General features: G+C 44.6%; 5 protein-coding genes and 1 pseudogene across 8 annotated transcripts; 4 read left to right on the forward strand and 2 right to left on the reverse strand.

Moving 5' to 3' along the window:
• Nucleotides 1-23,636: 23,636 nt before the first annotated feature.
• C2H18orf21 (chromosome 2 C18orf21 homolog) lies at nucleotides 23,637-30,367 on the forward strand. 2 transcript variants are annotated; one of them, XM_055127097.1, is made up of 5 exons: nucleotides 23,645-23,780; nucleotides 23,874-23,896; nucleotides 24,981-25,180; nucleotides 26,231-26,415; nucleotides 29,311-30,367. In XM_055127097.1, the coding sequence occupies exons 1-5, from the start codon at nucleotides 23,704-23,706 to the stop codon at nucleotides 29,462-29,464; spliced, it is 639 nt and encodes a 212-aa protein (XP_054983072.1). In that variant the 5' UTR covers nucleotides 23,645-23,703; the 3' UTR covers nucleotides 29,465-30,367. The 2 variants fall into 2 exon arrangements, with proteins under 2 accessions (XP_054983073.1, XP_054983072.1); XM_055127098.1 differs by lacking the exon at nucleotides 26,231-26,415 and having other exon boundaries at nucleotides 23,637-23,780.
• A 13,437-nt stretch (nucleotides 30,368-43,804) lies between these two features.
• RPRD1A (regulation of nuclear pre-mRNA domain containing 1A) lies at nucleotides 43,805-95,212 on the reverse strand. Of its 2 annotated transcripts, none has more exons than XM_004606077.3 (7): nucleotides 94,897-95,212; nucleotides 72,973-73,102; nucleotides 69,214-69,320; nucleotides 69,036-69,133; nucleotides 67,666-67,792; nucleotides 67,387-67,562; nucleotides 43,805-47,348 (listed from the first exon to the last, which is right to left on the reverse strand). In XM_004606077.3, exons 1-7 carry the CDS (start codon nucleotides 95,045-95,047, stop codon nucleotides 47,199-47,201), a joined length of 939 nt encoding a protein of 312 aa, XP_004606134.1. In that variant the 5' UTR covers nucleotides 95,048-95,212; the 3' UTR covers nucleotides 43,805-47,198. The 2 variants fall into 2 exon arrangements, with proteins under 2 accessions (XP_004606134.1, XP_012787643.1); XM_012932189.2 differs by lacking the exon at nucleotides 43,805-47,348 and adding an exon at nucleotides 65,757-65,846.
• A 21,873-nt stretch (nucleotides 95,213-117,085) lies between these two features.
• On the reverse strand, nucleotides 117,086-140,012 carry SLC39A6 (solute carrier family 39 member 6). 2 transcript variants are annotated; one of them, XM_055125550.1, is made up of 11 exons: nucleotides 139,478-140,012; nucleotides 137,290-137,582; nucleotides 136,749-137,217; nucleotides 134,289-134,472; nucleotides 133,019-133,188; nucleotides 130,112-130,330; nucleotides 126,626-126,731; nucleotides 123,558-123,935; nucleotides 120,924-121,004; nucleotides 119,687-119,877; nucleotides 117,086-118,247 (listed from the first exon to the last, which is right to left on the reverse strand). In XM_055125550.1, the coding sequence occupies exons 2-11, from the start codon at nucleotides 137,571-137,573 to the stop codon at nucleotides 118,095-118,097; spliced, it is 2,235 nt and encodes a 744-aa protein (XP_054981525.1). In that variant the 5' UTR covers nucleotides 137,574-137,582; nucleotides 139,478-140,012; the 3' UTR covers nucleotides 117,086-118,094. The 2 variants fall into 2 exon arrangements, with proteins under 2 accessions (XP_054981525.1, XP_004606135.2); XM_004606078.2 differs by having other exon boundaries at nucleotides 136,749-137,582.
• A 226-nt stretch (nucleotides 140,013-140,238) lies between these two features.
• ELP2 (elongator acetyltransferase complex subunit 2) lies at nucleotides 140,239-196,704 on the forward strand. The gene is made up of 22 exons (XM_004606079.2): nucleotides 140,239-140,474; nucleotides 143,162-143,240; nucleotides 151,267-151,337; nucleotides 157,131-157,287; nucleotides 158,692-158,769; nucleotides 161,302-161,366; nucleotides 162,133-162,199; nucleotides 163,575-163,712; nucleotides 168,678-168,773; nucleotides 170,727-170,827; nucleotides 171,038-171,169; nucleotides 176,338-176,487; nucleotides 179,497-179,685; nucleotides 181,162-181,231; nucleotides 182,619-182,714; nucleotides 182,833-182,890; nucleotides 183,295-183,367; nucleotides 186,879-187,065; nucleotides 189,112-189,233; nucleotides 192,794-192,927; nucleotides 194,030-194,143; nucleotides 196,464-196,704. Exons 1-22 carry the CDS (start codon nucleotides 140,337-140,339, stop codon nucleotides 196,618-196,620), a joined length of 2,472 nt encoding a protein of 823 aa, XP_004606136.2. The 5' UTR covers nucleotides 140,239-140,336; the 3' UTR covers nucleotides 196,621-196,704.
• LOC129403011 (small nucleolar RNA SNORA31) lies at nucleotides 142,945-143,066 on the forward strand (annotated as a pseudogene).
• Nucleotides 196,705-205,196: 8,492 nt separating the features above from the next.
• On the forward strand, nucleotides 205,197-242,318 carry MOCOS (molybdenum cofactor sulfurase). Its single transcript, XM_055127959.1, has 15 exons — nucleotides 205,197-205,371; nucleotides 209,086-209,175; nucleotides 211,969-212,035; nucleotides 214,776-215,417; nucleotides 219,073-219,149; nucleotides 220,039-220,238; nucleotides 222,037-222,153; nucleotides 223,060-223,473; nucleotides 226,032-226,194; nucleotides 227,612-227,690; nucleotides 231,900-232,024; nucleotides 235,480-235,585; nucleotides 237,208-237,346; nucleotides 239,869-239,973; nucleotides 242,161-242,318. The coding sequence occupies exons 1-15, from the start codon at nucleotides 205,248-205,250 to the stop codon at nucleotides 242,305-242,307; spliced, it is 2,595 nt and encodes an 864-aa protein (XP_054983934.1). The 5' UTR covers nucleotides 205,197-205,247; the 3' UTR covers nucleotides 242,308-242,318.
• Nucleotides 242,319-252,750: the final 10,432 nt, after the last annotated feature.

A 252,750-nucleotide genomic window follows, 5' to 3' on the forward strand; every position in this document is an offset into this window, starting at 1 on the left:
GTCTCTCTTCCCTCTTCAGGAATCACCTCTGAATTAAAAAGCCCCCACCCCTTAAAAGCCCTTGCTGTAGGTCCTGCGCACTAGTAAACATAAGCAGGAAAGAGGCTGCAGGGGCTGGACACCAGCAAGCCTGAAAGCAGCTCGTCCAGTTTTTGCAAATTCAGGGCTGGACTGTTAAAGCCATCGACCACTGCCCGGTTCTGCAAAGAAACTGCACAACAGGAAGAGGTTTGAGGAGGAAGCTAGGTTCTGTGCTCAGCCAAAGGCAAAAGATTTCCTTGAACAAATATGCCTGATGGAACTATATATTTTCTGAAGGTTGACTTGTCCATTTTAAAGTGAGTCATGACAGGAACCATTAGACCATGGAGTTGTTGGATAACATGTGGAGTTCTCCGAGAAACGCATTTCAAAGCTCTCTTTCTGGTAAAATGGATCTTTTTTGTGTTGCTTGCCAGTTTCCTCATAAGTGGAGCGGATTTTAAACAGAAAAGAAGAAAAAGGGTGTGGGGGGGGGAATGTTGTCTCTTTTTCCATATTTGAAGGTGACAGGCACCCATTAAAAACATAAATAAATAAAATGCAAAAGAACCTTTGGTGCCTGGGAGAAAAAAAAAATCTAATCTTCTCCAAGCTCTCCAAGGTGTCACATTTGTACCAGCTATTTGAAGAGTGAGCCAATGCTGAGCCTTTCCAGGGTCTCGCTGCGTTCATGCTACTGAATTTAATAGTCACTACGGAACCGGGAGCTTGCCTGAGGACAGCAAAGAATCTGCTGCAAGACAGGACGCAGGGCTTCTCCCAGGCCAGGAAAGAGGCTGAGGTTCTGGTCACCATTTTTGTCCACTAGTCTTACCTCAGTGAGTCAAGGTCCGAGAAAGGGCCCGAGACGTGAATCTCTTATTAAGACACGAATAGGAGGATTCTCTTAGATAATTTCTATCTTTCTCATTTTTTCTTTCTCTCTCTTTTTTTTTTTTGAGGTAAAACAGTTTTATTTAGAGAAAGATGATGGAGGTAATGAGAGAGAGGAAATGAAGTGTGTGTGTGTGGGAGAGAGAGAGAGAGAGAGAGAGAGAGAGAGAGAGAGAGAGAGAGAGAGAGAGAGAGAACATAAGCCTTGAGCCTCTCTAAAAGCGAGCAAGCCGACAGTCCACGCCTCAGGCTTCGATGTGGGCGACCCCATGACGGAGCATGTGCTGCTTGTGTGTTCGTGGAAACGGTCTCCACCAGGGAACACTTGTTTCCTCCCACTCAGGGGCCAACAGTGTCCACACGAGTGACTCAAGGACAGGGTGCAGACCTGGGGCCCTGAGGCCCGAGGAGGGGGTTCTGGTCAGAGGGTGCTAGTGCATCAGAGACAGTTCTGAAGCTGGGGAGCTACAAACAGGATTAGCTTCCTCCAGTGTAGGAACTGGCCCTCCACCCCCCTCGGTGATAGCTACTCTTGAGTGACAATTCACTGAAACCCACAAATGGGGCAGAAGCCCTGTGGAGCAACCCTCTTCAGCCTTTCACACCTGCAGCCCAGCACCGGCCCTGAAAGCAGATCCACAGACTGGCCTCCAGGCCCCTGGGAAGGCAGCTGGAGAGCACTGTTCTAGAGCGAGTCCCTTCCTCCACGGGCTGTCAGGACCACTTGGAGTGTCCACGAGACAGTGCAAAAGGGACGTTTGTGAGTGTCCAGAAGGCTGCGGGCAGTAAGAGAATGCCCAGCACAGCGCTGTTAAAAACTCTCAGCGTCAGGCGTCAGAATACTAACACTGTTGTTTTCAAATATTTCCTGTGCTTGGAATTCCGTTTAAAAAACAAAAACCAAAAAAGAAAAAAAAAAAGCAACTCTCAAGGAAGCTGCAGGAACTGTAGTCTTGTATTACATTGGCAGAAGGACACTCAGCATCCCTGAAAGGGGTGAGGGCTGCGTCTCCTGCATATTTTAACGATTTCAGTTCTTCCCCAGGCAGCAGGCTGGGCTGCAGAAGGGCGCTGTGTCAGAGAGCCATAATCAGCGGGGGTGGGGGGGTGGAGGGGTGGAGGGGGAGGAGGGCAATGAAAAATCAAAGGATATGGATGCTGACAGGAAAAAGAGGAAGGTGGAGTTGTCCCGGCATCTGAGAAAGTGTTGTGCTCGGTGGGAAGGTGGCTGTGGCTTATATCGATTTTGAAGACCTGAGGCCCCATTAACTCCAGGGAGCCAGGCCCTCGCTGTCCTTGCAGCTCCGTGAGGAGGAGGCACACGGGGATGCAGCCAGGGCTGGACCCCTCGAGAGCCTGACCGCCTGCTCCCCCATCAGAGTCTGTGCACTGAGTGAGTTCAACACATGCACGGGGTCTGGGGAGCAACGGCTAGTCAAGGGCACGGGGCATGCAGCTGGAAAGGGCCGACGTTTGTTCTCCAGAGAACTCCTGCTCAAAGACTAGGGTGAGGAGAGAAAATCAGCAAATCATAGGGAAAGAGCCTCTGCTGGAAGATACACACACACACACACACACACACACACACACACACACACACACACACCACACACACACACACACACACCACACACACACACACACACACACACACCACACACACACACACACACACACACCACACACACACACACACACACACACACACACACACACAGAGCTAAGCCTCCCAGTCACATGAGGAAGAGAGAGGAGAGACAGCCGGGGGATGGGGGTGGGGGCTGGGGGGGCCCAGAGAGGTTGTAGGAGAGGGGGAGAGAGAGGGAGGGAAGAAGGGGAGGAGGGAGAGAGAGAGAGAGGAAAGAGAGAGGGAGGGAGAGGGAGGGAGAGGAGAGAGAGAGAGGGAGGGAAAGAGACCGAGGGAGAGAGAGATAGGGAGGGAGGATGGGAGAGAAGGGAAAGAGAAGAGAGGAGAGAGGGGAGAGAGCAGAGATGGGGTAGAGAGGAGAAAGAGAGAGGGAGAGAGAGAAGAGAGGAGAAAAAAGTGGGGGGGGAGAGAAAGAGAGAGTGAGAGAGAAAGAGAGAATGTGGCCTCTGGCCAAGTACTAGGCGAGGCCTTTTCCTAACAAATGATGATAAAAAGGACATTAGGTTTAGGATAGGGAAATATTTCACATTACGGAATAAATGGACACAAATGCCTTGAGGATAAATTAATTATGCACCTTCTAAAACTGTCCCCACAGCTCTAAAGGCCATGATTGTGGCTCTGAGCTTGGATGTCAGTTTTTCATTCAGGGTATGTTGTTTGTTTAGTTTAACTTTCACCACCTGCCTCTATCCAAGGGGGGTGTTTCTCAAGATCAAAGGGGAACCACGCTGGAGCAATAGCACAGCTGGTAGGGCGTTTGCCTTGCAGGAGGCCTAGCCTAAAGGGGTTCGATTCCCAGCATCCCATATGGTCCCCTGAGCACCACCCGGAGTGATTCCTGAGTGTAGAGCCAGGAGTAACCCCTGTGCATCGCCAGGTGTGACCCAAAAAGCTAATAATAATAATAATAATTTTTTTTAATTTTTTAAAAAGGGGAACCACATTTCTCATTGTTCACAGATTTTCTTGCTTTTCCCCTGGCATTGTACATTCCTGGTCCCCTGCACACACGGGATTCCCGCTCCTTCTCTGGGCCACTGTAAGTCAACCTGGGCAAGTCTGTTTCAATGTGGGTGCTTTAAATAGCAAGAGTACTACTTTAGGGGATTTTTCCTACAGGATTGAAAACATCAGCATTGATCTTAATGGGAAATAAAAATAAAACTGGAAACATCCCAGTATCAACAATAAATAAATGACTGACCAAAGAATGATATCTGTGCCATATTACATAGTCATTAAAAAGAATAATCACTATTTAATCTATTTGCCTAGAACTTTACCTAAGGGATACTAATTAGAGGAAGGACGGAAAAGAAATTTAGAAATATTAGAAATATGTAGAAGTCCTATTCTTCAAAAATATGTATGGGCCTCTGAGCACAAACAGAAATTATCCCTAAGCACAGAGCCAGGAGTAATTCCTGAGCACCACCAGGTGTAGTCAAAACTTGCCCCCCAAAAATCAGCACACAGATTTTCATATCAACTTTAGTTATAATTGCTAAAACTTGGAAGCAACCAAATAAAAATAAATGATAGTATATCTGACAATGAAATACCATTCAGCAATAAAGAAAAACAAGCTATCAAATAAGCTCATTTTGAAAAGATATTGAGGAAACATACAAGTAGGTACTAAGTGAAAGCAACCAATTTTAAAATGCCATATACTTCAGGAGTCCCACCATGTGACTTTCTAGAAAAGGCAAAACTATGAGAGCAGCAAAAAGATCCAGGGTGGTCAAGGTCTGGGGTTGAGGAAAATAAATAGTGGAGTCCAGGAAATTTTTAGGTCAGTAAAACTATTTTGTATAATACTATAATAATGGATACTTGTCATTATACATTTGTCAAAAGCAATAGCATATATAACCAGAATGAACACCAATTAAAACTAGAAACTTTGGGTGATAATGATGTGTCAATGTGAATTCATCAATTACGACCCATTTTCTACTCTGGTGAGGATGGTGATAATGAAGAGATCCATATGGGTATGAAAATAGGGGTTGATTAGAAATCTCTGTACTTCCTGCTCAATTTTGCAATGAACCTGAAACTGTTCTTAAAAACTAAAATCTATTGTTTTTTTTTTTTTTAACTTCTAAGACATGCTAGTAAAATGTTTGGTGGGGGACATGGAGAAATAGTGTAGGGTTTAAGGCACATGATTTGCATTCCAGCCAACTGTGTTCAATCCCTGGCACCTTCTAAGATCCCCCAAGAACAGCCAGGAGTAACCCCTGAGCACAGAATTAGAAGAAAGCCCTGACGCAGCTGGGTGTGGCCCCCCCCCAAAATCAAACAAATAAAAGTGTTTAGTGTTCAATAGAGCTATGTGGGAATGGTCACTGTCCGCCTGGTCAGTCATACCCTGACATTCAGGGAGCTGCTCCGGAGCCATCTGCTCTACCCCTTGAACAACCTGCCCGGCCCCAGGAAGCCATTATTTTATTTTATTTTATTTTATTTTGCTTTGGGATCACACCTGATTGTGCTCAGGTCTTTGATCCCTGGTTCAGGGATCAATCCTAGCAATACTTAGGGGACCATATGCAGTGCTGTGGATCAAACCCTGATACACCGTGGGCAAGGGTAGCACCTCTCTTGCTGTGCTTTCCAGCCCCCAAAACAGTCATTGTGAAGTTAAACAGCAGAATGGCAAACCTGGCTTCACTACAAACACCTATGGGGAAAAAATCTAATAATATATCAACAGGGGCCAGAGAGCAAGTAGCAAGTAAGAGATAGTATAGCAACCTGCTTGCACATGGCCAATCCTAGCTGTATCCCTGGCATCCTCTATGTTCCCCTGAGCCCACCAGAAGTGATTTTTGAATGCAGAGCCAGGAGTAAGTCCTGGAGTGAGCACCACCGGATGTGCTCCCTACCAAAAAGATTTTATACACAAACACACATAGATGTAGATATAGATATAGATATCTCAACAACGTATAAGTCCTTGCCTATAACCGTTAGAAAGCAAGCTGATAAAAATCAACCTCACCATGACTATTTTAGGAAAATGAAATGGATGGGCTGGAGAGATAGCACAGGGGCTAAGGCACCTGGTTTGTATGCAGATGACCCAGGTTCAATCCCAGGCACTTCATGAGCCTCTGAGCACTGCCAAGAGAGACCCCTGAGCACCACTGGATGTGGCCTGAGTCCCCCTGACCAAGAATGAAATAGAGTTCTATGTGCTGCAATAAAAACACACCACAGATCTAGAAACAAGGAAGAAAAAAAAAAAGATGCCATAAGTTACATACGGTGGGATGCCATCTGTGTTAAAATAGAAACAGGTCACCTGTGTATATGTTGGGAATGCACAGAAAACTGCTAGGAGTGGGCGAGGCCTCAGCCGTGGCAGCCTCCTCGGTGGCACAAGAAGGTCTTATATTATCGTGTCTTGTGCGAACTTTGTAAGAGAGGATTAGCTTATAAATAAGTAAATATGTGCTTGTTTTAGGATGAGCAAAGGTTTTTTACTTGCCTCCTGTCAATAGTCTGCACTGAGATCTGCCTGGATCTCTAACCAGTAGCTATAAAGCCTGTGTCAGCCTCTAAGCCACAAAATCAATCACCACGTCCACTTCTATCATCACCTGAACCTCAGGTGTTATAAAAAGATGTGAGAAGCGAGCAGGGTTGAGGCCAACTTAAAGGGGTGTCCACAATCATGCAGTGCTTACAATCCCAGGAGAGCAAAAAGCCCTCTGTAAGGGATCTTTCCTTCCGGAAGTTGCTTATACTAGGAACAGTAATTTCATTTCGTCGGGGAGACCACACCTGACAGTGCTCGGGGACCTAAGGCCAGACCCAGCAGAGCTCAGGAATCATTTAGAGCCAGGGATGACCCAGCTTTGTACATGCAAGGCATATGCTTTACAGTTTGAAACATGTCCCCAACCTGAAGTTTTAATTTTATTTTTTATTTCTCTTGGGGGGTGATACCCAGCAGTGCTAGAAGCTACTCCGATGAGTGCTCAATGGCATTCCGAGCAGTAACTGGGTGATCAGGTGGTGCCAGGAATCAAACACAGATCTCCTGCAAAACATGCTCCCAACCCACCAAGCTATCTCCCTAGACCTGAAGCAGTCATTTTATTGTATTTATTTATTTATTTATTTATTTACTTACTTACTTACTTACTTACTTACTTACTTACTTACTTACTTAGGGCTGGAGTGATAGCACAGCAGATAGGGTGTTGGCCTTGCACATGGCCAACCCAGGTTCGATTCCTCTGTCCCTCTCGGAGAGCCCAACAAGCTACCGAGAGTATCCCGCCCAATGGCAGAGTCTGGCAAACTACCTGTGGCATATTTGATATGCCAAAAGCAGTAATAAGTCTCACAATGGAGACGTTACTGGTGTCCGCTCGAGCAAATCCATGAACAACAGGACGACAGTGCTATAGTGCTACATTTATTTATTTATTGGCTTTTGGGTCATGCCCGGTAGTGGTCAGGGCTTAATTCTGGCTCTGCACTAGGAGAACTCCTGGAGGTGTTTGGGGGATCATATGTGATCCAGGAATTGAACCTGGGCCAACCGCATGCAAGGTAAGTGCACTACCCACTGTACTCTCCAACCAGGTAAGGTGCATAGCTGACCCTGGTTCAGTCCCCAGCACCACCAGGAGTGACCCCTGAGTAAAGCCAGGAGTAACTTCTGAGCACTGCCAGCTATGGCCTAAAAACAAGTGAAAATTTAAAAAATCAGGGCTGGAAAGAGTATAAGGAGGTAAGGCACTCGCCTTGCATGAAGCTACAGAGAATGCAAGCCTGGTTTGAATCTCTGGTACCACAAATGGTCCCCTCAGCACCATTGGAAGTCACTCCTGAGAACAGAGCCAGGAATAACCCCAGAGCACCACAAGGTGTGGCCCATACTCTCTTACCCCCCCCCCCCACTGGAAAGCATGTGCTCAAAAAGAAACAGAGTCAGAGCTAGTACAGGGATGAGTCAAGGATTCTTGCTTTGTAAGCAGTGACTCTGGTTCAGTCCCCAGCGCCACAAGGTCCCCTGAACACTGCCAGGAGTGACGAGTGACCTGTGAGCACAGAATTTGAGAGTAGCCTTTCAAGCACCACAGGGTGTAGCCCAAAAACCAAAAATAAAAATACTTTTAATGTCTTCAGCCAGTTTTTCCAATTCTCATTAACAACCCCTTTCCATTATTTGACACTTTATTACCATATCTGATTAATGGAAATATAACTTATCTTTTCCACTGACTTTACATTCTTTTTTTTTTCCTTATAGTGCTGGGAATTCAACCCAGGGTCTCACACATACAAGCAAGTGCTCTACCACTGAGCAACATCCTCGACCCATTCTTAAAAACCACCAAGCCAGGGGCCCGAGAGATAATATAGCAATTAAGGTGCTTGCTTTTTCACATGGCCGACTCAGTTTCAATCTTCAGCATCCCACAGGGTACCCCGAGCTTGCCAGGAGTAATTCCTGAGCATAGAGCCAGGCCAGGAGTAAGTTCTGAGCATTGCCAGGTGTGGCCCAAAATCAAAAACAAAAACAAAAAAAACCCCAAGCTAGTATTTTTTAACATAAGAGCTGTACTTAGCATGTGCATAGGAGAACCTTAGAACTGGCAAAGTGACAAACAGAAAGGACCAGCAGACCTGCAAACCTAACGGGGACGCTGAGAAGAGTGTGCAATCACAAAAGCGCCTCAACCATCAAACACACGGACAAGAAACACAGCAGCAGCCAAACTCGAGGCTTCTTCTGAAAAGTAGCCAGACTCGACTGTGCTCATATTTTCACTCATTTTCAGGCCAGGCTTGGCAAATGTTTTATTTGACTTTAGCCTATGTTTCAAATATTGGGGGATTTTATATTCCTGTCTATGTTAGGCTAGTAGTTTAGATATCTAAAACAAACACAATATACTTGAATATAGTCCGACTACTACTGCATACGAAGCCATAGAGACTTAAAGCAACAAATAAGTCTGCTGTTTTGCAACCCTTTACTCCTTACATCTAATTATTTCCACTGGATGCTCCTCTAGAAATTCCTCTTTGAATGACCATCAAGGCACAGAAAAACACAGCATCGTGCAACTTGTCCTCAAACCCAATCCAATGGATCATATCATCTGATCCCTTATCAAAAGAGAACTTGTTGCCTGCCTGTAGTATTGGCTCCTCTTCCTACCATGATCATCATAAAATGCCCTTGATGATCAGTGGACTCTCAGCCCACGACCTTCTCTCGCTGCCCCGAGGTGATCAGGCTCATGCAGCCCCCACCGAGGCCAGCCGGGACGGCTCCGAGGCTCGCCGCACACCCCACTGTTCGGTCACGCTCTGTTTCCAGGTGGTTTCTTTCCTTCCCTTTCCGCTCCCCATCCCTTTGGCTTCTCTTGCCGTTCTTTGGCTCCCAAGCCCGCTGACTGCTCCAGCATCCGCTGACTTTCCATCTTGGAGCCCCCTCAAGGGGCACCGCTTTTTCCCTTGAGCAGTCCAGCAGCCGTCAGCAGCCACGCAGCCCCTCAAAACTCAGAGCCACAGACCCCCAGGCTCTGGCACAAAATAAAACAGTTTAGCCGGCCCTTCCTTCAGGGAACGGCGACTGCTTGGCACAAAATCAAACAGCCCCGCTCCCGTCCCTCCCACGCCCCCATCCTCTGACGGGCACGATTTCTTTTCAAGGCTGGTGTTACGGTTGCCCTCGGCAGCCCGGGGTCCCCCCAACCCTCCATCGGCCGACCTCAGCCCGGGCCTGCCTCCTGCATCCTAAGCGAGCCCCGCTCCCGCGTCCACCCCCTTTTGCCCACTGACTTCGCGCGTCCTAGGACCCAACTCGGACCGAGATGCTGGAGTCGCTCGACGCGGGCTCACCTGGATGAGGGGGGCGGGGGGCGGGCTCACCTGGTCAGCTGGGGACCCCGGGCGTCCCCTCCCCTGGCTCGCGCTCGAACGCCGGCTCCCCGGGTGGCCCGCGCGGCCAGCCCCGGGACACGTCCTGCCTGGCGCCGCTGCGGCCGCCCGGGAGGAGGCTTCGGCGCTGCCGCAGCCCTGCACGCCCGGCGGAGCGGTCAGCCGAGTTGCAGCCAAGTTAGCCCGGGAGCCTCAGAAGGGACGGGAGCCGGGGGCACGGGGGGTCGCGGCGTCTCTGCCTTGCGAGGGAGCCTGCCGGCGCGGTTCCCTCCGTGCGCCCAGCCCGCCCGGGCGCTCTTCCCCGCCTTCCCTCGGGTTAGGGAATTAGCTGCGAGGTGCGGGGATCCTTAGCAAACAACAAAAAAAAAACCCACTACTTTTCCCCCCTGCTGGTGACTGCGAGGAACTGCATGTGCGGGATCAAACGCGTAAGCTTGAAGATGCATCGTCCCTCCCCGCAGCTATAAACTGCGGGCCTTGCCTCCCACGCCAACGGTACCCAGAGTTTTGAAAATCCCCCTTTTTGTTCCTTTCCTTTATTTTGTCACATCGAAAGAGAAGAGCACTCACTTTAGCCCTCATGCTGATGAGAATGAGAAACTGTAAGACATGGCGCACAACTTTTTTTCACTCTAATATGCTAAATTGGCACTCACAAGAGTACTCAGAGGAGTATAAAGAGGTTTCAGCTATTGTTCATGGAGAACTAATCTTTCTGCAGATAACAGTTATCAAATCTGAGTAAAACGTTTAAAAAATGCTTGAAGGCTTTGGAGATTGGCCAGAGGCAAAAAAAAAAAAATGGAGAGGAAACTACCTTTGAATGAATGGAAATTGCTGAGACTTGTGTTTGTGGGTTTGTGCCAAAGAGTAACCCCTAAGCCATGAGCAGTGCCAAGGCGGTGAGTCACAGTCAGCCTGGCATGAGGGGACAAAAAGCAGAGCATGGGACCAGAATAACTGGGAAATGGGGGTGCAGTATGGGGAGTTCAGGTATGCAGAAAATTAATCCCAGACCCCCCTTACTGCTGGTGGGAATGTCGAGTCTGTTTGGAAAATATGGACATGCCTCCAAAATGTTGGAACTGACCTTCCACACGATTCCACAATTCAATCCCTTGGAATATACCCCCATGGCCTGCAAAGCAATGCAGAACACACGATTGCACCCCTATGTTCATTGCAGCACTGTTCGCAAGAGCCAAAATTTGGAAACAACCCAAGTGACCAGGTAAAGAAACTATGGTATAGAGGCAGGCTGAGAGGTGAGAGGGGAACTGGGGACATTGGTGGAGGGAAGTGGACACTGGTGAAGCGATTGGTGTTGGAACACGTACACTGGAAACCCAATCATGGATAACTCTGTAATTCGTGGTGTTTAAATTATTTAAAAAATTAAGTGAAATTTTAAAAATAAATTATATGGGGATGGAGTGATAGTACAGTGGGTAGGGTATTTGCCTTGCACGTGGCTGATCTAGGTTCCATCCCCAGCATGCCATATGATCTCCCAAACACAGTCAGGAGTAATTCCTGAGTACAGAGCCCGGAGTAGCCCCTGAGCATCACCATGTGTGGCCCAAAAAGGCAAAAATTAATAAAAAAGAAAGAAAGAAACTATACACCCCTCACAAATGGAATACTACACAGTAAGAAAAGATGAAGTCAGACAATTTTCTGCTACATGGATGGACCTGGGGAATAGCATGCTGAGTAAAGTTAGTCAGAGGAAAAGGGCCAGAAATGGAATGATCTCTCTCATATGCGGGATATAAAGAAACATAGTAGGGGAATAACAAATGCCCAAAGGCAGTAGAAACAAAGAGCAAGAGGACTGGTCCTGAAGGAGGGGGGATTGGGTAGGATGGTAAATGGAACACTAAGGCAATGGCGGAGGGAAGTGGTCACTGGAGGGTGGAGGTACAGGAAGGTCATAAAGTGATACGCATGAAACCGTATCAGTAATAGAATTATAACAGTATTGTAAGTAAATATTGAAACCACAGCAAGATGGTTTGTCCAACTCTGTTAAATTGGCCAAAAGCCTGACAATGGCAAATACTGGCAAGAACATAGAGCACCTAGAATACTGATAAATTCTTGCTGGGAAAGCAAAATGGTCTAAAACCTTGAAAGTTTAGGGCTAGAGACAGAAAAGCAGGCAAGGTGTATGTTTGTACTCAGCTAACTCAGATCCCATTCCCAGAACCCCATTTGATTCCCCAAACCTGGCAGGAGTGATCCCTGAATGCAAAGGCAAGAGTAACCCTTAAGCACTGCCAGGTATGAAGAAAAAAGAAAGGAAAAAAAGCAAGAGGGAGAGAAAGAAAGAAGGAAAAAAGAAAGAAAGAAAGAAAGAAAGAAAGAAAGAAAGAAAGATTTTAAAATAAAGAAAGAAATAGGAAGAAAGAGGAAGGAAAGAAAGAGAAGGAAAAAGGAAGGAAAGAGAGAAGAAGAGAGAGAAAGAAGAAGGAAAGAAGGAAAGCCACTTAGTCATTTCTAATAAAATTATGGATACTTCTACTCTTTGACTAAGAAGTCCCAATCCCTAGTTATTTATCCAAGAAAATGAAAACAGGCTACTAGACTATAAAAAATAAATTGAATGTAGATGTTCACTGTAGCTCTATTGCTGCCCAAATCTGAAAACAGTCCAGCATGTATCAACAGAGGAAAGAGAACAAAGTCTAGGTTTAGTCGTAAAAGGGAATGTGACTTGGTAATAAAAGGAACAGCTGAGGCAACACATAAGGCTGAAACTCATACCAAAAAACTCAGACATCCTAGTGGCTGGGGATACTATTAAGTACTATAGAACATACTTCATACATGTGAAGCCTAGAGTTTAACCCTGGGTGGTCCCTCCCCCACCAAAAAAATTATATTTAATAGGAGAAGATATTTGCAAATCATAAAGCAACAGGGAATTAATATCTAAAATATATAAAGAACTCATAAAACCTAATAACCTATTAAGTAGCATGTATATATGAATAAATACTTGTCTAATGTTTCTCAAAAGATACTCCAGTGTTTATATTAAAAAACACTTCCTAGAGTAGATACTCAGGGGCCTGTGAGCTAGCCCAAGTGATAGAGTATATACCTAGTATATATACAAGGCCCCAAGTTTGGTCCCCAGCACCACATGGCATCCCAAGCCCCACCATGTGTAGCCCTGGTGTCTCCAAACATTGGCAATGGGTGGAATCCTATTTTAAAGAAAAAGCCCCACAATATAAATGACCAAACAGGCACATGAAAAAACATTCAGTGTCTCTTATAATTAGGGAAATGCAAATTAAAACAATGAATTCATCAGCTCACATTTTTAAGAATCACTATTATTCCAAGGACAAAAATGAAAAGAACTGAACAGGAGGCCACAACAGGAAGCAAACCCCTGTACACTGTTGGTGAGATTGCAAATGTGAGAGTCCTCAAAATATTACCAAAGGAACCCTGTTCAATCCAGAGATCCTACTTCTAGGTGTTTACCTAAAGAGTACAAAAACACAATTTGGAGCTAGAGAGATAAAACAGTGGTTAAGGTTCTTGCATGTGATTTGATCCCCAGAACCATACAGGGTTCCCCAACACTACTATTTGTGATCCCATAGCACAGAATCAGGAGTAAACCCTGGGCACTGCTGGGTAGGCCCAACCTCCTCAAAAAAAGGACACAATTGAAAGATTTTATATATATATATATACATATATATATATATACACACACACATACATATATACATATATGTATACATGTAACAAGGGGGTATATATATAGATGTGTGTATGTGTACACACACACCCCATGTTCATCACAAAAATTTGGCATTATTTACAATAGCAAAATCTGAAAATTCCCTTTGTCAGATAATTGGATAGAGAGAGGTGTACAGATACACATATGCACAATACTCAACTGTTAAGTAAATTAGATGAAATCCTGTCATTTGAAATAACATGAATTAATTTAGAAGGCATTCTAAACTATTCTTAGGGCAATAGGGAGAGAAAGAAACAGAAGAACTAAATAATTCACTCATATGAGATACATAAAGAAATAAACAAATTCAATAAAAAGAAGCTTTTAGACTGTAAAAAGTACATTCTCATTTAATTCTCATCCCTGTCAATTTTTTCCCTTACAGTATGACTTATAGGCTGGAATGTCACTACCTAGTTATTGTAATGGCAAATATTTAGTGTGCATTTCTAAAATATATAAACTTTTAAAAATAACCATAAGAGCATTAATATCCCAAATTTTCATAATAATTATCTATTACCAAATGTCATATTATAAGGGGTGCTTTCAGTCTATTTAGATTGGAATGCAAAGAAAGGCCCATATATTCTAATGACTAATAGATATTTTAAACCTCCACTAATCAAGAAATTATTTCTCCATCTGTCCCATCTCTGTCTCTCTGTTAGCGGGAAGCTTTGTGAATAGATCCATTAATTCATTTTTGGTTACAAAGTGTTGATATTCTAATCCTATAGCTCCTTCTTTATATATTTATTGAAATATTTCTTTAAAAACAAGTTTCTCCTCATTCTAATATGGACATACTTAGTTATGTCCATGTACAATATAGAAAGAACAGGATTAGGGGCTGGAGCAATAGCACAGCGGGTAGGGCATTTGCCTTGCACACGGCCGACCCGGGTTCAAATCCTAGCATCCCATATGGTCCCCCGAGCACCGTCAGGAGTAATTCCTGAGTGCATGAGCTAGGAGTAACCCCTGTGCATCGCTGGGTGTGACCCTAAAACCAAAAAAAAAAAAAAAGAAAAAGAGAACAGGATTAAAGACTAATTCTTTGCCTTGTCAATTTTCAAAATAAAGCCAAGTTCATTGGTAGACTTCATTTGGAATTAATTTGGTAGTTTCCAAAGCATCATCATTTTCCCTCTTTTCCCTTCTTTGTGTTTTTATTTTTGTTGTTATGATGAGTAGAGGCCTCATACTTTGGTTGCAGTGCTTACTGGGGGTTGGCTGCTCATTTAATCATGATGCCAGGGATGCTGATGACAGGTACCACAGATTGCATGTAGCGTCGGTGACAGGGATCAAATTCACAGCCTTGTGCCTACCACTGAGCCCTGTAGCACTCCCAGGCCCCGAAAGCATCATTAGCAACACCAATTCATTTTCAGTGAAGATATGAAATGCCCCCCCACCACACACACACACTTGATGCAGGCACTTACATCTCCTTACAGCTGGTTCTGCCTGCATCAATTCCTCCACACTTCACATCGAGGCACCCAAGACCTCCTCCGTTAGGTCAACCAACAACTACAAAGCATCCATGTGTGCAGTGCCCTGGCTACTAAAACACACTACTTTGGGACTGGAGAGAGAGTATAGGGCTTAAGGTGCTTGTCTGGTATGTGGCCAATCCCAGTTCAATCTCGGGCACTATATACCGTCAGTCCTGGGCCCAGGAATGGCGCCTGAGCACTGCCAAGTGTGGCCCAGCACAGAACGGGGTGTGAAGGAAGCAGCAGGGAACACTACTTCTTGGAGTCATCTTAGAAAAAAGTCCCTTTTTGAAATAAGCATCTATGCATTTTATCTTATTTTACAGATAGGCAGGGTCAGTCTAGGATGTTGGTCAGCCTGGGTGTTGGTGCTCGGGCTGTGCTCAGAATGACCAGGATGATGCTAGGCAGTGAGCTCGAGTCTGGCTGCACCCTGCTCATGACAGCAAAGCACCAGAGCCCAAGAAGGGCCGCGCTCCAATGGCTCCACAACACAAGAGAGGTTTCCTGGCCTCAGTCACTGAGGAGTATGCTAACCCTGCCAACTGGGGAAATGTGGAGAGAGCCTGGGGATGGCTGTCACAGGGACAGAAGCAATCGAGGGAAGCATGGCATCTGTCTTTACAGTACTGGAAGGGGTATGTGGAAGACCAACAAGAATGGACCTGTCTTGGAGGCCCAAGAGATAGCACGATGGGCAGGGTACTTGCCCTGAATGGGGCTAGGTTCCATTCCCTATATCCTCTGTGCATCGCCATATGTCCCCTGTGCATCACCAGGAGTAATCCCCATACTCAGAGCTCTGAACACAACTGGATGTGGCCACAAGCAAACAAACAAAAGAATGGTTCTGTGTCACTCTGTGTCCAGAAGAATGAAGATGTAAAAGTTAAAGATACGGGAAGGCTTACTTGGGGTCCCCTGGAGACAGTTCTCCTTCTTACAGCTAAGTGACAGCCCATGGCACTGGAGAGGCACAATCACAGGTCAGATACCAACTTGGCCTCTCCGATGCTGCTGTATGCTCTGTCTGACGCACTGTGATAGGCAGCTTGTGTTAAGAGACACTCGGTCAGTACTTCCTGTCCGACTGATTTAACACATGACATTTTAAAAGATGCCTCTGGTTAGTATGACAGCCAGTTTAATAGAGTTTAAAAGGGCAGAAGAGGAAAAGAAAAAGGGAAGAGATGAAGAAACCAAAATAGACAGGAAGAGACAGCGATGCAGAGGCTGACTTCTGACTCACAGACGGTGCACACAGGTACCTGGACAGAGAATGGAGAAGCAGAGATTGTCAGAGGGGCGGACAGGCAAAAGCAGGGACTGACTGAGGAGCTAGACCAGGTTAGTAATAAACGGGTGAGGAAATCTTTTCCTCCTGGTGACGTGGTGCGGGGGAAGAATAAGGCCAGGAGAGATACCGCATGAGGAGCAGGAGTGGAGATGGAGAGAGCAAGTGTGACCAGGAAGTCGGACTGCTGGGTTACAAGCAACGAAGCAGAGGGCTGGCGAGGGGCACGAGAGGGGCTGCTGTGTGCATCTGTTACAACATGAGGCAGAGCTGAGTGTGTGGATGAGAAAGCTGGTCAAGGGGGAAAAGATAAAGACTCAAGAGAGAACTGAAGACCAAGAACAATGAAGAGGACAGAGCAGGAAGATCTCTGACAGACGGAAGAACCCCCATCCAGGGGCTAGAGCCATAGTACAGGGGTAGGGTGCTTGCCTTGCCTGCGCTAACCTGGGTTTGATCCCTGGCATCCCATAGTGTCTCCAGAGCACCACCTGGAGTAATTCTTGAATGCAGAGCCAGGAGTAAGACTGAGCATCACCAGGTATGGCCCAGAAACATAAACAAAAAGAAGCCCCCATCTTTTGTTGGAGAGGAAGAGAGTGGGGAGGACCAAAGGTAAGACATTAGAGGGCGCCCTTTATATTTGTGGGCATACAGAATTGATGGCATACATATTTGTATGGCAAGCTACCCGTGGCATATTCGATATGACAAAAACAGTAATGCTAGGTCTCATTCCCCTGACCCTGAAAGAGCCTCCAAATGTTGGGAAAGACGAGTAAGGAGAGGCTGCTAAAAACTCAGAGCTGGAAGGAATAGAGGTCACTCGTGCCCACTGGAGTAAATCAACGAACAATGGGATGACAATGATGACAGTGATACAGTGATACATATTTGAGAGCAGAGAGGGGACTGGCCACCCAAAGCCCATTTCTAACTTATTGGGGCTATTCAACAAAACTGCCCATCTTCGTGGTATCCCTGGCAGCTATAAGTGGGCAGGGGTGACTGATTTGACCAAAGAATAAGAGGCTTCACTTTCTTGGCTCAAAACTGGAATGGCTTTTAGTCTCTCTTCTCTCTGCTATGCCCAGAAGTGCTCACCTTCTTGCAAATCATCAGATGAGGACACAGGTGAGGACTGAGAGCAGGAGATCAAAGGAGGCACTTCCCTGAGGCCAGACTCTCCACAAACTTCTCACCTCTGCTAGTCTACAGACTCTGTAATAAAAAAGATAAGATGGATCCTGGTTTTTCTATAAAGGAACAGGCGAGGCCAAAGGTACAAGAGGGTTAGTGAAGGACCTGGAGACGTTAAGAGACGGGTGAAATGATCAAACATCTGCAGAACATACGAGAGGGACATGATTTCTCAGCAGCGCTCTGGTATGTCTGTGACCATCCCAAATCCCTTCCCCCACACCTCCAATGAGGCCCAAAGGTGAGGTGGGAGAAGGGCAGAGGAGTGGACGGAGGGAACCAAAAATGGAACATTTACTGGAATTTGTTGAAGATAAATGAAGGCGAAAGAGTTTTCACTACTTTTGTATGTTTTAAACTTTCCCCAATATGAAGTGACTTTGAAAAGGCAAAATGGATAAAATTGAAAATAAAATTAGTATTACAGAAAGCTCATGATTTAGAAATGTCTATCTCACGAAAAAAATCCTCCTGGAAGTCAGAAGCAGACGCATAGCAGTAAGACAAGCCCATGTGGCTGTTATCTGCAAACTACTTTTTCTTTCCTTGTGGGAAGCTGGCAATCATATGGAGTGCCAGGGGTTAAACTTGGATTGGCCATGTAAATGGGACACAGACTGGGCCCAGAAGCATCCCCAGGGGCCACTTCTGAGTACAAAGCCCAGATTGCCCCTTAGGACCACCAGACAGGAGCTGCATCACAAATCCTACCCCAATACTACTACTACTACTAATAATAATAATAATGTAAATAATAATAAAATAATAAAACAAGCTCTCAAAATAATAAAACAAAGATGAAAAAATGTTTAGCTACATAAAAAATAACTTCATGGTAAAAATGTTATAAGCCGGGGCCGGAGCGATAGCACAGCGGGTAGGGCGTTTGCCTTGCACACGGCCGACCCGGGTTCGATCCCCGGCATCCCATATGGTCCCCCAAGCACTGCCAGGAGTAATTCCTGAGTGCAAAGCCAGGAGTAACCCCTGAGCATTGCTGGGTGTGACCCAAAAAGCAAAAAAAAAAAAAAAAACTAGCAAATACTAATAAACCCTTATTTAAAAAAAAAATGTTATAAGCCATGTAGAACATAAAAGGTAAGACAGAATTGCATTTTATTTTATTTTTTCTGGTTTGGGGGTCACATGCAGTGGTGTTCTGTACTTTTCCTGGTGTTACTCCTGACTCTGTGCACAAGGGTCATTCCTAGCAGTTCCTCGGGGCCCCACGTGCTGAGGATCAAACCTGAATCAGCCCCATGCAAAGCAAGCACCTTGCCCACTGTACTATCTCCCCCGCCCAATATTGCATCTTTTTGTTGTTTTTTTGGGTCACACCTGGCGATGCACAAGGGTTACTCCTGGCTCATGCACTCAGGAATCACCCCTGGTGGAGCTCAGGGGACCATATGGGATGCTGGGAATCGAACCCGGGTCGGCCCCGGGCATGGCAAATGCCCTACCCACTGTGCTATTGCTCCAGCGACCAGTATTGCATTTTATGCAACAAGCAGAGTATGGATTTTCCACCACTTACTAAGATCTCATACAAATTGATGAACAGCTCAACAGATTTCTCCTCATAAGAAAAAAATGTAAACTATCAAGAAACATATGAAAAGAGGCTTTCTGTCTCTAGTATTTAAGTGAACCAATGGCCTTTGCTTTTTCACTCACCGGCTTGTCCCAGCTTTCTCAGACACTAATGATGAAAGTGTGAATTGTTACAACTGCTTTTGGATGATGTGGCAAATTAAAAATTTACATATCATCCCACTCAATAATTGCTCTTTTAACAATTCAAGCAAAAGAAATAAAAAGCACCAGAATATATCCGATTTTTTGCTTTTGCAGTCTTTGAAGTAGAATAGCAGAGCTCTGAAGAATGTTGACAGTTCATTAATAGAAAAATGCTTAAATAAAATATGGTTCGTTATATTTTGCAGCCATTGTCAGCTATTGGCATTTAAGAACTACATATCGCACCCCCCTTTCTTTTCGGGGGAGGTTAGACCATAACCAGTGGTATTCAGGGCTTTCTCTTGATGGGGCTTGGGGAACCATATGTGGTACCAAGAATGAAACCCGGGTCAGCCACATACAAGGCAAATGCCTTACCTCTGTACTATCTCACTGGGACAGAACTATGTATTCTAAGTTGGAAAGTTGTCTGTGGCCCCTTGTTAGGGAAAAATGGCAACTTCTATCATAAGGAAGTATGATTCTATTTGAGAGTGTGTGTGTGTGTGTGTGTGAGTGTGTGTGTGTGTGTGCCTGTATGTGCACTGCTGGTGAGTGCGGGTATCTATACACGCATATGTCTATACACTCATACACTCATTTCTTCTAGAAATAGGATGGGAAAGTAAGCAGGTATAATTTTCTCTAGAAAAACATAAATGACTATATAGATATAAATGGACATATTCTCTTTATGCATCTTTGTCTGGTTTAACTCCTCTCTGAAATTAAAAATGAAGGGTAGGGTGAAGAGCAGGAAAAGATCAAACTAGAGATGACGCAGAAACAATGGTAGAAAGGACGAGAGGGATAGTACAGTGGGCAGGGCGTTTGTCTTACATGTGACCTACCCAGGTTCAATCCCCAGCATCCCATATGGTCTCCCAAGCACTGCCAGGAGTAATTCCTAAGTGCAGAGACAGAAGTAACTACTGTGGATCATTGGGTGCGGCCCAAAAACAAAAATAAATTAAAAGAAAGAAATAAAAACAGTGGAGGGTCATGAGTACATTGGTGGTGATACCATAAACTTCAACACTATTATAACAACCAAGCTTGTAATAATAAAAAAGCAAATATATTTTAATGAATAAATTAGAGTCTGGGCTGGAGCGATAGCACAGCGAGCAGGGCATTTGCCTTGCATGCAGCCGACCCGGGTTTGATTCCTCTGCCCTTTCTGGGGAGCCCGGCAAGCTACCAAGAGTATCTCGTCCCCACGGCAGAGCCTGGCAAGCTACCTGTGGCGTATCCAATATGCCAAAAACAGTAACAATAAGTCTCACAATGGAGATATTACGGGTGCCTGCTCAAGCAAATCAATGAGCAATGGGATGACAGTGTCAGTGTCAGTGACAGAAATAAGAGTCCAGCATCCAGTATAACATATAACATATAATACTCATATATATTATGGCATAATACAAAACTCCTTATTATATAATTAACATAGTATACAAATAATATTCAGATAGTAAATGTATAGTAATATATATTAAATATATAATAGTATTATATTTATATAAAACACTCTCTAACAACAGAAAGCACACCAACCAATAAAAGAAAAGGACTTAAATAGATATGTCTCTAAAGAAGATATACAAAATGCCAACCAACACTTGAAAAAATACAAAATATCATTAGTCATTTGGGAAATGCAAATCAAAACCACAATAAAACACCTCTTCACACTTACTAGGATGGTTAGAATTTAAAAACAGAACCAGGCATATGGCCGAGTGACAGAGTGCCCTGAGTTCAATCAGCACAACACACCCCTCCCCCAGAGCCGAGGGGAGTGGCCCCTAGACAAATCAAAGTCGGAGAGCTAGCCTAGCTTGCTTTGTACATATGGTCCCCTAATCACTATCAAGAGTGATCCCTGAGAACAAAGCCAGGAGTAACTACTGAGCACTGCTTGCTTTGGCTCCAAAATCAAAAACAAAATGAGAAAAAAAAAAACACTCAACATAAATACAAATTGTGAAACATGAGCACAGTATCCAGGAAGGGGTGTGGTCCAGTGGTGACCATCTGCCTTGCACATGTGAGGCCCTTGATTTGATCCCCAGCACTGCTCCTCACCCCTGTGGAGTACAATCCCTGACACAGCAGCCAGTGCAATGTGACCCTGAGCACTGCAACAGCTACCCCCCCACCACCAAAAAAAAAAAAAAACAGGAAGAATGAGTGTGTAGGATGTAGAGAAACCATTGGACCTCTTTAAACACAAAATTACTGTATAACCATGTAAAGGCCAATAGTACAGCAGGGAGGTTGCTTTCCTTCCACACAGCCAATCCAGGTTTGATCCCCAGCACCCCATATGGTCACCTGAGCCCCACCAGGAGTAAGCCCTGAGCAGTGCTGGGTGTGGGCCCTGGCAGGGGGTTGGGAAAGGGAGTATTCTGCGTCATATAGTAATTCTTTATATAGTTTCTATGGTTTTCTATACAAAAGAACAGAAAACATGGCAGAGGGTAGGAGCCCCAGGTTTGATCACTGACTGCACATGGTCCCGTGAGGATCAAGAGCACCAATAAGAGCATCCAAAGCACTGCACTGGGAGTAAGGAGCAGAAAACAAAGAACAGCTGAACTAGTCACAGCAGCCAAACTCAAATGCCCTTCAGTGGAGAAACAGATACCAAGCAGCAAATACAGAGAATGGGATATTATTCAGCCATTAAAAAAGAAGTGCTCATACCTTCTATAAGGTGAATGGACCTCAGAAACATAATTAAGTGGAAATCAGATGCTTAAAAGGCCACAGAGATGATCCCTTCTATGAAAAGCCCAGAACGGAGCAGGTAAATTCCTTGAGACAGAAAGTAGATAGTGCAGTGGGTAAGGATGCTTGTCTTGCACACGACTATGCCAGGTTCCTTCCAGAATCCCTTTACGGCCATAGTGAATACCAGAGCTCAAAGAGAAGGGAAGGAGAATAGGTATCAACTGCTAAATAAGTATAGGGTTTCCTTTAAAGTGATAGAAATGGGGGCCGGAGCATTAGTACGGCAGGCAGGGTGCTCATCTCCCACATCCCGTAGGCTGCTCGGGGCACCTCAGGACTGAGCCTGAGTGCAGAGCCAGGAGTAAGGAGTATGACTCCAAAACAAAAACAGTAAGTGATAGACATGTTCTGAACCAGAGAATTGGCAAGGTTGCACAGCATTGTAAATGCACTAAATGGATACCTTAAAATGTGCGAATTTCACTTAAAAAAAAAAAATCTGTCATTCCATCTCCCCGCCCCCATGGGACCCTAGATGTCATGCCCACGAGCTGCCTCCAGCAACTATTTAAGCTCATTAAGGGCCATGATCCAGAGACACACAAAAGATCTTGGAACCGAGCAGCTTGCTGCAGAGATGCCTCCGGACTTTGCGCCGGGCCTATTTCACCCGGTGCCTCAGACAGGAGCAGGCGTTGTCCCTCCACCTGCACCCTAGGAATCCCGGCAGCTGCCATCTTCCAAGGCCCAGTGAAAAGCGCAGGTACTGGAGATCAGTGACAGCAAACTCAGGACTATCCCATGAAGCTCTTCCCATCTCCCTGCCCCCATGGGACCCTGGATGTCACACCCATGAGCTGCCTCTGGCGACTATTTAAGCTCATTAACGGCCAACGATCTAGAGACACACAAAACAATCTCAGAACTGAGCAGCTCAGCTCCCTGCAGAGATTCCTCCAGAACCTAATTATCTAAAATTTTAGATTTCTCAGAGAAATCTAAACAAGAAATCTAAACGAGAAACATCCTATGTTGTTTATAGCCGGCAATACAAATAAATTATCTAGCATCTGCCTGTTTGGCAGGTTTGAGTGGTGGTGGGAAATTCAAATAATGTTGGTGGGAAGGTGTGATGGTGGCGGGACTGGTGTTGAAATATTAAATGCAATCCATTATTGTGAACAACTTTACAAGAAAAAAAAAATTAAAACCCTGTCATTGACAATAACAGAAATGATCACGCTGGACAAGAGCTGAATGTTAAAAGTAGGTAAGAAGTACTGTAAACTATAATGCCCATAAGGAGGGAGGGAGGGAGAGAGGGAGAGAGAAAAGTGTCTTCCATAGAGGCAGGCGCTGGGGCAGTGGGCTGATGGGAGGGAAACTGGGAACACTGGTGCTGGGAAAGGTACACTGGTGGAGGGATGGGTGTTGGAACACTGTATGATTGAAACCTAATCATGAACAGCTTTGTAAGGGTCTAGCTCACAGTGATTCAATAAAAAAATAAATAATTCTTTTTAAAATTTTAAATAAAAATTTAAAAAACGTCCACAACAGGCTGGAGCGTCAACCCGGACACAGGCCACGCGTCCCCCTACGGCCTCCCCAACTGGCCGCGCATCCCCCGCCCGCACCTAGTCCAAAGCAACGGGAAAGAGACAGGACCGAGGCCACCTGAGGCACTACGGAGGGGGCCAGCAAAAGACAGCGGCTCACTGCGCGCCCGGCTTCTGACCTGGCCGCCCGCAGGGGGGCAAGCCACTGCAGCGAGCATCAGGTCCCAGGGTGGGGACAGGAGCCAGGCACAGGGTGGGGGACGTTCCGGGTGGGGCAGGGACGCGCCTGCGCGCCCGCCGGGCCCCAGGAGCCCCGGAACCCTTCGTCCGAGGGTGCCGGCTTCCGGAGGGAGGCAGGACCCGGACTCTGGAGTGGGCCACTCCGAGCAGCGGCTTCCGGAGTCTCCTCCGGCTGCAGGATGAGGCAGAAGCACTACCTGGAGGCGGCGGCGCGGGTGCTGCGCGAGAGCTGCCCGGGCCAGGCCCGCTATCTGCTGTAAGAGGCCGGGAGGGCGGCGGGCGGCGGGCGGCGGGCGGGCGGGAGCCGGGCGTTCCCGCACCTCTCACGCCTCTCTCTGCTCTCTTGCAGCTGGGCCTACAGCTCGTCGCAAGGTAGGAGAGCTCACGCCGCCGGGGCTGGGGTCGGATCGCGCCCCGCAGTTGTGAGCGAAGCCCAGACCCCAGTGGTCTGTTCGTGCCTTGCCCCATCATCCTTGAGCCGCATGTGGCACGCGGCTCGGCCTTCTCTGGAGTCTCCCTGCTGGAGGGTCCCGGAACCCAGCACCATCCCCCCACCCCCACCCCGTTTTCTAAGTGCATTCGCTTCCGTGGTGACTTTTCCCCACGCAGTTTACCTCCCGGGTCCACGGTTGCCTCGCGGAAGTTCCAAGGTCACTGTTCCCATCGCAATGAAGAAGGAAAAGCTTTTCACTCCAACCACGCCAGCCTCCCCCTTGCCATAGGAAATATGCCTTTTAAAGTCCGGGACTGGGGCCGGAGCGATAGCACAGCGGGTAGGGCGTTTGCCTTGCACGCGGCCGACTTGGGTTCGATCCCCGGCATCCCATATGGTCCCCCAAGCACCGCCAGGAGTAATTCCTGAGTGCAAAGCCAGGAATAACCCCTGAGCATCGCTGGGTGTGACCCAAAAAGCAAATAAATAAATAAATAAATAAATAAAGTCCGGGACTAAGGACGGGATGCCTGTCCGACACCCAGATGCTGTGCTCACTTCCTCTTGGTCACACACACCTTTTGCCTGTCCCCAAATACCATGCTTTCCTCCCCGGCTACTGTATTGAAAACCCGCTGCCAGGGTTTTGTAGAATACTCTGTAGAGCCCAAACAGCTTTGAAGAGTTTCAGGTTGGCCTGAAGTTGAAATTATGCAGTTCCATAATGTCCAGGGCATTTTCGATCCCACTGTTTTATCAGTCTTCATTTGCTTAGGGCTCCCGTATAAAAATTAAAAAGCAACTAACTTTTATTCCCCCGTATATGTATCTCCTTGGTGGTAAGATAGAGAATTGGTACGTGGCCAGTGAATACATGATCGCAGGAAGGCCAGGGCTTCTGAGAGCCAACTGCAGAGTTTGCCCATAACACAGCATTATGCTTCGTTTTTATTGATACACTTTCACAGGTGTAATATTTACTGTGCGAGGTAACAATATTATTTCATTTTTGTGTAATCTTAGATGACAGAGGAACTTTTGAGGGAACATGTCCCTACTGTTTCCAGTTGCTGGTTCTCGATAACTCGAGAGTTCGCCTCAAACCCAAGCGCAAACTGACACCGAGAATACAGAAACTTCTAAATCGAGAAGCAAACAATCAAATACTCAGTTTTAAAGATGCCAAAATTGTAAAAAAGTACAAAGACTCCAAAAGTGTGTTGGTAAGTTTTCACTTCCAGTATGTTTTAAGTAAACCAAAATTTTCTTTACCTTAAAACGAGGTTAAAATGGGGCTGGAGCAATAGTACAGCGGGTAGGGTGTTTGCCTTGCACACAGCTGACCCTGGTTCGATTCCCAGCATCCCATATGGTCCCCCAAGCACCGCCAGGAGTGATTCCTGAGTGCATGTGCCAGGAGTAAGCCCTGTGCATTGCCAGGTATGACCCAAAAACAACTGGGTAGAGTCCTCCCAGCCCCTCAAATATCAGCCCGAATATTTACAATTGTAGTATATTTGTTTTGTTTTGTTGGGCCATACTCAGCATTGCTCAGGGGTTACTCCTAGGTCTGCACTCAGGAATCACTCCTGGCAGTGCTCAGGGAATCGTATGGGAAAGCCAGGGATCTAAATTGGGTCAGCCACATGCAAGGCAAATGCCCTACACCAAACAATTCTGTTAGGAATTTAAAATGAGATAAAGCTATAAAACTCAGGGTATTTGTGGTCTACTAGATAGTGACCAGTATCAAATTCATTTTAATCTGTATGTTCTCTGCTAACACATCATAAGTTTGCTGCCTGAGTACTAGCATACGCTGGACTTAGTGACAGCTTATGTCTCACCTAAAACTAGTCAGCAGTATCTTGGCTTGGCTCTGCCACATTTACAATATAGGACAGGTGACTGCATTTTCCTAAAGTTGGCTATCAAACAGCATAAAACAGCCTACACAAACCTTTATTAATACATTTATCTTCATCTGTATTTTCACCTCATCAATATCAAAGCAGTTAGCTCAGCTAAGTTAGTATTAATTTTATTGAGGCCCAGGCTTCTCTACATTGGGAGTCGGGTACAAAAAAGAAAGGCATGCAGCTAGAAAGTGGACTTGAAAAATGAATCTCTTGATTCAAGGTTCATATGAGAAGGTGAAACCCTCGAGCTAACAGTGAGCATGTAGTTCCTTACAAAGAAGAACTTAATGAATAGGTTGTTTATTGTCTTAAATTTTGAAAAGTCACACCTGATTGTTTCTTCTTTTATGATAGTTGGTCACTTGTAAAACATGCAACAGAACAGTTAAACATGAAGGTAAGAGTAGAAGTTCTCTGTCAGCACTGAAGAGCAGTCCTGCCACGCCAGTCGGTAAACGCAGCCTTAAGACCCCAGAGAGGAAGACGCCCGGCCCTGAGATGTCGGGTTCCATAGGCAAGAGCCCAGCTTTGGTTTTCAGGTATCTTAGTTTATTGAGCTTATTTGAACTGTTCCTGTTAACTCTTGAGTATTTCTTCTGATTGTTTAGCATAGACTCCCTGAATTTGACGTGCAGTTCTATGCTTGGTTTTTATTTTCTTCCTTTTGTTTTTGGGGAGATGTTTGGGGTGGAGGTCGGGCCGTGCCCTGCGGTGCTCAGGAGTTATTCCTGACCATATGCAGTGCTGAGGATCAAATCAGACTGGGCATGGCCACATGCAAGGGAAGCACCTTAACTCCGATGTCTCTGACTCATACCCGTATCTCAAGCATCATACTCCCTATATTCCATGACCATCTCTTCGAGTGACTTCCAGATATACTACTTCCTACCCCTCTTTGGTTCTGTCCTGGGATACCTATTGAGTATATCCTAAGCATCTTATTCTTGGAATGTTTAGACTTCTAAAAGTTTTTTTTAGGTGTTAGGGTGGGCGGCTAAGGGGTAAGAGAGCACAGAGGGCTCCCAAATGGTCCTCAAGAGACTGGGGGCTCTCTCCAGTTAATCTTGGCCAACTTGGCCAGTGGTTCAGTACAAGGGCACAAGCGCTTCCCAGGGTGTTTGGGTACCACACCTGGCAGTGCTGGAAGGACCATGCTGGGAATAAAACCCAAATTAGCAGCATTAGAGGCATATATTCTCTGCTGTATACTGTGGCCCTAAGAGTTCTAGAATTCTGTACTAAAATGGTATGCAGTTGACAGCTCCTACCTCCCTTAGACCTTAGGAAGTTGCCTGTCACTTTCTTTCTGTCCTATCTCCATGTGTTTGCCTGTGTTCTCTGTTTAGGTCTTCATGCACATTTTGCTGTGACTTCCAGAATAATTTCTGGAATCTGTTGCATCAGGTTTCAAGCCCTCCTTGTCTGATATGTTCGTAAAGCACAGCATGGCTCTATTCAAAGGCTTTCTCGCTTCCGTTAGCCAATGGATCAGATGCCCCAGCCTGGCTTCCAGCCCTCTCATCTGTGGCAATCTGTCTGTCCTACTTTGTTCACCTTAATTTATTCTGTGTCCACAGAACTAAGCCACTGGCATTTTCCAAACTCTTACACCTTTGTTCCTGTTATTTTTACCCTTTCAGTTAATTCCCATGAAAATCTAAACAGAATTAGGGATTTGTCAAGTGTGAAAGTTACTCCCTAGATGACTAGCACTTTTTCCTAAGTGATCCTCAACATTTTATTCACTTAGAAGAATGAATAAATCTCACAGAAACAGAATTTTTGAGCTTTTTTTTTTTTTTTAAATGAAAGAAACAGTTTGGTAGCTTCTTGAACAGAATTAGCAAAGTTCAGCAAGACCTGGATTATCTTTTTTTTTTTTTTTTTTTTTTTTGCTTTTTGGGTCACACCTGGCGATGCACAGCGGTTACTCCTGGCTCTGCACTCAGGAACTACCCATGGCGGTGCTCAGGGGACTATATGGGATGCTGGGAATTGAACCCGGGTCGGCCGCGTGCAAGGCAAACGCCCTACCCGCTGTGCGATTGCTCTAGCCCCCTGGCTTATCTTTTTATATTAGGTTTGACATTAATAAAATTGGGTAAGAGTTAAAATTTCAATTCCAGGAACTGGAAATAGTATACATCAGGTAGGGTGCTTGCCTTGGATGCAGCCAACCCAGGTTTGATCCTCAGTGTCTCATATGGTTCCCAGACCCCTTCTGAAGTCACCCCAGAGTGCAGAGCCAGGAGTAAGCCCTGAGCACTGCTGCATGTGGCCCAAACCTCAAAATTTCAAGTCCAGTTATATTGTTTTTGGCCACACCTGACAGTGCTCAGAAGCTACCCTGGCTCTGGGCTCAGGGGGTCACTCCTGGCAGAAAAAACAGGTGGTAGTAGAGTTCAAACCCAGGGTGTACACCCAACCCATTGAGCTCTCCAGCACAAGTCCAGTTTTTTCTACACTTATTTATTTTAATACTAGGTATGATAAGAATAGTTGCTATATTTAAAATAAATCAGTGGCACTTAAGCAGACTGCTGCTGAGACATATGCAGGAATGAGAAAGATAATCCACATTTATCATACAGATGAGAAGTCAGAGAAGGCATCAGACTGACAAATCCCAAATTAGGGTCCAGGGACTGGGAACACAATTGGAAGGAATGAAATAGAATGAGGCATAAATACACACATGCCAGATGGGGAATCAGTTTATTCAGTGGATATTTTTAGAGGGTCTTTTCTGCGCCGGTACTGTTTTCAAAAGTACTAGCGTATACCCTTAGTTCAGAGCCTGCCCCGTGGAGCTTACATTCTCGTGGGGGGAAATCCGTGTGTTGCTACCTACTTGTGTGGTTTTCACCTTTCGGTTTCCCTCCCCTCCCTTGCCACTGTTCCTGCTTGTGTGGTGCTGGCACAGTGCTTGCTGGGTGTCATGCTTCCTTTAAAAGACAGTCAGATATCATGGCACAACTACTAGGGTTGCAGTTGGTACGTGTGGGCTGTATCGGGAGCTGAGCTCAAAGCCTTATGTTGGCGAGGTAAGTGCACAGCCACTGAACCATCCCCCTGACCCCAGGATCCTTTGCTGTTGACAGAAAGTGGTCTTGAGCGATGAAGAAGGCAGACGCTTCAGAGTACTTGTTTAAAACTGTCTTAAGTCCAGCGCCTAAAAACCTGATGACATGGTAACCTCCTCCTTCAAATATGATAGAGGCTGGCAGAACCACCCAATGTACCTCTCTCAAGTGCTGCTTTATGTCACAGAAACATAAAACAGGAAGGACTCTGCTGAGTACAGCCATTGCAAAGAGTAGGAAATGATTCTAGTAGCTATTATCCAAGTTAAGCAAAAAAAAAAAACACAAAACAAGACACTTTTAAGTCATTATTTGCTGGTATAATTGTGTTTTTCTGTTTCTTTTCAGAACACCTACATCAGGACAGTCAACACCTACTTGTTCCTCAAAGAATTCAAGCAAATCAAAGAAACATTTCTCTCAATTAAAAATGTTGCTTAGTCAGAGTGAATCCCAAAAGAATCCCACAATGGATTTCAGAAATTTTTTATCTTCTCTATAAAGAACAGATTATGAAAAGAACTGTTTGGTATAAGTTTTGCAGTTACTGAGTCAGAAAGATTGCAGTTTAAAAACTTATTATTAAGTACGTGGAAACAAAGTAAAGAACAAACTTTGGTTAGTGGCTCTTTTTCTGAAGAAAATACCTTATTGGAATGAAGACTAAAACCTACTTACCTCAAAGGTGGTTATAAGGATCAAAAATAGGTGAATGATGTTTGTTAAACAGTGGTATGTAAGGACCTGGGTGGTATCATTTTCCCCCATAATTAGCAGCTTTCATTATGTCATTTTCTTTCAAAACGAAACCTCTATTGTAACATTTCTGAGTCTACTCACTCATGGAGATCTCTTCCAGGTGTGCCACTGCCCAGAAGCAGCATCCAGTATATGTCCTTGCCGTCCTACAGTTGTATGATTGTATGTAAAAATACATTCAGATTATTACTCCTATTCCACGTACAAAAAAATAAGGATCTGGGACATTCTGATGTAGCTTTCTGTTGTTTTTACAGTTGTATTTCACTAGGAATGGCATCTTATTTGTTCTTAGGATTTATTTCTAGGTTTAAACATTACATCAGAGTTTAGCATAGTAACAGATTAGTGCCTTAAGTCTCTTCTGGAACAGTTTTATTTTTTTACTGATGAGCTAGGGCTGTACTCATCTTTTTCCCTCCCCTTTCCCTTTGCTGTTGCAGTAACTGGGGTTGGCATTGGCTGGGCTGTAGTACTCACACAGTTGGTTGTGGTGCTCATGGGGGGAATCCCACACGCCCTCTGTTGTGAGGCCAAGGGCCATGTGTTGGTGCTAAGGGTGCAAAGCTGCTCAACCACTGGACCATACTGGGCCCCTAAAAAATCCATAATTTATTATTATAAATAAATATAATTTATTTCCAAGGCTGTTGGCAGAATTTGTTGAAATTGGAACTTGACGTTGTTTGCAATATTTTTGTGTGTTGTTGTTTTTGTTTGGAGGCCATACCTGGAGGTGCTCAGGGGGAAGGAACTCCTGGCAGATTCAGGGGACAATATGGGGTGCCGGGGATCAAATCCAGTCTGCTGGTTGTAAGATAAGGAATCGCTCCTGGTGAGGCTTGGGGGAACAAATGGGGTACCAGGGATAAAACCCAGGTCAGCCGTGTGCAAGGCAAGCACCTTACAGTTTGTACCCACAGTCCCGCCTGCAGGATTTTAGAGCTCTGGGGCTGGAGATAGTACAGAGGTTAAGTCATTTGCCTTGCTTCTCTCTGACCTTGGTTCAAATTCCCACTATCCTGTATATATTTCCTCACCAGGGGTCACTCCTGAGTACAGAGCCCCACTGAGCACCACTGCTTATGACCCAAATCCCTAACAACAAACACCCCACTACCACCAAGCCAGTTACCCAATGTTTTTTGTTTGTGTGTGTTTGTTGGGGGGGGGGAGGCACACCCAGTGGTGCTCAGGGCTTATTTCTGGTTCTGCACTCAGGGATAACTCCTGGTAGTGCTCAGAGGACCATACTGGGTGCTGAGGCTTAAACACAGGTTGACTGCATGCAAGACAAGCACCCTACCTTCTGTACTATCTCTTAGTCTTCCCCACCCTGACCCCCTAGATATGCATGTTGATTATACTTACGCATGTGGTACCACAGATCAAATCCAGGGACTCACACATGCAAGGAATGTGCTCTTCCATCTGAACCACATCCCTGGCCCCAAATTAAAAACATTCTAAGAAATGCTTGTTTGGCAGAGTTGTCTAATGGTTAAAATTGTAGTCTTCATGATCCCATCCAGCAGAATTCGATTCTATTATCAATTAACTGTAAACTGGAAGATTCTTAATTTGAGTCTGTTTCCTTAAATGTAAATTTGAGGGGGCAGAGACATAGTACAGTGAGCAGGGTGTTTGCCTTGCATGCAGTCTATCCGGTTAGATCCTTGGCATATGGTCTCCCAAAACCCTGCCAGAGTACAAAGCCAGGTTAGATTCCCCCACACCCCAATGGCCCCCCAAACCCCACAACAGTCCTGAGCACTACTTGATGTGGTCAATAAATAAACCAAAAATTAAAATTGTAACCTTGGAGATATGATACTTACCTCATAATGATGGTAGTGAGGAGTCAAATGAGGTGGTTCATAAACAGAAGCACGGATAGCACGTTGAGAGTACTCAACAGATTTGTGCTTTTATCATTAATTAAAAATACTTAAGACCTGAAGGGCTGAAGCAATAGCACAACAGGTAGTGCATTTGCATTGCACGTGGCCAACCCGGGTTCGATTCCCAGCATCCCATATGGTCCCCCGAGCATCACCAGGAGTAAACCCTGTGCATCGCCGGGTGTGACCCAAAAAAGCAAAAAATAATAACTTAAGACCTGAATATCAACACAAATAATCCACTAGATTACTAACAAGATCTAGCATTATCTTTATGATGGTTGTCTTTGGAATGCATCTCACTATTTGTAAAAAAAAGTATTTTGGATTCTGATTGTGTTGACAAAGACTACTTGACCGAACTTCGGACAAGGTCCTGAGTCCATTTTCCAACAAGGCTTCATGTCTGGGTTCTCTGTCTAACATGCATTAGACCAGATTTAACCAGTCTCCTTGTCCTTGATGTCTCTCAGTGGTTTTCACCCACACTCCTTCACTGCTCCAAGGCTATAAACCCCCACCCATCCTTAACATTCGGTGTTAACCTACTTTCTGTTCTTTTGGAAGCCTTTTAATTCGTAGTTGTTAAGTATAAGATTTAATATCACAAACATCTCTGGGATAATTCCAAATCATTTTCTACATTTCCCAAAGAAAGAAATTGTGACAACCCTTTTTTTTTTTGCTTTTTGGGTCACACCCGGCAATGCACAGGGGTTACTCCTGGCTCTGCACTCTCAGGAATTACCCCTGGCGGTGATCAGGGGACCATATGGGATGCTGGGAATCGAACCTGGGTCAGCCACGTGCAAGGCAAACACCCTACCCGCTGTGCTATTGCTCCAGCCCCTGAGGCGCAACTCTTTTGAAACTGACTTTCTTCTATGAATTGAATGACCCAAGTTACAAACATTGGGTACATTATTTACTTTTGTTCGATGGGGCCATGCCTTCCTGGCTCTCCTCAGAGATCATGCCTGGCGAGCTCCACAGACCGTGAAGGATACCGGGAACTGAACCCAGAACAGCCATGAGCAAGGCAAGCACCCTACCAGCTGTACGATCTCTATGGCCCCTAAATTAGCACCGTCAGGGTTGCCCCGTGGGCCATAGGGTACATTACTAACTTCTTTTAAAGTTAACAGATAAAGGGTGATGGTACTGGGATCTGAAGTGCATGGTTTTGATATACTCAACTATGCTAAGTTCTTTGAACAATGTCTTTTTTGTTGTGGTTTGTTTGTTACGGGCCTCCTACTTGGTGCTTAGGATGCCTGGTAGCTCCTGCCAATTCTTGGCCAGCCAGGCTGGCCATTCATCACATGGGCCTGTGATGCCAGGTGCATGCCCCTGCACTATTTCTTTAGCCCCCTAAACTTCTCTTGGTATGAGATCTATTAAATGTGTCATAGTTCTAGCAGCTTTTTAGAAAACATGTTATCAAATTTAGTATGCAAAAACCATGCAAACACTTGACTTACGAAATTTTAAATATTTTACTTTTTTTTTTTTTTTTTGGTTTTTGGTTTTTGGGTCACACCCAGTGATGCACAGGGGTTACTCCTGGCTCTTCATTCAGGAACTACCCCTGACGGTGCTCAGGGGACCATATGGGATGCTGGGATTTGAACCCGGGTCAGCCGCGTGCAAGGCAAACGCCCTACCCGCTGTGCTATCACTCCAACCCCAATATTTTAATCTTTAACTCTAAAATGATCAGTGGCTCATACTTGATTCATATTAGTTATTTCATCATTTCATTCTGAACTTAGGAAAAAACAGCACAAACTATAAATTTGGGTAGTAGTGTAAAGTATCCATGTTTTGAGTCTGAGGCTTTTAAATTTTGGAATGATGTTTGTAATGTCCAGATCTAAAGAATTCTCCATAGTTTTACTAGTTAACTATGGTACCACCTCAAAGGAAAATAAATTTTCCCCTCATATCTCCTCAGGGAAACAACAGCAAGATAGCCAGTATTTAAATGCAATTAAATGTGATTAAGAAAAAGGGAGAAATGGGGCCAGAATGATGGTACAGCAAGGAGGGTGCTTGCCTCGCTAGTGGCCAACCTGGGTTCAATCCCCGGGATCTCTTAAGGTCCCCTGAGCACCACTAGGAGTGATTCCTGAATGTAGAACCAGGAGTAACCCCTTAGTATCACCAGGTGCAGCCCAAAAAACAAAAATAAGGGAGAAGCAGAATCAGGTAAAATCAGGTAAAAGCTTTTCTTTTCTTTGAATTTGTGGCTAAAAGCAGGCTTTCAGGCTTTCTTGAATTTGCAAGGACAGTTATTGCTCCTTTTGGTAATCTTGTTGTTCCTCATCACTTTCATCCTTGCTGATGCTGGGGTGACTGGGGGTGGCACACAAACCCAGCCGGTGCTCACTGGGCATCACACCCCAGGTTGCAGTGCTCACACTCAGTGCGGACTGAGACAAGCTGTGGCGTGGCGCTTGCTGGGGTTCACGGTGATACTCACCCCTGTTTTGGCTGTAACTCCACTTCCTGCATCTTATCTGTGATGCTGCTTCCCAGTGGCTGTGCCTCTTCTTTGTGGTGCTCACACACCTGGCTGTGATGTGGTCGGACATGGCCTGTGGCTATCAGGACCGCACAGAGGAGTTGCCCGAATCGTGCTCGGCACACAAGGGAAACGGGGACTTGAATGTGTGGCCGTGTATTTGTACAGCGGGTGTTTGGAGTTCCTGTGCTATTCCTGAAAGTCCAACATTGCCTCTGAAAGAAGCACTTAACAGGGATGCTGCCCTCCCCCGCGCCTCTGGATTTACCAGAGTCGCTCACATGTCTACTGTTGTCTTCATCAACAACCGATTTTCAACAACCGTAATATGAAGGATCAGCTGGGTTGGCTTCCTTGGGACACCCCAAAGGTGGTGCAATTACCAAAGTAGATTCAGTGCCACAGCCGCCCACGAGCAGGAAGTACAGTTCAGGGAGCTCTGTTGTGTCACACCCAAGCGGGTAACCTGTGGAGTGTGCGAGCACCACAACCAAACACAACCAAACACTGGTCACTGCAACAACAAAGGAAAGGGAAGGGAACATTTTCTTACTAAAGAAAACTCTAGGGGGGCTGGAGCGACAGCACAGTGGGTAGGGCGTTTACCCTGCAGGCGGCCGACCCAGGTTTGAGTCCCAGAATCCCATATGGTCCCCCGAGTACCACCAGGAGTAATTCCTGAGTGCAGAGCCAGGATTAACCCCTGAGCATCAACAGGTATGACCCAAAAAGGGAAGGGGGGAGAAAAAAAGAAAGCTCCAGGGGCCAGAAGAGGAAGCTGCAGCGCTCGTGTGCATGCTCTGTGTGAGGGCCTGGGCCCAGACCCCAGAGCACAGGTCAGAACTGCTGGGTAGTGGCCCCAAAACAGAACAAAAAACGAAAACTAGACTCAAGTATTTGGGGGAGGAATACAAGTCTGTGCAGAAGGAATATGTATTTCTGTGGAAGAAATTTGGAAAGGAATATGTTTCAGCAGAGGAACATGCTTCCGAGGAAGAGCCTATTTAAGTACTATGCTGTTGTTTCCTCCTAACAAGTCAGCAAAAATTTCCCTGTCCCCATAACTGCAGGCTTAACTGAAAAGTATGGCTTGTCTAGGACAAAAAAAAAAAAAAAAAAAAAAAACCCTGAGAAAATGGTTTCTACAAACTACTGACATACCAATCCAGTCTAGAGAATTTGTAAACATTCTGCCATAATCATAATATATCACTGTCACTGTCATCCCACTGTTGATTGATTTACTCGAGTGGGCGCCAGTAACATCTCCATCCATCCCAGCCCTGAGATTTTAGCAGCCTCTCCTTACTCATGTTTCCCAACGATTGGAGGCTCTTTCAGAATCAGGGAAATGAGACCTATTGTTACTGTTTTTGGCACATCAAATATACCACGAAGAGCTTGCCAGGCTCTGCCATGCGGGAATGATAATATATATGCATCAAATATGCTTATATTTTCTCCAGGTATTTGCATGAAAACTATAATAACCAAATCAGCAGGACAGAGAAACACTGAGATCAAGCATCTCCCCTTAGTTTTACCTGGGAAAAATTGGATAACCTAAATTAGTATGTGACATAAAACCAAAGTATATCCATAAAATATAAAATGAGATTTCTAATATAAGCAGAAGTTATAAAGTGCTTACAGAATGAAGTCACGTCCATGCTATACACTTTAGTAATGTAACAATAGAAACCAAAGGTCAAAAATTAAAATAAAGGAAAAGAATATCTTAGCCAAATGATGCTTAATAGTTTCCAACTTTTTATAATAAATACTATTTAGTATTTCTAGATTGAAAATACACAAGCCAGCACAAGGGAAATCTCTTCATTGTCGTTATCTCATTAAAAGATTCAGAAGTAATTATTAAGCTGCCAAGTGTATCAAGTGGGTATTTTATTTCAAATGACTATGAATAAGAAACATCTGAAAACAAAATTTTATATTTATTGCCCTGGGTTATCTGAATTACTTATCATTTCAATGTTAAACTACAAGGAATTTAAGACTAGATAATATAAAAGTTTTTAAAATTAAAAACAGGGATGGGGGCAGAGCAGGAAAGGAGTTTGTCTTGCATGTGACTGTACTAGGTTCAATCCCTGGCATCCCACACAGTCCCCCAGCACCACCAGGAGTTAATTCCTGAACACAAAGCCAAAAGTAACCCTTGAGTATCACTGGGTGTGGCCCAAGAACAAAAACAAATAATTTAAACAGGGGCCAGAGAGCTGGTACAGCAGGCAAAGCAGATGGCTGAAGGCACTTACCTTGCGTATGGCTGATGCTGGTTCAATTCCCGGGACCTCAGAGTTCCCTAACTCCCACCAGGAGTGATCCATAAGCACAGAGCCAGGAATAATCATTGAGCACTTCAAGATGTGACACCCACCTCTTAGCTCCACAAAAAAAGAGAAAAAGTTAATTCTCTACCAAACCTTCAAAGACTTACTGACAACTGAAGCATCTCAAGCTTTTTTCAAATATGAAAGAAACAAGAATCCTTCCTCACAGTTTCTATGAAACTACCGTTACGCTAAAACCAAAAGCAGGAAAAAAAATTACTGGGAAAAAAATTACTAAACAAGAAAATTACAGGGACTGGAGAGATAACTCAGTGGATAAAGCACTTGCCTTGCAGATAGTCAACCTTGTTCAAATGCCCAACACTGCATATGGTCCTCTGAGCACTGTCAGGAGTGAACTCTAAGCAATGCTAGATGAGGACCGAAGACAAGGAAAAAAAGAAAATTATAGACCAGTATCCCTAATAAATATTGATAGAGAACCTCAACTAAATATTAGCAAACTGCATCCAACAGTATAGCAAGGAGATTATACACCATGATCAAGTGAGATTCATTCCAACGGTGCAAGGATAGTCAATAAATGCAAACTAGGAGCTGGAGAGACACTTGACTTGCACATAGCCAATGTGGGTTTGATCCCTAGCATCCCAGATGGTTCCCTGAACCCCACTATGAGTAATTCCAGAGCCAGAGTGAGTTCTGAGCACTGCCAGGTGTGGCCGACACCCCCCCGCCCCCCCAAAACATAAATGCAAACACAAATAAAAGATAAAACCGTATGATATCAATAAATATGGAGTAAGCTTCTGAGAAGATTCAACAAACATTCATGATAGAAACCGCCAAGAGGGGCCCAGATAGTACAGTGGTAAGGTGCTTGCCTCGCATGTGGCAAACCTAAGTTTGATCCCCAGTATTCCATATGGTCTCCTAGCATCACCAGGAGTGATTCTTGAATGCAGAGCCAGGAGTAAGCCCTGAGCACCCCTAGCCCAAAAACTAAAAGAAAAAAACCTTAAAGAAAATCGGAATAGAAGGAACATACCTCAAGACAGTAATGGCCATCTACAATAAATCAAAGCAAAGTACATACTCAAAGGAGAAAAACTAAAAGCCTTCCCCTGAGATCAAGTTTAAAGCATGACTGTCTTCTTCAGTATTATCCAATATTGTTTTAGAAGTCACACCATAGCAATTTGGTAAGGGGACAGGAAATCAAAAACATTCCAGCTGGGTACAATGTTAAACTACCATGATTTGCAGATGATATAATATACATATAAAACTATAAAAACTCTAAAAAAAATCTATTAGAAACGACAAAATATAGAAAAGTAGCAGTCTACTAAATACACAATATGCTGCATTTCTATATGCAAAGAATGAACTCGAAAAGAAACTTTTTCTGTTGTATTTTTGGACAGTGCGGGGGGAGGGAAAGAGAGTGGTGCTTAGAGATTACCCCTGGCTCTGCAATCAGGGATCACTCCTGCCGTGCTCAGGGGACCAAATGGGGTGCCAGGGATCAAATCTAGGTCAGCGATGTGCAAGGCAAGCATCCGACTCTCTGTCCCCAAAAGAAATTTTTTAAAGTCAACTTCATTTAAAATAGTGTCCAAAATCATCAAACACCTAGGAATCAAATAGGATATGAAAGATTTTATACATTGAAAACTGTTAAGTTATTATTAGAAGAAAAGAAGACACCAGGAAATGGAAAAATATCCCATGTTCATTAATATTGTCAAAATGACCATCCTACCCAACGCTTTATACAGATTTAATGTATAAAGAGGAAGAGGAGAGAAGGGAAAGGGAGAGAAGGGCAGAGAAGTCTACATTTTACTTTATTTTTGTCTCTTGGGGCTTTGTTAAGGGGATTATGTGAGGCTGGGGTTGAACTTTGGCCTCCTGCATGTAAAGCAGCAGTTCAGTCTGCTGGGTATGTCTTCACCCCCCAAGGTTACATTTCAATCAACCAACAATCTTAACCATTAGCAGTTAGCTTTTTTTATTGGTTCCTGGAAGGGGAATTATACCTGACTGGGAAAAGAAGGAATTTTTATGCCGTTGATGTAAAATGTTACTGACAGATAACTGTTCTGTCAATCAGTGAATAGCAACAATAAAGGAATTAGAGAGATTAAGTCTTTCTTCCTCATAATAGGCAAGATATGAAAAGACTAGCATCTCAAACAGGGAGATTGCCAAACACAAACAGCACGAGACAAGGGCATCTAGCGCACTCAGGTGGATAAAGGTACAGGGAACGGACATGAAGCTTTGCCTATGGTCCTGGTGTGCTCAGAAAGAATTAAAGGTTTAATTTCCCTCAGTAATCACACACCAGCTGCAAGCTGGCAGTTCAAATCACAAAACCACAACCAAGGCACCTCCTCCCACGTAACGGCTGTTACAGTTACACCCAGATCATAAAAAGAATCAAACAGCACTGTGAATTCTCTAATACCATAACGCCATAAAAGTACTACAAATTTCGTAATATTTAGGATTAATCTTGCTGCTGCTGAGTTGTCCCAGGTAAGCCTGGGCTCCAGGCTGAAACCTCTTAGGCCATCTTGGGAGGGGGCAGGTGCCGCCAAGAGGCCCAGGGCCTCACCCACACCCAGCATCCTCGGGTCCAGCTCTACAGTTCCACAACTGACCTCACAGATGCTGAATGGCCCCAGTTCCACAGTTCCTGGATGCAGCCGCACATGCGACCATGCAACATCTCTGAACATCACAGTACTGAAAGCCCAGCAGGAACACAGAGAAGTAGATGGGAAAGTTGTGTAGAAGCCCATTAAGCTCAATGAGTGGAAACAATAAAACAGAAGGCTAAGCTATTATCTAACAGCCCAGGAAATCCTCCATCACTTTAGGAACTCCATTGTGAGATATATGTTGTAACAAGCAATTTTAAAGTAAATTCATTAGGGCCTGCTAAGGGGGCAGGTGTGGGGGTGGATGGAAAACTGGGGACACTGGTGAAATGGCAGTGGGATTGGTGTGGGAGGGAACATGGAATATCTGACACAAGTGTATTATGTACAACTTGGCAAATCACAGTATTTCATTAAACTGGGTTTTGTTTTGTTTTGTTTTGCTTTTCGGGTCACACCCAGTGATGCACAGGGGTTACTCCTGGCTGTACACTCAGGAATTACTCCTGGCGGTGCTGGGGGACCATATGGGATGCTGGGAATCGAACCCGGGTCGGCCACATGCAAGGCAAACGCCCTACCCGCTGTGCTATCACTCCAGCCCCCAAAGTTTTTTTTTTTAATGTATAACATAAATGTCAAGAGCTAGAAAAGGAGAAGTATGATTTAAACCCCATTAAATTGCTCATTTAGTGCCCCAGTAGCTTAGCAGTGGAGCAACCGCTTGAAGGCATTGGATCTCTGGCACCTCCCTGGGGGCACTGCCACTGTGATCTCCAGTGCCAGAAGCCCTGCACAATGCAATACAGTGTGCAAGTTCCAAAACTAAGTGTGAAAATGCGGTGAACACAAAGTGTTGTCCCCTAATCCTAGCAACAGGAAAAGAAAAGGCAGATGAGTGGGAAGAAGGGGTAAAAGTCTCACATTAATTTGCATTCCTAGGCTTGCCCTCTCAAGCCTGTGTTCTCCCTTGAACGAGTATCTCACTTGCTTTGTCTCTATGCGTATCTGCCTCCACTTTCTAAGTGTTTCACTCAATGAAACTGTCTTGCTCGGGGCTGGAGCGATAGTACAGTGGGTAGGGTGTTAGCCTTGAATGCAGCCAACCAGGGTTCGATCCCTGACATCCCATATGGTTCCCCCAAGCACTGCCAGGTGTAATTCCTGAGTGCAGAGTCAGGAGTAAACCCTGAGCATCACTGGGTGTGACCCAAAATGCCAAACGAAGAAAAAAAACAAAAGCAAAAGCAAAACCCAAAACACCTTCCTTGCTTCACTAAAATAACAACAATTTGTATTTCCATAATTAAAGTTAAAATCTGTCCAAACAAACTAAAGACAATAAAAAGTTGATACAGCTACCCAAACAATACAATAAAAATTTTTAATGTTCTTTTTCTTTTTCTTTTTTTTTTTTTTTTTTTGGTTTTTGGGTCACACCTGGCGATGCACAGGGGTTACTCCTGGCTCTTCACTCAGAAATTACCCCTGGCGGTGCTCAGGGGACCATATGGGATGCTGGGATTAGAACCGGGGTCGGCCGCGTGCAAGGCAAATGCCCTACCCGCTGTGCTATCGCTCCAGCCCCTAATGTTCTTTTTCTTTACTTTTTAAATTTTGTTTTTGGACTACAGCCCATGATACTCAGGGGTTAGTCCTGACTCTGCATTCAGGAATCACTCCTGGCGGTGCTCAGGGGATCATATGGGATGCCAGGGATCGGCCACGTGCAAGGCAAGTACCTTACCCACAGTACTATCGCTCCAGTGCCCAATTCTTCTGATATAACTGAACAAATCAACTGTTCTACAAGATGTCATGAAGGTTAATTCAAAGTTTCAGTTCTTAAACCATCTCTGGTACACAGCATTCAAATGTGAAATGTGCAATCTAAAAATTCACTTTACATTCCGCTTCAGTTATTCATTCATCAGAAAGACAGTAACAGTTTCTAATTTTGATGCCATCCTATAGGCTTGAAATAAAGTCAAGTAGAGTTCAGCAGCTAAAATGGCTACACCTGCAGTAATATAATGAGACTAAGAACTGCAGAGTCTTTTAGGTAAGGAAGCTGATGGTCAGATCTCAGCCTGCAACTGTTCCCCCTTCACTCTCCCTCATATAAATGTAAGATGTTTGACAGAAAAATAAAGTAAAATATGAAAGAATTTGCCACGGTGTTTAGTGGGATGCCTTTAAAAAAAATTTTTTTTTAGTGAATCACCGTGAGGTACAGTTACAAACTTATGAACTTTCGTGTTTGCATTTGTCATACAGTGATCGTTTACCCATTCCTCCACCAGTGCCCATTCTCCTCCACCAATGTTCCCAGTCTCCCTCCCACCACCCCCACCCCATCCCCCACCACCCCACCCTGCCTCTGCAGCAGGGCATTCCCTTTTGTTCTCTCTCCTTTTGGGTGTTGTAGTTTGCAATAGAGGTATTGAGTGGCCATCATGTTCAGTCTATAGTCTACTTTAGGCAAGCATCTTTCAACCCAAATGGGTCCTCTCAACATCCTCTACTTGGTGTTCCCTTCTCTATCTCAGCTGCCTTTCCCCCCAGCATGTGAGGCAGTTTCCAGGCTGTGGGGCAGATCTCCTGGTCCTTATCTCTACTACTTTGGGTATTAGTCTCCCATTCTGTCACTTTATATTCCACAATGAGTGCGATCTTTCTATGTCTGTCTCTTTGGTTACCACAAACATCTTTCTGACTCATTTCACTTAACATGATACTTTCCATGTTGATCCACGTGTATGCAAATTTCATAACTTCATCTTTTCTAACAGCTGCATAGTATTCCATTGTGTGGATGTACCAAAGTTTCTTTAATCAGTCATCTGCTTTTGGGCACTCCGGTTTTTTCCAGATTTTGGCTATTGTAAACAGTGCTGCAATGAACATACAAATGCAGATGCCATTTCAACTATACCTTTTTGCCTCTCCGGGATATATCCCCATGTGTGGTATTGCTGGGTCAAATGGGAGCTCAATTTCTAAGACAGATGAGAAGCCTTAAAATCAAAGAAATTTCAGGCTCCTTCCATCACAGAATGGAAGGCATTATGCTACATTAAGTAAGACAATTACAAGAAGACAAATATTTTATAATTCTGCTTAGGTATTTAAAGAAGTCAGCATTATAGAGAAAGAAAATAGAATGGCGTTTGTGGGAAGCTGGGGCAGATAGGCAGTTACTATTTAATATGACAAAGTTCTGAAGGCAGATGATGACAGTTTCACAATTCGTTAATCATCAATATAATTAACACCAGAGTACATTAAAAATTGCTATATCACTGTCACTGTATCACTATCATCCCAGCCCCTCCTTACTTGTTTTTCCCAATGACTGGAGGCTCTTTCAGGGTCAGGGGAATGACACCTATCGTTACTATTGCTATATTAAAAACAGAAAACCCCAGGGGGCTGGAGCGATAGCATAGTGGGTAGGGCGTTTGCCTTGCACGCAGCTGACCTGGGTTCGATTCCCAGCATCCCATATGGTCCCCTGAGCACCACCAGGGGTAATTCCTGAGTGCAGAGCCAGGAGTGACCCCTCTGCATCACAGGGTGTGACCCAAAAAGCAAAAATATAAATAAATTTTAAAAACAGAAAACCCCAGCAGGATGTTAGTTTTCACAGGTCCCAATCTTTCAGCAGAGTTTTATGTGAGTCATGATTATTGTGCTATATAAGCTGCAATTTAGTTCAGAGGGCACAGTTTCTTAAAAAGTGGAATCTCTGAGAATCATTTGTATGGTTTATTTTTTTGTTTGTTTTGAGGAAATTTGAGCCCCATCTCAGGGTACTATGGGGTGGCTCCAGGTGGTGTCGGGGAGAGGACCCAGAGTTCCCGTGTGCCAAACATGAGCCCCAGCCCTCTGAATCATCTCCTCCTCCCCTGGGAAGCTTGTTTAAATGCTGGTGTCTAGATTCCAAATCTTCTCAAACACAATCTCAGGATATAGATTTCACTGTTAAAACTTATTGCATATGGGGTTAGGGAGCTTCAGAATTGGAAGCACTTAAATTTGAATAAAGTTACAGAAGCCATCACAGAATGGAGAACTGGGCACTGGCTCCATGGCTAAGTCTCCCAACTAAATAACAGTAATAAAAACTTCTGACTCAGTAGGTATATGACCATCACATGCCCCAAGAAGTCTTATCAGAGGACTTCAGCAAGCACTGTCCAGGACACAGAATTCAAATTCTGCTTCAGAGGCCAGGTGTGGTACAGAGCCAGTGAGAGGCTCAAGGGGCCAAATTCTGTCTACTCAGAAAGCACTTAAGCACTACTAAACAATAAGACTCAAAGATGTGGTCTTATTCTCTGCACATAGGAACTGCTAAGCAATGAACTGGAAGACTGACTTCACTATCTAATATCTGAAAAGTGCTGAGATACTTTAAAATGTAAAATAACACCGAACTTCGTTTTGTTATAAGGCAGTAGATGTAGTTTAACTTGCCCTCCAGGTTCTAATGATGCTGATACTCACTCAAGTCGAGGAATGACTAGCCCAGCAAAAAGGAAATATACTTCAGCAGTTTCTGCACCATAAGTGGAGAACTCAAAATAGTTCCAGTATTGTGCTTCCCCCCCAGTTCATTAATCTCCCCCCTTTCTACCCCCATAGACAAATTCACAAAAAATAATCTACACATTTCAAAAAGAACATAAAACTTTATTATGAACATCTTAGTTTTTCATTAGATACAGCCAAAAATAAAGGGAAGGGGAGTGGAAGTGTGTAAAGAAACAGGGAAATTTCATCTTCCTATGTGCTATGACCAACTCAGAACAGACTCGTGTGTGGAAGGCTGGAACTACAGCTGGCAACCAAAGCTTGCATAAACAACTTTGGTAATAAAGCGATGCTCCCTGTCCATACAGAGAAGAATTGAGTTTACACTTTGAAAAGCTTTGATGAAGTGCACAAACTATGAAACATGACTATATCTTTAGGAGCTATTTCTTAATAGAATACAAAGCAGTTTAGCAGCATTTATGCCATTTCATATAATGCAAATGTGGAGATTGGAAACTTCAGAAAGAACAGTCTTAACTTTCCCAACTAATTTGTACTTTTGAACTTGTTCCAAGGGTTTCTTAGAACCACTTCAACCAGCAGAGATGAGCTGCTCATTTAGAGTGCCAACTGACAAGCTAGTGTTTTCACTCTGCAAATCAAGATGACCGTCACCTCAGCTTTGCTGATTCTGAAGGAGTTCCTACAGAAAAGCTCTGATTTAGAGTGCGTGTGAGAAGTGGTGCCAAAATAGCTGCATCTGGACTAGTTTTCCTAGAAGGGGAGATTGGCTTTTGAGCACAGCTCATTTTCTCAGGCTCTGGGTTCCCCCGTGTGGTTCTTTTACTTACTGTAGTTCAGAAGAAGCAGAGGGAACGCCAGGGAATCTGTTCATTGCCATTCCAGACAGCTCTCTGCACTGTTTGTGGAGAAAAGAGTGAGGGTATCCATTCAAACCACAATACCCCTGCTGTACGTGGCGTGGCGTGCTGTTCCCTTGGGGGGCCAGGAGAAACTGTGCTCTGAGATGCATGATTTGCCTCATACAGTGGGGGAAAAGCTCATGATCTAAAGCTGGTATTAATGTACCCCCATTTAACACTGTATTTTGAGAAAATGTGGTCCACCTTCTAGAAAGGAAGTCTGTTTACTGCTAAGGTTATCATGTTAACTACCATAACGCTGAAAATAAAATTTCCAAACCTTATCATACAGTTTGTGTTTACAATTAAGAGAACTGAGCAACTGAGCGTTTGGGGAAGATGGGTCACAGAAGTAGAATTAGGGGTGTGGTTCAGATTGATGACTATCACTTATCACAAATTGCATCAAGCTTTTTAAAAAAATAATGCATTTTCATTTTTATCATAAATATTCAGAGCAGATTCTGGCATTAAAATGAGTAAGTCAGAAGTATGTCTTAAAAGGGTGAAACATCTCAGCAAACTTCTAATGTATTTCAAATCTTCCAAGATTTAAAATTAGTTTCAAATGAAAAATATATCTGATTAAATATTCAAATCACAAATAAGACCAAGATGTTAAAAATAAGATGACATGCTAGTTCTTGTTTTCACTCTAGCAACAAAAACTAAGTTACCTGTTACAGTTTTATAAACAGATATAATCAGGTTTTGTAAATGTGCATTTGTTAGCATCCTTCCACAATATTGAATGCTTTCTTTACATTTCTTACGGCTAGGGACAGAGGGACACACAACAGAGAATCACCAATACATGAGTCTGACTGCTGCGTGCCATTTTCTTAAAGTGATGGTACAAATGCTGGTCAGGATCTATCAGTCATTTGCCAAACACATTACATATGAAGTACATTCATGGTTAAGGGAATTAGACTCCTACATGAACTTCTGTGATTGAGCTCACAAAGAACCTAATATTATTGTTTTTGTGAAGAAAATGTGCCCCACATCCCAAAAGTGAACTAAAAATCTTGGGAATACAAGCCATACACAGATGGGAATTATTTATGTCTCTATTTTGGAGAAGTCCAATTGTTGAAAGCAGTGTTTCCAGAACTACAAACTATTTAAAAAATACTGACCTTATTCTTCACATAAATCCCTTTATCTATAATCTCTAATACTAAAAAATAAAGAGTAAAGGCATTCAAATTAGCGAGACATAATTGGCTTGTGAGAGTTAAAAGATGTTTTACTGACTACTAATTTAAGTCTGCGTATGATGTAAAGAAAGATACCTAATATGGAATGAATGGGAAAAGACATTTATCCTAAGTCATTACTGAGTGCAACACAACAGATTAATAATGTGATTTAAAAAGCAAGAGAACATGCAACTGCTCTACACACAGGGTTAGAAATAAGGTGAAATACATTTGTCTCAGTAACTCTAAATATACAAATAAAATAAAATTTACCAGATCTATCTATCCTGTAGTGTAGCACTGATTAACTTCCAAATATACAGTCATTCAAAAACCTCAAGGAGGGAGCATGGGAGACAGCTCAGCAGAATACAGTCCTTGCATGTGTGAGGCCCCGGGACTGATAGCTGGCACCACAGAAAGCAAACACCTCAAGGGATCATATAATGTTCCAGTTACTTTATTGAACATCTATTTGTCTTAGTATGAGGGTTAAAAGTATTGTGCCAGAAATTAAGAGGTTAAGGTTATAGTAGAAGTATTATTTTACATTTCTCTTAATCCCATGGATGACTATTTTAAGGGAATCAACTATCTTAAGTGGAGTGTAAAGTGGACAACTGAGATCAGTTCCAAAACCAAAGCTGTCCTATAGAATGTCAAAACTTACATTTTCAAAGCATTTTTATATTAATCTACTCAAATAATTCAAAACAGTTTAATCAAGGGGATCCTCCACTGAACACTATTCTACACTGGCAGCTGGAATGGAAATAGAAACCATATAGAGAGAGCAACTGTACTCAAGTTCTCTCAGCTCTGGCTTGACCCTCATAGCGACATTCCTGTTTGTTGTCAGATCACGAACCTCTGTGGATAAAGTCAAAGGTACTGAGAGGCGCCAAACTGATATTACGGTCAGGGAGATGTGGAGATCAAGTTGGAACTTCCCTCCTACAGCCAAGTGCTAGCTAGATCATAATCAAGTCTCAACCAACTCATGATTACTTCTTACCCTTTATGAATTACACACTATACAATGATTGAGTATTGAAGAAAAGAAAGAAAAACACTTGAAAATACATGAAGAAATAGAAACATGGAATTCTCACAAGGCTCTGGATAAAAAAAAAATTACAAAAAGATATTTTGAAAATAATCACTATTTGTGAGCTTATTAATACACAGAGATCATTACTTATTTTTTTTTAAAACTAAGTTATGTTAACTTACCAATAAAATAGTAAACAAACCAACATTTCAAACAATTTTATAAATTACTTGTTGTTTCTTTTGTTAGTGTCACTCTCTCAACAATATACAAAAATAACGCTACAGGACTATCCACCTAACCTGTCTCCATCTCTTGCAAAGTCCTGGGCCCTGGAAAGAGACTGGTCATCAATCTTCACTGTAGATGTCTCCCGCAAAGGGCAGGTGCATGTGGCTCCCCGTGACGTTCGGCAAGCGAGATAAGTCTGGCAGGCTCTGGATCCGGGACCTGAGTTCTTTGCGCACCAAGGAAACTCTGGCTAACTTGCGCTTGTATTCCTGAAACATCAGATCACTCTCATTAGCATTCTGGGGATTCAGAGAAGAGCTCTCTAGTTGATGCTCTGCATCAGAGCTAGTATCGCACTTAATTAAAAGAGATGGCTACAGTGTGAATTTCAGGATCAAGAGATGGACTGTGGAAATACATAACTAGGTAAACTCTATTACTTGATTTAAAAAAAAAAATTCTTTCCCCTCCAGTACTAGGAAGTAAAGCCAGGACCTTCCACTGCAATGAATGCACTCTACCACTGAGACACACCCCTAGCACCTTGGGGAAGATCTTAAACCATTAATTCACTCCTGTAAATGATTTTCAGATGACCTTGAGACTGTAGCTTGGATAGGAACGATTACAATGTTATTTTCAGATAGACAGACAGACAGACACAGACACACACACAACCCTATTTTCTATCCTGCAGGCTGGCAAGATACATGTAAGCATCACTGGTACCACTGTTTGTCTCCAACAGAAACTGTATTTAATATTACATTAGTTTTTTACAACTACCTTCAAATACTATTTCCATTTACTACATTGAAATGATTATTCAAAAAACCATTAGATGCTATTTAGTATATCAATAAATATCATTGGACTACACAATGGAAGATTATTGAGCCGCTAAAAAAACAAAATCTTGGTGCCAAAGATAGAGTACAGTAGGTAAGGCACTTGCCTTGCACAGACCTGACCCGAGTTTGATCACAGGCTCCATATATGGCACCCTGGGAACTGCCAGGTGGGTGTGGGGCTCAAATCCTCCCGATACCTCAATCTGAAAATCTCGTCATTTGTGACAAAACATGGATGAATCTTCAAGGCATTATACAAAGAGAAAAAAGTCAAAGGAAGGTTAGCATTGTAGCACAGTCATCCAATTGTTCATAGATTTGCTCAAGTGGGCACCAATAATGTCTCCATTGTGAGACTTGTTACTGTTTTTGGCATATCGAATACGTCACAGATAACTTGCCGGGCTCTCCGATACTTTAAAATTTCACTTGTAAAACTACTCTATCCTGCCAACTTCACCCTACCCCACAAAAACCCCAGCTCCGAGGCTGGAGAGTACACTCGGTAGGACACTTGCTTTAGTGTGTCCAAGGCCACTTCGATCTCCAGCACTCTATATGGTTTCTGAGCCCACCAGGAGTGATCCCTGAGCACTGCCAGGTATGACCCCTCCCCGCCAGAGAAAAGAAGACAGTGCTAGAGGCATTGCAGTGGGAGTGCAGGAGGCAAATGCAGAGAAGGCAGAATGGGTGGAGAGGGGTCAAAGGATACAAAATTTCTCTTATAAAAATTTATAATATAAATTGTCATTGGGGGTGTAATATACTGCAAAGGGGTTGTACTTAATATATTACTTTCAAATTATTTCAAGTATGTGTTGCATATTTGAAAGGTGCTAAGGTTACACTAAAACCTCTCATCAGGAGAAGTGTATTTGTAACTACATATTGTGATAGATGTTAACTAATCTTATGTGGTAATAAATACAGAATCACTGTGGTGGTGTATATGTGAAACTAGTGTTATCTGTCAATCCCACCTCAAATTCAGACAAAAATTCAAGAACCAAAGGGAATATTTTCTAATACTTGATCCTTGAACTGGGGAGAAAGCCCAGAGGACTGGTGCCATGCTCTGTAGCGGGAGAGCCGGGTGCAGCGCCCAGCACAGGATGCTCCCCAAATACCACTGGAAGTAGCCAAAGGGCACCACCACGTGTGATCCAAATCTGCCCCCTCAAAAAAGCCCCTTTTCTGCCTCCAAATTCCAACCTTGTATCTTCTGATCAACTTTGTTTAGCTAGTAGTTATTTATACACAGTATTTGAGGAATAAAGGTTCATTGCTAGTACATACCTTCAACTAGTGTATGTGCAGGCACCTATGTGCACACACCCATTTATATAATCAACATTCTACATCAAGGTTTTTTCAGAAATTCAGGCTTCCTACCTCTCCCAACTTTTAGTCAGCTTTCCAAACTTCAGTTAGGAAAACACTAAACCTCATGCCTTTACAATAGAGAATGCATACTACTTAATAGTTTTATTTAAATCTCAGGGAGGGGGGCACAAAACAGGGGTTCAGAACCTACCACAATGCTGTGCTCAGGGATCAACCCTGGTGCCAGAGATCAAACCAGGTACAGTCACATACAAGGCAAGTGCTTTATGTGCTGTACAATCTCTCTGGCTCCCCAATCAGCCCACTTTTTAGTAGAGCTGCACACTAAGAAACACCTTCATCACAAGCATGTTGTGCCAATGGGTGTGTGAGCTTTGGATCTGACTCACACTGAACTACTATAATATGTTGTCTCCAGGTAGCAGTATGGCTTGGGTGTTTCTTTTGACCAGCACTATTTGCATCTCTCCCCATCCCCCTCATTCAACAGGACCCACGCTTCTGTCCTAAACTTGCAAAGTTACCCCAAAGTTGTCAATATTACCACTATCACATAAAGTATACAAGTTCATGCCTTAAAGCCCTCAAAGAGAGGCTGGAGACATAGTGCAGGGGGTCGGGTGCTTGTCTTGCACACACCCAAGCTGAGTTTGATTCCTGGCATCCCAGATGGCCTCCCAAGTACTGTCAGGAGTAATCCCTGAGTGCAGAACCAGGAGTTACCCTGAGCATTGCCAGGTATGACCCAAAATCTAGAACAAAAACAAAAACAAAAAAAACAAAAAACCTCAAATAGGATCCACTTTGTGTCAGTTTCAAACCAATAGTCAAATGCAATACTCTCCAATCTTACAAATTTTACCCACGTAGGGCCAAGTAAAGTAGCTCAGCCATAGAGCTTGCCTTGCATGTGACATCCCAGTTTTGAAAGAAATGTACACAAACATTAGAATCAAGAACATCAACTTTTTCTAGAAATCCATTCCCAAGTTTTGGCTTGCCATTCTCATTATTGAATCAAAGCTAATGCTGTCTCTTCTTATTTTATTTACATACAAGTATGCAGGGGCTGGAGCAATAGCACAGCGGGTAGGGCATTTGCCTTGCACATGGCCGACCTGGGTTCAATTCCTCCATCCCTCTCAGAGAGCCCAACAAGCTACCAAGAGTATCCCACCTGCACAGCAGAGCCTAGCAAGCTACCCATGGCATATTCGGTATGTCAAAAACAGTAACAATTTTCACGATGGAGACATTACTGGTGCCTGCTCAAGCAAATCGATGAGCAATGGGATGACAGTGACAGGCATACAGATGTCTCTACCCAGAGGGCAGGAACGTTCTTTTTATTGCCACTTGCTTCAACATGAATAAATCAACAGATGTGGGGGCTGGAGCGATAGCACAGTGGGTAGGGCGTTTGCCTTGCACTTGGCCAACCCGGGTTTAATTCCCAGCATCCCATATGGTCCCCTGAGCACCGCCAGGAGTAATTCCTGAGTGCAGAGCCAGGAGTAACCCCTGTGCATTGCCGGGTGTGACCCAAAAAGAAAAAAACAAAACAAAAAAAAACAAAAAAACAAGGTGTAATTTGTCCTGTACACAATGCAAATGTGTTAAAACTAGCTTAAAGTGTGTGTGTGTGTGTGTGTGTGTGTGTGTGCGCGCGCGCGCGCGCGCGCGCGAGTAATGGCGGGGGTGGGGAGGTGCTAACTCCTGGCTTTGTGCTCAGGGACACTCCTCACAGTGCTTAGGAGAAACCCAAGCCAACTCACTGCAAGGCAAGTGCCTTACCTCAGTATTAAATCTCTTGCCCCTAAAGTCTCTGAACCATCATTAGAAAAGGTTTCCTTTTCTGATACATATGTGGGTATGTATTAATACTGAGCATATATTAAATACTAAAATATTTTGCAAGACCTACTATATATATCACTGCCACAAAATTTTTCCTGCAGCTGTCTCATACTTCCATTGATGTACTATTCAAGCTATTTCTGAAACTCAAATTCTACTGTACTTATCTTTCTCAACTTTTAGTGGGAGTCATATTCCTCAAAGTTCACTGTAAGTTAAATACTGTTAAGTTAAAAATGCTAACTGGAGGCTGGAGCAATAGCACAGCGGGTAGGGTGTTTACCTTGCACGCGGCCGACCCGGGTTTGATTTCCAGCATCCCATATGGTCCCCTGAGCACCGCCAGGAGTAATTCCTGAGTGCAAAGCCATGAATAACTGCTATGCATCGCCGGGTGTGACCCAAAAAGCAAAAAAAAAAAAAAAAAGCTAACTGGAAACCAACAGTCCTACATCACAAGAGAATTTTACCAGAGCTTCTTATGAACACTTATCTTGTTTGCTTTACCATGTCAAAAGATCTTAGGTCAAACTCATATGCAGAGTTGTGATGTTTTCTAGTCTTCACAAATACAACTAGGAGGAAACAGTGCCCAAGTAGAGTGGGAGGAAAGGCATGGGCAGACCCTGATGCAAACACCATTGCCTCCATTTACTAACTTTACAATCTCAGAAAGGGACTGCTCGAATTACTGAAACCTCCAGTATTTCCATTGTAAAACAGAGGTGTTTCAAAAACATTAAAAAGGTTTAATGAGATATCATAAAATTTGTTTACCTTTCTGGGATAGCATCAAAGTTATGTTGCATCAAGAACAGCTAAGAGAAAACCATAATGCCCAAAAAAGGTAGGGGAACGGTATTGAGGGTGTGTGTGTGTGTGTGTGTGTGTGTGTGTGTGAGGGGAACGGTATTGAGGGTGTGTGTGTGTGTGTGTGTGTGTGTGTGTGTGTGTGTGTGTGTGTGTGTGTGTGTGTGTGTGTGTGTGTGTGTGTGTGTGTGTTTGTATGTGTGACAGAGAGAGACAGAGTGTAAGTGTCTGTATAGCAAAATAGTGCCTGCACAAAGAGAGGGGAAGGGAAAGGAGATACTAGTTGTGGGAAAGGTACACTGTACAGTGGTGAGGACAGTTATTGGGACTTTGTATGAATGAAATCCAATCATGAATAACTTGGTTAACTGTGTATCTCACTGCAATTCAATTAAATTTTTTTTAATTTAAAATAAAATATAAAAGCTAAGAGAATACATTTTCTAATAAATCTCAATATTTAAGGGCTGATTCAGATGTTTATTCTGCAATGCGAATTCTTCGGTGGCAACTATTCTATTTACACGAGTGCCTTGTATTTTCTCTTTAGAACAACCTTGGCAGTACTGGGGATCAAATCTGGGTACACTGTGTGCAAGGCAAATGCCTTCCCTGCTGTACCTCTCTCCAGGCAGTCTTATTTTTTTGATGCAATTAAATCTCCTTCCTTGCTCACAATTGTAATTTTTCTTAAAAACGTGAATTTCAGGGTTGGAGTACTGTGTAAGGAATGGCTGATCTGGGATTTAATCCCCAACATCCCATACTTTCCTGGGGGGCTTCGGAATGATCCCTGACCAGTCAAGAGTAAGCTCCGAGTACTGACAGGTATTAGCACCCCTCTCTGCCAAAAAATTTCAGCTGCTTATAAAGCAGCCAAAGCATCATGTGTATGTACCCTTGCCTATTTTAGGAGGCAGGTGGAGTGTTGGGGTCTGGTTCTGCACTCAGGAACCACTCCTGGCAGGCTCGAGGGGCCATATGTGGAGCTGGGGACTGAACCTCAATTGGCCGCATGCAAGGCAAGCACCCTACTCACTGTTCCATCAGCCAGCCTTTACCCTCGCTTCTTACCCAATTTTTGAGACACCTACTGTAACAGAAACAACACCCAATTCTGATTCTAGTGAACAAGCTACCTAGTTTGAGAAGGTAACAAATTTGAACATAGTCCAGGTTCTAGAAAACTCTGGAAATGAGGCTTAGGAAAGTGACAGTCACTTTTCACTTTGTAAAATCCATCTCCTTAAGTGGCAGAGCATGACCAAGCTGGGAGACTGACAAATAGTTTGGTTCTCCAGCACGTATTTCATTGTTCACAAGTCTTCCTCAAGCAACCGTCTTTGGAAGATACGAAGTGGCACTGACTCTCCTTGGTACCTGCCATAATTTACTTCAATACCTGGCCTAGTGTTGCTAGAACCCGGTATGATCAATATAAAACCTAACTAGATCTTCCTTTCTCACGTTTCCCACGCCAGTTTGGTGGGACCATTTTAGACTAGGAAAATTTTCACGGTGCCAGGAATTAGCTCAAAGGGCTTAGACGCAACTTTTGCATGCTGAAGCTCAGAGTTCAACTACCAACACAACACCCTGGAGGTCCGGTCCTCATAAGACCCACTGGGGCCAACTTCTGATCAGCCCTAAGCACCCAAAACCCAAATGAAAATGGGAACTTGAACACTTTTATTTTTTAACAGAAATTACTACTGTCAATGAATGTAATGCAAAAGGCATATATTTTAGTTCCTGGCAGGTCTCTCATTGGATGGGTGGGCAGATGCGGGGGGGGTGTGGTGTCACGCCTGCTCAAGACCAACTTCTGGCTCTGCGCTCAGGGGTCACTACTGGCAGGGCTCAGGGACCATATGGGGTGCCAGAGACCAAACACGAGTCAGCCACATTTTCATTTTCTTAAGCTAACAATTTTATTTCACACAAAAATCCTTGAAGTAAATTACAACTCTATTACTGCAGAGGTTCCATTAGTCTTCTACATTGTTAATGGATAAAAGATTGGGGGGGGGGCCCACACCTGCTGGTGCTCAGGGCTCAGTTGCGGTGCAGGGATCGAACCCAGGTTGGCTGCACGCAAGGTTAACGACCTATCCACTGCACTACTGCTCTGGCAGCACTAAAGATGAACTCTGCACAACTTCATTTCCAGTCTGTATCCAGCGTAGTCAACTTCAGAGAGTGGTGGCTGTGGGTGTGAGGGGTGGCGACAACACTGTCAACTGTTGCCTGGGCACAGAAGGTTGGAACAGCACCAAGCAGTTCCCAAGGCAAGAGAAATCTGACACGCTGCTCAGAGGTGCTCTCAGTGGTGCACAGGGGGCTACTCGGGGTCAGGGAGGGAGCCGGACCCTCCTGCATACTGGCCCTTTGAGCCTTCTCCCCAGTCTGGGTTGACAGCTTTCATTTGGTAAAATTAAGAGTTTTTGAAAATAAGCTACACAACAATGTGTATGTACACTATTAAGCCATACACTTAAAATAGTCTTACTACTTTAAGTAAAAGTTTTTAACTTTAGTTTACAATTTTTTAATGTAAAAAAAAATCCACTTTTCCAAGACTTTACCACTACTAAACACATAAATGATGTGTAAGCTTTTCTACTTCAAACACCTTTTCACCAAAAAGAAACAAAACAACAACAAAAAAGTTTTCTCAAATTGTGGCTCACATGAACATAATCTTATCCTTGTTCACTGTCTTCTCTTCTAGGAATTTATGACAAAATTACCAGAGATAAAAACTTACCTAAAAGAGGATTCAAAAGATAAAAGACTGGGGCCAGAGACAACGCTTAGCTGGCACATGGCCAGGCCAGGTTTCATCCCCGGCATCCCATATGGTCCCCTGAGCACCATCAGGAGTGATTCCTGAGTGCAGAGCCAAGAGCAACCCCTGAACACCATCAGGTGTCAAACAAAAGCAAAAACAAAAAGACAATACCCTCCAAAAAAAACTATTTCTCAACAAGAAACTGAGGTGGGGAAACAGGAATGGGAGCCTGGGAGACAGACAGCTCAAAGAACAAGTGCAAAGGTTTGGCTGACAGAAACCCAGACTTGATCCCTGACACCACAGGGTCCCCAGAAGAAGTACCCCCTTGCCCAGCACTGAGTCAGGAGCAGCCTCTGAACCCAGGTGTGGCCCAATAAAAACCAAATGAAAAAAATAAAGCAAAAAAAAAATCCACAGCAGAAACACTAACACTGAGCTAAAGAAATACTTCTAGCCTATCTCCTGTGTGGAATATAAAGAAACATGGTCAGAAAATAAAACAGCCAGTGCTAACAGACCTGAGATGGCTGAGAGCCCGGTTTGCTACTGGAGGAGGTGGATGGGGGGAAAGGGACCAGGAAGCAGTGGTGGAGAAGCTGGACATTTGGGCGGTGAGAATGCCACATTAACAGCGCATGCCTGAAATATTACTATTCAGAGCTATAAATCAGGTGACTAAATTTAAAAAAATTTTTTTCAAAAATGAACTTCTTGGAGGCTGCAGAAACAATGTAGCAAGCAAGGCACTTGCTTTTCATACAGCCAATCCAGGCTCAATTCCAGGCATCCCATACGGTCTCCTGAGCAGTGTCAGGAGGATTCCTGGTGCAGAGCCAGGAGCAACCCCTGAGCATCTCCAAGTTTGGCCACACACACACACACACACACACACACACACACACAAAAGGGGGGGCCAGAGTGTGGCCACACACACACACACACACACACACACACACACACACACACACGAAAAGAGGCCAGAGATATTAGAGTAGGTAGGACACTTGCCTTGAACATAGAAGACCCAGGTGTGGGGACACACACACACAACATGCACACACAGAGCGCCAGAGATAATACAGAGTAGGTAGGACACTTGCCTTGAACATAGCAGACCCAGGTGTGGGGACACACACACACACACACACACACACACACACACACCGCCAGAGATAATACAGAGTAGGTAGGACACTTGCCTTGAACATAGTACATAGCAGACCCGGGTTCTATCCCCAGCATCCCATATGGTCCCCAAGCACACCAGGACTGATCACTGAGCAGAGCCAGGAATAAGCCTTGAGCACTGCTGGTGTGGCCCCCAAACAGCAGGTATAGCACTCGCCTTACAGGTGCCAACCCAGGTTCAATCCCAGGTACCACATATGACCCCGAGTCCAGCCAGGAGTGACCCCTCAGCAGAGTGAGGAGTAAGCCCTGAGCACTGCTGGGCATGTTCCCCAAACAAAACTTCTTTTAAAATAAGCTACTGAAAATGAAAGTAACTACCAACATTATGGTAAATGCATGACTTGTTAAAGATTACTTAAGAGAAGTGAAGTTAAACCATAGGTTAAGGCGATTGTCTTACATGTAGCTGATGTAGGTTCAACCCCTGGAACCACATATGGTCCCCTGAGCACCACCAGAGTGATCCCTGAGCAGAGTCAGGAATGAATCCTGACCAAATGTGGCTCCCATCAAGAAAGCAACACAGGGGCTGGAGTGATAGCACAGCGGGTAGGGCGTTTGCCTTGCACTCGGCCGACCCGGGTTCTAATCCCAGCATCCCATGTGGTCCCCTGAGCACCGCCAGGGGTAATTCCTGAGTGAAGAGCCAGGAATAACCCCTGCGCATTGTCGGGTGTGACCCAAAAACCAAAAAAAAAAAAAAAAAAAAAAGAAAGCAACACATTTTTAGTTGGTATTTGTGTGTGCTGATCATTAGTTTCTAAACTATGAGGATATATTTTTATAGTTAAAAAGGATAGGGGGAAGGGGCTGGAGCAATAGCACAGCGGGTAGAGTATTTGTCTTGCACAAGACCAACCTGAGTTCAAATCCCAGCATCCCATATGGTTCCCTGAGCACCATCAGGAGTAATTCCTAAGCTCAGAGCTAGGAGTAACCACTGTGCATCGCCAGGTGTGACACGAAAACCAAAATAAAACAAAATAAGGAATGGGGGGGAGCACATCCTGCTGTGCTCAGGACCTATTTCTATTAGATGTTCATGAGTGAACCCACGTTGTGCTCCAGAATCCGTACATGGTGTTGGGGAATCAAACAAGGCTAGCGGTCTTTGTAGTTGCTTAGAAAGCAAGTGCCTTACCTACAGCACATTAAAATTTATTCTGACATACCTGGGGCCAGATAGTACTGTGGTTAGGGCGTTTGCCCTGCATGCGGCCAAACGAGAAGTTCGATCCCTGGGATCCCATATGGCCCCCTAAGCAGCACCAGGAGTGAGTCTGAGTGCAGAGCCAGGAGTAACCCATGAGCATAGCTGGGTGTGACCCAAAAAAAAAGGAAAAAAAAAGAAAAAAATTATTGTGACACACTAAAACCAAATCATTTTCCCTCCAAGTATCCTACTTTAATAGAATCTTTTCAAATCAATGCCATAATCATTTATAGTATGGACTCCAAAGTCTTATTAATCTCTGCTTCTTCCTATTCCTATACCCTCATAACAAATTAGGGTAATTCAACTAGTCCCCATAATTAACCTCTTTTTTTGTCTTCTCACTGCTATCAGCCATACGTTAGGCCTTCAGTAGTCATCATACAACTTTTAACCAAGTCATAACTAGTCTATTACAAAGCTCTAACTACTCTAATCCACAAGCAACTAGAGCAGGTTTTCAAATACGAAGGATACTGCCACCCCTCACTACAGGCAGGCAGACAGAAACTGCCTCGCCCCGAAGTAGCATGAAGACCACAAACATCCCTCCAGGATGTTAAAACTCAGCTCTTTGGAGATTAAGCCACATCCAGATGCAGAACCCACAGAACCGCTCCCTCGCCTCAGAAAAGGGGAAGCTCCAGAAGAAACTAATGGTAGTGATAAGAATATGAGCTCAAAGCTGCCCCCTCAACCCCCAGACTTGAGGATGCAGAGAATTCGAGGCCAAGGCCAAGGAGAAATTCCATATACAACCTTCCAAAAGTCATTCGGCATTTCCCCACAGGAGAAACCCTGTTGTCAATTGAGCAGAACTCTAAGACTGAGATCGCTCTCTTGAGTTATCTTTTCTCTGGAGACGTTCACATTTCTCTAAGTAAACTCCTTGAAATGAAACAAAAAAAATTTTTTTGAGGGGTTGGAGAGATGGTACAGCAAGTAGGGCACTTGCCATACACGTAGTCAACTGGAATTGAATTCTTGGTACCCCATATGCTCTCCTGAGTCAGCCAGGAGTGATCCCTAAGCACAGAGCCAAGGGTACTGAACACTACCAGGTGTGGCCCAAAAACCAAAAAAGAAAAACGATTTTGCTTTACTAATCTCCCCCTAAGATTCAAGGAAAGGCTTCATCCCTGGGAAACCTGGGTGGAGGTCAGGGCTTCCATTCTCCTGCAGAGCATCAGGCAGCCTAAGCATATGCCCCCAGGAATCTGGGTGCTGGAGACTGGTTTGTGGGCCTTGGCCAGCAAACCAGGCAAGTTTAAAGGCTGCCTTATGGGGCCTGTCTTGACCCATGCCCGGAGGGGCCAAGATGTGAAGGCCACCTCCCTCACTCCTTTTCACCCAAGCTGCCTCAAGACCTGTCTCTTTGGGACTGTTACAAATATCAGCTCAGGCTGACCCAGTGGCTTCACATGTGGCCTCAACCTGTCCTCTCCATCTCACCTCACTCCTAAGAACTCTCAGGTTAGTAGTAACCAAGTGATTTACTATTCACTTCCCTGGCCTCAGGCAGGGTGCTAATTACTTTATGTGTATAAATTCTATAATCATGATCTCTCTACAAGATTATTACCATCTCATTACTACGCCAGGAAAGAGTAGCAGGATAATTGCAGCTCAAATTCTTCTCTGCTTAAGCAAAAGGAACCAGTAACTTGGAGACTGGTCCCATTTGTAGCTCCAGTTCTTCCACAAGGCAATACTGTGGTATGGCTGGAGTGATAGCACAGTGGGTAGGGCATTTGCCTTTCATGCGGCCGACCTGTGTTCGAATCCCAGTATCCCATATGGTCCCCTGAGCACCACCAGGGGTAATTCCAGAGTGCAGAGCCAGGAGTAACCCCTGTGCATCGCCAGATGTGACCCAAAAAGCACACAAAAAAAAGAAAAAAGGCAGTACTGTGGTTCTTCTCGATTTGATCCTTACATAACTGCTGAATACTGTTCCCATGCTCATGTAACATTTTTATTAAAGCATTATTCTACTGAAAAGAATAAAAGGGCAAACGGCTGAAATAATTTTAGAACCGAATTTGCTCAAAAAGCTCAGCTATAGCTCTACAATCTACAGTTTCTGAACATAGATTTGGAGGGGTGGGGTGGGGGATGGGGGGAGCTTACACGACAGTGCTCAGGGATCACTTCTGGCAGTGCAGAGGGACAGAATCAGGGTAGGCCACAGGGAAGGCCTCCAGTCCCCAAGCAGTCCACTATTTGGTTTGTCTTGGCTTGTTTATGGGTCACACTGGCAGTGCTCAGGGTTTACAACTGTGCACTAAGAAATCACCCCTGGCAGTGTTCAGAGAACCATATGGAGTGCCTGGGAAGTGATAAGAGGACTTGCAGAGGCGACTAAAGAATGTAAACAGCCAAGTCAAGATCAGGAGGAAGCAGAACACTCCAGACACTCTTAGACACCACCAGCAAAATCACTAACCCAGGAACAGGCTCATGAGCTGAGTACCTGCTGCCTGTGATCTGGCACAGGATGAGGGTGACAGAGACTCTGGAATATGACCTCAGGCCATATCAGAGTTTGACCTAAGATCCCAAATTGCAACTGCAGTACTGGAGGTTTGAAATAGGCATGGTAGCTGGGTTTCCTCTTAAGAAATAAGTTGGAGCATAGTCATGTAAGAATTGAGAGGACACAATTAGTTACTGACAATCAAGACAGAATACACAGGGGTGATTATGCAGGACCTAGAATGCCTATTCTAATAAGAAACAAAAAGTCTTTCATTTACATGTAAAAGTGGACTTTTTCCCTTTTGCTCCCTCCCCCAAAGCATAAAGCAATTTGCTATGGCTGCACCCACATGAATAAAGAGGGAAAACCATCACATACAGATGTCAAGAACTTTCAAAAGATGGACCACAAAAAAAAAAAAAGAGTGGGAAGGTCTTACACTGAGAAGGGTGCTTGCATCAAACCTGGGTTTGATCTCTAGCATTCCTGAGGCTGTCAGGAGTGCAGAGCCAGAAGGAAGTCTTGAGCACTGGCAAGTGTAGCCCCCAAACCAAAAAAGAATCTTTCAAAATATAAAAATGAAAAAAAATTTTTAAATGAAACAAGTAATAAAACAAATTATGAATCCCCAATAAAATTCTGAAGGGGCCAAAGCAATAGTATAGCAGGTACAGTCTTTGCTTTGCACGTGCCCAACTGAGATTCAATCCCCAGCACCCCAATATTGTCCTGAGTTCAGCCAGGAGTGACTCTGGAGTGCAGAGCCACGAGTAAGTCCTAAGCACTTGGCTATGCCCCCAAAACAATTTAATCTGAGGAATTTGGGATAAGCTAATGACATCTATATTTGACACATTAGGTTCCTGAATATGCACCGCTGAGAGGCCAGAGGGAAAGCTCAAAGAGTCAGAGCACAGCTTGCAGGTAGCGGCCCTATTCAGCCAGACTCCCATGAGGTGTATGAACCCAGAGCCCTCCCCTGCCAGCATGATGGGTATGGCCCTGACGGTACTCAGTCAGCACGGGTGGCACCTGGTACAAAGGAATCAGCATCAAGTGCCATACCTGCTATCACCAGAATTGGCCCTGGGGCCTGAGCACTGCTGGGAGGACATCACACCTTCCCATCACAAAATCCAATGGCGAGTCTTACATCCTAGGACTTGCACACAGACAATTCCAGGATTTCCAGCACCAAATGATCCCCCAAGCCAAGCTGGGTGTCGCCCTAGAGGCTCGAAAGCACAGAATCCATGTATGCTGGAAGAAATGTCTCCCACAGGGCCTGAGCATTTGGAGCCCCTGTCCTATGCCCTGCAAACAATCAGGCAGAAAGGCAGAACCTGAACTGATTCAAGGGGCAGTGCATGCTTAGCATGTGAGTTAATTTGACGTGTGGAATGGCATGTTGGCCAGCCACCACCCCACACTGCTAGGCATAAGTTGCTAAGGTGTGGTCCTGTTTAAGGGGGCCAGAGGGAAGGGTGGCTGGAAAAAGACTACAGGGGTTAAGGCCCTTGCCTTGTACAGTCAACACTGATCTGATCCTGATACTGCATGTAGTGGCCCAGAGTAGAGCCAGGAGGAAGTCCTGAGCACAGCTAGGTGTGGTACAAAAACAAATTATTTTTTAAAAGGCAGAAGCTTTTAGAAAGCTTGATTTTATTATCAACACTGGAACACATATTCTCTTTGACCCAGCTATTTTAGTCTACTTCTGAGAATCAATCAAGGATTAACAAACCACTACCCCCAGGATATTCTCTGTAATACTACTAGACTAACGACAATGCACAGAGCAGAATGAAGGGCCAGGAGGCAGACTGCAGACTAAGGAGCTGAGTCTCACGCTTCTCACACGGGAGACCCAGGTGTGGGCAAAAGGGACCCCAGAAGAAACAGACTTAGACGGACTCAACCAAACCCACACAAGGAACAAATACCGTACATCTGTCTATACTGACTTAGCACTGCAGAAGATTAAAAATAGATTTTTAAAAAAGATTTAAAAAAGACTTGACAGCTTTTCTGTCCTGACTTCTAGAACTTGGAAGGATGGTTTTTATTTCAAAAGCCACCAAAATGTAACCTCCAATTTTCTCTGGAAGTCTAGTAATTTAAAACACAAAATATTTATAATTATGATACAAATATATATATTCATATGTATACACAAATACATATACTTATGATACGTATACATATATTTATATAATACAAATAGGAATTTTTTAAAGTATGCTTCTTGGGACTGGAGCAATAGCACAGCGGGTAGGGCGTTTGCCTTGCACACAGCTGACCCGGGTTCGATTCCCAGCATCCCATATGGTCCCCTGAGCACTGCCAGGAGTAATTCCTGAGTGCATGAGCCCGGAGTAACTCCTGTGCACTGCCGGATGTTGAGAAAGAAAAAAAAAAATAAAAAGTATGCTTCTTTATGACTAATACATCATGAATGGGTAATCACAATTGAGCAACAAAAAGTTTTAAGGAAGAATTTCTAATCTCTATCTGCCCCTTTCCAAAAATATCAATATCAAAATGTAATTGTAATTTAAATTACATCTATTCATTAATGTCTTCTAAGAGAAACAAGTAAAACTTAAGAGTTTACATGATAATTTCAGCTTCCAGACAGCACAGGATGATTTCCAAAACAACCTACAAAACTGAGTTTACAAATGTAAATTTACTAACCTCAATCCCTAGGATATAATGCACAAAACTAATGAAACTAGCAAAAGGTCAAAGAGACAAAAGATGAAGGAGCTGAAGTCCACGTTTCTCATGCAGGAGGCCTAATTGTGGCCCAGACAGATACAAGAAGAGACAGCCTTAGATCAATTAAATTAAACCCATGCAGTGAACAAATGTTATCTGCTTAAGAAACATAACGATAGCCTAAAGCTTGAAAAAAAAAGCACCTACGAATGGCCAAAAGGCACATGAAAAAGTGCTCTACATCACTAATCATCAGGGAGATGCAGATCAAAACAACCATGAGATACCACCTCACACCAGAGACTGGCACACATCCAAAAGAACAAAAGCAACCGCTGTTGTAGAGGATGTGGGAAGAAAGGGACCCTTCTACACTGCTGGTGGGAATGCCGACTAGTTCTGCCCTTTTGGAAAACAATATGGATGATTCTCAAAAAATTAGAAATTGAGCTCCCATTTAACCCAGCAATACCACTGCTGGGAATAAATCCCAGAGAAGCAAAAAAGTATAGTCGAAATGACATCTGCACTCATATGTTCATCGCAACGTTATTTACAATAACCAGAATCTGAAAAAAACCCAAGTGCCCTAGAACAGATGACTGGTTGAAGAAACTTTGGTACATCTATACAGTGGAATACTATGCAGCTGTTAGAAAAAAATGAGGTCATGAACTTTGCATATAAGTGGAAGTATCATGCTAAGTGAAATGAGTCAGAAAGAGAGGGACAGACATAGAAAGATTGCACTCATCTGTGGAATATAGAATAACAGAGTAGGAGACTAACACCCAAGAATAGCAGAAATAAGTACCAGGAGGTTGACTCCATGGCTTGGAAGCTGGCCTCACATTCTGGGAAAAAGGCAGCTCAGATAGAGAAGGGAACACCAAGCAAAATGTGGTTGGAGGCCACTCTGGAGAAGGGTGAAGCGTGCTGAATGTAGACTAGAGACTGAACACAATGGCCACTCAACACCTTTATTGCAAACCACAACACCTAATTAGAGAGAGAGAACAAAAGGGAATACCCTGCCACCACACTGGGGGATGGGTGGGGGAAGATGGGATTGGGGCGGGTGGGAGGGATGCTGGGTTTATTGGTGGTGGAGAATGGGCACTGGTGAAGGGATGGGTTCTCGAACTTTGTATGAGGGAAAAATGAGCACGAAAATGTATAAATCTGTAACTGTACCCTCACTGTGACTCACTAATAAATAAATTTTAAAAAAAAAAGAAGCACCTATAGTTTCCATTATTTAAATAATGATATAAACTGACCTCCTTCAGCATCATGCAAAGATGGTTTTCATTTCAAAAATGAAACTGGTCCTTTAATGTTAATTAACAGTATCACTACCTCATCAGAGTTGATGTCTAAAGATGCACAACTAAAAACATAGTAAAATTAAAATAAAATTAAAAAATAAAGATGCACAACTAAAAACTATGAGGGATTGGAGAGATAGTATGTGGGGTAAAGCACTTGCCTTGCACATAACCAACCCAGCATCCCTAATGGACCCCCAAGCACCATGAGGAGTAACTCCTGAGCATCCCAGGAGTTGTGGGTCGGTCCCCCACTACCCTCCCCCCAAAACACCAAAATTAAAAACTATTTGATAAGAAAGCCAGATAGATAGCACAGTGAGCACGTGGTATCTTGTCTTGCATGTGGTCAACCCAGATTCCATTTTCAGCACCGCGAATTGCCACAAACCAATTGGTGATGATCCCTGAGCATAGGGCCAGCAGTAAACCCTGAGCATCACTGGGGGTAGGCCAAAAACCAAAAATAAACAAAAGCCATTTGGTATTACAGCTGATGTAAGAGTAAGCCTTGAGCCTTGACCTCTCAGTCTCAACTCCAAAGTGATACCACCTACTTATTGGGCATGAAGTGAAAATCTTTGGGGCCAGATAGAACGAACAGTGGATAATATGCACTGTCTATGATCCCCTGAGAACCACCAGAAATGAGCCCCGAGCACTGCCAGGGAAGAGAAAGTGAGAGAATGATTTACAAAGAATACTGTGGAGTAACTCTCTAGGTCTTTAGAAATTTAAGTACCACCCTATATATTTAAAAGCAAAATAATTTGGGCCAGAGATACAGTACAGCAGATAAGGCACTTCCCTTCAAAAAGCGTAAGGCCAACCCAGGTTTCATCCTGGTACCCCGGATGGTCCCCCAAGCACTGCCAGAAGTGAATCCTGAGTATAGAGCCAGGAGTAACAATAGCATTGCCAGGTATGGCCCAAAACAAAACAATTAAGTTTTATAAGATTCAGTTGCACTATAAGACCCCCGCCCCCCACAAAACAGTGGGGCAATAGTACAGTGGGTAGGGCCCTGCAAACTCCGGTTCAGACCCTAACATTTCATATGGTCCCACAAGCACCACCAGGAGGAATTCCTGAGTGCAGAGACAGGAGTAATCCCTGAGCATTGCTGAGTGTGGCCCCCAAAAAAGGCAGGGGTGTGAAGAGAGGGGGAAACAGTGCCTAGAACACTATTTCAAGATGGCGATAACCAATGAGATGACAGTAAGCTGAAACATTATGACAGGTCTTGAGCTTTTGTTATTGTAAAAGTCTTCAAATAAAAATCAGGGGGCCAGAGTGATAGTACAGCAAGTAGGGCACTTGACTTGCAGGTGACCAACCAAAGTGTTCAGTTCATGGCACCATATGTAGTCCCCTGAGCCCCACCAAGAGTGATCCCTGAGCACTGATCCAAGAGTAAGCCCTGAACCACTGGGTGTGGGCACCCCCTACCCCAAAACAGAAGTAAATGTGCATCTTTAGAGGCAGACTAAGTTCTGTATAATTTGCTAGTTCTACAACCATAATAAAGCAAGTTATTTAAGGGGCTGGAGCAATAGCACAGTGGGTAGGGCATTTGCTTGCATGCGGCCGACCCGGGTTCAATTCCCAGCATTCCACATGGTACCCTGAGCACTGCCAAGAGTAATTCCTGAGTGCATGAGCCAGGAGTAACCCCTGTGCATCGCCGGGTATGAACCAAAAAGCAAAAAAATAATAATAATTTTAAAAATAAATAAAAATAAATTTTTAAAAAGGTTATTTAAGCATCATGTCTCTAGCTCCTTATCTATAAAACTGCAAGTCAATTCTTGGATTAAGTTTAAATGGACTGACAGGTGTGAAGTGCTTAGAATAGTACATGAGAGATGGCAAAATGTTCATATCACTTTTATCAGCCTTCCCATCTACATCTGTCAGCCAAGAAATCTGCTAGAAAGGTGAGGTTAAGAGGGCTAGGGGACTCTAATCTATTTTCTACATCTTCATTTTTAATATAAATTATTTTGTAACCAGTGATATCAAGGTAAATGAGAAAGCAGTATTCAGCAGAATAAAAAGTTTTAGTTATCAATTTTCAAAAACATGAGACAATACAGGCTTTGGAGTTTGATATTTATTTTTAGCAGGAAAATATGCTAATGTTGAAGACATCATTAGAAGATACGCCCATGTCCAATACCTGCAACAGAAGCTCAATAGAAGTTAAAGTAACCATACCAAAAGCCCAGAGACAAAAAATTGCATGAAATTACTTACCCTTAATTCTGCTAACAATAAAACAAAACATTAATATTAAAGTTCTGTCAGAAAAATCAAACACCTGACAACTGACTATCGAATTCATCCTTTTCCTGCATGGAGGTGAATGATTTCTAAAGCATCTTGAACTGAACTGAGGGTGTCCACATACACACAGGCAGACTCAACTGGAAAGGAGAATCACTACACTAAGGGCGAAGAATCTGGGGCAGGAGAGTTTGCTGGTGATACTTAATCAAACAGTTGCTCTCACAGCAAAGAAAAGCAATTATCTTTGGTACAGCTAGACACTGCTGAAATAATAAACACTGAATGATAAAATCAACTCAACAAGAGCAGCAAAATAACATTCCTACAAATTTACTAAGAGCTGTCTCTAATGAAAGAATCCAGGGGAATTAGAAATTCTCATATATCACTAGAGTAAGAAATTGCTATAGCAGCAAACCTTTTCAACAAGAACTGGTTAAATGAAAGATCTTTTCAATAAGTGCTAGAGAGGCCCAAGAGTCAGTCCTGGTAATGCTAATGCTCAGCCCAGCAGAGCAGGCTGAATCATTCAGTGCTCAGCTAGCAGTGTGGTGTTTGGAGCCACCAGGGCCACACCATGTTTTGTTTTGTTTTGTTGGTGGGGGGAGAGGAAGCGTGTGGGTGTCAGACAGTGCTGGTGATCAAACTCTGGGCCTCACACATGCTGGGCTTGAGAATCATCTTAGCCCTGAGAGCAAGACTTTAAAAATTAAACCTGGTTCACCCATCCCTGATAAAGGCAGAGAGGAGAGAGGGGAGAAGAAAGGAGAGGAGAGAAGAGGAGAAGGGGAGGGAGGAGAAGATGAGGGGAAGAGAAGGGAGGGATGGGGGTGGGGGGGAGAAAGAGAGAGAGAGAGACAGACTGTGTTGTAACCATTAAAAGTCCTGATTTCTCATCAACAGTATCAATTATCAATTACTTTCTGCTTAAGGGTGTATGTGAGGACCAAGATAGGGGGTGAGAACATGTTAAAACAGGGATGGAACAAAGAAATCATCTGAGGCTGACCTGGAGCAAAACTGATGGGGCAAGAAATCTCAGAGCTAACTAGCAAATTCCAAGGCCAAAAATTCTTTTATTTCTTAAATGTATACCTAAGAGACTACATACACTGAGAACAAGAACTAAATCTAACCATGGTTAACCATAATTGACAAGAACTTTATATCAACTGCTGTTTTCCTAATACTATTGTTTTTGAAGAGTTAAAATCGATAAATTACTATTACTGAACTCTCAAATGAATAACTTTAAAATTAAAAAACTTACCTGAGTCACAGTCTAAAAAGTGTCTGTGTCAAAAAAAAAAAAAAAAAACCAAAAACCCAAAAACAAACAAAAAACCTGCAAGATGTGCAGAAACATTAAGATCATTTAAAATTCCTAGCAAAAGATAAATTAAGCACTAGAGAAGAAAAAGGTTACGCACTTCCAATTTATGCTCTTTCTCAGCAAGGGCTTCCTTTTGACAGCGAAGAAAGTCTGCTAACATTCGAGTGAGTTGCTTCCTATCATCTATTTCAGCCGCCAATCTGCCATTATAATCTGCCAGCAACATACAAGCATCCTCTACCATTTTAGAAAGTCTTTCTCCAGATTCTTTGTCTAAGAAAAGCACAGGACAGTGAGATCGTTAAACAACAACAAAAAAAATTTAAGAACTACCACCCATCTCCCCCTAATTCCAAGTTCCATTTTCCTTCCTTACCTGTAATTTTATCTAACAGGGAAACTTCTTGGACTTCCACCGGCAAAGAAGCTATCCTCTGATGAACTGCTGCATCCCCTGACGCTGCATTCTCTAGATCTTGCAATGCTCTAACGAGATCTAGAGTCTAAAACATTACACAACTTCAGAATGAGAGTAAACAGAACTTCAATTAAAAAGAAAAAAAAAAACCTGAAATTTATTTCAGACCCTTAATCCTTATAGGCTATTTATTAGCCCTAAGTTTCAAATAAACTTTTGAATATAATCTATCTTTTTAAATATTAATAAAGAAACAATCTTTACTAATCACAGTCCTTGTCCTTTGGGAGTTCAAACTACCTGGGGGAGACAGATAATGTACAAAACAATAATATGAATATTGAAAATGATATGTCTGATTAATACACCACCATCGTTTCTCAGTCTTTTTGCCAAGATCAAGTGTGATTTACACGCTAAATAGTTATAGTAAAGAAAGACAGGAGTATATGAATACATTATACATTTTGTGTATGAGATATTCATTACATTAGTTTATATGAAAAAAATTTAAGTATTAAATTGGATATTGGGGGAAGAGAAATACCAATCACAACAAAGAGTCTACCAGAATCCATTTCTTTTTTTCCTTTAAAAAAAATTTTTTTTTAATTTTCTTTAATTTTGGGTTATGCCCTGGTGCTCAGAGCTTACTCCTAGCTCTACACTCAAGGATCAGTCCTGGTGGACTCAGGATACAATATAAGATACCTGGGATTGAACCCAGGTCAGGCATGTACATAACAAGAAAGTGCCCAACTACTGCATTATTGCTCCAGACCCCAGAATCCATTCCTCATCTAATTAATACACAAGGAAAATAAAGGTTTTAAAGTATGTTCAAGGCCAGAGCAACAGTACAGCAGGTAGGGCGTTTGCATTGCATGCGCCCAACCCAGGTTTGATCCCTAGCACTCCACAGTCCTCCAAGCCCAAGCCCACTACAGGTAGGTGATTGTAAGCTCTGAGTACCACCAGGTGTGCACCCCACACATCCCCCCAAAAAACTTCTTTCTTGGCAAAACATGATTTCCTGACATATGATCTGCAATTACTACATTTTGTTATTTGTTTGCTTTGAGGGCCACATCCAGCAGTGCTCAGCGGACCATATAGGATGCCAGAATGAAGGCAGGTCAGCCGCATGTAAGCCAACAGTCCTATCCACTGTACTACTGTCTGGCCCCATACTTTAAACCAGAAAATAGATATTCACCTAGTTTCTGTCTCATACCTACAGAAACACTAAAATTAATAAAGTATGGAGGCCACTAGCCAACCCAGGTTCAATCTGTAACTTCGGTCATTTAACAGAAAAACACTTCTACCTGAGGTGGCTCACTTGGTGATCCCAGAGAGGAACAGTTTTCATTTTCATCTACTTTTATCTGTTCATAAGTTCGCTTCCTAGGTTTCTTGTCACCATCTGAAAGAAGAAAATATTTGAAATTTCAATGAAAGAATGTTTTAACAAATATATCACAATGTAAGATTGTATGTACTTACATAGAGCTAGCTTAAGTTGATCTAATACATCATTTTCATAAACAGATCTTTCTTCCCAAATGGATAACACTCGCCCAAGATGCTTCTTACAACTTTCATCCGTTTCACTAAAAAAAAAATATTAACAATAATATTGAAAAAGTAATGGTGATTTTAAATACCTAAGAGACACTAATTTCCTGAAAAAATAAACTGTCCAACCATTTACTGAGCACCACTATGTGATGAGGAGGGGTGAAGTGATCATGGCAGACATATTCTCATTATTATTCAATTTAAAAATAAAATTATAAAAAAGAGATCTAACCTAATGAGGGCTGGATATGAGGCTAATGAGTAATTCTAGTAGATGAGATTTACAATTTAACAAATATTAATTGATCAAGGCAGTATACTTGACACAGAAGATGCAAATGAAAACTTATGGCAGCTGTCACCTTTAACTGTCACAGACGAGAACATAAAGATGCATAATAGAGAACTCTTGATCTTATGGAATATAAAGGAGAACTTAATCTTACACTAAGTCCCTCCCCAGCTGGGGAAAGAAATTTGGTATAAGACTTTTCCTAAAAAAGGAAAAGTTCCTTTTCCTAAAAGCAACTCTTCTTTTCCTTCTACTTTCCAATAAACCTTTCTATATAAAAAAATAATAACATAAAAGGGGGCTGGAGAGAGAGATCAATGGGCTAGATCACATGCTTTTCACACACCATATGGTTCCCCAAATACTGCTTGAAGCATCTCAGAGCAACGTTGGGAGAAGGCCCTAAGCGCTACTAGATGGAGCTCAAAAGGGGGATGATAGAATGACACGATGGACAACACTGCTGATCTTCAAGTAGACCTAGCACATAAAGATTTCGTTTCTGTAAAGCATTCGATCTTAGAATCCTTTCCTCCTAGTCAAATGGTTTTATCATGTCTTAAAGTCTGTTCAAGGGGCTGGAGTGATAGCACGGGGGGTAGGGCATTTGCCTTGCACGCAGCCAACCTGGGTTCAATTCCCAGCATCCCATATGGTCTTCTGAGCACCGCCAGCAGTAATTTCTGAGTGCAAAGCCAGGAGTAACACCCCTGTGCATCACCAGGTGTGACCCAAAAAGAAAAAATAAAAGTCTGTTCAAATGTCACTGCCCAATTTTTCATTATTATTCATGAATTATCTTCATTTCATTTTATAATTGATCACTCACACTATTTTTCGTAATACTTCAAGATTAAAATATATTTCCACTAGTCGACTACTAATATCATTCTAATGATCAGATTCATCTGCTTAAATGTAAACCCCATTAATATAGAACTTTGTCTTATCAACTTCTGTACTCTTGGGGCTTAGCATAGAGTAGCCAGTCAATTAAAAAATATTTTTTTTGAGAGGCCAAAATGGCAGAACAGTGGGTTAGGTGTTTGCCTTACACATGGCTGACTGGAGTTTGACCCTTGGCACCCCATATGGTACCCTGAGCACCACCAGGAGTAATCCTTGAGTGCAGAGCCAGGAGCAAGACCCAAGCACTACCAGTTGTGGCTCCAAAAATGTTTTTTTTTTTAAAAAATTGAATTGTATGGAGATGGAATATTTATAAAAAGTGTTAAGATAGGGGACAAGAGAAGTAGTACAAGGGTTAAGGTACTTGCCTTGCACACATCCAATGCCCATTTGACTCTCAATGGTGCCCTGAGCACAGGCAGAGGTGATAACTCCTTGGCTCAGGGTTAAGTCACTTTGTGAAAATAATCTTAACACAAAATAACTAAAAGGTCAAATTAATTTAAGTTGTAGACTACAAGTGTGGAACAAATGTAATGCAGGAGGCACATATGCTGCTTGAGCCCATGTACTGCTTGTGCCCACAAGGCTGAGCACATGTGGTGCCTAAGCACATGTGGCGACCAAATCTCCCCTCTTGAGATGTGAACTCTCATGCTTTCACTTCTAATGCTGGGGTGTATGTAAGGGCTTCTCTATCTCTGGGGAAGCCCAAGCTCTCTCTTGAGCACATGACTCTCCACTCTCTCCCACTTTTTGTCCTTTCTTCCCCTTCCTAAAAACCTACTTCAAAAAACAAACAAACAAAAAGTAATGCAGGAGTTTAAAGAGGTAAGACAAAGCTATAAAGGAAGTTCTGCAATTAAGTTTTACTCTGGACTGGAAGATTCTTGATCTCAAGAGTAAATGAGAACTATTCAAAAAGGCATATTATAGCACTTCAGCTCTGGCCACATTTTCCCTTAATGGGCTAAACAGTACTAAGGCTATTGTGATTATAAAGGCTACTGTGATTATACAGAACTGACACTGCCGTAATAGAATGGAAAGAAAATTAAAGAACTATATGGGTTCAAAGCAGTGGTAGAGAAAGGAGCTGAAAAGAATACTAGATTTCTTGTGTGGACATCTAATTAGATGGAACTATCATTTACTGAGAGCAAATGTAGAGAAGGACCATTAGACTAAGCTACTGAGGGTATAGACAACAAACTACTAGGAACATGTAGAATCAACTAAGTATAGGCAGTATACAAGGGTAAGTGAAGATGATAACCCCAGAAAAGGGCCTAGAACTGAACTTCAAGAAACATCAATTGCTGAAAAGATGTAAGATAGTATCTTAGTTTATACATATTTTAGAAAGCAACACAGAGCTCTATTTCTCACCCTAAAATATATCTACTGCAATTAAAATTGTAGGACATCTGATGTGATGAATGCATTTTCCTTTTTAAATTCTTCAACATAAATCCTTCACTTCTGAATTCTATAATAGAAATTGATTTAAGTCTACTCAACAATCTTCCAGACATTTGTAAGCAGTCTTAATAGTGTAACCTAGTATCTACCAAATACCTGTAAGTAACCTGCAGAAACAAGTATTTAAAAAGGATATACATTGAGACCAGAGAGACAGTACAGCAAATAGGGCATTTGCCTGGAATGCAGCTGACCTGGATTTGATCCCCAGCATCCCATAGAGTCCTCCGAGCACAGCCAGGAATAATTCCCGAGTGCAGAGCCAGAGTAACTGCTGAGCATTACTGGGTGTGGCCACCGAACAAAAACAAACAAAAGGTACAAGCCACAAAGTACAAAAGATCTTATCCTCACAAATTTTCTGCAGCAAAATTTTAACAGATCTATGATTATTTTAAATAAATATATTTACAGAGCACTTAAAATGCTCATTAGTAAACCTTAAAATGATTAGAAGTATTAAAAGGGAAACGGGTACTAAATTCTTCTTGAAACTGTAGTTGAAAGATAGTTTCTAAAGCACAAAATATTTTAGTTTAAAACATTCATTCTTGATGGCTTATTTCAACATACCAGTTGCTTTTCATTTCTTAAGGTTCTGGTTAAACTACTTCTAAAACCCGTATCAGAATCAGTTCCAAATATTTTTTCCTCGTTGGAGCTGGAGCAATATAGCACAGCAGGTAGGGCGCGTGTCTTGCACGTGGCCAACCCGGGTTCAAATCCCAGCATCCAATATGGTCCCCTGAGCACTGCCAGGAGTGATTCCTGAGTGCATGAGCCAGGAGTAACTTCTGTGCATCGCCAGGTGTGACCCAAAAACCAAAATATTTTTTCCTCGTGAAGTATTTAACACATTTACAGATGATATTTTCTAGACTTTTTTAAATTAAAATTTCAAATACGTTCCATTATTTTAATGATTTAAAGCAAGTCCTGAGGAAAAATGACATACTATATATTTAAAACAAATTATCAAGTACTTAAAACAACTATCATACCTTGAAACATGCTTAAAAGCCTCCACTATAACTGGTGCAAAATCTTTTGTAAACTCTGGTCCCTTCCTTTTGCTGTTCTGAATGACGTCATTGGCTAGGTAAAGAAAAGTGAGTTTCCTGTTTGGTTTGGCTGGAAAAGAAAAATCAGAAGAAAATTAGAAAATTAAAATATCCTCAACTGGAAACTGGAGAGAGTACAAATAGGTAAGGTGTTTGCCTTGCACATACCCAATCCCCAGCATCCTAAAATGTCACTCTCTCCTCCTCCCGCTAAGCCCGGCCCTCCAGCATGGCCAAGAGTAATTCCCGGGTGCTGAACCAGGAGTAACCCCTAAACTTTAAAAAAAAAAAAAAAATCCAAGATCCTCAATTAAAAAGACAATTTTTTTTCAGTACCTGAGCAGCTGAGGACTCTAATAAATCTACCAAGCTTTATTTCCAATGGTAGCATTTCATCCTATTAACCAATTCAATCTACAGCACCACCACAGTGGTCCCAGCAGTACCCACATCCTTGAGCCCTCAAACTGGCCTGAATGGGCAAGAATGGCTGGGAGAGGGGGAGCCTGGGCATCTTAAGCACTGCTTGGAAGAGCACCCCAAGAGAGAATGTATAAAAAATTATATTTATATGCATTTATATAAATATAAATCTTAAATCTATAATGGTCTTAATCAAGAACCATGAAAAATCAGTAATCCATTTTTTGTTAAACTAGAGTTCCAGTGTTCGAGAGATCGTATAACAGGTAGGGTGCTTGCCTTGCATGTGGCTGACCATGGTTCAATCTCTGGAACCCTCAACAGTCACCCAAGCTTGCTAGGAGTAATTCCTGAGCACAGAGCTGGAGTAACCCCTGAGTGTTACTGGGTGTGCCCCCACCCCCCAAAAATGTCAAAGTTCCAAATGCAAAATAAATTTACATATCACTGACATCCCATTGTTTGTTGATTTACTGGAGTGGGCACCAGTAATATCTCTATTCCTCCCAGCCCTCAGATTTTAGCAGCCTCTCCTTACTCATCATTCCTAACGACAGGAGGCTCTTTCAGGGTAGAGGAATGAGACCTATCGTTACTGTTTTTGGCATATCGAATATACCACAGGTAGCTTGCCAGGCTCTGCCCATGCTGACGGATAGTCTCGGTAGTTTGCTGGGCTCTCCAAGAGTAATATATATTACATATATATTTAATCAATTATGTATTTTTTGCTTATGAGATGAATTATTTAAGTTACAGAGCAAGTTAGAGAAAGCAATGGTTAAAGTTCAAACATCAACCCCCTCAACACACACACACTTACGGGATTATCTAGCCTTAAATAATTGGATTTAGCTTGACACAAACATGCCCCTAACTCACTACACTCTTATGCAAAGTCATGGGTTCATGGGGAAGGGGGAGGGAGAAGGGGAAAGCACAGTAGGAGATAAGGGTCAAAGGTAGATCACCAGCATCTCTGCAATGCAGTTGTGATCCCCAGCACCTCAAGTGTCCAAACCCTGAGGCACTGCAGCCAAGTCCGTATATGCACAGTAGCAATTATACAACCCATCCCCTGCTAACAGTGCAACAAAGAGGAAAGGGAAAGAGAAAAGACATGGGGTGGGAGGGGGTGTTTACAGCTCACAGTGGTAGCCTGCATGGTTTTCATTCTTCATGTAAGCCCTGAGTTCAATTCCCAGAACCCAAAAAGATTAAGATTTCATCTGCTGGGCTGGAACGATAGCACAGCGGGTAGGGCATTTGCCTTGCTTGCGGCCGACCCGGGTTCGATTCCCAGCATCCCATATGGTCCCCTGAGCACCGCCAGGAGTAATTCCTGAGTGCAGAGCCAGGAGTGACCCAAAAAAAGCAAAATAAAAAAAAAAAGATTTCATCTGTTTTTTATTTTGGGACCACACCCAGCAATGTTCCCAGGTTTACTCTTGTTTTATACTCAGAGATCACTGTTGGCAATGATCAGGGGACCATAAGGCATGCAAGGGATGGAAGTCAGGTCAGACATGTGCAAGGCAAACAACCCTACCCATTTTCCTAGACAGAATATTACTAAGGGTGGTATCAGTGTGAAAACTACCTCTTCAACCTATATAAACATGTCTTCTAGGGGCTGGAGCGATAGCACAGTGGGTAGAGCATTTGCCTTGCACGCGGCCGACCAGGGTTCGAATCCCAGCATCCTATATGGTCCCCTGAGCACTGCCAGGAGTAATTCCTGAGTGTAGAACCAGGAGTAACCCCTGTGCATCACCAGGTGTGACCCAAAAGCAAAAAAAAAACCCAAAACAAAAAAAAACAACACATGTCTTCTACTCTTCTATTTACTAAAGAGGTAAATTAGGCTGTCTAGCAATTGTTAATATATTACTGCTTCGTTTGTAGCATTGTAGCATTGCTCTGGCCCAAGAGACTAAGATTTCAACTCATGTGACTTACTGCAGAACATCTCAGTCTGATTTAATCATACAGGTTTGTATGTGTATGTTTTTAAATAGACTGAAATTTAAAAGAGCACATAGATCACAGTGATGATAAATATAAAAAACAGTAAAAACTGTATTGATATAGCTAGCATCAAAGGAACACTGGGGTCAGAGGAACAATACAGCAGGAGGGGCATTTGCCTTGCACACAGCTGACCTGGATTTGAAAGCTAAGCACCACCAAGAGAAATTATTGAGCACAAAGCCAGGGTAATCTTTGGGCATTGCAGGTGTGGCCCAAAAAATAAGAAACAGAAGGGGGCTAGAGTAATAGCACAGCAGGTAGGACGTTTGCCATGCAGGCGGCTGACCTGGGTTCGATTCCCAGCATCCCATATGGTCCCCCGAGCATCACCAGGAGTAATTCCTGAGTGCAGAGCCAGGAGTAACCCCTGTACATAGCCAGGTGTGACCCAAAAAGAAAAAAAAAAAGGCACCAAAACATAAATAAATAAACAAAACATTTTGGGGACTGCAGACCTAAAACAGCAGGGAAGCCACTTGGCAGCTAGCCTGATTTTGAGCTTCAAGGGCCTTATCATACCCTGAACCCCATCAAGAGTGGCCCCTTAGCACAGTACCAAGGAGGACACCCTGAACACTGCAGGTATGATCCAACATCCCACCTTACCCCACAAAATAACTTTTTCCCAGAAGAAATCTCTTTACATTCAAGAAAAATAAACATAAATATAAATATATACATACATAATATTACATATATACAAGAGTGAATATTAGGAAAGCCTTGTAAGAAAGAAATAAAGTTATCTTTTTTTTTATTTTAAATTTATTTATTTTTAATTAGAGAATCACCGTGAGGGTACAGTTACAGATTTATACACTTTTGTGCTTATACTTCCCTCATACAAAGTTTGGGAACCCATCCCTTCACCAGTGCCCATTCTCCACCACCCGTAAACCCAGTGTCCCTCCCACCCTCCCCAATCCCATCTCCCCCCCACCCCACCCTGCCACTGTGGCAAGGCATTCCCTTCTGTTTTCTCTCTCTAATTAGCTGTTGTGGTTTGCAATAAAGGTGTTGAGTGGCCGCTGTGCTCAGTCTCTAGCCCTCATTCAGCCCGCAACTCCCTTCCCCCACATGGCCTTCGACTACAATGTGGTTGGTGATCGCTTCTCTGAGTTGACCTTTCCCCGGAACGTGAGGCCAGCCTCAAAGCCATGGAGTCAACCTCCTGGTACTTATTTCTACAGTTCTTGGGTGTTAGTCTCCCACTCTGTTATTCTATATACCATAGATGAGTGCAATCTTTCTATGTCTGTCTCTCTCTTTCTGACTCAAGAAATAAAGTTATCTTGAAATAGCAATGTATTAACAATTGCTAGACAGCCTAATTTCTCTCTTTAATAGAAAAGTAGAAGACACGATTAGGTGGAGAGGGAGTTTTAAGGCGGATATTACACTTAGTAATATTCTGTCCTTAGGAAAATGAATAATCAAGTAAGGTTCTTGAATGGACTCAATCTGTTTCAGACTGATCAGAGAATCCAACCAGACACAGCTGGCTCCTTCTTAGCAGCAGGTGTGAAAGAAAGTGCAGAGCTGGCATGCACTATTCTACTGCGAGGGTCTCTCACCACTGGCCCTCTAGACTCCTGTCAGGCTCTCATGCTACTGGCTGTCTAGCCCTTGAGATTTCTGGTTTCAGATTTCAAATTATCCACCAGGTACTGATTTTGTCACTTCTTTTTTTTTCTTTCTTTTTGGGTCACACTCGGCGATGCACAGGGGTTACTCCTGGCTCTGCACTCAGCAATCACTCCTTGTGGTGCTCGAGAGACCATATGGGATGCTGGGAATCGAACCCAGGTCGGCTGTGTGCAAGGCAAACGCACTACCTGCTGTGCTATCACTCCAGCCCCATGATTCTGTCACTTCTTCCTTTAAAATCCTTACATTATTTTGCATTATTTTCCACATAATATACTAAATCTTTAAAATGACCCAAAGACCCCGAAGGTCTCTAGCCTCCACACTCATCCCTTCATTACCACTCCAGCTCATCCTTCAGAGCAGCGATTCTCACTGAGGCTGCCTTCCCACCTAGTTTCTTTCCTGAGGTGCCTCTGTCCTACTGGCTGGCCCTGTGTCATGAGGGAGCACTGAGGGCCAACATGCACCCCCACACACAGACCCCCGAGAAGCACGACTTAACACTGACCCCTTCACCAGTGTCCACTTCCCTCCACCAATGCCCCCCACCCACCAGACTGCTTCTGGTGAGGATGACCTTTTTTTTAAAGATGTTTTCGCACTGTGGTTTACTGTACTGTTGCTGATAGGGCTTCATACTTAACACTCACCACCTTTCAGCACACCTCCTCCTCCCAGGTGATCTGCCCCCACCGGATATTGCATCCTCAAGTGGCATGATTTTTATTGAACACCAGTCACCTTGTTCCTTGGAGAAACACCTGGAAACCTCCATTACACAGATTCCTCTTTGTTTTGTGACAACCCATTCCACAAAGGTTACAAAACCCCACAGTGTCTGAGTATCCTACACTTTCCCTACGGAGCGCTAATCCCAGCACTTACTCCAGTTAGAATTGCTTACTTCTGGTGGTGCCTGGGGGACCATGCAGTGCTGGGAATTGAGTCAGGAGTGTTCCCCTGAGCACAGAGCCAAGAGTATGCCCTGAGCAGCCAGCATGGCCCCCGAACAAACAAACAAAAATTACTGAATAGTCCATCCCTTCTTCCATGAATTTTAAGTTTAAATTAAGTAATTCCCATATACAATGAAGCTCCTGATAACTATTCTTTTTCTCACATACATTTCTATCCTTGTGCCAACATTTTACTCTCCTAATTTCAAAGTATTTACTGTCTACATAAATATCTAAAAGTTCACACTACCACCATCATTGCTTTCCTTCAAAATTGTTGAAATCAACAAGATAAAAATTTTTCTTCCTGGGACTGGAGAGACACTACAAGGGCTGAGATGTTTGTCTAGCACAAAATCGACTCCAGTTCAATACCTGGCACCACATACAGTTCCCTGCGCACCATCTGTCCACAGAGATTCCTGAGTATAGAGCAAGGGTTAAAGACACCACTGGGTGTGGCCAAGAAACAAAATTCCTTACAAATTGTTCTCAACTTATAGACTTGGGGATAAACGACCCTTACAGTTATTAACTTTACATTCAACTGTACTAAGCATTGCAACAAATGTGTGTATGAGGGGTGGGATCTGGGGTGCTCAGGGGCTACTCACAGCTCTGTGGTGGAGCGGGCTGGAGTCACTCCCTGTGGTTCACAAGGCCCCGTGTATTGCTGGGGACTGAACGTGGGTCTCCTACTTGCAAAGCCTGTACACCAGTCCTCTGAGCTCTCTCCCACCCCACGAAATACATATTTTAAGTCAGTTATAAGTTAGTGTACAACAGTTATACTAAAATAAGCTTGCTAAAATACTAATATAACAAACCAGAAAGTATTCTATAAAATCAAAGGCAAGGTACAAAGGTAAAAAGATTCAAAGAGAAAAGATTAGGCCAGGCATTTCTAATAATTATCCCCATTTCAAAAGAAGTACCAGTTTTCCAGGGACTTCTGGGAAGACGGAGCAGATGTTCTGTTCCCTATTCCTCCCCCTATTATGTACTGACAATTACATAATATATAAAACAAACAGAAAAGAGAAGGTAGCCTGGAAAAGCTGGGACCCAAAGGTTCTAGGCTTTCCTTTTGTGTGTACATATGTAAGACTTACAGTTACAGACAAGTGCAAATATCAAAGGCTCCAACCAAAACCTTCCTGCTCTAGCCCAAGGACACGTCGAGTAGCCTAGCAAGCCAGAAAGCTGGTAGACCATAACCCATCTGTGGGAGAAAACAGTCCCACGATACCAGTCCTACCAAGCGAGGCTAGTGGGGAAACAAGCAAGCAGTGGGCCTGGGCACCCCCCATCCACAGTCAAGAGGCACTCCCAAGTGGAGTGAGATCACCGGTGGCCTACGGGGAGTCATCACAGCCCAGCGGGAGTCCAGGGACCATATTCCTTCCCCCGTTACAATGGGTTGGAGTGCTAGTGGAGCTAGGACTGCAAATCACCTCCAGCTAAACAAAAGTACCTTCTATCCTCCCATGAGAGTGTCATAAGAGTGCCAGCTAAAACAGGATTATGTAAGGCACATAATCATCCCCCCAAAATTTAAGAGTCATAACACAAAGATTTTAAACTAAACGAAAAAAGACAAAAAATGCCAAAGCGAAGATGAGACAAGTTAGAATTGCCTGACAAAGACTTTGAGACAGCCATTATAGGGCAGACAGGTGAACAAGAAGACGACATGCCACCACGGAGTACAGGTTCAATCCCTGGCACCACATGAGCCTCCGAGTCGAACCACAAATAACCAACACTCCACCACACCCCCAAAATGACCAAATGTTGAAAGATTTTTTTGTTTGCTTTTGGTCACACCCAGCGTTGCTCAGGGGTTACTCCTGGCTCTGCACTCAGGAATTACTCCTGGCCATGCTTGGGGGACCATATGGGATGCCAGTGACTGAACCCAGGTCAGCCGTGTGCAAGGCAAACACCCTACCCGCTGTGCTATCGCTCCGGCCCTGAAAGATTTTTTAAAATTCTTTTCAAACTCTTCCAGAAATACAACCCAAATGATTTTATGAAGCTATAGCTAATGTAGCTTCATAAAATATATAAGAAACCAGGAATGCTGGCCTAAAAGATAATTTAAAGCACTTGCTCTGTAAGCATGAGGCCACACAAAGTTCAAACACTGGTGCAACCCCACTATCTGATATCCCCCATAAGGAAGGCAGGGTCCCAGACACATTACAGTAAAGGGGAAACTGAACAGGCAGTTCTTTTGAAATGCATATCAACTATCCTTAAAAAAAAATGCAATAAAGAGAATTTAGCAGCACATACAAAAATTACTAAATGAGTTGGGGACAAGGTATTCAAAGCATCCCCTTTTTAAGTCTGAGGCCATGAATGCAATTCCAGTGCCACTCACAGTGCCTGACACTTCAGGGTCTTAGATCCTAACAGTAACTTTTGACTGTGTTCAAGTATCCTAACCAAATGTGTATGACCTCCAGCAACAAAGGGATTGAAGAGAAGGGTGTGAAAGAAAATATTTCTTTTTAATCTTAAAGAAAATACCAAGGGTCAAAGAAAAAAAACAAAGAAACAAAAGAAAAAAAAATACCAAGGGCCAGCGGTGTGACTCACTAGTATGAACCCCTGGGTTCAATTCTGAGCAATGCACAGAAGGTAGAGATGCCATGATTCAAGATCTTAACAATGCGGATGTGAGGGCTATCTGGCTGCGACATCTGTCACCCCATTGATCGCCAGGGTTGATTCGGCTGATCTGGCTGGCTAGGCGGGTGTCCCCTTCCTGCCTCACCACTCCAAGTGCGTCCCTCCCGAAGCTGCGCACTCGGTCGAAGAGGACGGCCTTCCCCAAATAGAGACGGACCGGTCTTCGGTCGAGGGTATACGAGTAGCTGCGGTCCCCTGCTAGAACCTCCAAACAAGCTCTCAAGATCTTAACAATGCACTGCAAGTAACATGAAGGAAAAAAAAAATCACAATTGCAACGGAAAACATTTTCGACAAAATTCAACTACACTGATAAAATCTCTTGAAACCAGGATTACAAGAGAACTTTTTTTGCTTCTAAAGACCACAGCTGGTGTTGCTCAAGTCTTGAACCATATGGGATGCCAAGGATTAAATCCAGGTCAGCTGCTCACAAATCAAGCACTTTACCTGTTGTACTATCTCTCCAGTCCCAGGAAATCATTTTTGCATGCATTTAAAGTTGGTATCTACTACACACTACACTGTCATAAACTGTTACAAACTGTACTATCATAAAAACAAGGTTTTGCTTTCCTTTGGTTGCTACACCTAGTGCTGCTGCTCAGCTGCTTCCAGCTCTGTGCTTGGGGACCAAGGGTAGTAAGGACCAAACCCAGGCTTCCTGTATGTACAGCTTGGGCACGAGTACACTGCGCACTCTCCCGGGTTCTCTTGCGTTCTCTGTCACTCACACTGCTTCTGTGTCTTTCTTTCTTCTGTTTAGAATGCTAACTGGAAAAAAAAATTATTTTAACTTTAACCTAAATTCCCTTGTCATTATCAGCCTTCTGGCCACCCCACCAGCATTAGGTTTAAAAAGAGTACTGATGGAGGGATGGGTGTTCTATCACTGTATGACTGAAATTCACACAAACATGAAAGCTTTGTAACTGTATTTCACAGTGATTCAATCTCAGGTGATTCAATTTTAAAAAAAATTGACGGACCAACAATTAACTCTTCCAGAGACTTGGGAAAGGTACACAGAAGATGACTCGGCCAATCGAGGCTACAGGAGAGACTAAAAGTAAGAAAATAAAAATATAAAAGTATACGACATTAAAGTACAATGTTTCTACCATTGTATTATCAAAAGAAATTCACTAACAAAATGAACTATATGAAAGTATGTCATTCAGGGAGCATTTAGTGTATTTATAGTTACACAATCATCACTTATATCTAGTTTAATAGTTTATCATCCAGACCCCACATCCATTAAGCAGTCATTTCCCACTTCTCTCCATCCCTCTGTCCCTGTGGATTTAACTATTCTAGAACTCCCATGTAAATGCTCTCATACAATTTATGAACCAGTATTTGGCCTCTTTCACATCAGATGTCTTCAATCTATCTGCTCATTTTGTTTTTTATCTCATGCTGGGGATCAAACCCAAGGCCTCACACATGAAAAGGCATGTGGATTATACCATTCCAGTCATATCCCTGGTCCAGTCCCCACTTCATGTTTTAAATGTTTTTCTACTTTGAAGCATAGATATATACTTTTGCTTACCCATTAACCTATTAATGAATAGTCAGTGAGCTTCTACCTTGGAAGTATTGTAAATAGCATGGGGTTTCCTGTTTGTTGGTTTGTTTTTAAGTCCAAGGTTTATTCATGCGGGATGTCAGGGATCTGCACCCATACCCACTAGGCTATCGCTCCAGCCTATGAATAGCATTGTTATGGGGATTCTTTAAAAAAAAAAAAAAAAAACAAAAACAGGGGGTGGGGAGGAGGCTATACAGCAGGTAGGGCATTTGCCATATATGCAGCCAACTTGGCTTCAATCCCTGGAACCCCAAGTGGTTCCCTTGGCCCCATCAAGAGTGATTTCCCTCAGCAAAGAACCAGGTATTAGTCATAAGCACCAATGGCTGTAACCTAAAAATAACAACCAAAAAATTAAAGTTACAAAATTTCAAAACAATGAAGCTTTCCCAGTGACTCAATTAGACTTGCTTCCTTGTTTTGGTCCTTTGCGGTCCATTAAGTTACTTGGTTAGTAGAACCCATTTCTCTAACAAGCTCAATGAAGATACAATTTGTCTCTTACCTGCTGAATCACCCTTGGTCTAACAAAAGAGCAGGAGGTCACAGGCATTTGCTAGAACCAACTGGGCAGGAAAAAGAGGGCAGGAGGGAAGACATGCCTTGCAAGCAGCCAACATCAACACCAGTTAGATCCCAGGTACTCCAGCACTGCCAGGAGTGATTCCTCAACACAGAAACAGGAGCAGTTATCACGGGATGTGACCCCCAAACCAAAAATTAAATAAAACTAAACTTACTGGCAGGAGCGACAGTATAGTGAGTAGGGAGTGTGCCTTGCATGTGGCTGAACACTATGGTTCCCCACGCCCATCAGGACCTGAGCATGACCCTGAGCACAGAGCCAAGAGTAAGCCCTGACCATCACCAGGTGTGGACCACAAAGGTAAACAAGAAACTCTAGCTGTCATAAATAAAAAATTGCCAATGGCTGTAGAGAGAGTAGTGTGGGTCAGGCACTTCCCTTGCATACAGGTGAAATGGGCTAGATCCCTGAACTACACATGGTCTTCTGAGCACTGATAGGAGTGATCCTTGAGCAGAGTCAGGAATAAGCCCAGAGCACAAAAGGGTGTGACCCCAAAACAAAGATTTCCTAATGTGAAACAATTTTTTCTTTCCAGAATATTATTGGAAAATAGTCATTTTTCAATTGAAATTAATTAAATTTAGCATGATAGTTTTAAAATAAATTATTAAATGTCTTTTGGGGGGTGTGCACAGAGGGAGGTAGTGAACAATGAAGGAACAGGTGTTGAAACATCATATGCCTGAAATTCAATCATGAATAACTTTATAATTTTAGGGTGACTAAATTAAAAGTCTTTTAATATTTTAATTTCTATCCAGTAACTTTCAAAAGGCTACAGTAGTTCATATAAATAAAAGAACTAAGCTCCCTTCAGAGACAGTAAAGGTGTGTGGAGAGCTAACAGCTCAGAGGTGAGCAGAGAATTTATGCTTTGCTTGAGGAAGCCCTTCAACCCCTGCACACAACCCCCACCCCTTCCCACACCTGTCTTGGGGTGTGGTTCAAAAAGAGGAGAAAGCAAAGGTACCCTTAAACCACACAATCTGAAAATCCCTGTCACAAAAATTTAGACAGAATACTTTGTTTTCCAAAGATAATTGAAAATGAAAGACTAAGGAGTCCACAGCTGTAACTGGACTTTAGAAATACAACTCTGTTTGTTTGGTGGCCACATGAGGGGGGTGAGGCGCTAATCCTAGGTTTGTGCTCAGGAGTAACACCTAGCCCTCTACAGCTGCTCAGGGATCATATGTGGTGCCAGGGATTCAAAAAAGATTTGTGTCAACCAAAACACTATCACTCTGGTCCCAGAAATATAATTCTTTAAGTATGATAATTATGAAAATAAGCAATAGCTAGATACTGATCTTTTTTTTTTGCCTTTTGGGTCACATCCTATTATGTTCAGGGGTTACTCCTGGCTCTGCACTCAGGAATTTCTCCTGGCGGTGCTTGGGGGACCATATGGGATGCTGGAAATCAAACCTGGGTCAGCCGCGTGCAAGGCAAATGCCTTCCCTGCTGTGCTATCGCTCCAGCCCCTGATCATGTATTTTTTTTTTTGATCATGTATTTTTAAAACAGAATCATGGGCCCAAATGATACTACAGCAGGAAAGGTCCTGAATGTGGTTGCCCTGAGCAGAGCTAGGTGTGGCCCAGTAATTTTTTTAAAATCTGCATTCTTTAGTTGTTAATAAAAGTAATTCCAGTTGAACTGGGGTGTTTATAACAAGGGGTTCAAAACATCATGCAGTTAAAAAACATTAAATTGTCTTGAGGGGCCGGAGCGATAGCACAGTGCGTAGGGCGTTTGCCTTGCACACGGGCGACCTGGGTTCAATCCCCGGCATCCCATATGGTCCCCCAAGCACTGCCAGGAGCAATTCCTGAGTGCTAAAGCCAGGAGTAACCCCTGAGCATCCTGGGTGTGACCCAAAAAAGCAAATAAACAAATAAATAAATTATTTTAAGTACCTAAACAATAAATATCTACATCCTCAATTCTGCCTCTAAAGTGGCATTATCAGACAATATAAAATCTATTCAACAGTCAATTTAAAATAATCTCTTAGGGCCTAGGGTGATAGTACAGCGGGTAAGGCACTTTCCTTGCATGTGGTCCACCTGGGTTCAATCCCTGGCACCTCATATGGTCCCCAGCCCCACAAGAAGTGATCCCTGAACCCAGCCAGGTCTAAGTCCTGAGCACCACCAGGAGTGATAATATAACAGGTCAGGCGTTGTCTTGCATGTGGCTGATCCAGGTTCAATTCCCAGCATCCCATATGGTCCCTGAGCACTACCAGGAGTTAATTCCTGAGTGCAGAGCCAGGAGTTACCCCTGAGCATTGCTAAATGTGACCCCCACACACAAAAAATAATTTTTTTTAATTCAGAAATGAGAGCAAGAAAGAGGTTCATGTTCAAGAGAACACAGGCTTCACCAAAGTGGAAAAATCCCAAATCAGGGCTAGAGCAATAGTACAGCAGGTAGGGCCTTTTGCCTTGCATGTGGCCAACCCGAGTTCAATCCCCAGCATCCCACATGGTCCCCCAAGGACCGCCAGGAGTAATTCCTGAGTGCAGAGCAAGAAGTAACCCTTGAGCATCACTGGGTGTGACCCAAAGAGGAAAAAAAAAAAAAAAAGAGAGAGAGAGAGAAAGAAAAAGAACAGAAAAAAGAATCTCAAATCTCTTAAGGACTTCTGTTGCTATTTATTTTAAGATAACTAAGCTCAGTTTTAGCATCTTTTACAAAACTGAAGTCTTGTATATGAAGTTAATTTTACATATTAATTACCATCAATGATGATGCTCTGGGGTAACTTGGGAAACTTGGGAAAAAACCCACCTCTGTACACTGTAACCAACACAACTCAACCTCCAATCCACAATACAATATAAAGTGGGGCTGGAGAGATAGCACAGCGGGTAGGGCGTTTGCCTTGCACGCGGCCGACCCGGGTTCAAATCCCAGCATCCCATATGGTCCCCTGAGCACGGCCAGGGGTAATTCCTGAGTGCAGAGCCAGGAGTAACCCCTGTGCATCGCCAGGTGTGACCCAAAAATCCAAAAAAAAAAAAAAAAAAGAAAACAATACAATATAAAGTACCCTCTCATCCCTGAAAATGTTGGATTTTAAAGGTAACTCAGCTGGCAGAGCACCTGCTGTGCAAGAGTAAGGCCAACGCTGGGTCCTCAGCACCACCCCACATGGGTGGGATTTCAGTGGCAAAGCACCTTGGGATCTGTGGCACTCCAGAGCGGTGCAATGAGGACCAAGCACTGTGATCAACTGTGCAATCAACCCCAATCACCACACCAACAACACAGGGAAGGGGAATTAAATAAGCATTTAAAATGAGTACTTTGGGGCTGGAGAGATAGCACAGCGGGTAGGGCGTTTGCCTTGCACGCGGCTGACCCGGGTTCAAATCCCAGCATCCCATATGGTCCCCTGAGCATGGCCAGGTGTGACCCAAAAAGAAAAAAAAGAAAAAAAAAAGATAAATAAATAAATAAATAAAATGAGTACTTTAATTGTTGCCAACATTGGGGAAAAACACAATAACCACCGAGGTCTCAAATTCCAGGTCTGGCTCTCTGCATCCCAGGCTATTTCTCATCTTTCACATCACATATTCCCAATAGCAAAAACCTGCCTACCCTACCCATTAGGGATAGTTCAGAGAGCTCTTTTATAATTAAAGTTATTCTAGGCAAAGATGTTTTCCTTTGAACTTAATGACTTACTTTTCCTGCTTTTAATGAATTTAACACAATTTTTTTATTTACCATCTTGTTTGCTCACCCCTGAGTCTAAATTCTTTGAGGACAGGGACAAATTTTCATTTTCATTATGCAACGTCTGACACACAGAAGAATAAAAACAGGATAAGTTAATGTACTCTAAGGGTTAAAGTACATAAGCATATTTTTACTGAAATACAAGTAACATACAAGAGATTGGTGTAAAGGGGTCAATGATGGGTGAAGGCAGTGATAAATCAATTGCAAAGAATTTCCTCCTTTTGTCTGTAACTGGAGGTTGGGAAAGAGGGAGAGGGATAAGAAGATGAGGGACAAAGAATGTGTGAAGGAGACGAAGGAAGAGAGAGAGCGCAAGAAAGCCAGCATCCAAAAGTCAGCACTGATTCATAAATTTAGTTAGGTTGGTGGACAATATTTGTAGAGCACTGAACACAGTATGCCATTTATCAATGTTTATTTACAGTTTATTACTGAGTCATTTAACATTTATGAAAACTACCTTCAAAAGAAAGTGAAAAAAACATCAACTGAAAGGGAAATAAATATCTGCAATTAAATAGGGATTTGTATCTAAAATAAAGAATACTTTACAACTCAATAATAAAATGACAGTCCTCATTAACATTTGGTAGGGGTTGGAATAAGGCCTTCCCAAGTTCGGGTTTGTTCCCTGGCACCCCATATGGTTCCATGAACACTACCAGGAGTGATCCCTGAGCCCAGAGCCAAAAAGCAGCCCTGAGTACCACCTAAGGTGTGGCTAAAAAATAAATGCAATAAAACAAAATTGGCTGATCCTCAGAAGAGTGCCCCTGAAACCAATTTCTAGCAGGGATAGTAGGTTTCTTTACACCAACAAGCAATTCTAGACACCAAAAGGGTAGCAAGAATTCAACTTAATTCCCAGAGATAACATCAGTCTGTAGGTTGAGGGTTCAGCCTCTGAAGACTACTACACAACATCAGACTCTAGTCACATGTGTTGGCAGTTAGCTGTGCTAACTAACACATTAAAGTTCCCAAACACTCTTCTCAGATCTGATTAACTGCTGTACCTCACAGAATTCCAGAAATCAGTTTCCTCACTCAATCACCAGTAGTACAAATGATAATATTCAGAAATTACAGAATGGGGGCCAGAGCAGGTAAGGCACTTGTTTTGCATGTGGCCAACCCAATTTCCCCAGCATTCCATATGGTCCTGAGTTCACCAGAATCCCTGAGCAGTGACAGGTGTGGTCAAAAAAACAAACAAACAAAAAATTAATTAAATTAACACTATAATCCTGTTGTTCATTGATTTGCTAGAGTGGGCACCAATAACATCTCCATTGTGAGACTTGTAATTACTGTTTTTGGCATATGGAATATGCCACAAGGAGTTTGCCAGGCTCTGCCATGAGGGCGGGATACTCTTGGTAGCCTGCTGGGCACTCCGAGAGGGATGGAGGAATCGAACCCAACCGCACAGCCATGCTCAAGGCCACTCTCCACAGGCTCAGATGAGCCTTACCTATGAGAGAATCTGCAGAAAAACCCAAGTATGCAGGATCCGTGACTGAGATCTCCAAGCTTGCTCAGAATGGGTCTAGGAGCTCGAGAGATAGCACAGCGAGTAGGGCGTTTGCCTTGCACACACGGCCGACCCGGGTTCGATTCCCAGCATCCCATGTGGTCCCCTGAGCACCGCCAGGAGTAATTCCAAAGTGCAAAGTAATTTCAGTGAGTGCAAAGCCAGGAGTAACTCCTGAGCATCGCCAGGTGTGACCCAAAAAGCAAGAAAAGAAAAAAAAAAAGAATGGGACTAGGCCTTCTCCCCCCAGCACCCCTGTTTTCCAGTAGGTTGGCAGTCACACCCACAAACCGCACCATATAATCTCATCAACAGCCAAGATCCAGAGACTATGAAATAAAGCTCCCAGAAGAAAGCGACACAGAACATCCTGGAACACACAGCCACGGATCTCTTATACTCTAGCTCACTGATGTACCAAAAGTAGCACGTTTGTTTGGGTTTAACATACATGTTTGTAATCTCTTGTACAAGGGTTTAAATCGCTCCAGGATGAAATACAACAATCTTCACACACATTCCAGTATGGTGGTGGGAAGGTGCATGGTGGTGGGATTGGTGTTTGGATATTAACTGTAATGAAGTATTGTGTATTACAAAGTATTACAACTTTATAAAAATAAAATTAAAAAAGAAAAAATATTCCAAGGATTTAAGGACGTCCGAGCCAAGAACTATCAATAGAAAGACCAAATCATATGAGATAACTTATTTTTGGGACATCAAAAGTAGGCAAAAGGCCTACTCCTGTTGGGGCTGTAACAACAGTGCAGTAGGTAGGACGTTTGCCTTGCACACAGACATCAGGGTTCCATCCCCAGTAGGCCACATCCCCCAACCAAGCCTGCCAGGAGTGGTCCAAAATCAAAACTAAGGCTCAGGCAGGAATCACTCCTAGCAGGGCTCATGGGGTGTCTGGGATAGGAACTGGGTTGGCTACATGCAAAGTAAGCACCATACCCACTGTACTATCATTTCAGCACCCCCCCCACCGCCCCAAATACATGTATTTCATAAACATCACAATATTATAGACCTGAACAGAAATTTTCCCAAAACTGACAAATGGCCAATATTCACATGAAAATATAGTCAGAGAAAAGCCTGATGAACTATCTCTCTGGCCCATTTCTACCTTTTTTATACACTTCAAAACTAAAAAAAGCTTACCTTTAATATACAAATGCATCTAATTTTCTCATAACTTTTTGAAACTTGCCAAGCCCTTTCATAAATACTCATTCATGAAATAAAGATATAAGAACTCAATAATCTGATGGGAAAGTTACAGAGAAGGCTACCAAGCTCAATGACCCAAAACAACAGGTTCACGAAAGATTCAAGTAGTACCAACCAGCCCAAGTAAATCCTCAATAACTTCAGTAACACCACTTTGATGGAACAATTACAAATTGACTTTTATTGATCTACTGTTTGAGAAATTCATTTTCCTTTGTATTACAGCAAGCAAACGAAGTAAATTTGTGCCTGGTAAGGAAGAAGGCTTGGGAGGTAGGGGAAAACTGGAGTTACCGTTGGAGGGAAAGGTACACACTGGTGATGAAACTGATGTTGGAACACTGACTGCCTGAAATAACTGTATTATGAACAACTTGGTAAATCAGTGACAAAAATATGAGAATTCAAGACATCCCAGTAAGATAACCAAACCTCAGAATGATTACCACCATTATCACTACCCTAATAGGAAATGTTGAATACCAAAACTAATGGACAGAACTACTAAGGAGGGGGGCTGGAGAGATAGCACAGTGGGTAGGGCGTTTGCCTTGCACGCGGCCGACCCAGGTTCAAATCCCAGCATCCCATATGGTCCCCTGAGAACGGCCGGGGGTAATTCCTGAGTGCAGAGCCAGGAGTAACCCCTGTGCATCGCCAGGTGTGACCCAAAAAAAAAAAAAAAGAACTACTAAGGAGGGGCTGGAGAGATGGACAGCGGGTAGGGTGATTGCCCTGCATGTGGCCAACCCAGGTTCAATCTCCAGCACCCCACATGGTCTCTGACCCCTTGCAGGAATAATCCCTGAACACTGCCAAACACACACAAAAAAAGAAGAAAAAATAGGGAGTGGACACAAAGGACATATAAGTTATATCCTACAAAAACAGGGTCATGAACTAAGGCAAGGAAAACCTTAGCCAGTTAACTTAGACCTGTGTTTCCCAAAGTGGATGAAACTGCCGAACCCATGATGGGAAAAGGGGAACAGCAGAAAAACCCAGGAAGGCGGGATTAGCCTTGGTTTTAATGAGGGGAAAGGAAGAGAGGTCCTTTGCCTTAAAGAAGGTAGGCTGGTGAAAGAGGTAGGGAGGCTGAGAAGCATTTTTCTGAAATAGAGGTAACAGGCCAAATCAGCTCTGGGAACTTCTCAGAAGAAAACGACAATTGCAGCAGCAGCAGCAGTATTTTCACTGACAGTATTATGCTCGAGGCTATTACAACCAGCACCACTCTCAGTCCTTTAATTCTAATTCTAAAGAGTTTACACACATGAAAGCAATCCCCTAAACATAGCTAATAGCACATCTTACCATTTCCCACCTTCCCATCAGTGTATTTTTTTCTGGAGGCATAGAGGGATTTGGGCCACATGTGGCAATACTTTCATGGCTCCATACTCTAGGGAGCATAAGCAATTCCAGGAATCGAAACCACAGTTGACCTTGCACAAGGCAAGTGCCGTAAACTCTGTATTATCTCTCCAGTCCTCCAATTATCGTTTTTTTTTTTTTTAAATAAATGAAACAAGCCAGGAATGAGGATTAGTGGCAGAGTGCATTACCTGCAAATGTGAGGCCTTGGGTTCAATCCCTGGCATCACAAAAATTAAATCATAAGGGGCTGGAGCAATAGATAGCACAGTGGGTTGGGTGTTGCCTTGCACGCAGGCAACCCAGGTTTGATTCCCAGCATCCCATATGGTCCCCCGAGCACCGCCAGGAGTAATTCCTAAGTGCAAAGCCAGGAGTAACCCCTGTGCATCGCCGGGTATGACCCCCCCAAAAAAATAATTAAATCATAAATAACCAGTACAGTGGGAAAGGTTCTTGCGTTGCAGGTAACCAACCTGAGTTCGATTCCAAACACAGCACAGAGTCCCCTGAACAGAACACTGCCAAGAGTAATAATCCCCGGCACAATCAGGTGCAGCCCCAAAATCCAGAACAGTAATTTAAAAAAAAGTAATAATATAAACATAAGATTAAAACAAAAATAACAGCTTTATTTTCATTTCCTCTCCCTTTATGGTAGCCACTACTTGGAATACAGTGATAATCTTGTTATATGTTTTAATTATAACCATACGAATCTATAATATGATTTTATATCTTTTCAAATTTTACCAACTAGGATTTGGTCTGCACTTTGCTCCCTAATTGGGGGGGGGGGGCACACCTGGTGATGCTCAGGGATTACTCTTAGCTAATCACTCTTAGCTGATCTCAGGGTTCTCTCCTAAAGCGCTCTGGAGATCATATAAAGTGCTGGGGATCAAACCCAGTCGGCCACATGCAAGCAGTATCCTACCTGCTCTTCAGTCAAGTTGTTTTGCTTAGCTCTAGTTTACTCATGAAAATTGCTAAACAGTATTAAATTGCAAGAATATCACAATATACTTGTCCACACTTTAACTATCTGTAGTGCTGAAAATGTTTCTAATTTTGTCCTGAAGACTCTGAGGGGCTGAGAGAGAGTGCAACAGTTAAAGTGATTGCCTTGCACTCAGCAGACCTGGGTTCAATCCCCAGTAACTCCTACTGTCCCCGAGGGCTACCAGGAGTAATCCCTGAATGCTGAGCCAGGAGTGAGCCCTGAGAACCACTAGATATAGCAAAAAGAGAAGAAAAATAAAGTCAAGATTCTGGAATAGATGCACTGCTTCTAAGATTTATTCCCAGCAAAACAGCTAGTTCAAAGCACATGTATATGAAACTTCATTGGTCATGTTAAATTACCTTTTAAGAGTTTCTATTTCTCCTCATCCTCAGCCAGTCTTGGTATCATACTGGAGGGTTTTGTTTTCAATAAGGGTCACCCCAGGAAGAGGTGGGGGTAGATGGAGGGTAGAACTCAGAGTCTTGCATGTGCTCTCCCACTTCAGCTCTCCTGGCCTTGTCATACTTTCTGTGGACTAATGCATTAGTCTAATTAAGTGTAACACTAATTCAGTGGTAAACCTCAGCAGTTTATTTTTTTCCCAGATTAGTAATATAAAGGATCCATTATTGGTCTTCCAGTCTCCTCTTATGTGGAATGTCTGCAAACAATATTGTCATTTGTCTGCTAGGGTCATTTTCCTGCTGGTATGTGCTAGCTCTTAGGAGAACCTGGTTATGAGACCAGAACCATAAGAACAGCCGGCAGGTTTGCACACAACTGACCCGGGTTCCATCCAGGGCATCCCATATGGTCCCAAGAGCACCATCAGAAGTAATTCTGAGTGCAGAGCCAGGATAAACCTCTGAGCATCACTGGGTGTGGCCCAAAGAAAACAAAACACAGAGACACAGAGAGACAGAGTATCTCTGGGTATCAATCATTTACTGACTGTGTGTTTCTAAATGGTCTTTTAAAAAACTAGTATAGCACACTAATAAAAATAATAATAATTTAAAATAAAAAATAAAAAACTAGTATAGCAACCAGAATGTTAGTACAGCAGGTAGGGTGCTTGTCTTGCACAAGGTCATTCGGCTTCAATCCCAGGGACCAGATTGGATCCCCTGAGCCCTGCCAGGAGTGAGCCCTGAGCATAAAGCCAGGTGCAAGGGGGGGTGGGGAGGACGGACTAGTATAAACCGGTTACTGATTTTGAAATACAGTAAGGTATAAAACGATGACAATTTCAGCTTCTCAAGGCTCACTGCCATTTTCCAGGCCTTTCTGTCTCTCTACTAATCTTTGTTTGGAGGCCACACCCAGCAATGCTCACAAGTAGCTCCTGACTCTGCACTCAGGAAATAACTCCAGGTGATGCTCTCTGGATACTGGATAGGGAGGATGGAACCTAGACGTGCCATGTGCAAGACAAATGTCCTACCCACTTTACAGCTGCTCTCAGCTTCTAATCTGTGGTTAGCCATAATTTACTAGATTAAATCATTAAGAGCCAATGCAAGGACATGTAGAAACTTAAAAATAAAATAAGTATCTCAATCATTTTTGTTCTGGGACCATAGCTAGCTGAGCTCAAGGACCCTTATATGGTGCTGGGGATCAAACCCTGGTTATTGGGCTGCAAGGCCTTACCCACTGTACCATATCTACAGCCTGGAAAGACATTTCCCTAACCACAAGCAAACAAACACAAAAAAGGGCAGTATGTCCTCATTCTCTACTGTCAATGCCACATTTTGGCTCTTCTATGGCATTCATATGAACCTGTAAACAGCATCTATTCTGGTTAATAAGTCTTGAAAATTAGTCAAGAACATCATACGGCTACATCAAAATTTGTGAAATGATTAAAAAGAGCCCACCTCTGTACCCAATGAACTTAGATACTAACTCAGTATGGCAGTAACTTTTCCATTTTCACCCACTCTTTAAAAAAATAAATTTAAAAAAATAATAATAAAATAAATAAATAAATCCTTAGAGATACAGCTCTACAAAAGTGAAATGACCAAATATTTTTGAGACCTCATACCTCAAAAAAAAATCTAAGCTCATTTTCTGATGCACTTAGATAAAGTTCTGCAAAATAATGTCGCCACACTAGAGATTGTCATAAAAGCCCCAGAGAAGACATAAGAAAAATAAAATCCCTTGTTTCTGTTCAGGTGACACAACTCCAATCCCCAAATTAGGAAACCTGGGTACCCACAATATCCTAGCATCTCTCAACTTCAACTTCTTCCTACTGCAACTCCTTCTTTGACACTCCAGGTTGGGGGGTAGGGGGAGCAAAATACAAAAAACAACGGATTCCTCTCTCAGGTACTTCTCCAAGACTGGGTTTGGGATCCCGGAAATGCAGGGAGTTAACCCCCAAGTCCCACCTTTTACCTTTCCCCTCCCCATCCTCCAGGATCTATAGCAAGGAAGGGGGGGGGGGGGAGAAAACAATACCGTCTAGATTGCCGGCCAATTAGGTACAGGGTTCTGAGCCTCTGGCTACAGTTTCTGCGTTCAAAGCAACTAAGAGTTCTTTCTTTTTTCTTTTTTTAAAAAAATACGACCTTCATTCCTTTAATCAACAATAACATCTACGGGCCAACGGGCCAACTGCGGCAAGCGCAGTGCACGCCAAGGCTTAGCCCGAGGACCACCGACGCGGGAAGCCGGGAGCGGGGAGCAAGGGAATCGGGAACCGGGAGAGGGAAACGAAGAGCCGGGATTCGGGAGCGGGGAAGTGGGAACCGGGAGAGGGGAGCCGGGATGCGGGGTCGGGAACCGGGGAGCGGAGAACGGGAAGCGGGGAACCGGGAGCGGGGAGCCGGGAGCGGGAAAGTCGGGAGCGGGGAGCCGGGAACGGGAAAGTCGGGAGCGGGGAGCCGGGAGCGAGGAGCCGGGAGCGGGGAGCCGGAGCGCGGTGGCCCAGCAGCCAGACTCCGGGGGCGGGGGCAGAGGCGGGCACCTGGCCGGGACCTGGCGCCCGAGACTCACCTTTCCGCAGCTCCCGCTCCCACACGGTGACGATGGGCCGCGAGTGCTTGCGGTGGTGGATGAGCCACAGGGACAAGGTCTGCACGCTCTGCTGCGAGTTGCTCAACTCCGACAGCTTCTTCTCCAGCGCCGCTTCGGTGAAGGCGGACATGCCTCCGACGCCGCTTCCACGCCGGCTCGCGCCGTGGGGGTGGAGGGAGGAGAGTTTCGCGGCTCTCGCCCCGGCCTCGCCTCCTCACCCCACCCTTTCCCCACGCCCTCACCTCCCGGGCCGCCGCCGCCACATACGAGACCCGCCGCAGACCGGCAAGATGGCCCCCGGCCGGCAATGACGTCACGGCCGGCGCGCCTCGCCCACGGAAGGGGCGGGGCCGGCGACGGGCCGGCCTGTGAGCTGCGGGGCGCGGGAGCGTGCGCGGGGCAGCGGGGGCGTGCCCGGGCCCAGGGCCTCGGCGGGTCCCAGAGCCCTCGGGAGAGAGCTACCCCCAGCTGGGAAACGCTTCCAAACTCCCTAGAAGCGTGTAAAAAAAGCCCCTGGGGAATCCCATGTGACGTTTTCAAATACCTTCCTCGTGACCCCTGCCATGTCAGTGCTAGGAGCGAACCCCCAGTGTGAGCCAGGTGCTTGCTGCACACCAACCAGTTTTTCTGTTCAGGTCGGTCAAACTGAAAAGCTGAAGTTCACAGCACGTCAGCGGCCGAATTATTTGCGTGTCCTCTGCTTTGTAGAGTCCATGAAGCAGTTAGGATAGATAAGTAAATCGAAGGCCAGAGAGGTGGTGCAGCGGGCAAGGCGCTTGCTTTGCATGCTGCCAAGCCAGGTTCGATCCCTGGCATCCCATTGGTCCCTCGGACACCGCCAGGAATAATTCCTGGGTGCAGAGCCAGGAATAACCCCAGAGCATCGCTTGGTGTGGTCCAAAAACAAACCAAAAAAAAAAAAAATGAATAGATCCAAGGCAGGGGAGATGGTGCCAAGGGCTGGGGCACATCGCTTGCCGGAGCCTCTGGCTCCATTCTCTTCACTGCCAGTCCCCCGAACACCCTGGTAGGGACCACCCCTGCACCAGTCGGCAGTAGCCCCAAGCACTACTGAGTGCAGCCAAGAAAAAGTAAAGAGCTAAAAATAAAAGATTGTATAAATGCAATTATATAGTGAATTGGGATTTTCTAGGAAAGTGCAATGTAATGTTAGTTTAAAATGTATGTTGTGGGGCCGGAGCGATAGCACAGCGGGGAGGGCGGAGGGCGTTTGCCTTGCACGCGGCTGACCCGGGTTCAATCCCCAGCATCCCATGTGGTTCCCCAGGCACCGCCAGAAGTAATTCCTGAGTGCAGAGCCAAGAATAACCCCTGAGCACCGCTGGATGAGACCCAAAAAGCAAAAAAAAAAAAAAGTATTTTGTGCATAAATTCAAAGGGATGCAAATTGCAAATATATGACAAAAGATGTGGAAGAAAACACTAACAGGTTTCAAGATGCGTATCAGAACTGTAATATTAAAGTTGTTCTCTTTTATTTTATAAATAAATTTTATAAAATATTTTGTATATATTTTGAGTCACTGTGACAAAGTTACAAAACTGTTAATGCTGGGGTTTCAGTCATACAATGTTTCAACAGCAGTCCCTCCACCAGTGTACATTTCCCACCACCAATGACTACAGTTTCCCTCCTCCCACCCCCAGCCTGCCTCTATGGCAGGCATTTTTCTCTTTTCTTCTCTCTCTCTCTCTCTCTCTCTCTCTCTCTCTCTCTCTCTCTCTCTCTCTCTCTCTCTCTGTGTGTGTGTCTCTGTCTCTGTCTCTCCCTCCCTCCCTCCCTCTGTCTCACATACACAGACACTCTCTCTCTGTCTCTCTGTCTCTGTCTCTGTCTCTCCCTCTCTTTCTTTGGGGCATAATGGCTTGCCATACATGTGTAAAAACACAAAAAAGAAGAGGGGGCCCAGCGGGTCTCTATCTCCCCTGCTGCCCGCGTTCGGTAGTCTCCAGCCGCTTCCCCCACCCCGGGGAGGTTGATGGCGATGATGAGGCAGGCGAAGGAAGGAAGAAGGCCAAACTGGTTGCTCGATCAGTTTATTTCGTTCTCTCTCTGCTTCTCTTCCGGTTCTCGATCTCTCTCTGGATCTTCCTCTAATTCCCTTTCTGCCCCGCTCGCTCTCACTTCTTTCACCTTGTGCTCTGCTTATGTGTGTGCCACTGTGCTCTCTGTGTCTGTCTCTCTATGTCTGTCTCTCTATGTCTGTCTCTCTATGTCTGTCCCTCTGCGTCTGTCTCTCTGCGTCTGTCTCTCTGCCTCTGCCTCTCTGTGTCTTCTGTCTTCTTCCTCTGTCTTCTTCTTCTGTCTCCTTCTTCCTCTATCTCCCTTGTCTTCTTTCTCCTAACCCCGTTTCTTCTATCTCCCCGCAGTGCCCCACAGTCTTAGTTTATATAGCAAATTACATAGGGTGGTGACACAAAGGTGAGTTTAACATCAACAAATCAACAAAGAAGAGTAAAACCATTTCTTGAGGAGATTAATAAAATCTCATCTAAGGAAATCTCATCTAAGAAGGTCCACTCAAGGGTGGGGGTCCAAACAAGGGTGTATCAGGGTGTGAGCTAGTAATCTACTTAAATAGTTATAGTAAATCTACTTCTAATATTTCTAGCAATGTCATTCTGTATGAGCACAATAAGAGATATATAAAGTTTGGTTTTTCCTGAGGGCATCTCCAGACCACAGTCCTCAGGCCAGGTTAATCTTCCTAACCCCAGCAGGACCCTAATCTCATCGTTACTTTTGGATCATGACAGCATTGTCCATGATCATGCTCTCAACTTATAGTTGAGTATTGTGGCACTTTGGCCTGGCCCATTTCGATGCCAGGGTAGCACATAACTCACCGCTTGCCCTGGGTCCTTCCTGTCCCTCGTCGGGATCCTGCTTTTGGGGTGCTAGGAACTGAGGGCAGCTGAGTTAAGAAAGCAGATGCCCAGGAGTAAATATTATTGGAGTCAATCAGCTCCCAAGTTACAAGCACAATATTATCTTCTTGTGTCCATACAGAAAGGACATTGCTTTAAGGTAATCTATGTTCCCTAAGGCAAGAGTAAAAGGACAAACCCCATGTTATCCTACAATACAGATACTGAAAGGTTGTCATGTTTGTTCTTTTACCTACTTGTAGCACCCACTTCTTGTTTATCCAGAGTGATCGTTTCCAACTATCATTGCCATAGAGATCCCTTTACTATCCTAACTGCCATCTCCCCCAGCATCTGAGGCAGGATTCCAAATGTGGACCAATTCCCCTAGCCCATGTTTCTATTGTCCTATCTTCCTCCTCCCTCCTCCCCCCCAAAAAAAACAGATCTTTTTGTATCAAATTTCAACACAATACTTGCCTTACCATCATTCATGGAAATAAACAAAAGGAAGGATACTAGCACATTTCACATAGTAAGAATTTTTTTTTTTTTGGCTTTTTGGGTCACACCCAGCGATGCTCAGGGCTGACTCCTGGCTCTGCTTGGGGGACCATATGGGATGTTGGAAATCAAACCAGGGTCGGCTGCGTGCAAGGCAAACACCCTACCCAGTATATTATCGCCCCAGCCCCAAGAAAAGAAATTTTGAGAAACCAAGAAACTTTTTTTTTGTTTTTGGTTTTGAAGCTACACCCTGTTGTGCTCAGGGCTCAGTCATGGCTCTGAGCTCCCCTGGAGGACCCTGGAGACCATATGGAGTGTTCAGCTGTGTGCAAGGTAAATGCTACCCTCTGTACTATCACTCCAGCTCAGAAACTTAAATCGTCCTTGTTTTTAGGTGCAGGACTATTGCTGATGGTGCTCAGGAGCTCTGTGAACCACGTGATACTGAGTATTTTGGGGTGTTGGCTTTTGGGAGGCCCACCTGGCTGTGGTCAGGAATCACTTTTGACAGGGCCCTGGGGACTATGTGAGGTACCTGAAGTCCAACCAGGGCTGGCCATGTGCAAGGCATCAGTATACCCTCTGTTTTATCTCTGCTCCTTTGAGTACTGGTGATCAAACCTGGGCCTCCCACCTGCAGAGCATGTGCTCAGTCCATTGATATCCCTCCAGTCCTTAAATCTTTTTTTGTTGATTTATTTTGGGGCTACACCCAACAGTGCTCAGGGATTACTTCTGTGCTCAGGGATCACTTCTAATGTGGTTTGGGGGATCATACTTGTATCAGGATAGAACCCTATCAGCAAATTATCACTCTGGCTCCCTAATAAGATGATCATCTCTTAAGAGGCCAGGGCAGCAGGTAGTACGCTTGCCTTGCACGCTGCACATCTGGGTTGGATCTTCAGCACCCCATATGGGGAGGAGGAAGAGGAGGAGAAGGAGGAGGAAGAAGAGGAGGAAGAGGAGAAAGAGGAAAAGAAGAAGGAGTAGGTAAAGGAGGAGGAGGACGAGGAGGAAAAGGAGGAAGCGAAGGAGGAGGAGGAGGAGGAGGAGGAGGAAGAGAAGGACTGTTCAAGAGGCAAAGAGATTGTACATCATGTAGATTGGTTGTCTCCAACACACCGGAAACCCAGTTTTATCCCCAATGAATGGTCTTTAAGCACCATCAGGAGTGATGCCTGAGCACAGAGCTAGAGTAAACTCTGAGCCCAGCATCCCCTCCCTCCAAAAAAAGAAGAAACACTGTTTAAGAAATTTGCACCACATAGGTATCAAATGTGTGCATTAATTTAACTTTATTCATTTAATCTTAAATATAGGTTACCTTCCCCATTTGGGGGGAGGGGGTGGACAGACCCAGCTGTGCTAAGTGCTTACCTCTTGGGTACCATATGGAAATCCATGTTAGTAGCATGCATAACTTACTATGCTATTGCTCTGGTCCCAACCTTTCCTAATTTGAATGTTACTATGGCTTGGGGTTCAAAGATTGTGGTGAGGGGACCTTCAGCATATAGCTTCCAGTCAAACATTCGCATAAACAGATTGAGAAAGCCATTTTACAAGAACCAGAGGACTGGGACATTTTCACAAGAGCAGGATGGTTAGCCAACAGAACAGAGAGATCAGCCTGCTGGATATATACTGTTATCTCCCCTAGTTGCCTTGGGTGCCATTAGTTACTTCTAGTTTTACCTAAGGCCACGATGCAAGTAGATTGAAGCGTAGGTATGCATAAGCACTGTGGAGTTACACTAAAGTAGCTTTTGCTTTTGCTCACCTCTGTCTATATGTGTGTGTGTTTGTCTCCCCTCTCCCTATCATTCGCACCCTCTCCTCATGAACCCTGTTATCCGGCTCCCTAGGATGGGACAAAAGATAACTTAAAAGGTGAATTAGCTTTTCTCTTCCTCCTGCTCCAATAGTTTTTCCATTCTCCATTGTGTATCCTTTTGTTTATCTTGTTTATTGGATCTGCTGTTTAATGTTTTGCATAATCTCAGTCTGAGTTTACCCAGACTTCTAAGGATATGTTGAACCTCATCCCTTCCATGAGTCTTGCAGCCACTAAGGTAACTAATTTATCTTCTTTCAAGTTATATCTTCAACTGTTTCTACTCCCTTATCTCAATTTTACCCTAAACTTTATTTTGGTGGAGGCGTTGTTTTGGGGCAATGCCTGTCAATATACAAGAGTTACTCCTGGCTCTGCACTCAGATATCACTCCTGGTAGTACTCAGGGGACCACATGGGATGCTGAGAATCAAATCAATGGCATTCACATACAAGGCAAGGGCCCTGGGACTTGATCTCTGGCTCTCTACCCTAAACTTTAAAGGCCATCATAAGTCCTTAAATTCTATCTTCCTCTCTTTCCCAGTCAGCCTAAAGCAGTAAATTACTTATTTACTTCCTGTTTTTTACTGACTTGATTGCCTTATTGAACACATTTAGCATGTATACTAGTATAGTAGGATAATGTAAATCAGCAAATATATATATATATATATTCTATCATCTATCTATCTATCTATGTATTTAGAGAGAATATATCTTTGCGCTCAGGGATCACTCATTGTTCTGCTAGGTGGGCTATATAATCTTTAGGGCAGCTAGGGAGAGCCCCGGCGATTCTCCCTCTTGCCGCCTGGATTCGGTGAACTCGGGCCACTCGCCTACACCTACCCGGGATGGCCCAGGACATGGGGCAGACGAAGGAGGAAACAAGGGCCAAGCAGGTTGGTTGGTGATCAGTTGCCGTTTATTTCATTCACCCCACACACCTGTTTCAGTCTCTCTGAGCTCCCCATTCTAGTCTCACACTGTCCCTTATTCCTGTCTCCTCCTGTCTCTCCTCCTTATCTCTCCACGCTCCATCTCACAGCCTGGTCTCTCTCTCTCTCTCTCTCTCTCTCTCTCTCTCTCTCTCTCTCTCTCTATCTGTCTCTCTCTGTCTCTGTCTCTCTCTCTCTGTCTCTCTCTCTCTGTCTGTCTCTCTCTCTCTCTCTCTCTCTCTCTCTCTCTCTCTCTCCACGCGCCTGCTCCTGCATTCTTCCCCAATATATCTTCCCCAATATACTTCTCCCTCTGTCCCCTTGCTAGTCTCTCCACGCTCTGTCTTGCTGCCCTGGTCTCCCTCTCATCTCCTACTCCCTGTATTGGGGGTAGTCACCACACCCTGTCAGGTAGCAAAATCAACATAAGAAATCCCTTTCTTGGGGCTGGAGCAATAGCACAGTGGGTAGGGCCTTTGCCTTGCACGCAGCCAACCCAGTTTCGATTCCCAGCATCCCATATGGTCCCCTGAACACTGCCAGGAATAATTCCTGAGTGCATGAGCCAGGAGTAACCCCTGTGCATCACAGGGTATGACCCAAAAAGCCAAAAAAAAAGCCCTTTCTTTGCATATGGGCTTAAGGTATTTTTCTCCTTTCCTTAGTCCAATAACTTAGTTAACATTTTAATTCTACTTCTTAATATTTATTATTTTGTATGGATACAGTAAGATACATTGTGCTTGTAGGGTGACTCCCCTGGAAACATCTTGCCACAGACTCAGACTACAGTGTTCAGGCTGGATTAATCATTCCTAACCCTAGCAGGGTCTGAATCTAGTTATTGCTTTTTGGATCAAGACAGCATTTGTCCATGACCATGCTCTTAATTTATAGTTAAGCATTATGGCACTTTGGCCAGGCCCATTTTGATGCCAGGGTAGCACATAGCTCAGAGCTTGCCCTGGGTCCATCCAGTCCCTCGTCGGGACCCTGCTTTTGGGGTGCTAAGAAGTAAGGGCAACTGAGGCTTAAGTTGAAAGAATAGATGCCCAGGAGGAAAATATCAGAGTCAATTAACTCCCAAGTTACAAAAGCATAGCATTAACTGCCTTCTTGTGTCCATACAAAAAGGACATTGCTCTGAGTTAACTATGCAAAGGACTTAAGAAGAGAAAAACAATATTTACAAGTCAATAGAGCACAAAGAAAGAAGTTACAAGTAGGGGTTGAAGCAATAGCACAGCAGGTAAGGCATTTACCTTACACAGGCGCTGACCTGGGTTTGATTCCCAGCATCCCATGTGGTTCCCTGAGCACCACTAGGTGTAATTCCTGAATGCAGAGCCAGGAGTAACCCCTGTGCATCACCACCAGGTGTGACCCAAAAAGCAAAAAAAAAAAAAAAAAAAAAAGTTACAAGTAAACACAGAGGAATGGGAGCACTGTGATGGGAGTAAGCCAATAAACCTAAGCTCCCAGTGGCAAGGCAGAAAGGACAAACCAATGTTATCCTACTGTGGACCATATGGGGTGCTGGGGATCAAGCTATAGTCAACCATGTGCGAGGCAAATGTCTTACCCACTGTACTATAACTCCTGACCCCAACTTTGTTTTTTTGTTATTTTGTTCTTTTGAAATAAAGACAATTTATTTGGAGTATTCTAAGAAGGGGAGGAGAGAGGGAAAATGAGAGTAGAGTAACGCACTCAAGAGAGAACCCAGGCTTCTCCAAGGGCAGAGAGAACCCATATACACATCGTAGCACTAGCTTTGAAAGCATAAAAGGACACATCTCAAGAGGGGAGATGCGGGCCATACATGTGCTTGGGTGCCTCATGTGCTCAGCCATGTGGGCACAGGCAGCATGTGGGCTCAGGCAGCATATTCGCGCCCTCCTTTTCTTCAAGGTGGCTCTTATAGGGTTTTCCCGAAGTTGCCCCACGTGAGGCTTTCTGGCTAAGTAGGAGTTGTTGCTAGGGTTGTTGCTAAGTGGGTAGAGTTGGGAGTGGTCTTCACTGAAACTCCTTTTCTTGAGCTTTGTTCCTGCTGGATCTTCTCTCAGCGAGTGGGTCCAGCCGTCTCTGGTCTAGGCTAGTTGAGGATTAATCAAATTAAAGAGAGGAATTGAAGGTTCTCCAGTAATTTCCTTCAGGCCTTTTCTGTAGGGGTGGGGGCTCCAGTCTCCTCCAAGTGTGTGTGTGTGTGTGTGTGTGTGTGTGTGTGTGTGTGTGTTGGGAGAAGGAGGATGGGCCCCTCTAAGCAGTGCTCAAGGATCATGCCTTTTGGTGTTTATGGGCCTCGATGTAGTGCTGGAGATTGAATCAGGGTGAGCCACATGCAAGGCATGGGTCTTACTTCCTGTACTATCTCTCCACTGTAATCAGACTTTTATTTTTTAACTTAATTTAATTAATTAATTTGGTTTGGGGGACACACCAGCAGTGCTCAGGGCTCACTCCTGGCTCTGTGTTCAGAGATCACTCCTGGTGGGTTCAGGAAAACATATGTGTGCCAGGGATCTAACCCTATTGACCATATGCAAACACCCGACCTGCTGTGCTCCTTATATGACAATTCTCCTCAGCAAGGCAGAGAGAATTCCTAGCCCTAGTACTTGCACAGTATCAAGCAACACATCTGACATGGAACATTCATGTTAGGACCGAGATCACCCCTCAGTATTCAGAGAGACAAAGAGTCCAGTGGGATTGCAAAACAGACACCGAGACTTTATTATTCTGGCTAGCTGGGGCCGAGCTGTCCTGTCGAAGCAGGAGGTCAGAGCTCGACCCCGAGGGCTTGCAGCAGAGGGTTTATATGGCCATCCTGGGCACACAGGCCTCAGGAGTAGGCACAAAGATAAACAATTCCAAAGGCAGAAATAACTTCAAACATTTCATAAGTGAACAAAAGCATACAGGAACAATATATCAAGAAAACATTCCCAATTAGGGAGTCATTCCCAGTTCCCATACATCAAGAAAGGAAGGCATTCCCATACATCAAGAAAGCATCTAATCAGTTAGACACTTATCAGTTAGATACAGGATACAAGACACGGGTGCGTGTCTCCTGACTTTCCAGCTCTGTGTCTGTGGAAACACCAGTTAGTACCGTTAGTCCATTAGCTCAGTCATATATCCTTCATGGCCAGAGCTGCTTCCCACCAAGTGGTACTGTTAACCAATTAGCTCAGTTAAGTCATATATCCTTCCTGGCTGAGTTGTCTCCTACAAACTTTATGGCCAGAGTGAGAAGAGTTAGCCACTTCTCACATCCCCCCTTTTCTATGATCATACTGAAGAATCTGCCTCTCACAGTCAACAGCTCCATCATTGTAGACCACATGCCCGTGATGTCCCCTAGGCCTTCATTGTCTTGTGCCGTTAGGTGTGCTCAAATAGCAGACCAAGCACAGTTCCTGGAGCTGAGTGCAGCAAAAGTATGGGTAAATTTATAAAATTCCTATATTGAGCTACACTGCTTCCAAAAGAATTTCTGAATTTAACAATGTCCAATTCCAGAAAATCATTAGCAAGCTGAACCTGAATTTGCAATTTAGTTAAGTGAAGCAACTGATGCTTCTAATATGGCATAGCATGTAAGATATGTTTATAATGGAAGTATACATGAGGAATTGTTTTGTCACCTTTGAAAGGCCACACAGATATTTATCTTAAAGTCTTAAAGTTGATGAGATGAAATTTCCACAAAATGTGGTTTACAGTGGAAAAACTGCCTTGCAGTCTTACAGATAGTGATAGAGAAAGGGTGGGTGAGAATGTTGAATTTGTGCAAAAGTTAGGGCAGGTGGCAATGTACATATGCTGCTTTTACTTAAAGCATGATTCACTAGGAAACATTCTTAGCCGAGAGAGAGACAGAGACAGAGAGAGAGAGAGAGAGAGAGAGAGAGAGAGAACAATTACTTGTATTCTGCAATACTGTCAAAATATTTATCCCAGGGGCCGGAGCGATAGCACAGCGGGTAGGGCGTTCGCCTTGCACGCGGCCGACCCGGGTTCGATCCCCGGCATCCCATATGGTCCCCCAAGCACCGCCAGGAGTAATTCCTGAGTGCAGAGCCAGGAGTAACCCCTGAGCATCGCTGAGTGTGACCCAAAAAGCAAAAAAAAATATATATATATATACATATATATATATATATTTATCCCAATAAAATCTGAGCTCTGGGGGGCTGGAGCAATAGCACAGCGGGTAGGGCATTTGCCTTGCACGCGGCCGACCCGGGTTCTAATCCCAGCATCCCATATGGTCCCCTGATCACTGCCAGGGGTAATTCCTGAATGAAGAGCCAGGAGTAACCCCTGTGCATCGCCAGGTGTGACCCAAAAACCCAAATAAATAAATAAATAAATAAATAAATAAATAAATAAATAAATAAATAAAATCTGAGCTCTGGGGCTGGAGCGACAGCACAATGGGCAGGGTGGTTGCCTGGCACGCGGCTGACCAGAGTTCCATTCTCAGCCTCCCATATGGTCCCGAGTATCACAAGCAGTAATTCCTGAGTGCAGAGCCAGGACTAACTCTTGTGCATCGCCGGGTGTGACTCAAAAAGCAACCCCCCCCCAATTTTTTTTTAGGTCACACCCGGCAATGCACAGGGCTCACTCTTGGCTCTGCACTCAGGAATTACCCCTGGAGGTGCTTAGGGGACCATATGGGATGCTGGGAATCGAACCTGGGTCGGCTGCGTGCAAGACAAATGCCCTACCTGCTGTGCTATCACTCCAGCCCCAGCCAAAAAAAAAAATTTTGTTTTTAAATAAAATAAAATCTGAGCTCAGTGCTGGAGAGTTAGTACAGGTATTAGGGTATTTGCCTAGCAAGCAGCGGCCCACCCAATTTCAATCCTCAGCATCCTATATGTTCCCTGGAGAAGCACCAGGAGTAATTCTTGAATGCAGAACCAGGGGTGCCTCTGAGCATCACCAGAGTGACCCAAAAAACCAAAGAAAAAAAGCTGAGCTCCAGGACAGAGAGATAGTATAGCAGGTCAGGTGTTTGCCTTGCACACAGCTAACCTGGATCATTCCCTGGCTTCCCATATGGTCCCCCGAGCACTGCCTGGAGAGATCACTGAGTGCAGAGCCTAGAGAAATCCCTGTAAACTGTGGATGTGGCCCCAAACCACCCCGCTCGGCCCCCGCCACCCCCCAAAAAAATCTGGGCTCATTTTTGTTTGTTTTGTTTTGTGGGCCACACCCAGCAATGTTTAGGGCTTGCTGCTGGCTCTGTGCTCAGGAATTGTCCTGGCAGGACTCAGGGGACCATGTGTGATGCTAGGAATCAAAGCCAGGCTAACCATGTGTGCAAGGCAAATGTCCTACCTACTGTATTCTGTCTCTTTTGTCCTAAATGCTCTGCTCTAAACAGTTTATTGTTTTCACATCTTTGCAGGGATATGGACTCTGCACGCAGTGGTAAGGTGGCTCTCAAGAGGGTAAAGTGTAAATAGATAACTGAAATTGAAAGATGAGGGCCGCCAGAGTAATGAGACAGTGGGTAGAATGCATGATGCAAATAAGGGTTTGATCCCAGCATCCCATAGGATTTCCCAAGCATTACCGGAATAATTCCTGAGTGCAGAGTCAGGAGTAACCTCTGAGCATCACCAGGTGGCACAAAAACCAAAAGAAAAAAAGAAATATTTATAGTTACAAATGAGTTTTATAGTAGACATTAACCTTCAGAGTCTGAGAAATAGTACAGAGGTTAAGGAGAATTCCTTGCATGTGGCCAACCTCACTTTGATTCCTGGCAATTCATGGTCTTAAGAGCTATGTAAGAGCAACCCCAAAGCACAACCAGGAGTAACCCCTGAATGCCAGGTGTGGCCCTTTCAGCCCCCCAAATAACCTGGGTTGGAGAGATAGTACAGAGCATAAGGTGTTTGCTTTGCACACAGCTGACCTAGGTTCTATCTTAGGCATCCCATATGGTCCTCTAGCTCTACCGGGAGTGACCCCTGAGTGCAGAGCCAGGAGTAAACCCTGAGCGCAGCTAGGTCTGTCCCCAAAACCCTCCCCTCAAATTTAAACTTAATTTAAAAAACAAAGTAACCTTTTTCAAAATGTAATACTAAGAATTATAATAGATTGTTCCATGTGCCTGGACACAGTTTCAGAAATGCTTCATTTCAAATTTCACTTTAGAGGCCAGAGGGATAGCTTAATGGGATAGTTACATTAAGTTACATTACATTTTACAGGCTGATAGTTACAGGCTGATGGCTGGTGGTGGTGGTGGTGGGGGTGCTAATAATGAACTTTCAGGAAGTTCAGAAGAGATTGCCAAGCCCTGAAGTAGCCCAAAGGCATGAAGATCACGTTCCTTTGAAATACAAATCTTGAGCTCTTTGGAGAGGTAAAATTGAGGCAGGCCCCACCCAGAGAAGGGTGGATCCCTTAGAAAGGGAGACATTACAGAAGAATGTGAGACGAAGAAAAGACCATCAACAGTGCTAGGGGGAAGATTATGAGGAGATAGGGCATCCCATATGGTCCCCCAGCGCTGCCAGGAATAATTCCTGAGTGCAAGAGCCAGAAGTAGTAGCCCCTGTGCATCGCTGGGTGTGACCAAAAATTTAAAAAAAAGATTATGAGAAGAGCATCAGCAGTACTAAGACTTTTCTGTGACAGTGCCCATTTTTTGTTTTGTTTTGGGAGTCCATGCAGCAATACTCAGGTTTAACTTTTGGCTCTGGAATAAAATTTGAGTTGGTGTCCATACTGTAACTGGTAGGCTCAGGGAACAGGTGGATCTAGGGATGGACCGTAGGATTCCTGCATGCAAATATACAGACTATAAAAAGACCTTGACTCAGGAATCACTCCTGGTGGGGCTGGGGGACCATATGGGATGCTGGGGATCAAACCTGAGTTGGCCAGGTGCAAGGCAAGTGCCCCAACTGCTGTACTAAATCTCCAGCACCAGAGCCCATTAATCTTTATGTATGCAGAACTCCAGAAAAAAAAAAACATTTTGGGGCTGGAGCAATAAGACAGCAGGTAGGGCCTTTGCCTTGCACGCGGCCAACCAGGGTTCGATTCCCAGCATCCCATATGGTCCCCTGAGCACCACCAGGGGTAATTCCTGAGTGCAGAGCCAGGTGTGACCCAAAAAGAAAAAAAAAAACAGAAAAAAAAAACATTTGAATTATTTAAAACCTTCTCTTGAAAGCCTTTTTTTCTGGTTTGTTTTTTAGAGGGCCACACTCAGCAATGCTCAGAGCTTACTCCTGGTTCTACACTCCAGGATCATTCCTGCTGGTGCTCAGATCTTCATATGTGGTGTCATGAATAGAATCCAGGTCAGCTGCATGCAAGGCAAGAGTTTATCCACTGTACTATTATTCTGGCCCCAGAAAGCCATTTGGGGCTTCCTCTTTAAGTTATACCTTAAACATGCATCTAGCTTGCTTTTTATGTCTCATTACTTGTGTGCTTGCTCTTTCAAATTTGTGTTCTATTTTGAACACATATTCCTTTTCTTCTCCACCTCATCCCAACCTTTTTGTTCAATAAAAACTATCTTGCTTCACTATTTAGCCTCCTCCTGAAATTTCTTTCTGTTAGACCCAGAATGCCTGTGCAGAGCTTAGGACTGACTTCTTTTTTTGTTTGTTTGTTTTTTGTTTTTTGGGTCACACCTGGCGATGCACTCAGGAATTACCCCTGGTGGTGTCAGCGGACCATATGGGATGCTGGGAATTGAACCCGGGTCAGCAAAAGCCCTACCCGCTGTACTACCACTCCAGCCCCAGGACTGATTTTCTTTTTTTGCAAAGAGCAATTCCATGCTCGAGCCTAAGGCCATGGCACCCAGAGAAATCAGGAGGCAGGGATGTCTCCCACACCATGCAGAACAAGTGCCCTTTAGGCGGTTTGACTGATGCTTTCTGGGGCTGTGGGACATGAGCATCTATGCCACAGAGGTGCTTGTAGCTGACTTTACCAGTCCTGACCTAGCCATGCATTTCCCAAGCACTGGTAGCTTAAGTGGGTCCAGCCTTTTCTCAATGCTACTTTTGTTGCTCCCCACTTTACTAAGCCACAGGCAACAGAATGGAATATAAATATGCATGCAGGAACCCTATGGTCCATCTCTCTATCCACACGTTCCCTTGAGCCTACCAGTTATGGCATGGACCCCAACTCAAATTTTGATTTTAAAATACTAGGTCATGGAGCCTAAGTTATAGTACAGTGGGTGGAGTGCTTGCCTTGCCTGTGGCTGACTCTGGTTCAATCCCCTGCATCCCATATAGTCCCCTGAGCACCACCAGGAGTGATTTTCAGTGCAGAGCCAAAAGTAAGCTCTGAACATCACTGGGTGTGACTCCTCCCCCAAAAACCCCCAAACAAAGAACATCTGGTTTATAAGTTGGGTTCATAAACCATACTCAATAAAATAAAAACCAGTCATTGGTTATTATTCTTGCTTCGTAATGACACTTTCCCATTTGCCAGGTTTTCACCAAAGAGAAGAGTGGAAAGGCTTATGCTTTTTATGTTAATATCTACTATGTGGACTGAAGTGATAGCACAGTGGGTAGGGCGTTTGCCTTGCACGCGGCCGATCAGGTTTGATTCCTCTGTCTCTCTCAGAGAGCCCGGAAAGCTATCCCACCCGCACAGCAGAAGCTGGCAAGCTACCTGTGGCATATTCGATATGCCAAGAACAGTAATAACAAGTCTCACAATGGAGACATAACTGTGCCCGCTCGAGCAAATCAATGAACAATGAGACAACAGTGCTACAGTGCTACCTCCTATGGAATGAAAAGGGACATATACCATATTTGCTATTTTGTGTTTGGTTAATTTCATTCAGCATAATTCTCTCTCTTTGTTTTGGGGCAAATTCAACAATATTCAGGGGATTCTTCTTGCCCAGTTCTTGAGGTTTTTCCCGAGGTGCTGGGTGGACCATGTGGAATTGAGAATGGAGTCTGGGTCTCCCTCATGCAAAGTCAATCAGTTCATTAAGCTCCTTACCCAGCTCCCCTAATGTTTGTTTGTTTGCTTGCTTGCTTGCTTTTGGGCCATATATGGTTTGGTTGACTCCGAGTTTATGTATCACTTCTGGTGGGGCTCAGCTTGGGGGACCATATGGGATGCCAGGGATTGAACTTGCATCTGCTACGTGCAAGACAAGAATCTTATCTGTGTGGGGTTGGAGAAATATCACAGTAAGTAGGGTGCTTGTCTTGCACACAGCCAACCTGTTTGATCACCAGCACCCAATATGGTCTTTAAGCACTGCCAGGAGTGATCCCTGAGTGCAGAGCCAGGAGTAACCCTAAACACTGCAGGGTGTGTCCTTCCCCTTCCCACTACACACACACAAAGAACCTTACCCTCTGTACTGTCTTTCCATTCCCCCTCATAATGCTTTTGACATTTTGTTCTAGACATATATGTATGTATATATATATACACACACACCATATATATGTATATATATACACCAATATTTGTTGTAGACAATATATATATACCTGTATATGTGTATATGGTACGCATGCTTATATGTATATATACAGTATACATATATGTGTATGTACACACACACATGTCTAGCAATGCTCAGGGCTTACTGATGGCTCTGTGCTGGGGATTGAATCTGGTGGTTAGCTGTAGGCAAGGCAAGTGCCCTATCCACTGTATTATTGCTCCAGCACCTGATTAAAAACAATTTGAATCTTTTCCTATGACTACTCAATGTATGTCTTTTGTATATGCCTCCTAACTAGGCACAGAAGAAAGCTTTCCTTTTATTCAAATCTATGTGCTCACCAGTGTTAGGTAACATTGGATTGTCCTTGCTCCTCCTGCAGTGAGCTTAGGTTTATTGAGTTGCTCCCACAACAGTACCCCCGAAGCACACCCAATTCCATTAAGCACTAATAATCCTATATTGCTTTTCTCATTCCTTTATGTCATTTGCTTGGTTTAGCAATATCCTTTTTATATAGACACAGGAAGACAGTTGATGCTATGCTCTTGTAACATGTGTAACATGGGAGTTAATTGACTGCAAAATAGTATTTACTCCTGGGCATCTATCATACTTACCTGACTTAAGCTTCAGTTGCTCTTCCTTCCTAACACCCCCCCCACCAGGAGGTCCCGATGCTTTTTTTTTTTTTTTATGCTGGGAATTGAACCTGGGTCGGCCGTGTGCAAGGCAAAGGCCCTACCCGCTGTGCTACTACTCTAGCCCCAAGGAGGGTCCCAATGAAGGGACTGGATGGACCCAGGGCATGCTGGCATCAAAAGGAGATAAGCTAAGCACCATAAGCATAACTAATTAAGAGCACGGTCATGAAACAAATGCTGTCATGACTCAAAAAGAACTAACTGGTCAAGGACCCTGCTGGGTTTAGGAAAGACTAACCTGGCCTGGGGTCTGTAGTCTGGAATATAACAAGATGTCCCCATGAAGAGCCAACCTTTAAGCTTAATATATATCATTTACTGTGTTCATACAAAATGACTAGAAATATTTTAAGAAGTAAATTTACTATGATTGTTTAAATGGATTACTAGCTGAGAAAGGGGAAAGCAATACACCCTGGATGGAATCCCACCCTTGAGTGGATCTCCTAGTAATCTGGAGTGCTGAACCCTCAGATGAGATTTTGTCCTTGAGTTAATTTCCTGAAGGAGTGACTTTACATCTGTTTTCTTTTTTTTGGGGGGGGGAGGCGGGGGTGGCCGCACCCAGCGACGCTCAGGGCTACTCCTGGCTCTGAACTCATGAATTACTCCTGGCAGTGCTGGGATGCTGAGGATCGAATCCTCGTCTGCCAGGTGCAAGGCAAAAGCCCTACCCACTGTACTATCCTGGCCCCTGTTTGCTGTTATGATAATATTCAACTCCACCTTTGTGTATCCCCACCTTTCATGATTTCTATATAACTATGCTGTAAGAGGTAAAGAGGGGACTAGAAAGTTGATGAAGATAAGGACTAGATGACAATGATGACTAGAAAGACTAGGACTAGTAGAGAACTTTGAGGTCTACAAGGAGACCAGGATGATGGAACCATGATGACTGGGACTACGACCAAGACTATGACTACCATTGCGCCACAAAGGGAGAGATCGAACAACACCAGGGAGGAGAGAGAAATAAACTGACTACCAACCAGCCTGGAGCCCTGTTCCTTTGTTCCCCAGTCCTTTGTCTGCTGTCACCATCCTCTGGCTCAGGGAGGTGGCTCTCGGCCACCGAACGCTCAAGTCCTGCGCGCCCTTGCACTTTCATTTTTGAAACTCACACACCAGCACTATTTTGTTATCCTCATAGATTTTGCATAGGTATCCTAAGTAGAACTGGTTTATAAGTTGATACTTGGAAAGAAAAAACTAGGGGTCATTCTAGAATATAGTTCATAAGGTTGGAGTATATGCTTTGCATGTGGGCGACCCCGGGTTTTGATTCCAGATTTTGCGGTCTCCCCGAACAGTGCACTAGGAGTAATCCTTGAGCAATACTGGGTAACACCAAAACACCAAAACAAGCAATGAAAAAAGGAAAACTATTAGTTGAACACACATCATTTCCAAATTATAGTTGTCATTTCAATTATTGTAAAATTGGAAGTTGCACTAAAATTCCACAAGGTGGCAGACTAGTACCTTTAATTTGGGTTTACAAACCTGACTTGCTCTCCAGCCCTTATAGTTGTAGTTTTTTTTTTTTTTTTTTTTTTTTTGCTTTTTGGGTCACATCCGGAAATGCTCAGGGGTTACTCCTGGCTCTACACTCAGGAATCACCCGTGGAGATACTCAGGGGACCTTGCATGTGGGTTGGCCACGTGCAAGGCAACAGCCCTACCCACTGTGCTATTGCTCCAGCCCATTTTTGTTTTTAAATTAGATAATGGAACCATTCTGTATCCTGATTCTGATGATGATTACAGAAACATACGTGCATCAACTCACAGAACTAGGGGCTGGAGCAATAGCACAGTGGGTAGGGCGTTTGCCTTGCACGTGGCCAACCCGGGTTCGATTCCCAGCATCCCATATGTCCCCCGAGCACCGCCAGGAGCGATTCCTGAGTGCATGAACCAGGAGTAACCCCTGTGCATTGCTGGGTGTGACCCAAAAATAAAAAAATAAATAAAGTAAACAAAACTCACAGAACTAGGATGGGCTAGAGCCATAGTACAGAGGGAAAGGAGGTTGCCTTGCACACAGTGGACCTGAATTTTACTGATCCTGGCTCCCATATGGTTCCCAGAGCCCCTCCAGAAGTGATTCCTGAGAGCAGAGGCAGAACTAAGTCCTGAATACCGCTGGGTGTGACCAATGCATCAAAAATAAATAAACAAAAACAAACACAGAACTATGGCTGTGTAGAACAGCCCAAAGGGTTGGAGCAGGTGCTTTGCACTCAGTGGCACTGGGGGTAGCCCACGAGATTGTCTGGGTATGGACCCCAGAAGGAAAAGTACTCCAGTTGTTTCATTAATGCTGATGAGAATATTTTTAAGCATTCTAGATACAAGTTCTTTACATGATTTGAAAATATTTTCCTCCCAAACTTTGGTACATCTATACAATGGAATACTATGCAGCTGTTAGAAAAAAGGAGGTCGGGGCTGGAGTGATAGCACAGCGGGTAGGGCGTTTGCCTTGCACGCGGCCGACCCGGGTTCGAATCCCAGCATCCCATATGGTCCCCTGAGCACCGCCAGGGGTGATTCCTGAGTGCATGAGCCAGGAGTGACCCCTGTGCATCGCCGGGTGTGACCCAAAAAGCAAAAAAAAAAAAAAAAAAAAAGAAAAAAGGAGGTCATGAATTTTGTATTTAAGTGGATCGGCATGAAAAGTTTCATGCTAAGTGAAATGAGTCAGAAAGAGAGAGACAGACATAGAAAGATTGCACTCATCTATGGCATATAGAATAACAGAGTGGGAGACTAACACCCAAGAATTGTAGAAATAAGTACCAGGAGGTTGACTCCATGGCTTGGAGGCTGATCTCACATTCTGGGGAAAGGGCAACTCAGAGAAGGGATCACCAACTATAATGTAGTCGAAGGCCATGCGGGGGAAGGGAGTTGCGGGCTGAATGAGGGCTAGAGACTGAGCGCAGTGGCCACTCAACACCTTTATTGCAAACCTCAACAGCTAATTAGAGAGAACAGAAGGAAATGCCCTGCCACAGTGGCAGGGTGGGGTGGGGGGAGATGGGATTGGGGAGGGTGGGAGGGATGCTGGGTTTACTGGTGGTGGAGAATGGGCACTAGTGAAGGGATGGGTTCCCGAACTTTGTATGAGGGAAGCATAAGCACAAAAGTGTATAAATCTGTAACTGTACCCTCATGGTGATTCACTAATTAAAAATAAATAAATAAAAAAAAATATTTTCCTCCCAGTCTGTAGTTTCTCTTTGATATGTTCATGGAAAGGACTGGAGCGATAGCAAAGCAGGTAGGGCGTTTGCCTTGCACGCGGCTGATCCCGGGTTCGATTCCTCCGCCCTTCTCGGAGAGCCTGGCAAGCTACCAAGAGTATCTTGCCCGCACAGCAGAGCCTGGCAAGCTACCTGTGGCGTATTCAATACGCCAAAATCAGTAACAAGTCTCACAATGGAGACATTACTGGTGCCTGCTCGAGCAAATCGACAAACAACGGGACGACAGTGCTACAGTGCTATGTTCATGGAATATGAATTGTTTTAATGAAATTAGAATATCAACATACGATTATGTTAGCTGTTTAGCGTTATATCTGAGAACTCTGCATAGTCTCAGATCACCAAGATTTTATCATCTTTTCTTCTCTCAAAGTTTTGTATTTAGGGCCTGGAGGAATCACACAGTAGTTCAGAATGAAGTCCTCTTCGCAAGAGTAGACTGCAGGGACTGGAGCAATAGCACAGTGGGTAGGGCGTTTTCCTTGCACGCGGCCGACGAATTGATGTATTTAGGACCAGGAATCTGGCTCAGGGGTAAAAAGCATGCCTCAACATATGTACAGCCCTCCTGCTGTCAAAAATTGACATGTGTATGCTATTTAAAAAATGTATAGGGCCAGAGAAATAGTACATTGGGGAAGGTGTTTGCCTGCACACAGATGACCTGGCTTTCACCCCCTGCATCCTATTTGGTTCCCCAAACCCGCCAAGAATTACCCGAGTGCAAAGCCAGGGGTCATCCTTGAGCAGTGCTGGATGTGGCCCCCAAACCATGCTTCCCCCCCACCCCCCCATGTTGTATTATGTTGTGATAGAAGGCACCCATGAACGAACATGGTATCTCCAATTGGGTTGTTTTAGGCTCTGGAAACACCCAGCAGTGGTCAGGAGTGACCCCCTGTGGTGCTCAGCAGACCATGTGTCGTGCCAAGGACTTGGGACCAGGGTGCAGCAGCCACAGGCAAGGCAAGTGTCTTATCTCCCATACTATCTTTCTCACCCAGTTTTTCTAAAATATGCCATTTTGGGGCTGGAGCGATAGCACAGCGGGTGTTTGCCTTGCACGTGGTCGAGCCGGGTTCGATTCCCAGCATCCCATACGGTCCCCTGAGCATTGCCAGGAGTAATACCTGAGTGCAAAGCCAAGAGTAACCCCTAAGCATCACCGGGTGTGACCCAAAAAGAAAAAAAAAATAAGCCATTTTGTAGAGTCTTAGCTTTTGGGTCAGACCTAGTTGTGTTCAAGGAACAATGTGTACTGTACCAGAGATTGGGTCTGGGCCAATTGCAGTGCATGTTGCATCATTCCAGCCCATTCTGGTTCTTAGGTTAAACATCTCATATGTTATATTAAGATTTAAACTCAGGTCTGGAACAGGGAGAGCATTTGCCTTGCACACGGCCGACCCGAGTTCGATTCCCAGCATCCCATATGGGCCCCCAAGCACCACCAGGAATAATTCCTGAGTGCATGAGCCAGGAGTAACCCTTGTGCATCACCGGGTGTGACTCAAAAAAAGGAAAAAAAGAAAAAAGAAAGAGACTTAAACACAAGTGCTGATTGTAATTTTATTAAATTTTTTATAACCTCACTGAATAATTGTTTTGTAGTTATTGGTTATTTTTACATGTAATCATGTCACTTATAATTAGAAACTATTAAAAAGATGTTTTTTTTGTTTTTTGCTTTTTGGGTCACACCGGGCGATACTCAGAGACTACTCCTGGCTCTGCACTTGGGGGGGGTGAGGAAGAGGGGAGGAATTGAGTTATTTAATAGACTATAGAACTTTAATTTTGTAAGTTAAATTTTTCTGGCTATATGCTATGCAACAAAAAATTGAAAAAAAAATTGAACATACTCTTGCTGGGAGGGATGGTTGGGCCACACACACCTTGCTAGCGATGATTCCTGGCTCTGCATTCAGGATTTACTCCAATGCTCAGGGGACCATATGCCATATGAGATGCCAGGGATCAAACCTGAGTCGACTGCATGCAAGACAAAGGCCCCAATTGGCTGTAAGACCCCTCTGTCCCTGCCCCCCCCCATTGAATATACTTAAAAAACTACTTTTTTGGGGGGAGGAAGCACACACCGGGATGGTCAGGGGGTTCTTCTGACTCTGCACTCAAATACTCCTGGAGGTGCTCAGGGGACCATATAGAATGCTAGGTACCAAACAATCCAGGTCAGCTGGGTGCATGGCAAATGCCCTACCCACTGTGCTATTCCTCTGGCCCCTACTAAAATGCACTTAAAAAGGACTGAAGAGATAGCTCAAAGGGCTCAACACATGTGTTGCATAAAGGAACTCTGGGGTTGATCCCCAGTACTGCAAGATCCCCTGAACTCTACTGGGGATAACCCTCAAGCGGAGAGCTGGGACTAGTCCCTGAGTACTGCACTGGCATCGAATATTAAAATATAAATGTAATAATAACATGTTGTATATCACAAATTTATGTCAAATACTTTCAATTAAAAAATGGTTAGGATGGCTAAAAAGAAAATTGGACATCTGATATTAAGTTGACAAATGGGAATTTATTTGGTAGAAAAACAACACTGAGAGAATACCATGGACAGCGCTAGTATGTCTAAAGTACTAAAAATGACAACCATAACGACAACACTGAACCACTGAAAGATACCAAAGTACTTTCCGAAACTCAAGAAATCAAATTATATTCAGTATCGTGTTAATATCTCTTTATATCCCAAAGTACTAATGTATGGACATCTGATAGATCAGATTATCCAATATCCAAATCATCTAGCAATACATTAACTTATTCATATTCATCTGGCACACCAGCAAATATTTTAGAATTTAAATTTCTCGGTTGTGATATATTGATGAATTTATTAAATATACTTAGACCTCTCTATTATACAAAGCTAAATGTACAACTAAATTAGTAAAAAATGTTCACTGTGGTCTTACAAGAACATTAAAACTTGGACAAAAATGTTCAGGATTCGTTCTACACTAATATTGCCCTTTTAAATCTAAATCTTTCCTATTTTATAACCAGTTTTATGATTCTTTAAAAAGAAATCTATGCCTTCTTAATTCTTACCGACTCTTCTTTTTTTCTATTTCATAGGTTAAATTTAGTATAGCTTTATTGGCATCCTGGACTTGCACATTCTGAAACATCAGCAATTGTTCAGAGGCCTAAAATCCAGTGTTGGGGATTAACTGTATTACATTAGTTCTAGATAAAACACTGAAGATTTTCCCCTAAAATATACAGAATACACGCCAAATCTCTTGTTTATACAATAAACTGGTAATATTGGTAAAATGCACATATAGCTTATATTCCCAAAACAGAATAACTTAAATATTTAAATGTACCTTTATGTTACCTCCATAACTGAACTTATAAGCACAATAAACAACAATATTCATATAAAAGCCACAAAACTAACCTTAAAATGCTGTTGATCCCAGCATACAAACTCTGATCTCCCTATGACCTATTCAAACTACAGACATTTTTTGAGCTACTCTAGTATTTATAACCTAGTTAGAAATTTATACGAAACACAATTTTATGTTCGAATATGGAAATAAGCAACATAATTCCAAAACCTAAAAGTATCCCAGCATTCTGTAAAAAGAAATATCCCCAGCGGCTACATCCATGGTCACTAGCATCATTGTGCAGCATCTCAGGTACCTTAAAAAAGAAAAAAAGGCAACATTTAAGTTTCCAATAACAATGATTTTGAGAATTTGTGAGTGTACTATTAGCTTTAATACAGCTGAGGGATGGAAATGTGGCTCAGTGGTATGACATATGAAGACTGGGTTTGTTCCTTGGGACTTCAAAAAAGAAAAAAGAGAAAAAAATAATATTGAATGAACAATGAATTTCTTCTTTACGGGCTGGGGATTGGGCAATACCAATCAGTGACCCACCGGTGGTGATAACTGCGAACCATATGTGGTGCCACAAAAATCCTAGTTTGTGGATTCAAACTAGGGTTAGCAGCATTCCTTCTGTACTATCTCTCCAGCCACTAAGTTAATATTTTTTGGAGGGTTAACTCCTGACAGTGCTGAGGAGACCATATGTGTTGTCTGTGATCAAATCTGGATTCCACATGCAAAGCAAACATCTTAGCCACTGTGCTAGCTCTCTGGCCCTTGCATTATTTTCTAAAAACATAACCACACATTTTTTGATTTTGGGCTACTCCGGCGGTACTCAATTGTTACTCCTGGAGGTGCTTGGGGGGGGGAGCCATATGGGATCCTGAGGATGAAACCTGGTGGACCACATGCAAAGCAAACACCCTACCTGTTTTTACTATCGTTCTAGTCCCAACCACTCTAGCTAATAATGCCATACATTATGTCCTAGCAGATTAATAATGATTATATTCATTTTCTTTTCAGCAAGTTAAAATTTGGTTCAGTTTGTACCACTGTAAAACTGATATCTAAATTGATTACTATGATATAGGTTACTCTGATTACTGCCTATATTTAAAGCGAATGAGTCTCACCTAAAGTTCAGAGACATGGGAAAAACTTATACTAGAGTATAATTTTGGCAAGAATACTGGATGGTTTATAAAATTCAGTAACAAAAAGATGTGACTACTTTGTTCCCTAATAAAATATATCAGGAGTAGGTATTTTTGTGTTTTCTAATAAACATTAGGTAGGGCAAATATGTATTTGTAAGCTATATTTACAAGCAATAAAACCCAAAGGACCTATGTATTTTACATGCTAGCTAGCTTTCTGAGTAAAAATTACTTATCACCAATACATTTACTCTAAAAACCTTTTTTAAAAAACTGAGGTTTCATTGAACATTTTGATTTTGTTGTCAGAATTTACTGTAATGACTTTTTTGTTTTTGTACCACACCTGGTGTTGGCTCAGGACTTGTGATTTGACTCCTTTAAAACTTACCATATCAGGGCTGGAGCAATAGCACAGGGGGCAGGGCATTTGCCTTGCACGCGGCCAACCTGGGTTTGATTCCCAGCATCCCATATGGTCCCCTGAGCACCTCCAGTGTACAGCCAGGAGTAACCCTTGTGCATCGCCGGGTGTGACCCCAAAAAGCAAAAAAACAAAACAAAAACCTAAAACCAAACTTACCATATCAACCAGAGCAACATACATGAACAAGCCAGCAGTAAGTGCAAAAATCCACATGGAAACATTTTCAGCATAATGGCCAATGAAAATTCCTGTTGCCATTCCAAGATATGCCAACATGGCTGATAAAGCATTGTAAAGAACGGCCTGCTTAACAGTCATGCCCGCCTTGAGTAAAACAGCAAAGTCACCTTTAATAGAGATAAAGGGGAATAGAGGAATTTTAGAGTCATTTTAAGAGACATTCTCAAGAAATTCAGATTTAAGAAAATTCATTTTTTTTTAAAAAGGGAAAAATTAGGAATTATTTAGGGCAAACAATATTAATCAATATAAAGCACATTATAGCTCAATAAACAATGGTTTGTTTTATCCAAAGATTTTTCTTTAGGCTTCCACTTAGGTAATGAATGAAAAAACATGAGTCTATTATTGTGCTCTTGCCTGATCTTTAAGGAACCTATAATTGGCCACAAAGAAGGAATACACACAAAATAATAGGTAAATGAAAAAAGAAACATTTAATATCTAAGAACTAATGACATCCTATTTATAAAATAAGGTAAAAGTAGATTAAAATGTAAACAGATAAGAACGTGGAACATGCTGAGGATTATAAACATTGAGCAGGTAGATGGGAGATTTGCTAATGGCAAGAAAATCTGGATCAAAAGTGAAAGTGGTGGTACAGTTGTCCTTGAGTATGTATGAAAATGTGTTTGTAAGAAGGAAAAGAAATGAGGTCCAAAGCAGTTCTCAAAAGTTCTTGGGGCTGGTGCAATAGTACAGGAGGTAGGGTTTTTGCCTAGCAGGCAAACAACTGGGTTCAATCTCTGGCATTGCACATGGCCCCGAGCATAACCTGAGGTGATTCCAGCGCATAACCAGGTGAAACCTCAAAACAAAAAGAAAACAAACTAACCAAAAAAAGGTTTAAATTTTGGTGATAAAGAGGTACAATATTCAAACACTACTAAATTCTCTTTTCTTCAGCTCCAGTAGGATTTTGTCAACTTCTCTATTATGGGAAGACATGACATTACTCACACTGTGTGTATGAAGATAAAGATCACTGATGTCACCAGTGTGGGACAGGAAGAGGTATGGTAGGGAACAAGGACAAAGAGAGGATGCTTAGACATCTCAGTGACCCCACATGAGTAACTGTGAAATAAACCCTGCACTGCCAGCTAGGCTGGCAGATGCATGAGAAGACATGAATGTTGCTAGAACTTACCTAATTCATGAGGCAATTCATGACAAAACACAGCAACGGAAGTACTTAGACCACTTGATAAACCTTCAGTAAAAGCAGCCCCTGCATAAAAAACATTCAGAATAAGTTAGGCTACTTTATTTTGTGGGTATGTTACCAAAAATCTTACCAGCATATGGCTTAGATAGTACAACAGATAAGGTATGTGCCCTGCATATACTCTGGCTGGCCCTGGTTTGATGCCAGGTATTGCATATGGTCCTCGAACATTGCCAGGGATCAGTCTTGAGCACAGAGCTGATTGGGTTTTGAGCACCACTGGGTGTGCTCCCCTCCAAATATCTTGCATATATAAAGGGGGTGAGGGGTCGGAAACCAAAACAGTAATATTCTAATAAAAAATAGAGAATTTTCCCAACTCCACTTCTATCTTCTTTGTAAGTAATCTTAAGAGTACATTCAATTGTTTAAATTTACCTAATAAACAAAAGCAGGTATGGGTAAGAAAGGAAGGTGTTTTTTTTTTTTTTTTCTTTTGCTTTTTGGGTCTCACCCGGCGATGCACAGGGATTACTCCTGGCTCTGCACTCAGGAATCACCCCTGGCGGTGCTCAGGGGACCATATGGGATGCTGGGAATCGAACCCGGGTCGGCCGCGTGCAAGGCAAACGCCCTACCCACTGTACTATTGCTCCAGCCTCAGGAAGGTGTTTTTTAATACTTATGATACACTAAGACAAACCTAAGAAGTAACTGCAACCGAATAAAGCACTTAAATATACAAACTGTTATAAAAGGTTTAAAAATACAAGCCAAAGAGATCGTATAGTTGGTAGGGCGGCTGCCTCACACACAGTTAGTCTACCTGGGTCCACCCAGGAGTAATTCCTGAATGCAAAGCCAGGAATAACCTCTAAGCATCACTGGCTGTGGTTCAAAAACAAACAAAAAACAAAAGCAAGTTTATCAGGTAGGTATAAAACATGTTTTGAACTGGAAAGTACAAGAATAGGTTTTGAGCAAAGGCAAACAAATTTTCCCCAAGCACCACCAGCAGTGACACCTCCACCCTCTCCCCTCCAAAGCACAAGAGCTAGGAGTAGGCCCAAAGAACTATCAGGTATGTCTCAAAACCCCAGCAAAACTGGAGGAAAAAAAAAGCAAACCACAAAAAACCATGTTTTATTAGTCTCAGAAGAATTTACTGTGTTTAATTTGTATTTGTAATAGAAAAAAATCTGAGCCAGTATTTCCTCAGAATTTTTGGAGGTAGAAATTCACTTTAGTTTGTTTCACATGTGGGAGCTGCTCCCTGTGATGCATGGGGGGACCATGTATGTGGCGCTCTGGGGCTTGATCCCAGAGCTTCTGCATACAAAGCAAATGTTCCTATGCTTTGAGCTACCTCCCAGGCCCTTTCTAGTCCTTTGAATTATTTTCAGGTTGTTTTGCTTGTTTGCTTTTTGGTTGCACCTGGCTGTGACACACTAACAACACTGAACAGGGGGCTGTTCATCAGGGCACAGGTCATGCAGTGCTGGGAATCAAAAACCAGGGACTCACACACAGGCAAGAGCTTTACTACTGAGCCACATTCCCAGCTCTCCCTAGCCCCTTTAAAGTGAACACATCATAAAGCTGATCACTTATAAACCAGGACTAGCAATCTGCACTTCCTCCTCTGTCCCTATGCTGTCCAGAAGGCAGGATTACCAAGCTCTAGGGAGTCAAAGGCTGAGCATATATGAGTCTCTAAAACACCACTGTCTCCTTGAGCTAGACTATTTCTGTGATTTCTTTTAACACTATTACTAACATTAAGTATTCGCTCTTAGCCATGGTACAAAAAAACGTAGTAAAAACTCTATGGGCTTAGATCAATAGTGGGATGCTTGCTCTGCAGACAGACAACTCAGGTTTGATCCCCGGCACCCCATATGGTCCGAGCCCACCATGAATGATTCCTGAGCATTTCCAGGTGTGGCTCCATCCCCACAAAAAAATTAGCAAAAACTCTTACGATTTTTCAGACTGTAAGTGAACCTATGGGGTACAAAATATTTCTTTAGCATAACAGAAAAATTTTATCTTAATAAACAAGGTATGTATTACAAAACTTTAACACATAGGAGGAAAATAAAGTATCTACACTATTCTTGCTGAAGCCTGGTCTTAGGATCTTGCAAATTAAAACAACTTTCTGTCCTCCCTCCCCCCATTTGTTTTTGGGCTACTTCCTGCTTGGGGGTTCCTCCTAGGAGTACTTAGAGGAACATGTGATACTGGGGAAATTCTCAGGCTTCCTGTCTACAAAGCATATAATACAGCCTGTTGAGCTCCCTGCCCTAAACAAATTTTGATAGAATTTAGGTCAGGACTAGATATAATTTTTAGCACTTAATCTCATCTAACACTTGTTGAATGTTTGATAATCATTGAAGCCAAATGAAGGACAATGTTAAGCCAGTATGTAGCTATAAGGGGCCGGAGAGATAGTATAGCGGTAAGGCGCTTGTCCTGCATGCAGCTGAACTGGGCTTGATCCCCAGCATTCCTGAGCACTACGAGGAGTAATTCTTGAGGTCAGAGGCAGGTGTAACTCCTGAGCACCTCTGGGTATGGTGTCAAAACAACAACAAAAATGTAGCTGTATACCAATTGCGAGGCCATCACTGAAGTTGTGCAGTCCATCGCCCATTATCACCATCCATGCCAAAGTCGCGATGCCAGCATCTTTCAGCTCTTCCCTAGAGTAGCGCTGGCTGTGACTGTGGGGATGGTGATTCTGGTGGTGGTGGTGGTGCAGAATGTGGTGGTAGTCATGGTGGTGGTGAATAAGGTCATCGGACTGGCCGAGTGTATCGTGGAAGTGAGAGTGGCATTTATTCTTGCACCCTCTGGGCACATATTCATTGTAGACTTCTTGTGGATGAGCATGAGCTATCATGACCTCCTCTTCTTCCAACACTGTTGGCTGTTGAGAATCAAAGTTGGAGGGCTCTTGAGAGTCTGTTCGTAAATAGCCTTCTGATCCTAGGTATAATCATAAAATAAAAGGCTGTTAAGACAAAGTCATAGGCTTTTTTGGGGGAGGGAGAGTAGGGCCCATACCTGGCTATGCTCAGAAGAAATTTGGTTCTTTCTTTTTAATTTTGGTGAAAGGGTGGGGGTGGCGGGCACACCCAATTGTGCTCAGGGTTTATTCCTGGCTGTCAACTCAGGGATCACTCTTGGTAGGTTTGGAGCCCATATGGGGCGCTCAGGATTGAATCCAGATTTGACATGTGCAAAGCAACTGCCTGATCCATTTCTCTCCAACCCCCCGGAAGAGATTTGGAGTCCTAGGGATCAAACCTAGGTCAGCTGCATGCAGGACAAGTGCCTTACCCATTGTGCTATATCACACGGGCTTTGAAAAAATACCAATTGACTTTACTGATAAGCATCTATAAAAAATGGCTTTCATCTGGGGTGGGGCACAGCCAGTGATACTCAGGGGCTATACCTGGCTCTGCAATCAGGAATCATTCTCGGGAGACCATGTGGGATACTGGGGATTGAACCTGAGTTGGCCATGTGCAAGGTAAAAAGCCCTACCTGCTGTACTATCACTCTGGCATTTAAGTGTTAGTAATAAATACCCCTAAGATCTTCCTTTAATTTATTCTACCTCCCTACATTATTTGGGGGTTGAGGAAGAGCAGTGCTCAGAAATCTGGGTGCCATGACTGAATTAGGTGCTTGGACCTGGTAATGCAGGGCTGCTCTGGTATCAATGACCACCAGGATCATCCTGCAGCACTCAACGGCCATCAGAGTCACATCTATTGGGGCTGGTGAGAGGCAGAACAGGACCTCAAACCCTCTGAGTTATCTTCCTGGTCCCACATCTCCCAAAATTTAAATGACTTTCGCCTCCAAACATAAAAAAAAAGCACATTCTTATTTTAGAAAAAATTTTTTTATATAAAGTATTTAAGAACAATTTTAAAAAAGGATAAAATGGCAAAAGTTAAAGGAAAATATATAAAACACATGAAAACATTTAAATGAAAAAATGTGAACTTCCACAATACCACCAGAAAGCATTTACTATAATTTACGAAAAGAAAAAGTAAATAGCAACAATACAGTTTGTTTTTCTTTTCTTTTATTTTTTTTGCTTTTTGGGTCACACCCAGCGATGCTCAGGGGTTACTCCTGGCTTTGCACTCAGGAATTACTCCTGGCAGTGCTTGGGGGACCATATGGGATGCTGGGGATCGAACCCAGGTCGGCCGTGTGCAAGGCAAACGCCCTACCTGCTGTGCTATCGCTCCGGCCCCCACAGTTTGTTTTTCTTTTGTCCTGTTTACATCAATTTCCTTGGACCAATATTGTATTTTAAATTTTTTTTGGGGGGAGCTGCTTCCAAGGGTGCTCTGACTATTCACTGCCAGGAAGAGAATCCAGGCTTCCCATATGCAAAGAAGATGTTTATTCCTTTGAGCTATCTCTTTAGTCCAGTCCAATGTAGCCCAATAATAAGGCAGCTATTTCCCAGCATTATCAAAACATTTCACCGGAGTCCACGACAATGATTAGAAAGAGAGTAGATATGCTGGAAGATAGGCATTTTATTTGGTCTTTAAAGGAAAAAGCATGTTTGAAAACAAGGGTGGACACAAAAGTCCAGAACAATCTACTGAACATCTACACTGGGCCAGATGCACTACTGAATACCAATTTATATTCTTGTAAACCAGCGAACTTCTTATAAGCTACTGAACATGGAAACACACATATAAATAAGGTATTTCAGACACTGACAAACATAACAGAAAAGAATAATATGAAGAAGGTCTTTTGTCTGTGTGACCAGGAAAGGCTTCTGAGGAGGACATAGCTGAGTTTCACAAGAGGAAGAATTTATGTGGCAATGTTGGGGAAGCATACTCCAAGCAAGGAAATAGCAAGTGCCTTGAGACATACCTGGTGAGCTCACAGGATGAAAACGAAATCAGTGAGTTGGCCAGACTGAACAATTTCTCACATTCCCCACAATGTGGGGAAACAGAGCACAGAGTAAGATCTTAGAAGACCTGGATGAGTTTAGTTTTAAATTTTAATTAATTTTATTATTATAATTTTTTTTTTGTTTTTTGGGGTCACACCGGTGATGCTCAGGGGTTACTTCTGGCTCTGCACTCAAGAATTACTCCTGGCGGTGCTGGGGGGTCCATATAGGATGCTGGGGATCTAACCCAGGTTGGCCACATGTAAGGCAAACACCCTACCTGCTGTACTATTGCTCTGGCCCCAGTTTTAATTTTTAATCTTAACAGTTCAAAAAGTAATGCCATCCTAACAGTTAAATTACTGGGAAAACAAAAATTTTAGTCATCCCCCAAATTCTTCTAATTCTGAATTTACCTAAAAACAAAAACAACCAAAACCAAGAAAACATAAAAAAATATGGGGATGGGGCAATGAGGGGACAAAATACATGTAGAAATAATCAATTCCCAAGTATTACAAAAAGTGTGAGGGATTGAACTGGGTCAGCTGCATGCACAAGGCAAGCACCTCACCTGCCATAATATCTCTATGCCTCCCCAAAGTATGATATATTAAAATATATATACACACACACACATATATATTTGTACATCTTTCAGTCTAAGATGCCTGCAAATTACAAAGTAATGGACTCTGTCCTGCCCTTAGATTCACTTAAGACTTACGATCATCTGTATCCACTTTCTCCTCATTTGTTGAAAGTTGAGATTCATACTTGGACAACTGCTTCTTAATCTCCACATCATCATCACTTTCAGGTTTTTTCTGATTCTAAAATGGGAAAAAAACCCAAAACTGTAAAATAGTTTATTTGTTTGTACCTACAGTTTTAAGTAGTTAAGCAAAAGATTTCATAGAGAAAGAACTGAGGATGTTGCTTAGTGGTAGAACTTGCCTTGCATAAGAGTGTGAAGATCTAAGTTTGATCCTCAATATGGTCAAGGGAAAGAAAAACATTTCACAGAAGACACAGAAAACAGACTTTTTGGGAACCAAATCCCTCTCAGGGCAAGACCTATGCTAGAACAGTATCAGCTATTCACAGAGGTGAAAAATAAATAGCTCAGTAATATGAATGTAGAAAAATCATCTTTTTATCTTTATGAACACCTTCTACATTTTTCTGGGTTTGGTCTTATGCAGGCAGTAGAGCACTCCCCAGGGAGCGTGTTAGAAATATATTATCTCATGGAGGTAGAACGATGGTACAGCGGATAGGGTGCTTGCCTTGCACCTGGCTGACCAGATTTGATCCTCAGCACCCCATGCGGTCCCCCAAGCCTGCCAGCAATGAGTGCAGAGCCAGGAGTAAGTCCTGAGTACCATCTGGGTGTGGTCCCAAAATAAAAAAAAAAAGATTAAATGCAGCTGGGAATAAAACTGATGACCTCACACTTCTGAGGCCAGTCCTCTACCTACCCCTGAGCCCCAACACTGGCATCTAGGTAAGTTATTCTTACTCCATTTCTTCCCATTAAATTTAGATCCAAGATCCAAAAAGACAATACAGGGGGTTGGCCACAACCCAGGTTGAATCCTTTGCATCCTGTATGTTTTCCCAAGCCCTGTCAGGAGTACTCACTGAGCGCAGAGCCAGGAGTGAGCCCTGAGCACTGCTGGATGAGGTCCAAAACCAAAAAGAAACAAAGCATAAACTTAGGTCCAGTACAGAGAGATCCAACTCTGCAATAAAGATCGCTGTATAGGTGAAAAAACCAGAAGACAAATATGACTTCTCACAGACTGGAGAAGGCTTCTTTCCTGTTCATGCACGTACTTGTTCTGCAGCAAGTTCTACGCTCATCAGCAAGAACCTAGTATGTTGGTTTTCAAACCTCTTTATGCCAGTTACGCTTGTCATTAATATAATTTAATTACATATTGCTCAAACGATGAAATCATGGTGAGAATAGTCACTTTATAAAAACTTGAGGAGTGCTTTAAAAAGTTTTAAAGTGAAGTCCCAAGAAAAAGTAAGTTACTAAATAATGTGCAGCAACCACTACATTAAAAAATAAAATTGTTTGGTTCAGGGGCCTGGCAGTGCTTGAGGGGCAATAGGTGGAGCTGGGGATCAAACCTGATCGGCCATGAGCAAAGATAGATGCCTTATTCCTATACCATCTCCTGGTTCTCCTAAGATCCTAAAATTTTCTTTTAAAATTTTCAAAACCTAGCTCACCTAGCTTACCTAGCTTGTAAATATGAGGCCTTGAGTGTAATCCCAGGCACTATGCCACAGACATTAAACGTAATCCCCGTGGCACAAGCCTTTGAGATTCCCAGCTCTACATCAACAGAGGAGCAGTGCACTCAGGAAAGTTAACTCCCAGCAAGCATCACAAAATCAAGTTTGTGAGAATCACAAACAAGTAGTGTAAGACCCTACTTGTGGCAGCAATCACATCTTCCCACCAAATAAAGGGGAGGGAGGTTTATGGAAGGAGAATAAAAAAAAAAATCCTAAATCTAGATGATTTGTTTTGGGACCTAACCCTGGGTTTGCACTCTAGTGATAATGTTCCACAGACCACAGATGGTGCCGGGGATCATTCCCGTGTTGGCTGCGTGCAAGGCAAGCACCCTGTCTGCTGTACTATTGCTCCAGTCCCCACCAAAATCTAGATTGTACACTCAACAAAATAGCATTACAAGGACGGAGAGCTCATAGGGATGGACACATGCCTGGCATGTGGAAGCCCAGATTTCATTCCTAACACCAAATGGTCTCTGAGCACCCCTGGGAATGATCCCCTAACACAGAGCCAGGAGTAGCCCCTAAGCACCATCAGAGGCCTAAGAACAAAAACAACAACAAATAGCATTATAAATATAATCTTACTCAATTTTAGAGTAACAAAGCTAGAAATTGAGACGATGTAGCAGACGCAATATAGGAAAACAACACACCCTAAAATAGAAAAGCCCAAAACAATCCCCAATTGTACTCAACTCACAAGATTCTGATTCAAAAAAATTATTGTTCAGCATGAAATGAGTATGCAACAGAATATGAACATACAATTTTTTTTTCTGGGGGAGGGGGCCCTCACTAAATGGTACTCAGAGGCACTCTTGGCTTGGTGCTCAAAAGTGCTCTGAGTGGTACATGGGGGACCATGTGGTGCCCAGGGAGTGAACCTTGGCCTCCTATGTGCAAAGCATGTGCTCCAGTTCTCTGAGAACTGGATCTTCTACAAATATCACTGGCCCTTCTACAAATGCTTTAAATTAAAATGCACTAGCACTTGTCTTGCACAAAGCCAAGAGTCATACCCAGCAGTGCTCAGGGCTTATTCCTTGATCTGCACCCAGGAATCATTCCTGGGAAGCTCTGAGGACCATTTGGGGTGCCAGGGAGTAACCTACCCACTATAACATTTCTCTGCCCCTAAAACAGTCTTTTGACTGACTTACCCAGTCATATATGAGAAAGATAACCAAGAGTCACGAAGAGGTGGTGACTATAAAGATACATTAATCAGGGAAAAAAAAAAAGCCTTCCTTCCGGGGATATTTTGAAACAAGATTGTGAAAGTCACATACTCTTTGAAATAAAAGAATACTCAGGAGCTGGAGAGAGCACAGCAGGAAGGGCACTTGCCTTGCAAGCAGCTGACACGGGTTTGATCCCTGGCACCCAATATGATCTCTAGGGCACCTACCAGAAGTAACTCCTGAGTGCATAGCTAGGAGTATACCCTGATCATCACTGGGTGTGGTCCCCAAACAAAAACAAAATAGAAAAAAAAATGCAGTTTGCATTATATTGAATATTACAAGTCATACATGTTTGGGGATAAATATATACCTAAGCAACTATCACTACCATCAAGGCCATCATCACAATGCTTCTGGTCCTTAAGGCTATAGTCATGTCTCACTTGGGCCTTAAATTCAATGTTTGTCCTTGCTTTCCCTCATGAATTTGAAAGAAATATTGGAGACAGGAAACTCCAGGATTATTAGGAAACAAAATGTCTTCATGACGGCTATAATCTCCAGGAGTACAGAGTATTTTACTCGTACTCAACCGGTTCTCAATTGAAGGGCATATAGTCTGAACAAGCTCTGGTAACAGTCCAATTAGCAAACTACTTTAAAGAAACGTCTGATGCACAGAAAATATTCAGCCTATTTTTTTTTCTTACCTTTTTCTTCTTATCTTTAAACTGCTTGATCAATGTGAGGACATGTTCAACAAGAAACATGAAGTACAAGCCTCCAAGAGCTGTCAGACCCTTCCAGGTGGAATCAAAATAGGCATTTTCCTCGAGGTCTTGAGAAGACAGGTGACTGAAAAGCGGTCCCCTCTTCATTTCTATTGCTGTCTCTTCATGGTTGTGACTATGGTGGTGGCTTGCATGAGACTAAAGGTAAAACAAATGTGTTCCATAGATTGTGTTCTATAGATTGATTAGTTTCATACATCAGAAAACTCAGCTAAAACAGTAAGGTTTAATTTGAAATCATTCAGAATCAAGCAAACAATGAGATACTTCACAACTGTGTTTTTAAAACATTAAAAACAGGGCTGAGGAGCAGGAGTGATAGCACAGCAGGTAGGGGCTTGCACATGCTGACCCAGGTTTGATTCCCAGCATCCCATACGGTCCCCTGAGCACCCCCAAGGGTAATTCCTGAGTGCAGAGCCAGGAGTGACCATCGCTAGGTGTGACCAAAAAAGCAAAGCAAAAAAAAACCCAAAACCAAAACAAAACAAAACAAAAAAAACAAAACAAAAAACAGGGACTGAAGATGTGGTAGGTCACATACCTAGCAAACTGCTCGGTGTGGCCCCAGTGGCCACTGACGTATCAGGAGAATCCCTCACAATAAAAAGTAAAATTAAATACCAGGAAGCTCACTGTATAATGTCTATTATACCTGCTTAGTGCGTATATTGTACTTAGGCACTCTAATAGAGTAGATCTGATTAGGGTGAAAACAGATACATTCCCCAATGGACTCATAATATAAAGGACGTAGATATTTCCAAAATTTCACAAGTTACTGTGAGACAAATAAGTCTAACTGCAAATCTTAACAAACATAATGTCTGCTGCTTACCATCCAAATGAGAAGCCCACACAGCATCATCAGTATGTTTACAAGGTTTGTTCAATGAGCTCCGGTGGGTGCTGGAGACCAAGAGCAAGTCACTATTTCCTTGTCCCTGTGCCCCGACTCAAATCCACAGCCAAGTGGCATAGGAACTGCTATTATTGCACATTAGGGAACAGGGCATGGTGCATAGTAATGAGATTATGGCATGTGGTGGGTGTCCAAAAGCACACCTCAGGTACACAGTTTTTTGCAGTAGGTATTTTTGAACATCTACTATATCTAGTGGTCAGAGAGCTCACTGTAGCAAAACAATTTTCTTTCATTACAGAATGGAACATAATGAGATGTACAGTGCTCAGGAAAGATGACAATTCCCTTATCTGCCAAAGTTTACTACAAGCTGACAAAGTAAGATCCAAACCTTTTTTTTTTTTTTTCTTTTTGGGTCACACCCGGCGATGCTCAGGAGTTACTCCTGGCTTTGCACTCAGGAATTAACTCCTGGTGGTGCTCAGGGGACCATATGGGATGCTGGGAATCGAACCCGGGTTGGCTGCGTGCAAGGCAAACGCCCTACCTGCTGTGCTATCACTCCAGCCCCAGATCCAAACTTCTTTTTTGTTCGTTTGTTTGTAAGCACCTTAACTACACTTTAGGTCCTAGATCCAAATATTTTCTTTAAATTTTTTTTTTTATTTTAATGAATCACTGAGATACTTACAGACTTACAAATTTTCATGTGTATGTTTCAGTTAAACAATGTTCTAGTGATCCAATTATTTTCTGTCTGACCACCAAACCCAAATATTTGATGGGAATACTGAAACATTTTTAAACTTTTTAATCTCAGCATTTACTTAAGTCATGAAGTATAAATCTCAACATATGTATCTTTTCAATTCTGAGAAATATATATATTAAAACTCGAAGGGAAAATTCTTAGGTTCCTTGGGAGTATTAAACTGCTGGGGCAATTATAATGAAATGTAAGTAGGTAACTCATTGTTATAATCTGTTATAGAACTAATATTTGAGAAGATTGTTTCCTCTCATTAACTGGGTCCAAAAGTTAGTCTATAAAAAATTTTCTTAAAGAGAAAAGCAGAAACAGGGCTGAAGTACATTAGGCAGGACATTAGCCTTGCATGTGGACAATCCAGGTTTGAACCCCAGCATTCCATGTGGTCCTCAGAATCCTCTAGGAGTAATCCCTGAGCACAAAGCCAAGCATAAGTCCTGAACACTGCTGGATGTGGACCCAAATCCTTCCCCCCCAAAAAACCCCTACAACTTTGGGGGCCAGAATGATCATACAGCAGGTAGCACTTGCCTTGCACACTGCCAACTAGGATTCAATTTCCAGCATCCCATATGGTCCCCCAAGCACTACTAGGAATGATTCTTGAGTGCAGAGCTGCAGCTGGGTGTGGCCTGAGAATAAAAATGAAATCCCCCCAAAAGGAAAAAAGCAAAAGCAGTATGTGTTGAGTTCTAGCACAAAGCCAGGAATGGGTCTCAGAAGGAAAGGGTATGCTGCATGTGCAGGTGATATGTCCTTGGTAGTGATCTGGGGTCAACCAAAATATAAAAAGGAAGAAAAGAAAGGGCACATCCAGAGGTACTCAAGGGTCATTCCTGGCAGTGGTTGGAGGCCCTATAAAGTGCCGATTTAACAGGGTTCAGCCATGTGCAAGGCAAGCACTTTAACTCCTATCCACCTCTCCAGTCAAAAATAAAGCTTTCATACTGCTAAATATACTGCAAAATCAACTCCTCTTAAAAACAAATTTCTATCAAAAATTGCCCCAGAGGTACCAAACTCAGAGCCTCACACAAACTAGGTGCATGCTCTGCCACATCTAACCAGAGCAATAATCAATAATATATATCAATACAAAGAATTTTAGTATAAACCAGAATATTATGTATATGCAAACAAATTTATAATTTCAATATTAAATAAAACATAATAGGGAAATTACTATACTTACATGAGGAAGTAGATGTAAAAAAGCATCACCACTCAGTGTTCCAACAGCTAATGCCACAAGAAAACTTAGGAGAAATTTGAAAAACACTCGATTCATAAGAGGCACTAAGATAACACCCAGCAAAGACAGGAAACTGATGATGGAAATGGCTATAAAGCCACCAACCCAGGCTGTAAAACACAGTAAAAAAAAATCAATCAATAAAACTACTTTTTAAAAAACACAGATGCCACACTCAGCAGTGTGTTCTGAGTCCTGGGTCTGCACTTGGTAGTAGTCAGGCAGCTATGCAGGGCTGGCTACCAAACTCAGGGCCTCACACAAACTACGCGTGTGCTCTGCCACATAAGCTATATCTCTCTGGCTCAGAAATTGCTAGGAGAGATTTCGGAATAGCACTAGCACTGTAAAAAGAGGAAAAGCTATGGAAATACATACTGTAGAATAGGACTGCGGTACCAGCGCAATAATTAATTATCAATAAACCTGTTGCTAGCTCAAATGAACAATGGGATTTAATCCTCTAGGTAAAGCCTTAAGTGGGAAACTCCTGAGATGGAGGTAAATGGAGGGGAAGGAAGTTACAAAGGAGTAATGAGCTCTAAGAATCTCTTAACAGAACAATTATGAGAAATGATTTTCATTTATTAATTCGAACGTACCAGAATTAGATTCACAAATGGTGGAAACTATTCTGACCATCCCCTACAAAGAGTGAGGAATCTTTTTTTCTGTCAAGGGCCATTTGGGAAGTTATAGCATCATTAGTAGGCTATAAAATTCAGGCAAAGGGCTATATAAGTAGCCTAATGTCTGCTCCATCACATGGCAGGGTCACACCACAAGACTTCAGAGGGCTGGACCCTCCTCACCCCTCAAACCTTTTGGCACATACCAAAAAAAAAAAAAAAGGCTGAAGTCTGAATGACCCTCATGCCTCCTTTGGGGTAATTTCAAGTAACTTAAAACTGATGGGAAGGAGGGAGGCCCGCCAAAACAAAGTTACAATCTAAGTTATTTTGTGTTTATTTTTGGTTTGGGGGCATACATTTGGTATTCAGGTTTATTCCTGGAAGGGCTTCCAGGACCAAAAGGGCGTTGGGTCAGTTGCATGCAAGAGAAATGCCCTACCTACTATCCTGTCTTCTATAACCCTTATTTTTGTTTTGAAGGATAAGGCAAATAAGCCTGTTTTCTTCACATTCAAATCAGCAAAAAATTAAGATGTGTGTCTATTGTAAATTATTTTTACATAAAAATGTTATTTTACCTATTTGTAAAGAATGGGTCTTTGGAGGGACTTCAGTTTTTTTTTCACTACTCGTGTGAATCAGACAGGATCTAGCATCAATTTGGTTGATGATGGCTGGGCAGAGATAGCTGAACTGTGTTGCATTCAGCAGAACCTGGATGCCAATGCCATGAGAAGTAAGCAGTTTCGATGCGTTGAAACACTGAAGGAAACAAAGCAGTAAAGACTAATGAAAAGAGGTTCCAAAAAAGAACTCACAAAGTATCAGATTACACAACACATTTTCCTTATTGAAGCTGTTTAATTTCTTCTTTTAAGTTAAAGCAAACTAAAACCAACTTTAGTTTTAAGTACTTTGGAATTTGCCTCAAGCTACCTGAAGACACTGTCACAAAGGTGGTATCCCACATCTTCCTGGGAGAAGCTATTGCATCAGTCACCCAGGGAAAAAGCCTCAAGTGGAATAAGCTTGAGGGCGAATAGACATTCACAAGCCTGTTAACTCATTGTGTAAACCTATTAAGGAAATGAGTTTTAATTTCAAGACAGAATTCATTAGTGATTGAGAAATACGTTGTTTTAGTACTAAAGCTCTCCTATCTAGTCTAAACAAGTTCAAGGCATGTTAATCTTTCAGGAGCGATCATACTTGCAAAACTAAACTCAGTTCTGTCCACATACCTAATAAAATCTTCTATTAACGAGTGAATATGAAATTATGTAGTTTACTCTTGGGGAGGGCAAGACTGGTTAATAAAACAAACCTGTACTGGCAGGCAGCTATTTCAACAATTTAGTAAGATGAAAAAACTGGTTTTAAGAGATTCTCCAGATAATATCACCAGTCCCTCTCTTAAAATTGACGGTACTACTTATTTCTGATCTTTTGCAAAGCTATTTTAAACTCCCACAATTTTTGGCCAATACTACTCAGTACAAACTTCATCACTGGTATCACTATAGGGATGACTATTAGAATTATTTCAGAATTAATAGCTATGAGGATATTAAGCTATTTAGATTTTGCTTATTAACATAAACCTGTTCATGCTATCTTTCAGCCAAGACAGAATGTGTAGTCTGGAAGTTTAGTTCTAGGAAAAACTCCCATAAACTCAGAAGCTCATTTTCACATGTCCATCCCCTCTTCCGTTGTAGCCCTTTAATTTCAATTAAATCACAATTCATGAGATCCCTCTGATAAGAAGTCTCTGCTCTCCTTCTGTTTTTCAGCGCTTTTAAGCACACAATACCATAAAATTTTGCCTTGTGAACTATTCTTTTTTTTTGTATATATATATATATATATATTTTTTTTTTTGCTTTTTAGGTCACACCCAGCAATGCTCAGGGGTTACTCCTGGCTTTCCACTCAGGAATTACTCCTGGCAGTGCTTGGGGGACCATATGGGATGCCGGGGATTGAACCCGGGTCGGCTGCATGCAAGGCAAATGCCCTATCTGCTTGTATTGTCGCTCTGACTCCCATTCTTCTATTTTTACTGATAACATTAAAAAAATTGTTTTTAGCCACATACTTGGTGGTGCTCAGAGGTTACTCCTGGCTTTGCACACAGGATTCATCTCAGGCGGTGCTGAGAAACCAAATGGGAAACCAGGGGAGAGAACCCCAGGTGGACAAGGCAAGGGCCCTATCTGCTGAACTCTTTCCAGACCTTCATCTTAATTTTTTATTGTAAGTTGTTCATGATGGGGTTTCAGTCATACAATGTTATAACACTAGTCCCTCCATCAGTGTATATTTTCCACCACTCTCTATCTTCCTCACGCCTGCCCCCCCTCCCCCCTCCCCCCCCTCCCCCCCCCCCCCCCCCCCCCCGCCTTAGGCTGCCTCTGGCAGGCATTTTTCTTTATCTCAGGCTCTTTCCTTTTGAGAGTCTCATTCAAAAAAAAAAAAATGGGATAGGTAGGGGCCAAGTGACAGTACAGCTGGTAAAGCATTTTTCCTTGCATGTGGCCAACCCAGGTTCAACCCCACAGGGCCCTTAAGCACCACCAGGACACTAAGAGTAATTCCTGAGTGCAGGGCCAGGAGTATCTCCTGAGCACTACTGGGCATAGTCCAAAAACAAAAACAAAACAAAGAATTAAATTGTTTTTGTGGTGTAAATAAGTTTACTAAGACAAAAAGTCAAGCTTCCCCCAATTCTCCTCCCCCCAACAATCATCTTTAAATACTTTCTCAAAAATAAGCTTAATACCAGTTTTCTAAACAAAGTCTTAAAATAATTTTAGCAGCTGTCTAAAACCTGTATCTATGGCTTTGGTAGGAATGGTTGAATGGTTTCCAACATTAGTAGGGATACTCTTAGCCAAGTGCTTACGTGAGAAAGTAAAGGATCCCCTTTCAAAAGTCATTTTATTTTCACTTTAAACTCCTTTGAACTCGAGATAAATGGCAATGGAAGGAAAGATAAGAGGCACATACTGATTAAAATAACAACAGTACTGTCTTACCTCCTGTGAGTTTTCATTTGTGTTTCTGGAATACATAAAACCTTTTCGGGGTTCATTCATAGATTCATTTGTTATTTTACTAGCCAGTCGAATCACCTGGCTTTTTTCTGTGATACTGGGTGGCGTGGAACTGCTCACATCTTTGGGTGAAAGTTTCCCAGGCTTTGGAGTTTCAATTGTCTCTAGAAAGTGAGTTCCTTCAGAGATAACATTATCTACAGTTGAGGTCACTTTACTACCACCAATTCCATCCTTGGTTAAGACATTCCGTCTATTATTGGTACGTTCTGATCGGTGAGATCCTTTTCCCTGGCTAGATTTGGGGTCTTTACCTGAACTATCAGAATCTGGGCAAAGAGTCTTGCGGTGATTCTTACTGGAAGCAGCATGATTACGATGAGAGTGATGATCATGGTCAGAGTGATGATCATGGTCAGAGTGATGATCATGGTCAGAGTGATGATCATGGTCAGAGTGATGATCATGGTCAGAGTGATGATCATGGTCAGAGTGATGATCATGGTCAGAGTGATGATCATGATCATGGCGTATATGGATCCTCTTGATTTTATCTATGCCTATATTCTGAAGCAATTTTCTGAACCCTTCAACTGATAAGGAATTATTCTCTCCATAGCGATGGAATAGCTGCTGTAGATGGTATCGCCGTGTTGTAACTGCCAAATCAACATTAACGCTGGACTCCCAATTTGAAATAACGTTCTCAGTGGTAGGAAAAGCAGTTGCTGGTTCTACTTCATGAAGGGGATTTGTGACTGACAAGGCAAAGATCAGGATCAAGATTACAGATAAATTCCTCGCCATTGCACTTTCCTAGGGAAGACAGAGAAAGAAAATTCTGTTCTTCACTTCTGAAACAATTTGAGTTAAGTAATCTCACAACGAAAATTCTTTGTCTAATCAAATAAGGTTTAGAAGCAACATTTGGAGTGCTAAGTACAGTGCTCACTTACTGTGAAAATACAGAGAAACAGAATCTAAGGCTTGCTTCCAAAAATACACAAAACTGAAATCTCAGAGTACAATAAAATTGAATTTCTTTCTTAAACTGCATACAAATCAACTTAGGGCTTCTTACTACAAATCCACTCCTCAGATAATTTATCAGTTTCTTGTGCATTTCTCAGGTCATTTTATTTTTTGTTTTTGGGCTACACCTAGCTGCTCTCAGGGTTTTCTCTCAGCTCTGCTCTTAGGAATCACTCCTGGCAGGACTCTGGGGACCTTACTGTGGTGCCACGGAGCAATAAGGGTTTGCTCTGTGCAAGGCAAGGGCCCTGCCTGCTGTACTATCTCTGATCATAGCTCAGCACACTTTCAGTGCATACTCAACAAGATGTGCTCTTTATTTTTCTAATTTTTTTTGAAGAGGGGGTTGGGTTTGAGACCAGACCTGGATAGATGGATAATCCATCCCTGAGTTTGGGCTTATGTGCCAAAGATCATACCCAGGACTCCTGCATACAACTATGAAGTAGCTCTCCCACACACACCAAATGTACTTTAACCACATAGGACAAATTTCCACCTAATTTCTTTCTTCCACTCAACAAAAGACATCCTTCCATGTCAGTAAACAGATATGGCTTCATCTCATTCTTCTAAATGACTGCATACCGCAATTCGAGAGCTGGAGAAATAGAGGAGTAAGGCACTTGCCTTGCACAGGTGGAGCCAGGTTCAAACCTGGGCATGGCATATGGTCCCCCAATCACCACCAGGAGTGATCGCAGAGCACTGAGCCAGGAGTAAATCCTGAGCAAACCATCGGGTGTGGCACACAAACAAAATCAAGTAATAAAAAACTCATATGCGTACGTTGCTATAAACCAGGGAAAACGTTATCATCCTAGCCTATCATCACTCATCCATACAACGGAACCACAAGCCTAAGCCCCAGACAGGAATTGGGAATTGAGATGGGCCTGGAAAAGCTGAATTCACTGAAGTAACGGAGGGAACAGTGCTGAAAAGGAGTCATCTAGAGGACTCACGATCAATTTCATCTGCCTCCAGCAAAAGACGCAGAGAGTGGGTTCTGCTGCGGTCAAAGAGCACGGGTGAGGGGCAACCTCGCGCCACGCTTCCAGCTGACTTTGCCCTGGCTAGGAAAAGGCTGCCAGTACGTATTGACGGGGGCGCCGAGGCAACCTCGTTCAAGAGCTCCGTGTGCTCCACAAACTTTTGTGTGGCATCACAGCAAACCGTGGAGAAGGGGACGTACGTATCCAACCACCACTGCACCGGGCTCCTGAATCTGAAGGCCCCAAAGTTTTTGGAACTCGGTTAATACGCAATAAAAGGCCGCTCAGAATCTTTCACAGGTGGGGGGGGGGGAAGAACAAACAGGGGTGATGATTCTGGAGGGCGGATGCCAGCATCTCCGTGTCTCTCCGAGGCGATGCGTAAGGCGCCTGCGGACCCGGTCTCGCCTCTGCTGGTCCGCGTGTTGCGGCAAAGGGAAAATCTTTTTTATTTATTTTTTTAAAAGGCCGAAAAGGACAAAGGCCGGTGAGAGCGAAGAAGCCCCCCGGGCGAGAGGCTCCGAGAGCGCTTTCGGGGGGGTGGGCTTTGTATTGTTCAACACGGCAGTCCCTTCGCCGGTCCCGCGAGGAGCACGAACCGTCTCGCCGGCCAGTCCTCTGCGGGACGCCCCGAGCCCAGGTCCGCAGCCCCGGCCGGGGCCGCCGGCTCCCCGCGAGACTCACCTCTCCGCGGCCTCGCCGCCCCACGGCCCGGCCCGCGTGCTGCTCCGGCTCCCCGCGGCCGCTCCGCAGGGCTGTGGGACCGGCCCGCGCTGCTCTTTCTCGAAGCTTCCACGGGGTCCGGGTCGCCGAGCCCCCGCCGCTCCTCCGGGGGCCGGGGGTGCGCCGCGGCTCCGCCGCCCGGGATGCCGCGCGCTGCCGCCGCCTCCCTGCAGCAGCGGGAGGACAATTAGGAATTAGCGCCGCGCGCCGGGGCCCCGCCGCCTCCGCCGGCCATGCCGGCCGGGCATGCGCAGTGCGGCCCGGAGCCCGCCTCGCCGCCGCCGGGGCAGCGTGTCCGCCGCTTCAGGCCTCGCCGCGGGGGGCGGGAGGGGCGGTGAGGGGGCGTGAGGGGCAGGCTCCGTGCGAGCAGGGCCGGGAACGCCGAGAACCAGCTCGGGGCTCGGTCGTCCTCGGCTCCCTCGGCGCGGCGCCGCCGCCTCCCCTCAGCCAGCAGGGAAGTTCGGCCGTGAGAGACAAAGGGAGACGCCTGACGTGGCGCCAGCACCGGCCCCCGGAGTCTCTGTGGAGGGGTGTCGAGCCCCTCGGCTGGGGACGTGGCTCCGGAGGCGGAGGCCGAGCCCGTGTGCGGACCCGCGGGCCAGCCGCGGCGCAGGAGGAGCAGGAGGAGGAGGAGGAGGCGGCGGCCGAGCGCTGAGGACCGCTGAGGGGGCGGCACCGCCTCCGCCGCGCCCCGCCCCCGGCCGTCTCGGAAACGCCGGCGCCCGGAACGCGGGCGGGAGGCGCGGCGGCCGCGGCCGGAGTTCCGCTCGGCGGGCGGAAGTGCGCGGCCCGGGCCGCGGCCGCCGAGCAAGCCGGCAGCATGGTGGCCCCCGCGCTGCAGACGGCGCACGTGTTCTGCTGCCCGAACAGGGTGCGGGGGGCGCTGAGCTGGAGCTCGGGGCCCGCGGGGCTGCTGGCCTTCGGCACGTCCTGTTCCGTGGTGCTCTACGACCCTCAAGTAAGCGCTGCGGCCGCCCCTGCCGGCCTGAGGCGCGGCCGCCGGGGGCGGGGGACGCAGCCGTCGCGCGCCGAGGTCGGGGCCGGCGCTAGGACGCGGCCCCCGACGGAGGAGGCCGGGCTGTGGGCCGTCAGCCCACCGGCTTCGCGGCTCTCGTCGGTGGCCGGGGGGCCCCCGGGCAGCGTCCGTGGCCGCCACGGCGCTGACGCCCATCCGGAGGCCCTCGGCCCCGGGAAAGCGGCCAAACGTGCGCGTTCCTCAGACGGGCGGTTCCGGTTGTGCATTCATGCGCTTGTCGTACACACGGTGCTCTCACGTCACTGTCTTTTACGTCGCGATGTCTAATAAACTCGGTGTGTGTTGAGGTTCCAAGAGGCAGGACTGCGGGAAGGCACGTTTTATGGTTCCGTTGGGGGAAGGAGGGCTTGGAAGGATCACAGGCACTCCCGGTATGGCACGGTGGGGGCTCATGTCGTCAGTGGATTGTTTTCTTTACGAGGCACTGCGCAAGTCCTTTGCAGAGTTCCTTATGGCCCTGTTCCCACACGCGGCTTCTGGACCATAAAGTTAGTGATGCTCGTCAGAAAAGGAGCCTGCTAGTATAAGGGGGAAAAAAAAAGCAAAATGCTGAGAATGAAAATGCAGCGCAGAGGAGTAACTATGTGTATTTACATATATATATATATATATATTGCATTGCTTTGCATCCTCAATTTTGACTTGGCATAACTCAAATTTGTATGAAATGTTTGTATTCCTTTTCATGTCTTGAGCTTGCTTGCCACCTTCTGGTTTAGTTTTGTTATTGCCGTGCACCCTCTGACAGTGGCCTACTTGGCAGAGACTGAACTAGCGGGTAGAAACCCCGTATTTCGGCAGCTAAAATTTAATGGATTTGTGCCTCTGCCTTTTGTCACACTTTTGTATTTAATGATAACTTGATGGTCATGTTAGGGCATCTTAATATGTAAAAAATAGTATATGTTGTTGTTGAAGCCAGAGCTATAGTATCGTGGGTAGGGCGTTTGCCTTGCACGCACCAACTCAGGTTGGCATTTCATACGGTTTCCCCACTGCCGGGAGTAATTCCTGAGTGTAGAGCCAGGAATAATCCCTGAGCATCCACGTGTGTGACACCCTCCCCTCCCCAAACAAACAAACATTGAAACTGATACTTGCTGATTGGGCTTTTAAAATTCTTAGTTATCAAGAAATTTTTGTCGAGGGCCTAGAGAAGAGAGTACAGCAGTCTGGGTGCCGCCAGCCTTATTCCTGGTGGACACGAATTGGATTCCCAGCAACCCATATGGTCGTCTGAGCACAGTAGGAGTGAGCCTGAGCACCACCGGATGAGGCCTCAAAACAACAAATCTTCAGTTTAGTGAGACCATAAAATACTTTAAGTTGTTTTACCTGCGTCAGTACCCATATGTGAAATGCATTGGTTCCTTGCACATTTGCCTCTTTGTATCTTTCTGTTGTAATTGTTCTAGAGCAGATATGAAGCCAGTGCTTTTGACAATAAAGGGCTATAAAGAGGAGGGCACCACACTTATAAGAGTTAAGAAACATAGTGGTGGGTTGAAGTTAAAATCAGGTGTGGAGTGATGCTGGTGGCAATGGCAGACTGAGGGTCTACTGGGCACCTGGCCTTGAGATCTGACCTGGAAAGAACTTAGTTGCTGTAGTGTGATGGACCTTCTGTGTTTAAGGCTGGAGAACCCACTGCCTGATCAGCTCTGGCAAGTATACTGAGCCATCCATTGATTTATATCTGTTGGTCACAAATTCCTCTATTGTTGAACAACGAAACTCTCAAATTGTTGCAGGCATAGCAGAAAGAGATCCTTAGATCTGTGGTAGTCTACGAGCACCACGAGGAGTAACCCCTGAGCATTGCCTGTTGGGAGTCCAGCCTGGGGTGTCAGGATAGGCTCCCTGGATGAATAGGATACCAGGAGTATCTCTTGGAGCAGAGACTAGGCATATTGAAGACCTCTGAGTTTGGTGTGAGGAGAGCATAGGGCACTTGGAAGTGTGAAGTGGCGAGAAGGCATAAAGTGAGTGGATAACGTAAGCCATTGTGAAAGGTTTATGAAGTAAGGAAGGTGATTTAAGTTTGATGTACTGCTACAGATCTTTTTGTTTTTTTTTGTTATGGGACCACACCCTGTGTTGCTGGGGGTTACTCCTGACTCGGTGCTCAGGGATCAAATTCCCCTGTCAGCCACATGTAAGGCAAGAGCCTAGCCCACTGAACTATTTCTCTGCTCCATTCTGATCTCTTAATTAGCATCCCGCATGGCAGAGCCTGGCAAGCTATCTGTGGCCTTGGAGTATTCGATATGCCAAAAACAGTAACAACAAGACTCACAATGGAAGCGATACTGGTGCCTGCTCGAGCAAATTGATGAACAATGGGATGACAGTGCTACAGACAGTGCTTAATTAGCATAAAAAGGTCTGGAATCTGCATCCACTGATAGACCTTGAACAATTTGCTGTTTGTTTGATTTGCACTATGATGCAAAGCAAAATCATCCCAGTGCTTTCTGTCTCTGTGGCTGCCAGATTGAATAAGGGAGAACATATGAAAAAACAAAACTCTGGAATCTGATTTTTATTATTTTATTGTTTTCTCTGTGGGGTAACTTCTGATTTACTAACTGATGTTTTCTTTTCTTAAGAAAAGGGTTGTTATAAACAACCTCAACGGCCACACTGCTCGAGTCAATTGCGTACAGTGGATTTGTAAACTGGATGGTTGTGAGTATTAATACTTCATGTTCCTAGTCTTACTTTATGATAAAAGATCTTACTTTTATCGCATTTGTTAATTTAGCACTAGCTTATCTGATATTAAGCAGATGAGATAAAAGAGGGGATGCCATCTGACTGCTCTGACCTCTTCTTTCCCTTCAGTTGAATCCTGGGTAATGTAACACAGCAGGGAGTAGGAGGAGGGTAGAAGCAGCTCCTTGAATGATAAAACCCTTCTCCCTTGCTCATGGATGTCTTTGTATCTGATGTTAAAATCTAGCCCAGGCTCTCAGGATACAAGGGATACACTCTGCCACTGAGCCACTTTCCTGGCATACACTCTGCCACTGAGCCACTTTCCTGGCAGATGGGGTTCAGGCTAGGATTTGGAGAACCAGCTTATGGGTCTATTTCTGCCATGGACAGATTGCCTCTTATTTATTAATTTTTGTTCTTGGACCACATCTGGCAGTGCTCAGGTGTTACTCCTGGTTGTGCACATAAGGATCATTTCTGGCAAATTTGGGGGACCATATGGGATGCTGGGAATTGAACCTGGGTTGGTCGCTTGCCATAAAGTCAGTTGTTACAGATGTTAAAGATTTAAGAAATGAGAACTGGCTCTTGTTAATCCACACCTTTCCCTTCCTCTGCCCCTTTATAATTTTTGGTTAACATTTAATGAAGTTTATTGTCATTAAACAGAAACATTAAAATTTTTACTTTAGGCCTAGAGAGATAGTATAGCAGTTAAGGCACTTGCCGTGTATGTGGCTGACTAGGTTTGTTCCCCTGTACCCATATGGTCCCCCTAACACTGCAAGGAGTATGTCCTGAGTACAGCTAGCTGTGGCTCAAACCACTTTTCTCAACTCCCTACAATTTTTTTTAAACCTTCAAAGTTAAAAACTTAGGGCCAGACAGAGAGTACCAGCAGGTAGGGTGCTTGCTTTACTGACCCAGGTTTATTTCCTGGCACTGCTAGGTGTGGGCCATAAACTAAAAAATTTAAAAAATTACTTAATGTTTGTTTAGGGCTACGCCTGGTCATGCTCAGGGCTTGCTCCTGGCTCTGTGCTCAGAGGTCACTCTCGGAGGGCCTGCGGGACTATATGACGTTTGGGGATTGAACCTGGCTCCTCTGTATGCAAGACAAGCATGTTACCCACGGTACTATCTGGCCCCCAAATTTACACTTTTTGTTGTTTCTGGTCACACCCAGTGGCAGTACGCAGGGTTTCTTGCTGGCTCTGTGCTCAGTGATTACTCCAGGTGGTGCTCAGGGAACCGTATGTAGTACTAGGTATCAAATCCGGGTTGGCTGTGTGCAAGGCAAGCGCCCTATTACTGTACTGTTGCTTTGGCTTCCACATTTACATTTTAAAATAAACTAATACTTTTATTTTCAGCATATATTTTTATTAATTTTTAAAACTAAATCACCATGAGATACATAGTTACAAAGTTGTTCATGATTGGATTTCAGTCATATAATGTTTCAACATCCATTCCTTCAGCAGTAATATTTCCCACCACCAGTGTCTCCTTTCTGCCATTTTCCAGCCTGCCTCCATGGCAGATAACCCCCACTCTCTCCCTCTTCCTCTCTCCCTCTCCCTCCCTCTCTCCCCTCCCCTCTCCCTCCCTCCCTCTCTCTCCCTCCTTCCCTTTTCCTTCTCCCCTCCCTCCTTCTCTCTCCTCCTTCCCCCCTCTACCTTCCTCTTCCGTCCCCTCCCCTCTGTCCTCTTTCCCTCTCCCTCCCTTCTTCTCCTTTCCTCCTCTCTCTTCTTCCCTCCCTCCCCTCTCCCTACCCCCCCTCACTTTCACATTCTCTTTCCTTTGGGGCATTATGGTTAGCAGTTCAATACTGAAAAGTTACCACTTAAATCCCTTTACCTCCTTTCGGCACTCAGTTCTTGTCCAGAGTGATCATTTCCAACTATCACTGTCATAGTGGTCCCCTCTTTATCCTAACTGCCTTCTCCCACTCTTGTGGCAAGCTTCCCTCCCACCAACAATAAATGAGACTCCTTTCTCCTTGTTTCCATGCCTGCGCTTGTTCTTGTTCTTTTTGATGTGTGCCAGTCTCTGTGGTGTGAGATGATATCTTATTGTTGTTTTGATTTGCATCTCCCTAGAAGTGATGTACAGCATTTTTTCGTGTGCCCCTTGGCCATTTGTATTTCTTCTTTGAGGAAGTTTCTGTTCATTTCTTCCCATTTTTTGATGGGGTTGCATCTTTTTTCTTGTAAAGTTCTACTAGTGCCTTATATATCTTTGATATTAACCCCGTATTACATGGGTGTTGATTAAGTAGTTTTTTTTCCATTTCGTGGACTGTCCTTGTATTCTGATCTCTATTTCCTTTGTTAGTATTAATTTTTTTTTCTATTTTTTCTTTTTGGGTCACACCTGGCAATGCACAGAGAATATTCCTGGTGCTGCATTCAAGAATTACTCCTGATGATGCTCAGGGGACTGTATGGGATGCTGGGAATCGAACTCAGTCAGTCGTGTACAAGGCAAACACCCTACCCACTGAGCTATCACTCCAGCCCCAGTGTTAATTTTTAATGTGGTTAGAAAGCTCTGCTTTGCTATTTATCTGTTGCAACACCACTAGTTGTGTAATTGCTGGAAAATACCACTGTAAACTGCGAGAGAATGAGAACAAAAACCTTGAATAATTCTTAGTATTATAATGAAAATTGTAATTTTCATTATAATTGTAATGAGCTCAGCAAGTTACCTAGAGTATCCCGCCTGCACAGCAGAGCCTGGCAAGCTACCCATGGCGTACTTGATATGCCAAAAACAGTAACAACGACTGTCCTCATTCCCCTGATCCTGAAAGAGCCCCCAATATGCCATTCAGCTACACTAGTACTCTACAGGGATAAATGGAAATGTTACTGGCGCCCGCTTGAGCAAATAGATGAACAACGGGATGACAGTGATAACAGTGATAATGAAAATAATTTTGACCACTCAGGTGTAGAACTTACCTAAACAAAACCTTTTTGTTTTGGAGAAGTTTTTTAAAATTTGGGGTCAGCGTGAGCATTGATTATTCCTGGCACCCCTTGTGCCCTGAACATTGCCAGATGTGCCCGCCCTCTTAAAGTAACTGTAGAGGAATATGAGTACTAAATTGTGAGGCTTGGGGCTGGAATGAAAGTACAGCGTGCCTTGCCCGAAACCCTGGATCCTTAGCATCTGAATCCTGCCAGGAGTGATCCTTGAGTGCAGAGCCAGGAGTAAATTCTGAACTCTGCTCAGAGCTCAGGGTGTGACTCAAAAACCAAAAAATAAATAAATAAAATAAAATAAAAGTGTGAGACTTGCTTTTCTAGCCCATGTTCTCCTTTGAAAGCTTATCTCACTTGCTTGTTACATTTCTTTGCTTGGTTATTTCCACCCTGGAGAAGTTTCTGTTCTCTCTTGAACACACACTCTTTATCTCCCTTCACATCTTTCTAAACAAGTTTAAATAAAAACTCTGTTACCTCCCGTGCTATCTCTTTGGGACCATATGGGATGCTGGGAATGCAGCTGGAGCGATAGCACAGTGGGTAGGGCGTTTGCCTTGCATGCGGCCGACCCGGGTTTGATTCCCAGCATCCCATATGGTCCCCTGAGCACCGCCAGGAGTAATTCCTCAGTGCAGAGCCAGGAGTAACCCCTGTGCATCGCTGGATGTGACCCCCAAAAAAAATTTAAAAAAAATTTAATTTTTATTTTTTAATTGAGTCACTGTGAAATACATAGTTACAAAGCTGTTCATGATCAGGTTTTGTTGTGCCCGAGTGTCAGATCCCCAGTCACAGAGAGACCAGTTCCACACACAATAATGCGAAAGCAAAGGAACTTTATTACTAGCTTGAGCCATTGCTAGCTCAAGCTAGGGTCCAAGTCGCATCCAACACAGTGGAGTCTTGTCAAGGACCCAACTCCAAATCACAAGCAGTTTATATAGGGTTCAGAGTTAAGAACAGTTTCTATATTGGTCTATTTTTAGCATCGGCCCTGTTACAATAGTGGTCATCAATTAGACGATGGTTAGTAAGAGTTTCTAAGGAGGGTACAGCAGTGACCCCTCATGACTGGCCAGAGACCCAACTGCGCAATTCCTTGTCTCGGAAAATTACTCAATTGGGAGTCTACCAGAAACTGCAAGTTCTGTTTTGGGGAAACAGAAACTGAGGCCTAGTTGAGACTTAATGTCATATGAAGCCTCGCAGTTTTAGTCATGCTGTGATCCAACACCGGTCCCGTCATCAGTGATCCAACATCAGTCCCGTCATCACCATTTTCTACCACCAGTACCTCAGTTTCCCTTCCAACATACCTCCTCCCCAGCCTGACCATGACAAGACACTTTCCTTCTCTCTCTCTCTCTCTCTCTCTCTCTCTCTCTCTCTCTCTCTCTCGCTTGCTCGCTCTCGCTCTCTCTGTCTCTGTCTCTCTGTCTCTTTCTCTGTCTCTGTCTGTCTCTCTCTCTCTCTCTCTCTCTGTCTCTCTCTCTCTCTCTCTCTCTCTCTCTCTCTCTCTCTCTCTCTCTCTCTCTCTCTCTCTCTCGCTCTCTCTCTCGCTCTCTCGCTCTCCTTTCCCTCCAACCCCCTCTCCCCCTCTCCCTCCCCTTCTGGGTTTCCTGGTCTCAGCACAGACACGGAGAAGTTATTGTGTTTGTTCCTTTACCTACTGTCAATACACAGTTCCTATCCAGTGATCATTTCCAACTATTTTTGTCATCGTGATCCCTTCTCTATTCCAATTGCCTTTTCCCTCAGCACTTGAGGTAGGCTTCCAATTGTAGACTAATCCTCCTTGCCCTAGTTTCTACTGTCCTTGGGTATTAGTCTCATATTATGTTGGTTTTTTTTTTTTAGTGCAGTCATTCTATGTCTGTCCCTCCCCTTCTGACTCATTTCAGCATGATACTCTCCATGTCCATTCAGTTATAAGCGAATTTCATAACTCCATTTTTCCTAACTGCTAAACCTTGAAGTTCTGAGTAAAAACTTAATGTTCTTGTTTTCTGGTGGGCAGACTTAATGATTCATTGTTCTTCACAGAGATGGCCACAGAGACTGTAACTGAGGAATTTATAACCATGCAGCACAGACGAATTTGCCATCTAAAATAAACTGTCTTCCTACAATGATCCTGTAAACATAGTAGCCCTTCTTGCATCCAGTTACCTTAATCTTGCATGAAAGTAACAATTGTAGAGGGACCGGAAACCTAGCTTTGCAGCCCGATAGAAAAACCAAAGGAAAAATAGCAAGTTACTATATAGTTGGTGAAAGCAGGAAATCTCTGCCTTTTATTGTACTACTTTGCTCTTCTTCCTTTTTTTTTTTAATACTTTATTTATTTTGCTGTTTGTGTCACACACACTGATGCAGATACCCTCTCCACTGTATTAATACTTAGGCCCCTCTCTCTTTTTAGTGTTGAACTTTCTGTCCCTCTGCAGATTATCTATGCTAACTCAGTAGATTTGACTAAGCCATTTGAAACTTGCTTCTTTGGAGCTTGCTGCTTTAGTGATTTTGTTTTTTCCCAGCAGGACTTCCCCCCCCCCCAAGAACACATTATGTGGTCTAAAAAAGGTGCTTGGGGCAGTTTGTCGTTCAGTGCTTAGGAATTGATCAGCAGGGGTTGGGAGGGAGTGAACAGTGCTGGGAGTCAAACCCAGGGACCGTGTGTGCAGAGCTCACACTTCAGTCTATGGCGCTATCCTTCCTTCCCTATTTTATAATAGTGTTTCATTTTGTTGTTTTGGGATCATAACTGGTGAGGCTCAGAGCTTACTCCTGGCTCTTCACTCAAGGATCACTTCTGGGGTGAGCACCAGAGATTGAACCTAGTCTGTCACATGCAATGCAGATATTCTACGTGCTGTACCATAGCTCCAGTCCTTGAAGTAAAATTGTTTTACTTAGGACATAGAGAGAGAGGTCCCATAAAGTAAGTGACACTGCCCAGGCTAGGCTGCTGGCCACTCTGGCATGGAGTGTGCCAGTTGTAGCTCTTAACAGACACTTGCTGTCTGCGGACTGTGCTTTCCACACAATCCTTCCTAGGGGAGAGTTTAATCACTTCTTCAGGGCAATGAACATGAAGAGTTTGGGCAGCCACCTGCGAGATGATCTTACATCATCCCAGGAGTATGATCTTAGGAGCCTGATCTCAAATGAAAAGTGTTTTTTTTTTCCTCCATTTTGGGGGCCATACTTGGCAGTGCTCAGGGTTTACTCCTAGCTCTGCACTTAGGAATCACTCCTGGCAGTGCTGGGGATGGGGATCGAGGGAAAGGGTGAGAGAACCATATGAGATGCCAGGGGTCGAACCCTGGTCGGCCACGTGCAAGGCAAATGCCCTACCTGCTGTACTGTTGCTCCAGTACCCTCAAATAGAATGTTCTTTACTATTCCTCAGGTGCTTTCTCTAAACATCTAGCACGTGGGTGAGAAATAGCGGTCATGTGGAAAATCCAAGCCAAAATATTTGTCTAGTTTCAAAAATGTCACATGGTTGATAGCAGTAGCTGAATATAATGTCTTGTGTGTATTATCCTGTTGAAAGTATTTAACCTGAATCTTTGAGGAAACAGCTAGATAAATCAAGTTTGAGAAACATTTGTAAAACAGCGGATCTTGACTCCCATTTTCAGCAAAGTGAGGGAGTTGCTATACTATTCTAAGTTAAAAGAGACTTTTAAAAAGGACTAAAAGGATGTGAAAAACATACGCACAGCATATGGCCCTTAGATTCTGAATTTTTGTTCGTTTTGCTTTTGGGCCACATCCAGTGGTGCTTAGGGCTTGCTCCTGGCTCTGTTCAGGGATCATTTCTGACAGGGCTGGGGATCAAACTCAGGCCGGTTGCAGGCAAGGCAAGCACCTACCTCCTCTATACTCTCTCCAGCCCCAGATTCTAAACTCTTAAAAAGGTTCCAAAAGCTGTTACTTTGATGTTTTAATACAGAGTATGGTATTACATAAGGATGCTGTATCAATTTTAAATTTTGTGTTTGTGGCTCTCGGTTTCTTTTAGGCTCTGCACTCAGGAATCACTCCTGTTGGTCCTAGGGGTGGGATGGGGGTGGGGGACAAACCCAGGGCTTTATACCACCAAGGCATTAGTTTTATTACTGAGCTAAATCCATTGCCCCATAAATTTTGTGTTTTGGGGGCATCCCAAGTGGTACTCAAGGGACCTGGGGTCTCCCCACCTGTAATTGGCCGACCCAAGCTGGTGGTTCAGTGATGCTAGTTGCTAAGAATGACTAGGGCTGCCCTACCTTGGTAGTGTTTAGGGGGCCATGAGGGCACACCTGGCTATGCTTGGTAGGCCATGTAGTACTGGGACACCCACCTGGGCCAGGTCATATATGCCCCTTGATTTCTATAATAGCTACTTAAGCTCCCCCATAATTTTGTGATTTATTTTTATTTTATTTTATTTTTTGCTTTTTGGGTCACATCCAGTGATGGTCAGGGGTTACTCCTGGCTCTGCACTCAGGAATTACTCCTGGCGGTGCTTGGGTGCCAGGGATTGAACCCAGGTTGGCCACATGCGGGGCAAATGCCCTACCTGCTGTACTGTTGCTCTGCCCCCCCCACCCCCCCATAATTTTTTTAAATGTGGTCATTGTAGTTACATATGAGAAGGTTCTAGTTTTTAGGATAATTATTTATTGTGTGGTCCTGGGGATCAACCCATTGTCTCATGCATGCAAAGCCTGAGTTCTACCACTGAGCCACACTTCCACCAATATAATGAAGGGTTTGAGGATCAGAAGTCTTACTGTCTGCAACTCGCTTTGAAATGGTTATGAAAATTAGAAGGGTTTATATGTATCTATATAAAGTAATCTTAACTAAGTGAGGCAAAATTTAACAGTGGATCTAGGTAAAGGGTGAATATATTTTTTATATGTTTTCTATAGCTTTGAAATTTGTCAATAAATTTGGAGAAAAAAGCATAAAACAAAAATACTACTGTTATGTATTTTTTTTTCAGCTCCTTGTACTGAATTAGTTTCTGGAGGATCTGATAATCAAGTAATTCACTGGGAAATAGAGAATAATCAGGTGGGTAAATATGTTTTTGTTATAAAAAAATTACTAATATCTTTTATTGAAAAACTGTTTTCTTAATTTCTGCCAAGTTCTTCCTATGTTATATTCCCTCAGGGCCCAGGGAGAAGTACAGGAAGTAATGCAGCCACTATTCCTGGCACTGCATCATTCCCTGAGCACCACCAGGGGTCATTCATGAGCACAGAGCCAGGAATTGACCCAAAAGCACCCCACCCCATGCCTCCCAAAAGTAGAGTTCCCTCATACTTATTTTTCAGTAGATTCTATATTTTCCATACTCTTATCACTAATATCTGCTCCCTGTTCGTACACTGATCATTTTTGTGAATTTTCTGCCATTTTGGAGTAATTGAATGATTGGGGGTGCAGGGTTTGGGCCCCCCAGCAGTGCTAGGGCTACTCTAGGTATTGCTTGGGGAACATGAGGTGCTAAGGGTTGAACCAGGGTCTCTAGCATGTGTTCCCGCCCTTTGATCTGTCTTTCCAGACTCTCTTCTGGAATACTCTAAGTCTTATTTTTACATAGGTGGGGGGGCAGGCTTTCAAGCAGTGTATGGAATGTCTACAGGCCTCTCGCAGAGACCCTGGCTGTGCTCCACGAGGGCTCCATGTTCAGTGTGGTGCTGGTCAGCCCTGTGGCACTAGAGGACATGCAAGCTCCTGGTTTGCTGGGAGGGCCGGGCAGTGTTGGGAACTGAACTCGGATCTTAGCCTGCTCACCTCTCTCCCCCTGCTCAGTACTAATTTTTTATTTTATTTTATTTTATTTTATTTTATTTTTTGTTTGTTTTTGGGCCATACCTGGCTGTGTCCATGGCTCACTACTCTGTGTTCAAGGATCACTCCTGGTGGGGCTTGGGGGACCATAGGAGGTGCCAGGGATTGAACCCAGTTTGACCACATGCAAGGCAAATGTCCTACTCCCCGTTGTACTCTCTCTCTGGTCCCTAATTTTAATATGCTGTTGTTGTTTTGGGTCACAGCTGACAGTGTTCATGGGTTACTCCTGGCTCCTCACTCAGGAATTACTCCTAGTGGTGCTCTAGGAACCATATGGGATGCCAGGGATTGAATCCTGATCAGCCACTTGCAAGGCAAACACCCTGCTCCTCTGTACTTTCTCTGTAGCCCCCAAAGTCATTGATTTCCAAGCAGAGGAGTGTGACTGTGACAGGAAGATTATTAGTCTGTCAGTTGTGCCATGTTAGAATAAGAAACAATGTGAAGTTAGAGGTATTAGGTATACTTCTGAAGGTAAATGCTTTTCTCATTGAATAGCTTGCTGTTAAGGGAGTGGGGATCTGGTGGGTAGGAGGAGTAAGTAATCAAAAATGGGTAGGATAACCCTGGAATAAAGGTGCTTCTACAAATGAAACTAGGCACCTGAGAAGTAGTGCAGGAGGCAAGGCACTTGTCTGTTTTTTGTTTTTTGGTTTTTTTTTTTTGCTTTTTGGGTCACACCCGGCGGTGCACAGGGGTTACTCCTGGCTCTGCACTCAGGAATTACTCCTGGCAGTGCTCAGGGGACCATGTGGGATATTGGGAATTGAACCCAGGTTGGCCACGTGCAATGCAAACGCCCTACCCGTTGTGCTATTGCTCCAGGCGGGTAAGGCACTTGTCCTGAGGCAGACCCCAGTTCAGTTACAGCATGCCTAGGATCACTCCTGATCATGAAAGTCAGGAGTGCTCTCCTGGTCACCACTGAGTGTGTCCCAGAAATCCAAGAGCAAAACAAACACTGATGTGAAAATAGACAAGTAGGAGGATAGAAGTGAAATTCAGTTATAACCTATCACTTGAATAGCTAACTCGACATCCAGACTTGTTCTGAAAGATGTGATGGTTGGAGCTTTGAGCCACACTAGTGAGATTTGCTGGAGTATTTCCTGGGTACAGACCAAAGCTTCTGTCTGTCAGTAGGGAAGACTGTGTGTTTAATAGTCTAAGGCAGAGCTTAAAACTGTGACAAAGGGATCTGACAGGGAGGAGGAGAAAATGAGGATGAAACGCATCAAAGAGGGAAGAAGGGAATAAGAGGATTTAAGGGAATGGGCTGCACATCATAATCTTAGGGGCTTAAAGGTTTCCTTTCCATATGTATTTCCATACACACAGGTGTTTAACACACCTTGAGGTAAGGAAATAGTTCTAAGCCGGTGTAATAAGAGGTTTGGTTCTTTGAATAGTGAATGTTTTTATAAATGTGAACTTGAGAGATTTTAGTTTTTCAGATTCTCTGGTGATTGAAATAGAACCCTTCTTAAAGATGTGAAGTGTTTTCCACAGAATTTAACTTTTAGGAGATAGTAATACTTGAAAAATTTAAATATAGAAGATTTTAAAGAAGGGGAAAACTACAAAAATCTTCATAAAGTTGACATTATTTTGGATCTTTAGTTATATATGCATAAATACATATATGAGATCTCACTGTAGCTGAGTTTTCTTCCAGTTTGTTTTCTTCCACTTTTTTTTCTGTTTTGTTTTGGGGCCTCATGTGACAGGGCTCAGGGGTTACTCCTGGCTCTTATCTCAGGGATTACTCCTGGTAGTGCTCAGGGGACCATATGAGATGCCAGAGATTGAACCTGATCGGCCACATGCACTGTATTATTGTTCTGGCCCCAACCTGATTTTCTTGTTTTTTTAAGTCAGAAGTTAGTGACTCGAGTTATTACAGGAACCTAATGTACACCGATTAATAACCTGGTAAGTGGCAGAATTCTGCTTGAGGTGACAACCAAGGAGGCATTGGGAGAGTGATAGAGCAGCAGATAGGGAACTTGCCTTGCAGGTACTGACTTGGTTTAATCTCTGGCATCCCACATGGTACCCTGAACTCACCAGGATTGATCCCTGAATTCAGAGCCAGGAGTAAGCCCTGAGCCCTGCCAACTGTGGTACCTGAAACAAAAAACCTAAAAGCAACTGAAGAGGCATGTAAATGATACTCTGTGTCATCAGACAAGTTAGAGAAGATACTTCTGAGAGAAAGTGCTAGAATCTCACACATTTAGGAGCCAGAACAATAGTGTAGCAGGTAGGGCTCTTGTCTTGCACAGTGCAGACCTGGGTTTGATCCCTGGCACCCCATATGGTTATGGTTTCCCAAGCCCTACTAGGAATGATCCATGAGCGCAAAGCTAGGAATTATCCCTGAGCAGTGCCAAAAAAACCACACCAAAAAAATCAAGAATCTTGCACATTTAGAAGTCTGAGTCAAGTTGGGGCCCGAGTGATAGTTTGGCCCATAGGGTGTTTGCCTTGCACACAGCCGACCCAGGTTTGATCACCAGCATCCTATATTGTCCCCCAAGCACCATTCGGAGTAACTCCTGAATGCAGAACCAGGAGTAACATCCAAAGCATCGCCAGGTGTGACCCAAAAGCCAAATAAATAAGAACTAGACTAAAATTAGCGTAAGGGGCTGGAGCAGTGGTACAGTGGGTAGGGTGTTTGCCTTGCACACGGCTGACCCAGATTCAATATGGTCTCTCATCACTGCCAGGAGTAATTCCTGAGTGCAGAGTCAGGAGTAACCCCTGTGTATTGCTGGGTGTGACCCAAAAAGCCAAAATAATAAATAAATAAAATTAATGTGAATTATGCCACATGGATTATTACCTAATGTATGACAGGTAGACCATCTTAGTAAGTAAATGGGATTTCCTAGTTTTTCCATTTTTTTCCATGATACAGTTGATTTGTCCGACAGTGTCTGGTGACCTGGTTACATGGAGCCAATTCCGATGCAGTCTATAACTGATGGTTTGTGACTGATGGACTACAGATTGATGGCACTGTAGACAGTTTTATTCAGGACCAGCAGTGATTATATAGGGGCAAAGGGGATTCAGCACATGCAGGATGAGGGCAGGTGGTAAGTGGGAGACAAAAGTTAGTTCAATAATTATATGGGGAAGATCGGTATAAGCAGAAACAAAATTATTTATTTAGATTCCATCACTATGGGGCTGGAGCGATAGCACAGCGGGTAGGGCATTTGCCTTGCATGTGGCTGACCCGGGTTCAATTCCCAGCATCCCATATGGTCCCCTGAGCATTGCCAGGGGTGGTTCCTGAGTGCAGAGCCAGGAGTAACCCCTGTGCATTGCCGGGTGTGACCCAAAAAGCAAAAAAAAAAAAAAAAATTAGATTCCATCACTATTGCCAGTTATTTGTCTAGATTTCATTATTACCAATTAATTATCTAGATTCCATTATTACTAATCAGTTATTGGTCTAGATTCAGTAGGTGTCAACGTCCCATGTTTCAAACCTACTCACTGGTGATTGCCAATCATTAATCTATCCGGAAAAGTCAGTCCCCCTCACTCTACTCTGTCACCCCCCTGTTCAGGTCCTGGGAGCATCCTAGCAGTTCAGCCAGTCCAGTTGGTTTGGGGGCTTTGCCAGCAGGAACTTCAATGTACAGTGATGCCATATTTTGTTCCTTTTCCCATTATATATGATCCTTATTTCAGAAGAGCATAATGAGTGGATATTAATAGTATTTTATTGTAAATGTAAAAGTATTTTGAATGTATATCCATATATTCTGATGGATATAGGATATTTACTAAATCCTTGAGCATAATCTCTCATTGTCAACTCCCCCATTACACTACACTGTGAAAAAACCTTTCAGATGCTACATTTACTAAGAGACCAAGTTTTACTTCACTAAAATTGGGACATAAGGTAATATGATGTGTAGTAACAGTGTTCTATTTTGTACTCTGAATCTTTTCATGAGCAGTCATCAGACTAGTACATAAGGAACGTTCCACCAAGCTGCTCTCTGTCCCAAAATAAGTGAATTTCATTGTCTTTCTGTAGTAGTAACTATCTACCTTTTTATTGTCTAGAGTTTGCATCTGTAGTATTTATTTAATCTGTTTGCTTTAAAAAGTGATGGAATTTTTTTTCTGTTTTGCATTTGGCTTTCATTATTTGTTGTATTAATGTTGTTATCTCCTCAGAGTAGATTCTTAGGGGCTGGAGTGATAGCACAGCAGGTAGAGCATTTGCCTTGCACATGGCCGACCCAGGTTCGATTCCCAGCATCCCATATGGTCCCCTGAGCACTGCCAGGAGTAATTTTTAAGTGCACGAAGCAGGAGTAACTCCTATGCATGGCCGGGTATGACCCCCCCCCCAAAAAAAAGCAGAGTAGATTCTTAGTCTTGTGATTGCTGTATCAAAGGGTTATGTATATCTTCTATGTTGATCATATGGTTAGAGAGAATTCTTGAAAGTTTAAATTCTCTTCAATTGAGAGAACCTATTCTGGGTTAGATTTTTTTTTTTTTGTGTGTGGGGAGGTTGTGGGTGGGTAGAGGTGGGACAGTGGGACATAGGCCGTACCCAACAATGCTCAGGACTTATACCTGGCTCTCTACTTAGGTGTTCACTACTTTGAACTCGGGTCAGCCATGTACAAGGCAAGCGCCTTACTCGCTGTAATTTCGCTCCAACTCCAGGATTAGGAATTTTAACAAGATCTTTAGGTCTGCGGTTAAATTAAGGTGAAACTGGTAATTCTTTTTTTTTTTTGTCATACCCAGCGATGCACAGGGGTTACTCCTGGCTGTGCTCAGGGGCTACTCCCATCTTTGTGCTTTGGGGTCACTCTCAGTGGTGCTCACGAGGACTGTGTGTTGCAGGAGAACAGACCTGAACCTCCTGCACACGCAAAGTTTGTGATTAGTTTGTTGAGCCATCTTGCCAGTGCTGGGAATTCCTTTCTAACCATGTCTTCCTCATTCTTTCTGACTTAGCTTTTAAAAGCTGTCTGTCTCCAAGGCCATGAAGGACCTGTTTACGCAGTCCATGCTGTATACCAGAAGAAGGCATCAGATGTTACCTTACACACACTGATAGTTTCTGCGGCTTCAGATTCTACTGTTAGAGTGTGGTCTAAGACAGGTTCTGAAGGTAAGTTGAGAGTCTTTATAATCCAGACAATGGAATAGCTACAGTTAAACGAACAGTAACTAGAAGAGTTTTCACAATTTTTTTCAATTAATTTTAAAATAATATAATGTAATTCTAATCTAAGTGTCTCTGTTTCACCTTTTCAAAATTTATTTTTAATCAAATTGTGGGGGGCGTTTGTGTTTTTTTGGGGGGGAGGAGGGAAGAAGGTTTGGATCCCATTTGGCTATGCTCAGGGCTTATTACTGGCTCTGTGCTCAGGGATTGCTCTTGGTGGTTCTCCAGGGGACCATTTGTGGTGCCAGGGATCGGGCATGGCAAGCGCCTCATCCACTGTGGTATCTCTTCAGCCCCTGTACCAGGTTGTTAATGTCAATTCCTTCTCAAATCTTTCGTGTATTTTTTTTTTTAAGAATTTTATTTTGTTGGGGGGGGTGCGGAGGGGGTGGAATGGGAGGTGTACTGTGTGGGATTTTTTTTTTTTTTGGTGGTGGGATATGGGCACTGGTGAAGGGATGGTTGTTTCAGCATTGTATAACTGAGACTTAAGCCTGAAAGCATTGTAATTTTCCACATGGTGATTCGATAAAATAAAATTCGTATTAAAAAATAAAAAAATAAAGTATATCTCAAAAAAAAGAATTTTATTTTATTGAATCACCATGTGGAAAATTACAATGCTTTCAGGCTTAAGTCTCAGTTATACAATGCTGAAACAACCATCCCTTCACCAGTGCCCATATCCCACCACCAAAAAAAAAAGTACACATCCCATTCCGCTCCCCCCCCACCTTGTAACTGATAAATTTCATTTTACTTTCTATTTACTTTGGTTACATTCAATATTTCAACACAAACCTCACTATTATTGTTAGGAGTACCCTACTATAGTCGGACCTGTTGTGAAGAGATATGAGGTTTTGGATTTCTGTACTTTAGCAACTGAGTCCAGAGAGATTTCTTCCAAATATTGGATCATTGCAAGCTTGTAAACCCCATCTGTGGTCGTCATAATATGGCGGTCACCACGCCCTTCACCCCTGGCAAGGAAGAGGTGAGAGAGAGAGAGAGATACCTTTTCCCTCCTGGGCTGGCATGGGGCCGAGGCTTAGTTCTCTGTCTGGAAACAATCTGCGAGGAGCTGCCCATGCCGAAAAATTTAGCTGGCATCTGGAGTCACGCTCGTGCAGCTGCAGAGAGGCCGCACACACGTGCGACCCCCAGGATCACATCTCTTTTGTGTATTTTTGTTCTCTGTTTAAATTCACCATTTAAATATACATGGGCAGTTGTGAATTTAAATCACAACAATCCTGAGCTGATTTCTCTCCCAGCTGACATTTAAGATATGATACTCTGAAAATGAATATACTCTTAAGCTGTCTGTTTTTTATTGTTTCTTAGTGACATGTCTGCAGACCTTGAACTTTGGAGAAGGAGTCACTCTGGCTCTCTCTTTATCGTTTTTGCCTGAGACTGATAGTGAGTATTCTGTTAAGTATATATGAAATGAGCACTATGTTTTTTTTTTTGTTGTTGTTGTTGTTTTTGCTTTTTTGGGTCACACCCGGCAATGCACAGGGGTTATTCCTGGCTCTGCACTCAGGAATTACTCCTGGCAGTGCTCAGAGGACCATATGGGATGCTGGATGCTGGGATTCGAACCTGGGTTGGCCACGTGCAAGGCAAACGCTCTACCCGCTGTGCTATCGCTCCAGCCCTGAGCACTATGTTTTTTATATCTACAGATAATGATGTCTAGAATCTCAAAGAACTGGTCTTAATATCTGTTTGTTTTGGGTTTTTGTTCTCAATGATGCTCAGGGACCAACCTCTAATGAAGGAGCCTGGGGATTTTGCATAAAATTTGTGCACTCAGCCTGTTGAGTTACCTCCTCAACCCTTTGGGTCTCTAAATATCTCTATCCCCGTGGCCCCCTCCCCCCCACACACACATTTTTGGGCCATACCCAGCAATGCTTACTCCTGGCTCTGCACTCAGGAATAACTCTTGGCAGTACTTAGGGGACTATATGGGATGCCAGGGATCAAAACCTGGGTCAGACACATCCAAGACAAATGTCCCACCCGCTGTACTATCACTCTGACCCATCTGCATCTAAGTGTTTTTTTGGAGTGTGTATATCTGTGTGTGTGTGTGTGTGTGTGTGTGTTTGTGTAGGGAGGGAGGGGGGGAGAGGGGAGATATTTTCATGAAACAAAGTGAGACATAATATACTTTTATTTTTAATATTTGTGTTCTCTGAGTGTTGAACATGAAATTAAAGAAGTATATGGAATTTTGGTAGATGTTACAAAATTTTGTGACTTAATATGTATTCAGGATTGATACTGTCATTTGTTAAATAAAATGTTGCTATGGACTGGAACGATAGCACAGTGGGTAGGGCATTTGCCTTGTGCGCAGCCGATCTGGGCTTGATTCCTCCATTCCTCTCGGAGAGCCCAGCAAGCTACTGAGAATATCCTGCCCACATGGCAGAGCCTGGCAAGCTACCCATGGCGTATTCGATATGCCAAGAACAGTGACAAGTCTCACAATGGAGACGTTACTGGTGCCTACTCGCACAAATTGATGAACAATGGTATGGCAGTGCTACAGAATGTTCCTATGTAGTCACCTAATGTGGGAACATTAACTAGTTATGTAGAAGATGAGATAATCTGCGAAAGTACTGAAGGTGAACCTGTGAAAATCTCTCAAGATATCAGCCTCCTTTTCCTCCTGTATGGTGGTTTGTCCAAGACTGCTTAAAATCTTAGAACAGAAAGAAATCCTTTTATTGTTGTGAGATTCTTTTTTTTCCTGTCTGATTATCCTCTAAAAGATGATAGCCACTAAGGGTCAGTTCCTTTGCACTAAGTGACCTAGAGGACAGATTTGTTAGACAAGAAAAGGGTGGAAGTGTGCCCAGTAACCACTAGTCTCTTGGCCTCTGTGACAGAAATGACAGCTTAGTTTCATATGATGCTTCACTTTGTGTGAGGATCCCAGAGTTGGGCAACTGCTTCCCTTTTGGTTTCATAACAGACTTTTAGTTCATATGCATCTGTCTTGAGGCCTACTGGAGTTTTTTGTATTTTTGCTTTGATTTGTGGAGGCTGATTTCATAACTGCATCTTTCCCACTTTTGAATCACATGTTTATTTACATGCTTTGTGATTTGATATCTGAACTGTTTTATGAAGTTTGTTCCACTGTTGAATTCTCAGACGAGATGTGTAGCTCTCAGAGCAACAGACATACCCTTAAATATCTGGGCAATAACCATGTGCTGTGCTGATAATAGCTCTTCTATTTTATTGTTTAGTCATGCTTACAGCCGTTCATATTCTCTAGGCTCTTTGAAATGCTTCCAACTCATTCTTGAGCTTCTCTGTTATAAAATAATGGGAGAAAGGATTTTCACTTAACGGTGGCTCTTTGCCTTGTGACTTTTTTTTTTTTTTTTTTGCTTTTGGGTCACACCCGGTGATGCACAGGGGTTACTCCTTGGTCTGTACTCAGGAAGTGCTCAGGGGACCATATGAGATGCTGGGAATCAAGCCTGGGTTGACCGCATGCAAGGCAAACACCCTACTCTAGAGCTGTACTATTAGAGCTGTACTAATAGAGCTGTACTATTGCTCTAGCCCTGCCTTGTGACTGTTTAACAGAACATCTTAAAGTGTTTATTCTTACTGATTGATAGAACATTTTCAGTTTGTCTGAAACTAGAACTCAGAATCTTTCCCTAGAACATAGAATCTAGCATAGGTGATAATCATATGTATTGTTTTTTGTTTTGGGGTCACACCTGGCGGTGCTCAGGACTTACTCCTGACTGTGCTTAGGGATCACTCCTGGTGGGGCTCGGGAAACCATATGGGGTTCTGGAGATTGAATCCAGATTAGCAGTGTGCAAAGCAAGCACCTTACCCTCTGTACTATTGCTCCATCCCTGATAATGTTAATATGTGATGAGATTCTTACAGCCTCTTGTTTCTCTCCAGTGCCTGTACTAGCATGCGGTGATGATGACTGCAAAATTCACTTATTTGTTCAACAAGATGATCAGGTAATTAATGATATTATTTGAGACTACAAATATTATGTTCTGTTTAATTGTGTGTCTGTTCAGATTTTTAGAATATGGGGGATGTTGTAATCAATTAACATAATCCGAAGTGATTACAGCAGGTCTTGAACTGTTAGGCAAACAGCAGCTGTTAGGTTAGAAAGGAGACGGAAGATGGAAACATTTAGAGTATTTGAAATTTGCAAATGTTTCCTGTTCATACTTAGGTAATACAACATTTTCATTTCCAAACAAAAAAATCTGTCTTATATTTCATTATGACATTTTCCTCGGTAAAAATAGTTGATGCAGGGGCTGGAGCGATAGCACAGCGGGTAGGGCGTTTGCCTTGCACGCGGCCGACCCGGGTTCGATCCCCAGCACCCCATATGGTCCCCTGAGCACTGCCAGGAGTAATTCCTGAGTGCAGAGCCAGGAGTAACCCCTGTGCATCGCCATGTGTGACCCAAAAAGCAAAAAAAAAAAAAAATAGTTGATGCAGGGCCAGAGCGATATTACAGCAGGTAGGACATTTGCCTTGTACATGGCCAACCCAGGTTCATCTCCAATATCCTATATGGTCCTGGGAGCACTGCCAGGAGTAATTCCTGAGTGCAGAACCAGTAACCCCTGAGCATAGCCAGGTATGACCCAAAAAAGCAAAAAAAAAAAAAAAAAAGTTGATATTCTAGGATAGTGACCAAATGAGATCACTGATACAAGTGGTAAATTCTTACATCAAGTCTAATGAGTTTTATCTTTCTAGTTTCAGAAAGTGATTTTTCTTCGTGGCCATGAGGACTGGATAAGAGGTGTGGAATGGGCAGCCTTTGGTCAGTATAAAGTTTTACTAAAGTCTATCTGATGGGTACAGATATGGGTAGCTTAGATGAAAACCTCTTTTAATTTTATTTAATTTTGTGTATTTGCTATTTCCAGCTAGGAAAGGGGACACCTTTCCCCTCTTCTGTCTTTTAGATATTAATATAAATACCTAAGGTATAAATATAGTATAAACGGACACGTGATTATTACACATAAAGACGTCCTTGTGATTATCTTCATTTTGAGTACTGGGAGTGTTTTGGGTCACATTTGGCAGTGCTGCGGGGCTGCCTCCAGCTCTGTGCTTCCGAGGAGGTGGTGAGTGGCTGGCTTGGGATGACTCACGAGACACTAGGAGTGTTCGGCCAAGTGGTGCTGGGAATAAAACTGTTGGCCACGTGAAAGGCACGTACCTAGGCTCCCGTACTATCTTCCCACTTCTCTTCTTATTTGGAGTTTGGACCATACCTGGTGAAGGGCTCTGCACTCAGGAGTAACTCCTGGCAATGCTTAGGGTTCTAGATGGGATTCAGGGATTGAACCTAGGTTGGCCGTGTCCAAAGTAAATTCCCTGTCTGTTGTACTATCGCTCTGGCCCTAATATTACTATTTAAAAAACCTTTTTTGGCCTTTGGGCCACACCTGGCAATGGTCAGGATTTACACCTGACTTTACACTGAGAAATTACTCTTGGCAGTACTCTAGATCATGTCTGATGCCTGGGATGAACCTGGTCTGCTGTGTGCAAGGCAGATGCCCTACCCGCTGGACTATCTCTACATCCCTCCTCTTGTGAAGTTCTTTGTAAAACATAGTAGGCTGTATATTAGAATACGATGAGTTATAAAAATTTACTAACATTATATAGGTAATCATTCTTAGTTGAAAGATAAGGATGCAAAATCTTTTTTTTTTTCTTTTTGGGATAAGGGGGCAGGATGCACACCCAGTGGGTCTTGGAATATTTCTGGTTCTATGCTCATGAGTAATCTTTGGTGGTGTTTAGGGTACTATATGCCAGGGAGTGAACCAGGGTTGGTTACATACAAGGCAACTAACTGCCTTACCACCTCTATTGTCTCCCTAGTTTTTTTTTAGAAAAACATTTTTTTTGGCAAGTCTTACAGCTATGTTCAGGGCTTACTCCTGGTTCTGTGCTCAGGGGTCACAACTGGTAGTGCTTGGGGGATCATCTAGTTTGTCAGGGATCAAACCTGGATTGACCATGTGCAAGGCAAATGCCCTACCCACTAGACTGTTGCTTTAGCCCCAAGTCTTAACTCTTTCAGGAAAACCGAAAATGGGCATATTTTAGAGGAGAAAGTCTTATACTAAATTTAATAGTATAATACTTTAAAATCATAAAACTTGTTTTTTAATTAGGTAAAGATCTCTTCCTAGCAAGCTGTTCACAAGATTGTTTGATAAGAATATGGAAGCTCTACATTAAATCAACATCTAAAGAAACTCATGATGATAATATAAGATTGAAAGAAAATACCTTTACTGTGGAAAATGAAGGTAATTAATGAAGATAGTTGAGCTAACAGTACCTTAAGTATGAGTCATTTTTCATGTATGAAACGTTTTTTCTTCCAGTTCCTTCTATTGAGAAAGTATTACTGAATTTGCACAAGAAATATCTAAAGGATCAATGTGAATTATGATTTCTTTGTTACAGAACATATTCATGGGTGTGGCCTAAAAACACATTGGAATAGCACCTCAGAGTATTGTGGGGTTTTTGATTATTTTGTTTTGGGGCCACGCCTGGTAATGCTAACGGGTAACTCCTGGCTCTGCACTCAGGAATCACTCCTGGTAGTACTTGGAGGACTACATGGGATCTTAGGGATCGAACCTGGGTTAACCAAATGCAAGACAAGTGCCTTACCTGCTGTACTATCTCTTCACTCCTCAATAGCACCTCAGAATATTGTGGAATATTGTAGAGTTGTTTTTGTTTTGGGGCCACACCCCAGGATCCTCAGGACAAGTGCCTTACCACACCTCTACTATCTCCCGAGTCACTTTTTAAAAGGAGATTTTCTTTTTTTCAAGTCTTTTTATTTTTGGTGCTGGTGAGGGCAAGGTGTGGGGGGATTGGGGGCCATACTCGGCTATACTCAGGGCTTACTCCTGGCTCTGCACTCAGGAATCACTCCTGGTGGTGCATGGCGAACCATATGAGATACTGGGGATTGAACCCATGTATGCTGCACTATTTAACCATTGTGCTATGATTCCGGCATTTGGAATACTATGTTTTAAGAGATACTTTTGAGGGCTGGAGTGATAGTACAGTGGGTAGGGCATTTGCCTTGCATGCAACCGACCCAGGTTTGATTCTCAGCATCCCATATGGTCCCCTGAGCACCACGAGGAGTAATTTCTGAGTGCAAAGCCAGGAGTAACCCCCGTGTATCACCGGGTGTGACCCAAAAAGCAAAAACAAACAAAAAAGAAATACTTTTATACTGATTTGAATTAAAAATTTGAACTTGGGGGCTGAAGCGATAGCACAGTGGGTAGGGCATTTGCCTTGCACAACAGCCGACCCGGGTTCAGTTCCCAGCATCCCATATGGTCCCCCGAGTGTGTAAACACACACAAAAAGAAGGGGGACATGGGCAGCGGGCACAGGGCAGCAGCGCTCTATTTCTTCCGTCGCCTGTGTTCGGTAGTCTCCTGCAGCTTCCCCCACCCCAGGGAGGTTGATGGCAGTGATGAGGCAGGCGAAGGAAGGAACGATGGCCAAGCTGGTTGGTCTCAATTGCAGTTTATTCCATTCCCATCATTCTCCTCTGATTCTCCTCCTGCTTCTTCCTCCCCCATGCTACTTTATTCTCCTTCTCTGGATTTGGATCTGGCTTCTCCAGATCTGGCACTGGGACTGGCCCCCCACTCTTACAGCCTAGTTAAATCCCCAAGCATGAAGGGTTGGGGCTTACACATAGGTGTGGTCACAATCAGTAGGGGTAAAATTCTTTCCCTCAGGGGATGCTTCTTCTAGGACAGATTCTCTTTCAGCAGGATGACCCGCCCAAGAGCAGAGTCCCATGGGTGTGTTTCTCCTCTCCTTGTCTAACTAACATATAAGTATTCATAATATTAATCATTTTGAATGGACACAGCAAAAGATGCATTAAGCTTGTAGAATTGCTCTCCTGGGGCGATCTCGATCTCAGACTACAGTGCTCAGGCCAGATTAGTCTTTCCTATCCCTAGCAGGGTCCTAGTCTTGTCGTTGCTTTTGGATCATGACAGCATTTGTCCATGACCAAGCTCTTATAGTTAAGCATTAGGCACTTTGGCCAGGCTCATCTTGATGCCAGAGTAGCACATAACTCACCGCTTGCCCTGGGTCCATCCCGTCCCTCGTCGGAACCCCGCCTTTGGGGGTGCTAGGAAGTAAGGGCAGCTGAGACTTAAGTCAAGAAAGCAGATGCCCAGGAGTGAATAATATTCGAAGCCAATTAAGTCCCATGTTACAAAAGCATATTAACAACTGTCTTTCTTTGTCCATACAAAAAGGACATTGCTTTAAAGTAAACTATTAAAAAGACATAAGGAGAGGGGAAAGGCGATATTAACTTACAATACAAGTTCTGTGTCTTAGAAAGTTCTGACCTTACAAATTAACAGAGTCTGATTAGGGGGAAAAGCTGATTAACTGGTTGGTGAGGAGAGCATAGAAGTGGTTACAGATAGACAAAGGAATGGGAGTGACTCGGGAGCACTTTGGTTTTTTTTTTTAATTCTTTAATTGAATCACCATGTGGAAAGTTACAAAGCTTTCAGGTTTAAGTCCCAGTTATACAATGCTCGAACACCCATCTCTTCACCAGTGCATATATTCCACCACCAAGAATCACAGTATACATACTCCCCCTACCCCCCCCCCACCTCCCCAGCCCCCCACCCTGCTTGTGTAACTGGTAAATTTCACTTTACTTTCACTTTACTTTGATTGCATTCAATATTTCAACAACAAAAAACCTCACTATTATTATTTGGACTTTCTCCCCACTAAAGTCGGACCTGCAGAAAAGGAAGCATTTGATAATTTGTTTTCCATTGCTGAGAATGAAGAGATATGAGGTCAAGCGGCCACACTAGCTGCCGCACTAGCAGCCACACTCGGGAGCACTTTGATGGGTGTGACCCGATATATCTGAGCTGCTTGTGGCAAGGAGAACAGGACATACCAATGTTGTCTAAAATTGCTTAGAGATTATTACCAGATAAAGCCAAACTCTGTGGCAAGGGAGAAAGGACAAACCAATGATATCCTACACCCAAGCACTTCCAGGGGTAATGAGTGCATGAGCCAGGAGTAACCCCTGAGCATCTCCAGGTGTGACCCAAAAAGCAAAAAAAAAGAATTTGATCTTGGGGCCAGAGCTATAGTACAGCAGTTAAAGAGCCCCATATGGCCCTCCAAACACCACCAGGGGTAATTCCTGAGTGCAGAGCCAGGAATAACCCCTGAGCATTCCTGGATATGATCCAAAAAGTAAAAAAAAAAAAAAAAATCGTGACTCACCTGAGTTCAATCCCTAGCACCCCTTATGGTTTCCCTGAGCACTGCCAGGTGTGGCCCCAAAACCAAATAAATAAGTTTGTTCAGTGAGTTTTCTTCATCCAGAAATGCTTTTGTTATAAATATAAAGTCTGTTAGAATTGAGATTTTGCTAGCATAATTTGACAAGGAAAACCAGTAAATAAATAATAGCACTTTTTTTTTTTTTTTTTTTTTGCTTTTTGGGTCATACCTGGCCATGCACAGGGGTTACTCCTGGCTCTGCACTCAGGAATTACTCCTGGCGATGCTCAGGGAACCATATGGGATGCTGGGAATCGAACCCGGGTTGGGCGTGTGCAGGGCAAACGCCCTACCCCCCTACCCGCTGTGCTGTCACTCCAGCCCCAAATAATAGCATATTTTGAATACCTCTTTCTAGAAATGAGGTTGCTGCTGTTGTAGTGCCGAGGGATTACACTCATCCTAAGGATTGTGCTAGTTGAGAAAGAAACTGTCCACAGTGAATTAATTGCTGAATTAGTGAAACTATGTGTTTTAGGGACTAAATTCAGCCTCATACACATGCAGACCACCCATGTGTAACCACACAGAACTACATTAGTGAACTTGTGTGTATGTCTTTTTGTTCGTATTCTTTTATATTTTTAAAATTTGAGTCACTATGAATTTACAGTGCTGTTGATGATGAAATTTTATGCATGCAATGTTCTAGCTTCTCTATTCTGCTTCCCTCTGCTATTGTCCCCCCACCACATATCCCCCACCTTTTATGTGCACGTGTGTTTTACTGGGGATCTCAGATACCTAAAACATCTCCTCAACCATTGATCTACTTTCCTGGGTGGGTCCTTGGGTAGGGGTTTTGGTGTCATTTTCATTAGTGACTTTAAATTAAAAAGACCATAATATTTGCTGACTTCCTTTTTTTTTTTTAATTAATAGTTTATTTTTAATTAGTGAGTCAACGTGAGGGTACAGTTTCAGATTTATACATTTTTGTGCTCATGTTTCTCCCTTACAAAGTTTGATAACCCATTCCTTCACCAGTGCCCATTCTCCACCACCAGTAAACCCAACATCCCTCCCCCCCTCCCCAGTCCCGTCTCCCCCCATCCCGCACTGCCACTATGGCAGGGTATTCCCTTTTGTTCTCTCTCTCTGATTAGGTGTTGTGGTTTGCAATAAAGGTGTTGAGTGGCCATTGTGTTCAGTCTCTAGTCTATATTCGGCCCGCATCATCTTTCCCCCACATGACCTCCAACCACATTTTACTTGGTGTTCCCTTCTCTGAGTTGCCCAGAATGAGAGACCAGCCTCCAAGCCATGGTGACAACCTCCTGGTACTTATTTCTACTATTCTTGGGTGTTGCTGACTTCCTTTTTTAAAAAAGATGGTAATTAGACTTTTACACTCTTACCATGAGTGAGTATATTAGGAAGGCAAACTTAATTTGTGTTTACTTTGTAGTTGCAGTATAGTAGTAGCCATCCCCCAAAATGAGTGAAGTGGAACATGTTTCTCATATTTATTTATGGCTAGGAAGAAAAAAATGTTACAGATATTTAGAATTTTTTTTTTTTCTTTTTGGGTCACACCCAGCGATGCACAGGGGTCACTCCTGGCTCTGCACTCAGGAATTATCCCTGGTGGTGCTCAGGGGACCATATGGGATGCTGGGAATCGAACCTGGGTCGGCCGCGTGCAAGGCAAACGCCCTACCCACTGTGCTATCACTCCAGCCCTACAGATCTTTAAAATTTTCACTTGTGACTTTAAATAGGGGGAAGGTTAATAATGCATGTTCTTTCTATTGACCAGATATTATTTTCTAATTTAGGTGGTGACAAATTGCACAACTGAGTTCTAAAGAGGTGTTTTGTTTTGTTTTGTTTTTCTTAACAGCTTTAAAGAGGGAATACTTCTTCCTTTTGTGTTACAGGTATTGAAACAGCATTTGCAGTTACTCTGGAGACTGTACTGGCTGGTCACGAAAGTTGGGTAAATGCAGTTCATTGGCAACCTTCATTTTACAGAGGTAGGAAGAAAAACAACCTCATTTCAGATGAATTTTTTTTTTCTTTTTGGGTCACACCCAGCAATGCTCAGGGATTACTCCTAGCTCTGCACCCAGGAATTAGTTCTGGCGGTGCTTGGGGGAACCATAAGGGATTGAACCCTGGTCTGCCACATGCAAGGCAAATTCCCTACCCACTGTACTGTTGCTCTGGCCCCAATGAATCTTGCACGTGGAGTTTAAGCTGACAAGGTGAAGTGAAAGTATTTTTTGAAGTGAGGATGCCACATATGATGGTGCTCGGGGGCTATACCTGGCTCAGTGTTTAGGGACTTGCTCCTGCTGCTGCTTGGGGAACCTGTGGTACCACAGATTGGACACAGTCCTTCTGCATACAAGGAGCATGTGTATTCTCCAGTCCATGCACTATCCCTGCAGTCCTTGGATTATTTTTTTAAGTATGATTAGAAATCCCAAACCTAAGATTTCAAGTTGGCAAAGATTAACACTGCAGCATTGTTCTGCTGTACACTTTAAAATTGTGTGTGGCCAGACTGATAATATAGCAGGTGGGATGTTTGCCTTGCACACGGCCGACCCAGGTTCTATCCCTGGCACCACATGTCGTACCCCCTGAGCTTGCCTGGAGTGATCCCTGAGCATAGAGTCAGGAGTAAGCCCTGAGCATAAAACGGGGTGTGGCCAGAAACCAGTAAAAAAATGAAATTGTGTTCCTGCAGAGATGCATGTAACCCCTGACCACTGTTGGGTGTGGTGACCTGAAAAAAAAAGTTGTGTTCTTGAGTGGGTAAAGTAGGATGCTATGATGCTTAAACCACTACAGCTGTTAACTTTTGCTTGGAAGTTTCCGCCTGGTCTTTTTGTTTCTTCGTACCGTACCTGGCAATGCTCAGGGGTTACTCCTGGCTCAGTGCATGGGGATTGGTGCTGGTGATGGAATCCAGGATCCCTGCGTACAAAGCTTTTGCACTACAATCTGTTGAGCTGTCTCTTCCGGGACAATCTACCTAATCTTTATAGGATTTAGATGAAATAGACTTAAGCTGGAACTTTTAGTCCTGGTTAAAAAATTAAACAAGCAAAAACAACCCACCCAACTCCCAAAACGGCTCCCTCTTTATTTACCTCATCCTTCTCAATTTCTGGCCATGACAGTTCTGTGTATGCCGAAATTGATGCTGAAGAAGAAAGAGCAAGGTGCAGTTTCAATTCTCCCTTCAGACTCTTCCCCAGGATAATAGAGTGGATGGCCGGAGAAAGTACCAAGATTAAGGCATTTGCCTTGCACCTTGGATATGTGCATACATAACCTAACTCACCCCCTCATGCCCTTAGTATTGCAGGGTCACGCCTGAGCACAGAGCCAGGAATAGATGCCACAACTGGGTGTGACTCAAAAACCAAAAAAGTTTTAAGAGAATAGAGAGGACCTGCAGAGAGCAGTTTAGATGCATGCTTCATATCTGGTCAAACCTGGTTTAATCCCTGGCGACATGTGATCCCCTGAGCACTACCTGCTCCCCTGAGCACTGCCAGATGTGGCCCCAAAACAAACCAAAAAAATACTGTATTGATTAATCCGAATTTACTTTTCTTCTTCTTTTTTTTTTTTTTGGTGTACCAAAATTCTTTTTTAACTTTTCTTCTAATTGTAGACATTTGTGTTTCAAAATGTTGCTCATTTGGGCAGTGGGTAGCTGGTAAGGTGTTTGCCTTGCACATGGCCTACCCAGATCTGAACCCTGCCATCCCATATGGTCCCCTGAGATCACCAGTAGTAATTCCTGAGTAACTCCTAAGCTTGGCTGGGTGTGGTCCCTCCTGCTCCCTAACCCCAAATGTTGCTATTATAAGGATTACTACAGTGACTGTTTTTGCCATTCCAGTCTTTTTATGTTTTTATCTTATTTCTTATGGACATGCTTATCACCTAAAGAAATTTTTATTTTTTAGATGGCATTCTGCAGCAGCCAATGAGATTATTGTCTGCCTCAATGGATAAAACCATGATTCTCTGGGCTCCAGACGAAGAGTCGGGTGTTTGGCTAGAACAGGTGAAAATTTGGAAATTTTTTTTTTTAATTTGGAAATTTAAGAAACAGAAAATTTGGTTTCACATCTAAATATTTTAATCCCAATTTTATATTCCTAGAGCTGAAATATTTTACTTTTTTGGGTATGTTTAGTAAGTGAAAATTTAATACCTAGACGGTTTCTGTTGTTAAAAAAGCGGCTGTTAAGAATTGCTTTTTTTTTTGGCATAGGTTCGAGTAGGTGAAGTAGGTGGAAATACTCTGGGATTTTATGATTGCCAGTTCAATGAAGATGGCTCCATGATCATTGCTCATGCTTTTCATGGAGCTTTACATCTTTGGAAACAGAATGCAGTTAACCTGGTAAGACAAGCCCTTATATTTTATTTTTCGGTCTTTGGATCACTTCCAGTGGTGCTCAGGGATCACATCTGGCAGTACTGGGGGACCGTAGATGCAGGGTCAGGATCGAACCAGAGTTGGCCACTTACAAGGCAAATGTCATTCCTGCTGTACTGTCTCTTCAGTCTCCAAAAAGGCCCTTTTAAATAAAATATTTCTTCTTTGTTATTAGGGCCACATCCAGTGGTACTTGGGGCCTACTCCTAACTCTGTGCTTAAGGATCACTCCTGGCAGGCTTGGGGGACCATATGTGTACTGGGAATCAAACCCCTATTGGCCACATGTGAGGCAAGGGTCTTGCCCTCTGTACTATCTCTCTAGCACCTTAAATAAAACATTTCTGATCAAACTGGTAGTGCTGTTTTACTCAAATATAGTAGATGTTTCTAAGTTTAAGTTACATCACTTTTTGTGCACATTATACTGTAATTATACAAGGTAGAAACTCATGCTTTTCTAAGAATAGAATTCACTTGTCTGGCATTGTTGAGATATTAAAAGTTGCACAGAGATCAATTTTCTATATGAATAAAATTTTGTTGTTGCTGTTTTTGACAATACCTGGTGTTGCTCAGGGGTTACTCCTGGCTCTGTACCCAGGAATTAGTCTAGGTGGTACTCAGGGGACCATGTGGGATACAAGGGATCAAACCTCGGTCAGCCGTGTATAAGGCAAATGCCTTATCTGCTCTACTTATTGCTTCGACCCCTCAGTTACATAAATATTACACTTTCCCTTTAAACCTTGTAAGTTTTTTTTTTTTCTTTTTGGGTCACACCTGGCAATGCACAGGGGTTACTCCTGGCTCTGCACTCAGGAATTCCTCCTGGCGGTGCTCAGGGGACCATATGGGATGCTGGGAATCGAACCCGGGTTGGCCTTGAGCAAGGCAAATGCCCTACCCACAGTGCTATCGCTCCAGCCCCAAACCTTGTAAGTTTTTGTTGAAAGTAACCTAAAACATATAATTCAACTTTTAAAAGCTAGCATAAATTGATAATCCACTTTTAATTTGATTTTTCTACTGTTGTTGTTATGACCACATCTGGTGGTACTTTGGCCACTCCCAGTGGTGCTGTTGCCATGTGGGACTGGTAACAAACCCAGTGCCATGCCCCTGCCATATGTGTCCGCTACCACTTGAGCTGCATCCCTGCCCCAGGTGCTGATGAGAGGGCATTAGGAGCATCTGTTATTTTGTAATGAAAAATATTGCCTTACTTGGGTACTTTTTTGGTGTGGGGAGATTGGACCACATCTTGACTCTGTGTTCAGAGATTATTTATGGTGTGTTCAGCACACCATATGCAGTTCCAGGAATCAAACTGGGGTCAGCTTCATGAAAGGAAAGCATCTTAACCTCTATAATCTCTCTCTCGTTCCTCTCAGTGGTTGTTAGTATCGTCGTGCTAAATGGCGCCTCAAAAAATGGATGCCATTTTTTATTTTTCTTACAGTACTTGGTTTCTTCTCAAAGAGGAAAGGTCTTCCTTGGTCATGTAGATACCTTTTGAGTAGTATTCTGTTTCTTTTACTCAGTTGCTTCAGATCATCTGTTTCTTTGTTTGGGGGATGTGAGATACTAAAAATAGACTAGCTAAGGAAACAGTCCCTAAACTGAGAAGACTGGGGCTGGTGGTAGTATGTGTGTCTATGGCTCTTACTCCTGGCTCTGCGCTCAGGGATCACTCCTGGCACTGCTCAGGGGACCACATGGGTATACTAGACTTCAAACCCCACTCAGCCGTGTACAAGGCAAGTGCCTTGCCTGCTATACTATGCTCTTGGGTGTGATTTTAAAAATCAAACCAACCCTACACTTTGGGACCATTACAGTGGAAAACTCATAAGTCAAAGTGCTGCCCTTTGTTCAGAACTTTTTTTAAATGTCTTTTTGTGCTAACCTTGGGATCACTTTTTATATCCCAGGGTAAATTAATAACATTCCTTTGTTAATAATTTTCAATAAGTTAAAAACTATTGGCCAGAAAATAATACAGTTTATTTTAACCACTTAACCACACTTAGCAGCCTTGGTTTTGAATTTTTTTTTTTCTTTTTGGGTCACACCCGGTGATGCTCAGGGGTCACTCCTGGCTCTGCACTCAGGAATTATCCGTGGCGGTGCTCAGCGGACCATATGGGATGCTGGGAATCAAACCCCGGGTTGGCCTGCTGTGCTATTGCTCCAGCCCCTGAATTTCTTTTTTTAAGCTATTTGTTTTTCTAATTTGACTTTCTTTTAAAGGTGAAAAAAATTTTTTTTTGTTGCTTTTTTTGGGTTTTTGCTCAGGGTTTACTCCTGGCTCTACACTGAGGGATCACTCTTGGTGTGACTCAGGACCATATGAGGTGCTGGACATTGAACCTGGTTGTTTCTGAAAGCAAGAGCCTTACACACTGTGTTATTTCTCCAGTCCTAATGATGAAGTTTTGCTAATACTTACAGTTGTTTAAAAAGACACTTTGTTGGGTTTGAGCGCTAGCACAGCTGGTAGGGTGTTTGCCTCGCACACAGCCAACCCGGGTTCGATTTCCAGCATCCTGTATGGTCCCCTGAGCACCGTCAGGAATAATTTCTGAGTGCAGAGCCTGTGCATCACCGGGTGTGACCCAAAAAAGAAAAAAAAAAGACGCTTTGTGGGCCAGACATATGACATTTTCCCATTTCATTGTCAGTACAGAATATGCAGAGTATATTTGCCTGATTGCTGGTGAAGACTCCCTTAGTGGGGGGTGAATGAGCTCGGGCTTATAAGGCATCTTTCCTGTATCCCTGCAGCTGCCTCTGAAAGCTTTCTGGGAGCTGGAGGGATTGTACAGAGAATAATACATACATGCCTTGCATGCAGCTGACCCCAGTTGAATCCTTGGCACCATATGTTTCACCAAGCATTGCTGGGTACAACCCTGAGGCCCTCCAGTATGGTCATTGTGTTCCAGGTAATCCTAGCACTGCAGCATATTCTCAGGCCTTTGCGTTGAACTTCTGGCCTGATTGGCCAAGGACTTGGCTTTAGCTCCCAGGCTTCCTAAGAACCCTCAGCTTGGGAGGTCAAATAAAAAAGAGAGGCTGGAGCGATAGCACAGAGGGTAGGGCGTTTGCCTTGCACTCGGCCAACCTGGTTTCAATTTCCAGCATCCCATATGGTCCCCTGTAGCACCGCCAGGGGTAATTCCTGAGTGCAGAGCCAAGAGTGACCCCTGAGCATCGCCAGATGTGACCCAAAGAGCAAAAAAAGAAAGAAAGAAAAAGAAAGCAAGAAAGCAAGAAAGAAAGAAAGAAAGAAAGAAAGAAAGAAAGAAAGAAAGAAAGAAAGAAAGAAAGAAAGAAAGAAAGAAAGAAAGAAAGAAAGAAAAGAAAGAAGGAAGGAAGATCTTCGGGTATCTCTCAGAATCTTTTTTTTTTTTTTTTCTTTTTGGGTCACACCTGGCGATGCACAGGGGTTACTCCTGGCTCTGCACTCAGGAATTACCCCTGGCCGTGCTCAGGGGACCATATGGGATGCTGGGATTTGAACCCAGGTCGGCCGCGTGCAAGGCAAACGCCCTACCCGCTGTGCTATCTCTCCAGCCCCATCTCTCAGAATCTTGTAACTCATTGAATAATTTTTTGTTTTGTTTTGGTATTGGGGATTGAAGCTAGGGTCTTATACATGGGAAGTAGGAACTCAGACCTGAGAGACATCCCCTAACAAATAAATACAGCATATATGATACCATGTACCTTGTATATACTTATCATTCTTTGTGGTTTCCAAATTGAAAAATCATTTATTTTTTTACCTTGACCATATGAGCTTGGTCTGAACCTTTTCTTAAGGTTATTTGGGGTACAGTAAAGTTAAATGTCTTTAATAAAGTTAAAGTTCTCGGAGGCATTTGGTAAGTGATAGATGGAGGTGAATTACAGTTACTGTTTTAAAGGATGTGACTATTGAATGCATAAGTTCTAATATGCTTGATTCTCTTTTTTTTTTAATTTTTATTAATTTATTAATTTACACGGTAAATTATTTTCGTAATCTTTTTTTTTTTAATTTATTTTATTGAATCACCAAGTGGAAAGTTACAAAGTTCTCAGGCTTATATCTCAGTTACACAATGCTCAAACACCCATCCCTTAACCAGTGCCCATATTCCACCACCAATAAAAATAAAAACAAAAGCAAAAACAAAACAGACAAACAAACAAAAGAAAAAAAAAGACAGTAAACATCCCACCCCTCATCCCCCAACCCACCCCGTAGGTGAGTGATAATTTCACTTCCTTTTCACTTTACCTTGATTACATTCCAGATTTCAACACATAACTCACTATTGTTGTTAGAGTTTCAAAACGGACTCACTATTTTTGTTGGAATTTATCCCCTAAGAATACAGCTCTATTAATAGGGAAATATTTGATAGTAAGTTTTCCATTGATGAGAATGAAGAGATAAAATGTCTACTGCGGCCGCGCGGTTTACAATTTCTATATTATAGTAATTAAGTCTGCGAAGATTTAAGTTTGAAAATGAATCATTTCTCTTCCTGGAACAGCAGTAGCCAAAGTTAGTTCACAGTCTCCATACATGGGTGCAAGCACTTGCTGGAACCCCAATTCCTAAAGCTGTCTCTGGTTCCCGCTTGTTCCACATCCACCGGCTCTGCAGGGGCATGGGCGCCTGGGCCGAAAACCCGGCCGGCCAGAGCCGAGCACGGGCCCCGACTGGGGCTGGCCCTGTATCCCGCGGCTGTTTTAAGTTCAAAGCACACATTTTTTTTTTTTTCCGTGCCAAAGTTCATACCTTCTCAACGGACCCCCAAAATGTCGGACACCACGCCTTCTCCCGGAGGGGAGAGAGACCAAGAAGGAAGGTTATTTCCTCCGTTAGCCGGCGTGGGGCAAAAGCTTAGTTCACAGTCTCCATACATGGGTGCATATGCTTGATTCTCTTAATAATTCTCTTTATAAATGGGTTCTCTTATTTTAAGATCTGGTCTTGGATACTTAGCTTATTACTGTGCTTGGGTCCTTTAATCTTTCCCATTATCTGATTGGACAGCTGGGGGCATTATCAGACTTTCTTTTGAGTGATGATGGTCATTGATTATTTTGATGTGTTATGGACACTTTCATTGCAGAGAGAGTGGACTCCAGAGATTGTCATTTCAGGACACTTTGATGGTGTCCAAGATCTAATATGGGATCCAGAAGGAGAATTTATCATCACTGTTGGTACTGACCAAACTACGCGACTTTTTGCTCCATGGAAAAGGAGAGACCAGTCACAGGTAAAATGTCTTTCTGTTTAACTGAAATAGGTAAAAGGGGAAAAAAAATCCTTGAGCACATGAAAATTAAGAGCACCATTGTTAGCACCATTTTTTTTTTCTTTTTGGGTCACACCTGGCGATGCACAGGAGTTATTCCTGGCTTTGCACTCAGGAATTACTCCTGGAGGTGCTCAGGAGACCATATCGGATGCTGGGAATCGAACCCAAGTTGACCGAGTGCAAGGCAAACGCCCTGCCTGCTGTGCTATCGCTCCAGTCCCATTGTTAGCACCATTGTTAGCTCTTAGGAAAATGCTAATTGAAGCTGTCAGAATAATTGTGTTTTTAATCTAAAATAGAAATAGAATAATACTGTGAATAGTATAGCAGTTGTTGGTAAGGGTGCAGAGCAGCTATACCTTTTTATTATTATTATTATTGTATGGACCGTATATCCACTTTGAAAAACAGTTCTGCATTTTCTCAGAAAGCTTAGATCATACATACTCTAAAATTCTAAGAATTAGGATGTAATTAAATACCTCAGTTTAGATGAAGGGTTGTGTTTTATAATTTTAGGCTTAATCCATAAGAAGCACTGTCAAGGGGTTGAAGCAAAAGTACAGCAGATAGGGCGCTTGTCTTGCATAAGGCCACTGAGGGATCAGTCCCTGGCATCCCATTGCATATGGTCCCTTGGACACTAGTAGGAGTGATCCTGAGTGCAGAGCCAGGAGTAAACTGTGAGCACTGCCAGGTGTGCCCCTGCTCATCCACACCCACCCGAAAAAGAAGTACTATCAAATATGGAGTAAAGCTAATTTTTAATTTCATAGTGTTATATATCATTGTAGTTGAGAGGATTTCTTTTTGGAAAAACTTATGTCTTGGTCCTGACCTCAAAAAAATGCACTAAGATTTTATTATACTACTATTGCAAAGCTATTAAATTGCTGTATGGTAGAGTCAGTCTACTCAGCTTTATTATTTTTTATTTGTTTTTGGTTGAGGGTCATATTTGGCTTTACTCAGGGCTTACTCTTGGCTCTGTGCTCAGGAATTTCTCTTGGCAGGGCTCAGGGGACCATATGTGGTACTGGAGATTGAACCCAGGTCACCTGTGTGCAAGGCAAGTGCCTTATTTGCTGCACTATCTCTATGACTCCCTCAGCTTTAATTTTTGACAAATTTTCAGTCCCTGAGACCTAATAAAGTTTGCTATCTTAATAAAACATGGTAGATGACATTAATGTTGGAAAGATAAATAACCAATTTAAAAATATGGCAAAGGACTTAGAGTAATTTTCTTTGACTCTTCATGATCTTTTGCTGAAAATACCGAAAAACTATTTAAGCAACACACAGTTTCTTTTTGAAAGGCATGTCAGGAAAATGAAAAAACAAGTCACAAACTGAATTTAAAAGAACTTAAAAGAACTCAATATCCAGAATATTTTCAGAACTCAAGACAAACACAATAAAAGTGGACAAAATATTTAAGTAAATACTTCTTAAAGGAGGATATATGGAGGCCAGAGAAATAGTACATGGATTAAAGCACTTGCCTTGCACATTGATGATCCCAGTTTGATCTCAGACACTACTTATGGTCCCTTAAGCACTACCAGGAGTGACCCATGAGCACCCCTGAACTTAGTCCCTCACTTAGATACCCACCACCAACAAAAAAGGTATATAGCTAGCAAAAGAAGAAAGGAAAAGATTCTTTGGGCTGGAGACAAAGTACAGGCACTAAGGTGCTTGCCTTGTATATTACTGACCCTGATTGGATTCCTGTCACTGAGCACACTAAGGGTCACTCTTGAGCACTGTCGGGTGTGACACAACCCTCCCATTTCTAACTCTGTGCAGAAAGCAACAGAGATTCTCCAGACCATCAGTCATTGGGGGAATGCAAATTAAGGGTGCAATGTGACACCATTACCAACCTGTTAGAATAATTGTAGTTAGACTGCTATATCAAGTGAGTGTGTGCATTACTGGAATTCTCACACTGCTGGTATGATTTCAAAACAGTGCAACTGCCTTGGAAAATAATTTGGCAGTCTCTAAAAGATTGTGTATACTGGACCTTTTTAGTCTTTTAACACTCCAAAGCAAAGCAAAAACTGGAGAGCTAACTTATAGGGCTGGAGCTCATGTTTTGCATACAGAGAGCGTGGGTTTGATCCGTGGTACTGCATGGCCCTCCAAGCACTGCTAGGAGTAGCCCCCAACTCTGTTGGATATAGCCCCCCCCAAAAAATGATTCTTAATATACTGGACCCAAGGATAATTCAGTGGTAGAGCCCAACTGCCATATAGGCTTGAGAACATAAGATCCCTTAAACAACCATATAATCATTCCAGATGTGATCCTGGTGGCACAAGTGTGTAATCTCCACATCACATAATCAAGTGTCTGCTACCCCTCAGTCATCACAGCAACAAAGGGAAGCGAAGGGAGATAATTTTCACATTGATATCTGCAACTCACCCAGCCATTCTTCTCATAGGTAGTAATTTACTTGAGACATAGAAACGCGCGCGCGCGCACACACACAGACACACACAGACTTGTATACTGATATTCATAACTGCTTACTTCAGTGAGAGCCAGAAGCCATAAGCAACTCAAACATCAGTCAGTGGGTGATTGTATATTGTATATCCATTCAAAGGAATAATACATGAATTCAGCTTGTTGTACTTCTGTTGTTGTTTATCCATTCAAGGGAATAAGACACGAATGTGGCTGCAGCCTTGACAGGGTTCGAATCCTCACATTGCATCTGCTCTGCTGAGCACCACCAGGAACGCCCCTGAGTACAGCCAGTGCATGCCCCCACCCTTGAAAAAAAATTCCAAGGATTAATATTGTTCATAAAAAGACTTGAATGCAGCATATGTGAATCTGCCTTGTAGTTGTAATTCCATAACATAATTTGTGTCCAGTAGTTTTGCTTGTTGAAAAGAATTTGGTTTTTGAAATTAGGTCATTTTTATTTGTGCTGTTTTAATACCTAGGTGACATGGCATGAAATTGCAAGACCTCAGATACATGGATATGATCTGAAATGTTTGGCAATGATTAATCGATTTCAGTTCGTATCTGGAGCAGATGAGAAGGTTCTTCGTGTGTTTTCTGCACCTCGAAATTTTGTGGAAAATTTTTGTGCCATTACTAACCAGTCATTGAGTCATGTGCTTTGTGATGTGAGTATCTTTCTAAACACTTTAATAAGTTGTTTCATTTTAAATTTTTTAATGTTTGACAAGTCTATAGAGTATATGGATATAAAGGAAGTCAGACCATTTATCCTCAGCTTGGCACACTTGTGTGCACTTTGATGTATGGTAATTTAACATTAAAATGAAAGCTTTTTTAAGAAACATGTTGTGTAGTAGGTGGGGTTAGAGAGTACTTAGCATGCCATGGTTCTAGAATGGTAATATGGGCAGAACGTCACATAAGGTAGCCTTTAAGCTGCTTCCAAGCATTTCTGAGCATCTGGAAGGGGGAGGGGCACCCCTGCAATGCTCAGAGCTTACTCTTGGTTCTTTGCTTAGGAATCACTCCTGATTGTACTTGGGGGACAATGTGTGGTACCCTGGTCAGCTCTGTGCAAGGCAAACACCCTACCCATGTACTGTTGCTACATTGAGCACGTTTTTTTTTTTTTTTAACTTTTTGGGTCACACCCGGCGATGCACAGGGGTTACTCCTGGCTCTGCACTCAGGAATTCCCCCTGGCGGTGCTCAGGGGACCATATGGGATGCTGGGAATCGAACCCGGGTCGGCCGCGTGCAAGGCAAACACCCTACCCACTGTGCTATTACTCCAGCCCCACATTGAGCACATTTTTATTTCTTTTTTATTTGTGTGTGTGTGTGTGTGCGCGCACGTGCTTTCTTGGGTCACAGTGATGCTTGGGTTTATGCCTGACTCTCTGCTCAGGAATTATTTCTGGCAGGGCTTGAGTGGATGGTATAAGATGCCAGTATTGAACCTGGGTTGGCCTCTAAAAGGCAAATTCTCTACCCATATTACTATTGCTGTGGCCCCAAGCACTTTTTTTTTTTGTTTTGTTTTCGGGTCATACCAAGCGCACAGGGGTTGCTTCTGGCTCTACAATCAGGAATTACTCCTGGCGGTGCTGGGGGACCACATGGGATGCTGGGAATCGAACCCGGGTCGGCCTCGTGCAAGGCAAACGCCCTACCCTCTGTGCTATCATACCAGCCCCCCCCCAGCACAATTTTATAGTGCCTGAGATAACAGGTAACTTTCAACATTTGTAGTTTTTTGTTTTTGGCTGCTCAGATCTTACTCCTGGCTCTGTACTCAGGGATCATCTTGGCAGTAGTCAGGCTCAGGGGACCATTTAGGTACTGGGGATAGAACCTGGGTTAGCCACATGCAAGGCAAGCACCCTATCCACTGCACTGTTTCTCCAGCCTCAGCATTTAGAATATTATGTCGTATCTTTTTTTCTCCGTTTTTTGTTTGGGGGCTACACCTGGTAGTAGTCAGGAGTTACTCCTGACTATGAACTCAGGAATAATGACTGGCAGTGCTCCAGGGTACCATATGGGATGCTGGGGATCAAACTCTGCTAGGCCCCATGCAAGACCTGCACCCTACCTGCTGTCCAGACTCTCCAGCCACAATGTCATACTTTTTATTCCAGCAAGATGGTGATCTTCCAGAAGGAGCAACTGTCCCTGCTTTGGGTTTATCAAATAAAGCTGTATTTCAAGGTAAGGCTTTAGTCTCCAAATTATTGAACTCACAGTGGTACCTAACATCTAGTTATGTGCACATTTGCGTAATGTTACAATATTTATTAAAATAATTGCTATAGTATTACAATTATAAAATAATTGTCATAATAATGTTACAATAATTGTTACAGTTGTTACTTTAAAATTATTATATGCATCTATTTTCTTCATCAATTATTTTATTATAACTACTATATAAATGCAGTTTTTGCCAAACTTGTGTCATGAAATTATACAACTACAGAAACTAATGTTGGTGACCTGAGAAGTCTTAGTTGAAAGTTTGGAAAACTGGGGTCGGAGATACAGTACAGTGGGTAAGGCATGTGCTGTGCACACAGCTGACCCAGATTCAATAACCAGCATCCCACATGTTCTCTGGAGCCTTCCAGTAGTGATTTCTGAGCACAGAGCCAGGAGTAAGCCTTGAGCATCGCCAGGTGTGACATCTCACCACAACCTCCACCCCTCCACCCCCCCCCCCCCCCCCCCCCCGCCACACACACACAAACAAGTCTGGAAAACAGGCTTGCTCTTCAACCCCATGTTCCCCCCTTGAACAAACACATATGTATCCCACTTGCTTGTTCTGCCTGCTTGTTTTTTCTACTCTGGAGAAGCCAATGTTCTCTCTTGAACACATACTTCCTCTCATTCTCTCCTATCACATTTTATTTAGCTTTTTGGGTCACACCCAGCGGTGCTCAGGGGTTACTCCTGGCTCTGCACTCAGGAATTACTCCTGGCAGTGCTCCGGGGACCATATGGGATGCTGAGAATTGAACCTGGGTCTTTTTGGAATTAGCTCATGCTTTAGAGAGCACTTTGGGGATGCGAGATCTTTGAGCCACATGACATTGTTCAGGAGCTATCCCTGACTCTCTTAAAGGTGACCCTGGATGTGCTCAGGGGATGAAATTTGGTGCTGGGATCAGCTGCAGGGCAAGAGTTTTACCTGCCCTCTTTCTCTGGCCCCATAGGAAGCACATTTAGAAAATACTTGATTTGGGGGCCGGAGCGATAGCACAGCGGGTAGGGCGTTTGCCTTGCACGAGGCCGACCCGGGTTCGATCCCCGGCATCCCATATGGTCCCCCAAGTACCGCCAGGAGTAATTCCTGAGTGCAAAGCCAGGAGTAACCCCTGAGCATCGCTGGGTGTGACCCAAAAAGCAAAAAAAAAATAAAAAAATAAATAAAAAAAAAAGAAAATACTTGATTTGTGGAAATAAGGTTGATTTTGGAATCTTGTGACTTGTGCTTTGTATTACACTATTTTCTTCTAATTGGTGGCTCTATTGCTGGATATGCTTAGCAGACATTGACGCTTACATTCATGTTATTGATGGGTTCCTTTTAAACTAGGAGATATAGCTTCTCAGCATTCTGATGAAGAGGAGCTGCTAACCCGTACTGGTTTTGATTATCACCAGGTGGCCTTTCAACCTTCCATACTTACTGGTAAGAAATGACAAAATGTAAGATGATACCTGTTTTCTCTCAACTAAATAAATGCTATAGAGTTTATTTTCTTAAAAATAGGAAAAAAACCAGTTGTAATATTATATGTTTATTGTAGAACCTCCCACAGAGGATCATCTTCTGCAGAATACTCTGTGGCCTGAAGTTCAGAAACTGTGAGTCATACCCAGATCCTGGGCTTCACTTTTAAGCTAAAAAGGCATAGCATCTATTTTTTATCCACTCTCTAAACAGAATTAAGATTTTTAATTTTAACTGGCTTTTTCTTCAGTATTTCCCCATCAAAGCTTCCCTTTGATCTATGCTTATTATGCTGGTTGGCTGGCATTGAAAATTAATCTAATTGAACTGTAATACTTCCCAAAAGTGCACTTTTAAAAGTTGTAGTCTCTTTTTTCCCAAAAAATCTTTGCCTAGACTGAAATGTAGTTTCTTAAAAAAACTTACTACAGATTACTAAGGGGTAGATACTGTCCTTTTCACATTTTAAGATTTTGCGGTTTAAGGTGGTTAGCTATATTTAATTTGTTAATTTTTATTTCCTCTTTTTAAATTTTAGATATGGCCATGGTTATGAAATATTTTGTGTTACTTGTAATAGTTCAAAGACTCTGCTTGCCTCAGCTTGTAAGGTAGGAAATTTTATTTTTACTCATTTGGTCTTAGGTTATTAAGTGATCAGACTCTGTAAATTGGTAGTGATTTAGGCCAGTGATCTCCAGCCACTGGTCTACAGCCTAGTGTTGGTCTATGACTGTGAAAAGGTTGAAAACCACTGGTTAATCACCTGGGTTATAACTGTTGGTCCATGGGTGGTATGTAGGCAGATGTTGGCCCCCAGGTATTAAACGTTGAAGACCTTGATTAAGAATGCACAGCAGGATGGGGCCGGAGCGATAGCACAGCGGGTAGGGCGTTTGCCTTGCACGCGGCCGACCCGGGTTCGATCCCCGGCATCCCATATGGTCCCCCAAGCACTGCTAGGAGTAATTCCTGAGTGCAAAGCCAGGAGTAACCCCTGAGCATCGCTGGGTGTGACCCAAAAAGCAAAAAAAAAAAAACAAAACAAAAAAAAAAGAATGCACAGCAGGAAAGGATACTGGTAATCCCTGCTTTTTCTGGGTCTTGTTTTCTTAATCTCTTTTTCCTTTTGACTCTTTAAAATCTTTTATTTATTTATTTTTTTGCTTTTTGGGTGTCACCTGGCGATGCACAGGGGTTACTCCTGGCTTTGCACTCAGGAGTTAATCCTGGCGGTGCTCAGGGGACCATATGGGATACTGGGGATCAAACCCGGTTCAGCCGCCTGCAAGGCAAACACCCTACCCGCGTGCAAGGCAAACACCCTACCCGCTGTGTTATCACTCCAGCCCCGGCTCTTTAAAATCTTGCAGTTGCGGCGCATATGCTGCCTGAGCCCATGTGCTGCTTGTGCCCATGTGGCCGAGTACATGTGTCACCTGCATCTCCCCTCTTGAGATGTGTACTTTCATGCTTTCATGTCAAGTGCTAGGATGTGTCTCTCCACCCTTGGAGAAGCCCTCGTTCTCTATTGAGCGTGTTACTCTTACTATTCTCTCCCACTTATCCCATCCTCCTTCCCTTAAAAACCTCTAAATAAAATCTGTTTACTTCAGAAAAAAAAAATCTTGCAATTGCTTTGCTGTGGTTTGGGTTTTATTTTTTCTTTTGTGGGGTGTGTGTGTGTTTGTGTATGTGGCCCTCTGATGTGGAGAGAGAGAGAGAGTGAGAGAGAGAGAGAGAGTGTGTCTTATGGATTGATCCCAGGTTCTTGAACATGTGAGAGACATGCCTTCTGCCTTTGAGCTATATCCCAGCCCTGTGATTGCATTTTAATTCTGTTATGTTGGTAACATGTTGATGTTAAGTAGTTTGGGTCACATTCCCTACTCTCAGTTTACTGAAATTTTATTTCAAACTTTATGCTTAGTATGTGAGAGATGTTTAGATGTTTACATGTGTAGTTTTCTTTCTGGATAATGGTCTTGCCTGGTTTTTGCATCATGGTAATGCTAGCCTAAAGATATATTGTCTTTTCCTTCATTTTTTGGAAATGAAAATTTAGAATTTCCATTTGGAATTTGGAAATTTGTATAGAGTTATTGTTATTTCTTCTTTAAATATTTTAATTTCCTAGTGAAGTCAATTAATTGACTCCAGCATTTCCTTTGTGAAAGGTTTTTTAACTATAAATGTAATTTCTTTGATTGATACAAGGTTATTTATATTACCCAGTTTTTCTTGAGTGCAAGTAGGTAGTTTTTATTTTTTCAGTAAATTTTCTTTTACCTGAGTTATCAAATTTGTTGACATGAATTTATTGTAATATTCCCTATCTTTCAATATCTGAAAACTCCTGTGATGTTACCTTTCTGATTTCTATGATTGTCAATTTATATATATCTTCTCTTTCGTATTTTTTGCTTTTTTAGTTAAAAAGATTTGGTAGAAGAACATTCTGGGAATTAATCAGAAATTTAATGATTTTATTGATTTTTAAAAGAGCCAAAGAACTATTTTTGTTTGTTTGTTTGTTTTGGGTGACACCCAACAGTACTCAGGGATCACTTTAGGGGGCCCATATGAGGTGCCGGGGATTAAACCTGGGGATTGACCTCATGCATGGCAAGCACCGCTCTACTGTCTCGCCAACCCCTAAATAGCCACCTTAATAGATCCATTTGTTGTTACAGTTCTTTGCATTAAATCTTTTTTCTACCTTTTTGGTTTTGTTTTGCTGTGGGGCCACACCTCGCAATGCTTAGGGGTAACTCCTGATCCTGTGCTCAAGAATTACTTCTGTGCGTGGGGGACCATATGAGATGCCAGGGATCAAACCCAGGTCTGCCACATGCAAGGCAAGTGCCCTATCTGCTGTACTATCTCTCTGGCCCCTGACATTTTTTTTAATGCAGTTCTGTTGGCCATGAATTTTTTTTTCAGCTTTTGTGCTTTTTTTTTTTTCTTTTTGGGTCACACCTGGCGATGCACAGGGGTTACTCCTGGCTTTGCACTCAGGAATTACCCCTGGCCGTGCTCAGGGGACCATATGGGATGCTGGGATTCGAACCTGGGTCGGCCGCGTGCAAGGCAAACGCCCTACCCGCTGTGCTATCTCTCCAGCTTTTTTCAGCTTTTGCCTGTCTGAAAAAAATGATCAATTTTCCTTCATTTTTAGATAATATTTTTGGTGGGTAGATGTTGCTTTTCTTTTTTGTTTGTCTATGTATTTATTTTTAACTAAAATATCAGATTCAGTCCACATTAGTTCCACTTTTTTAATTTATTGAAATAAAACAGATTTTATTTAGAAGGTTTTTAAAGGTTTTGGGGTGGGGGAAGAGAGAGAGAGAGAGAGAGAAAGAGAATGCGGACTTCTCCAAGGATGGAGAAAGCCCCTACACATATCCCAGCATTAGACATAAAAGCATGAAAGTACACATCTCAAGAGGGGAGATGTGGGCGACACATATGCTCAGGCACCACATGTGCTCGGCCACATGGGTGCAGTTCCACTTTTATTTAGCATTAAAAGTAACTTTTTTTCCCCCATACTATATACTTTATTTCCTCTCTCAAGCACTAGTGTTCTTTGTCAGCAGTTATCTAATATTTTGAAATGCTACTGTTTTATTTATTTCGTCTGAGTTTTTTCACATTAGAGTAAATCTGATTCCTGTTATACTGTTTTAATCAAAATTGGAGTTCTCTATACTGTTAATTACACAGTTAATATACAGAAGTATTCTTTATATGTGTTTGGTTTTTTTGGTTACACCAGTAGTGCTTGGGGGAGAATGAATTGCCCAAGATTAGACCCAAGCTTCTGCATTCAAAGCATATACTTAGTCCATTGGGCTCTCTCTTTAGTCCTACAAATGTATACTTGTAAAATATTGAAATATGATTACAGTATCAGTCTCTGATGATTCATATTTTCTATTTTGCTCCTCCTTGCAAAAATTATGTAGCTGTAGTATTTACCTCATAAGAATTAGTTTTTGCATTCACAAAGGCATAAAATAAACCCATAGAAACAATATGATATTTTTAAAAGCTTCCCCCTCTCCCCCAAGTTAATTTTCAATTAAATTGTTCTGCCATTTTCTCTCTGCCCTGCAGGCAGCTAAGAAAGAACATGCAGCAATCATTCTTTGGAACACAACATCTTGGAAACAGGTGCAGAGTTTAATTTTCCACAGTTTGACTGTTACACAGATGGCATTCTCTCCTAATGACAAGTTCTTCCTGGCCGTTTCCAGAGATCGAACCTGGTCACTTTGGAAAAGGCAAGACACAGTCTCACCAGGTAGACCTGCTTTTCTCTTTTAAAATGGTCCATTTAAGAGGCTGGAGCGATAGCACAGCAAGTAGGGCATTTGCTTTGTACGCAGCTGACCCGGGTTCAATTCCCAGCATCCCATATTGTTTCCTGAGCACTGCCAGCAGTGATTTCTGAGTGTAGAGCCTGGAGTAACCCCTGAGCATCGCCGGGTGTGACCCAAAAAGCAAACGCAAAAAAAAAAAAAAGAATAAAATGGTCCATTTGAAAGCTCCCATGGTTCCTAGGGAACCCTGCAGTGTTGGAAATCAAACTCAGGGACCTATATGTGCTAGGCAAGTCTGCTCTGTCACTTAGGTGTCTCCTCAATCCGGGTAAAGCAGTAAAGCAACTTTGGGAGTTTTGTTTTGTTTGGGGGGGTCACACCCAGTGATGCTCAGGGCTTCCTCCTGGCTCCCTACTCAGGCATCACTCCTATTGGTGCTCAGGGACCATACATCATCAAGGATAGAACTGGGGTTGACTGCATGTAAGATAAGCACCTTAACAGCTGTCCTCTCTGTCTGGCCCTACTGTTTTGTTTGTTGGTTTTTGAGCCACACTCCACAGTGCTCAGGGCTTTCTCCTGGCTCTGTGCTTAGGAATCACACTTGGCAAGCTCAAGGGTGCCAGGGATCTAACTCTGGTTGGACGTATACAAGCAAGTGCCCTTCCCTCTGTACTGTCTCTCCTGTTCTCCTACAACTACTTTTCATTGGAAAGATTCTTTGTGAGTATTGAACAGTTAAGGTGTGTTTGTGTTGTTAAATTGAGTTTGATATTGAGTTATTTCTAGTCCCTTAATTTCTTGTATTTTACACACTTTCAGCAACTATGGCACATTTTGAATAATATGTGTTAAATAGACTTTTTCTTTTTTTCTTTCTTTATTTTATTTTACTTTTTTTTCTTTAATTAATAGTGATTTCCTGGGGCTATAGTGATGGTACAGTGAATAGAGCATTTGCCTTGCATGCAGCCATCCCGGGTTTAATTCCTGGCACCCCATAGGATCTTTTGAGCCCCTCTAGGAGAGAGTTTTGAGAACAGAGCCAGATTTAAACTCTGAGACTGCTGGGTGTGGCTCAAAAATTAAAAAGTAAAAAGCAACAGTCATTTCCTAATATATAACCTTTTAAAATTAAGCAATGCTGACAACATACATTAATTTGTTAATATCTTTGTGGATTATAGATTAGTGTAGATTTCTCTTTCCTCCTTAGAAATAGTTACTACATTTTCGACATAGTCCACGTTAGGAGCTACTCCTAGCAGTGTTCAGGGGACCATATCTGATAGGACTGAACCAGGATTGGCTGCTTTTTTAAGGCCAGTGCCTTAACCTCTGTACACACTCTCCAGTGCACAAGAAAAGGACTTGGACGTTTTTCTTTTTTTTTTTTTTTAAGACATATTAATCCTTTTTTTTTATAACCTAATATATGCAATGGGCAACTTAAAGGTTAAATTGCTTCAGACTACTTATGTAGGCATCAAACTGTAGAGTATCTAATTAGGGGCTGGAGTGATAGCACAGCAGGTAGGGCATTTGCCTTGCACGCGGACGACCCACGTTCGATTCCCAGCATCCCATATGGTCCCCTGAGCATTGCCAGGGGTACTTCTGAGTGCAGAGCCAGGAGTTGCCCCTGTGCATTGCTGGGTATGACCCAAAAAAGAAAAAAAAAAGTATCTAGTTAGTGTAAAAATATCCCTTATTAGAAAAGTCACTGTATGCCTTCTGGTGTGGAATGAACTGCCTACCCTGAGTCTGATGCACAGCTCAGCATGTAGAGGGGCCAGGTGATAGTGCAGCAGGTAGGGAGTTTGCCTTGCACATGACCGACCGGGTTGGGCTCTTGGCACTCCATTTTGTTTCCTGAGCACCGCTGGGTATGGCCCCCAAACAAAAAAGTACAAAGAAAATTCAGCACGTGTAGATTACTAGATCTATGTTTGTAGTATTTTCAGAAGACTTTCTAATAGGTAAACACCAGTTTTCTTTGTGAGTGTGGTGTATATTGTTTCTTTCAGACCCAGTTTTCAGTCTCTTTGCCTTCACCAACAAAGTCACTGCAGTGCACAGTAGAATAATTTGGTCTTGTGATTGGACTCCTGACAGCAAGTATTTCTTCACTGGGAGTCGGGACAAAAAGGTAATTTTTCAAAGCTTAAGATCATATTTTTATAGATATGCTGTATAAAAGAGCACAGTACCATGACTTTCTAAAATAACCTTTAAAATCAGTTCATGCATTATTTTACTCTTTTTTCCACATGCAAGCAAAAAAGGTCTTCTCTGATTAATTCCATAAATTCAGTTTTTTATGGAGTAATAAATGCATATGGCCCCCAGAGAAGAAAAGGAATAAGAGAAATGGGTAACAAATCAGAAATTAGGGGAATAGGAGAGGATGGGAGAGTAATGAGGGTAAAAGCAGTTTCTTTGTCTTTTCTTAATCTTATAATTCATAAGATTCCGTTATAGAAAATGTTTTTTTCTATAATGGATGATGGATGTACTGGATGATTATGACCTTTTCATTCAGTGATACGTGTGTGTGTGTGTGTGTGTGTGTGTCTGTCTGTCTGTCTGTGTCTGTCTGTCTGTCTGTCTGTGTGTTCGTTCCAAGCTTGGAAAAAATCAAAAGTTAGCTAGTAATAGCGTCTTGATTGTGCCCCCTGTCCTTGCTGTTCATTTTGCCTTTTTTGTTTCTTTTTGTACTCTTTAAGATGTCCTTTTCTGCAGTTCCTGTAGATCAGAGTCATGTGCCACTTCGGGGAGAGGCGGGTGACGTTGGAGTATCTCTTTCCTCCTCTTGCTTCCTCTAGGTGTGGCCATGGTCCACACTGCCATAGTAGAGGCCCACGTGGACATGCTGTCACTCTGTGACATCTTGAGACACCAGCTTTGGTAACTCTTTCAAACCTTCATTTTGGTTCCTCTTCTTCCTGGCCCGTATTTGCCAGCACTGCTCTAGCTGCTGAAGAAGCAGGACTGCTTTTGTCTTTGCAGTCTAGCTGCAGTCTTGGGTACATCTGGAAAGAAACAGACAAAAGTTCTCTTCACTGATGTGAATGTATTGGAAACATTTCCTTTTTTTTTCCCCCAAGTTTGTGGTTCACCCCATCAGTGCTCAGAGCTTACTCCTGGGTCTGCATTCAGGGTTCACTCCTGGTGGGGGTTGGGGGACCGTATACATGAACAGGGGTCGAACCTGGGGAGGCCACAGGCAAGACAAGCACCCTCTCTGCTGTACTAGTGTTCCAGCCATACAGACACATTTCTTTTCTTTTGCCACGTCCAGTGGCGCTCAGGGCTTACTTCAGCCTCTGCACTCAGGAATTATTCCTGGTGATGGGTGGGAGACCATATGGGACATCAGGGATTGGTTTTGTGCAAGGCAAACACCCTACCAGCTGTGCTATTGCTCCCGCCCCCAGAGACACATTTTTTGCCTAGTGGGCTAACCCTCCTCTCCAAAATCATGCTTTGGTTCTGTGTAAGTTTCCAGTAAAAAACAAACAAAAAAAGGTGGGTCCGAACAGGCTGGACATGTAGGACTCAAGCATTTAGTGGCTGAGAGCCGCCTGCTAAGGAACTGCACGATGAGTGAAGGACAGGCAACGGATGGAGGAATGGGAACCGGGCCCTGGGCTGGTTGGCAGTCAGTTTATTTCTTTCTCCTTCCCAGCATCGTCCAATCTCTCCCTTTACCATGCAGTCGTAGTCGTCATTTTGGCCGTAGTACCAGTCATCAGAGTTGCATTATCTTAGTTTCCTCAGACCTCAAAGTCTCCAAAGTCTCAGTTCTCCTCATTTTCAACGTCTCATCATTGACCTTCTCGTCCTCAATATCTAGTCCTCAGGTCTAGTTTTCAATATCTAGTCTTCAGCGTCTAGTCTTCATCTCCCTCTCAGCATCTCCTTCCCACAGTCCAGTCTACCTCCTACAAGTCTTTCTCTGCCAGCCTACAAGTCTCTCTGCCAGCCACAAGACTTCTGCTAGCCTAGTGCCCATAGGGTGGGGATAAAAGATGGGGTTGAACATTATCATAACAACAAAGAGAGATAAAGGCCACTCCTTCAGGAGATTAACTCAAGGACAAAATCTCATCTAAGGAGATTACTCAAGATTACTAGGAGATCCACCCAAGGGCAGGATTTCATCTGGGTGTATTGCTGTCTTCTTTCCTCAGCTAGTAATGCATTTAAATAGTTATGGTAAATTTACTTCTTGTAATATTTCTAGCAATATCATTTTATATGAGCACAGTAAGAGATATATTAAACTTAAAGTTTGGCTCTTCCTGGGGACATCTCACTACATATTCCAGACCACAGTCCTCAGGCCAAGTTAATCTTTCCTAACCCCAGCAGGGTCCTTATTCAGTTACCTCTCTTTGGGTCATGACAGAATTTGTCCATGACCACCGTGCTCTTATAGTTAAGTATTATGGCACTTGGCCTGGCCCATTTTGATGCCAGGGTAGCTCACGGCTTGCCCTGGGCCCATCAGACCCTACTCTTGGAGTGGTAGAAACTAGGGCAACTGAAGGTTAAGTCAAATAAATATGGATGCCCAGGAGTAAACATTATTTATTTATTTATTTATTTAACTTTTTGGGTCACACCCGGCAATGCATAGGGGTCACTCCTGGCTCTGCACTCAGGAATCACCTCTGGTGGTAGTCAGGGGACCATATGGGATTCTGGAAATTGAACCCAGGTTGGCCGCATGCAAGGCAAACGCCCTACCTGCTGTGCTATCGCTCCAGCCCCAGGAGTAAGCATTATTTTGGAGTCAGTTAACTCCCTGTTACATAGTATAGCATCAACTATCTTCCTGCATCTATTAAAAAAAGGACTTTGTTAAATAAACCATACAAATGACATAAAGGAAAGAGAAAAGCAATTACTATTAGTGCCTGATATTAGTGCACACCTCAGTTGCACTGTTGTGGGAGTGGCTCAACAAACCTTAAGCTCCCTGTGGGAGCAGCAAGGACAACCAGTGTTTTCCAACCGTTCTGCATTTCTCAGTTGTCTTTTTTTTTTTTTTAAGTTTGTTCACCCTTTCTTTTGGCTACTCAGTCCTTTCAGGCCTGAGCTTCTGAGCTTCCAGGGCAACCTCTTTTTGTTTTGGGGCCACATCTGGCAGTGCTCAGGGATCACTCCTACTTATGCTTAGGATACCATGTATGTTGCCGGGGATCAAGCCTAGTCTGGCTATGTGTGAGTCAAGTGCCTTACTCACTGTACTCTCTGGCTCCACAGTCTCGTTTTCTAATGAAGGGCATCATTAGGGTTAGGTCGTCTGGACAGATGGGTGGTAGAAAGAGCCTTGAATGTGATTATTTGCCATCTTTGAGGGTGGTAACTTCATGGGGACGTGCCTGAACTCCTCAACAAGGACCATTAACTCGGAGGATTGGAACTGCTGAATGGGAATTGGTAGACATCCTTTTATTCTGTGTGGGAACGCCTGTCTTTGGGCCAGCACTTTTAGGTTGTTGAGCTCTCTAATACCTGTGGTGGGGTGTGGCTCTATGCGGCTCTCTGTGGGGTTGGAAATGCTCTGTAATCCTAAAACATTTGCAAATGGAATTGTGTCTTTCTTGTTAAATTTTTTTCTGCATAACTTATGCCTTTGAAACTGTGATGCATTTCTAGAAACTTTACCATAAAAGACTTCTAAAGTTTTGTCTCTGTTAGGTGGTGGCTTGGGGTCCATGTGACCCTAACGATGACTCCGTGGAGCACAACATCGGACCCTGCTCTTCTGTCCTGGACGTGGGTGGGGCTGTGACGGCTGTCAGTGTGTGCCCAGTGCTGAGCCCTGCTCAACGGTCAGTCTACTGGGCCTGGGTTTTTGTTTTTTCTCTTCTTGGTTTTTGGGCCACACCTAGAGGTACTCAGGGCTTACTCCTGCTCTGTGCTCAGGGATTAATCCTGGTGGGGCTGGGGGATTCTCCTGTGGTGTCAGGGATCCGACCGACCCCATTTAGCCATGTGCAAGGCAAGCACCCTACCTGCTATACTATCTCTGGCCCCCAAATATTTCATAATATTCTTCTCATACAGTGCTTTGAGTTGGGGCCTGGCCTGAGATGGCTCAAAGGGCGGGTGCACATGCTGGTGTGCAGAGGCTCTCAGTCCACTGCCCGGCACTGCGTGCTCACTCCAGGGCACTGAGCCCACTGCCCAGCAGGGCAGGATCCCTCTGGTTCTGTCAGGTCAGAGCAGCACTAGGTCAGGTATCAGTGGTAGTGGCCTGGAGGACCCCCTTGAGCTCTGCTTGGGAGTCTCCACTGTCCCCCAAAGAGAAAAATTTGAAATTGATAGATGTTCAGTGGTGAAGCAGAGTTGGGAGTGTGGACCAGCAGTTCCTGTCTCACCAGTCCAGGTCCGAGGTGTTTCCTCTGTGACCTCACAGTGGTCCACCCTGCTGTAGCCAGCCAGGGAAGCACAGGCTTTGCTCGCAGAGGACAGAGGTGCAACCGTTTGTGACCCCCTGAGGGAGAGGAGGTCCCTGGAGGACTGTAGAGTCAGCAGTGTGTGTCTCCGAGGCTGGCATTTTTAGTCTTTTGTAAGACGGAGGCAGTTAGGAACATGAAGAACTCTGTCTACCCGTTTGCCTGTGTCATTAGGGCTCCCAAGCAGAGCTCATGGGACCCAGGGTCACTCCTGGTATACTCAGCCAGCAAGGCCACATGGTTCCACACTAAGACTCAAGAAATTGCAGCTGCTCAGGCCCTGTGGTGATGGAGACTCGAAGGCCATGGAGCAGTGATAGGTTCCTCCAGGGCTACATCTTGGGGGATCATTTGGTCCTTTGCATATGTCCCTGACCCCTGTTCTATTCCTGAGCTGAGAAGTACTTTTTAGTTATGATGGTGGAAATAAATACATAACCAGACTGCTCACTCTCTTCCCCCAACTCCCAAACAGATACATCGTTGCAATAGGATTAGAGTGTGGGAGGATTTGTCTGTACAACTGGAAAAAGACTGATCAAGTTCCAGAAATAAATGACTGGACTCACTGCATTGAAACAACTCAAAGGTATTTTGTTCCTGCTTTTGTTTACTCCAGATTAAATGGAAATCTTCTGAAATCTTAAGAGACAAATTTTATGCCACTTTTGCGTAAATAGATTTGCACATCTCTTCATGGTGTCTTTTAAGCAGTCTCTCTGTATTCTGTGCTAGTGGCTTAATAATGATGTAAAAGTTTTCCTAACTAAATTGCTTGTTTTCCTAGTACTAGAGATAATACATTTGAGTTAGAGTGGTCATTTTTAAGTGTGTTAGAGACTGCTCTGGAAACATCTTAGATTTGGACACTTCAGTGCAGAGTTCATTAAAGAACAGACTGTTTTCTAGAAGCCCCTCAGCGCCTGTGATGGGCTTTCTCAAGCACAGAAAGTGCTCTTAGAGCCTCAGTGCCCTAGACAAAGGCATTGGCCTACTGAGCTGGCTTAAAGCACCAGCCATTTCTGACTTCTCCCCTTCAACCTGCCTAGCAGACAAGGTGTTTTTTTTTAATTATTTTTTATTTTTGGGTCACACCCCATGATGCACAGGGTGCATGGCTCATGCACTCAGGAATCACTCCTGGTGGTGTTCAGGGGACCATATGGGATGCTGGGAGTTGAACCCAGGTCGGCCGCGTGCAAGGCAAATGCCATACCCGCTGAGCTGTCACTCCAGCTCTGCAGACAAGTTTTTTTAATTTGTCTTTTCCCTATTTTATAATGGTCATAATGACATAGCAAAAAGGTTTATAAGGAAACTGCCTTCTAGACTGACTCCCCCAAATTTGTATCTTCTAAGTATCATGAAATAGTATGTTAGGCTCAAAGAATAATAGCAAAAAAAGGGAAAAAGAAAAGGATGAAAACCCTATCACCGTAGGGACCAGATTGATAATGGGTGTTTGACTTGCATGTGGCAGAATTACCTTACCCACATCCAACATGGTTCCCTAAGCTTGGAGTAATTTCTGAGTGCAGAGCCAGGAGTAACCCCTGAGCATTGCTGGGTGTGACCCCAAACCAAAAAACAGTCTGCCACTTTATTTATTTTTAATTTTTTAATTTTTTTGCTTTTTTTTGGGGGGGGGGGGTCACACCTAGTGATGCACAGGGTTCACTCCTGGCTCTGCACTCAGGAATTACCCCTGGTGGTGCTCAGGGGACCATATGGGATGCCGAGAATTGAACCTGGGTCGGCTGCGTGCAAGGCAAATGCCCTACCCGCTGTGCTATCGCTCCAGCCCCAAGCCTGCCACTTTAAAGCTTATGTAGCCAAATAAGTACTTCCCCCAACTCCCTCTGCCCAATGTGGTTTTCAGCCAAGCGCACAAGGCTGCTGCTCATGCCATGAGTGTGGGGGTATCCGGCACCCCCAGTGGTGCTGGGTGTCCTCAGCTGTACCGGCAGTGCTTGGGGGACCTTATGCTCAGAATCAATCCTGCGTGCACCGTAATCACTCTACTGTTGGTCCCAACAATGGTTCATTTAAGACTTTTTTGGCTTCATGATAGGGTAAAGGCAATAAATATTCATAGGAACGTACTTCAACTCTTGAGTGGGAGCATTCTGTTTTTCACTTTTAGTACAGCATTCAGTGAATGACATGAGATAATCAACGCTTTATTATAATAAAATAGACTTTTTGTTAGATAACTTTACCCAAATATAGGGTAATGCAAGTGTTTTAAGAACATTCTGGCTTAGAACTTGGGCTTGGCTAAGCGACATTTTGTAGGTTAGATGTACTGAGTACTTAAAAGGTTTTCTTTTTATTTGCTTAACATTTATTTGCAGTATTATGACTTTCAGGGATTTAGCTTTACATCTCTGAGTATTTGTGATTATTCTGCCATCCACCACCAAAAAAGACCTCTCTGCTTCTTCCTCTTGTCTGTTTCCCCTTGCACTCAGCTAACAACCATAGTTTCCTTTATTCTAGGAATTACTTTTATTAAACATATTTTTGTTTGATTTTTTGGTTTGGGGGTCATACCCAGCAATGCTCAGAGGCTACTTCTGGCTTTGCACTTTAAGAATTACTCTTGGCAGACTATATGGGACGCTGTGGATTGAACCCACATCTGATGTATGCAAGGCACCCTACATGCTGTGCTATCTCTCCAGCCCCTAATTTGACAGTTTTAAGTATTTAGGTTAAGTTGTTTCCAGGGTTAAAATTGCTAAAATATTTGTGTCATTTTTGAAAAATTGAACTTCTTGGGGGTTGTTTGACTTTTAGTTTGGTTAGTAGCAGTAGTGAGATTAATTAAATAAATACATATATTAGCATCACAAATAGTTTATCATTGTAGCATACTTGTGTTTCATGATTTTTTCTATCTGTTTTAGCCAAGGTCATACGCTTGCTATAAAAAAACTGTGTTGGAAGAATTGTACCAGAAAAACTGAACAGAAAGAAACAGAAGATGCTGAATGGTTACACTTTGCAAGTTGTGGTGAAGATCATACTGTGAAGATCTACAGAGTTAACAGATGTGCACTGTAATAGACTTACTCCTGTCAGATAGATCAGATAATCTTTGGCTTCTTCACATATTTATCCTGTAAATAGATAACTTTACCTCTGTTATTTTTGTTGAGTTTCACTTTGAGTCCTTTCTATAGCAGTAGTATTTATATGGCCCGTGGAGCTTTTGAAATCTGATGGAAGCTATAGACCTTCTTTTCAAAATCTTTATCTCACATCCTCAGAACCTTGGCCATATCTTTAAGGGCTTATCCACACCCACAGGTCCTGATTAGGAATCTGCTCCTTCTTCAGAACCGAATTTGTCTCCTCTTCTGTTACCATGAATCTTCTCTTTCTGTTGTTCCTTTGTGGGATATTTCATTATACCCTCTCAGGGGGAGGACTTGAAAAATAGATAAAATCCAGATTAATTTTGGGGCCACACCCAGAGAGACTCCTGAGTTCTAGCTGTGCTTGGGAATAACTCCCAGCCTATTGAGCTGTCTCTCCCACCCCAGGTCATTCAGTTTTTTATTTTAACATTTTTGTATTAACAGACCACACAGTGTGGTCTGTTGACCCCTTCCTCCCACTGTGCAGTAACTACTCCGGAATTCGGCATTAGTATTTTGAATTGTGGTGTTTTTTTTGTTTTTTTTTGTTTTTGGCATTTTGGGGTCCACCCGGCGGTGCTCAGGGATTACTTCTGGCTCTGCACTCAGGAATTACTCCTGATGGTGCTTGGGGGACCGGGGATTGAACCCGGGTTGGGCTCGTGCAGTGCAGAGCCCTACCGACCATACTATCTCTCTGGTTAATTCTTTTATTTATTTTTATTTTTTCACATCAGGGAAATTGTTCAAAGGACTGAGCAGTTGCTTTGCATGCTCTGGACCGGTGTGATTTCCAGCCTCCCAAGCGCCGCCAAGTGCGGTCCAAAGACTGGAAAAAAAAAAAAAAGAACACCAAAGTACTTCGATTCTTCTTTCAGCATTTGCTGAAGAGCAGAGTTCTGAAACATTTGAATTCTTGAATTTGAAGTCACAAGGGATATGCTTGTGAGAATGAGTGTGGAGAGGGAAGTGAAGAGGGTGGAGAATGCTGGGTGTGCCTGCAGAGGCCAGGAGGCTAGGACAGCAGCTGGGCGAGGCTGGAAGAGGCTCTGAGAACTGGAGCAGGAGTGGCCGCCCCAGCTGCTCACTCTCGTGGTCTCCCTGTACCGGCTGGGTTTTGTTACATTGGGGGGTGTGGAGTTGGACACTGGAGCCTTGTTTCTCATCATGAAGCAAATCGGGGCTGGGCCTTTAGCTTCCTTTCATAGAAAGGTTTCCTCTCGCCCGAGGGGAGGGCGCTTCCTGGGTTATGATCACTTTTTTTTAAACTGTTTTCCAGTTGTTTCTCTCAGACCACCCTGCCCGCTTTGGAGAGAGGCCCCTGCCTGCTTCTTCCTCTGTGCAGTCCCTCCTCGGCTTCTCAAGTGCCCCATATTTGTAGGTCAGCAGGTTCTGGTTATTAGTCTTCCATGCACCAGTCGAACAGGAAATACTAGATTAAGTTCTTGATGCAAACCAAAGCCTCTGAAATCTAGCCCTCACCTTCCCTCCACACCCCCCTTCACTCCACACACGCCACAAGCCTTCTCAGTTTGTTTTGTTTTGGGGTCACCCTGGCTTACTCCTGGCTCTGTACTTGGGGATCATTCCTGGTGGGTTTGAGGGGGGCCCTGTGTAGTGCCAGGGATCAAACCCAGGGCAGCCGTGTGCAAAGCAGGCTTCCTACCCATTGTACAGTCACTCCAGCCCCCGCCTTCCCAGCAGTGACCCACCCTACTGCTGTGTGATTAGGAGAGCCGGAGCTTCAGCCACTGGGAAGCTTGACTCTTCCTCTCTGAAACAGCAAGTCCAGCCGTGTGCTTGGTCCTGGCCTCACGCCTGTCAGCCTTCCCTTCCACACAGAAGGCCACCTCTCTGTCTCTGGCCACTTGAGGCAGATACCCTTATATGTCACTGGCACCAGAGTTCCAGTCTCTTCCAGAATATCCCGGAGCTCCAGACAGCCCCCTCAACAGGCCGCTTCCCAGAGTGGTGTCTCCGGCCCTGGACGCTGCCCTCCCAAAGCTTCAAGCCTGTGTCTCTGAGTCCTGGAACTGAGCTTCAAACTGTCTCCCTCTGCATCAGCCCCCATTTCCCTGTCTCCCCAGTCAACCGCGCTCAGTCCGTTTGTCACCCCGACTGCGGGGGCCACCCTGCATTTCTGCTGCCTGTCCAAGTGACAGCTTCACCTACAACCTTTCCGCACTCACCCCCTCCTAGGTATTGCCTGAGGTGCCAGGCCCACTTCCGGTCTCCTCCAGGATTCCCAACATCCCTCTGACTTTCCGGCTCTCCTGGCTTTGCCAGTGCTATCTCCACTCCCTTTTCCCCATTTCACTGCAGCCTGTGGTGCGTGCCAGCCTCTCAGAAGGACTGACTTCCGGAGTTCCCAGCCTTAGTGTAACCTCCAGACCTTCGCACAGGAAATGCTGCTCTCCCTCACCACCACCTCCCCCTCCCCCCCAGATGCAGGTTGGGGCGAGTTGCTCTGTCCCATCCAGCCTTATCTGGGAAAGTTCCTTCTCCAGTGTGGAGGAGTGATCAGACCACACCTGTCTCCTTCACTTTCCCCAGGGGCCTCCCAGGCCCAGCAGCAGCCTCAGGGACTGTGGCCTTCCCACCACCTCCCGTGTTCCCAGAGGGGAGGAGCTCCCAGGAGAAAGTGGCATGAAGGTCAGAGTCCGTTTTCATCTGTGATACGTGTCTGCAACGTTGTGAGAGTTGTACTGGGTTTCCTTGCCTGCAGTTCACAGCACTCCAGCCCGCTCTTGGCCATTGACAGCCCTGCTAAATTGCCTGTAGGTACTTAAAATCCTTCACAGTGAATTTCCAGTCCCAAAGCTTCAATTAAAATCCTACCCAGATTTTTTGTTGCTCTTGTTTTACTGTGCTCGGGTCTTACTCCTGGCTCTATGCTCATGGGTCACTCCTTTGCTTGGAAGACCACATGCACTGGTGGGGATGGAACCCCAGGTCATCTGCATACAAGGGCTGCACTTTACTGTAATGCCTGCTTGGCTTCCCAAACTTCTTTCTTGACTATGACAACATACTACACTCATTCTTCCAAAGTTCACTCGGGAGGTTTGCCAGGTGAGTGAGAGAATTCATGAATGAGTGTCTTCTGTGTGGATTCTCATGATTGGAGCCCTTGCCAGGGAACTTAGCTAGCGTGCTTAATGAGTTGGATGAGGAACCAAGGGTTACCGTCAAAGGGGAGGGATTTCACCTACCAGTTTGGGACTGGCTCCTGTTTGCTCAGGCTGGCTGGTGAGCACATGTGTTTCATGGTTTTCTGTTTGGAGGACCTCAGGGCTGAAAAGTTTTCTTACACATTGAACTTCAGGGGTGGAAGCTGTCTGCCTCAGACTTCACAAATCAACATTGCTCTCCTGGGGCTCCAGGTGAGCATTGGGATCAGGTGAGCTGAGGCAGTGGCAGGGCTAAAAGCACAGGGGATAAGTGCATTGAATGGTGATCCTTGTAAGATGAAGGCTGGGAGCTCTGCTTCAGGCCGACCATCAGCAGGACTTCAGCAGCTTGAGCCTCTGCCAGGAGAGGTCCAAGGAATCAATGCATTGAGCTCAAAGGTGCCAACAGAGCTGAGGCTCCTGCTGCTTCATACAGATGAGCTCATGCACGTGCACGCCCACTCTCCCAAGGATACTCAACTCTCACAGGCCCAAGGCTACACTCTTCGGGATGCCTTTGCTGGATTCCTCACTCGGAGATCCCTCTCCCATCCTGTGGTTCGACACCTCCATTTGGTAGCTGCTTGATACTCATCGTGTGTCACTTCCCTGCATGGCACAACATATCTTCATCTCCCCCTGAGCTTACAGTACCCTGGCAGTGGCTTGAAGATGCTTTTGTGGGGTGGGGAGGGCTCTCATACAGACCTCAGGAGGTTCAGGATCCCTGAAGAAACTTTTTAAAAAGAAATTTTATTTTAGGCCTTACAATATTGATAGTGGCAGGGCTTCATGCACAAAACATTCCAACACCATATCTTCCACTGGGGTCGGCTCCACCATTGACCCTGTGTTCCCCCCTCCACTCCCCTGCAGTGACATCCTTCCTACTAAAGACCAGTTCTTCATTTCTGTTTCCTTTAGACATTTGTCGTTTCCTTACTATGTTTATATCCAAGATATTAGGGACTTTTAATCTGCCCCTCTTCTTCTGACTAATGTCACTCAGCATGATACTCAGCATGATGCACTCCAGGACGCTCCATGTAGTACCAAACTGCTACTACAAAAAAATGATTTCATCTCTTTTTTTTTTGGGGGGGGGCGCGGTGGCGGTTCACACCCAGCAGCAATGCTCAGAAATTACTCCTGGCTTTGCACTCAGGAATTACTCCTGGTGGTGCTCAGGGAACCATATGGGATGTCAGGGATCAAACAGGTCAGCTGCATGCAAGGCAATCGCCCTACCCACTGTACTATCACTCTGGCCCCCAATTTCATCTTTTCATATAGTTGGATAGTATTCCATTGTATATATATATACATATATATATATATATATATATATATATATATATATATATATATGTACCATAGCTTCTTTATCCAGTCATCTGCTCTTGGAGACAGATTGCTTCCAGATTTGGGCTATTGTGAATAGTGCTGCAGTGAACATAGGAGTGCAGATGTCTTTTCTATAGAGTTTTTGGGCCCTTGGAGTAGAGTTGCTGGGTCAAAAAATTGCTAGTATTTTTTTTTATTATTAGTGGTGTCTGTATTGTTTTTCAAAATATATGAACCAACTGACATTACCCCCAGCAATTTGAATGTGTCCTTTTATCCCCACATTCCTGCCAACACTAGTGATCTCTGGTGTGTACCAGTCTAACCAGTATGAGATGTTATCTCATTATTGTGATTTTCATTTCCCTGATAAGTTATGCAGAGTATCCTATGCCTTCGGGCCATCTGCATTTTTTTTGAGGAAGTTTCTGTTCATCTCTTCCCCCTGTTGGTGATTCTTTGCCAGTTGGGCTGGTGGTTCAATGCAAAGACAAGAGGACGTGATGCTCAGGGGTATCCATGCCACACTCAGCTGTGCTCAGAGTCTCTGGGGCTGTATCTGACAACGCCTGGGTGTGATGAGCTAGAGGTCAACTGTTTGCAAGGTCTTAACCCCTGTACTATCTCTCTTGGCCCCTTAACAATGCTTCTTGATTAAATGGTAGTACAGTGAATTTTAATGAATTCAGTGTTTTGTGCTATATCTCAAAGGATAAAATCAGTGAAGAGAAAAGGTAGAATTGTGGACAGTACCATAAAATCCTGTGTCTGATTAGGGATTAAGATCCAGAATATATAAAGAACTACAAAAAGCAAAAAAGCGGGCTGGAGAGAGGACAGCATGTAGGGCGCTTACCTTGCATGTAACGAATCCAGGTTCGATCTGCGGCACTGCATATGGTCCCTGAGCCCCGTCAGTAATCATTCCTCAGCTGAAAGCCAAGAATAAGCCCTGAGCGCAACTGGGTGGTCCTTGCAACACACCCCCCCCAAAAAAAAACCCGTAAGAATATAATAAGAGTGAAACTCATGCACTGTTAGGGTGTCATAAAAAGAAGGAAAGAAAGAAACCTAAGGCAGTATCTTTAAAATTCTAAACAAAATCACCATGTGATCCAAAATCCCTCTTCTGATTTGTTCCAAAGAATTAAAAACAGGGTCTCAAAGAGGACATGGGGGGGCTGGAGCAATAGTACAATGGGTAGGGTATTTGCCTTGCACACGGCTGACCCAGATTCGATTCCCAACATCCTGTATAGTCCCCTGAACACTGCCAGGAGTAATTCCTGAGTGTAAAGCCAGGAGTAACCCTGGGACATTGCCAGGTGTGACCCAAAAAAGGAAAAACAAAAGGACTGGGGGAGTAAGGGTGTTTGTGGGGACACATCAGGTGATACTAGAGCTTCCCCTGACTCCTGCTCAGAAATGACTCCTGCTGGTGCTTAGGGGACTGTATATGCAGCCCAGGATTAAATCTGTCAGCAGTGTCGAAAGCAAGCACCTGCTCTTGTATCTCCAGCCCTGAACAAGTTATTTTCTTTGCTTGTTTGTTTTTGGGCCACAGCCAGCAGTACTCAGGGCTCACTCCTGGCTCTGCACTCTAGGATCAATCCTGTCAGTCTCAGGGGAACTAATCGGGGTGACCAGGATTGAACCGGCTGAGAACGTACAAGGCAAGTGCCCTACCTGCTGTACTATCTCTCCAGCCCCTTCTCAAAGAATAATTCCTTTACACTATATTAATGCTATTCATAATGGTTGAGGTGGACGTAGTCCAAGTATCTTAATAATAAAGTCACTACCAACCTTTAAAATGTTTATTTATTTATTTGAGGGGGTGTACACCCAGGAATGCGCAGGGCTTACTCCTGGCTCTGCATTCAGGAATCATTCCTGGTGGTACTCTGGAGACCACATGTGATGTCAGGGATCAAACCCTGTTTGGCTGTGTGCAACCCTATGCTCTGTACCATCTCTTTGTTCACTTTTTTTTTTCTTTTTGGATCACACGCGGTGATGCACAGGGGTTACTCCTGGCTCTGCAGTCAGGAATTACCCCTGGCGGTGCTCAGGGGACCCTATGGGATGCTGGGAATCGAACCCGGGTCGGCCGCGTGCAAGGCAAATGCCCTACCCGCTGTGCTATTGCTCCAGCCTTCTTTGTTCACTTTAAAAGGGTATATTTCCAGGGGCACACTGGGTAATTGTTTTTCTGAAAAAGAGGTGTAGACCAAGTAAATCAGGGATCCTCTGACTCATCCTCACTCTCAGAGCTCAGGACCCAGATGCCTGTATGTGCATGAAAAGCAGAAATACAGACTCCACCTCAAACTTAATCAGAACCAGCAGTGAATAGGCGTCCAGATGATTTATGAAAGCCTGCCCTGGAGGAGATGCTCCTTGGAAAGTAGGGCACCAACAGGCGGCAAGGAGCGCCCAAGCACTGCCCAACCCTCCGCACTCGCCTCACAGCTGGGCTCCGGAGGCTGATTCTCCAGCTTGTCCATCTTCTCTATGGCTTTGTGCGAGTCATTCCAACTTTCTCTGCCTCAGTTTCCCCTCCTCTCAGACCCACCCCAGAGACCTGCTTGTTTAGCCATTGAGTCATAAGGACAGATCATGTGCAGAGCCAGTGCAAGGGAGAAAGTTCAGCGTGAAGGCATGGTCTGGTTGCCCAAACTTGCATTTGCTAAAGAGCAGTTGGGGGTTGGGAGGGGTGGGTGGGTGGACTACAGCAGTGGAGATGGGGCAAGATGGCAGCAGTATCCAAGATGCCTGTGCTGAGGACGGGTGAAGGCAGGCAGAAAGGGGCCGTGGTCGGTGATGAGCAGATGCAGGTGCTCGTCCATCCGTATGCTTCCAAGTTTGAGAGCTTGCTAGACGATCAACTGGGGGATTGACAGCAAGCCAACGACCCGGGGTGCTGTGCAGACGAAGGTGATGTGCAGAGATGCTGTAGACCCTTTTCCACCGCACTCCCACATTCAGACCTGCTATGGGGGCTGGGCCAGGATTTCGAGGCCCTGCGGGGTTCTGTGATTCTCACGCCGGGGGGTCGCATCCTGCTACCCCAGGCCCCTGCCACAGGGGGCTGGCTGCCCCGCAGATAGATGGTGAGCTTTTGTGGGGGGGGGGGGTGGGGCGCTCTCCTCTCCTCCTCGCCCCACCGCTGCCAACTTGTGTGAACCCCACCCATCGGGTCCTCATCTGGGCCCCCCTCTCCTTCCCCTACTGGCAGGGCATCTAGCTGGAGTCCCCTTCCACTCCGTGCTCTGAAACTGGTCCGCGCCTGGAGCACCTTCTCGGTGACTGGACCCGGCTCGCCAGAATGACTCCATGATTCGGGTTGCACAATCCGGGTTGTGCACCTGCTGCACGTGGGTCGGGCCTGCCCCTTGGTGCTGGACGCAACGGTGCGGCGGACGGAGCTGCCTGGGCCCAGGACCGGGACGCAGACTCAGGCCTTATCCAGCACCTAGTGGCGGGGGTGGGTGGGGGGAACCAAGTGCTCTCCTTTCCCATCCCTTTCTTAGCCGGCACGCGTGCCTCTGGGGAGCAACACCCCGAGAAGCCTGCGGGGACCCCCGCCACAGGGAGGTGGGGGTATAGGCACCCCGAAAACCAAGCCGGGGCCCTGCCTGCAAAAACCGGTCCCAGAAGTTGTCCAAGTTCTGGGCAACCTGGCAGGAAAGAGCAGGTCTTGCCTCTTGCCCCAGCCTCCGTTGGGACGCGTGTTCCCACCGGGGTCCCCAGGGCATCTCGGAGGGCGCAGACGGAAAAGCTGTTCAAAAGCACCGATCAGTCGCGCCCTAGCCCCGACGCCGGAAAGTGGAAGCCCGTGAGTCACGGCGCCCGGGGCCAGCCGGGTCCGCCCCACAGGCGCCGCCTCTCGGCCGGCCGGACCCGGGGCCACCCGCGGCCTGGGAGGCGCGGCCGGGGCGCGGCGGGGGCGGAGTCGCCGAGGTCTGGCTGGGCTATTGCCCCGGGCCGGGCGGGCCTGGACGGCCTTGGACGGCGCGGCGGGCAGGCGCGGGTCATGGACAGCGGCGCTGCGCAGCCCCGGGCCGAGCTGCCGAGCTTCGAGCCGTTCCGGGACTCCTACGGCTACGGCCAGCGCAGCCTCCGCCAGCTGCGGGAGCGCGAGTTCGGCCGGCTGGAAGGTGAGGCCGGAGGGGGCGTCGGGAAGCGGGGGACGGGAGGGCGCGCGTAGAGATGCTAGAGCCCCTGTGAGAGGAGGTTCTACCCCAGCAGCGAAAGGCTTGACCCTCCCTGTGGGTCGCCTGGGGATGCGTCTCTGCGTCTGCGGTTCTAGCCGCAGCGCCCCCCCCCCGCCCCCCCCCCCGGACTCTCGGCTGCTCTTCTGCTGAGACTTTCCAGGCGTGCACCTGTGCCCGCCCCGGGTGCCCAGGGCGCTGCCTTCGGTCTTAGCCTCCTGCGTGTTAAGGCTCCAGCTGCGACACGGGTTGCTACGGTTGTCTTGCGGCCCAGCGTGACAGTCGGAGGTTGGCGCGCGCCCAGGAGCGCAGCGGGGGCGGCCAGCCGGCGCGCCCAGCCCGGGTTGCGACGTCGAGCCTGTGTCCGCGGGCAGCGGCCTCCCGTGGCTGCTGTCCAGCAAACTCCCCTGGGATGGGCTCACGAGCGGCTTTGATTAATCACTCGTGCTGTCAGAGCAGCGTGGGCTCCTCTGATCTCTCGCTGGCCGGGATCTATCTTCCCGAGTTAGCCTCGCTTGCAATGTGAGTTTCCAGTCCAGGGGATTTGAGAGCCGGCAACGCGCAGTGCCTGTGTGCTCTGCAAGGAGGGACAGGCTGGATTTTTTTTTTTTTTTGGGGGGGGGGTTGGTAATTAAGCCCTGTCTGGCCCCGTGACTGCACCCGGACCAGATTTCAGGGCGGAAGCTTCCCCGTCCTCCCTGGCTTGGGAGACCTCCTCCAGCCTAAGAACGAATGCAGGAGTGCGCTGGGGTTCCGCAGGCTGAGCGGCCAGGGCCAAGGCCTTGTAGAGGGGAACAACTGGGAACTGCCCCCTGCTGTGTCTACCATGCAAACAGAAACCGTGATCTACCTTTCATTCATGTCCGGAGTTCCCTTTCAGTCACCTGGCAGCTGATTGGGAAGGTTCCCCAGAGATAGATGCCGTTTCCTCTTGGGAACTCTGGGGGCTCACCACCCGCTTTGTGTAACCTTGGTCTGTGCTTGGTCTAAACTGCAGTAAGGAAGACGGGCTCCTCTTTCCCCGGCCTGCCTGCTCCCTCCCTTTCTTTCCTTTCTTTCTCTTTGGGGGACACACCTGGCAGTGTGCAGGCTCACTCCTGGCGGTGCTGGGGGAACCATACACGGTGCTGGGATCAAGCTGAGGTGAGCAGCCGGTAAGGCAAGCGCCTCTCCTGCCCCTCCCTCGGCTCCGCCCTCACTCTGCGTGGGCACATTCATACCTATTTCCACATCCTCTTGCTGAACTTTTGTATTACCGGAGTTGTATTTCACGATGGACTTTTGATTTGGAAATGCCTTTCTCACAGATCAAGAGTAAAGGCCGCTAGGTGCAGGAGGAGGGAGGGCTCATTCTTTTGGAACATGTATGGTGCTGGCGATGGAACCATGGTCGGCCAGGCAAGTGTTTTCCCCACTGTACTGTTGCTCTGGCCCTGGGGACATGTTTCTTATACTGCGTCCCTGTTGGTAGCAGTCCCACGACTGGATGGATGTATTTAACTTATTAATTCAGTTCCAGTTGCAGCTTTTATTATTATTATTATTATTATTATTATTAGTTGGGGCCCATGCCTGGTAAATGCTCAGTGTACTTACGTGGTGCCGGAGAGGAAACTGGATCAGCCTCATGCAAGACAAGCACCGTAACCCCTGGACTTTCTTCTACATTTTGATGGTAGTGGATTTCTGGGCACTAAACTCTCCCCACCCTGCTATTGTGAGTCTTGAAACACTATTTTCTTTTTCTCATTAGCAAGTGGGATGCAGACTAGCCAAAACAACATAAACTTCCTTCTTCCCCCGTGATTTTTTAGCAGGCTTGAGGATTCCCCAAGTGGTAGCTTTGGGTAATTAAGACCTCCTTTTTTTTTTCATGGAATCACTGTGCCATAAGTGACAAAACGTTCATGTTTGAGTTTCAATCATACAGTGATCAAAAACCCATTCTTCCACCAGTGCACATTTTCCACTGCCAATGTCCCCAGTATCCCCTGCCGCCCGTCCCAACTCTTCCCCTGTCTCTGTGGCAGACTATTTCCCCCATACTCTGTCTACTTTTGGGCATCATGGTTTGCAATATAGATACTGAGAGGCTATCACGTTTGGTCTTTTATTTATTTTCAGCACACGTCTCCCATACCGAATGATCGCTCCAAGCGTCATTGACTTAGTGATCCCTTCTCTATTCCAGCTGCCTTCTCCCCCAGCTCATGAGGCAGTCATGAGGCAGCTATGGAGCAATATTCCTGGCCCTTATAAGCCCTTCCTTTTTGCCTGTCCCGTGGCTGGGAATTCCCTTGTCTAGGTGAGGGGAGTAGAGTGAGTCCACAGATGTGGTTCAAGGGTTCTTGAGGCCTCAAGGTGCTAGTCAGTGGCCCCTCCACCTGAGCAGGAGGGGGGAGTCTTCCAGAAGAGACTTGTACATTTCTTCCTTGGAGACTGCAGGCGTCTAGCTTTGGAGGTTACCTCCTGGCTGCTTCTCACACCAAGCCTTATGGAGTCTTGACTGGGTCCCACCAACTTGTGCAACCCTCACCGTCTTTAAGTAAAGGGGCTGGCAGGGCTGGTGGTGGAGCAAGATCAGTGCAGACTGGAGAGCTGGACTTCTGCACTGTCACCTCTGGGCAGGCTGAGGCCTGAAAATCAGAGTGTGGTCCCCCTAACAGGATGGTGGCCACCCAGTAAGCTTTGGGAGGAAGGGCCCCAGAGCTTTCTCCCAAAGGTACTACGAACCGTGCGTCTTCCATGTGCATTAAGAAGCAGCTGTCACGACATTTCGTTAGACTTAGTTACTAAAATACAGAAATCCAAAACTATGCTGCTGCTAGTGTGGCCTCCGGACCTCATATCTCTTCATTCTCAGCAATGGAAAACAAATTACCAAATGCTTTCTTTTCAGCAGATCGACTTTAGGGGGGAGAAACTCCAAATCAATAATAGTGAATTTTTTTTATTGAAATATTGAATGTAATCAAAGTAAAGTGAAAGTAAAGTGAAATTTACCAGTTACACATGCGGGGTGGGGGGCTGGGGAGGTGGGGGGAAGGGGGGAGGTATATTATGATTCTTGGTGGTGGAATATGTGCACTGGTGAAGGGATGGGTGTTTGAGCATTGTATAACTGAGACTTAAACCTGAAAGCTTTGTAACTTTCCACATGGTGAACTAATAAAATTAAAAAAAAAAAGAAGCAGCTGTCAGGGGGCTGAAGAGATAGCACAGTGGGTAGGGCGTTTGCCTTGCACGCGGCCGACCCGGGTTCAAATCCCAGCATCCCATATGGTCCCCTGAGCACGGCCAGGGGTAATTCCTGAGTGCAGAGCCAGGAGTAACCCCTGTGCATTGCCAGGTGTGACCCAAAAAGAAAAAAAAAAAAGAAGCAGCTGTCAGGGATAATATAGCGGGGAGGGCGGTTGCCCTGCACATGGCCAACATGGGTTCTATCCCCGGTTTCCATATGGTCTCCTGAGCACTGCCAGGAGTAATTCCTGAGTGCAGAGCCAGGAGTAACCTCTGAGCATCGCCAAGCATCAGAGAAGGGGCTGTCAGGAGACTGGGAGGGGTCAGAGGCCAGACACATGGATCAGGTGGGTTCTGGAGGACGCGCAGAGATCAGGCCGAGGTCAGAGGAGGTGAGCGCAGCTGCTTTTGTGCTTTCAGGGACTGTCTACCTTGACCACGCTGGAGCCACCTTGTTCCCGCAAAGCCAACTGACAAACTTCACAAAGGACCTCCTGGAAAATGTTTATGGTAAAGAAAAACACCCCCACCCCATCAGCCCCCGCTGAATTTTGTATGAAGCAGCACCCGGATTCCAGGATCACGAGGGATCAAAAGACTGTGGCCGTGAGAGGCGCACGGGACTGTGCCTGTGTGGGAGGTGACGCTGGGGTGGCAAAAGCTGGCTCAGGGCTGTGTGGCTCTCTAGCAGGGGAGGGGGCGGTGCCAGGAGGCCCCAGAGGCCAGAACGTGGGTGGTGGGTGGGGCTGAGGGGTCTGGGGTGTGTGTGTGGAGGGGGTGAGGGGCCACAGTTTTATATTGGAAGTGGGGAAAGGAGACTGGAGGGTGAGGAGGGCACTGGGGCAGGGGGACTGGTCAGAGCTTTGGGCAGCAGCGCAAAAGCCCAGAGTGGGTGAGGACAGTGTCCTCAGAGTAATGAGCCGCCGGGAGGGTACTGAGGCTGTGGAGTCTAATCTTTGTTCCGGAATGATGGGCAGGTGTGGAGACCGCCCAGGAAGGGACCTGAGAGTGGGGCGTAGGGGGTTGGGAATAGCAGTCGTTGTAGGATTTCTTGGATTCAGAAGGACACATCAGGCACTTCTGGGGGTGCACCTGCAGGGTGGCCGGGGGTGCAATGGGGCAGATGGTGCCTTCTCCGAGGACGGGGTCACAGACAGACCCATCAGTGCTGACTGGGGAGTACTGGTCAACCCATGACAGTTCTGGGAAACTGTCTGACTCTCCTCTCCTCCCCTCTCCTCTCCTCCCCTCCCCTCCTCCCCTCCCCTCCTTTTCCCTCCCCTTCCTTCCCTCTCCCCTCCCCTCCCCTCCTTTTCCCGTCCCCTCCCCTCCCCTCCTCCCATTCAGCAGTGCTCAGGGTCTGCTCCTGGCTCTGTATCCAGGGGTCACCCTGCTGGTGTTTGGGGGACCATACGTGGTGCTGGAATTGAATTGGGTTGGCCCCATGCAGGGCAAGAGCCTTAACCCCTCTCTCTTGGTCCCCAGGTTTTGTTTTCAAAGCACAGGTCTGTCATCACAGCAGGAAACTGGGTACCAGCCAGGTTAGGTAAATAATCTGAGGCTCCAAAGTCAGAGGTGCCGGAGTGGGCAGGGGTGCCGAGTCTCCAGGCAGGCCCTTAGCCCACACCAAACCACCCCATTCACAGTGCTCCCGCGAGCAGAACAGTGCCACCCAGAGGCTCAGGGTGCCAGCAGCATCTTGGTCTGGGCAGCGTTCTTGAGGGAATGAGGGACTGTCCCCACTGAGAGGCCTGCCTTCTCCACTGACTGGCCCGAGAGGACAGAGTGGAGTCTGCGGGGGCCCTGAGCAAGGTGACAAGTGCCGGGACGGGTGTCGGGGCTCCAGCTGACTTGCTCCTCGGGATCAGGAAGCCTCAAAGGCCGGACTTCCAGTGTGGCACAGCAGGGGCTGGATGAGGAAAAGGACCTGACCGGGGAAGTCCGAGACAGCCGTGAGCACGGGTCCTGCTCTGAGAAGCTCACATCTAGGCTCACGTCTGGGGCCCAGGCTCGGAGGCCGGTGATGCTCTGGGCCAGGCTAGGGAGAGGAGGACGGGTGCAGTGTCGATGAGGGAAGGCGGCCCTGGAGGGCCTTTAGCCTTGAGAATGGGTGACTCGGGGGAGGCCGTGGCCCTCACAGGCACGAGGAGGGACAGAAGTGCTTCTGCAGGGAGGAAGCCAGGAGCTGTGTGTGAACTCACTTAACTGGAACATCTGTGAAGGGCTGTGTCCTGGGCCTGTGAATGGGCTCCCGCCTTTCTTTCTTTTTTGTTTTGGCTTTTGTATTTTGTGGGTGCTAGGATTTAGGTCCAGGACCTCACACGTGCGGGCAGACCTCATACTCTGCCTCTGAGCTGCCTACAGGGCCCCCAGAAGGTGCTTGTGTGGGTCTGGTTGCCTGGGTGCTCACCCCAGGCCCCAGTGGGCTTGCCATGGAAGGCAGGGTCCCCTTTTGCAGCTTTGTGGATTTTTATTCACTGACTCCCATTGCGAGTGTAGAATTCAGTGATTTTTAGTAACTTTCTCATGGCATTTCCAACTTTTGTCTCTGTACCCCACCATCTCTATAAAGGCAGCGGAACATTTTTATTTCCCTTGTAAGATCTCCTGGACCTGCTAACAGTTGATTGCAGCCCAGGGAAGCAGTCACCAGCCCAGGTGGCAGGCTGTGTCGGGGGCCACTGGACCTCACTGGATGTCTTATTTCAGTAGGGTCATATGGTGGGGACCTCGTGTCTCATGTGCTCACGTGTTGTAGTTTTAAGGTTCATTCATGACCTCACCTGTAAGTTGTTCCTTTTCACGGAATAATTTCCCTGGGGTGGATAGACCACATTTCGTCTGTGTGTTCACCAGCAGCTGGACATGTCGTGTTTCCCAGAACTTGGGTTTTTGTTTGTTTTTTCACTATTTTGGGGGGTGGAGGGTCACACCTGATGATGCACAGGGGTCACTCCTGACTCTACACTCAGGAATTACTCCTGGAAGTGCTCAGGGGACCATATGGGATGCTGGGAATCAAACCCAGGTCAGCCGCATGCAAGGCAAACACCCTACCTGCTATGCTATCTCTCCAGCCCCAGAACTTGGGTTTTTGAAAGAAGCAGCTTTGAGCTTCTGTGTGTAAAGCCCCATGAGAAACACATTGGGTTTTCATGTCTCCTGGGCACTGGTCCAGCAGTGGCCTTGCTGCATCTGAGGGGTGAAACCACTGATGCTGAACTTTTTGAGCCTCAGAACAAGGGCTGGGGAAGGACTCAGAGATGGGACGTGGTGACTGACTCTTGTCTCTGTGACTGCCAGGAAACCCGCATAGCCAGAACATCAGCAGCAAGCTCACGCATGACACCGTGGAGCAGGTGCGCTACAGGTGAGCGCGGGGCACTGGTCTGAGTGGGCACCGGGGCTGGGGGCTGGCTCCCTTCTTCCTCCTGCCTGCACCCCACGAGAATTTAAGCTGCTCTCAGAAGAGCATCTTCCTTGAAAGGGTCCTCCATGCATGGCCATGAGCCCAGAGGACAGGTGGCAAGATGGTGGGAGTGAGCCGGCTGACCGGCCAGGGCTGACCTTCAGCTCCTCTGGGCAGCTTCAGGCTGGTGCTGGAGTTACAAGGAGGGACCCCCTTTCCCGATTTATTTGTGGAAAGAAAAAATCTCCAAACTTCTTTCTCTTTGCTTGATGAAACATGCCCCCCCCTCCCACCATTTAAGCATCTTTGTTATTCCATATGTAATCATTGCTGATTACATGTGGATTACGAATCACTTCCACCGAGTCCCTGAAGAAGCGCCAATGGAAAAATGGAAAGAGAATATTTATTTATTTATTTATTGCTGTTTGGGTCATACCCAGTGATGCTCAGGGGTTACTCCTAGCTCTGCACTCAGGAATTCCTCCTGATGGTACTCAGAGGACCATATGGGATGCCAGGGATCAAACCTGAGTCAGCTGGTGCCAGGCAAATGCCCTACATGCTGTACTATTGCTCCTGCCCTGGAAAGAGTTTTGAATTCCCATTAGTCAGTGATACTGTTCGCTGGATGGTGACCAGAGTAAGGGCAGCATGGACATGCTGATGTCCACACTAGTGATAAAGCCAGAGGGTGAACCAAGGCAGGGTGCTTCCATAACGTGAGGGGTGGCTGGGGTTTACTTTACCCCGTGGGGACCAGGCTTAAATCAAGCCCCAATTTGTGGAGTGTCGTGGGTAAAGCAAGTTTAGGAAGGGAAGATGTACATGTGCCTCAGAGCCACAAGTGTGGCAAGTTGAGTATGCCAGTTGTGAGTTCAAAGTGTGGGTGCGTGACACATGTGTTTGGTGGCCGAGAACCGCCCCTCCCGGCCCCCTGAGCAGAGGAGTAAAGAGACTGGGGACCCCAGACTGATGGTCATTAAATGGCCCATTTAATGCAAGCTGTTAGCATACTTACAGCACATCTGAGTGGTTTGAGGTATAGGACTGCAAGGAGGTGTGATTGGTCATTTACAGAGGAAAAGCATTTTGGTGGAGGCAATTCTCTTGGGGGGATTAACTTGAGATACCCTGTCTCCACGAACATCTATATTGTTTTTCTCTTTCCCTAAAGTTGTACATAGTAAACAATTAAGTTTCATGAATCAGGAATCACAAAATCCTGTTGATCGTCGATTTCTCAAGCGGGCTCAGTAACCTCTCCATTTGTCCTAACCCTGAGATTTTAGAAGCCTCTCTCCACTTGGCCTTCCCAACGATGCCGCATTGGAGGCTCTTTCAGGGTCAGGGGAATGAGATCCTTCTTGTTACTGGCTTTAGCATATAAATACACCATGGGAAGCTTGCGAGGCTGTCCCAAGTGGACAGGAAACTCTCAGTAGCTTGTTAGTTTCTCCCAGAGGGAGAAGTAGGTTGTAAGATATCGCTTCTGGGAGCTTGCTTTTAAGTCTCTGGATGTTGGCCGTTGATGGGATCACACACACCTGGGTTCCTTTGCCGGTACCTTCATGTGTGAGGCTTGTCCGAACGTGTGGAGAGGGGCCTTGAGCATGGCTGTGGCTAGGTTCCAGTGGTCTTTGGCTGCCTGGAGCTCTGCTCGAGATGGGGAGGGAAGCTGGAGTCCATCCCCTCCGAGGGGCCCCAGGGAAGACAGCCAGGTGTGCGGGCAAGAGACACTCTGCCAAACAATTAAGTTTACTTCTTATTAATATTTTCAATTATTTGGATAAACACAATAAGATACTTATTGATTCCAAAACTTAATTCCAAGAGCTCCAAGGGCAAGCCCCCTGGGTTTTACCATAAATCCTAGACTAGATCCTCAAACTGGTTCAGCTTGTCCTTCCCCATAGAGGTCCTGCCTCTTAAGTCATAACAGCTTACATCAAGACCTTGCTTTTATGTTTTCTAGACTGTCCTATTTTGATGCTGGGGTAGCTTTGCCACTCACTCTGGGTCCATCCAAGGCCCACAGTGGGAACCCCTTTTTGGGGTGTTAAGTACTACAGCAACCGACGCCTGAGTCAAGTAATTATGATGGATGCGCAGGAGTAGGTATATTTCAGAGTCAACTCCCAAATATTAGGAGTATAACGTGAATGATCTTTCTGTGTTTAATCAAAGAACAGTGCTCTATAGTAAAATATGAAAAAGTTATAGGGGAAAAGTTTTAAAAAAAGTTAAAGAGTTAAAAAAAGTTAAAAAAAAATTACTTGCTATATAAAAGCAAGTAATTCACTACAAATACAAAGTCCAGAGTTACCAGTAAGTTTGACTTGTAAATAAACAACCTTGACTTGGGGAATTGTGACAATGAGAGATAAAGCTCAAAAGAAAGGTTAAAGATAAACTCAGTGGATTAGGGGTACTCGTAAGAGCACTGTAAGCTTCCCTGGGGGAAGGGAAAGGGGCAGTCCACTGATGAAGCCTAAAACACTTAGAGTTGATATCCAACACCAGTTTGAAGCCCCTGCCACCTCTTCCTGCCTCCTTCTGCCCCTACCCACCTCTAGCTGTGTGGATGCAGGATCTGGGCTGTTTAGCACCTGATGTGCTATTTGGTAGAGGTCAGCCTCGTCCACACCCTGACACCTTCAGGCTGCCTGAGTGACCGTGGCTGACACTGTGCTTCCTGCAGGATCCTGGCGCACTTCCACACATGCCCTGAGGACTACAGTGTCATCTTCACGTCGGGCACCACAGCTGCCCTCAAGCTGGTGGCCGAGGCCTTCCCATGGGTGGCCCCAGGCCCCGGGAGCAGCGGCAGCCACTTCTGTTACCTCACCGACAGCCACACATCCGTGGTGGGCATGAGGGAGGTCACCAAACTCCTGGGTGTCCCCTCCGTCCCCATCAGCCCTGAGGACATGGGCTCAGCTGAGAAACGGGGCCCAGACCCTGGGGACCCAGACTGCCAGGTCCCGCATCTCTTCTGCTACCCGGCTCAGAGTAACTTTTCGGGAACCCGGTACCCTCTGTCCTGGATCGGAGAGGTCAGGTCGGGACAGAGGTGTCCAGCGAGCGTGGCCGGGAAGTGGTTTGTGCTGCTCGACGCAGCCTCCTACGCCAGCACGGCACCCTTGGACCTGTCAGCCCACCAGGCCGACTTCGTGCCCCTCTCCTTCTACAAGATCTTCGGCTTCCCCACGGGCCTGGGCGCACTGCTGCTCCGGAACCAGGCGGCCCCTCTGCTGAGGAAGACCTACTTCGGGGGCGGCACGGCTGCCTCGTACCTGGCCGGGGAGGATTTCTACGTTGCCAGACAGCCGGTGGCCGAGAGGTAAGTCTGGGCTGGGAGGGGCGGGCCCTGGCAGGTGTCACCTGCAGGATTGTGCAAGGAGCAGGGCTGGGCACCCCCTGGGGCAGGGCAGCACATTTTCCTGGCAGTGTTGCCAGCAGCGGGGTAGAGCTCAGATCTGGGAAGCAGAGGCTGGCTGGAGTGTGCCAGGGGCGGCCTTGTGAACTCTGCTCTGTCAGGGAGGACCAGGGCCTGCAGATAAGGCTGTGAGGGGGCTGGGACGGGCCTCTCAGGGCAAAAAGACCAGCTACCGTGCTGTGCCAGAGCAGTGGCAAGAGAAGGCAGCAACTAGGCAGCACTTTCCGATGATGGCATGACTTAGAACACACAGGCTGAGGGCACAGATGATCCTTCTGCTCGTTAGCAAGCAGCATCCATTCAGCCCCAGGCCCCCCAGACCTAGGGGGTGAGGGCATCGTCCCCAACAGCCTTTGCAAACTTCAAGGCTCCGGGCAGGCAGCTACTGGCCCTCCAATGGCAGAGGCCTGTCTCTGATGTGGCTGCAAGGATAAGCAGGGGTGGGGGCAGGCCGGGAATCCCCCAGATGGTGAACCTGGCAGCTCCCTGCCCCCTGCTGGTTCCCACAGGGGCACCATGTGGTTAGGGCCTGCATGGGAAGATGAATCATAGGTTTGCCTTGCACAGGGCGAGCCTGGGTTTGATCTCTGGCATCCCTGAGCACCACCAGGAGTGATTCCTGAGTGCAGAGCCCAGAGTAACCCCAGCCCCCAACACTCACTAGCCCATGACTGAGGCTGTTGGTCTCATGACTGTGTTGTTGGCCCAGTGAGGGCCCTGGGGCTGTGCCACATCAGGGAGAACCCGGCTCCGGAACTCCAGTGTTGGCACGGTGCCTGTGACTGCATCTGGGCACCTCACTGCTTCCCTGGAATGGAGGTGACTGAAGTGGCCAAGAGGTTGTTGATTTTCAGAGCTGTACCACTGTATCACTGTTATCCCGCTGTTCATTGATTTACTCGAGCGGGTGCCAGTAATTTCTCCATTCATCCCAGCCCTGAGATTTTAGCAGCCTCTCCTTACTTGTCTTTCCCAATGTTTGGAGGCTCTTTCAGGGTCAGGAGAATGAGACCTGTTATTGTTACTGTTTTTGGCATATCAAATATGCCACAGGGAGCTTACCAGGCTCTGCTGTGCAGGCGGGATACTCTTAGTAGCTTGCCGGGTTCTCTGAGAGGCAAGTTTTCAGAGCTAACACAGGTAATATACCAAAATGCGGTGGCATCCATATGGGCTGTTGGCTGTTTCACACTCAGGAATTCTCCATTGTTGGGCTTCTAGGACAGAAATGCTAATGGAATTTGTTATTTGTTGGCTCTTATTTTTGTGTCTTCAGGAGAATGGGGGAAGGGATTCTATCTGTCATGTTCATTGCCGAATCCTTAGCCTTTAGAGCAGTGCCAGGAACCCTGGAGGTAGACAATAAAGATCTGATGCGTATTTTTGAACTCAACTACTCTATTTTTGGGGGGAGGGAAATCACACCAGTGGTGCTCAGGGCTTACTCCTGACTCTGTGCTCAGGGATCACTCCTGGAGTTGCTCGGGGGACTGTATAGGGTGTTGGGGGATTAACTCCGGCTTGGCAGGATACAAGACAATCACCTGCACTATCACTCCAGAAATCTCCAACTAATATTTATGTGGGAAATTGCCCAGCTGAAACTGGCCCCACTATTTGGAGAGTGTTGTGGGTAAAGACAGGTTAGTAAGGGAAGATGCGGATCGAAGATGGGGATCGAACCTGGGCCAGCCGCATGTAAGGCAAATGCCCTACCCACTATACTATTTCTCCGGTGCCCTGTTACATTCTTTGTGACAGGTCCTATGTGACAGGGCTGATTATATTGACCCAGTGGGAGAGAATTATTTTATCCTTTTGGGTTTAGATATTATATTATTCTTTTGGGTTTAGATAATTATTTTGTTAAAAGGAATTCTGTATTGTTTTTATTTGGGGGGCTGTACCTGGCTGTGTTCAGGGCTTACTCCTGGCTCTGAGCTTAGGGATAACTCAGATCACTAAGGGTGCTTGGGGGACGTTGCGGGGTAATGTGTATTAAACCCAGGATGAACTCATGCAAGGCAAGCTCTCTACGTGCTGTACTAACTCCCCAGCCCCATTAAAGGGAATTCTGAAAGTACTATGATAAATCTGTTCATACTATTAAAAGACACAATTAAGAATTTCAATAGGGAATTAAAAATAACCACACAACAAACTAAAAATTAAACTCATTTTGAGCAAAATCAATGGTATAAAGAGCTATTTTAATAATATTAGAATGTATGTCATCAAATGAGTAAGTGAACTGGAAGGTAGACCAAAAGACCTCTCTTTTCTTAAAAAGAGAGGAGAAGAAAAATATGGAACAACGCTGAACAGAAATTACATCTCCTTAAAGTACAAAGGAAATAATGTAAGATAGACTGGATTTAGATATTCAAAATGTTAATACTCAAAGGTAAATCTGAGGAGACAGATTTTTATTGTTTATTTTCTATTATTTACAATAGAGAGCTATTAAAATCTTTTCAACCAAGCCAATATTAATAACTGAGTAATTATGAAATGCAAATACACTGACCACTTGATAGCACAGAAGGTCTGCATCTGCTGTATTAATGAGACTCTTGAAACTTTCCCCCAGGCCTGTGGTTTCATAGACCTTAGAATCATAGATTCTTTTAAGAACCATATTGCAAATCACAATGCCCAAAATAAGAAAGGGAGGGGGGTGGAGAGAGAGAGAGAAAGAGAGAGAAGAAAGACCGGGGGGGGAGGGGGGAGAGTGAGAGGAAGAGAGAGAAAAAGAGAGAGAAGAAATGTGCCTGTCATAGAGGACAGGGCAGGCGGGAGTAGGGGGTGGGGGGTGATGGGAGGGAACCTGGGGACACTGGTGCTGGGAAATGTACACTGGTGGAGGGATGGGTGTTGGAATACTGTCTGACTGAAATCCAATCATGAACAGCTTTGTAATGGTCTATCTCACAATGATTCAATAAAAGAGTAGAAAAAAATTTTTAAGTTAAAATAAAATAAATAAATAAATACATAAATAAATAAATAGAACTAGCTGAGCTGTGGACAGAGAACCCAGAATTGATGCCCTGAGTATGTTGCCCTCTTGTGGTTAAAGGTAACAATATGAGAACAAACAGCATGTGGTCCCACAGCCTTTTTTTTTTTTTTTCTTAGCTTTTTGGGTGACACCCGGTGATGCACAGGGATTACTCCTGGCTCTATACTCAGGAATTACTACTGGCGGTGCCCAGGGGACCATATGGAATGCTAGGAATTGAACCCGGGTTAGTCGCATGCAAGGCAAATGCCCTACCCGCTGTGCTATCACTCCAGCCCCAGTCCCACAGCTGTTTGGGGACAGCACAGCATTTCACAGTTGGTGAGAGTCATTTATGGCCCTTTGTCACTACTGTCAACCCCTCCTGACAGAGCTGCTGAGCATATCAGGGCCAGTGGTAGCTCAGGACTAAATTCCTTGGTCCTGAAGGCTGAGCAGTAGAGGAAGGAAGGGATTTCTAGATTACAGATAAGCTTGCAAAATGCAGACAGAGAAACTGGCCAGAGCTTTACTTTGTCCTTCTCTCTGTGGTTGCAGGTTTGAAGATGGCACCATCTCATTTCTGGACATAATAGCTCTAAAACATGGATTTGATGCCCTGGAGCGCCTCACTGGTCAGTGGACCTTTTAATCTGTTTTTGTGATCTCTTCCCCAAGGGTTGAAGTGGTCTGTATGCTTATGTAACACTGTTCAACAAAGGGGAGAGCAGAGATTGTGATGGGAAGAGTTAAGGGCTGCAATCTGCAATAGCTGTTTTTCAGTCCCGAGGACTGAAGTCGATTGCTTGGGCCATGCCATGAATTTGAATTATTCAAATTAAGTTTAACAATTTAAGTCATGATTCAAACAATTAATAGGAGACCCAGGTTTGCCAGGGTCAGTAAAGTCATTTTCTTTATTTCCTTGGTTTTTTAAAATTTTTTTTAATCAGTCATGGTGAGATATAGTTACAGACTTACAAACTTTCGTGATTCCGTTTCAGTCATACAATGATCGAGTACCCATCCCTCCACCAGTGCCCAGTCTCCACCACCAATGTTTCTAGTATCCCTCCTGCCACCCCTACCCCATCACTCCCCCACCGCCACCCCATCACCACCTCAACCCCCACCTCTGGCAGGCACATTCCCTTTTACTCTCTCTTTCCTTTTGGGTGTTATTATTTGCAGTATAGGTAGTAAGTGACCGTCATGTTTGGTCTATAGTCTACTTTCAGCACACATCTTCCATCCCAAGTGAGCCCTCCAAGCATCATTCACTTAGTGGTCCCTTCTCTGTCCCAGCTGTCTTTTCCCCCAGCATGTGAGTATTATGCTAAGTGAAGTGAGTCAGAGAGAGAGGGACAGACATAGAATGACTGCACTCATTTGTGGAATATAAAGTAACAGAATGGTAGACTAACTTTCAAGGATAGTAGAGATAAGGGCCAGGAGGATCGCTCCACGGCTTGGAAGCAAGTCATTTTTTTTGAACTGCACTGGCCTTTCCCGATTGTCTTGAAGGCGGAATGGAGTGTATCAGGCAGCACACCTTCAGTCTGGCCCAGTACACCTACACAGCCTTGTCCGAGCTCCGCTACCCCAGTGGAGGCCGCGTGGTGAGGATCTACAGCGACTCTGGCTTCGAAAGCCCCGAGGTTCAGGGTCCAATCATCAACTTTAACGTGCTGGATGAGCTGGGCAATGTCCTTGGCTACGCACAGGTGAGTTTTCTTTTCTCCTGGAGGAGTTGCCCCAGAATTGCCCTCGGGTTCTTCAAGCTGCTGATACTGTGGATGCAGATGTTCTGGAGATGGGGGTCCTTCTTCCCGGGAAGCCTCCCCACTACCCTCCTTGTTTGCCTTGTTAGACCCAGAATTTCTCAACCAAAGTCCGTTTCCCATGAAATTTGTTTTCCCTCTCTCTTCTGAAGAGCCATTAGGTTCCTGGGGGTAGAGTTGAAAAATGTTTTACTGAGGGAAAGGGAAAATATCACTGTCTGTTGGACTTTTGGGGTGTTGCTGGAACACCTACAGTGTTTTCTCCTGTGTTGGGTGAGAAACAGGGGTTCTGTGATCCATCTCAAAGTCAAGGACATCTCAGAAGTAAAATGGACAAGTCAGAGGCTCAGCGCGTGAGCCTTGTAGTCTGGATGGTCACAGAGCTCTCCCACACACCATCATATTCAGACTCTATTTCTTTTCTTTTCTTTTCTTTTCTTTTCTTTTCTTTTCTTTTCTTTTCTTTTCTTTTCTTTTCTTTTCTTTTCTTTTCTTTTCTTCTTCTCTTCTCTTCTCTTCTCTTCTCTTCTCTTCTCTTCTCTTCTCTTCTCTTCTCTTCGCTTTTCTTTTCTTTTCTTTTCTTTTCTTTTCTTTTCTTTTCTTTTCTTTTCTTTTCTTTTCTTTTCTTTTCTTCCTATACACTGTGGTGCTTAGGACTGACTCCTGGCTTTGTGCTGAGGGATCATCACTCCTGGTGGGCTTGGGTAGACCATATAGGGTGCCAAGGATCAAACCCAAGTTGGCGGCATGCAAGGCAAACACCCTACCCACTGTACTATCACTCTGTTCCCTTTTTTCCTTTTTTTTTTTAAATTCTTGTATTTAGTCACAGTGAATTACAGTGATTAGGTTTCAGGAATACAGTGTTCCAGCATCAGAATCCATTTCTGTTCCTCTGGCTTGAAATGTGTGGATTCTTTACTTGAAAATATTTTTTTTTTTGCTTTTTCGGTCATACCCAGCGATGCACAGGGGTTAATTCCTGGCTCTGCACTCAGGAATAACTCTTGGTGGTGCTCGGGGGACCATATGGGATGCTGGGAATTGAACCCGGGTCAGCTGCGTGCAAGGCAAACGCCCTACCCGCTGTGCTATTGCTCCAGCCCCTACTTGAAATTTTTGGGGAAAGTGAGTCACATATAGCTTTGCTTAGGAGCTACTCCTAGTGCAGTACTCAGGAGTCACTCTTGATGGTGCCCAGGGACCATAAGGTGTCAGAGATCAAAACAGGGGCTCCTGCATAAAAAGTGTATGTTCCAACCATTTGAGCCTTCTCCCTGATCTTTACTTGGAATTTCCCCTGCATTTGATATTTTCCTTTTCTGTAGGCAGCCGTCTGTAATATGATTAGATAAACTCTAATCTACAGTAGCATTCTCTAAAGTATTTCCTAAGCTCCTTGTGGATCATGGTACTTTAGAGCACAATAGCATGTCCCTTTTTATTCCTTGGTTGAATGTCTCATCTGAAACTCTATCCTAGATAGGGAGATAAAGTTAACCTTTCCTTTTTTTCCCCTTCTTTTATTGTAGACACACACACACACACACACACACACAGTGTTGCTCAGGGCTTACTCTTGGCTCTCTCTGTGCTTAGGGATCACTCCTGGTGGGTTTGGGGGACCACACGTTTGTCAGGGATCAAACCCAGGTAGGCTGTGTGTCAGGCAAGCTCCCTGCCTGCTGTATTACCTCTCTGGCCCCAAAGTGGTTCTTCTTCACCCAGTTCTTTGTTGCAGGTGGATAAGATGGCCAGTCTTTACAATATCCAGGTGCGAACTGGCTGCTTCTGTAACACGGGTGCCTGCCAGCGGCACCTGGGGATAAGCAATGAGATGGTCAAAAAGCATCACCAGGTTGGTACTGGATTCCAGGATCCACCCTCCCCGCCAACCCCACCCCGCCAGTCCATGGGCCCGGGGATGCGGCTCAGAGGTACAGCACTTGCTTTGCACGTGTGAGGTTTGGGGTGTGATCCCCAACCTCACCAGTGCTGGTGGCGAGACCCTCGGTGGTGCCTCCTGCTGCTCCCCAGGCTGGTAGGGGGGCGGGGTGGGGCTGATTCTGGTTCATTTTTCTTAGCCCACCTGTGGCTTACAAAGGGGTAGGGAGTCAGTGAAATTGGAAAGCTTCAAGGTAGCATCTTTATGGCAGTTTTTACTTTGAGGGCAAACATGTAAAGGTGGGGGATTTATTTATTTTTTTAAATCACTAAGATTTTTTTGTTTTGTTTTTAGAAATCATTAAAAATTAGGTAAGATGGTTGTGATATCTTTGTTCATCCCTCTTCCCTCTCCCCTCTGTTTAATATTCTCAATTATGTAGTCAATGGCCAAGAGCTTAAATGAAGAGGTGGGTTTTTTTTGGAGGGGGGGCGGGGGGAGGTGTTTAGACCACTGAAATGTGCGACTAAGGCCTGGTGGTGCAGGGAAGGGACCCTCACACACACTCAGGGCATGAGCTGGCTATCACAGGCTCCTTGGGATGTTCCTTCCCAATGTGTGTGGGGTGCGGGGAGAGGTGTTGGGGACGGTCCCGGGCCTTCCCACATGCACAGCAAAATGCTTGATCATCTTCAGAACGTTTCAATGATCCCATAGAGTAGTATTGATCCAAGGAAGGTCCAGAAAGTGAGCCTGGGTGTTGGACGGGGCAGGCTCTGGGCACACAGCTCTCACGGTACTCCTGGGTCCATGCCCCTGTCTCCTGGGTACTGGGAGGAGCCTGTCACCTAGGAGAGGCTATTTCCCTTTTCACTCCAGGCCGGTCATGTCTGTGGAGATGACATGGACCTTGTGGATGGGCAGCCGACAGGCTCAGTGAGGATTTCCTTCGGGTATATGTCCACGCTGGAGGACGCCCAGGCCTTCCTCCAGTTCATCATTGCCACCAGACTGCACCCGCCCGCTGGCCGGCCTCTCCTGCAGGCCCTCACCTCAGAGGCCGAAGCCCTGGACACCTGTAGCCCCTCACCTTGGGAAGATGTGTGTCCAGACACAGTTGGGACTTGTGCCGGATCATCGTCCTCAGTGGAGGCCCAGGGCGTGGACCTGCCTCTGCCTGTGGGCCCCGGCACCCAGCAGACCCCTGTGGAGAGAGTCGTGGAGGGGGACCCAGGCACCCACGTCATCACCAACCTTTTCATCTACCCCATTAAGTCCTGCGCTGCCTTCGAGGTAAGGGTTTCGCAGCAGCGGGGATGTGTCTTCACTGTTTATATTGATTCTTTTTTGGATAAAGGGAAGGGAAAGTGCAGCAAGCTAAGAAATGCGTGTAAAAGACAGTCGGAATAATATTTAGGATCTGGGGATGCTCAAGGCCTCTGCTATTCTGCCTTTCTTGGTTTGGCTGTGGTTGTGGTCAGGCCTTGCTGCCAGGGACCCCGGAGTGGAAGGACCCTTCATGTCCCTGCGGGGCGCCCCTGGCTTCCCAAGGCAGCTCCCTGCATGAGACACCATGTCTCAGATCCACTCCATCCTGAGAACAACGGTCCCAGGCAGATGAGGACATGAACGAGAAGGATCGGAACCTGGCTCAGTGTTTGCCAGTGACCCGCTTGAAACCCGCCTGCAGGAGGGTCCGCAGGCCCTGCCCGGCTATCCGAGATGTTCTGGGCTGCATCTGTGAGTCTTCCAGGCTCCAGCCAAGGGCTCTGGAACCTCGGGAAGGCGGCTCTCTGCTTCAGAACAGATTCTCCACGGGCAGGGCTCTTGGTCACCTGCATGCTGACAGTTCCATAGGAGGCCACACGCAGGAGCATTTGCTCCGTCTCCTTTGCCTGCTGGCCCGTTTTCCCAGCTGGGTCTGTTCTGAGGAGTCAAGTCACACAGAAGCTCATGTCCCGTGATGGATGGGCTCAGGAAACTGCCTGACATGGCTAAAGGTCTCCCATCCACCTGCTCATCCCCCAAGCCACCTGCTACAGGTGGCAGGGGAAGCAGGCAGGAACGGAAAACCCCCCAAGGGACTGGAGCTGCACCCGAGGTGGATGTGTGCAGAGAACTGACTGCAAGTGTCTCGTCTGTTGGGGCTGTTACAGCAATGTTGTCCAGGCTGGGTGACCTGCCAGCAAAGGTTATTTATTTCTCAGACTTCTGGAGGCTGAAGTCAAGTGCTTCAGCCCTGAGTCCTGGGGAGGGCTTCTTCTTTTTCTGAGGGGGGCTTGGAGGCGCATCAGGCAGTGCTCAGAGATTACTCCTGACTCTGTGATCATGGATCACTCCTGGCGGTATTGGGGACCAATCTGGGCCTGGCCGTGTGCAAGGCAGGTGCTATCTTCCTGGCCCCTAGGGGACTGGCTGGTGTTCATGGGCTTTCTTTTGCTCTCTGTGTCCTCACCTGGTAGAAGCCGTGACGGAACTTCCTGGCTCCTTTTGTCAGGACACTAGTGACATTCATGAGGGCTTCACCCTCACAACCTCACCACTCTCAGAACCCTCTCGCCTCTGAACACTGTCAGATCTTGGGGTCAGAAGTGCTAAACATCAGCATCCGATTATGGCCTCGTGGTCCTTGGCCTTTTGAGGAGAGGACATTTCCTGAGGCCTGGGAGAGGCATAGAGAGAAGGTGAGGGGCTGGGAAGTGCCCCTGGAGTGAGAACCCCGAATATTAGAGGCCCTGGGAGGGGGTGAGAGGTGGGGATAGATGAGGAGGTGGGTGGGGAGAGACCTGGGGGACAGGGCCCCCTCTTTCCCTAGGCTACCTGATGTTCAATACTAAGAGAACAGGAGGCTGCGGGCGGCTCTCAGCAAGGGAATCCTAGGATCAGAGTCAGCCGGGATGACTGTGCCCATGCTGAGTGGGTGTTGGATTGTGGGAGGGTGAGGGAGCAAGCAGGGAACCATCTTGATAGTTGCAGCTGGGGGGCGGGGTAGGGGGCCTGCCCAAAGACTGGGAGCCCTTGCTTTGCATGCGGGACTCCTGGGTTTGCTCCCCAGTGTGGCAAGGTCTCCTGAGCACTGGTGGGGTGGCCCCGAGGGCTGCACTCTCTCCTGCCACCCTTCTCCCAGGTTCTTTGCATTATGATACTGCAGGACATAAATGGCATTGGGCATCAGTTGTACTGCAGCTTTGTAAAAATATTTAGAACGCAGGAAAACTTACACATAGGAAGAAGATCATGTGGTCATTCTAACGTAGTCATAACCTGGGCAAGAAAAATGTCTGTAAGGCCAGGATCTGCCTGGACGCACACAGCACTAGGGGGGACCTGCAGGAAGGTGTTGGGAGGTGGGAGGGAGAAGGACAAGGGAGGAGGGGGGAGGAAGGGGAGAAAAAAGAGGATGGAGAAAGGGAGAAGAGGAGAGAGGATGGGAGGGAGGAGGGAAGAGAGGTGTGAGGAGGGGAGGGAGGTATGGAGGGAGGAAGAGAAAGGAGCAAGGAGAGAAATGAGGGGACAGAATGAGGTAGAAAGGAGGGGAGGAAGGTGTGGAGAGAGGGGGGATAAAGGGGAGAGGAGGAGGGGGAGGAGAGGAGGGATGAAGGGAGAGGTGGAGGGGGAGGAGAGGAGAGAGGAAGAGAGAGGTGGAGGGGGAGGAGAGGAGGGAGGAAGGGAGAGGTGGAGGGGGAGGAGAGGAGGGAGGAAGGGATAGGTGGAGGGGGAGGAGAAGAGGGAGGAAGGGAGAGTGGGAGAGGGAGGAGAGGACATACTAAAGGCCACGTGCAGTCTCTAGGGCGCCCGCTCTCGGTCTGCGGCTCTAGGCTCTCTCGGATATGCTCGTGTTTTCGCCGCAGGTGACCAGCTGGCCTCTTGGAAGCCAAGGGCTGCTGTATGACCGGAGCTGGATGATTGTGAATCATAACGGCATTTGCCTGAGTCAGAAGCAGGAGCCCCGGCTCTGCCTGATCCAGCCCGCCATTGACCTGCAGCAAAGGACCATGGTCATCAGAGCCCGAGGTGGGGAACTGGCCGCAGACTCACCCTCACAGGGACACGGGGGCTTTCTTTTGCCTAGGATCAGAATAAGCCCCAAGTGAGGTGGAGTCTAGGAGAGATAAGAAAATACGTGTTCCAGGGCTGGAGCGACAGTACAGCGGGTAGGGTGTTTGCCTTGCACGGTACCGACCAGGGTTCGATTCCCAGTATCCCATATGGTCCTTGAGCAAGGAGTAGTTCCTGAGTGCAGAGCCAGGAGTAACCCCTGTGCATCGCCGGGTGTGACCCAAAAAGCAAAAAAAAAAAAAAAATGCATGTTCTCTTGTGTGCTGGGACCTTTCTGAGGAAAGGGAAAAGATCTTCCAGTCCAACTGGAAAGTAGAGAGATAGCAATTTGGCTGGAAATTATATGATGTCATTGAACTTGTCTGACTTTTTCTTTCCTTTTAAATTTTAATTTTTGAATTAGGACACCATGACTTACCAAGTTATTCTTTCTTTTTAAATTTTAATTTTTTAATTAGGACACCATGACTTACAAAGTCCTTCATGGTTGAGTTGCATGCAGACTGTGTTCCAGCACCAGTCCCACCAGCAGTGCTTGCTTTCTTTTGGGGGGAACCTCCAAGCTCAGGAGGCTTGGGAGACCCTCTCAGTGACTCTCATCAGACACTGGGCAGGTGCAGGGGGCCTCCAGAGTTGCGGTGGTTCAGGGACCATCTGTGGATGGATTCTGGATCAGATGCATTCAAGGCCTGCCCTTTAATCCTCGTCCTCTCTCTCTCTCTGGCCTTCGACAGTTTACAAACAAAAGAATAGCTCCTCCAGCCCCTCTGACAAAGTAAGGTTTTATTTCGGGGGAGGGGGTGGTTGGAGAGGTTGGAGGGGGATGGGCCCCACCCGGCTGTGTTCAGAGCTTTGTTTGAGGATCACTCCTGCTGGAGTTTGGGGGCCCATGCACAGTCCTGGGGATCAAGGTGCTTGCCTGGCCATGGGCAAGAATCCATCTGGACTCAGTCCTAGTGCCTCCTGCAGGCAGGCGGTCTCTGCCCGCATCTCTGCAGAGTGAGCCTTCACACCAGCCCGATCCTGAAAGATGCCAGGGCACAGGGGGCTCGGTAGAGAATCTCTCAGGGGGCGGGGGAGGTGCGGTCACAGGACAGGGGAGGAGACAGCCCTGTAGCTGGGTCTTCTCAGCCTGCTTTTCCTTCTATTGGGGGCACCAATGACCAAGAGAGCCAGTTGCAGGAAAATTCTCAAGCCCCAGGCTCGCCTTTGAAGCAGTTCATCTCCAGGGCTTTACGAGCCCCATGTGCTTGAGGGACCATTTGGGATGCCAGGGATCGAACCCGGGTTGGCTGCAGGCCTGTCTCTCAGTCTGCTGCCAGGGTGGGTCTCTCTGCCCGAGGGTAAACTAGTCTCTGCCTTTGTTCCTTAGGGATGGAGCCTATAGAGGTGCCTCTGGAGGGGAACAGTGAACAGGCTCCGATTTGCCAAAGCAAGGTTTGTGCAGACAGGTGAGACGCTGCAGCGGGAGAGGAAGTGGGTCCATCTGCAGGGGGTGCGCTGAGGGTCTGTGCAGTGGCAGCCCCCCACCCCCCACGCTAACCACACCCGCATCAGACCAGCTGAGCACGCTCCCTGCATGGGACGCAGGACTCGCTTCTCCCTGCCACCTGCAGTACTCTGCCCTCGCGGTACCTTCCCGGTCTCCTTCCCCACCTTCACTCAGTCTCACACCCTTCAAAACTCAGCTGAAAGCTCCCTGCCAGCGGGGACCCCTGGCTCCCTTGGGGCCCCACCCTGCTCTGTGTGCCTGTTGTTTCTGCTTCATGTGCTGAGAGCAGGGCATGGTCTGTGCTCGCCCCTGGGCTGGGGCCATGTGCCGCAGGAGCATCAGTGCAGAGGCAGTGTGGCAGTGCTGGTGGGGCCTGGCTAATTTTAATTTAATTCAAAAGAATTTTGGGGGGCTTTTTTGGCTTTTTGGGTCACACCCAGCGATGCTTAGGGGTCACTCCTGGCTCTGCACTCAGGAATCCCTCCTGGCAGTGCTCGGGGGACCATATGGGATGTTGGGGATGGAATCCGGGTCAACCCTGTACAAGGCGAACGCCCTTTTGGCTGTACTATTGCTTCAGCCCTAAAGGGGGCTTTTTTTGGGATCACATCAGTGATGCTCAGGGGTTACTCCTAGCTCTACACCCTCACCCTCCTGGCACTGCTGGGGGGGACCACATGGAATGCTGAAGATCGAATCTGGGTTGGCCACGTGCAAGGCAAACGCCTTACCCGCTGTACTATTGCTCCAGCGCCTTGGCTCACATTTTTAAAGGATTGGCTGGTGGAGCTAGAGTAATGGGAAGGGAGTAAGGGTACGCTGGGGAAGCCAGCTGAGCATCAGCGAGAGGAACATGAGCCAGGCAAGGTGGAGGCGTGGGCCAGGGCTGGTGTTGGGTGAATATTCTGCAGTGCATCGTCTCAGGGTCTCAGGTGCTGGAGGAGGATGCTGGGGGGTGGGTGTTGGGGTGGCAATGTCAGGCAGTTCCCTGGTTTGTGTATTGAGGTGACAACTCCAATTATATCTTTTTTGTTTTTTTGTTTTTTTTGCTTTTTGGGTCACACCTGGCGATGCACAGGGGTTACTCCTGGCTCTGCACTCAGGAATTACCCCTGGCGGTGCTCAGGGGACCATATGGGATGCTGGGATTTGAACCCGGGTCAGCCGCGTGCAAGGCAAACGCCCTACCCGCTGTGCTATCTCTCCAGCCCCAACTCCAATTATATCTTATGTAACTGTGGATGATTGCCTGCTCTGAATTAATGATGCTCAATTATCTACTCAGTACTAGGAATTGTAGAGAGTGAAGGCAAACATAACAGCACTTCAGTTTAATTTCTTGATTATATTTTAAAAATATACTTATGGAATGCACTAAATCCCTGCATCCACTAAACTTCCCCCCCAAATCTAAGCTGGACTCCCAAACTTTACAAATATTCTTTTGTTCTTGTATTTGGGCCACACCCAGCAATGCTCAGAGATTACTTCTGACTCTACACTCAGGAATCACTCTTGACAGTGTTCCAGGGATCATATGGGATGATGGGGATCGAATCTGGGTCTGTTACATGCAAGGCAAGCACCCTACTCACTGTACTATCACTCTAGCCCCCAGCAGATACCAATTTTTTATTTGTTTTGGGGCTGCACCCAGCACTGCTCAGGGCTTTCTCCTGGCTCTGAGCTCAGGTACCAATCCTGGGAGAGGCTCAGGAGACCATATGGGGTGCCAGGGGATCAAATCCTGGTCAGCTGGCAAGACAAGTGTCCTGCCCACTGTACTAGTGCTCTGGCCCTGTTTACATTTCCTTCTGAGCTATAAACAAGTCTTGTCACGTTAGTCATAACATGATATGTTTATTACCATAGGTGATCCCATTTTTGTTTGCTTGTTTGAGGGTCACATCCAGAGGTGACCCAGGGCTACTCCTGGCTCAGTGCTTGGGAGACCAGGTAGTGGCAGGGATGGAATATTTATCCAGTTACTCCTTCCTTCCTTCCTTCCTTCCTTCCTTCCTTCCTTCCTTCCTTCCTTCCTTCCTTCCTTCCTTCCTTCCTTCCTTCCTTCCTTCCTTCCTTCCTTCCTCCCTCTCTCCCTCCCTCCCTCCCTCCCTTCCTTCCTCCCTCCCTTCCTTTTATTTATTTATTTATTTATTTATTTATTTATTTATTTATTTATTTTTGGGCCACACCTGGTGTTGCTCACAACTTATTCCTGGCTCTGTGCTCAGGGTCATGGTGGACCATATGGGGTACCAGGAATTGAACTCAGGTCAGCTGCATGCAAGGCAAATGCCTTTCCCACTGTACTATTTTCTCATAAAAAAAAAAAGGATGACAGATTTTCAGCATTGATCTTGTAATCCCAGTGTTAGATAATGTGACATAAATGGTGATATGCTGCCACATTGAAAAAAAAATCAATGATTTCAATTCTGTTTTTTTTTTTTAATTGAATCACCATGTGGAAAGTTGCAAAGCGTTCAGGCTTAAGTCTCAGTTATACACTGCTCGAATACCCATCCCTTCACCAGTGCACATATTCCTCCACCAAGAATCACGGTACACCTCTGCCCCAACCCCCCACCCCCTGGCTCCCCACCCCGCCTGTGTAGCTGATAAATTTCACTTTATCAATTCTGTTTTTCATCTTCTCTCCCCTTCCATTTTGTCATTGCCATAGTGACCACACCCTGGGGTGCAGTGCCCACTAGGGGCCGCACTTGCTCTGTACAGCTCTACAGCTATGTAGGGTCGTAGTGCTGGCTGAGGTGCTCACATATCTCCTTGGTGGCAGCTGAGGTCCCAAACAGCAGAGCTGCTGGAGCTGTGCTCAGAGCATGTGGGCATCACTGAGTGGCCAACTCAAGGCCTCAGGCTGGCAGGGCGGGTGCCTTTGTCACTGAACCATCCCGGGGCTTCTTGAAATTTTATTATAAAAGTCCACAAGATTGGGGGGCTGGAGGAGGCAACAGAACCCCAGAGCTAGTCTACAGAACTGAGCTCATTTTGGTGGGTGGCTGGGAGGGGTGTGCTGGAGGTAGGGACCCTCGGGTGTGAGGTTGGAACATTGTATGCATGAAGCCCTATCATTAATAGTATTGCAAATTGCGGTGCCTAAAATAAATACACAAAAGACTGGGTGCTAGAGAGATAGTACAGTGGTTGAGATACTTCCCTGCTTTGACCCCTGGTACCAGAGGGTCTTCCAAGGACTGCAAGAAATAGCCCCCAGCGCAGCCAGGTCTGGCCCAAAGCCCCATCCCCACAAAAAAGATAAAAAAAAAAATCTGTATGATTGCACATTTTTTTTCAAAAATCCAATAAATATGCTTTTTTTTTTTTTTTTGGTTTTCAGGCCTCACCCAGCAGTACTCAGGAGTTACTCCTGGCTCTGTGCTCAGGGATGAGTTCTGTTGGGGGTCAGGGAAGTGCCCTACCCACTGTCTTAATGACTCCAACACCAATATATAATTTTGTCGGTGACGTATAAGTGTAGGGTTTTTGTCAGCCTGCATGCCCTGGCTGTATGAGATGACGTCAGATTTGGCCCCCTAGTTTCAGTCAGGGCACCTGGTCTCAAGACTTTGGACTCAAGAGCTTTGCAAAGCAAACCACCACTCCAGAAGCTTGTTTCTCAGGCTATCATTTATTTAAATAAGGCCTTTTTTTTTTTTTGCCTTTTGGGTGGGTCACACCTGGTGAGGCACAGGGGTTACTTCTGGCTCTGCACTCAGGAATTACTCCTGGCGGTGCTCAGGGGACCATATGGGATGCTGGGAATCAAACCCGGGTCAGCCGTGTACAAGGCAAATGCCCTACCTGCTGTGCTATCGCTCCAGCCCCAGGCCCAGTGCTTCTTAACTTGACTTATATTTTTAGTTTTTGGGCCACACCTTGGGGTGCTCAGGGTTTCTTCCTGGCTCTGCACTCACAGATCACTCCTGGAGCACTGGAGGCATCATACGGGCTGCCGGGGATCCAACCTGGGCCAACCGTCTGCAAAGCGAGCGCCCTGCCCACTATACTCTGGCTATGGCCGTGCTCTGGACACCCCACTCTCCACCTCCATGCTTTTATAATATTTTATATTAACTTTATGGTGTTTAGATTATTACTTAAAGAATAACATTCACCTTATTATTATTATTTTTTTTTTGGTCAGGGTCAATACTTATGATTGTGGAGAAAAAATTTCAAACTGGTTGTCAAAGTTTTTTGGCCGTCCATGTCATTTGATCAGACAAAGTTCAGACTTTCAAAGAAATGCAAAGAAGAAACACAGCAAAGGTACCGCACTTTGGGGTGATTGGTTCTTTGGGGACAGGAGATCAAGTTTAACTTTGTTTATATCAGAGTTAGTCTGTAAAGTGCTTCCTTGGGTGACCTGCTCATCCACGCAAGGGGTACTCGGCCCTGCAGACACGTGTCTGGTGGCTCCAGTGAGCAGACCCCATGAGGGGTCTTGGGATGAACAAGGGGGTCAGGGCATCGAGGCAGGCTTCCCGCCAGCCACTCTGCCTCTGCCTCTGCGCGCTGTCCTGCCTCAGGACACAAGTTAGAAGCACAACTTAGTTTTGCTATTTATAAAACATTGGTCACTTGCTATGTCCTAAGAAAACTTGAGTTTCTAGACTTGGCTCTCACCTGAAAACCACAAGACCTTAGTAAATCCTTGTTCCTCCTGGTGCCTTAACTTCTATAGATCTCAACGACCGAGACTTTTTAATGTTTTCACCGTTTATTTCTGCCATAAGCAGTTGCTAGGGTGAAGTAAGACACAGAAAAGAAAGTATCTTGAAAATGAATAGTCGCACATGTGAAGAAGAGATCATTTTTGGGTCAAATGTCCCTTTCTCCAGGAAGCCTCACCTGATTGCACTCCCCCAAACCAAAGCCCCTACCTGCACCTCCTGGCCATTTCTCCTGTTGAGTGTTCTCTGAGATGCTTTGGGCATCCTATAGGCTGTGTTTTTCTCTTTTGCACTCCTTATGGTGTGCCCTACCTCGATGAGATGGTCAGTTCTGAAGAAGCAAGGATTTTTGTTTTCCTTGATCCATGCTGCCTCCCAGTGCTTAGGACAGCACTTGGCATATAGTAGCTGCTCAATAAATAAGGTAAAAATGAATGAATTATGTATCATTGCAAGTTACTTATTCGTGCAGGCATGACCTGGCCTAGTGACTGTGTCTTAGAGAGAGATCTGTAACTATGAACAGTATTTTGACTCTACAGGGAATGGTAAGCTGCTCTAACCTGCTGGGGAAGAACCTCAGCTCCAACCTGCTGGGGAATCCTGTGTTAAAGAGATTTTCCTGTTTCCTTTGTATGGCTGAGGATCTTTTGTCATAGATGACCATGTTTAATAGCACATTGATGAAAGCAACTAAAAGTGTGTTAGAACCCCTGAAAAAGCAATTCCTTTTTAGTTTATTTATTTTTATTTTTATTTTTGCTTTTTGGGTCACACCTGGCAGTGCACAGGGGTCATTCCTGGTTCATGCACTCAGGAATACCCCTGGCGGTGCTCAGGGGACCATATGGGATGCTGGGATTCGAACCCGGGTCGGCCGCGTGCAAGGCAAACATCCCACCTGCTGTGCTATCACTCCAGCCCCAAGCAATTCCTTTTTAAAGATTTTTTTTAACTGAATCACTGTGAGATAGACCCTTATAGAGCTGTTTATGATTAGGTTTTAGTCATATAGTGCTTCAACATGCAGCCGACCCGGGCTCGATTCCCAGCATCCCATATAGTTCCCCGGGCACTGACAGGATAATTCCTGAGTGAAGAACCAGGAGTAATCCCTATGCATTGCTGAGTGTGACCTAAAAAGCAAGCAAGCAAACAAACAAATAAAACCCCCCAAAATCCCAAGCCCAAAATGTATTCTGGGGCTGTTTTGGTGATACTGGCCCACGGCCCAACCAGTTCACCAGTTCATCTCTGTCTCTCTTTATCTCTCCTTTTGGGCATTGTGGTCTGTAATACAGATACTGAAAGATTATCAGATATATCTCTTTACTTACTGAAAAAGCGATTCTTAAACACAAAGAGGACAGAGATGGGAGTGATGGTCTCGGGGAGATGGCTGTGCTCAAGCCGTTGGTTCTCTCATTCATGAACGACTGTCTCCTGTGACTAATTGCTAAAACCAAGGTGCCCCGGTGCGGTTCTCTTCTCAAACCTTATTTAAGTCACCAGTGACCTGGGGACAAAAGGGGCTTCCACTGTCCCCTTGCGCAGGCATCACTCTGCTTTCCTGTCAGGTTCTGTCAGCCTCCACAGGGATCTAGCATAAGGTGATTGTCATCATCATCACTTGGCAGCAGCTTTGAGGATGGCTGAGGGAAGCCGGCTGACCACAGGAGGGCCATTCACTGAAACTCCAGAGCCTATATTTTCTCAGTGACCCCCCAACCTCTACCCCAGTCCCCTTTCAATGGGACTTTGTTTCCAATGCAGAGATTTTGAACTCCCCAGGCTAATGTGCCATCTAGAGGGGTGGCCCTTCCTCCGTGTCAGATAAGGCCACAGCAGGGACAGTGGGAGCTGCCTTGGCCAGCTGTTCTCTTAGAAGCGTCCATTCTTCAGGGCCCACAGACCTGGTCTGGAGACAGCTCACTAAGCTGTGGCTCACCCAACCCTTTCAATAGCATCTTGGATAAAGAGAGATGGAAGTGGGGTGACAGGATCTTCCCCAAAAATCCTAGGGCTGGAGTGATAGTGCAGCGGGTAAGGCATTTGCCTTGCACGTGGCTATCCTGGGCTCGATTCTCAGCATCCCATATGATCCCCTGAGCACCGCCAGGAGTAATTCCTGAGTGAAGAGCCAGGAGTAACCCCTGTGCATCACCAGGTGTAATCCAAAAAGCCAAAAAAAAAAAATCACAAACTGAAAATGTGTTCTGGGGCTGTTCTGGTGATACTGGCCCATGGCCAGTATCTTTCTTTCTGTCTTTTTTCTTTCTGTCTTTTTTCTTTCTTTCTTTCTTTCTTTCTTTCTTTCTTTCTTTCTTTCTTTCTTTCTTTCTTTCTTTCTTTCTTTCTTTCTTTCTTTCTTTCTTTCTTTCTTTCTTTCTTTCTTTCTTTCTTTCTTTCTTCTTTCCTTCCTTCCTTCCTTCCTTCCTTCCTTCCTTCCTTCCTTCCTTCCTTCCTTCCTTCCTTCCTTCCTTCCTTCTTCCTTCCTTCCTTCCTTCCTTCCTTCCTTCCTTCCTTCCTTCCTTCCTTCCTTCCTTCCTTCCTTCCTTCCTTCCTTCCTTCCTTCCTTCCTTCCTTCCTTCCTTCCTTTCTCTCTTTCTCCCAGAAATGCTCATAAATCACTCTTTCATTCCTGCAAAGGCTTGGGGGACCATTTATGGTGTCAGGGCTCAAACTGGTGTCAGCTTCATGCAAGGCAAGAGTCCTACTTGCTGTACTATTGTTCTGGTTCCAATTTTTTTTTTTTGAGAGAGATATTTGAGCCATGCTTAGGGCATTTTTGTTATTTCAGGGCATCTTGTTTTTTTCTTTCCTGTTTTTGCTTTTGAGGTGCTAGGAATTGAACCTAGGGCCTCCTCACACCTGAAAGCAAGTACCCAACACCTGAGCCACATCCTTGGGTCCTATGCTTTATTTTCTTTCCTTGTAGGAAGGTCTCTCTGTCCTTTGCAGTGTAAGTCAATGGAATCAAAAGAGTTATTTGCGTTTTAAGAAAGCAAGTCTTCTTTTAAATATTCCTTCCTCCTTACCACCCCGTTTCAGATCACCCCCCTGGGACAGCAGCCTCCCTGTCTCTGGTGAATGAGGCCCAGTATCTGCTGATAAACAGATGCAGTATTTTGGAACTTCAGCAGCAATTAGATGCCAGGTAAGAGCCTTTCCCTTAGGACGAGCAGGGGGGTGGGGTAGGGGGGTCCCTCTGTCCAAGACAGTGTTTGGCATCTGCCTAGGGGTAGGCACAGGAGTCTGAGAGCAGATGGCCCTTCCTTACAGGACAGTCAGGAGACCCCAGAGGTCACTAAGCCCAGTGACCAAACACTTCCCATCAATGGCTCTATAAGCATTCTTGTTTATCTTCCAATCACACTCTCTGATGCCCTCAAATGCTTAATGGAGCTCTCCAGTGCTCTTTTCACACATGGTTTCAGTGAAGAAACATCACACTCTAGTGTCATGTAAGCCTCAGACATGCGTCATGGGAATCAACATGTGTGTGTTCCTCACCCCCGTCTCTTTGATCCCAGTCTGCCTACCACACCCACTTTCCCTTCTGCTAACTACTCACAGATCTCCTCATCTGAAGTTTTGATTCTGTGGACACCAGTGGTGCTTTTCTCTGTATACCGCACATGAAATCACTGGTGTTTACCTTGCCTGATAAATCACTTACTTCACTAAGCATGAGGCCCACTAGGTCTGTCTATGTTGCTGCAAATGGCAGGATTTCACTATTTTATTTTTGGACGGTCTCTCTAGTAGCGCTAGTGGATTTGGGGTGTCTCTCATGGTGATACTTGGTCTGGCTGCGTAAGCCTGGAGCTGCAGTTCTGGGCCCAGTGATGTGGTACCACTGGGGGTCACCAGGGCCTATACTTCAGTGGTGCTAGAGGGGACTTGAGGGGCTGGATCAAACTCAGGTCCTCTTGCATGCAAGATGCAAAGCCTGTGGTCTAGCCCTTTGAGCTGTCTTCTAGGCCCTTAGGTGGTTATATATATATATATATATGTATATATACATACATATATATACATATACACACATATATAAAATACAGATATATCATACATATATGATATATATGTATCACGATCACAATCATGAAATATGTATGAATATATATGTATATATATAAAAATTTGTATATTTTTGGCATCCTGTATGGGACCCTGTGCACTGCCAGGAGTGATTTCTGAGTGCAAAGTCAAGAGTAACCCCTGCATATTGTCGGGTATGGCCCCCAAGCAAAACAAAAATTGGTCTAAAATTATTTTTTTGGGGGGGCCATACCTGGCTGTGCCTTGGCCTTACGCTTGGCTTTGTGCTCAGGGATTACTTCTGGCAGGCTCAGAGGACCATATGGGATGCCAGGGATCAAACCCAAGTTGGCCATGTACTAGGCAGATACCCTACCCACTGTATTATTTATTGCTCAGGCCCCTAAACATTTTATTGCAGTATACTCAGAGCACACATTATAAGAACACAGCTCAAGGGGTTTTTACAGCTGTGTACAGCATGCAGCCCACCCCCTCCCCAGATGGGCGGATGGGCTGTCCAGCACCTCACAATCTCTCTTGCACCCTCTTAGCCCCACCTCGGGTCACCACTGTCTTGGCTCCTTCTCCCTATCCTTGAACTTGCTCTCCTGAACTCTGCATGGTGCTCTTGTGTTGGGAGAGAGCTTTCCACTCTTTCCTGGGTCCCTTTCCCCTGGAGAGGATGTGTGGAGGATACTGTGACACCTCCCTTTCTCCCCTTTGCTGAAGCAGTGGTGAGAATGGAAAGGTGGGGTCATTCCCAGCGAAGGATCTCATCTCGAGGTTTCGTGCCAACATCATTACCAACGGAACCAGGGCTTTCGAAGAAGAGAACTGGGATGCAGTTTCGGTTGGTTCCTTGCAATTCCAGGTGAGTTCTGGGAAGCTCATTGCCGTGCTCCCCAGAGTTTCAGGGAAAGGGACTTCCACCCTCGGACGGGAGTGCCCCCTGCACCTTAGGCTCTGAGCCACAAAGTCCCAGTAGCAGGAGCATATGATATCTGCACATCCTGGGCCCCTCCTACACCATCCATCCCCGTGGGTGGTGGGTCAGGCCAATTTTGCCCTGATGTCATTAGGTGTGGGAGCAGCTGGGCCTGGCTATGTAGACGTCAGGGGGCTGCTCTGCTATGCTCAGGGCACCTTTTCCAGGCACACACTTCTGTGGGGGTAGAGGAAGTGGAGGTTTCTGTGCACTGAGCCCCCCGAGGGCACAGGACTCTGATCTTGGGCAAAGGTCCTTCGTGTGTTTGATGATGGTTTCCATGACTGAGCACTGCCGAGGGTCAGGTGTATGCCTGACAACCTGCAAACAGTCCCTGGAGCTCTCACGCATTCAGCTAAGAACTGGGTGAGGACATGAGGTCTGGGAGGTTGCGGCTGTCCCACAGGGCAGTGCTGGCTTGAGCTCCTAAGGCCACTCTGTATTCCTGCTGGAGCTGCACAGTCCCATGGTGTTGGCCTGACTGTGCTCCAGTGTGGCAGTGCCCACCTCTGCCTGCAACGGTGCAAGGCATGCGCTCCAGCCCTTTGTGCCATCTCCCAGCTTTGCGTTGGAACCTTGATGTGGGGACCTCAGAATGCTAGGGACAGAAACCAAACAGTTTTTCAGCATCCAACACAGTGTTTCCAATGTCATTGCCCACTTCCTGTGTGCAGGTGAGTAAGCAGGAGAAAGTGGTGACAAAGAACTCCTCTCCTTGTGACCTGCACTGTGAGCTCCCAAGGAAGAGCTGCTCCCTGCTTCGATGCTGCTTTCTCTCTTGTGTTAGCATTAGCGGGGCTGGGCTTCACTGTCAAAGAGCTTTGCTCTAGCTAGACCATCCAGATTAGAAGCAGTTGGGGGCTGGAGCGATAGTACAGCGGGTAGGGAGTTTGCCTTGCACATGGTCAACCCAGGTTCAATCCCTGAGATCCCATTTGGTCTCTTGAGAGCATCCAGGAATAATTTCTGAGTGCAAAGTCAGAAGTAAGCCCTGAGCACTCCTGGGTGTGGTCCTAAAACGAAAAACAACAACAAAAAGTGAAATGAAATACTCTGTTTGACTTCTGGTAGGGAGCTGTCTGCTATGTTTTCTATAGTAGACATACATGTACATATGTACGCACATGTAAAGATATATATCCAGAATATATACGCATATAAACATAATTTTTTCCTGCTTATTTTGCTTATACAAATAATTCCTGTTTTATTAATTAATATCTTGGTGTCAGGAATCAAACCTACAACTATCAGGGAACAGTTTTCCCCAATGGTGCCTGGAAACGTTATATACCGGGTCCAGGCAGACATGGGATGAAGGACAACGGGTGCATGGAGAAAACACCCTCTGGGAGCAGCTGATTTATTTATCACTTTATTGCCAAATACACACACTTTTGTTTTATAAATTTATTTATTGAATCACCGTGAGAGCAGTTACAAAGCTTTCGGGTTTGTCTCGGTCATAAAACAATGAAACACCCATACCTTCACCAGTGTACATTTTCCACCACCAAAACCCCCAGTATACCCCCCATCCCACACCCTCCCCCACCTGTGAATACATACATATTTTATAGAGTCTCGGCTTTACAGAAAGGTCCAATCACATAAAGTTTAGCATTATTGGCCTATTACCTTTTCAACTCTGCTTTGCCCTGGTCCAATCCCAGTCAAGGCTAGATGCTGCAGTTAGGATGACTTGGTAAGCATATGTGACAGTTTCTGTGTCTTGGGCTTATGTGACTCAGAGGTCAAGTGATGCTCAAGACCCAACACCTGGTGCTGACACCCTATTCTTGCCAGTTTTGCCCCGATACTCCCTTCTGGGCCGCTTTGCAAGGTTGGGTCTCATCTGCTCCAGGGCCTATAGCCATGCTCCACACACAGCTTCACACATGCAAGGCACTGAGTCGCACCCCCATCCCCAATTCCTGTTTTATTTAAACCCCATTGTTGATCGATTAGAATAGCTGCATCTATAATAGAGTGGGAGCACAGCTTGCTTAACCATTCTGCATAATGAGTCAGTGTTGAAGCAGTTACCAGACTCCCTCTGATAAATAACCTGAGAGACATCCTTGTCCGTGCACCTGCATTGTTTCCAATTCTGTCCTTCCACTCCTCGTGATGGCTCTGTGGTCAGAGGACAGGGCCACACTGATCCTCACAAGCCAAGCACACTTTCGTTTCTCCGCAGAGCAGTGGCTTTGCCACACACAGGGCTGGCAAACCCTCCCTCGGGCACTGTGACTCAGAGTTTCATGGCGGCTCTTGGCTGTAGGCAGAGCATTGTGCATCTCGATGCCAGCCTGAAATTGGCAGGGGACAACCAGCTTGTTCTCCCAGGGTCAGAGTCCTCCCTCCAGTGGGGGACGCTGTGGTCACTTTCCCATTCCCCCTCCCAGGTGGTCGGGCCTTGTCACAGATGCCAGATGATCTGCATTGACCAGCAAACGGGGCAGCGAAACCAAGATGTCTTCCAAAAGCTTTCTGAGAGTCGACAGAGAAAAGTAAGCATGACAGACAGTGGCAGTAACTGGGTTTAGTCTGTGGTCATGACCTGGCACAGCAGGAGGGAGCAGTGGGCAGCAAAGGGTCTGGGTTCTGGTTGTTTTGCTTGGTGGTATCAGGAGTGAAAATTAGGGTCTCATTCATGCAAGACCTCCACTCTACCAGTGAGCGGGGGCTATGCCAGCCCTGGGAGTGTGTTTTAAGAGCCTGGTGCACTGTCTACACCAGAACTATAACCTAATAATGCTAAGTAAGTTTTGGAAGTTGGAAAACATTGTGTGGCCAATGGGACTACTATGAAAGTTCTGATCACCTGGGCACATATCTTATTTTTTTATTTAAAATCGATTTTCTCACATGTGGCAGATCCTGTAAGCTTTTTGGTGCTTTCAAATATAGTTGAAAAGCGTAAATCGTGAAGTAAACTTCTTTACTGCCTAGATATTATGAAGAGTAAAATTAGTGAAGAGCAAGTTGGAGGAACGATCAGGGCCTTTGTATGGTGGACCTCTAGGTCATCTCCCTGTGGGTTTCAAAGATGAGACGCCATTCTTGTGGATTCCAGATTATCAAAGCTGAATTTCCAACAGATAGAGTATGGGTTCTTTAGGGAGATTTATTTTTAGATTTGCAGTTTTTATTTATGATTTTATGTTTCCAAAGAACTCCGGGAAGCCAAGTAAGCATTAGGACATGTGGATCAGTTTTTGACAGAATTCTTGAATAATTGAAACAAAGCAAGCATTTCATCTCTGTCAGAGAGTGAGTTGATAGGCAAGGCCTGGGTTGGACAAAGTGGGGGATGGTTGGAGTCTGCAGAGTTGTTGCCATTGAGTTGCTCCACCATGTCTGTCTGCTCTCATGTTTGGTTCACATGTGGGCTGGGTCAGCACAAGGGTGTGATGCCCTGAATTGCCCCAGGCAGGTTGCCAGGAGACGGGATGGGCGGACACCTGGTATAGTGCAAAGAAGCAGTATTTCTCAGCATCAGTGTAATTCTTTTTTTTTTTTTTTTTTTTGCTTTTTGGGTCACACCTGGCGATGCACAGGGGTTACTCCTGGCTCTGTACTCAGGAATCACTCCTGGCGGTGCTCAGGGGACCATATGGGATGCTGGGATTTGAACCTGGGTCGGCCGCGTGCAAGGCAAACGCCCTACCCGCTGTGCTATCTCTCCAGCCCCTCATCAGTGTAATTCTTATGTGCACTTAATTCTTTAAAAAATCAGGGGGCGGGAATAGGGGTGTGGTTCAGCACTGGAGCACTTGATTAGAATATATGAGGCCCTGGGTTTATACCATACCATTTTTTTTCCTTTGGTGGGGGAGGAAATAGTTTTAGATTTATAAATGTTGCAAAGACAGTTTCTGGTCCTGTGTATTCACTATCCACTTGTACATAAGTCTTGGGAAATTAATCTGACCATGTGGGCATTCAGTTGGTCTTAGCACAGTAGTGACCAGGTGTGGACACACCTCCCACTCCCCAGGTGCTGATGCTAAATCAAGGAATTTGAGTAGAGGCACCTGGTCTTGGAGTGTTCGGGTCGCTTAGTTCTATTACCTGTTCTCAAGGAATTTTCAACATCCTGCCATTGTTTTCACAAAATGATTTTACACTAGAGAAAAGAGCAGAAATTGAACTGGCTGTGGCCAGAGGAGACAGGCAGGATAAAAGACTGTGTCCTGCAGAAAGTTTCAGGAAGAGATAGGAGAGACCGGTGATAAAGAGGTGAGGAGTGACTTTCAGGAAAGGCCACCATAGAACGAGAGTCTTTGGAGTCTGAAATCAGTACTTTTGTTTCCCACTTACTTCAATAAGAGGCAGATAATGAAATGACTATCCATTCCCGTACAGTCTGCGAAGACCTGATTTAATTTTAGGTGGGGGCTTGAGAGAAAGTTCAACAGATAAGGCACTTGCCTTGCATAGGGCTGACCCATTCAGGGCCCCTGCACCACCTGTAGTCCTCTGAGTACAGCCAGCAGTGATGCCTGAGCAAAGAACCATGAATAAGCCATAAGCACCACCAGGTATGACACCCAAACTAACAAAAACAAAAACAAAACAAAAAAACCCACAAAACCCAAAAACCCCCCAAAACATTCACTAAATTATAGTTGAGTGTCATTGTCAAAATTATTTCAGCTGCTAAAATGATCCTTCTTTTGTTGTTTTGTTCACAGGTGAACTTCGGTGTGTACTTGATGCACTCGTCTTTGGATTTATCTGCTCCGTGTTTCCTGTCTGTAGGATCTCAGCTGCTCCCGGTAATAAAGACAGAACAGCCCAGTTCACCTGCTTCTGAGAAACATCAGGGTTTTATCTCCTAAAAGTTTTTCAATCAAAAATAAAATGTTCTCATTGACCACTATCTTTGCTCTTTTTTTTCTTTTTTTACCATCTGCATTGTGGTTCAGGAGACCTTGACCTTTCGATGAGGGATAGCTCCTTTGGTCTTGGATGTGGAGAGCATTCTCCCCGGCTCTATCTCCCTGGCACCACATTTGCATGCTTCCTGCTCAGAACAGTAGTTCTGAGGCTTTTCAGAAGGCCAAGGTGGCATGCACCCTGTGCTCATGCCCACCAGGCTTCCCTGGGTCTGGGAAGAGTACGATTACTTTCACCCAATGAGATGTCTACAGAAGCTCACTGGAGGAATATTTCAGCTCCTTAGACTTAGGGTTCAACTGCTTGTTTTTGCATTTGAGGGACTTTGTGTTCCTAGCACTACCTGCGCTCTTTGAAAGAGGAGACATGTCTGTGTTCCCAAGGGTTGAAACCTTACTTTGTACTCATTCAATGTGCAGAATGAAAGGTAAGCAGTGTTTGATTCCATGGCTTCCAAGGTTAGCGAAAGAAGAGGTAAATGAGGGTAGGTGGCCGGGGCCAGAGGGTTGCACTATTTGATGTGCAGGTTGGAAATTTAGCCTCTTCTAAGACCCACTGTACTGCATCCTGTATATGGGGTGATCCTGTCCTCAGCAGCCAATAGGCTGGAGAACAGTGGGCTCAGATGATGGCCCTTGTTCAGACCAATTTTAAACAGGAGGCAGCTATCCCCAGAAGACATGGCATAGCATTTCCCAAGAATCTGTATGGCTGGAGATACGGCAGGAGCCAACTAAAGAAACAGGATCTGCAAAATGTCATCACCCAGCATATTTTTAGGTACAAAGGAACAACTCATTTTGTTCTTGTCCTCACCGGTGTCATGTTTGTAATTGATGCTTTTGTGACTAATTTTGAACATTTTAATTAAAACCTTTCTTTTTACAGCACATTAAAAAAGTCTTCATTGATTTAGTATTGATCTCTCTTCACCAGATTCAGGACAGGCCAGTACCTGTTGGACTTCCCAGTGTATGCCTGGATTGATGTATAGTAGGTACTCCCCTAGCTGATTGGTACAGAGTGTTTTTGAAACATTTTGTGAAACACCTTATAAATACTGGTTTGTCTTTTCCTATGGCTATTATGTCTATAGCTAGATCCAAGAAAGCATGTTCTATTTATTTCATTTCATTTCTTTCTTTTTTATTGGGAGGGGGCTGTCACACTGAAATTTATTAATTGATTGATGTACTACTGCTGGCCCTATTTTCTTAATATTTTCTTAATTATGTATTTGACTGATTTTAATTGCAAATTGGCTTACTTCAGGATCTAATTTCAAAATGTGAGGTTGTAAAATGCATTTTGCGTGTTCTGTGGTTTACTATTCAGACTTGTTGGGCATTTATGATCCCCTGTCAAGTCCTGGGTTCCTATCTCATGCTATTCAGTTTTAAATGCCTCAGGGGCATTGCCAAGAGTGAGATCAGGTTGTCAGTTCAAAGGCAATTGACTGGGGCTGGAGTGATAGCACAGCGGGTAAGGCGTTTGCCTTGCACGCGGCAGACCCAGGTTCGAATCCCAGCATCCCATATGGTCCCCCAAGCACCACCAGGAGTAATTCCTGAGTGCATGAGCCAGGAGTAGCCCCTGTGCATCGCCGGGTGTGACCCAAAAACAAAAAACAACAAAAAAACAAAAATAAAGGCAATTGACTTGACTATAATCCTAACATTGAATCACAGGAAGTTCAAGGTGTGTTTTTTTATATGTCTTGTGTATTAGCCACATCACCACGTCTTTTTTTTTTTTTCTTTCTTAGCCCAGGAAGAGGTTCTCTTCTGCTTGTTTTTGAGATCGTGCCAGGGCCCCTTTAAGGAGGAGGGTGCTGGCTTTCTCCCCTGAATCTCAAACTCATTTGCCCTCTTTAATTTTGTGGGACGAAAGACGGGTGCAGGCAATGATTCTTCCTGTTAGGTGAGAGATACATTCATTTGCTGTTCAGTCAGTCTGTGAACAGTAATTCTCAGGCTACAGAAATGAAAGAAACAGGGGCCAGAGTGAGAGTACAGAGGGGAGGGCATTCACCTTGCAAGAGGTCAACTGGGATTTGATCCCCGAATCCTATATGGTCCTCGAGTACTGCCAAGAATAATTCCTGAGTACAGAGTTAGGAATAACCCCTGAGCATCACTAAATGTGACCCCAAAAGCAAAAAAAAAAAAAAAAGAAAAGAAAAAAGAAATAGAATCTGCTTTTCTGGGATCTGATTGTGGCGACAACAGACAACAGCCTAGGAAAAGATACAAAAGTAATTATTTAGGTATAATATAGAATGTTTCAAAAACACACTGTACTCAAATTTATACTTGTGTTACATGGATTTACTTAAGATATCTAGGAGTTGTCCTTGGATGACAAGATTGCAGAGGGGTCAAAAGTCCACTAAAATATACCCCTGATATTAGTCTCTGGCGTTACAGTTTGACGTCTTGGCCCAGATGGATGGTCTGCATTCCAGGGTCCTGCAGGCTCAGACACATTTAAAACACACACATTCCACATTTGATCTTATCTCCGTGAAAATAGGGTAGCGTGTTTTCAGCAGTATTGTTCATAGAGCTGGAAAGGGCCACAATGTCTGTTAACAAGAATTGAGTCAAGGTGGTAGTGAAAAATGAAGGGATTAGAGCTCTGTGGGTCAGTACAGATGACTACACATTGAGAGAAAGTAACAGATCGCAGAACTCACACAGTAAAATTAGAGACTAAAACAGTAGTCTTCCACCCCCAGTCTACAGGCTTGTGCTAGTCTGCAGGTGTTGAAAGGTAGAAAGCCACGCTATAAAAGATATTTTTTTCTTTTTGGGTCAGACCCGGCGTTGCATAGGGGTTACTCCTGGCTCATGCACTCAGGAATTACTCCTGGTGGTGCTCGGAGGAGCATATGGGATGTCGAGGATCAAACCCAGGTTGGCTGCATGTAAGGCAAATGCTCTACCCACTGTATTATCATTCTGTCCCCATAAAAGATTTTTTTGTGTATGTTTTTTGGGTCACACCTGGCGATGCACAGGGGTCACTCCTGGCTCTGCACTAAGGAATTACCCCTGGCAGTGCTCAGGGAACCATATGGGATGCTGGGAACCGAACCCAGGTCAGCCGTGTGCAAGGCCCTACCCGCTGTGCTATCGCTCCAGCCCCTCCATAAAATATTTTTAACAAATAAGCAGAATGAGGTTATTGCTTTAGGATACATCTATAATAAAAGTTAAAGGAATGAACAATAAATCATCCTTTTGGGAGTGTGGGGGATAGAAACGGGGAGGATACACAGGAGCTTTGTCTTTTGGGGGATTGTTTCATTCCTTAAGTAAAAGGATAGCAGATGCATGGGTATTGGCTGCAGTAATAGTTGTAGCATTTCAAATGGCAGATATTTAGTGGCAACATCTTCAAACATTTTGGGGGAAATTCCTCTTGTGTGCCCATCACTGAGCAAAGGGAAGCTCAAGAGAAACTCCTGAGCCAGCTGAGGTGTCATCTAGTCTTTGAAGCTAAGCTAATGGCAGGCTCCTGAGTGCAGGGATCGGAGTGGAGACTGAGGTTTGCTATGTTGGCAGTAGACGGTGCTATCTGGAACTTATGTGTCAAATTTTAAGAAATGATTTTAACATATCATGGGAGAACACTTAACATGAGATAAGAGACCCTCTTAAGCTTCTAAGTATACAGTAATTCTTACTGTCAACTATAGATAATGTCTTACAGCAGATGTATAGAGCTTTATCATTTTTCTCCAATGAAACTTCATGCCCTTTGATGCATAACTCTGATGTTTTCCTTTCCTATCTCCCGGCAATTACCTTTTCACTCTTTGTGTTTGTTAATCTATTTTACATACCATATACAAATGAAGTAGTGTAGCATTTTTGTTTATGTGACTGTATTTTTTTTTATTTCCCTTTATGTATTTCCCTTAGCATAATTTCCTTAAGATCTAGTCAGGTTATTGAATGTTGCAGTATTTTATTCTTTTAAATTTAACTTAATTAAATAATTTTGGGGAGTGAGACGACGTGTGGTGGTGTAATGGGGCTGCCAGGGATATACTCAGTGGTGCTTGGATGAAAACATGTGTGATTGAATCCAGCCGCACACCTGCCAGACATGTACCCTACCACTTACACCACATCCCTGCCCCTCCTTTGATTTTCTTCAAAGGCCTAGCAGGGTTCTATTTATGTATATGCCATATTTTCTCTACATACTCATTCATCAGTAACACTTAGGTAGTCACCACATTTGGGCTATTGTTCATAGTGCTGCAGTGAACATGGAAGTACTCATGACTCTTTGAAACCCTGATTTAAATTTGCTGAATAAATACCCAGAAGTAAATTACAGACTTCTGGGCTACTACAGGCTCAACTCAGGGTCTGAATGCATGTCTCTTGTCCACAAGCATTAATTCTGGCCTTTTCAGGTATCTCCTTTATCTGGAAATTCTTTTATTACTTCATACAAATTTTAGAGGCGTATGACTTGCATCTCAATACATATTTTTAAACCACTAAAATTTTTTTGATGGCAAGTTGAATTTTAATACTCAATGTATATTAAGTATAACTTATTGTCTAGTTCTCCCTCTCGGAGATGCCAGCAAGCTACTGAGATCATCCTGCCTGCACGGCAGAGCCTGGTAAGCTCCCCCGTGGCATATTCGATATGCTGAAAACAGTAACAATGATGGGTCTCATTTCCCTGACCCTGAAAGAGCCTCCAGTGCGGCACCATTGGGAAAGATGAGTAAAGAGAAGCTGCTAAAATCTCAGGGCTAGGATGAATGGAGACATTACTGGCGCCTGCTCGAGCAAATGGATGATCAATGGGATGACAGTGATGATGACAGAAATATCCAGAAGTAGAATTGCTGGATCATATAGTCATTTTATTTTTAATTTTACTGCTTTATTTAAAATTTTATGCTATTTTTAATAGTAACCATTTATTTGTACTGCTATCAACAGTATACACTGGTGGAAATGTCTCCATGTCCTTGTCAATTCTTATCTTTTCTTCCCTCCCTACCTCCATTTCCTTTCCACTTCCTTTCCCTCTCTCCTTCCCTTTCTATTGTTCTTATTTCTTGCCTTTGTAATATATTTAGGAATATTGAAACGTGATGTCTTCAGATTTGTTCTTTCTCAGTGTGGCTATTTGTGGTCTTTTATGGTTCCCTATTTGCTATAGCATTATTTTCCCAGTTTTATAAACAGTATCACTGGGGGTCAGGGAGAAAGCCCGAAGGGATGGAGCACATGCCTTGTATGCACGAACCTGAGTTCAGTCCCTGGAACTGCATGGGACTTTGAGGACTGCTGGATGCATATGGATCTATGCATATGTGACAAGGGAGCACCCTTGATGTGGCCCTGAAAATGCACAGTGTCATGGGTTTGAGCAGCACTGCCTCTCTGGGTCTCTACATCAAACTGTCAGGCCCACAGAGATGGACTCTGTTCATGGGCTTGGTCCCTGGGCCACCTGAGCACTGCTTCAGAGTCCTCCATGAATAATATCAATTAAAAAACATTGGGATGTTTATAGGGGTTAAGTTTTTGTATCATTTTAAGTAATATGGACATCTTAGTATTGTCCACCAAGCCTTGCGATTAGAATAGCTTTTTGTTGCATTCTTTAATTTCTTTCATCACTATTTTATAGTTTTTAGTTTCCAAATATTTTACTTCCTTAGGTAAGATTATTATTACTTCTATTGTATAAAAATACAAATGATTTTATATGTTGACTTTGTAACGTTACTAAATTTGTTTTGATAGATTTTTAATTAAAATATTTGAGTTTTTCTTCCCTCTATTTAATCATGTCTTCTGCATCCAGGATAAATTTTACTTTCCAATTTGGTGTTTTTAGTTTCTTTTTCTTACTTAATTGCTCTGACTAGGACTTCTAGCACTATGTCAAACAGAAGTGGCAAGAGATGGGTATCCTTGGTTTGCTACTGAAATTTTGAGAAAAACCATTCAATTATGCATCACTGAGCATGATTTTATCTGTGAACTTCGTTATGGATTCTTCCCTTTGTTCCTACTTTGGTGATAGCTTTATCATGAAAAAGCATTGAATATTGTCAAGTGTCTTTTTATACATATATTTAGATGATTATATATCCTGTAAATGTCCTCCATTAATTATTTTTCATATGATAAGCTATTTTTGCATCTACAGGATAAATCTTGCTTTGTCACAGCAATTTTAATGCTGTTGGGTGAGTTTTGCTAGTATTTGTTAAGTATTTTTGCATCTTGTTAATCAGGATATTGGACTATAGTTTTCCTTTCTGCAGATTTTTATTTTGCTCTTTAGAGTGACCACGTCCTGACCAGAAGATGCTTGAGACAAAGTGGGCTCCATATAGTTCTGCTTCCTGCCTGTGTTTAAAGAGTGTTCTGAGATCCAGGCAGGCAGAGTTCTGAGCAGCTCCCAGAAAGATTCAGTTTCTTTTTGCTTTAAGGAGAACTAGGGCACAACCAGAAGTATGGGAAAGCTAGGGTTCACTTGGCAGACACCTCCTTTTACTAGCTTTCGTTTTGCCAATATCTTGTTTGCCTTGTCTCTCTCCGTATATATGTCTGTATATATCTGTATATATATGTGTGTGTGTGTGTCTGTGTGTATGTATATGTATATATGGAGAGATGTATGTATATGTATATATACATATATATCCCAAAATTATAATCATGGCAAATATCCAAGGAAAATTACTGAACATCTCACTCATTTGAAAAGTAAAACCACATTGCCCACATCATAAAATTGTTTGAGAATTAAATGAGAAGTGCTGAATTTAGCCGAGTGCCACAAAAAAAGTTGTGACTGCCTAAGCCATATCTACCACCTGGTGGCAGCATCAGACAAGGGTACATTTTATTCCTGCAGGCGGCTAAAGAGTGCAGTTGGGCTAGCAGCCCCTCTGAGAGCTAAGGCGAGCACTTCCCTTTGCTAGCTTCCTAAATAGATCCGTTTTGAGAAACTTTTCACTATGGATGTTGGAGTCCTTTAAAAGTTTATTCTGGGATGGGGACCAGGTGGCTCAAAGGGCAGAAATGAATGGTTTGCATGCAGAAACTCTGGGTTCCATCCCTAACACCACACAGCTCTCCAAACACTACCTCAGCTGACCACCAAGCCTCAAGCATCAACTTGAGACTAGTCTTTAACAAGTGAGTGTGGCTCAACCCCCTTCCCCCCCTCCCCCCCAAAAAAAGGTCTGGAGATAGGGATCAAGTGGAAGAGCATATGCTTAGCATGGCTAGGGCCCTGAGTCTGGTCACCAAAACTAAATGACCACCTGCACCCTACCCCCCATCTCTATGAGCCAGGTGTGCCCTCCATTCTGTGACCCCGCATTAGTACCACCAGACACTGCTGGGCACAGCATGTAAAGGAATGTCCCCCTGCCCCCAAGATCTGCCAGGGAAGGTCTATATTTAAAAAACAGTTTTGGAGGGTTGGGGTGATAGTACAGTGGGTTGGGCATTTGCCTTGCACGTGGCCAACCTTAGTTTGATCATCAGCATCCCATATGGTCCCCTGAGCACTGCCAAAAAGCTGAAAAAGAAAAAAAGTTTGGGCATTATTCTTGGTCAAATTAAATTTTTTTTCTGTTAGGGGGCACACACAGCAGTGCTCAGGGATTACTCCTGCCTCTGTGCTCAACAGACCACTTCTGGCAAGGTAGAGGTATAAAACAAGCACCTTTTCTGCTGTAATGTTGTTCTGGCCCTTTGGTCACTAACATTCTCGGTCTTCAATTTTTCTTCAAAAATTTTCCTTAAAGGGCATGCTACTTTGATTAACCATTTACAGTAGCTCTCTCTCTCTCTCTCTCTCTCTCACCTTTCCTTGTCATATTTACTACTACTTATACTTTGTCTACAGCCCTTTCTTCCCCAAAGCTAATGGAGTAAGTTATAAGCAGAAAATATGAAGTTACCTAGTGACAGAGGATGAACAGCAGATTCTCTTCTGCCCCACACAAGTGTTTTCTCTTGGCCAAGGCCAATGTCCACTATTTCTCTATTCTGCCTGTTATTCTTCACATTTGGCATATTTCAAAATTTTCTTCCAGGGGCTAGAGCAACATCACAGTGGGTAGGGTGCTTGCTTTACATGTGGCTGACCTGGATTCAATCCCTGGCACCTCATATGGTTCCCTTTGTCCTGCCAGGAATGATCCCTGAGCTTAAGCCAGCATAAGCCAGTGGTATGGCCTCAAAACAAACAAACAAAATGTTCTTCCTGTATATGTTCAATAGATGCTTAGTTGCATTTCTGTCTTATAAATAATATAGTTCCTATTGACAGACTTATGTTTCTACACTTAATTGTATAAGTCAGACTACAGCAAACTTGGTTTTTAAACATAGCTATTTGTTATTTGTATATTTACTTTTTCATTTCTTTTTGCTTCTGCTCAATTATTTCATTGAGTAATTTGGATTCCAGGATATAGTCAGACTTTTTTCTTCTTTTTTTTGCCACACCTGGCAGTGCTCCGGGCTTACTCCTCGCAGGCTCAGGGAACTATATGGAGTACTGGGGTTTGACCTGGATCATCCCTGTGCAAGGCAAATGCCCTACCTGCAGTACTATTGCTCTGGTCCTAGTCAGACTGTTTTCTAATGTACCAACTTAGGATGTTATGCCTCACAAGCATGCCAGTCCAGTCGTTTAGGTTCCTGTGGTTTGAACTCCCAGGTGGGTCATGAGAAAACTCGATTTCTTCCTTTGCGTCCCCCTGTGTTTATGGCAACATGTTAGTTCGAAAGAGGTAACACACAGTGTCTATAGAAAGGAACAGAGTGAGCCTAGGATTCAGAGAGGGGAGAGTGCCTGGCAGTGGGAGGTGGGAAGGGAAACTCAGTGAGTGAACGGGGGGCTTGGCCCTTCCTCCTCACAGTTCTAGTGAGGTTAGGAGCTGGGAAGGTGGAAATCTGCCCTCAACATCTGTAGCACCGAGAGCAAATGTTGATATGGAAGCCCATACACTGCATGTCTAAATGTCTAAAATATAGAAATCAAATAAACATTAAGTATTACAGGGGAGATGACTGAGGCATCTGGAATGCTTGCTTCTTCTCATGCTGGAGATCTGAGTCCAATCCTTGGCAGCACATAGTCCCTAAGCTCTGTCAGTGAAAAACCTAAAAAAGATCAATAAGAACTTAACTAAAATATATTATTTCTAGACTGAGAGATATTCATAACAACTTGCAGTCATCTAAGGCCTAGTTGTCAGTCACATCCTAAATGCTTTCTCTACCCACTCCTGAGCTGGAAACCCCAATGGTGTGGACACTGGCCAGTGCACATCTGAACTGTTTATATTCCTGGGAAACAGTCACTCCCTTTTTCAGACCAAGAGGTGCATTGAGGTGCACCAACCCTGAGGAGGATCATCCTAGGAAGAGACATACTGAGACCTTGGATATATGTTTCTGGCCATTTGGGCAAGGGGCTCTGAAGTCCCCAGTGCCAAAGTAACCATCCAGAGAAAGAGCAGTGTGGGTTACAGGTGGGCATGAACTCAGTCTGTAAAGCTATTTGCCCAGGTGGGATGTGCTGAGGGAATCCCTTGAGAACAGAGCTTCTCAATCCTTTTCATGGCCCCCTTCAAACTTGTTTCCATTCTATGGCCCCCTGTTCTAGTGGATGACATCCCTAATCTCATGCCTTGGCCCCCCACATATGCAATTTTGACTCCTGAACCCCTGGACCATCCTAGGGGCCCACGGGGGATCATCTGGTTCTTGGTTGAGAAATGCTGCTCCAGAGAATTTACAACTTACCTCTCTCTCCCTGAGTGTGTGTGTGTGTGTGTGTGTGTGTGTGTGTGTGTGTACACGCAGAGGAGGGAGGACTAGGGCATTCCCAGCAGTGCTCAGGGGCTTGGGGCCACTTTTGTCACTATTTGACTGTGAGCTGGACCAGTCAGTGCTCAGGCCCAGTGGTGTTGAGGGCCACCCTGGTGCTTGGCAGCTACTAGTGTCATCCAGCTTTCTCCATCTGCTTCTTACCAACTCAATGCAGGTTGGGGGTTCCGAGTCTAATTTTATTTTAAATAACCTGTTTCTTTTAGTTTAAACTTTGTAACTCCATCAATAGTACAATTATTATTAAAACTTGGTGGACTTTCAGTGAAACTTGCTGGGGGCTTATTCCAGGTTCTAAACACTGCAGCATTATTTTTTAAGACCCATTGGCCTGCAATGAGGCAACATGCTTTTTTTTTTCATTTTGGGTCACACCCAGAGATGCTCAGTGGTTACTCTTGGCTCTGAACTCAGGAATTACTCCTTGCAGTGCTTGGGGGATCATATGTGATGCCAGGGATTGAATCCAGGTCAGCCACA

This window comes from Sorex araneus, chromosome 2 (assembly GCF_027595985.1).
Source record: "Sorex araneus isolate mSorAra2 chromosome 2, mSorAra2.pri, whole genome shotgun sequence".
NCBI lineage: Eukaryota > Metazoa > Chordata > Mammalia > Eulipotyphla > Soricidae > Sorex > Sorex araneus.

Excerpts from the sequence above, each read along its gene's own strand:
- C2H18orf21 (XM_055127097.1), top strand. The coding sequence starts at position 23,704 with ATGAGGCAGAAGCACTACCTGGAGGCGGCGGCGCGGGTGCTGCGCGAG. Across the intron at positions 23,781-23,873 it reads GGCCAGGCCCGCTATCTGCT|CTGGGCCTACAGCTCGTCGC; the intron begins GTAAGAGGCCGG and ends GCTCTCTTGCAG. Across the intron at positions 26,416-29,310 it reads AGCCCAGCTTTGGTTTTCAG|AACACCTACATCAGGACAGT; the intron begins GTATCTTAGTTT and ends GTTTCTTTTCAG.
- RPRD1A (XM_004606077.3), bottom strand. The coding sequence starts at position 95,047 with ATGTCCGCCTTCACCGAAGCGGCGCTGGAGAAGAAGCTGTCGGAGTTG. Across the intron at positions 73,103-94,896 it reads GGAGCGGGAGCTGCGGAAAG|CCAAACCAAACAGGAAACTC; the intron begins GTGAGTCTCGGG and ends TTTCTTTTCCAG. Across the intron at positions 67,563-67,665 it reads CCTGTTAGATAAAATTACAG|ACAAAGAATCTGGAGAAAGA; the intron begins GTAAGGAAGGAA and ends TGCTTTTCTTAG.
- SLC39A6 (XM_004606078.2), bottom strand. The coding sequence starts at position 137,573 with ATGGCGAGGAATTTATCTGTAATCTTGATCCTGATCTTTGCCTTGTCA. Across the intron at positions 126,732-130,111 it reads TTAAAGATAAGAAGAAAAAG|AATCAGAAAAAACCTGAAAG; the intron begins GTAAGAAAAAAA and ends TTCCCATTTTAG. Across the intron at positions 123,936-126,625 it reads GAAAGTGGATACAGATGATC|GATCAGAAGGCTATTTACGA; the intron begins GTAAGTCTTAAG and ends GATTATACCTAG.
- ELP2 (XM_004606079.2), top strand. The coding sequence starts at position 140,337 with ATGGTGGCCCCCGCGCTGCAGACGGCGCACGTGTTCTGCTGCCCGAAC. Across the intron at positions 143,241-151,266 it reads GATTTGTAAACTGGATGGTT|CTCCTTGTACTGAATTAGTT; the intron begins GTGAGTATTAAT and ends TTTTTTTTTCAG. Across the intron at positions 179,686-181,161 it reads TGAGTCATGTGCTTTGTGAT|CAAGATGGTGATCTTCCAGA; the intron begins GTGAGTATCTTT and ends TTTTTATTCCAG.
- MOCOS (XM_055127959.1), top strand. The coding sequence starts at position 205,248 with ATGGACAGCGGCGCTGCGCAGCCCCGGGCCGAGCTGCCGAGCTTCGAG. Across the intron at positions 212,036-214,775 it reads GTGGAGCAGGTGCGCTACAG|GATCCTGGCGCACTTCCACA; the intron begins GTGAGCGCGGGG and ends TGCTTCCTGCAG. Across the intron at positions 239,974-242,160 it reads CTGAGAGTCGACAGAGAAAA|GTGAACTTCGGTGTGTACTT; the intron begins GTAAGCATGACA and ends TTTTGTTCACAG.